The 211,690-nt window shown below is 40.3% G+C and overlaps 7 protein-coding genes across 15 annotated transcripts; 4 read left to right on the top strand and 3 right to left on the bottom strand.

Annotated features, from left to right (window-relative positions):
* Positions 1 to 30,781: 30,781 nt before the first annotated feature.
* LOC119727922 (pancreatic lipase-related protein 2-like) lies at positions 30,782 to 38,246 on the top strand. Its single transcript, XM_038200001.1, has 5 exons — positions 30,782 to 30,851; positions 33,013 to 33,314; positions 35,828 to 36,074; positions 36,919 to 37,034; positions 37,684 to 38,246. Exons 1-5 carry the CDS (start codon positions 30,782 to 30,784, stop codon positions 38,020 to 38,022), a joined length of 1,074 nt encoding a protein of 357 aa, XP_038055929.1. The 3' UTR covers positions 38,023 to 38,246.
* Positions 38,247 to 41,028: 2,782 nt separating this feature from the next.
* Positions 41,029 to 45,463, bottom strand: LOC119728268 (alpha-ketoglutarate-dependent dioxygenase alkB homolog 7, mitochondrial-like). 3 transcript variants are annotated; one of them, XM_038200437.1, is made up of 5 exons: positions 45,181 to 45,460; positions 44,804 to 44,914; positions 42,962 to 43,135; positions 42,355 to 42,479; positions 41,029 to 41,769 (listed from the first exon to the last, which is right to left on the bottom strand). In XM_038200437.1, exons 1-5 carry the CDS (start codon positions 45,292 to 45,294, stop codon positions 41,649 to 41,651), a joined length of 645 nt encoding a protein of 214 aa, XP_038056365.1. In that variant the 5' UTR covers positions 45,295 to 45,460; the 3' UTR covers positions 41,029 to 41,648. The 3 variants fall into 3 exon arrangements, with proteins under 3 accessions (XP_038056365.1, XP_038056363.1, XP_038056364.1); XM_038200435.1 differs by having other exon boundaries at positions 41,030 to 41,769; positions 44,804 to 45,460; XM_038200436.1 differs by lacking the exon at positions 42,355 to 42,479 and having other exon boundaries at positions 41,695 to 41,769; positions 44,804 to 45,463.
* Positions 45,464 to 45,500: 37 nt separating this feature from the next.
* Positions 45,501 to 68,711, top strand: LOC119728270. Its single transcript, XM_038200438.1, has 16 exons — positions 45,501 to 45,966; positions 48,730 to 49,228; positions 49,482 to 49,653; positions 50,159 to 50,256; positions 51,837 to 51,949; positions 54,939 to 55,037; positions 55,340 to 55,516; positions 56,790 to 56,906; positions 57,307 to 57,438; positions 59,644 to 59,859; positions 62,118 to 62,309; positions 62,948 to 63,110; positions 63,646 to 63,809; positions 65,572 to 65,670; positions 66,152 to 66,392; positions 67,583 to 68,711. Exons 2-16 carry the CDS (start codon positions 48,757 to 48,759, stop codon positions 67,858 to 67,860), a joined length of 2,733 nt encoding a protein of 910 aa, XP_038056366.1. The 5' UTR covers positions 45,501 to 45,966; positions 48,730 to 48,756; the 3' UTR covers positions 67,861 to 68,711.
* A 6,560-nt stretch (positions 68,712 to 75,271) lies between these two features.
* LOC119728272 (protein O-linked-mannose beta-1,2-N-acetylglucosaminyltransferase 1-like) lies at positions 75,272 to 111,751 on the top strand. Its single transcript, XM_038200440.1, has 17 exons — positions 75,272 to 75,439; positions 86,773 to 87,040; positions 93,542 to 93,635; positions 94,535 to 94,668; positions 97,350 to 97,529; positions 99,368 to 99,494; positions 101,232 to 101,330; positions 101,643 to 101,770; positions 101,900 to 102,002; positions 102,320 to 102,489; positions 104,492 to 104,550; positions 105,875 to 105,947; positions 106,608 to 106,736; positions 108,676 to 108,801; positions 109,258 to 109,506; positions 110,516 to 110,625; positions 111,037 to 111,751. The coding sequence occupies exons 2-17, from the start codon at positions 86,930 to 86,932 to the stop codon at positions 111,101 to 111,103; spliced, it is 1,959 nt and encodes a 652-aa protein (XP_038056368.1). The 5' UTR covers positions 75,272 to 75,439; positions 86,773 to 86,929; the 3' UTR covers positions 111,104 to 111,751.
* Positions 111,752 to 123,099: 11,348 nt separating this feature from the next.
* LOC119728273 (pikachurin-like) lies at positions 123,100 to 179,265 on the bottom strand. Its single transcript, XM_038200442.1, has 14 exons — positions 178,704 to 179,265; positions 165,172 to 165,300; positions 156,060 to 156,500; positions 152,025 to 152,226; positions 140,642 to 140,789; positions 138,977 to 139,163; positions 134,282 to 134,407; positions 133,161 to 133,398; positions 131,957 to 132,185; positions 129,508 to 129,688; positions 129,093 to 129,171; positions 128,346 to 128,489; positions 127,774 to 127,961; positions 123,100 to 125,725 (listed from the first exon to the last, which is right to left on the bottom strand). The coding sequence occupies exons 1-14, from the start codon at positions 178,780 to 178,782 to the stop codon at positions 125,580 to 125,582; spliced, it is 2,517 nt and encodes an 838-aa protein (XP_038056370.1). The 5' UTR covers positions 178,783 to 179,265; the 3' UTR covers positions 123,100 to 125,579.
* A 79-nt stretch (positions 179,266 to 179,344) lies between these two features.
* Positions 179,345 to 189,525, top strand: LOC119728275 (ribonucleoside-diphosphate reductase subunit M2 B-like). 2 transcript variants are annotated; one of them, XR_005271026.1, is made up of 10 exons: positions 179,345 to 179,446; positions 182,390 to 182,477; positions 182,686 to 183,253; positions 184,394 to 184,458; positions 184,866 to 185,012; positions 185,984 to 186,074; positions 186,811 to 186,958; positions 187,201 to 187,471; positions 188,418 to 188,682; positions 188,743 to 189,525. XR_005271026.1 is itself a non-coding variant. In XM_038200449.1 (9 exons), exons 2-9 carry the CDS (start codon positions 182,415 to 182,417, stop codon positions 188,571 to 188,573), a joined length of 1,509 nt encoding a protein of 502 aa, XP_038056377.1. In that variant the 5' UTR covers positions 179,345 to 179,446; positions 182,390 to 182,414; the 3' UTR covers positions 188,574 to 189,525. The 2 variants fall into 2 exon arrangements, 1 of the variants encoding a protein (XP_038056377.1); XM_038200449.1 differs by having other exon boundaries at positions 188,418 to 189,525.
* A 2,199-nt stretch (positions 189,526 to 191,724) lies between these two features.
* On the bottom strand, positions 191,725 to 210,928 carry LOC119728274 (cytochrome P450 4F4-like). 6 transcript variants are annotated; one of them, XM_038200446.1, is made up of 11 exons: positions 210,747 to 210,928; positions 207,333 to 210,350; positions 206,159 to 206,372; positions 202,798 to 202,942; positions 200,335 to 200,507; positions 199,026 to 199,150; positions 197,994 to 198,258; positions 196,793 to 196,989; positions 196,036 to 196,169; positions 194,361 to 194,508; positions 191,725 to 193,837 (listed from the first exon to the last, which is right to left on the bottom strand). In XM_038200446.1, the coding sequence occupies exons 3-11, from the start codon at positions 206,336 to 206,338 to the stop codon at positions 193,657 to 193,659; spliced, it is 1,548 nt and encodes a 515-aa protein (XP_038056374.1). In that variant the 5' UTR covers positions 206,339 to 206,372; positions 207,333 to 210,350; positions 210,747 to 210,928; the 3' UTR covers positions 191,725 to 193,656. The 6 variants fall into 6 exon arrangements, with proteins under 6 accessions (XP_038056374.1, XP_038056373.1, XP_038056372.1 ...); XM_038200445.1 differs by lacking the exon at positions 207,333 to 210,350; XM_038200444.1 differs by lacking the exon at positions 207,333 to 210,350 and having other exon boundaries at positions 210,710 to 210,928.
* Between the last annotated feature and the right edge of the window lie 762 nt (positions 210,929 to 211,690).

The following is a 211,690-nucleotide window of genomic DNA, read 5'->3' on the forward strand; positions in this document are numbered from 1 at the left end:
CCGTATCTACGAGCGGTGGACCAAATCGGGGTGCTTTTCCAATTTATTAAGTAATTTTTGCATATATTCAAGTCACGTGACAAAAACTAAAGAAACACTTTGGCTAGCACCCACTTGTTCTGGTGGGGCTAGTGAATGGTTGGCAAGCGTGCCAAGGTTTTGGGCCCAGTGATGCCAAGCATGGCAAGGAGGGGCAAGCGTGCCCCGTTTTATGGCAAGCGTGCCAAAATGTTTAGGCAAATAACTTTAAGTAAATCGAAAGATAATTTTAATTGTTCCGTTAAAGGTATTCACTGCCATTTAATCAAGTTAAACATTGACCAAGGAGAAATAAAATAGCGGCTCAAAAACTATGCCAAAAAGTCAAGTCATCGTTTGGATGCGTGGTTTTGTGTATTGTCTGAGAATAATGAGGTACCAAATAAATTATGTTTTACTCACAGGCACGATGTTTTTACTCACGGGCACGATGGTTTTACTCACAGGCACGATGTTTTTACTCACAGGCACGATGTTTTTACTCACAGGCACGATGTTTTTACTCACAGGCACGATGTTTTTACTCACAGGCACGATGTTTTTACTCACAGGCGCGATGTTTTACTCACAGGCACGATGTTTTTACTGACAGGCGCGATGTTTTACTCACAGGCACGATGTTTTACTCACAGGCACGATGTTTTTACTCACAGGCGCGATGTTTTACTCACAGGTACGATGTTTTTACTCACAGGCACGATGTTTTACTCACAGGCGCGATGTTTTACTCACAGGCACGATGGACCTGCTCACAGGGCACGATGTTTTTACTCACAGGCGCGATGTTTGACTCACAGGCACGATGTTTTTACTCACAGGCACGATGTGTTACTAACAGGCACGATGGTTTTACTCACAGGCACGATGGACAGATAGGTGTCCTTTATAGTACACCATCTATACTACAATTCAAGGAATCTCTGTCTGTCTTCTATACTACAATTCAAGGAATCTCTGTCTGTCTGTCCGTCGGTCGGTCTGTCTGTCTGTCCGCCGATTATCTGCAGAACTGGGCACCGTATGAAGTTGAAAATCGGCGGGTGTATTGCTCGGGACACCAGAATGTGCAGTGCCAAATTTGAAGGGGTTTGGAAGAGCGGTTGTCGAAAAAGCTGCAAAAAAGCAGCATTTTTTGAGACTCAACGTGGCAGAGTATAGCCTAGAACTCCACGCACTGCTGTTCTTTTCAATTGTTTACGTCATGTTAAAGCTAAAGCGCGCGTGCTCAATATGACGCAAACAATGCAAAAAGGACGAGCACGCGCACGTGCATTGTAGGGCGATACCATTGTCCAGTATGGGTGAATAGCACTGCGTACCATATGTTTCCGTACGTGATGACTGCACGGGCACATGCATTTTGCTGTCGATTGAACCACTATTGTAGGCGGTGGATTGAGCAACCTTACTCACGTAGGTGAGTAGCTGCACGGGCGTATTGGTGAATATCAGTGCCGGGGATGGCCTGGCGACATGTACAAAGTGCGCTCAACCTATGAGTGTGAGTTTAACATGTGAAAACAACACAATTGAATCGTGTGCGTTGTTTGCATGATATGAGCATTTTGAAATTGCCCCTAACGAACAGGTGCATTTTTTTGACGGGCCCTGCAAAAATGACGGGCACATTGTAGGGCGATAAGCACTGCACACTATGTCTTCGTACGTACATATACGTTAGTGGCATGCACGGGCACATGCATTTTGTACTCAACTGAGCAACCATCACTGCACTGTATGTGCCGGGGGGGGGGGGGATGACGACATTTTGTGAGTTTAACTTGCGAGTGTGCTTTCACACCATTGAATAATGTGCGTTGTTTGCACGAGCTGCAGTTCTCAACTGCCCCTTCCGAACACGCACATTTTCGACTGGCCCTGCACTAGTCTATACTACAATTCAAGGAATCTCTGTCTGTCTGTCCGTCGGGCTGTCTGTCTGTCTGTCCGCCGATTATCTCCAGAACCGGGCACCGTATGAAAGTTGAAAATCGGCGGGTGCATTGCTCCGGATAGCAGAATGTGCAGTGCCGAGTTTGAAGTGATTTGGACGAGCGGTTGTCGAAAAAGCTGCAAAAAAGCAGTATTTTCTGAAGCCTAGCGCGCCAGAATATAGCCTAGAACACCACGCACTGCTGTTCTTTTCAATTGTTTACGTCATGTTAAGCTTAACCGCGCGTGCTCTTATATGACGCAAACAAAGCAAAAAGGACGGGGGCACGCGCCATAACTCTATTGCACGCGCACGGGCATTGTAGGGCGATACTATATTGTCCAGTACCGTTTGTACGTCTACGTGGTGGCTGCACGGGCACATTATTTTTGCAGTCGACTGAGCCACCTTACTGCAGGACGATATACCACTGTCCAGTGGGGGAGAGTAATATTTGCGCTATTTTTGCAGCCTTTTTGAGAAACACTCGCACAAACAATTTCAAACTTGGCACAAACTTTGACGTAAGTTTGCGTTCAATCTGTGAAAACAACACCGTTGAATCGCGTGCGTTGTTTGGACGAGCAGTTCTCAAAAACTCTGGAAGCATGCAACCAATACCTGCGGCTAAGCAATTTACGCTTCCCAAACAAGCACATTTTAGACACAATACAGCACGGTTGTACGCCGTACGAGGGCGTGAGAGGCTGCACGGGTATACGCATTTTGTCGTCGACTGAGCAACAATTTCTGTAGGCGACTGACTGAGCAACCTTTACTGTAGGACGATACCATAGTCCAGTATGGGTAAATATCAGTGCCAGGGGATTGCGACGTGTACAAAGTGCGCGTTTAACCTATAAATGTGCGTTCAACCTGTGAAAGCTAGCAACATGTAATGTGCGTTGTTTGACGGGCACGCGCGCGCACGTGCATTGTAGGGCGATACTATTGTCCAGTATGGGTAAATTATCTATGGGGTAAATAGCACTGCGTACATGTTTCCTTATGTTCACGTACGTGACTGGGTGGCTGCACGAGCACATGCATTTTTACAGTCGACTGAGCAACCGTCGATGTAGTTATATGGGTATTTCACTGGAATTCCTGGAATTAAAGTGGAAATTGTCTGTCCACATGTAAAAAGATATGTGCGTTCAATCTGTGACTAACACCACTGAATCGTGTGCGTTGTCTGCATGAACAGTTCTCAAAAACGCTGCAATCAACCTTTTCCAGTACCAGCGGTCAAGCAATTTGCCCCTCCCGAACAGGCACATTTTCAACTTGCCCCTCCCGAACAGGCAAATTTTCAACGTATGAAGTTGAAAATCGGCGGGTGTATTGCTCGGGACACCAGAATGTGCAGTGCCAAATTTGAAGGGGTTTGGACGAGCGGTTGTCGAAAAAGCTGCAAAAAAAGCAGCATTTTTGAGACTCAACGTGGCAGAGTATAGCCTAGAACTCCACGCACTGCTTTTCTTTTCAATTGTTTACGTCATGTTAAAGCTAAAGCGCGCGTGCTCAATATGACGCAAACAATGCAAAAAGGACGAGCACGCGCACGTGCATTGTAGGGCGATACCATTGTCCAGTATGGGTGAATAGCACTGCGTACCATATGTTTCCGTACGTGATGACTGCACGGGCACATGCATTTTGCAGTCGATTGAACCACTATTGTAGGCGGTGGATTGAGCAACCTTACTCACGTAGGTGAGTAGCTGCACGGGCGTATTGGTGAATATCAGTGCCGGGGATGGCCTGGCGACATGTACAAAGTGCGCTCAACCTATGAGTGTGAGTTTAACCTGTGAAAACAACACAATTGAATCGTGTGCGTTGTTTGCATGATATGAGCATTTTGAAATTGCCCCTAACGAACAGGTGCATTTTTTTGACGGGCCCTGCAAAAATGACGGGCACATTGTAGGGCGATAAGCACTGCACACTATGTCTTCGTACGTACATATACGTGAGTGGCATGCACGGGCATATGCATTTTGTACTCAACTGAGCAACCATCACTGCACTGTATGTGCCGGGGGGGGGGGACGACATTTTGTGAGTTTAACTTGCGAGTGTGCTTTCACACCATTGAATAATGTGCGTTGTTTGCACGAGCTGCAGTTCTCAACTGCCCCTTCCGAACACGCACATTTTCGACTGGCCCTGCACTAGTCTATACTACAATTCAAGGAATCTCTGTCTGTCTGTCCGTCTGTCGGTCTGTCTGTCTGTCTGTCCGCCGATTATCTCCAGAACCGGGCACCGTATGGAGTTGAAAATCGGCGGGTGTGTTGCTCGGGACAACCGAATGTGCAGTGCCAAGTTTGAAGTGGTTTGGACTAGGGGTTCTCGTAAAAGCTGCAAAAAAGCAGTATTTTCGGAGGCAAACGCGCCAGAATATAGCCTAGAACTCCGCGCACTGATTTTTTTTTTCAATTGTTTACGTCATGTTAAAGCAAGAGCGCGCGTGCTTAATATGACGCAACAATGGAAAAAAGGACGGGCACATCATGGGGTTCTTTTCAATTGTTTACGTCATGTTCGAGCTAAAGCGCGCGTGCTCAGTATGACGCAAACAGTGCAAAAAGGACGGGCACATTGTAGGGCTATAGCACTGCAACCATGTCTTCGTACGTACATATACGAGAGTGGCATGCACGGGCACATGCATTTTGTGGTCAACTGAGCAACCATCACTGCACTGTATGTAGGCGGTCGACTGAGCGACTCTAATACAATATGGTATCGCCCTACAACTACGCCCTACAGTTGTTGGGCGATACCATATTGTCCAGTAGGGGTAAATATCAGTGCCAGGGGGGTGACGACATTTTGTGCGTTTAACTTACGAGTGTGCGTTCACACCATTGAATAATGTGCGTTGTTACACGAGCTGCAGTTCTCAACTGCCCCTTCCGAACACGCACATTTTCGACTGGCCTCAGAAAAGCAGTATTTTCTGAGGCAAACGCGCCAGAATATAGCCTAGAACATAACACCACGCACAGCCGTTCTGTTCAATTGTTTACGTCATGTAAAGCTAAACCGCGCGTGCTCAATATGACGCAAACAATTCAAAAAGGACGGGCACGCGCACGTGCATTGTAGGGCGATACCATTGTCCAGTATGGGTGAATAGCACTGCGTACCATATGTTTCCGTTTACTGCACGGGCACATGCATTTTGCAGTCGATTGAACCACTATTGTAGGCGGTGGATTGAGCAACCTTACTCACGTAGGTGAGTAGCTGCACGGGCGTATGGGTGAATATCAGTGCCGGGGATGGCCTGGCGACATGTACAAAGTGCGCTCTATGAGTGTGAGTTTAACCTGTGAAAACAACACAAATTGAATCGTGTGCGTTGTTTGCATGATATGAGCATTTTGAAATTGCCCCTAACGATCAGGTGCATTTTTTTTGACGTACATGTACGTGAGTGGCATGCACGGGCACAGGCACGGGCACATGCATTTTGTAATCAACTGAACAGCCATCACTGCACTGTATGTAGGCGGTCGACTGAGCAACTCTTACTGTAGGGTGATACCATATTATCCAGTAGGGGTAAATATCATCGCCAGGGCAAGACGACATTGTGTGCGTTTAACCTGCGAGTGTTCGTTCAACCTGTGGAAGCACCATTGAATAATGTGCGTTGTTTCCATGAGCTGAACTGCCCCTTCCGAACAGGCACGTTTTCAACTGGCCCTGCACTACTCCTTACTATCCTTACTATAATTCAAGGAATCTCTATCTGTCTGTCTGTCTCCGTCTGTCTGTCTGTCTGTCCGCCGATTATCTCCAGAACCGGGCACCGTATGAGATTGAAAATCGGCGGGTGTATTGCTCGGGACAACCGAATGTGCAGTGCCAAGTTTGAAGTGGTTTGGACCAGCGGTTCTCGAAAAAGCTGCAAAAAAGCAGCATTTTCGGAAGCCTAGCGCGCAAGAATATAGCCTAGAACTCCGCGCACTGATGTTCTTTTCAATTGTTTACGTCATGTTTGAGCAAGAGCGCGCGTGCTTAATATGACGCAACAATGGCAAAAGGACGGGCACATTGTTGGGCGATAGCACTGCACACCATGTCTTCGTGCGTGAGTGGCATGCACGGGCACATGCATTTTGTAGTCAACTGAGCAACCATCACTGCACTGTATGTAGGTGGTCGACTGAGCAACTCTAATACAATATGGTATCGCCCTACAACTACGCCCTACAGTTGTAGGGCGATACCGTATTGTCCAGTAGGGGTAAATATCAGTGCCGGGGGTTGACGACATTTTGTGCGTCAACTTGCGAGTGTGCGTTCACACCATTGAATAATGTGCGTTATTTGCACGAGCTGCAGTTCTCAACTGCCCCTTCCGAACACGCACATTTTCGACTGGCCCTGCACTAGTCTATACTACAATTCCAGGAATCTCTGTCTGTCTGTCCGTCGGGCTGTCTGTCTGTCTGTCTGTCCGCCGATTATCTCCAGAACCGTGCACCGTATGGAGTTGAAAATCGGCGGGTGTATTGCTCGGAACAGCAGAATGTGCAGTGCCAAGTTTGAAGTGGTTTGGACCAGCGATTGTCGAAAAAGCTGTAAAAAAGCAGTATTTTCTGAGGCAAACGCGCCAGAATATAGCCTAGAACTCCGCGCACTGATGTTCTTTTAAATTGTTTACGTCATGTTAAAGCAAGAGCGTGCGTGCTCAATATGACGCAAACAATGCAAAAAGGACGGGCACGCGCACGTGCATTGTAGGGCGATACCATTGTCCAGTATGGGTGAAAAGCACTGCGTACCATATGTTTCCGTACGTGATGACTGCACGGGCACGTGCATTTTGCAGTCGATTGAACCACTATTGTAGGCGGTGGATTGAGCAACCTTACTCACGTAGGTGAGTAGCTGCACGGGCGTATTGGTGAATATCAGTGCCGGGGATGGCCTGGCGACAAGTACAAAGTGCGTTCAACCTATGAGTGTGAGTTTAACCTGTGAAAACAACACAATTGAATCGTGTGCGTTGTTTGCATGATATGAGCATTTTGAAATTGCCCCTAACGAACAGGTGCATTTTTTTGACGGGTTCTGCAAAAATGACGGGCACATTGTAGGGCGAGTACTGCATACCATGTCTTCGTACGTACATATACGTGAGTGGCATGCACGGGCACATGCATTTTGTAGTCAACTGAACAACCATCACTGCACTGTATGTAAGCGGTCGACTGAGCAACTCTAATACAAAATTGTATCGCCCTACAACTACGCCCTACAGTTGTCGGGCGATACCATACTGTCCAGTAGGGGTACATATCAGTGCCAGGGGGGTGACGACATTTGTTAGTTTAACTTGCGAGTGTGCGTTCACACCATTGAATAATGTGCGTTATTTGTACGAGCTGCAGTTCTCAACTGCCCCTTCCGAACACGCACATTTTCGACTGGCCCTGCACTAGTCTATACTACAATTCAAGGAATCTCTGTCTGTCTGTCGGGCTGTCGGGCTGTCTGTCTGTCCGCCGATTATCTCCAGAACCGGGCGACGTATGAAGTTAAAAATCGGCGGTTTTTTTGCTCGGGACAACCGAATGTGCAGTGTCGAGTTTGAAGTGGTTTGGACCAGCGGTTGTCGAAAAAGCTGCAAAAAAGCAGTATTTTCTGAGGCCTAGCGCGCCAGAATATAGCCTAGAACCCGGCGCGCACTGATGTATTTTTCAATTGTTTACGTCATGTTTGAACAAGAGCGCGCGTGCTTAATATACGACGCAACAATGGAAAAAGGACGGGCACATCATGAGGTTCTTTTCAATTGTTAACGTCATGTTCGAGCTAAAGCGCGCGTGCTCAATATGACGCAAACAGTGCAAAAAGGACGGGCACATTGTAGGGCGATAGCGCTGCACACCATGTCTTCGTACGTACATGTACATATACGTGAGTGGCATGCACGGGCACATGCATTTTGTAGTCAACTGAGCAACCATCACTACACGGTATGTAGGCGACCGGTCGACTGAGCAACTCTAATACAATATGGTATCGCCCTACAACTACGCCCTACAGTTGTAGGGCGATACCATATTGTCCAGTAGGGGTAAATATCAGTGCCAGGGAGGTGACGACATTTTGTGCGTTTAACTTGCGAGTGTGCGTTCACACCATTGAATAATGTGCGTTGTTTGCACAAGCTGCAGTTCTCAACTGCCCCTTCCGAACACGCACATTTTCGACAGGCCCCGCACTAGTCTTACTATAATTCCAGGAATCTCTGTCTGTCTGTCTGTCCGTCGATTATCTCCAGAACCGGGCACCGTATGAAATTAAAAATCGGCGGGTATATTTTTCGGGACAACAGAATGTGCAGTGCAAAGTTTGAAGTTGTTTGGACCAGCGGTTCTCGAAAAAGCTGCAAAAAGCAGTATTTTCTGAGGCAAACGTGGCAGTATATAGCTTAGAACATAACACCCGCACGCACTGCCGTTCTTCTCAATTGTTTACATCATGTTTAAGCTAAAGCGCGCGTGCTCAATAGGACGCAAACAATGCAAAAAGGACGGGCACGCACGTGCATTGCAGGGCGATACACTGTCCAGTGTGGGTGAATCACTGCACGTATGTAGGCGGTCGACTGAGCAACTCTAATACAATATGGTATCGCCCTACAACTACGCCCTACAGTTGTAGGGCGATACCATATTGTCCAGTAGGGGTAAATATCAGTGCCGGGGTGACGACATTTTGTGCGTTTAACTTGCGAGTGTGCGTTCACACCATTGAATAATGTGCATTGTTTGCACGAGGTGCAGTTCTCAACTGCCCCTTCCGAACACGCACATTTTCGACTGGCCCTGCACTTGTCTATACTAGTGCAGTGCCCGTCTAAAATGTGCATGTTCGGGAAACGCAAATTGCTTTGCCGCTGGTATAGGTTGCATACTTGCAGAGTTTTGGAGAACTGCTCGTGCAAACAATGCACGCGATTCAATGGTGTTGTTTTCACAGGTTGAACGCACACTTACGTCACAATTTTTGCCAAGTTTGAAGTTCGACCACCTACAATGGTCGCTCAGTCGACTGCAAAAATAATGTGCCCGTGTACATACCAAAACATGGTATGCAGTGCTATTCACCCATACTGGACAATGTATCGCCCTACAATGCACTTGCGCGTGCCCGTCCTTTTTGCATTGTTTGCGTCATATTGTGCACGCGCGCTTTAGCTTAAACATGAAAAGAACGGCAGTGCGTGGTGTTATGTTCTAAGCTGCCACGTTTGCCTCCGAAAATACTGCCTTTTTTGCAGCTTTTTCGAGAACCGCTCGTCCAAACCACTTCAAACTTGGCACTGCACATTCTGTGGCCCCGAGCAATACACCCGCCGATTTTCAACTTCATACGGTGCCCGGTTCTGGAGATAATCGACGGACAGACAGACGGACAGACAGAGATTCCTTGAATTATAGTACTGGTCGAGCACCGCCGTTGCCTAGTGGTTAGGCATGCTGGCTAACGATCAGAGGTCCCGAGTTCGACTCCCTGCTGTGCATCTTGTCAAGTTTTATCTTAGAAACGTTATTTTTTCAGTCGGATACTACTTGTATAGAAGCAATTTTCTTTTTCTTTTCTGATCCGAGGCTCTGGAGGATTTTTTTTAAAAGGAAAATAAAGTCCGAAATCCGCACCAAGTTGAAAAATAGTAGCCTCCACACAAGCCTGGTTATTAAAACCATGCCCCATAGGAAAGCGCACAAAGTACCCCAGACTGTTGTGTAATGAAAAATATCGCTCGCCGGCTCGCGTGCTTAGCTTTGCACGTAACGTCACGTACGAAAAAAATAATTATGATTCAAAAGTCGCGATGCCTGTACGATATGGATTATGTCAGCCGCGTTTTTCGCTAAAAAAAACCTCTATATGTGGTTGTAAAGGCACGAAAGGGGTACATACATTTAATACAAATCTTTGCTAATTAACACAACGTCCAAACGTTGTGTTTGAAAGGATTGATTCTTCAAAATCACAACTTTTAACACTTTAAAGATGGCGTCGGCGCGTAAAACGGATAAACTGCAGCCCTAATTGTAATGTACCGTATTTATATATGTTTATGGTATATTTAAATTACACAATTCGGGGTTACGATCGCGCAAGGCATGATGGGAAACAACATGGCGCTACAAGATCGTACCCACGGGGCACGAGGTTGCCCATACGCCCACTGATTGGTCGAGCTCGCGCTCGAGTATGGCCTGCTTAATATTGTGACGTTACGCCCTTCGCGCGGAGCGGTGCTCGAAAGAGGGCGTCCTCTCCGCAGGCGTGGCGCGGACGATCGACACGTACCGGAAAGTTCCTGAGCGGCTAGAGACGAGTCCACATATCATCTAACAGACCAAATTAAATACTTTTATGATGAAGGGCAGACTAAAAGTCCAAAATGTATATACCTTGTGTAGTGAATTCATAAAAACAATACAGATCGAGAACTGGCCTTCCGGGTTTCAAAAGAGGGGGACAAAAAAAACCTGGGGGGACGGAATTACCTGGAGGGGGACAGAATTAACGGGCTGGGGAGGACACTTTTACCTAGGTAATTCTGTCCCCCGGACAGTTTTACCGGGGGACAGAATTACCTTCCACACCGGCCGGATAGCTGGTTGTTTATTTGAGTGTGTGTGACCGGGCAGTTTGCTCTACTCTGATTGGCCTAATGCTTAATGACGTAACTGAGAGAGACAACCAATGAACAGCCTTGGGACACCAGTTTCATTTACCAAAGAATAATGACCTCTGTTTTATTCACACCTTATGTAATCACAAAGAGGCCTACTCTTCCGAATATCGGATCGTAAGAAATCAATAGAGGGCGCTCTATAATTCAAACAATGAGTACAAGGATGCAACGAACTTATGAGATGCACAAACGTAATGATAAGAACCTCCCTATGTGGATTGATATGGAGAGCTATGTGACATCGACTGGACGTTGACTTAGAGCAGTGAACCCCACAATTTATTTGTGTGCATCCAGTGCCACCACAGGAACCTAAATAAGTCTTAGGGCTATCTTAGGGTTACGCCCCTCGCAACTATCGCTGCAAGATAAGCGATCTACCCTCATCGACCGTAAGCTCCTTCATTCGTTTTGAACGTACGCAAGACGGGCATTTACGTTTCAGCCAATGGGGAGCTTTGCTTGCCACGCTCCACCCACAGTTACCGCCCACCGTGACCGTCCACAGCCTTACTTTTATTATTCAAATTGTTTGCTGCATGCAAGAGGTTCCAACTCGTTGAGCGGTACAGAAATCTAAATAACAAAAGAGGATCTCTTACAAAGAAAGCTGTCTGACACAATACCTGCTGAATCTCTCTATCGAAGCAATTTTGCAAGTGCATGTACATTGTACATGATGTGTTTTGAACAAAATCTAGTCGGTAAAGCAAACAGAATTACGCACGTAATTAGTTTAGTGCAGGTATATGAATTCAAACTGCAGGGAGTCCTCTCAGCATTTAAGCCTACTGTACATACTGCCTTTAGTCATGGATCCCGTGGCCACAATCATGTTCCTTTCTATGTTATTACTTTCTGTTATTGATAAGTGTACCCCCTGTTGATTTTTTTCTCGACGAAGAGCTGGCTTTTCTTTGGAATTATTTCAACACTCTGTTTTATGGGTTTTCTCTGCACGGGCATATTTTGTTTGCCTGCACCTTTACCAAGATTGCGCTACAATAGAAACTATTCTGAAGGCTTACGTAGGGTACAGCGTACAGTCAGTATTCAGATTAACAATACACTTGGAATGTAAGGAAAGAAAAAGGCTAAGGCAGAGTACGAGTGCTATAGACACCATTATAAAGGCTTACGTAGGGTACAGTCAGTATTCAGATTAACAATACACTTGAAACGCAAGGAAAGAATAAGGCTAAGGCAGGGTACGAGGGCTACAATAGACACTATTATAAGGGCTTACGTAGGGTACAGTCAGTATTCAGATTTACAATACACTTGGCACATAAGGAAAGAATAAGGCTAAGGCAGGGTATGAGCGCTACAATAGAAACTATGTAGGATTAAAAAGGCTTACATAGGGAACAGTCAGTATTCGGATTAACAATACACTCGGAACGCAAGGAAATAATAAGGCTAAGGCAGGGTACGAGCGCTACTTAGAAAAACAATAAAAACGGTACATAGGATTATAAATGTTACGCAGGGTACAGTCAGTCAGTGGCGTAGCTAGGAATTTTTCAGTGGGGGGGGGGTGGGGGGGTGGGGGGTGGGGGGGGGGGGGGGTGGGGGGGTGGGGGGGGGTGGGGGGGCAGGAACATTTCATGGGGGGGGCGTCAAGCAGGGGCGTCAATCGCTTCTCAAAAGTGGGGGGGGGACATACCTTGATCATAGCTGATGCAAGCGCGAAGCGCGAAGCCCTTACGGCGTGGGGTTCGGGGCCCGCATAAGGGCCCCGAAAAAAATTGGATTCTAGATGTTCTGTGGTGTGATTTGAAGCAATTTCTTACGACTTTCCTCCATGCTTTAACTAATATTTTCTTGGCAAAAGATAATTATTTAAACATTGTATTTGAGGTTGGAGACATTGAATCAGCTATCGGTATTCTGAGCTATTGGCGTGGGGTTCGGGGCCCGATTTTCGATGCTCTGTGGTGTGATCTGAGGCAATTTCTTACCACTTTAACCAATAATTATCTTAGCACAAAAGATAATAATTAATTTAAAAATAATTTCGATGTTTTCTCAGCTAAAGGCATAAGAACATTTTGTGAACATTGTTTTCGAGGTTGGAGTCATTGAATCAGCTACCAGAATTCTGAGCTATAGGCAAAATTTTGGATTCTAAATGCTCTGTGGTGCTATCTGAGGCAATTTCTGACCACTTTAACCAATATTTTCTAAGCAAAAGATACATTGTAGTACATAATAGGCCCATGCCGTCATGTAGATCAATGATATTTTTTTTAGAAACTCACAATCTCAGTGGGGGGGGGGGGGGGGGACTATGGGGGCGACAAGGTTTCATGGGGGGCGGTCGCCCCCCCCCCACGCCCCCCCCCCGGTGGCTACGCCACTGCAGTCAGTATTCAGATTAACAAGACATATACATTTGTATGCCTGTTAAAGCTAAAGGGAACGTACAGTTGGGTACTGTCACCCTGAAAGCAAGACGAAAGTGAGGCACGAAATGGGGGACGTTCGACAAATGTGCCCGTGTGAATATCAATGATGAGGAGAGGGTATAGAACTATGATTCATAATGTAATCTTTTCCTTTACTTTGCAGCCGCTGTTGTCATTGGTTGATGACTAATAAACACTACACGAACTATCAACTAAAGAGTTATACTTATTGATGACAACAGCGACGGTCCAGACTCTCTGGCACGCTCTACCCCTCCCAATGGCTCATGTCAACTGCTCGGCTCCTGACTGTGAGGCATCCTGGCCTAGCAACACACCCCCAGAGGTGCTGCTCGCCTTGATCAACCTACACGCCCGCACTGCCCACCCAACCGTTCCTGCCCCTGCACCTAGTCCCGCCTCATGCGCCGCCAAAGTGGAGAAGGTCAGACGACCTACGGTCATGGCTGCCAGCACGAGTGAAGAATGGTCCTACTTCGAGCTACGATGGTCCGAATACAAAGAAGCCACACATCTCACAGGAACCGATATAGTCTACCAACTGCTTGAGTGCTGCGACGACCGACTCAGGAAAGACCTGACCAGAACATTCGGTGCCCTGACATCGCAGGATGAACCGACCATCCTCAAAAACATCAAGAGCTTGGCAGTTCACCGAGAGAACATCATGGTGGCTCGTGTGCAGCTCCAGCAAATGCGACAGGACCGCGACGAGCCAGTGAGGGCCTTTGCCGCCCGTCTTCGTGGCCAGGCTAGCGTCTGTAACTACAAGAAGGACTGTACGTGCTCCCTAGTCGTTGACTTCAGTGACATCATAGTCAGGGACACCCTCATTCGTGGACTGGAGGATGAGGAGATCCGCCTGGATGTCCTCGGACAATCCAAACAGGACATGCATTTGGACCAAGTGCTTCAATTTGTCGAAGCGAAAGAGAGTGGCAAACGCTCTGCCGGCCGCCTCCTCGAGGGTGGTGCCACTGCCACTACGACTGCTGCAGCTGCCAGCTCCTACAAACGAAGGGAGAGATCCAAGCTACAGCCCCGCGACATTAAACTTCAGGTGTGTGACTACTGTGGCAAGGCGGGCCATGAACGTAGCAAACAGGAGCGCATGAGGAAGTGCCCTGCGTACAATCACACATGCGCGAAGTGTGGCATACTCCACCACCACTAGAGTGTGTGCCGCCAATCCCAGCGGAGACAGCAGCCAGCCACGCCCAAGGCACAGGAGTCACCTCACAATGCCACCGCAGTCTTCGAAACCCTGTGCTCTGTCGACGACGCCCCACCCATGGACGCGAATGCAATCACTCTAGAGCACCACATCTACAATCAGTTCTGCGACGCATGGGAGAGGCGAGGATCTGACCCCCAACCCATTGTGGACGTCTCTCTCAAAGCAACTCCTGAGGATGCTCGTGACCTCGGCCTCCCTACCCCCCTGCTCAGCACCACCTCCTCAGCCACCTACCCTGCTATGGCTGACACTGGCTGCCAGTCCTGCCTGGCTGGCACGAAACTCCTATCCAAACTGGGGCTTGAAAGGAAACACCTCATCCCTGTCACAATGAAAATGAATGCTGCCAACAACTGCCGCATTGACATAGCAGGTGCCCCGGTCCTCAGCATCTCTGGCACCTCCCAATCTGGAGAGACACTCGAGACCCGGCAGATAGTGTACTTCACCGACTCATCCGACCGGCTGTTCTTGTCTAAGCAAGCCTGCGTCGCCCTGGGCATGATCTCTACCAGGTTCCCCACCATTGGCGAGGCAGTCAGGCCCGACAGTGCCAGCGTCGCATCCTCTGCCACCTCCCCAACGCCCACACCAGCAGCCTGCCTCACGCCAACATGCGAGTGCCCAAGACGCCAGATGCCACCGTCTCCTCCAGCAGCCCTCCCATTCCCAGCCACTGAGCAGAACCGGGAGAAGCTTGAGACGTGGCTGCTGGAATACTACAAGTCGAGCACCTTCAATGTATGTGAGCACCAACTACTCCCCATGATGGCTGGCCCCCCACTGCGACTCATGGTGGACCCTGACGCTCGGCCCGTCGCCTGTCACACACCTATCCCCGTCCCTGTCCACTGGCAGGACAATGTAAAGGCAGGCCTTGACCGTGACGTCCGCCTCGGCGTCATCGAGCCAGTCCCAGTCGGCACACCTGTCACATGGTGCCACAAGATGGTGATCTGCCCCAAGAAGTCAGGCCAGCCCAGACGGACGGTTGACCTCCAGTCACTCAATCGTCACGCTGTGCGTGAGACCCACCACACACAATCACCATTCCACCAATCACGTGCAGTCCCTCCCCAGACTCGCAAAACTGTGTTCGATGCATGGAACGGCTATCACAGCATTGCCCTAGCTGAGGAGGACCGCCACCTCACCACATTCATCACACCTTGGGGCCGCTACCGATACTGTGTCGCCCCACAGGGGTACATCGCCTCGGTGATGGCTACAGGCGCCGCTTTGATGAGATTGTGTCTGACATCCCGAAGAAGACCAAGTGCGTGGATGATACCCTGATATGGTCTGACTCCATCGAGGAGGCCTTCTTCCAGGCAGTTGAGTGGCTCGACACTTGTGGCAGACATGGTGTCACCTTGAACCCAAAAAAGTTCGCCTTCGCCCAGATGACTGTCAAGTTTGCTGGCTTTGAGATCACCCTGACCTCTGTACGCCCCTGCCCTGAGTACCTGGAGGCGATCCAGAATTTCCCAACGCCTCGTAATATCACAGACGTGCGCAGCTGGTTCTGGCTTATCAACCAGGTCTCCTATGCCTTCGCCATGACTGACCGCATGCTGCCCTTTCGCAAACTCCTCAAACCTGGTACCCCCTTCTCGTGGACCGATGAGCTGGACTGCCTATTCGAGGAATCAAAGGCCCTCATCATCAGCGAAATCCACAAAGGGGTGGAGATATTGACAAGACCAAGCCGACCTGCCTTGCAACTGACTGGAGCAAAGATGGTCTGGGATTTTGGCTGCTCCAGAAGCACTGCGACTGCCCCTCCTCAAAACCCTTCTGCTGCAAGACTGGTTGGAGGGTGACTCTGGTTGGGAGCCGCTTCACTTCTGGTGCCGAGTCCCGCTACGCCCCAGTGGAGGGAGAGGCCCTTGCTGTCATCGATGCACTTGACAAGGCCTGCCACTTTGTCCTTGGCTGCTCTGACCTCATAGTGGCGGTGGATCACAAGCCCCTCCTGAAGGTGTTCGGTGACCGCTCACTCGAGGACATCCCAAACCCTCGCCTCCGCAACCTCAAGGAGAAGTCACTGCGCTACCACTTCCGCATCGTCCACATACCTGGTGCACGCCATGCTGCAGCTGATGGGGTATCCCGCCACCCCGTTGGTAAAGGCGCACCGCTACAGCTCCCTGATGATGTCGCACCTGTGCACCATGACTCAAGTGAACCACCGACCACTGTGCTGCCACATGACTTCCTCACTGCTATCCGCACCAGTGGCCCAGACCCTGTCCAAGTATGCAGTCAGTCTGCCACCACAGCTGCTAAGATGATCAAATCAGTCACATGGAATGATGTCCGCCTCGCCACATCCAGTGATCCAAACATGTGCAGACTGATTGAGATGATACAAGGGGCTTCCCCACTCTCATTGGTGACCTCCCCCGTGAGCTCCGGCCATACCACCAATTCCGTGAGAATCTGTCAGAGTTTGATGGCGTATGCCTTTACAATGACCGTGTCATCATTCCCTCGTCCCTCCGTGCCCGGGTCCTTGAAGTACTACACTCGGCCCACCAGAGCATCACCATGATGTGCGCACGAGCTCAGTCCTCATTCTTCTGGCCAGGTATGACCCCCGCCATCACCGATACACGGGCACGCTGCTCTCCCTGCAACCGTATGGCACCATCACAGCCAGGCGCACCGCCCAAGCCTCCCATCCAGCCCGATTATCCATTCCAATGCATTGCCGCTGACTACTTCACCTACCGCGGCTGTCACTACCTGGTGGTGGTGGATACAGCAACTGGCCAATCATCGAACAGGCAGCCAACGGCGCCAATGGACTCATTACTGCATTGCGCCGCACCTTCGTGACCTATGGAATCAGCGATGAACTGTCCTCAGACGGTGGCCCAGAGTTCACCGCAGGGGCCACCCGCGCTTTCCTCCGCAACTGGGGCGTATGTCACCGCATCTCATCCGTCACCTTCCCCCACAGCAACTGCCGTGCTGAAGTGGGCGTCAAGACTGTGAAGCGCCTCATCACTGACAATACTGACGCTGAAGGCACACTTAACACTGATGAATTCCAGCGTGCCATGCTCCAGTACCGCAACACGCCCGACCATGACACACACCTCTCCCCTGCTATGTGCGTCTTCGGGCGTCCCATCCGTGACTTCATACCCATCCACCCTGGGAAGTACCACCCACCACAGCACATGGCGGGAGACACTCACATCCCGCGAGGAGGCACTGCGTAACCGGCACATGCGCGCTGTAGAGCGTCTCTCAGAGCACACCCGTCCCCTCACGCCACTGATTGTCAGCGACTGCGTGCGTATCCAGAACCAGACCGGACCGCACCCGACCAAGTGGGACAAGACCGGGGTTGTGGTGGAGGTGAGGCAATTCGACCAGTATGTCGTGAGGGTTGATGGATCTGGTCGAGTCACCCTACGCAACAGGCGATTCTTGTGGAAGTACTTGCCTGTCGTTCCACGTGCGCCCCTCCTGATGGCACCCGCCCAACACCTTCGCTGCCGGGGTCGCATGCAGCTAGCCAGCACCCGAAAGCAACCCCTCTGGTGCAGGCCAGCAACCGGTAATTACTGCAGGACGCCTCAGCCACACCACCTGCGATGCTTCCAGCCGTCTCCCAGCCAACCCGCACCAACCATCCTCCAACCCCGGATGGCTTGGAACCAACTCCCGCCTCACCTGTGACACCCACTGTGGCCACCACGCGTCCACCCAATAGCCAGTCCCACCCAGGCTCCGTTCCCCGTGCACTCCGCGGCCTCCTGCCACACAATACTCCTGGTCTGAAGGAACACCTGGCCCCGACCGTGGATCTGCCACCCCTGGACTGCTCCTCGACTGCCCCTCGCCGATCCACTCGCTTGTCACGACCGCCTGCCAGGCTTCGGGATGAACTATAGGACACCCATATACTCTGAACTTTTTTTTTATATAGCCAAAGTTACAGCTACAGTTTACTTCCTATAACCTATGCTTATTCTTGTTTCGATCTTTGCTAATTGTTCATGTTCACGCCTTTGCAATCTGTGCTTTTCTTTAGGTTACTTAGTTATGTCTGTTACATTTGGAATCTTTTCTTCCTAGAATTGTTAGCCTTTGTTATTCCCAAAGACTTGGGGGGCATATAGAACTATGTTTCATAATGTAATCTTTTCCTTTACTTTGCAGCCGCTGTTGTCATTGGTTGATGACTAATAAACACTACACGAACTATCAACTAAAGAGTTATACTTATTGAGAGGGCACCTGTTTTAAATGCATATCGCCATAAGTTTATAAACAAAGAAGAGGTTTATGGAGTAAATCATTAGTTTATAGAGTAAATCACAAATGTTAAACGACGCTGACAAAAAAAGTTTGGCTCATTACGTTTAAAATTAACCTTAACTGAATCTCCAATAAAAAGAAATATTTGTATGTACCGTATTTTTATCATATTCTTTTCATAACTAAAAACGAATAAAACTGCTGCAAACTGTTTAAAGAGTACATTGACCTGAAACTACAATCAACAAACTAAGCTGACCCATGTTCCAGCAAGTCCTTCAAATTTTTATTTATAATTATTTATTTATAATACATGTGATATAATCGATAACAAGTCTTTTATTTTGTTAATTTCAGTTTTTATTTATCGGAGATTATACGATAGAGCTTCAAAGAAACAGAGATTTGTTTGTGTTTACTTTTATTGACAGGAAAAAGGGTTGACAAACTTTGTCGAAAGATTTCAACATGAGTTTGAGTTGTACGTGCACTATAGTATCCTATACACGTATACACGTACATGTACAACATTTCCAGTGCTTTTCTTCATCACGTCATATGTCGCCTATAGGTACAGCACTATACAACTCCACTTTATGGTTCCCGATCCTGCCACTTAGAATGTTCTTTTGTTAGGTGTTGGGCCTCAGCCCAACACCTATTGTTATTGTAAGAATTTACTATTTTTTTTATTATTCTTCAAGACACATTCTTCTCCGGAACTGTTTGTCAAAATGAAAACATATATGAACTTCAATTGTCAATACATGAATGCACAACCAACTGAAGATGTGCTTTTTTGCAATTACGTCATCATCGACGTCATCATGGGTCACGTGACGTCACTTCAAAAAATAATCAATTTAATCTTTGAAATTCAATATAAAATCAACCGTCAGAGACCGCAACTTGAATTTTGCAAGAATCGACATGTTAATATATGATCTTCATTTTATCTTGTGCGCGTAAAATCACGTGACCCTTCCTTCCGGTCGAAACCGGAAGTGCCTAATAATTTGAAAGTGGAAAAAGATATGAATTTGCTTTCAACGGTGTTGATGCCTGCCTGGATCGACCTTTCAAAAAAAAAAATTGGTGACGTCATGAAGAGTTGGAGCGCCCTCTAGCGGCAGGTTAAAAAACGCGAAAAACGCATTTTCACTTGATGTCTGTGGCGAAGTTTGCGGTAATCGCTTCAAAATTAATGTACATGATGACCATAATGCAGACAACACCTGTGCGCGAAAAAAAAATTGATTACGTCATCAGACCGGAAGTTACAATAAAAAGATCTTTAAACCTTCAAAAATTGCTAAAAAATCAACCGTGATAGATATAATCAAGATTTGGCTGTATATAGCACAGTTAAAATAGCTCTTGAACTTTCTGGTAATGACGTCACAATGACGTCATCAAGTATCATATTACAAGCAATCAAAGATTTCTAGATTTAATCTTTGGAAATCAATATAAAATCAACTGCTACAGATTTTGTTTTTTATGGCAATCGATACAATATTGCAGGGTCTTCATTTTTGGTATTAAGTGCAAAATCACGTGACCCTTCCTTCCGGTCGAAACCGGAAGTGCCTTATTATTTGAAATTGGCAGAAGATGCGAACTTGCTTTCAACGATGCGAGTGTCTGCCTAGGTAGTACTGTACAAACATTTTACAGGTGACGTCATCAAATGTTAGAGCGCCCTCTGGCGGCATGTTGAAAAATTCAAACATGGATTTAAACATGCATATTTTGAGTTGATGTGTGTGGCAAAGTCTGCGGTAATCCATGGCCCAACACCGTGTGGTTGTTCATACAACCTCTAGTTATGTTTAAATTTGTACCACTCAACGACTTGGAATCCTCTTGCATTGTTATCGTGATTAATAGAAGCAGCGGAACAATTTGAATAATAAAAGTAAGGCAGTAGACGGTCACGGTGGGCGGTAACTGTGGGTGGAGCGTGGCAAGCAAAGCTTTTCATTGGCTGAGACGTAAATGCCCGTCCTGCGTACGTTCAAAACGAATGAACACTAATAGGAACTCTACCGCACCACCAATAGCCCGGTTCGACCCACCAAGCTCCCGAGCGACACACGCACTACTCAAGGCTCTGGCCTAGTCACGCTAAGCTAGGTGACATGCATTCAACCCTACACAGGATTGATTATGATCCTTACCATCAGGACCTGGCCATGCAAAACAAGACCGTCTAAACTCGCTTTGCGCTCGCCTTTTATAGCCTCACGGGCCAGCCAACGACCCGTACGCGCCTGCACGCGCTGCACGTCACCGCCGAGCAGTGGCTCATTTGCCCAATGAATGTACGCGCAAGGCGGGGCCTAAGCACTGGATTCGCAACCTCGTCCCCAGTGCTTACTTTATTTCCAACCGCGTTTCCAATAGTAAACCCTGGATAGGAAACTTTCTTCCTGTATCCTGATTGGATACCGCAATTGGCTAGTAATGGATTTTTATCGTGTACTTGGTGCTATATATTCACAATGTGCAGTACGTGTTTTCGCGATCATTCATCCACGCCTTCTCGAAAATACTAATTTCCTTTCCAATTTGCTCATATTAATATGAAATATGATAAGTACTGCATGTTGTCTCGATAAGATCTTAACAGTTTGATTTCAAAAATCGTGTTTTCGTAACTCACGCCGTGCTCGCGCTGCTACGAATTGACTCTGTTTTTACCCCAGACACCGCATACAAAAACAAACGCTAATGTGTAACGCATATCCAGGCACCAGACTGTTCCTCATTTGCATACGTGTGCAAAAATCTTGCACATTTGCAAATGATCCAATACCGGGGTGAGAGAGCAGGTAGTGGTGGGCGCGTACTGCTCGACACCCTGGGGACGAGGTTGCTGGATTCGATACCGCAATTGGCTAATAATGGATTTTTATCGTGTACTTGGTGTTGTTATTCACAACGTGCAGTACGTGTTTTCGCGATCATTCGTCCACGCCTTCTCGAAAATATTAATTTCCTTTCCAGTTTGTTAATATTAATATGAAATGTGATACTGCATATTGTTTCGTTAAGATCGTAACAGTTTAATTGAATAAAAATCGTGTTTTCGTAACTCACGCCATGCTTGCGCTGCTACGAATTGACTCTGTTACCCCAGATACCGCATACAAAAACGAACGCTAATGTAACGCATATGCAGGCACCAGACTATTCCTCATTTGCATACGTGTTCAAAAACCTTGCACATGCAAATGATCCAATACCAGGGTGAGAGAGCAGGTAGTGATGGGCGCGTACTGCTCGACACCCTGGGTACGAGGTTGGGTCAAAATGTCATCGCAAAACTTCTGGATCCTGGCTCTCTGCTAGCGTTATGAATGCGCGCGGCTATTGGTTACCAGCGAAGCAACCAACCCCAGTAGGCTGGTTCCAAATAGTCGACTAGCGTAGTCAACCACCATCGACTAGACAGAGTTCGGGCAAACGTCAGTTAACCATTGGTCAACTATAGTCAGGGCTGAGTGCGTGACACGGCTACTGACTGTATTACATCGTCGGATTTGAACAGCGCCCCCATTGAAAGTATGGTACGAGCTAGGTTTGCGCGGTTCCCCGGTTCTAACCGGGTACCCTCTATCGTCGGTTCCGGGCCCAAAAGAATCGGTTCCAGATTAAATTACCTATTTTCTGTGCACAAAATCTAAAGCCGAGAATCGGCTCCACAGGAAATCAATCGCGGAGGTGCAGCCCGGGACATTCACTCGGGCCGGCTAGTCAAAACAATATTTCACGAGTCGGAGACAAACAGCTCAAAATTTTAGTTTGCGGTCGGCCATGAGTCGTGCACAATGAGCATATTATAAACGTGCATGGGGCGTGGCCAGACCGTTCGGGGTTACTTGGACAAGCAGTGAAGTGTTTACGTTTCATGAAATACGGACTCAAAGGAGGGAATGCACATGTCATGCATAGATAATTAGGAAAACGACCGATCACGCGAGAGGGTTTAACCAATAAAAAGAACAAGGAGTCCGATTTTCACAGGAGTCCCATTTTTGGCTCTGATCGACCCGGCTCTGAGTGCCGCGGGAATCGGCTCTCTGCGGACCCGTACCCGTACACGGGTATAGGTACCAGAGCATTTAGTTCGACACGAGATAGGGCATCTGCGGCAGGGTTATCTCCACCTTTAACATGTCTGCTTTGAGAAGAAAGCGAGTGGTTGCCATGCATTGTCAATTTGTTGTTGAAGAACAGCTCCCACTGCGACATCAGAAGCGTCCGTCATGACGCACAGAGGCGCGTCTGGCTTTGGATGTGCAAGGAGAGTGGCGTTAGCGAGGGCAACTTTGATAGCGTGAAATGAAGCGGTGGCAGAGTCATTCCAAGGGAGTGGTGCCGACTTCTTTCCGGCATTAGAAAATAGATCGGTGAGTGGTTGGAGGACCTGGGAACACTGGGGAATGAAACGCCGGTAGAAGTTGACGAGACCGAGAAATTCCCTGAGTTTGGTGAGAGTTGTTGGTTGGGGAAAATCACGGATAGCACTGACCTTTCCAGCAAGTGGTTGCACTCCGTGACGGTCAACGTGATGCCCAAGGAATTCCAGTGACTCTGTGCCAAACAGACATTTCGCGGGGTTGATGATCACGCCGTATTGTTGGAGGCGGTCAAACTGAAGGCGAAGATGCGTTTCATGTTGATCGGCATCAGTACTGGCAACTAAGAGGTCATCGATGAAGGCATAACAAAAGTCCAAACCTCTTGTTACTTCATCAATGAAGCGTTGGAACGTTTGGGCGGCGTTGCGCAAACCAAATGGCATACGGGTAAATTCGAAGAGCCCAAACGGAGTCGTGATAGCGGTTTTAGCAATATCGTCTGGTGCCATGGGAATCTGATGGTATGCGCGGATGAGGTCGATCTTGGAAAATATCACAGTGCCATGTAGTGATGATGTAAAGTCTTGGATATGTGGCACTGGATAACGATCAGGCACTGTGGATTTGTTGAGAGCCCGATAGTCACCGCATGGACGCCAATCCCAAGGTTGCTTTTTGGGGACCATATGAAGAGGTGAGGAACAGTTACTGGCCGAAGGGCGCACGATACCTAAGTCCATCATGTGTTGGAACTCGTCTTTGGCGACTTTCAAACGGTCAGGTGCAAGACGGCGAGGGCGTGCGGCTGTAGAGGGGCCAGTCGTGATGATATGGTGCTCAACGTTGTGTTTGATTGGAGTGTCACTATAGGTGTGACGCGTTATGCTGGGGAAATCCTTCAAAATGTCCGCGAATCGAGATGGGGTGGGCGGTTTGAAGATGGGGCTGAGCGATGGCGATGTTGATGCTTTTCCATCGATGCTTAAGCTGGTCGTAGCATCAACTAGCCTGCAGTTGCGAATGTCAACAAGAAAGTTGAAATAACGAAGGAAGTCTGCGCCTATGATTGCATGTTGAACGTCGGCGACGATGAACACCCATCGGCATGGCCGCCGAATCCCAATGTCAAGTGTCAATGACCTTTCACCATAAGTAGCGATTTGCGATGCGTTAGCTGCTTGAAGGTTATGTCCATGACAGCGGTGGGCGCGGTCGTGAGATGAAGGAGGGATGACACTCACCTCTGCTCCTGTGTCCACAAGGAATTGTTGCTTCGTTACTCGATCTGTGACATAAAATAGGCGATGAGATGGGGAACGGCCGGCAGAGCATGTCGCCCCTACTTGCCGGCTTGGTCGTTTTCCTGGTGACCGGCCTTATAAGAGCATGGCTGCGTACATTTGTGGGCCATAGCTCCAAATTTCTGGTGGTACCAACACTCTGCATCGTGCGTGGCCGTGGCTGCTGATCTACGGTCATCAGTGCGTTGGCGACGCGGTTGACTGCAGCTGCGACTGCGTTCACGTGGACGGCTGGTGAGGGTGGATATCATTGATGCCAATTCGCTACTTCGGCCCGCAGTTGTTGAATTTCGGTTGGTGGCGGAGATTCAATGGTAGTGATGTGTGCAGAGACAGGTGCCTGGGTAGGGGAGACTTCCATGATTTTATCTGCTAACTTTGCCAATTGGTCGATGTCGACCTCTTCTGAGGTGGAAGCAAGAATTAGCCGAGCATTGGTTGGAAACCGCTGGAGAAAAAGTTGTTTCATTATTGATGGCTCCAATGTTCGCTCCCCCAAGAGCTGTTGCATCTTGCGGAGCAGTTGGGAGGGCTTTCGATCCCCCAACTCCTCTGTTGTCAAGAGTTGATGCAAGCGTTTTTGTTCAGATTGAGATGTGCGCTTGATAAGCTCCTTTTTCAGCGTTGTGTATGGAGCCTCTGAGGGTGGAGTTATTAAAATATCCCTCACCTCCTGCGCTATAGTTGGCTGCAGGGACGCCACCACATATATCTGGTGTGTTGGAGGTTATGCCTCGAGTGGTGAATTGTGCCTCCACTTGGGTGAACCATATTGTTGGGTCAGATGGCCAGTATGGTGGGAGTTTGAGGCTGATGGTAGCGGTTACGGGTGGCTGTGCTGTTGCGCCGGTACTAGTTGTAGCAGGAGTAGTAGGCATCGCTGCAGTTGATTCCAAAATTCCACTGTTTTGTTGTATAGATCACGTCTGGGTCACCAGTTTGGGGTTTGGTTGATGGAATAATGGAATACACACGATGTTGGTCGTACAGCGACTTTATTCTAACAATCGAGCAACGAGGGGTTAAAGTTAACAAATTAAGCTATAATTATATGGAAGAAAACGCTACAGGCCTATGTACAAAGAAGTCCGACGGCCCGAGTCGAGTCACGTATACCCACCATACCCACTATACCGTTGCATGAAAATGAATACATCGCCCGCCCCCGTCGCCCCCACGCCCCCCCCCCCCCCTCCCCGTGGCTACGCCACTGATTTCAAGGAATTTTAATTGGTCTATTATTATTATTTAGCTTATATGAATGGAGGAAAAGTTTGTGCGTGGCCGATTCGCGTGATATCGCTGACTGAAACTGTGTGACCCACGGACCACCTGTCTATAATACGTGTTCCGTGGTGTGAGCGAGCATTGCAGTGGATGTTAATACGCATTTTAGATTATCATTATGCGCTATGTCACTCCGGTTGTCAGCTTACTGGTCCGCGGTCGCCGGTCGAAGGGTCGTTTCTAAGTGGTCATCATGTGGATCATTCGCAACTATTTAGATTTAGATCAATGATAATTTTTTTAGAAACTCAAAATCTCAGTTGGGGGGGGGGGGGGGGGGCGACGGGGGGGGGGGGGGGGGGGCGACTGGCGGTCGCCTCCCACGCCCCCCCCCCCCGGTGGCTACGCCATTGCCTTGTTGGTTTAAGTTGTATATACATTTTATTACAGGCCACTTAAAATGTACAAACTTACGATGTTCGCTATTAAAGATAAGCATTATTTTTTCCCAACAACACTGTTTTGTTAAATGTCGTACATATCAAATATCAAAAGATGGCGCTCTCTCTCTCTCTCTCTGCGTTATGCATTAATGATGTCCATACAGGGCTTTAGAGAATAAATTATATAACAATGAATAGTGTTTAATCACCGACGTTTGGCAGCTGATTCGTGGACTGGTTGGAAGTGGAGTGACTTCTAATTTGGGGATCCGACTTCGAATCTCATTGAGCGGTTTTCACTTTTTACCTTTTAAATCAGTGAGGAAGGAACATTTCTCACAAGACGTAAAGCCTATCTATGGTTTGTGTTGTGGAAAACAAGGCACTAGATATGCATGTAATGGACCAATCAGAAGATGGGAAACGGATTACGTTTGGGGAAAAAGATTCGCGGGCCGGCCATAGTACGTAATGGGACCGACAGATTGGACGTTGGACTAATGGGTCGGACATACTGCCCTCCTTGGTCAAAATCAGGTGCTGTCGGACATAATAATACCGATAACGGACGTAATCGTCATGAACTTGCATGCGTGTAGAATCGTCGGTGTGCTACGTCGCTACTACATGTAGATAAACCAGATACTGAAAAACGATCTATATCGTCCCAGTCTCATGGTATTTTGTTTGCACCTTTAACTAAAAATGGTACTACATTACAACTTTAGGACGGCCATAATAATGCACTGAAAATGCGTCCCCAATCTTCAATAAATTATTTACGAATTACTTCGCAGTGTAAAATATGATCACTATAAATTTAATTTCGAAGAAAATATGTATAGCAAGAACTAAATGTCTAACTTGCAAAGCTATCCGCTTCGTTCACAAGTACCCCCTCACCGGCAGTGGCGTAGCCAGTAATTATTCAGTAGGTGGGGGGGGGGGCTGGAACATTTCATGGGGAGCGTCATGTAGATCAATGATAACTTGTTTAGAAACTCAAAATCTCAGTGGGGGGGGGGGGGGGGGGGCGACTGGGGGGGGGGGGCGACAAGGTTTCATGGGGGCCCCCGATCCCCCCCCCCCCCCCCCCCCCCCCCCCCCCCCCGTGGCTACGCCACTGCTCACCGGCAACGAAACTACAGTTGGGGTTGACCGACCAACGCCATCATTTTTGCCTGACTGCAATTTTGCCGCGACGCGCGGCCGGAAGTATATACCACTGCGTGTACATAGTACAAATCCCCTAGTGTACGTGCGTCACACACAAGAAACGGTGCGCGTCAACCAACTAATTAATGTCCCGCCCGCGCTTATTTTTTTCCGTACCACACGCTGTTAGTTCGAAGTACGTTGTGTTGCAAGTCAGGTTCTTGGACTTTATTTTCCCTTGAAAAAAAATCCTCCAAACCACATATTGGTAAAAGAAAAATGTTCCAAATGAATAACAAACCTTTTCAAGAGAAAAAAAGAAGTAAAGAAGAAGAAATTAAAAAAGAGCAGCATCCACTGAGAAACTCGCACCACCGATTCGTAATTTAACGTAGTATCCACTGCACTACCAGCAGTGAGTCGATCGGTATGGTTGTTTTAAACATTTTATTATTGCATATATAGCGCCCTCCAGCATAGTTCTATATACATTGTATACTAGAGAGCGTGTGGTATGAAAAAAAAAACGCGTCGCGCCCATGGGACGTCGTTGCTAGGTAAAAGGGCGCCCACTCGTTGGCGCACGGAGCCCATAGGCCTATTGCATTGGTCAGTTTAAACCTATGGTTCCTGTGACTTATGAAGTCGTTCTCTTCCCTTTCCAATGTTTCCATTTCTTCTCAGATCGAACACGTTTCCAAAACAATAGTAAAATCAACTAAGTCAGTAACATTCCAATATTGTTATAAATGCACACGAACAAAGATAAGAGACACGAAGTTTGCGGTGCGTGCAGCGTACTGAATGCTTAGCTATCAAAACAGTCGATGGTCTTCTTTTTCATTTTGTTTGATCGAGCTTCTTGATACAATCATTCAATAACTCGGCTGGACAAAAAAAAGGTTTTCACAATATTTGGCAATATAGCTTTGTATTTTACATAAAAAAGAAATAAACAGATTTAAAAATATATATATAAATAAATATATAAACTACTAAGGAAACCGACAGTCTTTTCGCAACTCACACAAAACATGCAACGATCGGCCTACAACTTAGGCCTCTAAAACAAAGCTATCTAAACCGTAGGGGGAACAGAACCAAATAGTTATCTTGATGTTTATTGGTCATTTATAACGACACACGGACTGACTAAACAGATACAATTCTGCTCTGCCAATGGCCCAACAAAACCACTAAGTAAACATATTGTAAAAATCACTATCAGTGAAACCTCAATAATGCGTGTTAATTTCATTTACAATCTAATCCAATGATGAACCAAAATGCTCATGAATAAAGTGAATAAAAAAGCAGATGCTAGCAAATTGGCCTCGAGATTATAAATTGCAGTAGCTTGATTTTGTTTCCACCACTGAAGACTAGTCTGTCGTCTGCTGTAGTCCGTTCTAAGCACTATCACCATACACCATGCGTATCGTCATTAAGTTGCTGAGTGTAGCTGTGTTACTTCAGTTTGCCTGTCCTACAGATGCGAGTAAGTACATACTCGGCTAATACTTTTAATCTTTATTAAGCCCCTGTCACATAGTAGCGAATATAGCAAACGTATTTCCTAGCGTACTGATTTATTTTCTCGAAATTTGGCAAAGTCCAGATACGCTCTAATTCTCGGCCAAAATCTGTTTTGTGGCGAACTCCTGACGTATAAGACGAATGCCAATCGAATGAGGAACGGATGCTGAGTGTATAGAAGTAACGAATGACAACACATGCGTAGCGTCCATCCAACGAATGCTGAACGTACGTAACGAATGACAACCGTATGTCACGTGACGTGTCTCCGCTGACCGTACCCATAAATACGCTCTCCAAGTCCCCGTCGTCACATTCGTACGGAAGTGTATTAAGGACATGACCAAAAAAAAAAATTCCGGCCCTCTATTTCGCCCGGGCGGATTACTATTTCGCCCGGGCGGATTACTATTTCGCCCGGGCGGATTACTTATTCGCCCGGGCGGATTACTAATTCGCCCAGGCGGATTACTAATTCGCCCGGGCGAATTACTATTTCGCCTGGACGGATTACTAATTCGCCCGGGCGAATTAGTAGTCTGCCAAGGCGGGAGAATTGGTAATCTGCCCGGGCGAATTAGTAGTCTGCCCGGGCGAATTAGTAGTCTGCCCGGGCGAATTAGTAATCTGCCCGGGCGGAATAGTAATCCGCCCGGGCGGAATAGTAATCCGCCCGGGCGAAATAATAATCCGCCCGGGCAAAATAGTAATCCGCTCGGGCGAAATAGTAATCCGCCCGGGCGAAATAGTAATCCGCACGGGCGAAGTAGTGGGCCTAAAAAAAATTTTCGGTCATGTCCTAAATACTTACATTCGTAAGCCATTCGTTAGACAAACTCTATGTATACGTTGGGCATTCGCTATTATGACAAAGATCCTTGGGTTGGACGTATATGTCCAAACAGCTGACGAAGAAGCAACCTACACCCAACGTGCGAAACGTTCACACATCGAATGCTCAACGTATACATAGCGTATTGATCACTACGTTGTCGCCCGCTCAAAATTTTGAACATGCTCAACATTTTTCGTAGACCCCAGCGCACCTCTGCGAACCCCTAACGAACCGCTACAACTTATGCCAAACGTGTCACGAACGAATGACAACTTACACGAACATACACCCAAATCTCCCAAAACGTCGGACACACGTTTAGTCAAGTTCGCAACAGTGTGACAGGGCCTTTAGGCCTACTGCATATGTGCGTATTATGTGTATACATGCATGTATATGTTTTCGAATGTTTTTTGGGGGGGTTTTACGTTGGGCTATTTAATAGGGCATGCCCCTCAATTAGAACATAAAGTTGATCAGAGGTTTGGTAACGACCTATTTTACCCTTAGCTAATGTAAAATAAAATAAACGATGTACATTTCCATCAGAAACGAAGACTGTTGTGTCATTTCTGTAATGGACTCGAATGCTGTGTATTCTAACACCTTTACGCTAAGCACAAAATAGGATAGTGGCAGTGCTCTTTTTTACGGAAGTGTATTTAGGACATGACCAAAAAAAAAAGTTCCTGCCCTCTATTTCGCCCGGGCGGATTACTATTTCGCCCAGGCGAATTACTATTTCGCCCGGGCGAATTACTATTTCGCCCGGACGGATTACTAATTCGCCCAGGCAAACTAGTAGTCTGCTCGGCCGGGAGAATTAGTAATCTGCCCGGGCGAATTAGTAGTCTGCCCGGGCGAATTAGTAATCCGCCCGGGCGGAATAGTAATCCGCCCGGGCGGAATAGTAATCCGCCCGGGCGGAATAGTAATCCGCCCGGGCGAAATAGTAGTCCGCCCGGGCGAAATAGTAATCCGCCCGGGCGAAATAGTAATCCGCCCGGGCGAAATAGTAATCCGCCCGGGCGAAATAGTAATCCGCCCGGGCGAAATTTAGTAATCCGCCCGGGCGAAATAGTAATCCGCCCGGGCGAAGTAGTGGGCTTAAAAAATATTTTCGGTCACGTCCTAAATACGCTTCCGTACTTTTTACTGTCGAAGGAAATCCTTTAAATTTGTGGGTTTTTTGGTTCCTTTAAATTTATGAATATTATTATTATTAGTGTTACTTCATGACACATTTTGTAAAAATCAATGTATGTACCTCTCTTTGCTTTTCCCCACAGCAGACGACAGATTGTTTGAATGCTCGTGCATTCTGGACCAACGTGAGTAGACTGTGCATGTATACGATGTGTGGATTATCGGCTAATGGCTATTCCTGATTTCTTTTTCATTTCAAGCAAATACATTGGTCATATTTTGGGTGGGATGCAATAACAAGTAAGTTATCCGTTAAATTCTGAGCTCACTGAATAAGAAAACGTTATATGCACAAACATTTGGTCTATGATTCTGTTGCTAACTTAATTCAAAATGGCTGTTTTCTATTTGTACACCCTCTCGTCGCGTATTGATTCCTGTAAACGATCACAACTGGGAACAAATTCTCATTCAGTCCGGTAGTGTCGTCAATGTCTCATAACAGTACATGGCCAATCCCCGCAATAGAAGGGGTGCCGTTTATATATAATTTCATGGAGTAGTAAGGGTCAATCCTGCATGGTTATTGGCGCAAATCATGACATGACTTTCAATGCGCGAACACGAAATCTAGGGGCATGTATATTGGCTTCAGAAACATTGTAATTAAATTCAACCTCGTATCATAATAATTATCTGTAAATTTGCAATTAGTTAGCACACTCTGTTGTATGATAATGCCATCAACATTCTATCAAAATTGAAGCAAAGCTACTAAACCCCCCTTGTCGCAAAGAAAAGTATCACACTTCAACGGTTATATATATTCCCAAGTTCCATTAAATGGAGACATAATTGGTGAAGAAACAATTAGTCAACTTAATTAAATCATGTCTTTTCTTCACACCCGCATTATGTTTTCAATTGAGACAAAAAGTAAACATCAGGATAATCCTGACAGTAGAGGACGGCCTGCCATGCAGATGTATGTATAATACGTCAATGTCTACCGTAGGTTTCTATAATTTGTAAATCAACAGCGCCACCAAGCGTGACGGACCCCCTGTATGAATAAAACTGTAATCTTGCCGTGGTACATGCATGCAGTTAAAAGATGAATCTACTGCTCTACTATAATTCCTTTCCAAGTGATTTATAATTGAAGAGCTATATTTGATATTCAATCGAGCTGACACAAGCAAATGTTCTTAGTTTAGTTTTATTTCTAACAGGTACTGTTAAACCTGTATAGTTCGCTACTTTGACAAGTAAACGTTATAAACTTTGAAGATATTTTAAAACTAAAAGAATGTGTCCGATAGATCCTTGTATATTAAATGTTTCAAATCACGTTATTTCCATGAAAACATACTTGGTATCGTATGTTACGAAGACGAAAATATACAAGTTAAGTTCTGAATATTATAAATGTCCATATCGACGATATTTCAGAAGGTATTACTTTTTTTAGCATGTCAACCAAATCTCTTAATAGAACTTTAAATATCGAATTTATATAAACGCCATTATCGCCGATGTACTGGATTGACCACCAGTCCCTTAGTTGAGCAAGGCTTTTCTCATTACAAGTTCCATGCGATGAATTGTTCTTAGGGACACATTTTGTGCATCTCTACTCCTCTTAAATATGAAAAAAACATATGACATCCCTTTTTGGTTAATTATATTGAAGGGTGCATTTCCGTAAACATGTACAAGTTTTCCCGCTTTTTCCGGACAACTTACAAAGCGCTGTTGATGTAACGTCATTTCAGGAAGTTACTGAACGGTTCAGTGTAGGGGTTTTCTGTTCGAGTTGGGAACTCAAAAATGTGCTCGTTGAAAACATGTAGGAGACACTTATACTGTCATATACCGACACAACACAAAACAACAAATTTACAAAGAAAAGAAACTCTACACGACAGCAAAATATCAAAAATTCTATAACTTTTGTGCTGAGTATTTGTGTAACATTAAGATTTCTGCCCGGAATAACATAACAGTATTGCTCATCATAAATATGGAAATTTGCATCAGCTTAAAAACAAAAAAAAAAGCTCAACGATACCTCTAGATGCAGCTCGATAAAAGCTGATAAGCTGGGGGACTGCTATAATAGCGCAGACAACGGCAACATGCCACTGCACGACATTTAACCCTATATGTGCATCTGTCCGTGGCCAAACACTCCCGACGTCAAGGGGTATAAAAAAGAGGAGTATTATAGTTGCACAAAATATATTCCTACTCATGGCAAGAACCCTTTAACGCTTCTGAACTCAGCTCACCATTATTTTTATTCGTGATTCGTTGTCAGTCAACCGTTTCGTTTTCACATTCCAGTTGACCCTGATCATGTCTGCGACGAAACATTTGAGCCGGTAACCTATGCGGGATTAGGCACATTCACCGCCGACCTGCAGTGCCATCGCAGGGGATTTCCCCCTGACAACATCAACGACATCGGCACCAGGTTTTACTTGTACACCCGTGAGAACCCATCAGCTGACGTGGAGTTGACAGAAGCATCGGGAGGAAAAGTGCCTTTCTCCTCCGCTAGACCTACAAAGTTTATCATTCACGGATTCCAAAGCAATGGAAAAAAGAGTTGGGTGCTCGAAATGAAAGACGAATTGCTGAAAAAGGTCGGTACACTTTAACATGGATGAAGGATTAAGTTATCATTTCAGAGAAACGGAAGATATATAACAATATGTTTTGCTCCTGATTTTAATGGAAACAGAAAGAACACAGAGGGTCGGGCTACTAAGTTAATTGGCGAAAATAGTACGAAGACAAGAGTGCGTGGCATCCGTATGTACAGGGTGAGTTAAAAAAAACGGAACCCAAACTCCAACAAATATATTTCATATTTAAAAAAATATGTAGCACCAAAAATAATAATGACTGGAAAGCCAATTTTATAAGCTACTTTTAGAAAAAAAAAATATTGAAATTGCTCAATCCGTTCAAAGAATATCTCCAGTTAAACGCAATGACCCTAAAACCTGTCTCGTCCAAAAAAAAACCCAAACCCCAATTTTTTGTTTGTTTTGACTGTTTGGAACAACAAAGAAAATGATACAGAATACTTAATTGTTTCAACAACTGTCACCAACTGTAATACACAATATCTTTATTAACAACCCTGTTTAGGCAAACAATTATGATTTATAAAATCTACTTTGTTTAAAAGACGGGCCTTCAAAAGGACTTTGATGAATATTTTTAACGTTTAAACTGAGATTTTATCGCTAATGATGTTTGAAGGCAATTGTAACGACGATTCTTGAAATCGCATTTTTTTGGACGAGACAGGTTTTACTAGGGTCATTGTATTTAAATGGTGATATTGTTTGAACGGATTGACCGATTTCAGTATTCTTTTCATCTAAAAGTAGCTTATGAAATTGGCTTTTCAGTCATTATTATTTTTGGTGCTACATATTTGTTTAACTGATATGAAATATAATTTTTGGGGTTTGGGTTCCGCTTTTGTTGACTCATCCTGTATAGGGCATAACGGTCTCCAGTTAGAACCTAAACATAATTATATATATATAGACATGGTATTGCTATTATACATAAACAGAGTGCCTATATACATGCAACCTTGCTTAGCTTTTTGGTAAACTGTTTGGTAAAATGTATATTTATCCAGGATTTTTCTAGAGGGGGAATAGCACATTTCCCACCCCACACCCCCGAAATCCATGTACTTTTCCCAGCGTATTTTCGATTTATCACTTTTTGAGGGTGGGCAGGGACATTCCCCCCTCTCCCATTAAATTAACAGCAATTTGACCTCGCGCCTCTTTTTCGTTTTGCTTTGTTCCTCTTTTTTGGTTGCTTTTCCGAGGAGGTAGCGGCCCCCCCCCCCCCTCGCGACACACATGCAGATAATCCGTATATAAATAGTACGGTCAGGCCAGAGAGGCAGTTTTATTGAAGGCAATTCGCTCTTTGTTCCCTCCTTACGCCATGAGCATGCACAGCCTCGATCTGGCAACTTTACACAATAAAATATAGCCGGTAATCACTGAACCCCGACACGGGAATCACTGAACCGGCTATATCTATTGTGTAGTTGCCAGATCGAGGCTCTGCATGCTTAAGGCGGGAGCGCGCAAAGGGCGAATAAGTGGAATCTGTGAATTTATACAGCTTGGCGGTGATGGCTGTCATGCATGATGTGCATAAATATCCGTCTATATATCTGTCTGATGTTGGGTTGTCTGTCTGTCTGTCTGCGTGTCACGTTTTTTGTGTGTAAAACATGAAAAGGCCTGAAGAGTGTGCGTAAGAACAAACTGTCAGGGTAATCATGGAGGCTTGGTTATGGTATACAATATGCCCTGATATCACAGTCCTCTGAAGTCACGGTTTGCACGAGAAAAAAATGATTGATTTATTTGTTTTGCTTTTTTGGGCAAATTTGTTTCTTTCAGACTTTGAATAGTTAAATATTACACTACCTATACGAAAACACTCCAATACGTATCGCTATTACGCAAAATATGAACATAACGTTGATGATGAAAAAAATGCGGCAAAGTTACTTTTATATAAGGCTTACGCGCACTTATGGTCAACATGCCAATCGAGGTCAAAGTTAAGATTTGTTGCTAGCATGAGCGGGTAGCGATTTTTTTTTCTCCGTAGGCGGGATGCTCCAAAATCATGCATAATTTAGATTTCCTTTGAATCGTTGCAAGACACTTAGGTCCTCGTTCTCTTTTTTTCCCCTTGAAATAATATTATCTCAACGATGAATTCAGAGAAGTAAAAACAGTCGATGAAAATGAGTATCAACGACGTGGATTCGAACCAGGGATCTTTGTATCCATAGCTCATCACGCTATCCATGCACTGTGTGGTAGCTCGACGTCGACGTCTGTACTTTAAAATGCTTTAAAGTAATTGGTTGACCAAATAACAACAATTAATGCTCTTGATATCATTGTTCTGTTTTATGAATAAACATACTGGCCCGATCGAAAGTATTGAATTATTCATGATTTTGGAGCATCCCGCCTACGGAAAAGGAATTCGCGAGCGGGTAGTTTATCCCTTCAGTGAGTTTGAACATCCGTGCTCTATTCGTTTTATTGACCCTAAAAGAAGTCTGGAAGTAAACTGTATTTTGATGGAAATGCAGGGGGACTTCAACGTCATCAGTGTGGATTGGAAAGATGGTGCCGATCCGAGTTTCCTGCCCGACTACTGCCAGGCAAGGCAGAACATCCGTGTTGTAGCTCGCCAAATCGTCAATCTGCTCCAGCAAATGCTGAACCAATACTCGGACTTCGACCTCGCTGACGTGCATCTGATTGGTCACAGTCTTGGAGGACAGATGGCCGGGTACGTCGGCCAGCACATGTCAGGACAAATCGGACGTATATCTGGTAAGTATTATAGGCCTAGCCTAGTATCCGGTTCGTAAGTGACTTCGCGCGTACCCGGTACACGTCGCTAAAACTGCTTAAAGGGAATATACATTTGCAAACATCAAAAAACAAAACTGCCAAATTATTATGAAAAACCTTACTAGACTGTTAGTTCACGACAGTCTAAAAGCATCCTGTAAAATTATGGCACCTTGTGTGCTGATATTTTCAAGAAAAGTGATTTTTTTTTGGTGTCATTTTCCAACGCTGGTCGGCCGACCAGCGTTGGAAAAACACTGGCCTTTTTTCAAATAGTGCCCCCGGTTTTCCATATTTAGTTTGTCTGAATTTTGTTTGCAATTGATTACACATCTATGAATAGATACAAGCCTTCTAGACTGGTACCCTGACCTTATAATTCCCTGACGTCTATAAATTGCTCCATTCCAATTCAAGTAGTGTCAGGGAACCAGACTAAAAAGAACATGATTGTTTTCTTGATTTTTCCAGAACTTACCGATCACAACACTTCAAGCAAGTCAGTGTAACAATATTTGCTATAAATATTAATCCCCAAATCCATCCGTTTACAGCAAAAGCAAATGCTGTATATTCCCTTTAAAGATAAACCTTAACAGGCCAGAACTGCAGCGCAAATGAAAAAAAGTACGAAAACTCCTTTCCATTTATACGTGTTCGTCAGTAGTTTTAAAACCAGTTTTACTTTTTCCCCCCACATCTTATCATTGTCAATTATGCACCAGGGATTTCACCACTCAAATGATTATAGCCCGTCACATTCCGACTTCCAAAACGTGGGTCAAGTTGTTGACTTGATTCATCATGTTTCTCTGTACTGTAGGCATGGATCCAGCAGAGCCCGACTTCCAAGGTGATGAGATCGACTGTCGGCTTGACCCTAGTGATGCTGCATTTGTTGACGTGATCCATGCCTCAATGTTCGGAATATTCCAACCGGTTAGTTCAATGTTCAGCTTCCCATCCAATTTCACAACTTGGACAATTTCCCAACTTGTATTATGCAAAACTTTAATGCGGCTTCGCGTGTATAGGCCAATTTCATGTTTTGATTTAGCGGAAGTTCCAAATAAGTCCAAAATAAGTACATTCAAGGCGTAAAAGGGTAGCATTTCAGTGTCGCCGGAAGTCAGTTGCCTTAGCAAGATTGTGGTCACTGTGACGCTCTGTACTTAACAGAGTCTAAAACGACATGACTTTGGAGAGTTTTCAGAAATTGCATTGTTGCTTTCTTTTCATTAAACTTATATAAATTGAAATGTACTCTCTTATACGGCAAGATACAGCCAGGATAACATTGCCTGCAAGTTGGACAGGTACCATTCTTGGGTCAGGTTGCAATCAACAAAGAAGTTAGGGTCCTCTAGTCCAATCAGTTTTGCCATAGAGCACATTCTTGGTATACATTCTTAGAGTAATATCCGTAAGAGCAAAGACATTTCTCATCTTTTTATCCAAACTGTAATGGTATGTCGAGAGGTCATGCTAGGAATGTACATGTAATCAGGACCCTAATGTCGACTTCATATCAAATGATATTGGCTAAAGCTTCACGTTTCTTTTCACATTTCCCTACATTGTGCTCTAGGTTGGCCATGTAGATATCTACCCAAACTATGGTACCGATATGCCCGGTTGTACCTCCTGGGCTGTTCCCGACATAGTGGAGGGATACTGCGGTCACAAAAAGTCCCATGAATACTTCACAGATGGTATCAATGATGACTGCAACTCATTGGCCTACCCATGTACCTGGGTAACGGGCCAGGGGCAGGGATGCACTTACCAGGGCCAACCAGGTGTCACTTCAGTCCAAATGGGCTATCATGCTGACCAGACACCATTGAGTGCTTATGGTCTCTATGTCATAATGACCAATAAGGAAAGTCCATATTGCGCTCCAAACATCATACCTTCACCGAATTAGGTTTATCATGGCTGTATTCGCAAATTGTGCTCATGTGGATGCCAAATGAATGTGAAAATCTTACATAAGTGACGAGTAAATCATGCCTCATTACTAGAATTTACGAACCAGAGAGATTCTCCATGGTTAAATTGACGAGTTTTCATCAGTTCTTACAAGTTTCAGTCAGTGTCAAAATATGGAAATACATGTACTCTACTTTCAACTCAACAGAAGGATTATTTTGGACATACAGTCGAATCTCGTTAGTACAAACTCTGTTAATACAAAATTCTGGTTATAACAAACAAAGCCTTAGTTCCAACTGTGCATTTATGTGCACAATGAATGGGACTGATGTTCCTCTTAATACAAAATTCTGATATAACAAACAATTTGGCTAGGTCCGAACGAGTTTGTATTAACGAGACTCGACTGTAGTGTCTTCAGTTAACGAATAAAAATGACTGAAACGTACAGCAGACAATTGTCCAAGTATAAAGACTTTTTTTTAATCACTCCTCCAGCTTCATTTATTTTAAGAATATTTATAAGGTAAATGTATCTTGGTGAAAATTCACAAATAATCGAAAATTAAAAACAAATAACATTACATGTACATGTATATACACTTCTTTGTTTTTGTTTTGTTTCGTTTCTCCTATCAGTTTTAGCTACACATTCAAAATCACAGACTATGAGGTCAACATTTGTATGTTCTTTGGCAACTACATGTATGTAAATTGCAAGATGTCCCTATAGGCAGCACAGACAGCCTTTGTCTGGTATAGTAAAGATCTTACCCAGATATCACAAAGTTTAAACATACATGTATGTTTGGTCTTAAAAGCCTTCTGCAATAACAACGAATCTTGTGCTGGCAACAGTAGGTGCCATAGGGAAGGGATCAAACTGTAGTCAGAGTCAGCCATCGTGTCAGGGTGAGTGAGTTGTACCATGAAAGAGACTCCTTAGATAACATTGCTTCATTCCATACACATGTAAATGATTGTAAAGGCGAGGTGAGTTTATTACTAGGCCAACTCATGCCAATGGCCCACAAATAGTTGCACATTAAGGCCAAACGGTTCAAACCTCCCCAAATCCTCCAAAATCCTAAAAGGCTATGTGGCAAAAATGTGTCAGTTGATTTTGGAAGAAACATTGTGTCAAGATTTTAGGCTGTGCCTTGTGTTGCTCAATGCTTTGTCATACACACATTCAGGTCAAGATTACATGTATAAGGTAATTAATTTTCGGAATATAAGCCGCGCGGAGTATAAGCCGCAGCACGCAAAAATCTGCAAATTAAGATTTGAAGTCGGCGTATAAGCCGCATGGGCGTATAAGCCGCACCGACCGCAGCGGTTTCAATTTTGTAAGGCCTCCAAATTCTAGTCAAAATGCTATGAACCAGTTCCATTTACACTTCAGAAGCCATAAAAAGGGCCACAAAAGTTATATCAAATCATTTACAATCGATACTCTTACAAACAAATATGGAAATTGATGATGAGATATAAACAACGGGAATTACTGCCGGCTGCCCCGTCCGGAACCCCGGCCTTAAAAGTTAATGCATGGCCCGGCAGCCTGCGCCGCGCCGGTGAATGACAACATTTTCCCGCAGCACGTGAGAGAGTATGCAACCCACCGTGTGTTGTCTGACTGGAGCGCTACAAATCTTGCTTTGTGGCAACAGATGCTGATTCGTTTTGTCCTTAGAATAAACAGGTCCGTTTTTACCTCAAAATTATCAAATTGTTGTGTTTACTAGTAGTAACGTTAAAAATTCAAGTTTCGATCGTAACTTTCTTCGAAAATAGTCAAAACGACGCTGACATTTTTATGGACGAATCCATTATCTTTTTAAGGGGTGATTTAGTCCCTGTTTTGAGTTTTACATCGTTTCTTGAACACATTTTCAAGAAAAAAAAATATATTGTGACGTTGAACAACTGATTATCGAATAAAGAAATTGGTAATTATTGTTCCCAAGAAAGTACACCCCTTTATTACCACAAATGGCGTGGTCCGCTTGGGAAAGGCATGCTGCATGCATTACGGATATGCAGCTGCACTATCACATACGGCTGGTCGCAAGCGTCGAAGTCAGCTTTCACCGTACTTTTTTACCGCTCGGTACCTTTACTTGGGACGTGGTTTCGGTTTTTAATGACTTTCTTAATTGATAATTAATTTCAGCAACACATCTCTTCTTATACCAGTACATTAAAGGGAATATACATCATTTGCTTTTGCTGTAATTTTCAGAAATGGATGGAATTGGGGGGTTGGAAATATATAGCAAATATAGTTACACTGACTTTTTTGAGGTTTTGGGTTCGAAAATGCTATAAAAACCAAGAAAAACGATCATTTTCCTGTAGTCTGGTTCCCTGACTCCATATAAGAAGAAACAGAGCAGTTTACATACATTGGGGAATTGTAAGGTCAGGGAACCAGTCTAGCTGGCTCGTACCCGTTTATAGGTTTGTAATCGATTGCAAACAAGTGCGATGGTCAATTGGGGCCAGTATTTGAAAAAAAAGCCAGTTTTTTCCAACGCTGATCGGCCGATCAGCGTTGGAAATTGATACAAAAATACCACTTTTCTGGAAAATGACAGTATACCAGGTGCCATGATTTTACAGGATGCTTTACACTGTCATTCACTAACAGTCCAGCAAGGTATTTCAAAATGATTTGGTAGTTGTATTTTTTTATGTTTGCAAATGTTGTATTTTCCCTTTAAATACACATGTGAATCTTATTTTTATTCTTCAAAGTTCAAGGCCATGGGCGTCGCGAGGGGGGGGGGGGCAAGGGGGGGCGCCCCCCCTGGAAAATCCACAAAAACAAAACAAAATAAAAGGACGCAAAAAAAAGAAAAGAAAAGAAGAGAAAAAGAGGCGCGAAGACAAAGTGGTGTAAATTTAATGAGTTGGGGGGGGGGGGGCAAAATGTCCCTGCCCCCTCTAAAACTGATAAATCGAAAATGTGTTGAGAAATACAAGCATTTTTGGTCAAAAATTATTTTTGCCCCCCTCTAGAAAAAATCCTGGCGACGCCCATGTTCAAGGCTCGGCGTATAAGCCGCGGCTTATATTCCGAAAATCATCTGTACTGCTTCCGACAATGCCTCAAAATACCAACAGTGATTATTGGAGGAGTTTGCAGAATTGAGGCACTGGTCACCCTATAAATGAACAATTCAAGAAATAACGGATGATTCTGGAGGATTGAGCTGTATCAAATGTTTACATGTAGCTAGTTAGTGTACGATTTTGTAGGAATGAAGATGCATCCTAGCGACAGGGCCTAGGGTTTGTCAAACCCCCAGGGTTTGTCAGACAGTGTTCAGCATTTTCGTGACCACTTAATACATGTATATAGAAATATGCATACTGTTGCATAATATCTACTTCATCAGAAGCAATGTAGGCGGGGTTGGATTTTGTCCAAAGATGTACATGTATTACATTATATAGGCCCACATTTATTCATCTCAATAAAATAAGTAAATAAATTGTAGTACGTATACAGCGCTATACCAAGACCCTCCTCTATACACACCTTCAAGCCTAAGAACTGAATGGCAATCATGTTGCTCTGAGTAAGAGTTCAGTCCCTTCACATTTATCACATCAACTTGGCTCATTCCGACAAATAATAGAAATCCGGCGGGCACGTGGTAACCTTTGACCTCTGAATGAAGATTCACTGTCCTTTAAAATCTCGTGGGTGAACTGGTAGCGAACCACATCCCTGTTGAAATATTAACGTACATGTACAAGTTGAAAAGTTATATTGACAGGATGGAATACAAAATGATAAACATAACAGGTCTACTAGAATCCTACTGAAAAAACAATGATGCAAGGATGATTCACTCATAGGGTAAATACGCAGTTAAGTATAGCACAGGTTACCTGTGCAACAGTCCACTACAAATGCGCTTTATTTTAATGCAATCGTGGAACCATTGCACTGGGATACACAGAAATATACCCTAGGTACATGAAAAGATGGCAGCACACTGCAATGTTTTGTCCACTTACATGTAACTGATGAGTAACTCAACAAATGTTGGTGAATATGTATAAAACATGGTAATTATTTCGGATGGATAGTCAACATTACATGTAGTTCCCCTGTGTATTGGAAGTTGCTACTTACTGGCAGTGTTATATCCCAACTGTAGACAATGCCCCAACTATGGTTACAAGTCATGGTTTCCACTCGGATCATCTGACTGCTGACATGAGAATCCTCTCATACAAAACCACATGTAGGCCAGCTATACATTACTGAGAACATAACTTAAGACCTGTAGCTTATAATTATATGTACCTGATGACATATAGAGATCGCGGCTTAAGGACAACATTGACCCAGTGTTCCGGGTTGTTCTGTTTTGCTAGCCTCATGATGGCAGTAGACAGCAAACTCACACCAGTAATGGTAGAACCACAGAACTGAGCAAGTAAGAAACAACATTTTAGTCATAAACAACTAACACAGAAACTAATACAAGAAAGCTACATCTTCTGTAAAGGTTGTAAAAGATCAATTACAGGTTTCTCTTGTTACAAACTGAAACAACCAGGTAAAAACCCATAAAATGGTTATTAAATCTTTTCATGCATACATCCATGGCAACTAATATCCAATGTATATAATTCCATTTCTGGTAACTGACCAGTTTTATCTACATGTATACATGTGTTCTAATTCAAGACAAAGTATGCAAATGGTGCAAATAATAATAATAATGGCAGGAAAACTACCAAACCCATAGATTTAAAGTTCAATTCACACTGACTGAATTTGCAACCACTGCCACAAGTGCGAAACGAAATATGCAAAATAAAGTGACTGTTTAGTCCAGACATAAAATCCAGCATTATTTCATAAAACATCATAAAACCAAAGCTAAGAAAAGATTGCAATGCTTTACCTTGACACTATCTACGTGTGGCTTGATGTATCCATCTTGAGCCAGATCCAATACATGCACCAAACTTAGCTGTTGCTCTCTACTGGAAAAGGCAACTTGTCTAATACGCCGTAGGACAGCTTGGCTCTTCACTGACCACTGTGATTTCTCTGTTTCTCTGTATCCATGAATTGCCTACATAGGGTAGAAAGGGATTGCTGTACATACTTGTTGTGTGGTTCACAAAAAAATAAACAAATAAATCAATAAAATAAGACAAAACACCCCTCCCCTTTGTTGTGTAGCTCTTACAAGCAGAGAGAATGAATTAACTCACAGTAAAGTCTTGGTACTCAGTTGGTTCTTCTCCTAATGACTCCCCAGGAGAGTATAACAAGGAGGCCAGAAACACCGGGGCAAACCCCTTCTCGTAGCAAAAAGTGTTACTTGGTACCTTTACGTGCATTGCATTACAATGCTTTACGTCCCATCCGAAGGACAAAGCAATAATGGTTAAGTGCCTTGCTTAAGGGCACAAGTGTCCAGACCCGGGCTCGAACCCATGTCACTGTTGCCTATGAAATACAAGAGCATGAGTCCGGTGCTCTTAACCGCTAAGCCATGACACCCCACGCTTGCAGCCATGAACAACTAGACATTTTCCAGGTAATGAGCCTGAAAGTTCCCCCGGCCCTGGTGGTGCGCTTCCGGAACGTTTGAATATGAAATTTATCATACACAATTTTTAAATTTGCAGTTATTTTTGGTGCATTCATTTCTGAAGAAAATCCCCCTCGAATAAGGCCCAAGTTGTAAAATTGTTACTCATGTTACAAGCTACTCCTATAACTATGATGCTCCGCGTTAGCGGAGCAGTCATAGACAGAAAACCCCGCCAAATTGTTTGCTTCTATTTAACAATTTTGTGCTATTAGCAGTCATACTATAGCTGGGTTGATTTTCTGCTCACAAAATAATTTCGATCTTCAATTAATTTTCGGCTCCCCCTAGCAACGGGACGCGGTCATACTAAACAGCGTCAACACAGCGTCAACACACTCCAAAGCGTCAACACAGCGTCAACAGAGCGTCAACACATCCAAAATGCATTAAAATTTACAAAAGCAGTATGTAACCCATACAGTATGGACAGAAACAAGATTTGTGCTTAAAATCAATAGGTTAAACGTCTGAAAATCGCGATTTTTAGTTCAAGAAAATTGGCTCTCCGTGCCGCTCCGAAATCGGCTGCCGAACACCCGCCATGTTGCCTCAGTGGCAGCGCGGACCATACCATTATTCTAAAGGGTGATAGCGTTGTACAATAAACCAACAGAGAGGGACGCGGCCGGGGTCGCCAGTGTTAAAAATATCTGCAAAGACCAAAACATAAACACAACTCACAAAATAATGATCTACCACTCCTCCAATCCTTAGTCCTCACATAGATCTGGTATCCCTCTGTCTAGTCTGCAGCAAGGCGCCCTCTGTTGTTTATGACAAGATAATGTCATTACCTACACACCCCTACTTGAAATGGTGTAGTCCAAGCTTGTGCGAAGTGCAAGTTAAGGTCATTTTTTTCGCATGAAAATACGATATTTTTAACAACGAAATGGAAACTCAATCCAATGGAAATTCTCTTTTATTGTATGTTTCACAATTATATGCCCTTGTTGTCAATTCAGAATGTGTTTTGGATGTGTTGACGGTGTGTTGACGCTTCTGTCATGTGTTGACGCTGTGTTGACGCTGTGTTGACGCTGTTTAGTGCGACCCACGGGACGCTGCGCGCACAGGCCGTATGTGGCTTCGTGACTTATAATACGGAGGTAGTCCAGTATTTCAGTCACAATTACTCACATTATCCCAGTGATCATATTCATAATCCAAGTCTTCTAGATAATCTTCAACTTCCTCCAAGAGAGAGTTTTCTTCTTCCTCCGACACCAAATTTTCATGAAGCTCAAAATTCTGCAAAACAATGTCAGCTGTTTCAGCATCGCTGCTTTCAAACACACTTGAAAGTTGTCCAGCTTTCAAAATGGATGTTTTGTCTGCAAATCCACATCCTGCCTCTGGCTTGTAGAGAGGCAAAGGCAACGATCGCGACTTGCTTGACTTGGAGAAAATATTGATGTTTTTGATCAATGATGCCTTTAATGGCGAAAATGACGAATACCGTCGAAAGATGTCGCGCGATAACCATTGGGCATGTTCGAAGGTAGGCCTACGTGTACTTTGCAAAAGTAGTCGTATTGACATGACTGCCGATGGAACATGTGTAATTCGCGGTAGGATTCCCATCGTCCACGTGGTAAAAGCATGGAGGAATGTGTTTTTATTTCCTCCATGGTTTATAGACCCGTGAACGTGGCTTGTAAACTACTCGTTCACGGAACATGGTTTGATGATCTGATCCACGTGCGATACTTTGCTCAAAAGAGTGGTTCTGTCATTAATGATCGCGCCTGTCATTAATTTTCAATAAAAACGCATGCATGCAGAGTAAGTGTATCAAGGTACCAGACTATTTATAAGCAGCTTTCGAGTCGGTCGCTTGAGGGCCTTCTAGATATGGGTGCGTTCGAGCGTTCTACTCGTGTTAACACGAGTATACTCCTGAGCGCCCGAACGGCAGGAGTACGACCCGCGGGTCAGCAAGAGTATACTCTCAATCTTCTCCGGCTGGCCAGCTTCTCCGGGTGGATTTGGCGGATAATTGAGCACGTTACAGTGCACGTTACACAGCACGTTACATGAGCACTATTCATGCTCATGAGTCCGCTGTGCTAACTTTTATTCAGGCTGTGTTGTTGTTGTTGTCGTCGTAAAGTCTACCGGTCCATACAGACATTGAGGGACACCCAAGAATGCGTTATATTGCAAGCATTCTAAAGTTGTGTCCCCATCGTCATTGCGTGTGCGTTGAGGAAAAAATTAAGAAGCGTTGTTCCTTGCTCGGTCGTGGTCCATCACATGCATGTCCAATTTGCAACCACGTTCAACCACGGTTTGAAATAAATGTACATCCTTCAAGTCTTTTTGATAATTAGGATGTTATGTTGGGAGTTAATTGCGCGCCCCACCATGCCTAGGTCTGGATTCGATGGTACCCTGTGACGTATACATACAAACATCCTTACTTCTTACGTGCACCAGTAAAACCCCAACGAACTAAGCACACTTAGGCCAAATTTGGGCAAGGACCATTAGTCGACTAGTGGTTGATTTGTGACGTACCTTACGCCTGCGCACTGATAGCAACGTGCGAACGTCTCTAGTCAAATGCTGGTCAAAATGTCATCGCAAAACTTCTGGATCCTGGCTCTCTGCTAGCATCATGGATGCGCGCGGCTATTGGTTACCAGTGAAGCAACCAACCCCAGTAGGCTGGTTCCAAATACTGAGTCGACTAGCGTAGTCAACCACCGTCGACTAGACAGAGTTCGGGCAAACGTTAGTTAACCATTGGTCAACTATAGGCCTTGCGCGAACTTGGCCATAGTTGGCGAAAGTGAACACTACTGCGCAATTTTGTGCATGTGTGTTGAAGCGAAATTTCCAACTTGGAGTAGCCTTTCGCCCAGGCCATCGTGGTTTAGAGCGGCGGAGTTGCGAAGACCCGAAGCGACTGGAGCAAAGATTAAGTTAGCACGCGCGAGTGGCAAAGCCACGAGGCCTTTCCCAACTTGATTTTGTTGAATTATTCATAGTTTTTATGCAAATAAGAAGCGTGCTGAAGATTAACCAATCACAACCCGGATTTTGCGTCGCGGATTTTGCGTCGCGGATTTTGCGTCGCGGATTTCGCGGATCTCGCGTCGCGGATCTCGCGTCGCGGATCTCGCGTCGCGGATCTCGCGTCGCGGATCTCGCGTCGCGGATCTCGCGTCGCGGATCTCCCCGATCTCACCTCGCGGATCTCGCCTCGCGGATCTTGCCTTGCGGATCTCGCCTCCCCGATCTCGCCTCGCGGATCTCGCCTCGCGGATCTCGTCTCGCGGATCTTGCCTCGCGGATCTCGCCTCGCGTTTTTTTTTTCTAGGTGTTGCGCATGCGCATATATATAAGAGAAATGATGGCTCTATCCCATTCAGAGACGCCTCTCCTATAGATTGGCTTGTGAATAAAAATGTGAGTAAGAAATGCGCATGCGCAACACCCAGAAAAAAAAACAAGAGATCCGCGACGCGAGATCTCTTGTTTTTAAATAGAGGCCACACTTCCACCATGTACAAAAACATGTCGCAGTTTGTAGTTTATTTTTGCGTTAGAAGCATACTCACCCTTTATTCTAGACCCGCGACCCCGTGAACGTGGCGTTGTATACAACGCCACGCTGTTGTGTATTTTTGAACCTAGCGAAATCTATCCGCCATACATATGGATGTTGAGTACTCGCCTAGAAATCTAAATTTGCCTTCCCGCGTGTTCAGGATGTGTTATTTCGACGAAATTTGCCATCAATGAAGACCCATACGAATGTGTAGAAATTAGATTTTAACCTGACAAGGGTGACCCTGACAAATGACCCTGGACGAGTACCCAGGGTCATTTGCGTGCAAAATTATCGGAGCCCTACGAGCTACCCGTCTGCTTCATGTGGCGCATATGATAGGCGGCGTCTGATTGGCCAATAACGAGGCCACGTGATAAACGAGCTAATAATTTAGACATGGTCGGGCGATAGTACACTATCGCCCAACCATGTTCAAATGTTAAAAAGCGATCCGTAGAGTCCTAGTTACTCGGACTACCCTTTATAGGCTAATCAGAAAGTGCTGCCTTTTTCAGATGTCTAATTTTCGTAAAATTTCATGTTGAAATTTTGATACGCAAATGTGTGCAAACGAATCAGGAAATTTCACGAAAAATAGACATCTGAAAAAGGCAGCACTTTCTGATTAGCCTATAAAGAGGGTGAGTAGGCCTATGCTTCTAAAGCAAAAATAAACTACAAACTAAGCCTAAATCTGAAAATCTAAATTTGACAAAGTTCGACATGTTTTTGTACATGGTGGAAGTGTGGCCTTTATTTATGGAGGTAGTCCAGTAAATTGGCCACATCTATGGTGCTAGACTAGGCCAATCCAAAGCGAAAAAAGCCCTAAAACCTCAAGGCTTGGTTCACAGTCAAATATACCATGGAGGTAGAATTTTGACCACATATAAATTTGTAAATTATGCACGATACATGGTTATAGATAGTGTGTCAACTACTCTCAAATACCATTTGCTAGTGTCAACTCAAAAGCACTCTAAAACAAAAGACTGTGTGGAACAAAAGAGGCATAGCACACACGCTCTCACGCTCTCACGAGCACAACAAATATAAATAAATAAAACTCGAAAATGTTTGAATGATAAACTTTTGCTAAAAAAAACGAAGGTTAAAGTGGTCAGATATTGCCTCAGTGCTCAGATTGCACCACAGACAGAGCGTCTAGAATGATAGACATAAATCCACGTTTATGCGGGGTCCATCAGCACAGGCCCCGAACCCATGCCGTTTGGGCACCGCGCTTCACGCTCGCATTTAGCACAAAATTAGTTCTGATCAAGCTCCATCGCCAAATTCTCACTCTTAGCTCTCTCTCAAAGTTGGCAGCCCTGCAAGTTGGCGTCACATGTTGGTCATAAATGGACAGATATCTGCCCATGGACCACAATCTCGGTCATAAATGGACAGAATTGCATTCCGATACAACGATCATGTTGAAAAGAGAAATACCGAGTGGAGGAAGGATTTGTTTTATTTAAATATCTTTTTATCAATCTGGTTGTAGGATTGAAGAAGTTTCTTTCCTTGAAGGATGGCCTGGCATTTCCACTCATCCTGTCATGGCAGTAATATTTCTGTCAGATCAACAGCTTTAACTGTCATCCGTAATCCTGACACTTATGACAATGGCATCACCTTCAGTGACACCCAGATCCATGCTGGTACAGTGGTTTCCTTGTTCTTCAAGAAAAGCACCAACCGATGGGCAGGCATGCCTCGCATTGGCTTCACCAACCAAAATCCAGCCCAAGTAGACACTCAGTCACTTCCTTCCATCTATACCAAGGAGGTTTCATACCAGAGCCATACTTGGGCCATGTCACTTGAAAAGGGGAGTGAAAACATCTTCGTAGATTACACCTTTGATGAGATTGGACTTGTTACCGTTAGACAGCTAGGATGGCCAGAAAAATTACAAGACACTCGAGGGGCAGTTAATTTCAAGAGACCAGTGTGGGCTACAGTGGACTTGTCTGGCTGTTACACATGTGTTATGAAGAATGGTAAGATAAACCACCCCACCCCACCTCAATCCTCTAAAATCCTCCTGGCAGTTTTGGAGGATTGAGAATGAATGGTGTTTGAGAAACACAAGGATTTTGGATGATTGAAGATGAATGGTGTTTGAAGAGGAGGAGGATTTTGGAGGATTGAGGATCATATGCATTTTAAGAGGTAGGACTGGTCAAAGTACATGTATATTGACTATCATTGACATAGTGGTTTGATAAACATGTTTTTTTTTTTATCATACAGAGCCTAGTGCCTACATGCCCCTAGAAATTGTAGAACAAGGGGTGAATGCTCAGCACTTGTATATTGAGGCATTGTCTATGGGCAGCAGGAGTGTATACCATACTAGGCTGGTGCTGATTGGCCAAGGAAGGGAGGAGAAGACTTGTCTGATGAAAACATTGACCAATGACAGGTAAGGATACAAAGGATCTTGTGACATGGTGGCCATCCTCGGAAATTCAAAATGGGATCAATTTCATAGAGATGCTGTTGCTTACTAGTGCTTCATCCAATTTTGTAACTGATAGCAGAAATGTTTCGTTTACAGAAAAGTAGTTTTGAGAAAAACATTCTGATTGCTTTTGTCTTTCTGTCTTCAGCTAATTTTCAACATTGCCCTGAACCCTGGTTCATGCTTCACGCAAAGTCGAAAGCGAAGCAAATTTGACGTCAGGAAACATTCACTTCAAACTTCACTAGAGTTCAAATGTGTTCAGCTTTTGTGAATTTGCAGCATGCATACTTGCTGTGACGTCACAATTTGCTGGACATGTGGGCTTGTTACAATTAATTGTCCCAGTTGGTAGATGATGCTGTTCACACAATGTACATGTGTACTTCTTTTGGTCAATGTTGCAACTTGTGCGAATTTTGATAACAAACAACTGCTTATTAATTTCAAACCAATTTTATTGTAGATATAACACCTTGGAAAGCTGTGGTGGTGGCATAGATAACTCACTCACAGTGAAAATCGATGGGACAAAATCTTGGCATGATTTCCGGGAAGCCATAGGTAATATAACATTGATGTATGTTCTTATGTTAACCCTAACCGCCCTGAATCCTTCAAAATCCTCTTTGCCAAAGTGGAGAAATTTGGAGGATTGAGGTTACATGGCAAAAGTGCGTTACTGATTTCGTAGGATGCACTTTGTCAAGGTCTTGGGCCGGACCTTGTGTTGTGTTTGCTCAGCCATGCATAAATATAGGCCTGGATTATGCTAGAATCCTTTGTACTGCTCCAGGATGTCACTGGCCAAGCCTCAACATATTGACAGTCACTGCTGCAGGATTTTGCAGGATTCAGGCAGTGGTCACCCTTCCACGGACCATATTCAAGAAATAATGGAGGAATTTGCAGGATGGAGGCTACATCCTAGCAAAAAGGCCTAGGGAGTTAGGGTTAATGTTTAGAAATGTGATTTGTGAGGCAAATGTGATTTGAGGCAATCCTAAAGATATGGGCTGCTATAAAATAACCTGTAGTTGAAGGTCCAAGAAGACATTTACATGTACCCCCAACTTATCGTTGCACAATAATGTGTGTACGTACATGTACAGCACTTTGAATTGCATGGGTGTTCAATAAAGTGCGCAGTGAGAAACAAGTCTCCCTCAGAGGATAAAATGAGACACACAAACTGCTTGGACCAATATGAGCTTCATTTACACGCACATGCAGCACAATCAATTTGGAGCTGTCGCAAGCTCTCATAACGCACCTATAAATGGTTAGTACATGTCAGCTGTCATAGGGTGACTGTAGCCATGAGTTGGAGGCATTGAGGACAGCCTGTTGTTTTCAGGGAAGTGGAGTTTACTTGACTCGAGTCTCTCATGTCCACATGAATCATATGTTATGGTTAAGGAAGCTTCAATTTCAAATTAAATCCTAATTAATTAATTAAATAATTATAAACTTAAAAGTTGGCTGGGCAATCGTGTTGGTAAAGCTTGAACAAACTATACTATTATGTGCACATATTTATCAGATTTCTGCTTTCTGATTACTGTTTTCTGATTAAATTCTGGTCAAATCAGAATTGAATCCTGCAAAATCAGCTGATGGGATAAGGTTGCCAACTGTGTTGTTAATCCTAACTCCCTAGCATGATTTACTAGGAACCATACCCATCCTGGCAAATTCCAACACCATATAGGAAACTGCACACACATATTTCTGTCTTTCATTCTGGAGGTGTGCCAACCCAATGTAAAAGACTGTCAATTCAGGGGTACAGTGCACCCATCCTGACAGATTCCAACAAAACATGCCGTTGGGGTTTGATGGGTTGAGTTATGTTAGGGTTAATCTACTTGCAGAATCTCCTTTTGGCAATCTACTTGCCATCTACTTGCAGCATCGCAAACAAATCTAAACCACACAATTTCTACAGTTGTACACTTTCAATTAAAGTAAAATGGCACAAATGAGGTTTCCATGTTTTTTATTAAAAATGTGGTCCTCTTAATAATAAATAAAGTACAAAAATAAATATTCCACAATGCTAGCTTTGTAAAAACATTCTTAAACAGCTTTTGCTGAGATTTTAGATCACAAACAAACGTTTGACTTTTTTTGTTACTAATTAGAGCAAGGGCAAGCAGGTACTAGGTTGCATGCTGGTGTAGGGGATTCTGTTGACGATGTCTTCCTCAATATCTGGCATTTTGCTGGACAGGATCTCCATGGCCCTACAAACCAGGTTGGTGTAAAGCAATGGTCAGTTTATCACTGCTATACTATAAAGAAGAAAGGGTGTATGTATGTGTGGACTGGCCGTCACTGCGTTATGGGGAAGTTTTTAATTTTTATATTTAGGGAAATTAGGACCATGTTATGGGGATTTTCTGCTGTCCCCACAGCGTCTTTGGTCTCCATAGTAACATGGGACAACTCGTGTGTAGTCCCCACAGTTACGGAACAAGTATGTGGGGGTTTGTTTACGGTATAAATCGAGGACACACATGTGAAGCATCATTATTTAATTGAGGATGAGTCAAATGGAGGACGACCTTGATTAGAAAACGCGTACAAAACCAATAGGAGCTGTTGCAAAAAAAGGTTAAGTATGAACAAAAGATAGATGATGAGGAACAATAAGAAATCCTCGATTTACACCATAAACAGACGTGTCTGTGTGTACGTGTTCATCTTTTCAAACCGTGGACGAAACATACCAGAGAACAAAAGAGAACAATATCGTCCACGATTCCCAGCATACGTCCGCGTTTGGGGTCGTGTACAAAACCTATGGGAGTCTTCCTAAAAAGTTAGAGTACAAACAAAAGAGAGACAATAGGACGTCCATGATCTACAGTGAACACACGTTTGGGTGTGTTTGTACGTGTGTTCATGAGTTGTTCAACCACGAAACGGGCGACTTGTGACAAAGCTGCCTCCCTGCGTAGTGGGCGAGGCAAATTATATAACATAGAAGTGCACAGAGGGTGGAACTTTGAAAGAAACTGATCATCAAATGATTTATGCAAAGTAGTTAATTACATACATGTAGCTCTGAAAAAGTTTGAATAACTAAAGTCAATATAGATAACTACAACTTTATGGTGACATTTCCTGTTTTGACCATTCAAAGTTTAAATTCATAATGGCTTAACTTTGGGTTTGAAATCGAATTTGAAAAATTGCCATTTTTATTTCTGATAATCATCTGTCTTGTCAAAGCACTGTCTTACCAGCATGGTCTTTTTTTATAAGATCAAAGCATCATACATGTCAGTACGGTAGTTACATGTATATATCCTCAAACTCACCACTTATGATTGTCCTGCTAGCCAGAACATTGTGCGCATGCAGTTGACATTGTGCATGCCATCAGCTAAGAAGAAATATCTACACTTGGCTCATGCTGATTGACCACAGTGTACCTTCATTAGTTGATGCCAAGCTCTGCGCTCCAACAGCGTGCTAATATTCAGCTATAGTTTGTCAATGATGTACACCAAAGCATCTACAGTAATTATGCCCCGCGGCGAAGCCGAAGGGGCATACTGTTTCCGCCTTGTCCTTCCGTGGGTGGGTGTGTGGGTGGGTGTGTGTGGGTGTGGGTGAGCTTGTCTTACATACGCAGTGTGGACTTCCGAACAAAAGACGTCCACATAATGTAGGTAGCACCGACGTTGTGTGGACTTGCCCACGTCCACACAGTGTTTCCCCATTTCTGGAAAACAGGTTTAGAGGCATTTTTGGGTTAGGTTTATCTGTAGCAGAATGAAGAGAAACACTAAAGGGAATCATAGAAAAAAAATTGGGTTGAAAGAGTTTTCACAGTTTGAGAAAAATGAGTTTTTTCACTGGTTTTTCTTAACTACACGAAAGCAATGGAAAGTCCACACTAGTCATGTGAAACAAGTATGGGTGTGTGTGTGTGGGTGTGTGTGTCCGGACAAATCTTGTCAGCACGATAACTTGAGAAATACTTAACATATGAACTTCAAATTTGGTCTGTGTATTGTTCTTGGTAATCCTAAGAGGCCTATTGCATTTGGGGCCGAAAGGTCAAGGGTCAAGGTCACAGTGGCTGAAACAATAGAAATTTTGTCAGCGCGATAACTTGAGAAATACTTTACATATGAACTTCAAATTTGGTTTGTGGATTGTCCTTGGCAATCCTGAGAAGCCTTTTGCATTTGGGGCCGAAAGGTCAAGGGTCAAGGTCACAGTGGCTAAAACAAAAGAAATTTTGTCAGCGTGATAACTTGAGATATACTTTACATATGAACTTCAAATTTGGTTTGTGGATTGTCCTTGGCAATCCTAAGCCTATTGCATTTGGGGCCGAAAGGTCAAGGGTCAAGGTCACAGTGGCTAAAACAAAAGAAATTTTGTCAGCGCGATAACTTGAGAAATACTTTACATATGAATTTCAAATTTGGTTTGTGTATTGTTCTTGGTAATCCTAAGAAGCCTATTGCATTTGGGGCCGAAAGGTCAAGGGTCAAGGTCACAGTGGCTGAAACAAAAGAAATTTTGTCAGCGCGATAACTTGAGAAATACTTTACATATGAACTTCAAATTTGGTTTGTGGATTGTCCTTGGTAATCCTAAGAAGCCTTTTGCATTTGGGGCCAAAAGGTCAAGGGTCAAGGTCACAGTGGCTAAAACAATAGAAATCTTGTATTTATTCTGAGATCATAGGGATCAGGGATTAATTCATATAGAACCTACAGAAGACACTAATGCTGTCAATTAATGAACGTTCCATGTGACCAAGGTACATGTAAGTTGATGTTAAAAGAGTGGTGTTGTGTCATGGGAACAGTCACGGTTGCGGGGCATTTGTGTTTGTAAACACACCTGACTTGTTTTGTTAATTTATTTGATCTGATTTTTTGGTCATGTTTGTTGGTAGAATGCTTGAAAACAGGGACTATAATGTTTTGTCAAACCCTCAAAACTGTTTCTCTGACAGGTATCCTTTTGTTTCATGTCTAAAAACAACAGCAAATACATTCTCTGATCTTGGAAATAGCCCTGAACGTGGAAAGCAATATGACATAAAAAGATTGGACAAAACTCTTTGTTTTTGATAAACCAATTATAACCATAATGTTTAAAACTGTGGCAATTATCAGCGATTAGCCCCTATTTACTTCAAATATATTATGTTCATACTGTAACTGCTTCATCACACTAGTTTCCCCTTTTTAATCTGATTTTTTCTCATTCCTTAGGTATTGTTTACTCATCGTGCTGTTTACCTCCTGGTTTTCAATCTTGGCTGTGATCTGCACAAACCAGCAGTAATTGAAAGCGTTGGACCTGATGGGAGGGTCAGTTAATATTCATGTATTGTGTACTGACTTTAAATGCTTACCGCACACCTACAGGTTTGCTTACGATTTATGGTGTGTACAACTTTAATAAGTTTAATGTTTTATGAATTTTGTAGCAAAATGAAATTGCTGACCTTACATAGAGTGTTTAATTATCAGGGCTTGATGATCTTAAAAGACATCATATTATGATAAAAAGAGCTTACATGTACAAGGAGATTTGTCTCATGCCTCTATGCTTAGAGTGAGTCCATTCCAATTTTGAGGCATATTGTTTTTGTTTATTCTGCCCTTTTAAGAAAGTAGTTGAGCATCATGAGCTGACCAACTGGGAGTGTATGGATCTGTGGATGCAAACTATGTACATGTATGTCAACACTGGCAAACAGTCATTGGTAGCAACAGAGAGAACATCTCCTGCAATTATCATAGTTGGGACTCATAGAGATAGCTTGGGCAAAGATACAGAAGAAAAGGTAAGCCCCACTCCCTAGTTTCTGATCAGTATGTACAAATCAGTGCTTTTGGTTTTCTTTTGTGTGTGTTGTATAATATGATGTCAAATTGAAGTCCAAACGACTTGATTAGTTGGAATCATTTGGTTTTGTATTTTAAAAGACTTACCCAGATACAAGCAGGGTTGGAACATTTGCCTGATATGTAGGGTCTGTCTTGTCTTCGGTATTGTGTGTGGCAAAATGTCTATGCTTGTGAGAAAAAAAATCATTGCCCTTTTTCATGTATAATTAGAAACCCGGTCTGAGATTGCACCAAATTACAAGCTTGCCTTGGACTAGAAAACAATGTTGTTTTTGAGAGCCTGAGGTACCAAATCAGAACCCTCTCAAATAAAACTTCCTAGCGCTGTTCCAATGTTGCAAGTAAATTAATGTCAGTTTGCTTATTGATTAATAGAACATTTCAGTAGTGTTTATGCATAGTTTTCAACAGTTGTTTACAAGAATGGTTATTTCAGTGTTTGGCATGAACATTTATGAAATAGTTGCAAACTATTCAGACCTTGACATTTTGCAATTGATACTCCCATAGTATTTATTCAATTAAACATAGCTATCAGTCATGAGAAATAATTAAGAATGTTTTAGTGTGTTAGTTTACTTCCCTGACATTTCATGGGAGCCAGTTAAAATTGCGCATTTGTACAGATTCCTTTTATATGTCAGACGATGTAGTGACATCTTTTCAACATACTTCCTTTTACAGATTCAAACTGCACAGGATAATTCATACCATTTCTGTTATTATTAATTTCTGTCTATTATTATTATGTGTAATTACAAATAATAATTTGGGGAGGCTAATCATCCTTACTGGCAGCTGGGATGCTGAATTGCGAAGGACGCGGCTACAACGTGGTCCGGCCGCTGGCATGTAAAGGCGCCTATGGCTGCCGGCCACATCGACCCATATATGACCACGGAGCACAGCCTGAGATCGAAAGTGTTTGATTTTTCCGGAGGGAGGAAAACCGGAGGGCCCGGAGAAAAACCCTCGTGGCACAGGAGAGAACCAACTCACAACTCTACTCACATGTGTCCCGTGGCCGGGATTCGAACCGGGGTCACCTTGGTGAGAGGCGAGCGCTTTACGCACAAGCCACCCATGCCACCCATATCAAATATCAACTTGATGCTAAATCCGCAGCTAGCTGTGTTAAAATAGATGGGCATTGGTAGATGGAAAACACTATGAAATGGTACATGTGCTTGTATGTATCTGTTTCCAAAGGTCAAGGCCCAGTTTGCTAACATCAGAGAGGCACTCCAAGATGCACCATACAAGCAGCATGTAATAAGTCAGGATTTTGCTGTAGAAAACAGCCTTGAAGACTGCAGTCAAGCTGAGGTAATATCTGCAAACTTTAAGGCTGCTTTTATCTCATCAAAAATGGTTCAATAGACCTGTGTCATGCCACTGGTTGTTTCTGACTTCCTGCATGGAGTTCCCCAAAATAGTGCTTGTATTATGCATGGTACCTGTTTTGGAAAAAAAACCGAAAAATTTCCAGCAAATTTCTACCTACATTAATATGTCTAAGGACCTGTGAGATTTACCCAATATTTCTAAGAAGTAGTGCGATTGTACAAGTTGTATTCATTCACTAATGTCGGGTATCTAGTCTGCCTGAAGCAACTTTTCAAAAATAACATGTGCTATGTGCATGCTCATGAGAAGCTATAATAAATACAATTCTTCACACTTCTCTGAACCAATGTCTATTTCCTTACTTGTTCATAAACCATAGATTTTAGCCCTAAAGACATTGATAGCTGAAGTAAGCTGTTCTGAGTATTACATGGGAGAGGAGATCCCACTGAAGTGGCTGCAGTTTGAAGAGGCCAGACTGCACAGTTCTCCCATCATGTCTGTAGCAATGGTAAGTGAATCCTCTAGGCCTGTAACACATCACAATTCATCACACATCACAATTCATCACACATCACAATTCAGCACACATCACAATTCATCACACATCACAATTCATCACACATCACAATTCAGCACACATCACAATTCATCGCACATCACAATTCATCGCACATCACAATTCATCGCACATCACAATTCATCACACATCACAATTCATCGCACATCACAATTCATCACACATGACAATTCATCGCACATCACAATTCAGCACACATCACAATTCATCGCACTTCACAATTCATCACACATCACAATTCATCACACATCACAATTCATCACACATCACAATTCATCGCACATCACAATTCATCACACATCACAATTCATCACACATCACAATTCATCACATATCACAATTCATCGCACATGACAATTCATCACACATCACAATTCATCGCACATCACAATTCATCGCACATGACAATTCATCGCACATGACAATTCATCACACATCACAATTCATCGCACATCACAATTCATCACACATGACAATTCATCACACATGACAATTCATCACACATGACAATTCATCACACATGACAATTCATCACACATCACAATTCATCACACATCACAATTCATCACACATCACAATTCATCACACATCACAATTCATCACACATCACAATTCATCGCACATCACAATTCATCGCACATCACAATTCATCGCACATCACAATTCATCGCACATCACAATTCATCGCACATCACAATTCATCGCACATCACAATTCATCGCACATCACAATTCATCGCACATCACAATTCATCGCACATCACAATTCATCACACATCACAATTCATCGCACATGACAATTCATCACACATCACAATTCATCGCACATCACAATTCATCGCACATGACAATTCATCGCACATGACAATTCATCACACATCACAATTCATCGCACATCACAATTCATCACACATCACAATTCATCACACATCACAATTCATCGCACATCACAATTCATCACACATCACAATTCAGCACACATCACAATTCATCACACATCACAATTCATCACACATCACAATTCAGCGCACATCACAATTCAGCGCACATCACAATTCATCACACATCACAATTCATCACACATCACAATTCATCGCACATCACAATTCATCGCACATCACAATTCATCGCACATGACAATTCATCGCACATGACAATTCATCGCACATCACAATTCATCGCACATCACAATTCATCGCACATCACAATTCATCGCACATCACAATTCATCGCACATCACAATTCATCACACATCACAATTCATCGCACATCACAATTCATCGCACATCACAATTCATCGCACATCACAATTCAGCACACATCACAATTCAGCACACATCACAATTCAGCACACATCACAATTCAGCACACATCACAATTCATCGCACATCACAATTCATCGCACATCACAATTCATCACACATCACAATTCATCGCACATCACAATTCATCGCACATCACAATTCATCGCACATGACAATTCATCGCACATCACAATTCATCGCACATCACAATTCATCGCACATCACAATTCATCGCACATCACAATTCAGCACACATCACAATTCATCGCACATCACAATTCAGCACACATCACAATTCAGCACACATCACAATTCAGCACACATCACAATTCATCACACATCACAATTCATCGCACATCACAATTCAGCACACATCACAATTCAGCACACATCACAATTCAGCACACATCACAATTCAGCACACATCACAATTCATCGCACATCACAATTCATCACATATCACAATTCATCGCACATCACAATTCATCACACGTGTTAAGCTGGAATACCTTCTGTTCAACCCATAAATCATTGTCTTTGTGCTGTTTTAAATGTACAGCAAAGAACCATTTCAGTTTCAAATTATCAACTAAGAAAATTCTTCTGATTTGAAACAGTTGAATCTGATGAATGTAACAAATGTACTGAAAGTGAATGTAGTAAAACAGGTCATTAGGGTGTTACAGCTGTAAATATATATGACAGTAATGTTCTATAGTCGGAAACACGCTTGTTTCCTTTTCTCTGTCATCATACACGATAGTTAAGTTGTCTATTCTGTGCAGGTGTGGCAAAAAATCACAAAAACTAAAAAATTCCACATTACTTTTTAGGTCAGGCAGACTATTGAGAAGTCCATTGGAAACATGGCTGATGCTGAGGCTATGTTGATGCTGAAATACTACCATGACATTGGTGAGATCATCTGCTTTGATGGACAGAAGGATAGCCCACTCAGCCAGGATCCCAGTGAAGCTTTCCTTGCCGATCGCCGTTGGTTGATCAAGGTGTTTCAAAAGTTTGCAACCGTTCATGAAGCGAAAGATCAAGTGAGTTCATCTCTATTTTGGTCCATATGTTGTGGATAACATTACCAGCACTCTAGCTGTTAGGATTACACTATCTTTTGACCCTCACTGGCCGAGTCCATTGGTTGCCACTGGGGGTCATGGGTTGAGACCCTTGTTTTAGCCATTATTAGTTACAGCAAATCAGATATGATGCATGATTCACATCAATAACTTCAGTAGGCAGTATTTCTCCTCACTATTACATGGAAAATGTACCCCGCTGGACTAATAAGATGACAAGATCACAATGGGCTGCTCTTTGAGAGGAAAATCAACTGTCCTTAAAGTTCCCTGCGAAGCTGAAGGGGCATGCTGTTTCTGCTGTGTCCGTGTGTATGTGTATGCGCAGGCATTGCAGTAATTCTAGCCTAGGTATGTGTGTGTGTGTGTGTGTGTGTGCACACAGGCCAACCTTACATACCTAACATGGATATTCCTTTGTTAAGGAAAAAATGGAGAAAAAGTCATTTTACTCACACTGTGAATACTCTTTCAACCCAATTTGTTTGTCATGGTTTCCTTGAGTATTCCTCTTCATTTTGTGACAGATAACCCTTACCCAGAAATGCCTCTAAACCTGTTTTCCAGAGAGGGAGGAAACGTTGTGTGGACCTGGCTTAGTCCACAGAAGATTCACGCAACCTGCATCGTGTGGACCTGTTTTGTTTTCAGGTGCTCACAAAATCACTCTTTTGGTTTCACAGTAATAACTTAAGTTGGACTTGATGTATATGTATGTCATGAACCTTGATAGGCTGCTTGCTGTTGGAACCTTTATAGAAGCTTAATGAGTTTGGACCACAGAATACAAAGGCCGAAGTCATTACAGTTTTCCCACCATAACACAAAAAAGACTGGTTACATCAATTTAAAGCGTGGTATTGTGGTTAGTCCTTGGGGATCCTCCAGAATCAAGGTCAAGGTTGTTATTAAAACAACAGGAATAGTTATCTCAACATACACATGTAACTCAAGAAAAACTTTGCATATCAACTTTGGACTTGGTAAATGCAAGTACGTGGGTTGTTCTTAAAATTTTTAGGTCACTGCCAAATGTTGACGTTCTAATTAAAACAATATAGTACCTTAATAGTTAGGCAACATGACAGGTAACTTTTATGACAGGTACAGTCTTTTTATTTTTCCATGGATGTGGCACCTCTTAACCTTGAACGGTACTGAATGCAAACTTGAACATGTACATTTGTACATGTACAATTGCATGTGTGCGTAATAACTTGTAGTTTGCTTTTTGTAAATTGTGTACTGTCAGGTGCTCACCAGGCATACATGGAAATGTATTTGACATTTGATAACCCATGTTAATTCGGGCGTTTCACATTGCAGTGCGCCATCAAGAGTTTGCCACAGAGAGTTAATTTTTCCCAGTGTATTGTGGGAGATGGTCGACAAATTCGGAGCGTGGGTTATTTGAAATTGTTAGTTTGTTCTGTCAGTAGTTTCCTAAGCGTATGATTAGAATATCTGTTTGCCCTTTTCTTTCTTTGTATCAATATTTTGTTTTTTTGTAAGGCGGCAGAATGCTATACCCCAATCTTGAACAAATTAGCTCAAGTTGTCAACTGATACTCGTTCAAAAAGGGCAGTGTTTTGTCGACCGTAAACTTGAACAATTGACTCTCCTTGGCAAACTCTTGGTGGCGCACTGCATTGTGAAACGCCTGAATTGTCTTGTCAGATCATCACAGTTGAAATTTAAAAAAAGTGATACATGTATCATATTTACTCATTGAATTAAATAAACCACATTTTCTTTCCAGGTTACTATTTTATGTGATCATTTTAGTATACATGTACCTCTCATTTTGCCTACATACATTTTTCACTGTGTGTACCCACTAGTCCTGTCTCTTTTTACTCATATTTCTTGTGCAGGATCTATTCACATTCACTTACTCTTAAATCACATACAATGACTTCCAAAGATTAAAGCAAACAAGTAATTTTTATTCAGGGGTCATACATGTAGGCATCACTACAGTGTAACCTAAAACAAAACAGTACCAATGTAAATGAACGTTCCATGTGGCCCAAGTAAGTTCATGTTAAAAGGGTGGTGTTATGTCATGGAAATAGGCATGGTTGCGGGGCATTTCTGTTTAATTATCACAACTTTCCTTGTTTTAGCTTCATTTGCCCCAAGCCAGGATAGTGTTTTCCTTAAATGTAATATTTTTAATTCACTTTGTTCAAAATCCCCCTGCTTCCCACCCAAGTCTTCATCGCTAATGAGTTCACTGGAAAGACTGAATAAGGAAGGGATTCTTGAAGACCCTTTGATCAACCACTTGTTGGGAGATGTGCTGAGTGAGATCCAGGAGCGGCCTATTGACAGCACATTGGACACAAAGCAAGCTTTATTGGGCAGCATGCACAAGTTGGACCTGCTGTGCGAGCGATTGGATCAGGTCTGTACAATGAGGCTGCATATAGCTGCCAAAGCTATCAATATATTGACACTGCTGGTAATGGACATGACCTTCAGCTCAGTCCATGACTGGCTATACTCCTCCATGCGTGTTACTCATTAAGATCAGATCATCACACTTTGTACCCAATATGAGAGGCTCCAAGAAATGAGGAAATTGCTCAAGCTGTCTTTATCTTATTTACACAAAGTTTACTAGATAAATATTGACTTGTTTATTTGGGAGAAGTAATTTGATTGAAAATATTGAAGTAGATTTAGTTGAAGATACAAGTAAGCAACAGAACTTTATGTAACTAGGACCCAATTTCATAGCGTTGCGTAACAGTTTGCAGAAAAGTTGTGCTTACAATAGCAGAAAATCATGCTGCTGGTTAAGCACTATTTCAAGGCATGGATGTGCTAACGGTTGCATGGGCATGAAGATTTCTATTGTTACGTTACTGATTTAAGCAACTTCTCCTCTGTGGTTAAGCGTGCTTACACTGTGCTTACTGCTTAAATAGTCTCTATGAAATAGACTGAGGCTCTGTTAGCATAAAATTGGCTGTTAAGCAACGCTATGAAATCCCTCCACACTCATCCCTTTATCTGTTAATCTCTTTTATTGGTTTTTAGAACGCAGGAGGAGATGAGTGGATGGAAACCAATGCACAGGTTACCACTCAGCGAACCTACTATGTTCCCAGTTTACTTGGCAAATATTCCATCACCAAAAGGAATCCACTGAGTCCAGAGTCATCTTACATCTTCTATATTCACTTTGTGCACATTGTACCTGGTATGTCTTATCAAACATTCTCTGTCCAACATGAGATAAAAAATTCCAACTTGTAAATAAACCCAAGTATTGTGCTATTGAAGGGAGAAGATTAAACATAAGTGTGGAAATCAGTGCTAGTTTACAGATGACCTCCATTCTCAACTTTCCCCAAATCTCCAAATATTGTCAAATGTAGCCTATGAAATGAAGCCTGTTCTGAGTATACTCTGACAAAGTTGCTGAAAAATCCAAAGTTGAAATTTATCGCATTTCAAACTCATTCTGATAATCAGAGTTTCAAAACTAAATGTTGTACTTACAGAATATGGTAGGGGAAAAAGTCTTGGACCAATTACTGCTACTTTGTCTGGGATGCACTGGAATAGATAAAACCAAAAAAATTGTTCACACACGTAGATTTGCTGCTTTACAAAAGAGGAACAGTTTGTCAGGGAAAATGCAGACAAACATGCTGTCTAGTATCTGTAGATGAATCATGTGTTTCTGAGAATTTTTTGTTTATTAGACTGCTTTTTGATTTTGATTTTGACAGATAGTTTGTTCAATCAGCTTGTGGTGCGTGCATTGGTGTGGTCACAGGCACAAGACGGAACAGAGCAATTGCCAAGAATTGCACATAGATATGCCCGTTTCCCTGCTGATGGCGACCATGAAGTTGAGATGGAAATGTCACCATTGAAACAGGCCTATATCAGAGTATGTATGATTTCAATGTTTAAAGCTCTAAAATGATATCTTTGGTGGCTTGAACGTAACAACCTTATGAATTGGATTTAGAAGCCACATGAATCCGGGTGTAGCAAAGAATATGTGTGAATAGAAGTAATAAAAATAGTAACTAGAGCCTCGCATTTGTCAGTTGTAATATGGTTAAGCAAAAACCAGGAAGAGCATGAAATTCAAATGTTTTGGGTTAATCATTTATGATTTGGAACAATTGCATCCTTCAAGGATCATTTTATTTTAGAACACATTTGTATTTACACGTCACTTGATGATGTAATCAAAATATTTATAGTATGTACTGATGTAGTTTAGACAGGTTATGTGAGATGAAGTGAAAAGAAGACAAACTTATGTGTCTGTATTAATGACACCCAACTTCCGGTTTGATGACGTCACAGAAAGGTCACTTTTTGAAATAACTTTTTGAAATAAAATTGCTTGTAATTTGATACCCAATAATGTAATCATGAAATCACAATTGTACACACCTCGGTATCAGGACTGATGTTCACACCGATTTGGAAGTTCATGCGTGGTTCCGTTTCAAAGAACAGCCACAGAGAAGTAATGCCCAAGAAAAATAAAACACGGGAAAATGTGAACACTAAAGAAGAACGAAGACAAAGCCAAAGGGTGATGGGGGTTCAGCCTCATCACCCGATTCGTACCATTTCACAAAGCTGACCGGATTGTACCCGATCATCGGGACAATCAAACATTCCAAAGACAATCTCAGTTCCCTGGGGGGTATACATATCTGTGCTACCATTTATGAGGTATAGCCAGACGGGTGTAAGGGGAGGGTTGTTTTTACCACAAAGTGGACCTGTTCATGTCTAATAAAGAAGTCACCGAAATCACGAAATCACCCAAATCGTACCATTTCACAAAGGTGACCGGATCGTACCCGATCATCGGGACAATCAAACATTCCAAAGACAATCTCAGTTCCCTGGGGGGTATACATATCTGTGCTACCATTTATGAGGTATAGCCAGACGGGTGTAAGGGGAGGGTTGTTTTTACCACAAAGTGGACCTGTTCATGTTTAATAAATATCGATGACGCCAAATGTCAATCACAAGGAAAAAGTGGAGCTGCGGCTGATTAATTTTTTTTGGGGGGGGGGGAGGGGAAATCATCAAAACACCTTCCCCCTCCCCTGCCTACAGACCTGCATAATCATCTCTTCCCTCACTGGTACCTATGTACTCCTGGGAGAAGCAATGAGTGACAACCCCAGGCTGGACTCAACCCACAACCATAAACATAATATTCGAATAGCTTTTTACCAGTTTGAATAATCGAAAGAAGAAACTATGCACTTACACAACTGTGACGTTATTTTAATTGTAAATTCGCGGCACTTTATTGTCAGATCCCGCTGTTTGTCAACGGTGACATAAAGCCTTGACTGTTATAAAATAGTTACTGCCAAACATTTCAAACGTTGATTGCGGCATGCGGTCACCTGCAGTTTCTAGTAATCGAATACTTAATTATTTAAAAATGGACAGCCCTATCCAAAAACTGCAGAATTACCTGCAGACCACGAATTCAGTGGAAGAAAACCTCAATGAAAAGCCTGTGCCTGATGGATTGCTGACACTAGCATGTCCACAGTCTCTGAATTGCCCCCTCCCCAAAGAAATATGAACAGAATGATACATTTTCTTGTTCCTTGAATTTGACATTTTTATATCAATGTTTCTTGTCTGTGTTGTTTTGGCAGGTGTGTATATCAAAGCATTCTGTGATATATACATCTACACAAGGTCCTTCAAAATCCAGAAGATTACAGTGCAAACCATCACCCATCATAGTGTGTAAGGTGAGATGGGAATAAAAAGGATATCTCATCAGGGACACACTTTTTACATCATTTGTTGAGCTAAATAATCAAATAGTCACAATCTGAAAGGCTTCACTTGATTTATTGCACACAGTGTTTGATAGATGTCTTTGCCTTGTCAGTTTTTGATTAAGAAATTATCAACTGTCTCTTTTCTGCAGGAGTTCGGCCAGTCATTTTGTTACTATTCACTGTTTGTTTGACAAGGGGCATTTTGTGGCAATAATATTTCCACTTTTAAAAGCTTCCCCCAAACGGTAAAAAGGACTATTTGCACTTTTATTGTGTGCAAACATGTGGCAAGTACTGATGTTTTTAATATCAAACTTTTTAAAATCGTGTTCCAAAAAAATATATAGACCAGAATTTTTAATTGACAAGAATAACAAAACTGGGCACCTAATATGATTGCTAGCAGAAATTAACACAAATTCTTGAAACTTTTGTTCATTCAATCAAGGTCAGGGATTTTCTCTGTGTTACACTCAAGTCAATCAAGTCCATGTGGGCCAAGGGGCTCAAGTTTCACTTGTGCGTATCATGCCCCTGTGATCCAGAGGGTGCTCTACACTTTCTGCTGCTTGATGAATGCCTGGAGAAAGAACGCGTATGTTGCCATGAACAACCTGGTGTAAGGATTGACACTAGTGGCATCAAACAGATGTTTGTTGAATCAGGTCAATCGTCACTACGGAAACTTGGTAAGTATGTAATCTCTTATGCGGCATCATCATAGTAAATATGTGGGTCTTTCTGATGAAAGTGGTTTATATTTGGTTCAAAATTATAGCACATGCCACTTGGTGTTTGTTTGAACATTCAATATCAGCACAAATGTATATTAAAAAATAACCTTCATCAGTTATGCAAGTTATGAATCCCATTCTAATCTAACTGGTACGTGCACCGCTGCTCCATTATTATGGCTATTTTTCATGTACAATTCCGTGCTTAAGAAGCCTATTCTGGGCAGAGCTAGCACGGACATTTTGCATTAACCCTCGTGGCACAAAATCCTTAATTATGTGATGTACACATTTCAGTACATGCCAAAATTCCTTGCAAATCCATGAAATGCATTCACCATGAAATATGCCAACAAATTTGTCTTTGTTTACTGTAAGTAGAGCCATAAAATTGGGTCCTGGCAAGCCTCTATCCAGTTTGAATTGACTGGAACTAAGTCCTGCTCTGAGTTTGCAGCATGTATTGTACCCTGTAATGGAGACATGAAGTGTTGTGTCATGCACAACCAAATGGTTCATTAATTATCTCAAATTATTCACATTTAACTTGAATCATTCACATAGCAGGCTCTTTTCAACGATAGTTGTTTTATTTTTTTAGCATGTAACCAACAGAAAAAAGAGATAGTGGACACAAGGAAACAGTTGTCTAAAATGTAAAAGAGAAGCACTGAATGACTTAGATTGTAAAAAATAAAAATTCTGCAGCTACAATGTCTAAATTCACATGCACTGCAATATTGTGCACATTATGTGTATTGATTTATCGTTGGTCTGGATCTTCTCTATTTCTTATGCTGTAGCTGGTCTTTGATTGTTCAAGACAATTATCAAGATTTGAAAGTTTGTATGGTGAAGATAGCAATAAGATAAAGTTGATGTCTTCTGACGACGGGCAGAGTTTAATGTCCAAAATGTAGAGTTCCCGCGGCTTTTCAGAACCCTGCAAACTTATAAAAGAGATTTGTTACATTTTTCAACTGTAAACTTTGTCTTAAAACTTGTACAAATACTACTTCAAATTGCAATACAATACATCAAAAGTTGTAGTGTGTGAACAAGACTGTCTGTTTCAAGGCAAGCAGCAAATTCTTGACATAAAATGATGGTACAAAAATGTGTTTGTTATTTTCTTTTCTTCTGAGATCCCTATGTGATGAGTGAGAAACACCTGCTAGCCATTGCAGCTGAGCTGGGTCCTGAGTGGGAACGCCTTGCAGTCAGTCTGGGCTTCACTCAGTCTAACCTGTACAGGTTCAAACAAGACAACAGTGTAACAGACAATGCTATCTTTAGCATGTTGGTTGCATGGTCAAAGAGGGAAGGAGGTGATATAGAGAGAAAACTACAAGTGCTTAGTGAAGCTATAGATGAATGTGGACGTAGAGATGTGGTTGAAAAAATGCTGCATATTTATATGTAGGCAATTGATAACCATAAGAAAAACCTAGATTGCCCAGTGATTAACCTCTGATAATCTTACGTGCTAAATAAGTACAATATATGCTATAGCACACTGAGTATACAGTGTTTATATGTTGGTGAAGGGCAAAACCTAATATTGATTTACATCACCCGACGCAAATTTCTTCTCATTGTAGTTTAATTGTGGTACCCCCTGCTACATGTACATCAGATTCAAACCAGCCAGCCGATCCTGGCAAACTCGGTGGTCGGGTGGTGGGACGTCTGCACTAGAAAGCAGGAGGTCATGGGTTTGAGTTCCACCCGAGTGATTTTTTCCAACTTTTGCTCGGGAGGTAACACACTGAGTATACATACAGTGTTTATACGTCTTTGAAGGGCAAAACCTAATATTGGACATGGTGAACTCAGAAAACGCCAACATTTTTTTCACCAATGGTATAAGCTGCTTGTAGAATGCATGATGTAACTGTATTGCTAGCTTTGAACAATGTATTTAATGTTTGAAAATTAAAACTTGCAGGAGCAGATCCTGGAATTTTTAAGGGGGGGGGGGGGTTTCATTATGTTTTATGAATTTCTATGAAAAAAAATTCCATCAGAGCTTCTTCTTTTGTAAACTTGCTTTTTTTCCAACAAATATGTTCATCACTTTTTCATTTGTTTCTTCACTGTTTTTTTCTCTTTCTTCACAATGTATCCAGCAAACAAAACAAAGTTTCCTTTTATGTGCTTTTTTTTCTGCAAAGAATCATAACGGTCGTGGCATTGAAAATCTTTTAAAACATTTGGATTCAGGCCTGTGTTGGATTCAGGCCTGTGTTGGATTCAGGCCTGTGTTGGATTCAGGCCTGTGTTGGATTCAGGCCTGTGTTGGATTCAGGCCTGTGTTGGATTCAGGCCTGTGTTGGATTCAGGCCTGTGTTGGATTCAGGCCTGTGTTGGATTCAGGCCTGTGTTGGATTCAGGCCTGTGTTGGATTCAGGCCTGTGTTGGATTCAGGCCTGTGTTGGATTCAGGCCTGTGTTGGATTCAGGCCTGTGTTGGATTCAGGCCTGTGTTGGATTCAGGCCTGTGTTGGATTCAGGCCTGTGTTGGATTCAGGCCTGGGTTGGATTCAGGCCTGGGTTGGATTCAGGCCTGGGTTGGATTCAGGCCTGGGTTGGATTCAGGCCTGGGTTGGATTCAGGCCTGGGTTGGATTCAGGCCTGGGTTGGATTCAGGCCTGGGTTGGATTCAGGCCTGGGTTGGATTCAGGCCTGGGTTGGATTCAGGCCTGGGTTGGATTCAGGCCTGGGTTGGATTCAGGCCTGGGTTGGATTCAGGCCTGGGTTGGATTCAGGCCTGGGTTGGATTCAGGCCTGGGTTGGATTCAGGCCTGGGTTGGATTCAGGCCTGGGTTGGATTCAGGCCTGGGTTGGATTCAGGCCTGGGTTGGATTCAGGCCTGGGTTGGATTCAGGCCTGGGTTGGATTCAGGCCTGGGTTGGATTCAGGCCTGGGTTGGATTCAGGCCTGGGTTGGATTCAGGCCTGGGTTGGATTCAGGCCTGGGTTGGATTCAGGCCTGGGTTGGATTCAGGCCTGGGTTGGATTCAGGCATTGATCTCCATATACACAGACTGGATAGGACATCGCGCCGTGTTTGTGTACGAATGCGCGGCCGAACAATGGCGGCGCGTTTACTGTCAGACGGGTATACGCGCATTGTGCTTTTACTTTGTTTACTTTGGAAAATGCATTATCGAGTGTAATTTTTCTTACAGGAGGGAGTTCAAGCGCTCCTCCAAAACAAATCTTTAAAAAAAAACTAACTGAACGATGAAGAAATCTAAAAATTAATGTGGCCTGACGTTGCGAACTTAGCAAGTTCTTCTTCAGAGGCTGTTTTAGCCTCTGAAGAAGAACTTGCTAAGTTCGCAACGTCAGACCACATTAATTTTTAGATTTATATATTTCAGGTCCATCCAGTCAGTAAGCAGTTTGCAGCAGTCTTACTTTTTTCATGAACGATGAAGAGTTACCCTCAATCCCTCCAAACAGCTTTTCCACACTTTCTTGATATACACTTTCTTATTATGCATTTTCGAAATTCAAGAACCCCCTATTTCCTTTTCCTTTTTTTTGTTTGTTTGTTAAATCCCTCCTCCTCCCAAAAATGACTGTAAGTAAATTGCCAATTTATTTTTGGCACATTGGTCATTAGAGCACACTGAATTACTCCATCAATGAAATGATTATTGTCTTAATAATATGCTGAAATGACATCATATTTTTTAACTGAACACTCATACGAGAAATTGTATGGAGATTCATTCAAATGATTGATATATTTATTAAAAACCCGAACATAAACCAATTAGAATCTAAAAGGTAAGAAAAAACCTTAATTTTACAAAGTAATCAGTAAAAACTTCTTCCCGTCCCTAGATTGCCCGGGAATGACATCGTTCACCTCTTGTGATATTGTGTGAAAGGAGATGAATCACAAAGAATAATTCAAGCTACGCACGGTCTTGTTTTATAATTAAATGTTTAGCTATACTTCTGAAAATAAATATAATTACTTGTAAGTGTAATGGGAATCGTTTTTGTGAGCGAATAGGACGGTGTACTAATGGCTATAGTTAATAATCTTATATAAAGGCGCACACAATATAATTTCAAACTGTGAAAGCACTCATTGCTTTCTTCACCATACAAACTGTCAATAATGTGTCAGTCATCTTGGGAGCTCACAAAAATACTTGCGTTGAACTTCACAGCTCTTTCCAAAAAGAAAACCAATCAATGTTAACAGTTCCACATCGTAAAAATTGATTAAGTCAAACTCTCAGATGCCTATCACACCGCATGTTCCATTCAGTGGATGATACAGTTGATTCCATCCCTCCGTGAAGTTCTCCATTTTCGTCCGTCTCGGATATCGTCCTGCAGCTGGTGGTTTTTGCTATGGCTTTGCTGAAGTTCTTTGTTTGATATGAAGGTCAATCTGCCGGTTGTGCAGTAAGTTAGCATAAACCATCTCCTCGGTTTCTCTTTATAAAGAAAAAGAATAGAAACATTTCGGTAGGCGTTTAAGGCAGACATAATTCAATCAGATTTTGCATATAAAAATTATAAAAGTTATTCGAATAAACTATTTTAAACAAGTCAACTTTTGTTCATTGCCATTGCCGGGTCAGTAATGGACGTTTAAAGAAAAATGATGCCGACCAGCATGACAGGCCTAGATCGCATGGAATTTGAACAGAATATCTCGCTAGCTACCACACAGGCCTCCATCCCCTCAAACTCACAGCGACATTAACGATATTATAATTTGCTTTCAGTCGTTCCCATGTTCATATTCCTTTATGCCGTGTTGTATAGGCCTCGTTAAAAAAACAACTTACTTGCGAATAATTGTCCTATTCTTCAACGCTCCTTACTTCCCGACTCCAGCAATCTTATGCTGCGCACACCTTGACTATACTCCTCGTCGATTTTGATCAATTTAGATCTTTGTTTATTTTATTCTTTCAAAAATGACAAAGAAACCGAAGAAAACCCAACTTCATTTTGTAATCCTCCGTTCGAAAGTGTACACAATTCGAAATGCGAATTTGTGTTCTTGACCCTTTTCAAAAAACGCGCGCGCGGACGCACGTTCGCACGCGATGTCCTATCCAGTCTGTGTATATGGAGATCAATGGATTCAGGCCTGGGTTGGATTCAGGCCTGGGTTGGATTCAGGCCTGGGTTGGATTCAGGCCTGGGTTGGATTCAGGCCTGGGTTGGATTCAGGCCTGGGTTGGATTCAGGCCTGGGTTGGATTCAGGCCTGGGTTGGATTCAGGCCTGGGTTGGATTCAGGCCTGGGTTGGATTCAGGCCTGGGTTGGATTCAGGCCTGGGTTGGATTCAGGCCTGGGTTGGATTCAGGCCTGGGTTGGATTCAGGCCTGGGTTGGATTCAGGCCTGGGTTGGATTCAGGCCTGGGTTGGATTCAGGCCTGGGTTGGATTCAGGCCTGGGTTGGATTCAGGCCTGGGTTGGATTCAGGCCTGGGTTGGATTCAGGCCTGGGTTGGATTCAGGCCTGGGTTGGATTCAGGCCTGGGTTGGATTCAGGCCTGGGTTGGATTCAGGCCTGGGTTGGATTCAGGCCTGGGTTGGATTCAGGCCTGGGTTGGATTCAGGCCTGGGTTGGATTCAAGCCTCGGTTGGATTCAAGCCTCGGTTGTTGGCTGAATATAAAACATTTTGATTGTATAGACCTTGCTGTGAATGGCTTCAAATATCCACAAGTGTTAGAACAATGACTGCTACTTGTGGATGTACATGTATAAATTTCATACAGGGTTTTAAAAGAGGGATTAGAGAGATAAAATTGTTTGCTTTTTCCAATTGATTTCAAATGATTAAGCGATTTGTATACATGTAGATGATAATTTGATGCTCAGAAGTCTTAGGTCTTCATGTTAGTTGTACAGTACAGCAACCTTGCTCTTTTACAAGTCATAATTTAATTTGCATGAGGTTAAACTTCTGATCAAGGTGTATCTTTTTCTGTAAGTTATGCAGATCAGTGTATAAGACTTGACAACTGTTTTCAGATATTTAGGTAAATGTTAGCATCACCGAGTTTTGTGACCTATCACAATGAAAGGGCTGTTTTTCAATTGTGAGTTTACAGTTTGAAATCACTAGAAATTCCAATTTGTTTTCTGTAGGGTTTTGATGCATGACAGTAATTCTTAAAATTTGAATCTGATCCACGCTTATTTTAGTTCACTACCAACCTTTGTAGTCTTCTCTCGGTATATTTAAATTAGAACTTTATGGTACAATTGAAAGGAAAAGTAGACAAAAAAAGTGCTTTTTAAATTTAATTTATCTCATTCTTTTCTTTTTATGCACAACTGTTTTTTTATGTAAAAAAATACGAGTGTTCTGGTCAATGTTTGGATAATTTAATATCACTTTCAATAGACCCTCAGGCTCAGATACCCTTCACAAGTGACAAAGAATCTTGCCATAATATGCTGTACAATAAATCTATTGTCATTTATTCTGAAATTATTTGATGCTCAGTAAAACCGAACGTAAGTTATTTAGACGTGCAATATACAAAGAAATATGTCTAACTGAATAATATTGGAGTTTAATTTATTGAGTTATAAATAGTGCGTTTCTGTATTTGATGTATTTTTTATTTTCCCCTAGATTGATTGATATGAAAGTGTATGATTTAATCGCTCATGAGATGAACCATGCCCGACATATTTAAGGGCTTTCCTTATATCCAAAATCCTTTTACATTTGCACATTTTGGCTTTATAACCAAATTTACCATTAAATTACATGACAATCCCAAGTTTTTGAAATACTGATAAAGTGAGTAACCCCCCCCAAAAAGGATAAATCTGTTTTCAGGATTGTACACTTTATTTGATGGTAATGTGAAATTCCCCTGCCTAAATGTATGCTACGGCTCTACATCAAATCTATATTGGCTGAGAAATGCTGTTTTATTTCTGACTGTTTGGCGTAGTCAAGAGATTTTAACTTTTTTATGATTTTGTTCAAATAAAAAAAAAGTCAACATGAACTCTGCAGTATGTAATGTGCAGTGCTATAGTTGCCCATCCCAGTCTCAAATCCTGTCATATTTCAAAAGGCATCGCCACAAATTGATTGTTGAAACAGGCATGATTGGTCCTTTTATCTTTTTCATACCCCCACAAATGAACAAAAAGCTGAGAGAAATATTTATAGTGACCCAACTGTTGTCCAAATTATTGGAGGGATGGTGATAGCCATGTAGAATGCATATGCTATGGTCCATTTGGGTAGAGGACTGAATTTGGGCTGTAATATATTGGGCTGCCGCGTGGTCTTGTGGCCTGACAAACAGAGAAATTGTTTTGAAATAAGCAGCAACTCCAATAAATCCCCACACCCATGGGCGTTGCCAGGATTTTTTCTAGAGGGGGCAAAGCACATTTTCCACCGAAATCCCTGTACTTTTCAGCATATTCTCGATTTTTTCATTTTTCGAGGGTGGGCAGGGACATTTGCCCCCCCCCCAACATTTTAAATTAACAGCGATATGACTTTGCGCCTCTTTTTCTTTCATGTTTCCCTTTTTCCTCCTTTTTTGGTTGCTTTTTCGGGGGGGGGGGGGGCAAACGCCCCCTTGCGCCCCGCCCCCCCCCCCCTCCCCCGTCGCTATTTAGGCCTACTCTAGCCCGACTGCGTCTGGCCGTACAGTACTATCGCAAGCTCTGTAGTACGGCCAGACGCCCGATGCTTCCATAGAGACTGAATTTTGTTGGCCGCCGATGTAGCGATTTTGCTACATCTTTCGATCGCGATTATCTTTTCATCCAGGACACAAATTTCCAAAGTTAAGGTTCGTAGTCGTAGAGCAACTCATACCTTTTCGAAAAAACATTGTTTGGTCTCAATATTTTCATCCATCTGGCCACAAGACGAATTTCAGTCATCAGATTCCACAAATATCGTCCCCCATGCGATCCCCCATGCGATTTCAAAATGGCGGCCGCGCTGTAATGTATGCAATATGCAGGCGCGCCCGCGCAAACTCATGAATATGCATAAACAGTCTGTGACGTATGACCTCGTGTTTTTGGAAGTACGGCCCCGCCGCACGCACGTCCAAAAACACGAGGTCATACGTCACAGACTGTTTATGCATATTCATGAGTTTGCGCGGGCGCGCCTGCATATTGCATACATTACAGCGCGGCCGCCATTTTGAAATCGCATGGGGGATCGCATGGGGGACGATATTTGTGGAATCTGATGACTGAAATTCGTCTTGTGGCCAGATGGATGAAAATATTGAGACCAAATAACGTTTTTTTCGAAAAGGTATGAGTTGCTCTACGACTACAAACCTTAACTTTGGAAATTTGTGTCCTGGATGAAAAGATAATCGCGATCGAAAGATGTAGCAAAATCGCTACATCGGCGGCCAACAAAATTCAGTCTCTGTGGAAGCATCGGGCGTCTGGCCGTACTACAGAGCTTGCGATAGTACTGTACGGCCAGACGCAGTCGGGCTAGGCCTACTCATAGAGTCCAGCAAGATAAGAACATAATTGAAGCAGAAGAAGCAGAAATCGAGCATTACACCTTATTCTTATACTCTGTATAGCAAAAATGCCTTAGAAGAGATTTTTAGACCCTGGCCGAAGAATAAAATAATCATTTTAATAGTAATTGTAGATTGTGTTACATTTTTGTATCCAATTTGTTTACATAAGTTGTAAATATACGGTACATATGCATGAAAGAGAGTAGGTCAAGCGTGCATGTTGGCAGGTACCTGACCCCCACATTGAAAAATACGTATTCAATACGAATAATTGTGGGTAGACTGAACTGGGAACCAGTGTACTTTCACATGTACTACTGAGTAGTGTACGAGTCGAGTCGGACTCGCCGTACATGTACCCGGGCCCGTACCCCTGTGTAGGTTTCCTTATTAAAAGGCTACGTACGTTAGCATACGCAACTTCATAATAATATATTGCCGATCTTCAGAATGGATGTTTGAAGAATGAAGCAGTAAGGTAAATAGCAGATATTATTTTCATTTCGTTCCGATGTTGAGTTTCTGCTGGCGTTGGAAGTTCAGAGTGGCCAACAAACTAGCCTAACCCCATAAATGTGGCCAATTTACTGGACTACCTTAGCTGGAGTTACCCAGCCCTGAGTTTTATCATTGGGTTCCTAGATGACAACCCAATGATAAAACTCAGGGCTGGGTAACTCCAGCTAGGAGTCTAGACTACCTCAATAAATAAACTAAAGGCCACACTTGGTTGGAACATGTACAAAAAACACGTAGGCCCTAGAACTTTGTCAAATTTTGATTTCCACATTTAGGCTTAGTTTGTAGTTTATTTTAGCCCCATAAATGTGGCCAATTTACTGGACTACCTCCGTAAATAAAGGCCACACTTCCACCATGTACAAAAACATGTCGAACTTTGTCAAATTTTGATTTTCACATTTAGGCATACAATACTGTAGTTAATACTAGCATGAATAGTTTGTAGTTTATTTTTGCTTTACGCCGCCTTTAGTCATGTTAGTAGCATACTCACCCTCTTCATAGGCTAATCAGAAAGTGCTGCCTTTTTCAGATGTTTGTTTTTCGTGAAATTTCATGTTGAAATTTTAATACGCAAACGTGTGCAAATGAATCTGGGAATTTCACGAAATTGGCAGCACTTTCTGATTAGCCTATAAAGAGGGTGAGTATGCTTCTAAAGCTTTGAAGCCACTCTGGGCGCAGACATTTTGAATTTATGTGCGTGTTTGTAGAACACAATCAAAATAGATGGATTTAATTTTAAAAGTGTAGGCCCTACTCTAAGGGGCCATTCAGAATTTTCAATGTTTTAAAATTTCGACTTTTTTTCCAAATTATTTTGACCCACCCACCCACCCCTAATTTCGATTAATAAAAAAGTGAACATGTATATGTACATGCACTTGCATGTACTTGAACTTATACAGGTATGCCCATGTACATTTGTGTCTAGTTCAGTAACGGCGTGAAGTTGTCGGTCTTCCTCTTTTGCACTGGTGGCCTTCAGTTTTCTTGTGTTTTGCCAGCTGATATGCTGTTGGGAAAGACAGGTTGCAGTCTTGGAAGCCACAAACATGGCCGTGGTTTTGTCGTTTTCTGGATGAGGTGGATGATATGTGACATATGAGGTTGTGCCTGTCACGTGAGGTAGCTGAGAAAAACATTCGCTCGTACCCCCGCCCTGTTTGCAGGGGGGGGGGGGGGGGTACGAGCGAAAGAAAAACATCCGGTTTGGGCAGACATCACATCACAGGCTGCGGTCCTCATAGTCTTGGACTCCAGTGGTTGAATAGTCCAGTTTTTATAGCAATTGGTAATCGACGCCCACGGCGTGGTATAGGCCCTAGAGCCGATCTAGTACACCAGGTACCCTGCTGCCTCTGCACGGCCTAACCGCTACAAACACCTGGCGTCCAAGTCTACTGAAAAACCACCTCCCTCTCATGCCACAGTGGGTCTATATACACGTACATGACGTACATGTACAGTACCGGTACATATACAGGGGATGAAGTTGAAAAAGAAACACGCATCGCGATATCGGAAGGCTTGCGCGTAGTTCAGGCAAGTCGAAAGATCTATCTTTCTTTGTTTGTTTTTTATCTTTTTTCCATGGAAAGTGAATTTCGATTTTCAATTATTTAGCTTGACCCACCCACCCACTATTTGGAAAAAAGATCGAAATTTTAAAACATTGAAAATTCTGAATGGCCCCTAAGCTACTCTAAATGCAACGCGCAAGTAGAAGATATGCAAACAACTTGAATGCTTTATGATGGTTCAAGAAATGTCACAGCGAAAAGCATCTGCAGCAGAGGGATGCGCACGCGTTGCGCTGTTTGCGTAGAGCAAAATAACACGCTCACTTGCTGATCGTGCATTTCAGTTTTGGGCGTATCGGCTTCACTGACGCACCGGAACAGAATACAAACGCATATAAATAGACACAAAATTTCTAGTTCCCCATAGCTTTGTGTACAAACATGGGTACGCCCAGCAGGCATCACTTTGTACATGAGTTAGCGCTCTAGTAATTTAATAAAGCTCTAGCCCCACTAGTGTGGCTGCGGTATTGCTGCGCTGAACAGAGGATAGTGTACTGAGTGGAGCGTTAGAACTACAGTACGGTACCCTCCGTACCATGCTCCGTACTAACGCTCCAACGAATAGGCATACTTTGACTATACTTTATATTACTGACACACGGTATGCATTTTTTTCATACCCTGGAGGACCAAAGGCCCTAAAAAAAATGGTAAAGAGAATACAAATGAGAAAGACAGTTACCCCGGATAGATCTAGTTGGAGTTACCTCAGCCCTAGTCTGAGTAAGTTGGACTCTATGAATCACCTTTTTTAACATTTGGACATGGTCGGGTCTACTATCACCCGACCATGTCCAAATGTTAAAAAAGGTGATTCGTAGAGTCCTACTTACTCGGACTACCTCAGCCCTATATTTTATCATTGGGTTGTTGTCAATAGGGCTGGAGGAAATTGTCATCATGGACTAGCATGTCTAAAAAAATGAATACGAAAATGTGCCATTTTGTCCCCGTAACACATTAATTCCCCCTGGGACTCACCCAAACCTTGCGCGGCATAACCACTACACAGGTCCTTGAAGAAAATAATGATCCACGATGAAGATTCAGTCTACAATTGCAGTGAAAAAGGAGGCATTACTGACAGCCGATCAATATGTTCGCTGGCCAGAGGTCTTGTAGGAGTTTCGTGTACAAACAAAATTCGTGTTGAAAAGAATGGCAATGCGCAGTCGATTACCATGCACAGCGCATGCACCAGTCAAACTTGACTTGCGCTTTGTCGGCCAACTTCGGCTTCCATTCTACTGCAGCCGTGATGCGAGTGACAAGCCTCATACAATGTAGTTAGTGCAGCAGTAGCGCATCAAACAATCGTTGAGTGGTGTGCGCTTCAGCGCCAGTTAAGTTTGACTGGTGTGCGCCCTGTGCAAGGTAATCGACAGCGCATTGCCATTCCTTTGTACGCGAATTTTGTTCGTACACAAAACCCCTACAACAAGACCTCTGGCCAGTGAACATAAGTTGGTCGGCTGTCAGTAATGCCTCCTTTTTTCACTGCAATTGTAGGCTGAATGTTCATCGAGGATTGTTAAGGACCTGTGTAGTGGTTATGCCGGGCAAGGTTTGGGTGAGTCCCAGGGGGAATTAGTGTGTTACGGGGACAAAATGGCACATTTCAAATTCATTTTTGTATATGCTAGTCCATGTTGACGATTTCCTCCAGCCCTATTGACAACAACCCAATGATAAAATATAGTGCTGAGGTAACTCCAGCTAGGATAGATCTACACATTCATGACATTCCATAAGCATAAGACCCCTTAAATTGTTCCCAACAAGGGGTAATTTAAAAAAAAAGAACAGAATATTCTGATAAACCTAACGCTCACAATTAAATGTGTCTGCTGAGTGGTGTCATCCATTTCTTGGCTGATCCGTTGAGGGCTTGTGTGATGTCACTGTCGTCGATCGAAGAAAAAAAAGTCGCGTTGAATCAACGACTGTTTTGTGTAGTGATATCTGCCCCGCGCCAAAAGCCCATACTGTCATAGAAAGAGATAATCTGGCATAAACTTGTTTAAATGACATTGTAAACATGCCAAGGCAATGTATCATTCTGTGACCATGTGCAAAACACTTGCACTGTGGTCACCATTCATCAATATTAAAACTAGAATCGCCGGGCCTTATAAGGGATGGTTAATTTGCATGTGAATGCTTTCTGAAACTGAGAGCCCCGATCGATGCCAGAAGTTTGAACATTGAATGAATCCCTTACCTTACGATATTTACAGGAATATTTTCCTATAATTTTCCCGATCTTTTGCCGATCCACCAGTCTCGGAATTTGTACATAATTGTGTCAGCTATCGAGTGAATAAACCAAGTGCAATGTAGAAGGGAAATTTTCAACGCCTAACACATCACGTGATGGAGTTGTGCCAATCAATGGTCCGCAGCACGAACACGTGCGTCAAGGGAATTTCCTATGATGAGAAATACGCAAGCCATGTGACAGCTCCACATGTACATGTACGATTTACATGTACATGCACGCGTCATGTACTCCATTTATGTCAACGGGGTGGACTCGGTGCAATGAGAATTTGTGGAACGAACTAAAAAGGCAATATCGAGCGGAGTTGTTCCAAAATTCTTCAGTGTATTTGGTATGGCCTATATTATCAGATCCTTGCCAATCTGTTGATGTCAATGAGCTGGCGGTACCAAGCTTTTACTCTGTATTAACTTTTCGTCACTTTTGCATTCTATGGGCGCTGCCATCTTGGATTTTACCCGGACGAAACTACATGTAGTGACGTCAAATTAATCGTCCTTCCGGACTCATGAACACAATTTGTTTCAATGAAGCATGAACTGTTTGAATAAAATATAACCACTCAAGACACAGGTATGAATTTTATTGAAATATTTTATTGGTTTACATGACAAAAAAAGAGAAAATTAATTATGTTAGTAAAATTATAAAGTAAAATTACAGGTACCCGAATCTGTAATTTGGAACCGGTTCCTGACATCAACGGACGGGTACCCGGGTACCCGGTTCCGATGCACAGGCCTAATTTCTGACCACTTCAACCAATATTTTTTGAGCAAACGATCATCATTTTCGAGTTCATTTTGTTTATTTTGTTTAGCATCAGAAACCCTTCTGGGCGTGAGAGCGTGAGAATAACCTGAAATGCATGAGTCTCACGATCATTGCGTGAGAGTTGGCAGCCCTGGTTGCATCTCTATAGACCGACGTCCCATTGGTCCGACGTCCCATTGGTCCGACGTCCCATTGGTCCGACGTCCCATTGGTCCGACGTCCCATTGGTCAAACGTCCCATTGGTCAAACGTCCCATTGGTCAAACGTCCCATTGGTCCGATAAAACATACTGCGTACATGTACCGGTAGTTCCACTACTGGTTTAGGTTGACTGACCCTAACCCTAACCCTAACTTTAACCCCAACTCTAACCCTAACCCTGAATAAGCTGGATCCACCCCTGCAAGGCCACAAAAAATAATAGTTTGTTCCGGTTTTCCTACCTACCCTATTCTTAAAGCCCCCACCCTAATTTTTATATGGGAAAAATAAGGAAAAAACACCCCAAACCATCAATTTTTACTACAGGTACATTTTACCCTTGACTACATGCAGATGCCTCCATATGATTGTACACCCAAAAAATTGCTCAAAAAAAAGGAGAAAATTCCCTACCTACCTACCCTGTTTTAAAATGCCATGTAATCGGAAGCAGAACTATACTTTTTTTTTGCCTAACCACAATCTTGCCGCTGTGAGTGTCGCGAAGATATTAGGCATCTACTTCCAAAACGACTTAAAATGGGATGCACATGTAAAACATTTCGAAAAATGTGCGAACAGTAAGCTCTATACATGTATATGCTACGTCTTCTAAAGCGGCATAGTGTACCACACGAGGATTTATTAACGGAATATATCAGACCTCTTACCGAATATGCAGCACCAGTCTGAAGTGGAGCCCTGACTCAACACCAAAAACAATGCATTGAGAGGTTCCATAAACGCGCACTGTGGACAGTATTTGGAACTGCCCACACAACACATGATGAAATCCTCTCCCGCTGTTTGCTTCAATTGTTGGAAGACCACAGGCATTCACTTTGTGTTTCATTTATTCAAATATGACTTTAAAACGAACATCCAAGTTCCAAGATTTCTTCCGTACAACTACCAATGCAGACATAAAGTAAAAATTACAAAATTTCATTGTAAAACGAACAGAATGAAAAATAATGCCTTACTTTACCTTGTCCACAGTTTATTTATACATGTATGTCAGTTACTATTTGCAGTAGCACGTTCTCTCAGTTTAATCGAAATGACTTCCCTTTTAAAAGTTAGATCTTAGCTTACTTTTTAATTTGTTTTCTTCCACATTGTGTTTTGGTTCATTCCATTGTCCACAGTTTTTTATGTCAGTTAATTTTTGTAATAGGGCCTAACTATTTAAATCAAAGTCATTTCTCTTTTCCCTTTCGTGGAGCCCCATAGTTCTAGGGGCAGTTGTCAACTGGTTTGGGACATACATTTTACATGCAAGTCAAATAAATTATAAGTGGAGTTTGTTCTCTTGTACAGAACGGGGCCCTTCACTACACGATTGCTATTGAAATATTGTAAGAAATATACAAATGTGTATGATTGAATTTGATGAATTGCATGGTGACGATAAAGATTTATGGTAGCACCATGTGACAAATCTCTTTTGTGAGTTTGTGAGGTTCTGAAAAGAACCTCACAGTACATGTACATATTTTGTGCCACACAGCAGTATACGGAGGAAGTCCAGTATTTGAGCCACATGAATGGGGCCTAGCTAGTACCATGAATAAGTAGTTTCACGGTAATATGCAATGCCCCATCTTTTGTGTGAAAAAGCTTCTTAATATTGCGCTGTGTGTGTATTGTGACATGCATGCATGGACATGTACATGTGTACGTATGCACAATTCATAATCTTTCTTTTAGTACAAGAATCATTCAAATTACTCCTGTACTTTTGAAGTTAAGGAATTTTAACACAAACACCGTTTTTAAAGATCCGTCCATGGATCACAAAAAAGGTAAGTGTTCTTTCAGCAAAACGAAAACAATTTACATGCATCCCCATGAGAATTGTGTTCGTTTTGCTGAAAGAACGCATACCTTTTTGTGATCTGTGGACAGAACTTTAAAGCGGTGGTTGTGTTTAAAATTCCTTAACTTGAAAAGTGTAATGTGAATGATTCTTGTACTAAAAGAAAGCTTATGAATTGGGCTTTCATATCCTAGATTTTGAAAGTGCTACATGCAGAACTTCACTAAAACAATAGTCTCGAAACATGGGTTTCGTTTTTTTACTCACCCATATCAAGAAGTAGTAAAATTTTTTTGGCTTTGTACCTCCTTTGGGCAAAACGCGAAGCAGGTCTTGGAATACATCTGCACGTACGGTGGTAGGTATTTCCACATTCCTGCGGTTCTCCAGGCCCGCTAGTCACATCCTATCTTGTTCGTCTTCGTAACAAAGGATTGTGGGAAACCCATCATCCGTAACATTGAACGTAATTTTGCACGCACCAGCGTGCCTACGAACAAAATCTGTCCAATGAGAGCCCAAAGAGAATTTGTAGTGATGAGCGGGCACAGCATTGCATGGAATTTGACACTTACGGGGATTTTGTTGCGTTTGTACTGTGTACTTAATAATTTCAGTTTTCATTGTGTACGTGTATTAAGTGTCTTCACATCGATCAAGATCATTATGTTGAATCCAAAACACGTTGATTACGTCCACTTAACCTTATATTCATATAGTCCAATAGACCTCATTAAATCGTTTGATTTGATGCCACATTTTTGGGAATCCGTTCATGAAAGCGAGCGTTATGTGTGAACATGAGTGAATGCAGCATGCAAGAGCAGAAAGGATCATGCTGCTCTGTGTCAGCGACTCAGCGACGCCCGATGTCATGCGGTGTTTGCTTATTTGTCAGTTGAACATGGACAGTGTGCCACAGCTAAATAAAGAAAATAATAAGATTACGTGCTGCATTTTTGTCCATAAAAATACTTGACTTCAAAAAAGTGAAACATCTCCTCTTCTGGTCATCCCATTTCAAAAATTGAAAAAAATTTCAATATCTTCAAGCCAGCTTGACATCTTGAAAATAAACCCAGGTTCAATAAGAGCCAGAAAAAAAATCACTGAAAGTGCCTAGAATCACACATTTTAACAGACTAGTGTCTTGGTTGTGTAATTTGACCACGGTGATATGGGCAAGGTAAGCGTACTTTTCCATCTTGAAATAAAAAAAGCAAACAAAAAACGACTGTCACCTGACCCTCTCCTATGAAATCCAATGAAATCTGAAACTGATCATGAAGTAGCCATCTTAACGTTGTAAAGCCTTTGTTGTAGGTTAACAGCAGTAGTAGTAGTGGGAGAAATACAAGATTTCAAAACCCAGTTATCCTAACTTTTTTCAAATCGACTAACTTTTTTTCTGATTTCACCGGGATTGTCCATTCAGCTCACAGTCATCCCTACAAAATGTGACGAGTGAGGTGCTGCATGCAATGCCCTCCACAATAATTAGGTGTTGTTTGCAGGATTCAGTGACCCACTATATGTACATGTAGGTCTTTACACAAACACTCCAATCCAAAGCTGTAATGATGAACACATGGGTCGGGCCTCTCTGATCAGTGTAATGGGCAGGCTATTAAAGACCCAAGACATGCAAGAAGACTACACAAGTTGGGTCAAAAAAAGAAAAAAGAAACCCAAATGGCAGGACCAATTTTTGAATGAAGTTTTGCCTGTAGCACTTTCAAAAGCCCAATTAATGAGCTTTCTTTTAGTACAAGAATCATTCAAATCACTCATGTACTTTTTCGAGTTACAGAATTTTGAACACAAACACCGTTTTTAATTAAAGTTCTGTTCACGGATCACAAAAAGGTACATGTACATGTAGGTGTTCTTTCTGCAAAACGAAAAACAATTCACATGCATCCCTGGTCCTATGTGAACTGTTTTTGTTTTGCTGAAAGGACACTTACATGTACACTGTACTTTTTTTCATGGACAGAACTTAAAAACGGTGGTTGTATTTAAAATTCTGTAACTTGAAAAGTACATGAGTGATTTGAATGATTCTTGTACTAAAGGAAAGCTTAATCACTGGGTTTTTATATATCCTAGATTTTGAAAGTGCTGCAGGCAAAACTTCACTCAAAAATTGGTCCTACCATTTGGGTTTGGTTCCTACTGACTCACCCTGTACATGTACATATTTAAGCGAGTGAATGCAGATTCAGTCAAAGACCATTGAGCAAATTGGAGGATGTTCCAGATTTACTTCAGCTTGTGTCACACACAAATGGAATGCTTTGACAATTTTTATGGTTGGTTTTGAATATCCGGTTTCCAAAATTCAATCTGAATAAAAAAAAAACCCTGGATTTAAATGCCACCACTAAGCCATACAATGTACACATGTACATGTATTCAGACTTCAGCCATTCTGTTGTTGATTTCCATAGTGCATGCATTTTGTATCTGGGTCTGCATTACATCAACCCATAGATACAATGTACATGTAGGAGCTGGGGAAGTTGGCTGTTACAACTAATTACAATTTAGACCCTTTGTTGCCAAATAGACCATCAATGGCTTTCACATTGTTCTCTTACTCTTAGAACTTTAATGATGTAGTTCCCTCAAGTTAATTAAGTTTTCTTTCGAGTAAACGTTTGAAGATTTCATCAGCATACATGTACATGTATATTCTTTTGTGTTGACTGAGGTAATAAACAGTGTTTGAAGTGAGCTTTTCACAACCAATATCATTGGTGCCAGATTGACGGTCCGTTCCTCGCAGACTTGTATTCGAGTCACCAAACATCGAGTCCGAGTCACGTCATCCAAGTCCAGAGTCATGCAGGTCAAGTCCGAGTCTGAGTCACGAGTTACAAAGGTCGAGTCCGAGTCATGAGTCACTGTTCATGTATATTGGAAATAAATTTGAGGTACCGGTAGCCTACTGCTAAAACCTCACAGTGAAAATGTTTCCATTTTTCGCAACTTTTCTCTGATAACTGGAACTACATAACATTAAAGGCATCAGTGTGTGGAAAGGATAATCTGGTACCGAACACTATCAAGGTTGCATTACACAATATCAAGTGTGGACGCTGGGGTACATGTTTCAATACATAAATTTCACAAATTAATATAATTTTCGGAAACAAGCAAGCTGCATTTGTGTACAAAAATGTATGTAGGCCTACAGCACAAATGTACTTAGATGCATTTCTCCTGCACAGCACTAACTGTATCGCTTGCTCAGGAGAGGAACTATTATTATTATTATTATTAATGGTTTATTTTATTGAACTTTCACGGCCAAAAGGCCAAATTGCAGTTTAATTTACACACATTAAAAATTGTTATATATTAAAATTACAGTGAATTACACCGTGTGAAAGATGACATTAAAAAGGTAAATCACAACAACATACACACAACTAATAAAAAATTAAAATAATTCAAATCAAAAATTACAAACAAATGTAAATAACAATAAATACATTTACATATACATATGTATTGGTACATGATAGAATAATATTTACTACAAAGCATTGGAGGGGAGGAAGAAGAGGTCTCGCTCAACTGACGGCATCATTTCCTACAGACCACCCACGTGCACCAGCAATCCGAGCGCCAACCCGCACAACGCGCACCGGCCACGTCGCATATCTCGAACACATCCCGAGCAACAAGCGTTTGTAACATCTTCAACACCGCATGATGCGTGCCCGACTGCATAAAATACGCAGTCGCAGCCCCCCACAAAGATGGCCGTCATTGAGCGAGCTCTATACACTCATGTACATACCCAACCCACTAATAAGTTAAACAGAAACTGTGACCAACAAAGATTTTCTTCATCAACTCAGGAAAAAGAGGTCACATATCTTTGTTAATCAGATCAGTTAAGTAGGGAATAGAGCTGTAACAGTACCTGTTAGTCCTACAGCATATTGTGCTGAGATGGTCATTATTCCTTAACCCATTATTCCTAATCGGGGGCAGCCAGTCTTTGAATTTGTGGGAAGTAAGTAGTGATTTGCAAAATAATTTGTAATGAGTTGGTGAAAGAAAAGAAGTAATTTGTGGTAATTTGTGGTAATTTTGATTGAGTCCCGAGTCATGCAGGTCGAGTCCGAGTCGGAGTTCCCAGGGTCGAGTCCAAGTCTGAGTCATTTGTCATCGTGGCTCAAGTTTGAGTCCGAGTCACGGAAATTGGGACTCGAGTCCGAGTCTGAGTCTGAGTCACGAGTCATACAAGTCTGGTTCCTCGTTCCAAGATCTTGTAAAAATGGTTCAGGTGGAATAATAATAAATTTCACACAAACCCTTGTAATCAGTATTACATCTAGGTTAAACACGGAAATTGACTGGAGCGGAAATATTGATAATGCTGCATACCTTGGCAATGGAAACAAGGAACCATATGGCTTCATATTTATTACTCATCAAATAAACACAACTTGACCAGCCTTTGTTTTTTATTTGACGATGTGTTTATGACATAGTATTTAGATGTAAATATGGAATTTGAAAGTTTCATTATATTGACCTTTTCAGTGTTTTGGTAATGTCCATGTATTTGGTGAAAGGAAATCTGAAAATATTTGTATTCCTCATATTTTAGGATTACATGTAGCTGACGAGTGACGAATGCGAGTACATGTTCTTGAGATACAGCAGTTTGTGCATCTCTTTCTGCTGTAATCTTCATGTCATGGATGAAGTCAGAGGTCAAAGTTGAGTTTCCATCCCTTTGCAAGAACTGAGCAGTTTGGTGGAGTATGGACAGCTGGAAACCAAACCCCAAGGCTCAACCGTTTATTCCTAGGAGGCACCACAGTTTCTGTACAAGGGGTCAGTTCTTCAGAAGACTGGGCTCCAAATTTTTTCAGGTATATGTATGCACATGTTCTGTGTAAGTGTAATTATCTAACTGGCGATCTTAGAAATTGAAGTAAGTGACACATACATAAAATGTATTATGTTGTCATGTGCAAATTGAAATCTATCGTGGAGTACTCAGTAGTGCTGATTATTGCACAGATAATTTCTGGGATCAAACCAGAAGTTAGATGTCAAATCAATGCGTACACATACATTTTGAGTAAGTCATATTTCAGATTCAACATTAGGGTTTGCCATTCACCGACATGTAAACACTGTATACTCAGTGTGTAACCTTTCAAGTGAAAGTTGGAAATTTAGAAAAAATCACTCAGGTGGGACTCAAACCCACGACCTCCTGCTTTCTAGTGATGTAGCAGTGGGTACCGCAATGAAAGTATTCATAGATGGAATTTGTCTAACTTTCACTCAGGAGTTACACATGTAGTATACAGTGTTTACACATAAGTGAAGGGCAAAACCTGATGTTGAATTTACATCAACCCGACGCAAATTCCATCTTATGAATGGTCATATTTCAGAGAAAATAATTTCATTTTATTGTATTTGGTCAATGATGAAATGCTTAAATTAAGAAATGACTCTAGACTTAATAATCTCTGTTGTTTCTTAATTGACTTATTCATACCTGAACTGAAAATTGTACCCCATCACCCTGCATTTTTTACAAAAAACAAACCCTAAAGCAAGCCAACTTAAAAGTTTCTTACATGTATGTAATTTATGTACATGCAGCAAGTACATGTAGTTACCATAATTCATGGCCTTGCTACAGTGTACATGTATTTCAGATATGAAAAATCAGTAGTGATTAATTTGGCAGGTGTTTTGTGCATTGGATTGATTAAGTACATGTATGTCTATACATACTGGTACCGGGTAAGTTGGAATGTTGGCAATTCAAAAGCCAACCTTTAGTCAACGTGTGTGTTTCAATGACAATCATCTAAGAAAGAGATGTGAAAAACAAATCTGAAATTCTTTTTTTTTAATAATGTTGCATTTTGCATTGACATTTAGGATAACAAGAAGTACCCCGGTACATGCAGGTCATCTGTGTTTTTATTTTAAAATATAGTCAACTAACTGTCCCAGGTCGACTATTGGCATAAATATCAAGGTTGCTGCGAATTCAACTGAAATGGAGACATTGCAATGCAACAGTGGAACCAATATGTCACTGTCACAAGTGTTAAGCCAGCTTTACCTCTGTATCATAACAATGTCACTATCAATTCATTACACACACACACACATACATGTAGGTACATGTACTATACTATGCAGCTAGTGTACACATGTATATTTTCATCTTAATATACACTAAATGTGAAAAGCATTGCTACATTTGGACATGACTGAATATTTCAGGAATGTAAAATGTTTTTCCCCATCAACATTCCTTTTAATTTGAGAGTCCTTAAGTTTGACTTGGGTATTTCACACAGAAAAATAGGGAGAGACGGAAAGTATGAACACGATGTAATTGTACATATGTGGAAATGATGAAAGCACTTCCGTGATTGAAATCTAAGCTGTTAGAAAAACAGTTTTGATGAAGTTTCTACAAAAGTGTTTGCAGGGGAAAAAAGAAGTGGCAATGTTTCCATAGGGAAAGTCATGTGCTATTGTAATAATAATGCTACACCAGAAAGTCAACCCACGTTCATGATTTTGCATGAAATATATGTTTGCCATAGCGAGTGTAAATAACCTTGTGTTGATTTCCTCCCAACATGCAAATTTGGAATACATGTATCACAGATGAATTTGTTTTGTACATTTTCCAGTAAAAAAAAAATATTAAAAAAATAAATAAATAAAACAATACAATTTTAAATGTACCGGTACATACACTAAACAGGATAGAGTTTTTAGTGCTGTAACGGATCTCAAAGTTCGGTTCAGTTCGGTTCGGTTGCGGTTCGATTTGTTTTTCTCCGAACTTCTGTTCGGTTTGACTTCGGAAGTGCATACATAATGTACATGTCCGTACTACAATGTAATGAAAAGCATATACTGTACATGTACATGTCGGCCGTTTCCCCTGTTCGAACAAACATGTGTGTACCGCGCACGGTGTGACAGAAATAGGTACCGCAATTGCTATACAACACAAGTTGAAGAAGGAATCTCATTTTTGTTGTGTAAACAAAATACCATAATCATTTGAGTTTATCACGTTGAGAAATAAACATCGTAAATTGCTACATGTTACCGGTGTAATCTTGGCCCTCGGGCTATCCCGGCCCCGCGGCGGCCCAGCGAACTACATGTACATGTATGATCAAAATTTTCCCATGCATGCTGATTTGTTTTGCCGACGAATTCCGTCTGCGTCCGAGCATTCCCTGTGCACTAAAAACTTGCTTCGTGGCAATAATTGCTGATTAGTTTTGTTCTAAGAACAAACAGGTCCTTTTACTGTACTAAACTTATGAAATCATAATTATTTTTAGCAACAAGCTGACAAATAGCTACTGTAAAAAAAAATCACCTTTTCGTTTCGCGACTGACTTTCATTCTGAGGACGGATCCATTAATTTTGTAAAGGGGTGCTCCACCCTCTTTTGAGAGATTACATCATTTTTCGGTTAAATTCTTTACGAAAAAAAATATATTGCGATGAGTAAAAAAAATTTCATGGTGAAAAAAATTTAAATACTGATAAATTGTGCCGAGGAAAGCGCACCCTTTACCACAAATGGTTTGGTCCAAACCAGTGGCGCCCCCCATGAAACCTTGTCGCCCCCCCAGTCGCCCCCCCCCCACTGAGATTTTGAGTTTCTAAAAAAATTATCATTGATCTACATGACGCCCCCCCCCCCCATGAAATGTTCCAGCCCCCCCAGCGCCTCCCCACTGAAAAATTCCTGGCTACGCCACTGCAAACGCAATACGTCATTGAAAGCGGCAAGGCAGGGATATCCCGGCCACACTGTGCGGCCAAAGCAAGAGCACACTTTTCACGCATGGGTGCGTACAATTTTTTCAAAGCGTATCGTCCCCGATATCCTATTGTATGCCTGTCTAGAACATCGTAAATAATGAAGATGAATGTGGAGACTTTTCAACACGGTAGATTCAATCATTCGTGCGTTTTATTTTTGCCCATTCATTGCAAGCATTAGCATTCATGGCACTATCAACAAATACTTGCCGAACTCTTCCGAACCAACTTTTGGGTTCGGTTCAGTTCGGGTTCGGTTCGGAAGGCCAAGTTCGGCTATTTTTTAGTTCGGTTCGGCTGCAGCACTAAGAGTTTTACTAGTTCATTGTTTCAAAAAGTAGTTAATCGTGCAAGTTAGGAAAACTTGATTCCAGCATTGCTAATAGTGGACATGTATAACATCACATAACATGATAGTAAAACTGTCTTGGCACAGCCTCACGTGTATGCACAAGTTGAGCAACAAAGATATAGTGATTTTTGGTCTCAGTTAAGAAAAAATACTGAGTCCCATTGATTCACCAAAAAAAAATTAGGAATTCTACAATTTTACAATGCCATAGCAAAGGGAAAGTACATGTATGTGCCATATTTTCAGGAGTATTTGTAAATTTACATACGTACATTTTTTAATTGGTTTACATGTATTCCATTTTTGCATGGTTGTCTTCACACTATGACGCATGGAACAAATTAGCTTTTGTCTTCCGGTCACACTCAAACTCAAATGTAGTCTCTTTCTGGACATTATAAATTTCCTAACTTAGCCAAAATATTTGTGTGCATTTATACTAGCCTTCATTATATATTTGACCTCTAGGTTGGTCAATTGACCTAATTGACACTGTCATTTGACCAGGCCCCTGCCATGCATCCAGGGTGTTCCAAGACAAAGATTGAGTAACTAAGTATGAGGCAGAGATGTGCACTTACTTACTTGTCATTCAGATCTAAAAGTAAAATAGCATTCATGTAGCATGGTCAATTTATGGCAGTGGATCAGTACTTGAACTGAAAAATCAACAGTTTTCTAACATCACTGAACTACAGTTGTAAGTCCCTGAGCTTCATATTGGCCATCTTTGGAATTTCAACACTTTTAATGAATATTCCTGCTACATGTACCGGTACTGTACATGGGTCTCAAGCAAGTATGGTACATGTACATTTATGTAGGTGAAGTCAAATAAAATAAACATGTAGTATACATCATGTACATGTACATGTATGTCCATGTACTACATGTATGTACTTTTCATGTATTCGTATGACTCCCTGTGGTGCATAAGGGCGATTCCAAGGTTACTCGCATTACACTTTTTTGCACCCTTTCGTGTTCCGATTGCTGTGGTTTTAGCAGTAGTTGGATTATCTATCTCTTATGCTGCATAAATATACCCTATATTCAAGGCTTCAACCTGATGGTAAAAAAAAATATGTTAGTACCATGACAAGATCGTGGCACTCTTTCGAAAAAACGGTTACTCGCATTACACAAAAAGGACATGCCAAAAATTGGCTCTGTTTGATTCCTCGGTCTGCTTAAACTGAAAGTGCAAGGACCAAATTAATATATTTACAGGACACCTACCACAGTACTTAACTGAAATGGTTAATAAAAAATGAAAACCCAAATCAGATATAAATTATACAGTGAGAAAGGTTGGTTACTCGCATTATGGTTACTCGCATTACAGTTTGTCCGACACTTTGGCTGTGGTCAAATACAAATTTTACCCCCACAATTTCGATCAGATATTAACTGCATGGAGTTGCACAACCCTTAACGTATGGACGGAAACCAAAATAAAGCCAACAGACAAGTCAAGGAATAAAAGATGACCAAAGAAGGATTTTGGTTACTCGCATTACGGTTACTCGCATTACAATTTGGTTCATTTGGTTGAAAAAAAAATCAAATCTTAATCAGGACAGGTCTAATTCAACCTAAATCATTTTATCAAACAAAACAAATGGCTAGGCTATACAATTAAATCAATTAATCATTCTTTAAGTATCAGTGTAATTAAAAGATTACCACTCAATCTTAATTTGTCTTTTAGAAAAGTTTGATGGTGCCCAGCACAGGCCTATTGAACATGAGTTATATTGTCATGTACATGACAATATAACTCTAAAAATGTCAATTATGCATATTTACTGATAACATTCCCTCATCAACTCTCAAGTTTGCTTTTACTGTTTGTACATCAACATTAGATTGATTGTACACAATGTGATTTTATGCAGATTCTGAGCAACTTTTGATGTAGGCCCTATGAATTCTTATACTGTTCAGATATGTGTACCACAAATCCTAGTCTGCATCAATTTACATTTTCAAGGGGCTTCCATTATTTCTTCTTATCAAAAAACAGTAAATCAGTAATCAAAAGTCATAATTTTTATTCATTATCATTATGGAAAGTTATATGGTTACTTGCATTACAGTGGTTACTCGCATTTCAATTTTTGACACCTACTGATGACATCATGCTTGGTATCATTTTCATTTCTTTTATCAATTCAATAGTTGTTACTAAGGGAAGAAGCAAAATATGAAATGGCAAAGACAGAATCAATTTTATTCAGCAGCAATATCAAAAACTTGATGTTTTGGTTAAGTCTCGTATTAATACATACCCAAACCAATGCAACAAAATTGCATCCACACTGCTATACAAGGAGCCATGGTCCAAAATTTGTTAATGTTTTGAGAAGATCTGAAGTCCAAGTATCAAAGTAAAATATAGTTTTAATAAGGCTAGTTCTGTGTAAAAATTCCAACCATTTGAAATTTGAATATTGAAAGGCTGATTTTTTCCAGCCAAAGAACACCTTCAGTAATCTGATTTTTTTTCACAGAAAGTGATGGAGGATTGATGAAAAAAAGTTTATATCCTGATCCTTACATGTGTTAGCAATAACTTAAATGTAAAAACCAAGCTCAGGAATGAATTTCATATTTTGGGATCATGTCTCTGTTTGCTTGGAATCGCCCATAAGCAAGTTACTGTGAATTTTCACTCTGTTTTTCTTTTCATTTAATTTTGTTTTTACAGTTTTGCAAAGTTTTAAAATCCTTAATCAACCTTTTATCTTTTAGTTTTGTTTCTTCTGTTTAAATCTTTATAATTATTCAATATTTATTATGATGACATTTAACAGCACCATCTCAAATTTGTCATGATGTTGTGCCGAGTTCACAACTCATTATTCACATTGAAACCTTCCATTGCAGTTACATGTACATGTATGTCAGTTCTTTTATAATAATGTACCGGTATACATTCATTGTTCTAATTCCTGGATAAGTTATTTTGGCGGCTTTTTTCTTCCGAGTGTTATTTCTGATTTTGTTAAAGTGCTGCATTTTTTTGATGCTTTGTTTCATTAGCATTCATCAGTCATCAAGGGAAAATAGTCGCATATTTACCCAAATAATCTTGCACTAAATTCTGTCACCACAATGTTGTGTTTTATTCCAAATCTTACATTGCCTCATTTTTGGTTTGTCTTGATTGTCTTCTGTCTTCAGTTTATTTTGGTTGGTGTTCTGATGACCACAGTCATCATCAATATCTTGTTCATTGCTGACACTGGACGAAGGCTCAGGGAGGTGCAATCTGAGGGTAAGCAAAGTACTTTGACCCCTTCATGTAGCTTTCAAGTTGCACTCCGTATACATTAATGATGGACAGTGTTTCCTACTTGGCATTGGAATGTACATGATGCCATTTGGTTTACAGCTCTCCTTCAGGCAGTGCCTAGTCTTTGGACAAAGCTTTGAGGCAAATTGAGTAGAGACTACACAGTGCAGACTGAGTTATTTGTCAGGATTGCCTTTTGCCCTTGGTTGTTGGTGATGGCACTATTGAATTCTTTGGGTATGATGTCAAGAATGAGTTCTACTTATCATTCAAATATGTTGCCTGCAGGAAGCCTCTACATGCCCTGAGACCAAAACTTGATGCATTGAACAGTCATCATTTTGCCTTGATTGTACTTGAACCAGTCCTTTCTGTGCACCCAGGATCATGGCCCACCTGCATTTAAACCTTGACAGCTGATAGGCCATTGTGACTACTGCCAATATTTAATACATGCGTACTGACATACTTTCTCTATCCAAAAGGGTAGAGAAGTTTTCCAAGGGCAAAAGGCAATCGTGATGATCCCATGGGGTATATTTGGTCTCCCCTCCAGTTGTTAAATGTTTAAAGTCTTGTCAAAGAACTGGTAGTGTTTTGATTAGTTTTATGCGAGGTGGAATTTAGTCACAATAAGAATATGTATGCAACAGAGGCTTTGAACAGATGAATCCCTGTAAAATGTTGCAGCATTTTAGTTCTTTTGTCACAAACCTGAAATCATGGTGGATATTTGTTCTGAGGCTGAGTTAATTATTTTATAAATGTACTTGATTGAAGGATTTTTGTGACAAACATTATTTGACCCCAAATTGATAACTTCTCCTTTGACAGACAGTGTACATTGTAGTCTTTCTCTCATTATTTTCATTATTTGCCAGGAGGAGTTCAAGATGAAGTGGTGGAGACAGATTTGGTTTCTAATGGCAACACATTTGATAAACTTCCCCATCAATTGGAAATAGAGGTTCTGTCTAGTGACAAGAAGGCTGCAATATCTGTAGGGGGTACTCAGGTAATGTAGATGACATGTTTGTATGTATGTCTATGAAAAAGCCTCAAATCTTACTTGTGTATTTTACATTCTTCATGCCCAAACCAGTTCATTGTGTCGCCTAAACAAAGTTTTGAGAGACACTAATCAGTCCTAAATTCTGTATGACCGTACTTACCATGGACCACTTGTGGGGTACCTGTCCATTGGAGGTACCCCGCAAGTGAAATCTTTAGAAATAGGGACAAAGGGACAACAATGCACCAACCCTAGAAGTGTCCGCCCGCTGGAGCATCCGAATGACCATGGACCTGTATGTTAAAGTTTTGATTTTGATGAAACTTGTTGCAGTGACCCTTGGTCAAAGGTCATGTAGGGTTCATTAGAAGTCATTGTTTAAGTATGCTTCAAATGTTTCTTTGTCTACATTATTTGATGGATTTTGATGTTCCTTGGATGGAGTGATCCTTCGGTGGGGGTTTCTTCTGAAATTAGAGGTCAAAGGTCATCTAGGGGTCATTTGAGGTTGTTGTTTTAAAAGGCACTTTTTTTAAACACGTGATCAGGGGATCAGTTGTTGATTTTATGAAACATATCCATTTTTAGTTTGGAAGGGCTTTCATTCCATCTGCAAGTTGTTAAAAATGAGAGTATATTCATTGAAATCCTTTACAGGAATTTTCCAGTTTTATAAATAGGATGAAATGAGATCTTCCTTTTGGATTTTGAGTTTCCTGGTTTGTGTACTACAGGAATATATCTTAGTTCATGTCATGGAAGGAAACATTAATATACCACAGTTTCTTTAAAAAAGTATCAAGTATTTAATTGTTTTTCCAACGAAATTCCGACTTGCATGATTTGCCCCACAAAATTTGATTTTTTAATGATTTTTTTTCACAATATGTGATTTTATTTAGATTATAATTTCGAAGAAAATTCGATGAAAATGGCACATAAAAATTATCGTGAGTGTAAATTTAATCTCTTTCACCAGATGTAAATGGAGTGATTCTATGGTAGAATCATCTAGGCCAACACTGATTAGAGCCTTTTCGGCTGGATAAAAGGTTTAACATTGACCTGTCACATGGAAAAAATCACTGCGTCACACGGTAATACAGTGTGTGGTGCGTGCGTGCGCACAATGCAACAGTACCACCTTACCGCCCGCTATACAGCCGACTTGGTACGGGTAGCCACATGAACGATCCAATAAATAAAATCCAACATGTGTGATTTTTGGAGGTTCAGATGAAGTTGTACAAAATGCAATGCTTTAAAATCAACATGATTATCTTGAGGATGGCATAGAGAACATAAGTGATACATTTCACTGGCGGTTGCTGGAAGAAAAAGACGATAATACCTGATTTTTCCCACGTACCGGTACGTTACTGGAGTTTGGCTGAATCATGGACATGATGTTGAATGGTGTCATGAATGGTGCCCTTGTGTATCGGACTTTTTCCTTGACTTTCTCAAGTAAGATGTGAACTTCTTTGTTGATGAGTCCGTTACTCTAACCGTAATTCAGGCTTTTTAATTTTTTGAAAACACTGAACATTTTTCTTATCGTATAAAACTTCTTTTGGATCTAAAATAAAATGGGAGGCAGTGTCCGGAAATTGGGCATGAAGTGTATTGTACATACCGGTACATGTGTAACTGCATACATGTGTAACTGCAGCGTGTCCCAGATTTCGGACACATATTTTTGATCCGCCTAAATATTTTCCTATTTTTTCCCCCATATGCCAGTTTCATCTCTGGTTTTTGTTTGTGTTTGTGTTTTTCTTTGCTTGGATATTTGTTCTTCTGCCTTAACGTAAGATGTAATCACAATGAAAGCTTGGTAAAAGTTCTGAATTTGCCACATAAATTGTATCTTATTTCATCTTTTATTCATGCAGTGCTTTTCAGAAGCTATCATTGTAGTAAATAGGCTTTGTGTTTGTATTGTACTTGTTTTATGTTTCAAGATATCTTTTACTGTCTTATTATGATGAAATTAAACAGTTACTGTCTTGTTTTCATTCAGTCATTTTGTACTTCCTGCAAATGTGGTTTATTATTATTGACAGCGTGAATTTGGAATTCTTCTCATTCAATCTGATATTTTGCTGTTTGGGTTTACCGTTGATAGATATGGGAAAAAGTAAACAAACAAAATAATATAATAATAATGTGAGTGTAGTACCACCAAAACAGAAGACCAATATATTGTTTTTGGTATGTTGGAGTTCATGGCAGAAAACGGATGTCTGTTGTACTGACTAGTGTGGGTTTGGGGTTGCTTATTTTCATACCTTGCTTTTTGAATTAGAGACTGACCATGTTTTTACAAAAATGAGATAGTCGGGCTGTCTTAGTGTTATTTTTCCTCCTATTTATCTCTAGTGACCCACTGTTAAAGTTTTACTAATACACTACGTATGCATGGTGTGGGTACATGTATACATGTATGTATCCAACACAAAACTGATATTTCATTCCTGGTTTCCTCTCAAGTAGAAATTTGAATTAGAGTAGTACCGTACTTGACTATTCTGTCAATCGTTTGATTTTCTACTTTCTGTATGCATTTAAATATGGAAAATAATGCTTGCTCACTTTGTGACTGAAATCAGTTGCATAACTGCTTAAGCATTGATCATTGAGGACATTCTTCTTGGTGGTACATTTCTTTGCACATGCTACAGGTTGTAGAAGAGGAAGAGAAAGATGTTGGGAGGGGCATTCACATCTTAGTACTAAACCAAGCCACTGGTAGTGTCATGGCTAGGCGTGTCTTTGATACCTATGTGGCACATGAAGATGAGGCTATGGTGTTGTTTCTTAATATGGTGTCTGATGGAAGGATACTGATATTCACCATTAAGGTGAGTGCTCTTTTGTGATCCCAGTTGGGCATATACCTAGTTGGGTCCGGTACCTAGAAACAGGAACCACAATGGAACTTGCCACAATGATGTACATGTATGTCATTGACAGTACTGCGAGCCAATCATACACATCAAAGTGGTTAAATTTCGACAAAGTAAAAAAAAAGGCCATTCAAGTATTGTTAAATTGAAGACAAATAAGAAATGGATATTTTTGCAAGTCTGCATACTTTGTTTTTGCTTCTCTGTGTATTTCCTTAATGCTCATACTCATAATATGGTCTGAAGCCACATTGTTATGATAATTTTGCAATTACTGGCCACCAATGAGCACAGCCTGAGAATACCTCACAAACCCTGGACCATCAATCCCACCTAAAACACCGGTGTGTATCCATCACACTACATTGTATATATATCAAATGTGATGTACCCAGGGTGGATTTACCAAGTTGGGGAGTGCATGTACCTACTGGAAGGAGGGGTCATCCAGTCCAGTGTACCCAGAATCATGTTTCTAGGGTGCAAATTGGTAGTGCTGCAGCCGAACTAAGAATGGCCGAACTTGGCCTTCCGAACCAAACCCGAACCGAACCGAACCCAAAAGTCGGTTCAGAAGAGTTCAGCAAGTATTTGTTGATAGCGCTAGGAATGCTAAAGCTTGCAATGAAAGGGCAAAATTAACGTGCACGGATGATTGAATTTACTGTGTTGGAAAGTCACCGCATTCATCTTCATTATTTGCGATGTTCTAGCCAGTCATACAATAGGATATCAGGGCCAATACGCTTTGAAAAAATTGTACGCACATGCAATTCTCTAGATGAAAAGCGTGCTCTTGTTTTGGACGCGCAGCGCGGCTGGGATATTCCTGCCCTGCCGTGTTCTATGACGTAGTTCGTTTGGACCAAACCATTTGCGGTGAAGGGTGCGCTTTCCTCGGCACAATTTACCAGCATTTTCATCTTTTTCACCGTGTCAAAATTACAAATAATACTTTTTTAGGAGTCAAAAACCTTTCCCTCGTTCAGAATAAGTTCTTAATTTTCGCAATATATTTTTTTTTCGTAAAGAATGTATACGAAAAACGATGTAATCTCCCAAACGAGGGTGAAACACCCCTTTACAAAATTAATGGATCCGTCCACAGAATGAATATTCATGGCTGTCGCGAATCGAAAAGTTATTAATTTTTTATGGTATCTACTTGTCAGCTTGTTGATAAAATAATTATTATTTCATAAGTTTGGCACAGTAAAAGGACCTGTATGTTCTTAGAACAAAACTAATCAGCAATTATTACACAAAACTAAATTATTACACAAAACTGGGTGCTGTGGGACTTAACCTATTTGGGATGCACCTTGTTGGGGTCTGTGCATTAGGATATCCAGTGATGTCTAGCTGGTATATAACAGCACATGGATTGGGATTTCTCAGTGGTATATAGGTAATGGATTGACTGTTGGGTTGTACCTAGTTTGGACGTACCCAGCTACATGTAAGGTGTACTTGGTGGTGGAGAAGCAAATGTTGTATACACTGCAGATGTACCCACTGGGATGATCCCAGTGGGATACAGGGAGATTTACAAAGTAGCCCCACGCACTTAGTGTTTTGGAAATGTTACACTCTTGGTAAATTGGGACTGGCGGATGTACAGTAACCAGTGAATACTTTTCTTGACTTTGTGTCCACATGTTGTACGTGGTTGTATTTGCAGGTGGGGAAATGCAAAATACACAGATTGTTTTCCTGAACTTTAGCTTATTTTCGGTATTGATATTTCCATTGTATGAATTAAAACTGCTTTGTTGTCCTGCACTTTGCAAAAGGATGAGGGTACATTTCAGCTAAAGGAATCGGCCCGTGCATTCCTGAAGACCCTTGGTAGTAGAGATGCTGAGAAGATGGGCTGGCGGGATACTTGGGCATTTGTGACTCAGAAGCAGAGGAAGCATGGTGAGTAGGCAAATGGGTACTACCATCAGGTATGGCTGTCCAGCTATTATGATCTGATCCTATCAACACATCCAAGTACATATTTTTCCCACGGCAGTGTGAAACACGCCGTGGGCTTGAGCTGCTTATGTTGGTGGGTGGGTGGGTGGGTTGGTTGGTTGGTTGGTGGACACTTCACTCGGGGGCCATATATTGTATTCATACAACTCAAGTATTACAGCTTTGTGACTTAAGTGTGACAGCTTTGCATTGGAAGACTGTTTTTGCAAACACTGTTGCGCATGCATCCAATTTGCATATTTTTCGCATATTGGATCACGCCCCATTCCTTTTCGTTTTCTGTACTATCGAGGTACCGGTGTCATGCCAAAAACTGTCTGTGCTAAATAGTGTCCGCTTAGCATGCATCATATGGCGTGCTTGTGGTCAGCTTCCAAGACGTCACAAATGAAATCATTTTTCATCTAATTTTCCTTTTATAATTTTGTTTCTAACTAACTTTTCTATCTGTTACTATTAAACTGATTATAGAATTTGTTATGAATGGATATTTCTGACATTTAAACTCAAATTCGGCTAAAAGCTTTGTGTTTTTGTGTCAGGTCACGCGTGTACGTGTAGACTAGGTAGCGTGATAGTGGTCAATGTACAAATTATTCCTCTGGCTGCTAAATAACGGTTTCTCTCACATTTTGAGCATCGTCTGGTACAGTATTTGGCAAGAAAATTGACGAACAGTATCGTAAATCCGTGCTGTAATGCATGACAGCGCTCGGACACTATATTTAGCACCGGACACAAGTGTCTTGCGTCTATTGTACATGCTCAGCGGACACTATTTGACACTGGACAGTCTTTGGCATGACACCGGTATGGCAGTACGGCCTCGAATTTTCTTTCCCCAAACTACATCCATGGTTTTTGAGCGCCCTCTACGATACTTTTATGATACGTACACAGGTATATATTACCATGAATGTCCAAGATTTGTCGAGCAGTGCGATAGCTCAGTCGGTAGGGTTGTGATTTTGTACTGCGAGGGATCTTCCCGGTGGTGTGGGTTCAAGTCACCGTTTTGTACCCAATTTTTTTTTCTAATCTGAGGCTTTGGAGGATTTCTTTTAAAAGGCAAATAAAGTCCGAATGTCATTACGTTTGATTTCATTTCTTTTTTTCTAATTTTGTATTTTTTCTCATGTTTTTAAGAAAAGTAAAGTGCAAAATGCCATAGCGTACAACCCCATGCGAATGTCGTTTGGGGAAAAAAAATCGCGGTACAGCCCGGGAGCACGGACGGTGCCGTATAGCCGTCTTCACACGTTACCCGGCCGCCGTGGCTTGTACCACATGGTTCTTGTTGGTATTCTATTTGGTGTCTGTTGCTTATAACTTGACTAAATATATGGCTCAAAACAGATCAAAAGTGGACTTGGTCAAAACTTTGAATCGAAACTCTCCTTACATTTTTTTCTCATTTATCAAGATTGAAAAAAAAATTCTCAACTCAACTTTTGTTTGATAAGTTAAGCATTATTTGTACAAGTACGAAATGTTGATCCTACACAGTAAAATTGATGTACATGTATATATTATGATCTCTATTCTGTCTATCAACAGAATTCATGTAACATGTCTGTCTGTCTATTGTGCTTGCACAATCTCAGTGAGTTAAATGGTTGTAGCATTTTAGATTCAGATAGTTGTATCATTGCTAGATACCTGGATACTCTCTTGCAGGTCATGCATTTGCAGAGATGCACAACAAAGCAGTTGACATGAATCATTGGGGTTCTCCAGTCATACTTAAGACTACCATCAACCTTATGTCAGTCAAAGGTATGTTCAGAAACGTCCTACTTAATATTATCTTGATTTGAACTTTTCCCTTTTCTGTCAAAAGCAGTGTGTTTGTAATCAATGAGTGGAGTCCTCAGTGTTACTCTACTGCATATTACATAAACTGTAATGCATATTCATACAATGTAGCTTTCTGTATAATTTAGGCATTTTGCACTATGTGCTCAAACAATACATAGCATGTCTAGTTGACAACACATGTACAGGTTCAGGATTAATAACTCCTTTTCATCTTATTTTTTTTTTTTGACTTTTGAGTACTGAACTGATTTATGTCTGTTTTTTTTTCAGAGAGTGAATGCAGTTGGCCCGATACAGAAGCAAATCAAAGGAGACGTACCTTCTGTGATCAACTGGAAGGATATGGAAGTCTTTGTTCCTGTGATGCCCCAGCTCCTATTGAAATGAGACCAGAACAAGTCAGTCACATTCTGAATACTGGCCTAAGTCCTTCAGTCCAGAATTTGTCCTAGCTCAACCACCTTTTTGTTGCTTTGTAACTTTCTTTGACATATTTTCAACATTTTAGTGTATTTTCTTTCTTACAGCTTAAGAACAACACGATGTGGAATATTCCAGTGGTTGTAATTGCCAGTAATAGACCAAACTACTTGTATCGTATGCTGAGGTCACTTCTCTCAGCTCATGGAGGTTAGTTACAACTCATTATTGAAGAAACAAGAGTTTCCTTATTCGTACAAGATAATTAATCATGTGTCATAATTTTACCAACCTTATTCCAAGTGATTTTCTGTATTGTTTTTAAGTGAGTGAGTTAATTTATGTCATTTTTTGGTGGTGTCTTCACTTTTGAAAGTCTTTCATCTCAAAGTCATCACTGTGTGATAGTGATTGTATTAATACATGAGTAAACCCACACATGATAAGTTCATGTCATTCTAATGCAGATCGCAAGCATGTCAAAAGCCAGATTTAATCCTTTTTTTCTGTTTAAAAATTCTTTTCAGTGAATCCCAAAATGATCAATGTCTTCATTGATGGCTACTTTGAAGAGCCACTGGAGGTGACCAGACTATTTGACCTCAAGGGAATACAGCATACACCAATAGGATCCAAGGCTGGCCGGATAAGCCAACACTACAAGGCTAGCCTTACGGCTACATTCTCTATGTACCCGGTATGTACACAGTCAAGGCTGGTCAGCGCAGTGAATAGGTTTATCTAGATATCAGCACTTTTTATAAGTTTTTATTATTATTATTTATTATTATAAGCCAACACTAACAGGCTAGCCTTACGGCTACATGCACATTATCTATGTAACCGGTAAGGCTGGTCAAATAAGCCAACAGTACCAGGCCAGCTTTAAGGCTACATTCCCTATGTCCCCAGTATGTGCACAGTCAAGGCCGGTCAGATAAGCCAATACTACGAGGCAAGCTTTACGGCTACATTCTCTATGTCCCCAGTATGTGCACAGTCAAGGCCGGTCAGATAAGCCAATACTACGAGGCAAGCTTTACGGCTACATTCTCTATGTCCCCAGTATGTGCACAGTCAAGGCCGGTCAGATAAGCCAATACTACGAGGCTAGCCTTACGGCTACATTCTCTATGTCCCCAGTATGTGCACAGTCAAGGCCGGTCAGATAAGCCAATACTACGAGGCTAGCCTTACGGCTACATTCTCTATGTCCCCAGTATGTGCACAGTCAAGGCCGGTCAGATAAGCCAATACTACGAGGCAAGCTTTACGGCTACATTCTCTATGTCCCCAGTATGTGCACAGTCAAGGCCGGTCAGCTAAGCCAATACTACGAGGCTAGCCTTACGGCTACATTCTCTATGTCCCCAGTATGTGCACAGTCAAGGCCGGTCAGATAAGCCAATACTACGAGGCAAGCTTTACGGCTACATTCTCTATGTCCCCAGTATGTGCACAGTCAAGGCCGGTCAGATAAGCCAATACTACGAGGCTAGCCTTACGGCTACATTCTCTATGTCCCCAGTATGTGCACAGTCAAGGCCGGTCAGATAAGCCAATACTACGAGGCAAGCTTTACGGCTACATTCTCTATGTCCCCAGTATGTGCACAGTCAAGGCCGGTCAGATAAGCCAATACTACGAGGCAAGCTTTACGGCTACATTCTCTATGTACCCAGTATGTGCACAGTCAAGGCCGGTCAGATAAGCCAATACTACGAGGCAAGCTTTACGGCTACATTCCCTATGTCCCCAGTATGTGCACAGTCAAGGCCGGTCAGATAAGCCAATACTACGAGGCTAGCCTTACGGCTACATTCTCTATGTACCCAGTATGTGCACAGTCAAGGCCGGTCAGATAAGCCAATACTACGAGGCTAGCCTTACGGCTACATTCTCTATGTACCCAGTATGTGCACAGTCAAGGCCGGTCAGATAAGCCAATACTACGAGGCTAGCCTTACGGCTACATTCTCTATGTACCCAGTATGTGCACAGTCAAGGCCAGTCAGATCAGCCAACACAGCCAACATGTTGTGATGTCATTTCAGGAAGACGCTGTTCAGTTTAGGGATTTTCTTGTTTAAATTGTGAACCCAAAAAAATTGCTCATTGCAAACATTTGTGAGAAAAGTTTGTTCATTGACTCTTTGCCATGTTCTGACACAACTTATCACCAAAGAAAAGAAAAAGTATGACAGCAAAATATCCTAAATTCTGGCAACTTTCGGTGCTGAAATAGCTGTAACATTGAGGTTTCTGCCTGAAATGACATCACAGTTTTGCTCATGAATATGTAAATTCACATTGGCATCCAACCAGACACCCAAATACCCTTGAAATTGGCAAAACAAACATTGAAAATGAAGTTAAATATGACTCAAAGGTGTATTTTCAAGGATTGCATTAAAAGTTTCCATTGCATGGGACCTTTATAGGTTTGATAATCTTGCAGTTTGGGAAAAACAACTCTTAGTAATTTTATAAGGAGTAGGAGTAGCACTCAATAAGGAGTAGCATCCAATAAGGAGGAGCTGAAGCTGACCCAAGTATTAACCTCTTGCTGCTTGCTTGCCTGGGAGTATATTATGGTCTCGGAAGTAACACTCAAATGACTAGCTTAGTTGTACATAATTATTGTTAACCCTAACTCAACAGACTCATAAGAATCATCATCACTGATTTTTCTCCACCAGAATGCCAAGTATGCAATCATTTTGGAGGAAGATCTGGATGTTTCAGAAGACATATTTAGGTAAGAGAGACGATGATCACTAGAGCTGTAGCTGATTTCAAGATTTATGCAGTAAATTTGTTGTACACTGCACAACTACTTTGCCATTAATTGCTTAAAACTTGGCAACGATGCACAGGTTTCATTCTAAACTTTGACAAGAAAGATGATTTGCTTTTTGCTTAATTTCATTATGGTCACTAGGCAGGTGTTAGATTAGCTCAGTGCGCCATTTTTTTAAAATGTATAAAATCGGGCAGCAACTCTCAAAAATTCTCTGTCTAACCCAGCATTTCATAACCCTCAAAACTAAAGCTGTGAATTTTTTGTAACAACCTTCATATGTCGAGGGATGACAGGTTCTATGATGATCAAGTTGCAGACTCATGCATGCACTCCTGCGATGTAACTTTCTGGAAACAGTGTTTCATAAGTCATGCAACAAAATGTTGCACAAGCAAAGTTTTCACCGTTGCATAATGTTTCAATTTTAGAAGTGAAAGATCAGTTGTATATTTCGTAGTTGTGTATGGAGTGAAGTAACAAATATATGCTGTTTTACATGAACAGTTTTAAGCACTTTGCTTCTAAAAAGATATCAAGGATTACAAGGATATCATGTTATAAGATGTGGCATGTGGGGTATTGAATCAGGATTAATGTTGATTAAACAACTTTACTTGTTACGGTTGATATTTATTAGGAAGCCATTGAATCGGCCCAGTATCGATTATAAACAGAATCTTGCAGCAATTCTCATGATGCTCGCGGAACATGGAATAATGTAGTGTGTTTGTGGGACACAGCAGCACTACATTTTCCGTGTTCCACAAGCACGAGCGGGACAACCAATTTATCTTCAAGCAAACTTGATGCACAGTCCTGTTTTACTATACTTTCGAGGACAATGCTTTGTGTTTCCCTTTGTCCCTGTAATGTAACACTCTCCCATAGACTAAGCACACGAACTTACTACAGAGGACAATTTCCAACAAAAGACCCAACTCCTGAGGACTGAAAGGATCTGTTGTTCTCCCTTTGTGTGTCGGTCCTCGGGGGTTATGTAGATCACGTACACGCATGCTATACACAAACTTTTCAGTAGTTATCCTATTACACGTGCATGTTGTGCGGGATGGCGTGGGCATCTTAGAATACCGCAATAAGCAGAGTGCGGTATGGACCATGGCCGTGCTACATGGTTATATGTAGCACGGCTTGTTGCCATAGATCGACCAATCAGGATTTAGGATTCAAGTTTGGTTGAAGATAAAACCAATGCCAAATGTCTAGCTAACATTTAAAGAAAAACAATATTGTTTTTGTGTCTTTAATTTGTTTTCAGCTATTTCAGTCAGACAAGTTACCTACTTGAAAAGGATGATAGCCTGTATTGTATATCATCCTGGAATGACCTGGTGAGTTACACAGGCTTTTGACCTTATTTTCCTCATGGTGTGATTGATCCAATTGCCTCACAATCCAATACACCATGTAGTGTATCAGTGTTCTCTGTCAGTGGTTCCTTGTCATTGTATGCTCAGTGTGATGGAACCAATGTCAAGTTGATGTCTTAAATGGACATTTTTTGTGTTTGTGACAGAGCCCCCTCTGTCAAATCATGCCCTGGTTACTCCTGACCATTATCTGGTATGATGCTCTGCTCTATTTGTCCTCTGAGTGGCGTATGGAACACAGATGCACTACATTTTCTATGTCCCATGAGTGTGAGTGGGATAATGAATTGATCTTTAAGCAGACTTTACGTACATTTAATATGGAATGCACACACTGTGGTCACTGTTCAGCAGTCATCCTATTCCACCTGTGTGCTATTCAATGTACATACCGATCAATAGTGTGGATGTACTTAATTACCATATGGACTGTATAATATGGGTTAAAATCACACTGTTGTTGCCATGGATCAACCAATCAGGATCAAGGATTTTATGTTGTGGGTGAAGATAAAGCTCTTTATCATGAAACCCAGACATGGCACATATTTCTGTGATCCATTTATTCACCATGAATAGATAATTGAATGGCTGTTTTGTTGTGTTCTTTGAACCCTTTAGGGTTATGAGCATACAGTTCATGACCCTGCTCTGCTGTACCGTGTAGAAGGTATGCCTGGTCTTGGCTGGTTGCTGAAGCGGTCACTGTATAAGGAGGAGCTAGAACCTAACTGGCCCACACCAGAAAAGGTATGTCTTGGCTTAGCCTGAATCAAATCATACGTATGCATAGGCCCAATAGTTCTCTAGATTGTATGACGTAGGTCTTCAGAAGTAATGCTTGAGTATTTTATTCAATAGAGTCCTAGTAATATGCTTTACTTTCACCAATAAGACCCTATTTTTTGTTTACAAGCAGTGACATTTGCCCAGGTCTGTCATAGGCAGCAATTCTGGTAGATGTATTCAAGACATTGTTGAAAGGCTTGTGAGAAGAATGCTGCCATGAACATAACATCATACTCTCTCAGGTAGCAGTCTCAAGTTGCTATGTAGCGTTTCCTAATTAACCTGAAGCCTCAAAACGTGTTGCTGAACCCCTTGGTTGATGAGCTTCAGATACATTTACACACTGTATAAACGTGAAAACTGTACTTTTGAAGTCACTTGAACAATGAACGTTACAATAGGATAGTGAAATTTAGTCTGAAATTAAAAAAAGGTAGGGTCTGGGAAAACTTGGCACAAAATTAAACAGAGGGTTGTATAGCATTGCTTCTAAAAAGACATTTAGGATTACAAGTATGATGTTATAAGATGTGGCATGTGGGGTATTGAATCAGGATTAATGTTGATTAAACAACTTTACTTGTTACGGTTGATATTTGTTAGGAAGCCATTGAATCGGCCCAGTATCGATTATAAACAGAATCTTGCAGCAATTCTCATGATGTGAGCTTATCTATTGTCTGGTTTGTATCAAAACAAAAATGGTGTGACTGCATATCAAACCTAATGTTGAGTGGATACAATCAGTATCCTCACCACTGGATTAGCAATGTGTTATCATGCCGCCTGTAGGCTGTGTGCCACAACAAACCATTGGAATCCAAAGACTTAATCCAAGGTTTGGATTGAATAGTTGTTGTAAATTGGTCATATTCAATTGGTTTTTGTATGCACCGGGGTTGATCAAAATAGTTATCTAAGCCGAAACTCGCACTGTCAGTGTTGGTCTTAAACAAACTTTCCCCAAAAGGAATGTGCACAGTTTGGTTGAGATTGAGGATTTATAGTTGCTTAACCCTAACCGCGCTGAATCCTCCAAAATCCTTTTTGCAAATTGGAGGAATTTGCAGGATTGAGGTTACATGGCAAAAGTGGGTTGCTGATTTCGGAGTACGCACTGTGTCAAGGTCTTGGGCCGGACCTTGTGTTGTTTATGCTCAGCCGTGCATAAATTTAGCCTTTGATTATACTTGACATCCTCCGCACTGCTCCAGGATGTCACTGCCTCTGCCTCAGCCTATTGACAGTCTTAGCCGGAGGATTTTGCAGGATTCAGGCAGTGGTCACCCCTCCATGGACCATATTCAAGAAATAGCGGAGGAATTTGCAGGATTGAGGCTACATGCTATTTTTCCATGAGGCCAATTGGAGGATTTTGCAGGATTGAGGCTACATCCTAGCAAAAAGGCCTAGGGAGTTAGGGTTAAACCAAATAAACAAGGAGCACCTTTTATACCCTCTGATGTATTCATAGCCACTGACATATGGCAATATCATGTAAGGTCAGTTTAATTCGGCTGGCTTCAGATGCCTATTGCCACTGAAAAACAAATATATTATGACTTGACTGTGCATTGAGTTAATCTCATAAGTCCTGTGTACTCGGTTCAGTCCAAGAGCTTGCAAGAAAAAATATCAACTGCTCGGGTGGGACTCAAACCCACGACCTTCTGCTTAATAGTACATAGGTCTTAAAGACTGAGCTTACCAAGGTGGGCTGACTGGTTTAAATCTGTTTTAGCAGTGGATAGTGTTATTAATATTGTGTGTGATGAAGTTTTGCATTGGATTTTACAAGCATTAAAGCCTTGCACTGAGTATACTTTGCATGTGTCTATTGGTTAGTTTATTGTTTGTTGTTTCATTCATTCTTAAATCAAGTGTATTTCTGTGTCTGTAGGTTTGGGACTGGGACATGTGGATGCGATCACCCCAGGTGCGCAAAGGACGAGAGTGCATCATACCAGATATCTCCAGGACATTTCATTTTGGAGCTAGTGGTCTCAATATGAATAGTCATTTTCAGGTTTGTCAGAATGCCTTTCAAAGTCTTAACCATAGACAATTGATATTTCACCAATATTTGTTGACAAATCTTGTAAATGGGTTTAATGCAAGCACTAACTGAGATATTAGGATGTAGAGGGCATTGGACTGGTGTAAGCGGAGGGCTATTCTATGTACTCCAACAGTAATGGGCAGTTTGATGGAATTTGCTGACTAAGCAGTTAACAAATACATGTACGTGTTCAAGAAATGTTATTGAGAATAGTTCTTGAATTTTTTTTTTCAACATTTTTAAGAGTGATAAATGGGGGACTTTTCCTAATATATTATGGTAAAAAAAAGGGTTCTTGTGTTGTAGACATGTATGAGTTTTGGAAAATGAAAGCGGAAAACACTTGTGAACAGAAAATAAAAGATTACAATAAATTTTAATGTAAATTTTAATTCAGTCTTGTGCTTGACCCTTGTACCATAGGAAATGTATTTCAAGAAGCATCCTTATAACACAGTGCCTCATGTGAAGCTAAAAAACCTGGAAGGACTGACAAGAGAAGCGTATGAAGACCTGATGCATGGGTTGATCAGCAAGGCAACCGTGCTAGATCACTCCTTAAATCCCTGCGATGAAGAACATTTTATACCATACACCAAGGGCAAATCTTATGTCATGTACATCCAAATGTACACTGACAGTGACTTTGAAACATGGCTTGCTCTTGCAAGGGTAGGTGATAGGTGAAGTTACATTGAACCGTTTTGGGTTTGGGCTAATGCTTTGGATTATGATAACTTCTGGATTAGTAATATCAAAATTAGTACCTTTTAATGGCATGCTAAATATCTAAATCAGTTGACATCTCCTTCAAGAATTGAGAAGACATATTAAGTAGAGCACGTTAGCCTAGTGACTTTGTCTTCACATTGGCTTGGAGCCTCCAATCAATTGATCAAGCCAATCATCGATCAGTTGATTGGAGGTTGAGGTCTATATGTGACCCGCTCTGCAAAAATGAGTCTGTTGTGGCAAAACTGACATTTTGAGTTAACTACATTAATAAAATGGGAATGAAATAAGCTTTCATTTGGTATATCATGGACCTCTCTAGGACGTTTGGTTGCACTGTTGTGCTTGTTTCATTCTGTAAAGTTTTTGCAGAGCTAAAAAGGTCTCAATGGAGAAAAAAGGCTTTGAAAAATGACAAATACACTGTAACTAACCAAGAAAAGCACCAAAGATTCATATTTTTTTTCCCTTTTCTTACAATATTTACATTTCTGTGTAAGATATTTGAACTAAAACTATCAAACAACCAAAATAAAACAAAAACAAAAAATCAAAATTTTGAGCAAATTTTTATTGTTTCCATTTCAAAATGGCAAAAGCTTGAATTCAAATTATGCGACATCAGACTCATTTTTGCAGAGCGGGTCACATATTTCTTCTTTCTTTGTGGAGATGTAGGTTTTTAATATGTTGTAAATTTTTGTCAAGCACTTGAGACGGGAAGGGCAGAGCCTGGTATGGTATTGCACCTGGTCCTGTTTTTCAAAGGCCATGCTCCATTTATTGCTGTTTACCAGCTAATCCTGGCCAAGAAATAAACAAAAATCAAAAAAATGTGGCGTAATACATATGTACGATATGCCTGGAAGTCTGGTATTCCTGAAAAAAATCTGACCTGTTTTTGCATGCTAAAAAGTCTCAAATCTATTAAATGACATTTCTTCAACAGTGCTTCCGTATTTGGGATCTGGATGCCAGGAATGTGCACAGAGCATCATGGCGACTATTCATGAAAGAATCCCCATTATTTATTGTTGGCTTCCCTGCATCACCGTATGCGTAAGTGAACAGATTCAAAAATATTGCCATTTAACAACGTTGATAATGGAGAAATCCTGTTTTATTTTGCTATTCACATAGACTTTTGAACTGTAAATTCCTTCAACACAGGATACAATACAGATTGCTGAGCAAAAATCAGATGAAAAGTAATTGAAAACGATACACATTGTATGAAATATTTGGCTGGATATAAAACCAGAGATTTGCCAGTAATTAGATTTAATTTGCACACAGCTTATAGCCCAGGAAAGTACTACTGTGTCACCTGGACTCTCTGCAGCAGTCACTTGATCTGTTAAGCACTGCCCCATGATGTGTTGCCCAATCACAGCTGTGACTGCCTAATAATTAGGTTAAGCAGTTTGATTTGGGAAAATAATATTCCTTTTATAATTGTTGATTCTCTAGGAAATACAAACCTGCTGATGTGCAGCCCATCTACCTGAAGAAAGAAACCAAGACCAAATTACGCTGAGTTAGTACAGATTTGTAGTGTGAAAGTCTGCTCCAGTCTAGTAAGCTGTACCAGTGTGCCTCCTATAGGACAGTCAATCAGTCTAGCTTTGCAGGTCAGCGTGGTAATTCTCACCCTTGCTCTACCGTAACCTAGAGACGATATCAAGCCCAGACTAAGCCACCAACACCATCCTCCAATTGAAGTGAGTGTTGTGAATTGGTGAGGCAGTGAAGTCCTTTCCTTGTACTGAAATGAACAGTGACTCAGGACTTTGAAAGCTCTGACACAGGCATAAAGGAATGTAATAAACGCTTGAGTCTTAAGTCCTGAAGCACATACTTGTTCATTGTTAGATTTTGTTCAAATGCGCCAATACCTATACCTTAGTGTTCAGGCTACACTGTCAGGTTCAATAGACATATATTTCACTTTATCTGCAAGCAAACTTGAATCCTCGATCCTGATTGGTCGATCCATGGCAACAAGCCATGCTACATATAACCATACCGCTCGGCCACGGTCCATACCGCACTCCGCGTGTTGCGCTATTCCAAGATGCGCGCGCCATTCCGTACAAACACGCACGTGTATAGGATAAGCGCTGAAGTCTGTGTACAGCGTGCATTTCATCTTTATTGTGCGTCAAGTTTGCTTGAAGATAAATTCGTTATCTTGCGAGCGCGAGTGGAACACGGAAAATGTAGTGCGTCTGTGTCTTACATACCACTCGGCCTTCGGCCTCGTGGCATGTGGGACACAGAGGCACTACATTATTCCGTGTTCCACTCGCGCTCGCAAGATAACTAATAATATACGTAAAGTTTCATTTTTTTCTGAATTCATTGAAACATGACCAATGTGATGCATACAAGAAGTTGATACCTAACTTTTCCAAAAGGTTAAAAAAGAGGATCATGAGCAACAGTTTTGATCAGAGATCATTGCTTTGCTTTTTACATCTTTTAATACAGAGTCATTTTAATACAGCTTTTAATATAGAATCACTCTCTGTATGATGGATGAGAAGCAGTATTGGTTTTCAACCTAGGATGTTGTACTTGATAGTGAATATGTTTTAAGCATGCAGCTTGCTGGGTGTAACACTGAGAGTCACGGAGGCCAATTCTACTGTCATTTATTTATCATATGCATTGTCATTATTTGTTCATTCATTGGGTGCCAAGCTGTGATGCAGGATTATCCCCTACTAAGAAAGTCTTGCAAATTTGCAAATTCAAAAGCAGATCACCAATTGCTGTCATCGTTTTTAGCCTTGGTGAAAATTTGACTGTATTTTACTTCGTGTGTCCAGTCATGAGAACTGCTTATAAATGCAGACTCATTTCCCTAAAACCTATTTGAAATACATTTTTTTCCTGTTTTTTTTCTTAATATCTCTGGAATATTTTTTTGTTCGTTAATTGTGAATTATTGCCATTGTGTGTAAAAAGCCAGCTCAGGACAAGTAATTTCAATGAACAATCTTGAGAATGATTAATTATTGTGTGTGTGATTGCTAATTAATGGACTTATTTTGTAATGCTATTTAGTTATTGATAATGAACTAATACACAGGCATTAGATATAATTTAAGTGCAGATGGAGGTCGGTTCTTTCAACTGCTTTTTTAACCTCCAATACTTAACATTTTTTCAAACAAGTGGTTGGAATTTTGATTATTCATATTATTTTATTTAAATAGGTTTGTTTAATATGATGGAGTTTTGTCATGAAAAAGCTTTGTTTCATTCAAGAATTGCTATACATGCTGAAATAAGAATTGTTATAATTGAATAGGAACTGTTGGCTAATCTAGCCAGTCTGGATTGAGGTCCAGTCATGATAATGTTTACCTGCTTAGTGATGAGTCACATCATGTCATTCATGTACTCTTGTCTCTAATGCACAATATTCGTGCCGTTGTATCTTATGCAGTGCTGTCATTGACTAGAATACGTTTTGATGAGTATAAGTACAAACCTACAACCCAAGGATCATGGTACAAGTATCCCAAGGACCACATGCTGCATTCCAGTCACATGCGTTCATTGTTTTCATTGAGTGTTTATTGTTCACTGTGTTCATTTGGGGGCATGTCTGGTAACTTGCGTTCACTTGTGGGGAAGAGTTCATGACTTGTAAAAATAGGTGGTAACCACCTGAAAATGAGAAGTCTGATGTGATTGGAATGCGGTATACTTCAGGACTTTCAATAGAATGTCAATTTGTAATTTACAAGGGACTGTGATTTACAGCAAAGATCTTATAGCGCCGAAGGCGCAAGATGGGGAACTCCATAGAAATTGCGAAATCGCCATGGGCGCCATTCGAGCAAGCAAACCATTGTGCAAGCCATTGTTTGCATAATGGTTTGCTTACTCGAAGCAAAACATTGTGCAAACAATGGTTTTCACAATGGTTTGCTTACTGGAATGGCGTCCATGACGATTTCGCAATTTCTTTGGAGTTCCCCATCTTGCGCCTTCGGCGCTATAAGATCTTTGATTTACAGTCATGGTGAAAAACCGAGGTTTACATATGGGTCACTCACTGTATGATAAACATACAAACAAGGCTAGCATGACAATGTACATACAATTGTAATTATTGACAAAATGACATATTTTCCTAACTTCAATATTTAGTTATGTACAGAGGCTATTGTATAATAGGTAGGGTACACTGACAGCAGTAAAGTTATGTTGGTATAAAATGAGTGGTAGCAGCAACAAGGCAAGGTAGGTAGTAAAATGAAAGTGCAATCCACCATTTCACAGGGTACATCAATACCAAACCAAACTTGATCATTTGAAGTATTAATGCTAGAGATTTTCACTTCATTTTGCTTTTGAATTGCAGAGAGAAGTTGGCACAGAAATGTTAAAATGCAGATAGCAAATTGTTGCCTTAGATTTATAAAGGTTGTAAAAGATTTGTAATATATTTCAACACTTTCTGGACATGAGTAGTCCTTAGACATCGGTGTCTGATTTGGTAGAATTTGCCAACATGCAGCAAACCCTTTGCATAACTAGCTCACAACCCTAGTTGCTACCAAGATTTCAAAAACATGCAATCGTTGGAAAGTTATTGCTTTTCATTCTTGTCAAGTATTTAGCGCTGTGTGTTCTTTGTTTTTCTTCACAAACTTACTTGTGTAGGATTCTGAGGCTGCATTTGAGTGACTTGGCTGCACGTGTCTATGGGATGCGGATTTGGCTGTATCCAAAGCCACATGTGATATTGTCGGTCACAGCCAAGTAATTTAGATGCAGTCTTACATTTGCCATGTCCTACAGATAAAGCTACATATAGGTCATTGGTTAGAGTTCATGAAAACTCTTATCAAATACTTGTTACTAATAATAGTCCATCTGTGATGGGCAACCCCCCCCCCTCCCCAAAAATGTGTAAACAAAATATAGAAAAAAATTAATTAAAGCTAATAATTAAATTCACCCAACTGCAAGATATTTCATGCAACCTTGTTGATGCAAACCCTTTAGCCTTAGCGCAAGCAGATACTGATTGTATCTTGATTAAACATGTAGTTATAATAGGGGTTCAAATTATGGCCTGAACTTCACTTCATGGTCTGTCGAAGTAGTACTGATATATAGATGTGACAGGGGTAAGCTGGTCTTGCCTTCTGTTGTCACAGAAATATTTCTCACCAATGATATTTGTACCAATGTATATATTTTATTTTCAGTGGCTCATTGGTTCCATATAGGCCATGGGCCAAAATCTGTATCGGGTCTAGAAGTTGAGGTTCGTCTTAACTTTCTGGTGTCAACTTGCAATAAGGTCAACTTTACTAATTCGATAGTGCTGCGCTAAATCTGAATCTGGTTGTTCACATTGGCCCAAATTGCACATTAACCTGATGATGACATTTTTTTCTCATTATTTTGCCCATTTTTGGTCAAAAATAGTGTTTTAAATTCAAATACTTTCAAACTTGACACAGATAAATAGGAAGTCGACATGAATAATATGTCATTATTTAATGTGCGACACACTGCTTAAATTTTTTTGTTTGTTTTTGGTGTATGAGCATGATGAGATTTCGACGTGGCGTTATTTAGTAAGGATTTATATTAAATACACGTACCTCTGTTGTCCCTTTACAACACAAATCAATCACAAGTCAATCACAAGTCACTCAGTTTCAAGTTAATAAGGGACACTATTTTTTTTTTCCATTTCTTTACCCAGAATACGTGTTTTTTTGGGGCGTAAAACGGGGCTTTCTGAATCCATATCGAAAAGGCATCGCGCAGTCTTGAAAAAAAATTGTATGTGACGTGAAACGCAGGAGGTAACGCGCGAGCACATTATCAGGCGCGCAGTCTTCAAAATACGTGCGCAGTATGCTCTGAATAGCCAGTCAGCGTCGCCGTTTACATTTTCCCCACGGCCAGGTACGCAATGGCAGCGATGCATCGCCATCGCCCTCATGTGGTATAGTTACATTGGGGAAACAGTCAACTTTATTTCTAATTTGTGCAAATGATGTGGCGTGCACATCTGTAACATATAAATTAACACGTTCCAAACTGCTTATAACTGAGAAATGAAGTTGCCACTAAAAAGTTAAGACGAGATTGCACGTTGCAGGCTTTGGCCCACGGCCTAATGTCAGTTATATTCTCTACAGTTAGGTAATTGAATGGGCTTTAACTTGTCCAAACTAAACTGACTGGATGTCAAATGGTTGCATTAATGTGTAACTTATACGTAAAACTGAAGCTTTATCTCATTTTTATGTCTAAAATTGGAATATTAACCAATGTTGAAATATGTTGTCAGTCAGTACCCCTATAGAAAGGTATTATGATGTATAATGGGTTGGGAATGGGAGTGAAACTAAAAATCTATAACATTGGATTTTCTTTGGCCTGAGATTTTGTAAATATATTATTTATTGTATGCATGGCCAGCAAGCTCATAATTTGAGTTATTTATCTAGAGTAGCCTAGAGCATTTGGCACAAGGTGCTATGTTATATGTTGATGTGCCACTAGTTAATGTATAACACTCAGACTTGATTGGAGACTATCTGCTCTGTGTATGCCCTTACCAGAGCAAGGCTTCTCATAAGATGAATTTTTTTTTCATAAGATGATTTTTTTTCAAAGGCTTCATGCTTGTTTACAGATAAGAAAACACTGCAGCTTGTCTGTCACTCTGAAAATCTACAACTTTGCTTCAATAGCAGTGATATCCAAATGTTCCAAGTAGCTCATTGACTTCTGTAGTGGAGGAGGGAAAATAGCTACATGTAGATCATGTGTACTAACAACTAGTCATGCTCAAGTTTCTTGATATTTGCTCAGACTATGCACATATTGAAAACTTTTCAAGATGTTTTTATTCTACTGAAAGAAACCAACCTAGGTAGTGTTTTTCTGTTGTGGAATATGCAGAAATCAAGTATTAGTATTGTCATTATATTGTATGTGTGAAAAGAGTTGAAATCTCATGTACATTTGAGGATTGTGATACTGAAGATGATGATGATGCATTGCGAATCAGCTGTGAACAGTGAACAGCTGGAAGATAGTGACAATGGATATATTAACATTAAAACAAAAAGGACCATTGTGTAAAACAAATGTTGTGAATGTAGTAATGACGATGGTGACATTGGTGATGGAATTAATGAATAGCTGCTTATGTTATTAAAGAAAAAAATTTAAAAGATGGTCAGAAATTCAAAATAAACTAATGGTTGATATATAAATGCAAAATACTATCAAAGAAACAAGCATTCATGTAACTAACTTTGAGAGTTGCGCAATTACACAGTTGGAGACGCTTGTTGGATTGTGTCTGGACATCTTTATGATGGATATCTCATGTCACTGTTTTGTTATGACATTCTTGACAAGTAATGAGCTCCGAGCTCCGTTAGCTAATTAATTTATTGGCAAAAAAAGGGTTTGTTTTTGTAACATCAGTTCAGATAAATACTGCCACAAAAAGTATGAAAAGGTGGACATTTTAAAAGAAGACTTTTCATATGCACTAACCCCCAATTTTACCCAATGTTCACAATTGTGCGTGTACTCGTTTGCATTTAGTGTTGCAATCAAGAACTAAAATGCCTCACCGAAAGTTGAAGGACATGCAGTTGTACAACGCATATGTTCTCATCTGGATTCAACAACACAGAGTGCAGCTAGCTATCATAGTCAAACTACTATAGAATAAATATCAAGTCACTTCATACAATTTTGAAAAAAGTAGGAAGAATTTCACACCCATGTAGCTGAGTTGTGACTTCGTTTTTACCTGTGTAGTAATTAACATTCATTTCAGTTAAAATTTAAAAAGCTAGACACTGTTTGATGGGCCATTTCAGTAGTAATTAACCATTGTGTAATGTGCTACAGGGAACTTAAATGATTTGATTGTTATTCATAAGTGTATTTAATTTTGAAATGTGTGCTTATTGCAATGTAAAGGGTTGATTAACAAAAATGGTAATTCGTGGCACAATTGTCAGTAGTTGCCTTACAGAGTGATTGGTCAGCTTACCTGTATCCTAGCAGCCACAGATGAATGAGCACCAATGATTTCACAAAGATTAAGCCTTCAATTTAGCCTGATTCAGTGGTAAGATGAGCTGACTAAACAATGTTTCATTAATAAAAAAAATTATAACTCCTAGCCAAATAATTCAAACTAGCAATATCAATTGCCAAATTCTGTGTAAACCATGGATTGGGTACCAGCACTGACCTTTTGCCAAGTTGAGCTGATGGATGTCCATCCTGTTTTTAGCAAAGGGTTAGCTAATTTAAAATTATTAACAAAAGTTCTCTGAAATGATTTATTCACTCATGAAACAACATAATGGTGTACCAGTTATTGCATCAACACCTTTACTTTGTCCCCTTTTAACAGTGACACAGTGACATGGTACTCATCTCGACACTGAATCAGGCTAACTTGGCAAAAGAAGATGTTTAGTCTTTCAGTGCTCAGGCAACCTTGACAGCAGAGTTACTAGTAAGATATTAATGGAAAGCTGATGAACCACACTTAAAGATCCAACACACTATTTTTGGATTAACCATTTTCTATACACCCTGTATTCCCACCTTATATTTGTGTATTTAATACCTGAACCATCTATGCACTCCCACACTGGCTAAGCTTTCATGAAAGTCCTAAACTGCAGCTCTTACTTTCTGAATGTTACAGTCCAAAAAAATGTATTTATGGTTTCAATCAGCATTCCGTAGTACTTTTGTATATTGTCGGATAGTTAATTAAAAAAAATTATAGGAATAGGAGGTGTGTTTGTAAAACAAAAGTGTCATTCTTATAAGCTATTTCATGACAGAAAGGGCAGTATTCAATACAAAACAAAAAGGTACATGTAAGAAATTGTGGTTAATTGCTGTGAAAATGTTGAGAGTATCCTATCATCTCTACTGCAGTCCTTAAAGACTAGTCTGGAAACTCAAGAATCTAAGCTATTATTTCAGGTCATATGTGTACTTCATACTTTGACCAAAATGGTTGCCCAAATGCAACATGCTTGCAGCAAGCAGTTCTTACAACTTACAACTTTTACAGGGATACCTACTTTTTGTCTGGTGCAAAAAAGGCACTATTGTCAGCTTAAGAAAACAAGGACCAAAGTGGCTGCTTGGTCAATATACATCCATGATATGTCATTGTTTTTGCTATTCAGTAAGGACTTTTATGTAAACAAGAACTCACTTGTTCTGTGTCACTTTTTAAAGGGGTACTGAACGTGTTTTCAGGTTTCACCCTGAAAAATCTTTTAGTTTTAAAACTGCTTTTTTTTCTAGCAATAAAGAAATTATTGAATGAGACATTGACAAAAAAATGTTGCCCCACATTCACATCTGGAAAAAATTACTTTTACAAATTTGAACTTACAGCCCGACAGTAATCTAGTTATTGCAAGGCCCCTATTTTAGAAACTGAGGCCTCCACTTTAGAAACTTTGTATGTGCACATAAGTTACCCAAAGGAAAAGCTTTTTTCAAACGGTTGCCGATACCCAAAATAAATAAAAGCAATTACTTTCATTAAAATTTAACACTCAAAGGTCAAAATTTGTTTGGAAAAAAAGGTGAATTTGTTGATGAAAATGGACATTACTTCTTTAAGGTACTTGTTGAAATGTTTAAAATTCAACTTTATCTCTTGCTTTCATGTCTAGAATACTTATAATTTCTGAGCTGTTTCAATTACAATATGAAAGTATATTGTGCCCTGTAAAAGTCTAGAACCGTCATTATCTTATTTGTTTATTGAAGTGCTACATTTTTGGTGCAAATCAGTTTGTCTTCACTTTTTTTTTGCTTATGCCTGCCATTATATTTGAGAAATAAAACATCTTTTTACTAACACTCCTTATGCTGAGTCATAGTTTTGTACTGATATTCTCCTGGTAGGTTTTACCTTTAATTATCTTGAGGTATTCACCCATTTTATGAGCATTTCACTCATCATGTATATTGCAGAATGAAACTGCAAATTAGTAGAAATCAATGCACAATTATTGAGAATATGTTAATAAGATTTATTGATAATTATTGGTGATAATAACCAACATTTAAAGGAGTATCACTATTACTAGTCATGCTATGTGATCTGTTGACATGTCACAGGGAATTGTGCCAATTCTCTCCAGTCTAAGGTCTTCTGAATAATTTGGTTGGCCTGTTTTCAGACGATTACCCGACAAAACATAAACAGTATTGAAGAAATTCATTTTAGGTAAAATGACTTGTAGCATGGTACACTGGCTACAAGCTTGATGCAGATAACACCATGTGATTACACAAATATTGACTGCAGGTAAAACTGGCGCACACCTTCTGATTTGACCTGTTCACCCGATCATCGGGTCATCGTCCAGAGGTGTGCGCTGACCGTATGCCGGGTGACTGGATGAATCAAACATGTTTGATTTTTTCACGTCTGATTTCACCGGATCCGATTTCACTGGACTTATTTTAACCAATCAGATTAACAGAGGAAGTCACATGATTGTCATCATGTGACTGGTCATCATATCGTGACCGATTAAAGGACAGAATCAGGCATGTGTGCGGGTAACGTTGTGGTCCAACTACAATTGTGAAAAAAAAAACACCGATAATCCGGTAAAATGGGAAAGATGTGCGTGCTGGGCTAAAGCTGGGGGAAAACAGCACACTTCATGGATCGTTGAGGGATGCTAGTTTTACTTATCCTTTTACTGCTCAAAATCGTTTGCTTTGAACATTGCCAGACAAAAATAAATAAATTAATTGAAAATACATTAAATAAATTAAATTGAAAAAAAAATATCCTTCATTGTGATAACATTGCTTGGACAGTAGAAACCATTACAAAAAGTATGCTTTGTCCATCTTTGGAAGCAATTTATTTTAGAATATAATTATTATTATTTATTTCAAATCAAACGGATAAAGCAATTGATCAAGTCTTAATGCCACAGCACTTTTTGCTTTGAAAGCCTGACAAGGTCACTGATGACAAGTACAGAGGGAAAGTTCAGATGTTTCAATAAATTCTATTTGTATATTTGTGAGTGATACTTGTGATGACAATAGACACATAAAAACATAACTCTACAAACATCCCAAATGGATTATGGCTTCTTTTATTCTTGTAATATACAAATGCAGGCTTCTTGTGTTAAGTATTTAAAAACTTGAAGAAGAAGAAAAACAAATAATAAACACGTCATCTGCAGTTGCCAAAAAGGGGCATGATTAATTCAATTTAGGCATCAAGAAAATAGTCTTCAGTATTTCAACGACTTACATCAACCATAACTACATTTTGTAGGAAGTCATTTTAGAATGGCTAATCCCTAAACAGAATTCAACCATATAAGATCCTACACAACAAACTGTTCTTGGAAGAGAATTGTTTGGCAGAGAAATGTCCCACTCTTTCATTTTTAGATAACAGAGGAAGTTTTGGCCATTATTCTTATGTACAATTTAACATGCAACTAATGGGAGATATCAAACACTTTTGATCTCAGGCTGTGCTCCGTGGTCATATATGGGTCGATGTGGCCGGCAGCCATAGGCGCCTTTACGTGCCAGCGGCCCGATCACGTTGTAGCCGCGCCATTCGTAATTCAGCTTTTCAGCTGCGAGTAAGGATGATTACCCACCCAAATTATTATTATTATTAGAAATGAGATTTACCTGAATTGTAACCATTTCTGTTCAACCTCATGAAATTGAGTATACTTCTTGTATATTGTATCTTTTAAATGCATACAGGATATGTAGAATTGCGCTGGCATTATGTGAAGTGTGGGACATTCCTCAGCATTATTTTAAGGCAGCTTTATATTAACACCGAGTTAAATAAGAAAATAAAATCCATGTACAACCCAACTTCTTTTAGAAATCCACCGAAAATCTGTTGAGTCGGAGCCCAACCAGCAGCTCAGTTTCTAGTAGTACTAAGAGGCCTCCTGCATTCTGCCTAAGTAGCAATAATGTACATGCGGTTTGGAAAAAACAATCTTTGGCAAGCAAAGCATTTGATGAATTCTATAAAGTACTGAAGTGTAAAAGACTGTCCCCTATAAGGATATGGTGGTTGGTTTGTTCATTTTCAGTCATGCTAATGAGTGACAACCACTATTCTACTTACAAATTAAGCAAGCTGCATAATTAGTTCAACAACTTGACTGAATGAATGTGATACATCTACAAAAGTTTTCAACATCATTGTTATGATAGACCATTTTCCCACAATATTCTGTATCTGCAGTTAATACGTGTTTTAGTTTAGTTGTTCATAATATAACTTTATGGTAAAAAACAGTTTGCAGTATCAAAAACAGCATATTTTAAAGCTACAAAATTGTACAATTCTGGAAAGCTTATAGTATACCAATATTAACTGCTTTAACTTGTGGTATAATAAAACTAGCCAACCAAGGTGATCCATGAAGTATTCTTTTTGTTTCGAGGCGAAGCCGAGGGAAAATAGAATGCTCCATGGATCACCGAGGGAGGCTAGTTATACTACACCACAAGAAAAAGCAGTTAATATTTGTTTTATAACACCTCTCCCAAAGATTCTGCTTGATTTTAAGCAATAACTGATTAATGTAATCTAATTACAATTGTAATGTAATCTAATTACAATATGTACTTCTATTTGAATACGAAATTAGTTGAAAAATTATTTGCACTTTTCAGAACGAAATGTTTGAACACAGCTTTTAACGTGCACACCAGTATGCATAGTACTTTGGTTGCTACAGGTATAGTTCTTTGGCTGCTACGGGTATAGTACTTTTGCCAGGTGACTCGCTCTCGGCCAATCAAGATACAGATACAGAATCTGTGGGTGAGGTGTTACAATTTCATTTAAGTACTTGATTTTCTTTTGAATAGGTTAAGTACAAAACCGGGCTAATATCAGAATTCTGAATGAACAATAATAAGTGGATGTCAACTGTAGACTGAAGAGTTAGAGGAGACAATTCTTTACTTTTGAGAAATAAGAGTACATGAAGTTTAACATTTCAAATTATGTTAAAAAAATGGTATTACTTTAGTACTTAAACTCTGCCTATTGTGAGCGGGTATATGAGATTATTCTGTCATTTTTCATCATCAAGTCCTCCATGTTGTCTACAAATCCAAGATTTGGGAATGTTAATGTCTAACATTCTGAATACATTGATATTTTGGGGTATGTTCGGATGGAGGGCAGCTTTTGAGCTAGCTCTTTTCCAATTAATGAACTCAACGAATGAGGGTTCTATGGAGCTAGTGATAAAATCATAAATGTGCTCATGTTCATACAATGATGGCTAAACTCCGGAGCTGGCGTTACAGTGGAGTCAAAAGGTCACCAAATAGGTCACGTAATATATGTTCATGGGTGGCATGGTGAATTAGACCAACTTAACAATGACTCAATGAGTCACGTTGGAGCTAGGTCAGTGCGTCCAAACGACAAATAACCGTGGAGCTAGGTTGTAAAAAGAAGCCCTGCTGAAAGTGGAGCTAGCCCCACAATTTTCGGGGCTAGAATTGGCCTGGCTAGCTCCAGAGATAGCTTCGGGGGTGGAATTAAGTTGCGTCTAAATGACAACTAGTTTGTGTGGCCTTAATGACCTTAGTATTATGAACACTTTGATAAATTATCCTGGTTAAATGTCCACTTTTAACCCTATTGGAAGTACTGCCATAGTAGAAAGGAAAAAAAGTGCCGAAACCCAACATAATTAGCTTTATTTGAGATATGGCTTTGAGGTATTCGCTTTGTTTGAGATATCAGAAAGGGCGGCATTCGGGTTAGGTCAAGTCTTTTCCAATTAGCAACATTTTACCTACTGCAAGTAGTGCCCTCCTCTTGTGTCCACCATATCTCAAAAAGGCTAATGAATGGAGGGCTGCCTGATCTACTCGGGAGTTACATCTCTGGAACAAATCTTGTACAATTGATAACAATAGAAGTGCCAGTACAGTCACCTAAATGCTAACCAAAATGCATGTCCAACAAAATCATGTTAAAGTGAAGAGCTGAGAATGCTCTTGCTATTGTTACAAAATATTCAAAATTGCTGGTGATGATACAGAAGACTATTCAACAACTGGCTTTACATGATCAAGAAGTACCCACGTCAGGACCAGCTGACATTGATCCAACTGCAGGTTGACCAGTGTCAGGATTTGTACTACTATGTTAGATGACCTGAAAGTTTACATCAATCCTGCTGAGGAATAAGGTTGCTTGTTGGACATTTTGGAGTTGCATTATAACTTTAGTTATCTCTGTTAACCCTGTTAGGAAAAGATTACATTTATAACAAAATACACATGCACTAAGATATCCAAAAAAAATCATTAAAAAACTTAAAAAAACAAGAAAACAAGAAAGGAAAACAAACTTCAAAATTGTCAGAATACATGTATGTTAGATTCAAAAAGAGAAAGACATTCCTAAAAAAGACTTCATAGCTCCTGTATGTCTTTGAAAATCTTTTTTAAATTCTTTTTTAGAACAGAAATGCCAAAATCAAGACAGAGTAATCTAAACTACGAGAAAGAACTCATTTCAACTATGTGAAGGAACGGTGGGTAGTTTCTGCCTTCACACACAATTATGCTCAAATCGTTGGGCAAATAAAGCTTGGATAGGACTCCTTTTACCTTAATAAAAATGCCAAAAATTAAACACAAAACAATAATCACTCCTGCAGTAAATTAAAAAATACACATATGCATCATTCAACATACAAAACATGGGTAAGGAAACAAAGAGTTAATCAGGCACAGTCTATAATGTCTCTTATCCAAAATAAATGCATGGAAAACTAAGAGTATATTTAAGTTGGTCTGAAAAAAAAAAGCTTCTTAGACTATACACACTTGATGACTGTATATTGCTATTCAAGGCATTCTCTATAAGTGTCATATTACTAATTAATCACTTAATCCCCCCATCGCCCACTGACCAGCCTATTCAAGCCTTGACTTCGCCCCCCCCCCCTCAACTCAATCTATGACCATCACCAACTGCAATGTCATCCATGCACCTTTTTCGCAGTCATCATCCTTGGCATATTTCACTTTAGTGAAGACACTTTTTACTTACATTATTAAGACTGCCCATTAACTTCTGAACCAAGTTCTGAGAATTCAGTGAAACATCATTCTGTTCAAATCTCAACATAATTGTAATCAAATGACCTGATCATTTCAAACAGCCAATATATTATGTTCACATTCCTTCCAGTCAAATACATGTATACCAATTGAAAGTGATTTCTTGACTTATTTCTGATTTTTGATTTTGATGCAGAATCATCTTCATCAATTGGTACGTCATTGTTGAGATTAAACTATGATAATTAATGACATGTTATGTTGTTAGATCCCCTACAACCAAAAATGTCAAACTTTAAATTTATCTTTAGAAACTTAGAGTTCATGAACCAAACACTTAGAAACTACAGTAATGTACAAAAAAGTGAAAGGGAGTTCACATAAAAACTGCAAACTTAAGATTTACTCTATGTATAAAAATAGTACTAGCCACTTTTTTTTTTACAGTACACAAAAAGAGGGAAAACTATTTTTTGTGCACACAATGATGCATAGTGTATAACAGGCTAGCAGAAAAATGCCTACATGATTACAATATCTATGGGTAAAAAGGGGAAAAGCTATGTGATACAGTACAGCAAAGCTGGTATTGTTGACTACTTACTTGCACGTACAATGTTCATATAATTACATACAATCCTTGATCAGATTTGAATAACATTTGCACCACTATATTATTTTTAGAGGCAATAATTCTTAAAATGTGCCTTAGTTTGTTGCAATGACATCAAAAAGTTAACACACATAAAAAATGTAAAAATTTAAAAACAAGACAAGACAGCCCCCCCCCAAAAAAGCATCAACGAGGACAAACTTGAAGAGCAGAGCCTGAAGGGCTTTCCCATCTAAGCACAATGATTGACATTTCTACCTTCTGATGGATCTTGATATAGGTCTAGTTTGTCACCCTCTAGCATTACATTGCGTATGCATCCAAGAAAGCCAATGGTGTAACGCTTGAAAGAAAGCTCAGCGACATCCTTCATGCCACCTGCAACAAGACACAGTAGGTCAGGGTATAAGAATTCAACAAATGGCAATGAACACCAGACCAATTCCATATAACTGGGGGAGGTCTTTTCTTCTGAGTCTGACAATGTGTGCAAAGTCTTAATGACCAAGCCTTCATATCTATACCATGTGAATGAAGTACACTTTGGGCTTTTGGTTATGGGCAGGCACACAAGTATTTGTACCACCAAGTATTTTCTTGGCAATATATCTGTATCAGACTGTGTGTCTAGACTCCCTTTCTTGCTCATTGAAGGTGTCCAGTCAACGCAGCCTTGCTATTGCAGTCCTTCATTTAAAGAAAATCCAGGAGAGCTATAAATCGCTCTCCTTAAAATCTACGGATAAACAGCGGTAAAACGACGGGTTACCATTGTTTTTGTTTTATTTTGAATATAAGGATTTATTCAAGGGGCTGCATTATTATTCGTTTTTGCATAATAACATATGCTCAAGTTGCGTTACTTTTTTCGTTTTTGTAACTGTAAGACAAGGTAACATTTATTTAAAAAACTAACTAAATGGAGATTAATAAAAGGTTTGACTACTGCTCAGGCTTTCATTTTTTAATACAGGTGTCAGTTGGTTCATCACTTGATTATACTTGGAAAATGGAGAGTTAATAAACGGCACATAAAGCAACTGAAAAATTGCTTTCAGATTCGTTAAAATTATATGAAATTTTCAGCCTGAACTATTTCAATTGCTCTACGAAAGCTTCACAAAAAGGGCCTCAAAATGACACAAACTTGCCTTAAGTTTTATCGAAAATATCTGCCGTCGATAATCTTAAAAATAACGGAAAATGCAGGTCAAGTATGCCATATACACAATGCTAGTCACGACGAGAAACTGGCTAACAACATCTGAACTTCGCACTAGTACGAGCGTTTGTGATGCACTGTGTGTGGTGGGCCGGCAATGAGACTCGTTTCACGGTATTTAGGATAGTCAATGAAACACGCTGCATCGTTTCACTTCACATACCAGTAAAACTTCCTCAAAATAAATTCATGAACACGGGAAATACATACACAGACAAGAGAGATCAAGTTTTGTGAATAAGCTTGCAAAGATCGTCCTTCTCAATCGTTGTTTTCTTGGCATTTTTACGACGTCTTTTCCGTCCAGCCTGCACGCAAAACACTGTACGGCAGGCAGTGCATTGCACCGCGCAGGACTATTACATTGACTGGTTACCGCATTTTCATCATGCCTTCATTGGGACTTAGTGCGCGGCGCAGCGGGAACCAGTCATTGCTGCACTTGCAGTTACCGCATTTTCATCATGCCTTCATTGGGACTTAGTGCGCGGCGCAGCGGGAACCAGTCATTGCTGCACTTGCACGTACGGGCCCACGTGTTTTCATGCAGCTCTACGCGATATGCAGATTGTGCACGCACAGTATACAACCGCTGTACTCACACGATCTTATACAGTATGTACGAGCTCGGTGTTCGTTCATTTTTAGCGATGTCCAGCGGCATATTAACGTGAGTTTGGGCATTATACCAACGAAAAATATGTGTAGCTTAAGACTTAAAATCCTTTGCGTTTTTATCACTTCTTATTTTTAAACTTCCCGTGTTTGACGAGCCCTCTTTTGGATTTCTGAGGAGCGCTATTTTTAGCGCTCCTTCGAGACAGTCGAGGAGCGCAGTAGGAGCGCCTGCGCGATCGCGCTCCTTAAAAATGAAGGACTGCTATTGTTACTTGGATCCTGCTATATAAACCTTGCTAAACTTGTTAAAACAGGTTCATATTAGATTTTCTTTTGTAAAAATTTACCATGAGTGTTGACAATCCATTTTGGAAATTGTAAGTTGTGATAAGTCTTAGCACACACCAGAGCCACACCGATAAACAGAGCATTTAGACAGAACCACTTCAATTCAAAGTTCTCAATTTGCAAATATATTTTCTATAAAAATAAATAATGTTCACGTTCCTAAATTGGCTTACAAAAATTACAACATGTAATTTTCCGAATTGTTAAGTGTACTGACAGTCTGATAAGTGTTCCTTACCCAGATAGAGTCCATTATTGATATCCAGACTTTTCATTGGTCCAGGCGCTGTGGCCATTAGCCCCTCTCGTTGGTCAATCATCAATGTTCCTGATGCACCTTGACGTTGCATGGATACTGTGTGCCACTCACCATCATTAAATGTCTGATTTGTAAGGGTGGATACAGGACCCCCACCCAAGTTATAGCTGTGGGTTAGAAAACAAAAAAGTAGACAACATAGGCAAAACATGCAAGTTACCACCTGTGTGAAATGGTGAGGTTAACCAAGGCTGTCAAATTACTTGGGCATTTTTTATTGAGTTTTAGCTTCCCATTGGGATAGATGGCTTGTGACAACAAATAATAAACAATGCATGCAGCATTGTTACATATCATATTTTGCACATTCAATCTCACCCAGAGTTTGAGAAAATTGTCATTGATGTGGTTGAATACAATGCTGGGAATGCCGAATCTATCCCTCATTACTGACTATCAGTTCATAGTCACTGTAATGCATGCATACAACAACCTCAATCTAACACAACAGAAGACAGTAGAGTTGTCATGCATCAACAATCTATACCAACCTCCACTTCAACATTCCATTATCCAGTCCCAACGCCATGAAATCACTAGTAGACTTCATGACGTCACGTCCCATCCACAATATCAGACCGTCTGAGCTCCATGTCCGGAACTCCAGTTGAATATTATCATCCTGTCCCCCAACTCTGTACAAAAAGAGAATACAAAACATGATGACAACTGTTCGGTAAAAAATACAGGGGAATCCACTTTTCACTTCACTTTTATGCCCCCTTCGCAATCCTGACGATGATCATCATGATTTTTAAAGCATTGCATTTTGTACAACAACATTGCGCAACATGTGTATTTTACTGTCAGACTGTCAATCATGGTGCACGTGCAGCAGCCTCTAAGCTCTGTGCCTAGTTTCAATCGTATGATACGGTAGGCTTATGCTTAAACATATTCCAGCAGTAAACTACTCCAATCCAGCCTTACGTGTGTGCTTCTACCGTACAATCTGTGCACTGACAACTGGTAGAACAGATTAAAATTGCGCTCGCATTATCGATAACACGGTGCCGTTTTCATCAATTTCTCTTTAAATTTTATTTAAAAAATCAGATTTTGCAGGGGAAAGATCGTTAGAAAAAGCGGAATTTGGGAAACAAATTTGAAAAAGTTGGATTTCTGATGAAAATCGGAAACCTTTCATTGCTGATAATGTTAAAATCTTATCAATGCACAACTTGCTCCATGACATTCAAGACAATGACTACGAACCAAGTGGAGGGGAATAGACCCACCTTTTTAAGACCCAGTCACTGGTGAATCTGAGGTAGCTACTTCCTTGGAATGAAGGCACTTCCACAATTCCCTCTATGTCTGCAACATCATAAAAGGGAGACAACAATCAATACGTTTGAACAAAAATTAGCCTAAGTTGTATTGTTAGTTGTATTATACACCTGGGGCCAATTTCAACAGTAAGCATAAAACTTGTGCAGATAATTGTGCTAACGTTAATCACCACATATCATGTCACTGGTTAAAGCAGGTGTAATAAAATGATCTCTGTGCAAGTAAGCACACAGTATGCATGTCTGCACTGATGCACAAGGCTATCCTAATCTATATGCTTTCATAGCAGTGTTATTGTCATGTCCATCACATCTGAGTCCAAAACATTCCAAATACAACTATGTTACAATGTATATTTACCCTCTTCACAATTGATGCCCTGATACCAGAGCGGACACTGGCAGGAATACGTGGCATGTTGAGCGGCACACTCTCCCCTGTTTTGACAAGGTTGATCTACACATGGATGGTCTGCGTTCATGACATTAGCTCCACGGATAGCATCATCAATCAGGTCTAGTGGTTTATCATTAATGATTACCTGAAGGTGCAAAGAAATCTTCAACATTACTACTTGTTTCAGCTCTTCAGTATCTGACACTATGTGAATTATCAACACACAGATACCAACAGACATTATTGAGTTTTTCTTGAGGAGGAAAATACAGAATGTAGAATATACACCTGGAGTAAAAAAAAGAAGAAGAAACGTCTTGAGGAGAGTGTAGTACCAGACCATGCACAGGCCGCACAATGTTGATAGATTGGATTTCCTCTATTTCATTTCACTTCTGCAGCTATGCAATCAGCCTATACTACAGACATCAACATCTATGGTGTGGGCTTCAATTCTCATAAACCATCTTAGACATGTAAATGATCTTAGCCTAATATACCTATATTACAAGAACATTACAAGAAAGAATGACTGAACGTGCATTTCAGAGTCATAGGTTGATAGTCCCTTTCACTAAAGAAACTTTAAGTGTCATTCTCTCTAACTTGAGGTTGCTAGACAGGAAATCCTGTCCACTTGAATCTGTTGTCATAGGACATACATGGTATGTTATGTGTTTAGGCAGGAAGTTGGCTGTCACAGGAATCACAGTCGAGGACACTATGGACTCCATACACATGCACCCCTTCAATGGTGTAAGGGAGAGAGGAAGATGATGGACACTTGAATGCCATTGCTGCCATACGGCCACTCTCATTGTACACATTAAGAAGAAATCTGGTCATGCATGCACTGTACACGTACATGTACACCCATGTATACTTGTTCCGTAGTTGTGGGGACTACACATGAGTTGTCCCATGGTACTATGGGAACCGAAGATGCTGTGGGGACAGCAGAAAGTCCCCATAACTCGGTCCTAATTTGCCTAACAATAAAAAAATGTTCCCATAATGCGTTGACGGCCTGCCCACCGTGTCACCCACACATGGTGCGTCTTACATGTATGTAATAACAAGGCAACAATAAGCATCATCTATGCTCACGTACAAGTTTAGTTTATATTATCACTGCTTCTGCATTTAAATAGTGGTTTCAATGTTATGAACAAAAAATCAACACGTTGCAGTAAGTCTGTCAGCATTGTTCTTGAGGTTCTTTGTCTACTCCCCAGTAAGTAAGGAGTGAAAATCCTGTTCGTGAACACTGTTCGCGTTTTGTTTCTTGTCATTTGAAACCCTGTTCTCGTGTTCATTCAACACGAGAAAGGGGTTTTGAATATGCCCAAATGACAAGATTCTCTGAAAATGTACAGCATTCAAACTAGAAACAAATGTATTTCATGAAGGACGGGCCAGCACAGAGGTAACCTGCACTGGTTTCTATAGGGCTGGTTTCTTTTTAACTTCTTGTCATCTGTAGTGAGATAATAAATCATGCTGCAGGTATGAGTGAGTATTGATGAGCACTGTGGACCAGCCACTGCATTCATGACCCCCCCCCCCCAGAAGCGGCCCTTCATAAAATCCTATTGCACTATATCGCTGCTAATACTATATCACTACTTATACGAGCATCAAATCCATGAAAGAAATGTATGAAAGCAAACTCTACACACACAGGAAAAGAAGATCAAGTTTTGTTAATTAACTTACAGAAATAAAGATTTCAAAGGAAGATAAGGCCAAAAAAAAAGAGTGTCCGGTTTCTGGTATGGAGCTTGCCCAAAAAGTGGTGCGGCGACGCGGCATTTTTTTTTTTTTTACCTGATTTTTTTGCTTCAAATGTCGGCTGATGACTGCAAATGGCATGAATGGTGCCCGACTAAACTTAGTGCAAATATATATGGGAGTCCAGAGAGGCCACATAAAGCTTATTCTGGACCATAACCCAATCTAAAAACACGTTAAAATTGTGCAGCAGCAGGATTCCAGTCAAACCAGTGAGTTTGGCGGTTTTGAGACATCATCTTTCATTGAAAAAAAAAACTTTTGCATTTTGCCGACGCGCATGGCTACGGTGACGCGCGCGCATACCAGAAACCGGAGACTTTTTTTTTTTGGCCTAACAGATATTGGATCATTTTGCAACTATGTTCATGTGACAAATGTTTACGTTCACAAAGTTGGCATTATGACTTCTGCAGCACACACATATGAAAGCCCACTTACCACTGTGGCAAGGCATAATTCTGTGACCTCTGCCGCTGAAACATTTTGTACTCGAATCTTTTTGAAACATACTGGCCCAAGTTCATTAAAATCTACAACCAAAGTGGACAAAACAGAAATGCCTCTAACCTATCAGCCAAACAGATTGTAAAAAACCTAATCACCGGACATAGGTACAAACCTTTTGAATATCGCCAACAAATGAGGTTGACATTTCCGCCTTTTTGGATACATGTGAGGCATCATCCACACCACCAATGTATAGGTCACCAGCAAAGGTCAATTGGGTAAAAGCGCCCTCTGCCATTCCACTCAGGACACGTCGTTTGTCCACTTGCAGAGTACCATCGCGGGCAGTGCGTGATGCAATGGCAATGTGCCACTCATTTAGGGACACTGGCTCTGTTGTTCTGTATTGGAAGATGTATTCAATGCATTTCCTATTATATTTCTAGTTATGCAAGCCCAGGGAATCCTCTTTATGTGACTGGACCAAACGACAGGAATCATTCAGTTTTTCAATAAAATATTGTCAAATCAGTTTTTGAATTCCAAAGACTTTCTACGTAATCAATATTTTATATGATGGAAATTAGCAACGGGAAATGTTAATGTAGATATTGGATTTTTTGGCCATTGAATGTGATAACCCCTATTACATATAAGAAGCCAACCCCATCATGTTTGGTGACTGAGTGGTTCAGATATCTGAGCTGGTCAGCCAGGGGATGTGGGTTTCAGTCCCATTTGACCATGTTTGTGACTGAGTGGTTCAGATATCTAAGCTGGTCAGCCAGGGGATGTGGGTTTCAGTCCCATTTGACCATGTTTGGTGACTGAGTGGTTCAGATATCTGAGCTGGTCAGCCAGGGGATGTGGGTTTCAGTCCCATTTGACCATGTTTGTGACCGAGTGGTTCAGATGTCTGAGCTGGTCAGCCAGGGGATGTGGGTTTCAGTCCCATTTGACCATGTTTGTGACTGAGTGGTTCAGATATCTGAGCTGGTCAGCCAGGGGATGTGAGTTCAGTCCCATTTGACCATGTTTGTGACTTTATTCTCACAAGCTCTCAGACAGCATCAAGTATAAAGTGTTTATAAAAATTATGTTGGTGAAGGGCAAAACCTACAAATTATATTTTCATCTCCCGACAAAAAAATACATCTTACAGGATACAGTCTGCGAGTCTGACTTCTACAAAACACAACATCTTTATTGTGTTGACTATAAAGAAATTAGCAATAAAAATGGACAGTACTAGCACTAATGACTCAGACTTATTCTGCCTGTCTGTATTGGTTTGCCTCTATCAGAACCAAGACAGCTTAGATATGATTTCATTGTCATTTGGAAACTGTAATTGAGATGTACATATTTCAACAAACCTTAACACAGCGGGTCCTGAACCACAATCAAATCGGAACTCAACGTGTCCTTCAGACATGCCCAGTGAGACAAAATCTCCTGCTCTTTCAAACTTTTGGCCGCTGTAAAGGAGCATTCCTGTGGGTTGATGGGGCCGGAAGATCACTTCGATCTCAAGGAAGGATAGGTGGTTCTTGCCCAGACTCTGATGGACTAGATGGGAAGAGCCATTGAAGGATGGGATATGGAGAAGGACATCTAGGGGGCAACAATACAAAGCAAGAGAGAGAGAGAGAGTTGATAAGTAGATGGACAAAAAATACGTATGTGGATAAAAAAAGACAAGAATTGGGATCAACAACAGAGAAACTTGACCAGGCTTTGGCTCTTGGCAGAAAATCAAACTGGTTTGGTGTGGCTGCTGGCGACAGAATATTGGTTCAATAAATCAAATCTACCACAAGTATTTTGGACAAGTCACAATTGTTCAAGTAAGCCATTCTTCTGTATATCTGACTAAATTTCTATGTCATTCATAACCATGAAGATTTAACTTCTTTCTTTATGTTTGCAATATTCTTTAAATAGTAGGATTTCTTCACTTTATTTTATCGGGGCTTGAATTTTAACCATTGCTGGATCTGGCATTTTTACTATTTGGGGTATAAAGGAGAATTTGTGCATACATTTTCTTTTCAAGTTACAGTCACACGCTATAAAAGTTGATATGTTACTTTGTTTCATTATCTATCAAACCACCAAAGTGAATCAAAATGTAGAAGGCACTACAATTAATGTTTTACTCTTTTGCTTTTGGGTATGGGGGAGGGGGAAAACTTTTCGATCAAATGTTATAAGAATAGAGTATTTAAGAATATAAATAAGGAATATATTCATGCTATGGAGACTTTTTCTAAACAAAAATAACAAATTAAAAGAAAGGTTTTCATTCTCAGAATACATGCAACTGCTCTGCCCTAATGACACTGCTACCCATGCTAAGTGTAATGCACTCTTAATGCATGTTAGTCTGCATGAGTCAACAGATTATGGCTCCAAATTCAATTTGAATGTGGATAAATTGATCAATGGCCTAACCACATCAGCTGCAGCAGGCCCTGGTTGTGATTGGATTATTTACCCTTTTCACAAGTAGGTCCAGCCGTGCCTAATGGGCAAAGGCACAGGTAGCGACTAGCTGACTGGGCCACACAGGAACCACCATTGCTACACATGCCTTCATCACATAGTCCACTGCTACATTCACCTATACACAGATACAAATGAAAATAACAACAAAGTCAACTTTTCCACAGGCATCCGTGGTTTTTACACTTTAGGTGTTTTCTTTTAAGTATGAATCTGATGTTAAGCACAATCATGAATCGTACAGGTTATCCCTTATGACTGAGTAAGTGGTACAAAGGGTTACCTGAGATAACAATGACTACGTCCTCAGTAATTCATGTGTACAAACCTTATGGGACATGTCAAGGAAAAGATAAACACCAAACAGTACGAACATAAAAGGGGCAATTCCATGGTTAGTTTTGTTACATTTTAAGCAATGTAGCACCACTGTTTGGGCTCCAACATCAACATGTGTGGCTATCAATTCTCCATTATGGTACCATCAATACATCTTACCAGGATTTACAACACAGCCATAGGCCTAAGCTATATCAGTTAGACTTGTTTTCTGAGTTGATGGGAACATGTACATGTAATCTTGGTTAGTTATGTTACAAAAAGGACATGGATAAAAAAATGCATGTCTTTACACAAAACGTTTCCTTAAATGGGATACAGTGAAACAAATCATAGTATTTCTGTAATTGCTTACTTACTGACAAATGTTTTGACATACAACATTTCTCAATTTCTCTCATCAGTCTAAAGCACTGCCATAACATCTTGGTTAATTACCGGGTACGTTACATTTAGTTACAGTTTGTCTGCCCATATTTGGTACAAGTTAAAAACATATCAGAAACTAATAATCAAACAAAACATTTTTGTGGCATAAAACATGAACCTTTATCTCTGCCTTAAAAACAAAAACTTAAAAATAACACTTGTTTTTTGCATGTTAAAACAAGGTGCCAAAATGACTGCTGAAAATGTATAGTTTTAGCCAAAAATCAGGGTTTTTGTTTTTTTTAAACAAAAAACACACTTAAAGGGAATATACAACATTTGCAAACATCGAAGAATAAAACTACCAAGTTTTTATGAAATACCTTACTAGGATGTTGGTAAATGACAGCCTAAAGCATCCTGTAAAATTATGGCACCTGGTGTCAAGTCATTTTTTAAGAAAATGGTATTTTTGTATATATTTCCAACGGTGGTCGGCCGACCACCGTTGGAAAAACCTAACTATTTTTCAACTACTGCTCCAAATTTACAATTTTTTTCAGTCCAAATTTTGTTTGCTATTGGTTACATGTTCATGAATTGGTGCAGGCCAGCTAGACTGGTTCCCTTACCTTCAATTTTTCCGACATCTAAATTGATCCATTTTATCTTTAGTGGAGTCAGGGAACCAGACTACTTAAACATTTTAGTTGTTCTTGGTTTTTCAAGCATTTTCCAACACAAAACTTCAATCATGTCAGTTAAACAATATTTGATCTATTATACTAACCCCTCAAATAAGTTCATTTCTGAAAATTACAACAAAAGCCAATGATGTACATTCCCTTCAACTTCATTCCAACTCACTGGGACACCACTCAAATGAAAGGTCTTGTTGGCCCCTATACTTTGATACCTGTACCATGTTTGAGGCTGTGATGCTTGTAGTTCTAAAGAGTTTTTACAAATTTCCGCTTTTCCCCCATGTCCACTTCTATGTAGAACTGACCAAAGGGAAAGTACTGATCCTCGGTAGTCTAGTAAAACCAGAATTTGTATGTGAACAAAGACACACACTGAAAGAAGTAACCCCAATTTCTTACCTAAGGACACAATTCAATTGAAGTGGCTCAGATATTAATAAAAAAAACTCTTGCCATCACAATTTTGACACACACTCTTACAGTTACTACATTAAATGAAATCCATAACTATATGCACACAGATAATTGATTTTTGTCTTCTACCTGTACTGTTTCCCAAAAGTGTGAGAGTGTACACATCTGAGACACCTTTCATCAAACTGGTCAATTCTAGACACAACTGCAATAACCATGGGTGTCAACTTGGCTTTATTAAAATTGTCAGGTATCTACGCAGACCCCTTCCAAGTTGAGCAAACATCTGCTGCAGGGTGGCATGATTGCACTATTCCCACCCCCAGCGGCATGCCTCTGTCATGGAGCAGCCATATTCCCTTGATTAAATTCTGTTAATCAAACATGATTGCACTTGCCACCTATTACAAGGTCCAACTGCTTTCAGACAATCAAATATTATTCATTAGTGGCCACAAGTATGAGGGTGACAACACTAATTACGTACATTACATACAGGGCTCTTTTCTGCATTGGTGTACACTGGGTTTTTCCACTAGTTTTTAAGCAATAATGAGAAATGGAAGATGTACGTGCACTGCCTCAATAAGCTAATAATAATAATTCAAAATTCTTAAGTAGTAATTCAATAACTACATGTAAACAGTGGCCATTTTTTTTTGGTCGATGTCTCATTCAAAAGTGAATAACTTTTGCACTGCTAGAAAAATACCAATTTAGAAAAAGAGTCTATTTATTTGGAATGAAAGTTGAAAGTAGCACGGGGACTGTAACTTTAATGTACCACTGCAAGAAAAGCTCAGGGTTATTCTGTAATCCATAGAACTCTACCCACAATACCAAAGACACTCCAGTGAATACAAAAGAAGAAAAATGGTTCCTGCTTTCTTTTGAAAGTTTCCGTCTCTAGATGCTGATTATTTCTTCGATATACCAGTATGTGTCTTAACAATACAAGTATTATGCTATAAAACTGACTTCACTTGAAACGTTCTTCAATTTGTGGTTAATTTAATGGCCTTTGCCCTTTCAAGCATGGATAAAAAACTTCAATCACATTAATTTCAATCAGGAATGCATTGTGTTCATTGCCGGGGAGTAGCAATGATACAGTCAGCCAGTTTCTGTAGCCTATCAATTTTCCTCATAAATGTCAGGTTTAGTGCAACTTTTATTGCAGTGGGATCATGTTGCAGCATCAGTAACAAACCTTCACCTGGCTAGGCAGTGATACGATGCCAGCACCCACTGAATGAGCAAGTCATCCTATAGACCTCACTCTACAAGCTCCTTCACAGATACATGTAATTCCTGGCAATATTTAAATGGCAACTTTGCGACTACTTCATTTTTCTTCAATCATGTTCCCGTTTTTAGTGGTGCCATAGTTGACTGATTTTGATTAAATGTACCTTCCTCTTTGTGTAAGAAGGTCCATGTACTTCTTATAAAAAAAATAAAAACCTCATGAATACATGTTCAAACATGTACATGTAGTAACATTCTTTATTATTCTCCTCAAAAATTTGAAATGTCAATATCATCATGAATGGAGTGTACGCATCATTGTTGTTATGTGTATGTAGACATGTGTAACCTTAGACTGGTACACCTGACTTCATAACACACATGTCTATATGAAGACAGGCCTTGTGCTTCTGATACCTTATTGGTTGCTATGCGTCTTGGCTGTACCATCTCCCCTATAGTTTGATTAGCCTACTTCTCCTGCACACTCATACAGTATGTTTAATGCAGCATCCTATTGGTACGTGCATAAATATTCAAATTACGTTGACCCCTACAGCATGAGCCAATCCGGCACTCATTCTGCTGGCCAGTATCAGACTTTAAATGCCTGTCCACAATAATCCACCACTTTGAGTCTGTGTTCAGACTAGTGTAAACTCACCTGCCAATAAAGTGGAGAGGAAGTTTTGGTGCTTATCAGAAATATCAGATTTTAACAGAAAATTAATAATCCAAAATTCAGACAATATGAATGATGCTAAGTACATGTATACCTTTCCCTTCCTCCCCCCCCCCCGAGCCCACTCCCACCACACTCCTTTGTTCCCTAATCTCCTTTCATCCACTGCACACCTCCCCCCCCCATCCCTCCTTTGTGTTTCTCCTTCCAACCCTGCCTGTGTGCATGTCCCCAGCATGTTTGTTTCTTGCCATGTGTCATTTGCCTCTGAAGAAGTCTTTGCTCAAGACGAAATATATCAGGCCTCTCTAACTATTTGATTTACATGTGGGCAATTCCACACTAATGGGCCCAAAAGTGTGACATTTGAGAAGACCTTTAAGTTTTGATGATAAAACTACGATCTTGGTCTCTCAATTTTTGCTGTAAACATTGCAAGCTTCGAACAAATGTCCTCACCTGCAAATGATACAACTGGTTTTGTATTTTAGAAAATATAGTGAATATTGTTTTAAAAAGTGTTATGTACGTAACAAAGGACAGACATTTTAGATAAAGTCACAAAGTAGTAAGCATAAAGTTTAATGATCCCCTAATGTTGACTTATTTAAGAAGATGTACCCTGGAGGAATGCTTATACTCAGAGTCAGTGTGAAGAATTATTTGATATTTTATAATCAGGATTTATACGTACGAACAGACTGGACACTTGTCACAAAATGTCTGTCCCTGTTCGTACGTAACCCTTATCACATCATAAATTTGAAGCCAGTGTGAAAACTGTTATATTTTGGTTTGATAACAATGTAAAATGGCTTAATAATGTCACTGGAAGTGCCTATTAGAAACTGAATTGGTGAGTGGGGGGGGGGGGGGGCGAGGGGGAATGTTGTTAGGGTGTATTCGGGGCTGGCTATGACCAATGACTTACCCACATCCACACCACCCACCGCAAAGCCTCTTGGCTCCAGTCTCATGTCACTGTCTACATTGTTGATGACTAGTCTCTCTACGCAGCCTGAGAAGCCAGTACTGATGCTAGTTTGGCTGATTGCTGTGTAGTTACTGTGGCCGCCAAGGTAAAGGGGACTGCGAAGGGTTAGCTTGGAGTATAGTCCCTACAAACAAACAAACACATTACATTCAGATGCAACCTGATCTAGGCCTATTGAAAATTTAACTATCCTGCACGACGTTTCATGTAACATATGTTTTATTGTTAAAACTTAAAAATAATGCCTATCACAAGGCTTCACAAACATGTCATCACTTTATAAGCCGTAACTTCATTAACATAGTTGTGATCATAGACTGCTGTTGGATAGAAACTCCTTCCTCATCTTAATGCATTATATCAGCTGTGCATCATATCCTTAGCTGTTTTTGCTGTTTTGCTGCAGGGACTTAATGACCAGGACGCTTCACAAATTGTCACCTGTAGATGTTTAATGGCAGGTACATGTACTTAGAACATACATGTACAGTCTGACGGGATCCACTAAGACAGTAGAGAGGTACGTTTGTAAGGGTGGGGTTGAACAAATGAACAGTTTATATGGCTCATGCATGTACATTAACATAGAATGATATATACATTAGTATACATGTATCTTTGCTACTGCATACACTTCCACAACACAGCTACAATGAGCAACTCAAGACACAATACATGATCAATTAAGCTACAAGTATAGAGCTACATGTGTTAAAGACATAGGTCTACACGTACCAGTTCATGTACGGTAACAACAGTATTGGTACCGGTACCTGTCAAAAGCTCTGAAGTATAAATGATATGGAAAATATGTTGTCAAATTGTTTCGCCATTTGTCACTTAGGTTTGTTTTTTGAGTGATTCAGTGTTAACAGCATTTCGGTTCTATTTTTTTTATTGATTGATTTAACAAATTATGTTTCTAGACAACTTACATGTACATGTAGTTATTGATGATTTTCTTCAATTTGTGTACATGTATGTTCAACTTTAAACCCACATCGCTTTTTTTGATGTCAAGTTCTTTTCAGCAATTTGGAAAAAAGTCTAGAAACGCTGCAGTGGAGGCTTTAAAATGACAAAAACTTCTTGTGGGATCCGGTCATTTTTCACCATATTCAGGGTTTTCCCAGTTTGCATCACATAGGTATGTGGTCATCAGTCATACTGTCATCAGGCATACTGACAAGGCAAATGTTCTAGTTTACTGCTAGGAAAGTAACAAGAAGTGAACATGTACAGTACTCTACCTCTACCCATCGAACACAGCACAAATGTTTACCTTCATTCTCTTGTGCTATAGACATCCAGCAATGCATGATAAAAGAGCAATTTTGAAGAAAACAGAATTAGTTTCCTCGCTGTTCTGTGTATCTTTATCATTGGGCATTATCAGTGGCAGTAGTTACAGCCACTATCAGATCATGTCACCTAAAGATGAGAGTGAAACTGTGGCCTCAGTATGCAAACATTGTCACAATGCAGACACAATGAGTCTGAGAACATTCTGACAAAGTTACGCGCACTTCACACCGTTTGCACATATGAAGTATAACATGGTGTATGCAAACAATAGTTTGTTCCTTCAGCAGGTCAACAAACCTTGGATTTTCCCTTGACAGGTTTCTCCTGGTCCACCTGTATCCAGCCATCCCAGTTGTCCCTGTTGATTGTTACTGTGTGCCATTTTCCCAATGACACTGTCACAGCGCTGGTGATGATCCCTGGAGCTGTTCCCCCAAGATCATACCTGTAACCAGAATCAATACATACAGGCTTCATTAGGCTCATGCTTTATCACAGGATTCAATAACCATTACATGTTACATTCACCTTAGACAGGCCTTCCAGGTCATGCCAAACCAATTTATTCAGAAGATTTTACTTATAAATACATGAAAATTTGACATTTGAAACAGTTAGGAGTGACTGTAGTTGTGGTCATTCCGAATGACTCCAGAGATTAGTCAATAAAAAATGAACACAGAAAGTTTGCCCAAACCCAAACCTACTTTTTGGGTCAACCTGAATCACTCCTGATACGATTTGGTTTGGTTCCACAACTTCCACTCTAGAACGCCAGTCTGATTCAGGTGTAATACAGTACATGAATGCCATAAACCATGTTACTGAACTGGTCATCTTTTTCCCCAAGAAATAAACAAATCACAATACATCTAGATATCCAAGAAGTCATAATTCACATCTTTTTTATTTAGCCATTTGAGAAAGACACTATTAGGTATAAAACTTATCGGTAATGTTGAAAACTACATGTAATTGTTGAAATGTTACTTGAATGGACACGGCCTACATATTTTTTTTTCCTGGAAACCCATTTGACTTTTTTGTGTGAAACACAATTCTTTTAAATGTAGGTTGTTCCACATATTGTGCATACTGACTGTATTATTTCAGTAGAACCTGCTGAAAAAAAATAATGATTTGCAGAGCTTTGACCGGATTATTGGCACCATTAATATTAGCTCAGAAACACTCAGAAATTGTTCAACACTCTAACAAAATTTCCCCAAATTTTGTTTCTGAAATGAATTTTCTAACCTTCCTTTTTATTTCTCGGTTTTTTTTTTAACACAGTGTTACAAAGGTAAAGTATAACAGTGCTGGAGAGTGTCATGGTTTCAGAAACAGTTCATTACTTTTGGGAGTCATTGAGAATCTAGAAGTGAACTATTTCTCTACATGTACAATGTATTTGTTGGACCTCTGTGAAGAAATGTTCCTGAAAATCCTGGTACCTGTGGGACATTATAATGAGCCTGGTGGTCTGGTTCATGCATTATTGCAATTCCTTCTGAAATGTTTAATGCAGCAAGACCAATAAATTTCCTTTGAAGCTGCCAACTTTATTTCTTCCAGATGGTTCAGTATTCATATCGCTCTGCACTTCAAAATTGTACCTACTTGATTTCCGGTGTTTGCATTGGTGTATGTACACGACCATATCTATATATTTCAGGGGATGACTTCTGTATGATCAATTGTGTGATAGTGGTTGGGGTTTCTTAAATTGATTTCCCACTGACACTGTAATTGGTTCTGTCTGTGGAAGATCAAGAACCTCAAATTTGTTTCAGTCTGTTGTGTTCTATACCACACACACACACAAATATTAATGTCAAACCATTTCAATTTTTTTAAACATTTCTCCCAAAGTTTATAAAAAAATTGACACAGACATTGACGCTTCAAATTTCCAATCCAAAACAGATAAAGAAAAGAAAAGAATGCATAGTTGAAGTTTCATCAGAACGTGGCTATGGTTCATAAGCAAAATGGACACAATTCACACAGTGAGCATTGCAAGTTAATATCTTTCAACATGTACATATAATACAGACCACTTGGGAATGGTCAGCAAATGTAATGATCAAACACTTCACTAATCCATCTGGCAATAATATATCGCAGAATATCTTTGGCATCTTGGCAAGCATGCTGAACATTAAAGGCTAGTCCTCAGTCTGAAAAACGTCTTCCTCTCAATGAAATTCATCGTTACAAATGAAGTGAGTGACAGATTTAGTGAGTGTCAAAAAAGCATCCCCTAGTCCATACACTGATGGAAGTTTTTGGTTCATTAATACATGTAGGTACCCTAGTACATGTATAATGGATACAATGGCCCAAATCGGGCTGCCAAATTAAAAAATTAAAATGTCACATTTACTTGGGTATATTCAGGATGTTCCATGACATACATGTACATCAGAATTTTAAAAATATGCAACAAAGTAGCAATGTCTACACTAGGAACAAACTTGAGTCTCACCAACTGACTTTTTGCCCCATGAACACTGAACAAATTTTGCTTTCAAAATGCAAGAGTCAAAAACAAGTATTGCAAAGTGATTTAAACGTAATATATGCACTAATTGCCTAAAAACAAAGAGGGTGCAGAATTTCACAAAAGGCGTTGCACATTCACTGCTGTTACGTACCGGTAGGCCTACCTGTCTAGAAGCTGCAAAACGAAACAAGAAACCAACAACTTCAAGGGTGCTATGTTGAGAGATAAGTGTTATACATGGACTACTCTTCACTAAGGAATTCCTTTTTAATTCTATTGTTCTCATACTCTTGGGGCTTTAAAGTAGAGTTGATCGGACTGCAAAAAGAAAACTGTAGATGAAAAAACTGCATTTTTTTTACTAATGTAGATGACCTAATTAAATGTACCTTTGAAGTGTCTGTAGCTACAGGCTTAATATTAGCTGAATGTACACATGTAACATAGACAGGATATTACAAGACAAGTACATATAACTACTTTGCAGTTTGTGAGATGGAATTGTTTGGCATGTGCCATGACCGTTCTATACATAGGCCTAGCTCTCAAAGTAGGTGTTCTGAGAAAATGTCTTAAGTGTGTTCATGAAAACATTTCACAACTAAGTTAAATTCACTGAAAGGAGTTGAAGCACTTGCACCCATGACTGACCAATATACTAGACATCCTAGAGACTACAGGCCTCTCCAAACAAACATACAATACAAGGTTAATTAGTAGCAATGATTAGTTTTCTTTAAAATATGAGGAACATATAAATCACCATTTGCAGACAGAGGTATTGGCCCAGGGTTACCAATTAGACAATAGCTCAAAGACCTCCTTATCCCTAGAGCAATCTCAGAATCTCCATCTTCTTTGATATACGCAACATAACAGGTTTTGTTATGTTTTTATAAAATCCCAGAGTTTCTTGTCTTTTTCATTTACAGCGTGGCTGGAAAAGATTATCATTAATGTTCAATTTAAAAAAAAAAAGACCCCCCCCCCAATCAGCATACCGGTATGTGTAAGCCTACATGTTCTGGTACATGTACGTGTCCTCAACATGGTCCCACATTTTTCCAGGTGCGATAGCTTAAAACTATAACCCCTTTTCAGTCTAAAGTCAAAAATGATATTAAAAATGGTGAATATGAAAATACGAATGCATATTCATAGCAACAAATACCGGTAATAACAAAAAGACTAGATAGGAATGTCAAAGCAAGTACAATGTATGTGAATATTCCAAAAGCATGGATATCTGCAGAATGTTGTACATTTTTAATATGTATTCCTGTCCATCCGCATACATAGATAATGCCCTGTGGACAGAACCACAAAATATCTACATGTAGATTGTATTGTAGATATTAAACTATATTTGACCTTTGTTGACCTACATGGCAAAGGGAATACCAGTCTTCCCCTGCAGGGAGTCAATATTCATATCAGACCAGCGCTACTGGCAACGCCCAAATTTAATAACGCGCACCTGACCTTTCCAGATTACCAGAATCTGGGTCTAAACAGACATCTTCAACATCTGTTCCGATAGATTACATTGTATCACTTTCCCTCAATTCTTCGCTATTACCTGATGTGGTTGAACTTTTCCACATGGGATGTTATTGGTGGGGCTTAGGTCATTCCCCTAGTATGGACACAACCGAAACAACCCCAGGGGTGAAATGAGTGGGTTTTCATAGGCAGTCAAAACTATTCAACTCACAGACATGTCGTCGTACATGTACATACTTCTCCGAGGACCATACATGTATGAAATTTCAATGATTCCAAGTGTTTTCCTTCTTTATCTCAAAGAAAGTTGATTCCACCTTTTATTGTATAATGTACAACTTGTACGTATATGATTCAAAAGCTCTTTCCTTATATAGGTTAATAACATGCAATTATTATTTCATGCCAAACAACACCCTAATCTCAAAACTAGAAAACCTATTTTAAACAGGTGACACATCTAGGGAAAAATATGCAAGACCCCAGACTTAGGACATCTACACCTGCAGCTGTGTGCCCTCATGCCATGTATCATGGGGGGGGGGGGGGGGGGGGGGGAGGGAGGGCTGGAATCAAGGGGGATTCCCCCCCCCCCACACACACCCAAGTTTTTCTCTTGCCCCCACACTTTGTCTACTTGAAGATTAAATAACTCTCTTTATTTCCTTTACTGTTCAGAATCAGAACAACATGTATAGTTGAAAGTAGAGAGTAAATTTTTGGTTCCGTGCACACATAATATTATAACACACCATAGGTCATTGTGTCATGATAGTGGTTGTTTTATTTACACCTGAAAATGCATTAGTTGCGCCTTAGCTTCTGGAAATCAAATATTATTTTAACTGCCCCCCAAAATATTTCTTCCCCCCCCCACTTGCCCCCTTGCATTGCCTCCCCCCCCCCCCCCCCCATCTGGTGCAGCCACTGAATGTATACAGACACGGATGACCCCTTGAAAAACAGCCCCGCGCCCTTTTTCTGATTCTCCATTGCAGTATATTTTTTTCAATGGCTTTTACACGAAGACACTCAACTGAAAAGTTGTATCAAGTTTTGCTGTTAGTGTTAAATGTAACCAAACCTTCAGTGAGAGAGTAGCAAATTTAACTTTTGTTGCAAAAAATATCAGTTTTGAGTAGCAATTTCTCCAAGGTATAACTATTTTCCTTTTGTAAAAATTAAAGGTAAAAATTCGAATATTCTTGTAAATTGTCAAAATTCAAATAATCCAAAGGAATCCCAAATTATTGATTTACCAAAGGAATGAATTTTTATTGAAACTCTGCAACAAGATTCCATTTTGGACTCCCTATTAAGACGTTATAACTATTTATCTGTACTGAGATTACGATTTTACACAATGTACCAATGATTTTTTATATACTAAACTTTGTTAAAAGCACAAAAACTACTTTCGTAAAAAAGGTCATAAGCTTCCTTTGGTTAGTCTTGCTGAAATAACTTCTGAATCAGGTTATTAGGGAAAAATGACTTCAGTTCAAAGAATACGAAGTTACATAGTCATGACATTTGCTCCTCCAATATGCCAAGTGTACGGAATGACATACATACACATTGATGTACATGTACTTGATGAAAACTTTCCTTCTTAGACTCTCATTAAAGGCATATGTCAAAAAATGTTTGGAAGACAAACATGTGTACACAAATGTATGTAGGCCTACATGTGTTTTGTTGTTACTGTTTATAGTCATTATAAGGCCTAATGTAAATGATTCCCATAGTCAATCTCTCTACGGTATGTATCATATAGGGTAAGACATCATTCATAGACATCATTCATTCAGCAGCAATTATGTCCTGTCCACAACTCATTTAATGCTGGCATGATATGGAGAAGGAATCTCTACCAATTACTCTGCCAAGTTCTTCTCCAATTAGTACCAGCGTGATATAAAATGTACATGTACGAGTACATTCATCATTCTGAGACACGTGATACAATGTCTCTAACCATACCGGTAGGCCTACAATCCTTTCCCAACTTGCCAGTGCATAGATGGCAATGAGAACTACAATGTATTGTGCATATGTACATGAATAAGATTATGAACGAATAACATGCATGTAGCACAGGACAATTCTCAATATTTTCAATAGAGAGAGGTCACAATCTTATACACAATAAAAGTGGATCCCCCATTCTTCCATTTAAATGTTGTGCAAACTGGGCTAATCTGTGAGAAGAAAATATTACTTTGAAATGTAGTGCAAATATGTAGTGAAAGTCACTGCATGTGTTAACGTAATGGTAACAATCACATAGAAGTACAGGTTGATGATAGCTGTGTAGTCCTATGTTCAAGCCTTAATGTCACTGTTAATTACACCATTCATAACAACCAATAATCCCCCTTTTCAAAAATCCAAGTTGCCAGACTTCCCCCACAATATGTGGAGTTAATCACAATAACAAAGCTTGTCAAACTTTTCTCTTTGTGACCAACATGTATGGAAGATCATCCCCTATAAATGTTGTCATCTCCCAGATTAAGATTACATGTAGCTAAATAGTCCTACTAGGAAAGGAGATGAAAGCTTGGCAGTGCAGCACACTAGCTGATTGTCCCCCACACAATCCCTTGCTTATTAGCAGGCCAAATAGCAGGATCAGATCATCAGAGAAAAGATGAACTGAAGTGAAGTAAATCCCTGGACCACAACATCAGGCATGTCTGGACTATTAACTGAATATATCCTATCCATCAATTACAATGTACATGTATGTACCTTCATATTACAGTACCTACCAGTGGTCTTACCAGAGGAACTCAAATTACAAAGAATGTATTAGAGGAAATGTGTTTGGAATAAGACCATGAATATTTATCCCAAATCTTACAGATTATGAGATGAGTTTTGATTTTTATGATTTGTTTCTAGTTACTAGAAACATTCATAATTCAGAATTATGTAAACATTCATACATTTGTACATGTAGTATGCAACGTTTCAACTCTGTAATATAAAAAGTATTTTGTAAGTGTTCATTAATATTCCATGCTTCTGTCCATGAATGAGTGCCTTCTCCTACAAAGTACAAGGTTAACAGGAAAATAAGGGTTTTTTTGTACTTTGTACTGAACATTTGACATTTTGCACAACTGCTTTATCCCGTTTTTATGATATTGCTGAAATTCACGTGGTGAGGTTTTTTTGAAAAAAAAATGGACCAAGGTCGGACATCCAACCTGGCCCTTTTGGAGTTAATGTTTTGCATTATCATTTTTATGTACATGTTTAAAAGAGACCATACTTCAACAAAACAGTTTCCATAAAATTAACTTTTGGAAATCAATTTCCTTTCAAAGGAATAAACTAATCTCATAATTATAAGTCGTTAGTGGTTGCTGACCTTAGCACTTGTGGTAAGTTCAAAGCACTTTTGCCAGCTTCTTTAAATCTTAACTCCCTGGCATGATTTACTAGGAACCATACCCATCCTGGCAAATTCCAACACCATATGGGAAACTGCACACACATATTTCTGACTTTGATTCTGGAGGTGTGCCAACCCAATGTAAAAGACTGTCAGTTTAGGGATACTGTACCCATTCTGACAGATTCCAACAAAACATGCTGTTGGGGTTTGATGGGTTGAGTTCTGTTAGGGGTAATTAACATTTCCAGAAAACAGCAATTTTCTTTTTCAAAGGCATTTGAGGCTACATGTGTTTAAGGACCAACTGACATTAAAATGTGCATTCTCCAACAGCTTCTACCCATGGGAAAACCTAAAAAATACTTTTTATTAAAGAAAAGAGTTAAATTGCATAAGCTTTGTCAAAGGGCTGTCAATCAATTTCTGGAAAGCTGATATTTAAATGTTATTTTTAAGGCCAGCTAATTTTGTTTGATATTATCAGAAACAAATTATATTCTATTCCTTGAAGAGGAACCTCTACCATATTTTGAAGAAAACAAATTGGTGGTTACTTATTTAATACAAATTTATGTCACATTTCCTTACAGTGCATGTTTAAAGAAACAATCAACCTCTGGCCAAAAAATGTATGGGAAGGTCTAAAACACTAACAGCCGTTGAATTCAAAGAACCCTTAAATGAATTCCTTGGAGCTTCAGAGAGATATTTCAGTCACATTATGCCACGTTTTCATTCCTTATTATTTAGTTTTAAGAAAGCCTACTCAATATACAAGTACATTACATGATGGATTACAATTCTCAGGTAATTTCATACGAGGATTTAATACAAACAGTCTTTTTCCTTCTTCCTTCTCAAGAAATTGGGGATCTTAAGAAATGTGATGTCTTTTGTTCTGTTTGTCACGGTGCTCTTGCTGAAGCAAGCCAAATCCTGTCTTCTGCCAGCAAAGAAAGAAACTCTGATCAGGCTGCAGGCACCTATTTACAATAGGACAATAGGTTTCCATTCAGCACATTAGCCACTAATTATGGGCCTGCACTTTTTTGGGGATCTTGCTGGTTTTGAAGTTAACAACAAAAAAATCCTTTACACGGACCCACCCCCCCCCCCCCCACGGAAATATTGATTAGCAAAATGTTCATTTTTTGCACAGTCTTTGGGGTTGGATCACTCCACAAATATGTTCACATACATGTACATGTACATGTGCATGCACATGCATTGAAGGAGGACATTGCCTGTACTCTCTTCCAAATCCTGCATTACTCCCCCTCACATACATGTACTTGTATGTAACATTTCTAACAGAAATGCTTTGGATGTTCAGGGTAACAAATACCAACAACTAATCCATCCAGGCTTATTTTCTTCAGGTTAGGTGGTTGGTTCAGATACTTGAACCGTCAATACCTACATGTAGGACAGTTAAGTTTTGTATCATTTGGTTTCTGCAAAATTATGGATTTTAAATTCAAGGATTTTAGCCAACCAGCAAAGTGCCTGGGGGTTACTGCCTCAACAAATAAGGAAATACGCCTACAGGGGTTCTAATATGAAAATAAACGAATATATGCATGTAGATCACAGCAACCATTTAAGCTAAAATGATAAGGTTTTATGTTCTGTTTCTACTGACATGACTGAGTCAGAAAGTGACATCATGTATTTCTCCATTCTTCTACCAAGCATGAGTGTTTCTTGAATATCACTTGAATTATTAGATTCTATCCTCAAATCAAAATAGAACTGTAACATAAAAAGACAAGATTTATCTACCAGAATTCCATCGTGTCCAGGATATTTAACCTCATCTTCCTGTAGTCTCGGATGTTGGGTTTAACCACAGATATGCTACAATGCAACATCCTGCATTCTTAAAAAAAGGACTATCTGTTTATCTATAAAAAAAAACACTGACTAAATGCTCGCACTTGAAGCACATACACATTACCCATGTTAACAGTTAAATTTAATTACACATTTAATTGATAAATTTAAATTCATGAATGCTGATGGTGTTTCTTTGGGAGAGGTTTTTTTTTAAATTTTTCTTTAAGATTAGTTATCTCTTATTGTATCTCATTAAGTGATCATAATTCTCCCCATGACCTCATATGACATCACTGTAACGGACACGTCCAGTGACGCATTAATAGGATCTCTGAGCCGAATTAAATGCGATAAAAGCATCTGCCTGCAGGGGGGACCCACGGAGCTCAATATCCTGTCCAGGTATACATGTACATCATCTTGACGTCCAGGAAAGCACATTGAAAATTGCTGCCAGCATTATCTGCCTTATTCCCTTTGTCCACACACACGTTTTCCCTTTCATCTTATTCAATTATCCTGCCTATTCAAGTGGCAATGATTGCAATTCTAAAATTGATTTAATTCTCTTTAAACAATAAACAACCCCAGAAAACACTTTTGAGTAAGTAGATTTCTTCAAGTACCGGTATTAATACTTGACAATTTTTCTTTCAAAAGCAATCAATTACAAAACCCCCCAAAATATTCTTAAAATTTATAAAATGTTCATCCAGTGTCCAAACATTTTCCCTACTGATATTTGTCCATAAATAATGCTAAGCATGCTGATCAGTATAGGACTAGGAGCTATACTTTTAATTCAAATTAAAAAAACCCTGAACATTATATAAGTGAATTATATTGAAATCTATTCGTTGCAATTTAAAAAATCTACAATAAATATGATTGCTTCTAAATACTGCAACGCCTTGAGCACATTGATATGGATCTTCTATGAAACTGTTCATATCTGTGCCTGCCAATATTAGGACAACAACAAGGCAATCGTGCAGGCACAATGAATAACTCAATCTGCCACTAGCATGCATCAACAAACTAGAGGGGGATAGCAAATGATTTATCAGTGGTTTTAATCAGCAGAGATGAAGTGCCTAGAGAAGTAAGACAATCCACAATCTGACCAACCGCTTCAGTTGGCAGCAATATTTGGTTGAAATAAGGTGATGAAATATCCCTGTCTTGCCTTTCTCTCCAAAGGTCTCGCCAACTTGTCCGTCTTCAGTGTTGGCCTTCAGGCCCAGCTTTTCCACTAAATAGCCCCATTTTTATCGGATTATGATATTAAAGACTTGGAAGGACGGAACTAAGAAATGAATCTCCGGGTCGTGCATTGCATGGGTGTTTACTGTATTGGTGCCAAATCTCCCGCAGGGCTGGTTTTTTCCTCCAACTACTGATGTCATCAATGTTATCTCCAAACCCCATGGGGAGCTTGAGAACTTGTATGGCTACTTGTATTGACAGTAACAGTATCCTTACTGTGCCCCTCAGTAGTCCAACCAGCCTCAGGGTTCCCTGAGCTACATGTATTATGGAAGAGGATGAAGGGATATAGGGTGCTGCAAGATATACATTGTACCTTGGGAATGGGGCATTGCTTGATTGCACTTATTCCATCCCTTTTGTTAGGCAGGTCACAGTTGCTGCTTAAATGTCACAAATTATGTTGATACAACCCAGTATTTTGCCAGCGTTGAAACAGGCTTGTCAGCTGGGCAGTGAATTTGTTCATGGATTGTTTCTCATTTTATCACTCTCCACAAAAGTTGTTTTATTTCATTGGAGATATTAGTTTTGGTGTTAGGCTCAATCACATTGCAATTAAGCATTTTTTTGGGTGACACATTATCAGATCATTTGCATATCAAAACATGTTGGTTTACAGCACATTCTCCGACAGCATATTCTACATAACCATCAGTCAAACCACTGTGATGCATGGTAGAACAGATTTGCTGCAGGTAGATGGGCAGTGTAATATCTCCTTGTCTGTATACATGTACACAAATTCATTATCAAACTGCAGTCTGTGTTAATTTGTGCTAATGCTGAAACTCTTGTGTTGCAGAGTAAGTGAAGTGGTTTGAGTTAAGCTTCCCAATGACTTCCTCATTCAGTTTATCAACTTTTGACACCTCTAGAAACTATTGCCATGTGATATTTGGCATGTGGTCACTATTTTGTCTTCACTAAAAAGAGAGGGAAAAATGAATGATTTGCGCACAAAATGTCTGAATGTATGCAAACCTTCTGAAATACCTGACACAGCAGACATCACTGGTAATGACTCTGAAGCTGAGGGCACCCTTTTCAAAACTTAATCTACAAAGATGCAAAAAGTCACATGCTGTAGCCTTACTTGATAGACAGACATAGACACATACCAATGGCTATCATAGCTATGAAGATTGCCATCAATAACTCACTTGAATTGCATCTTGCCATCAACAAGACCGAGGGAGAAGTAGTCCTTATCAGTACTGTCCTGCTCTCCACAGAATAGAAGCAATCCATCCAGCGTCTCTGGCTTGAAATCCACTCGGACCTGGAATGTCCGATAAAGGCCAAGTGGAGAGGAGAATTCCATGTAGGAATGGCTCTGAAAACTTGGGAACTTGATGGCAACAGCTGCAAGCAAATAACAGTAAGGGTATTTATGTAGTGCATATAAGCATGGTACATGGGTTTACTGTCAACAGTTTTGGAGCAACACCATTAAAACTAATCAAGTGAAAGGTGATGAATATGTTTGTTTATGTTTGTTTGAACTGATTGTCTTCAGGAACATATCGTCTCACAGAGTGGATTTTTCATGTGCCAAGAGGTAGGATAATGCATGAACAGGATGATAGATTCACTGGCGAATGTATACACCCATGGAATCCTTTCACAAGAACCCCTCTGGTTCTGGTTAAGCAAGTAGGTATGTTTGTGGGTAATTGCAAGTGTTCCTATTGCCTTTAATGTCAAAGTGCGCCAATTTGGCCTAAAATTAACCTTACCGGTACCAGCCCCTTCAAATGAAGGTGGGTTGTTAGTCCTAGTAAGAATACAGGGCTGGAAAGCTCAATTAGTAGAGGACCGGAATGGCAATCTGGAGGTCACAGGTTCAAACCCTGCTTCAGTCAATTTCTTTGTTCAATTTTAAGACATGATATTGCATCTAGTCAGCTTCCATTTATGGTTTATCAAAATTAAAAAAAAAATATAAAAAGAAATGTGTTTTAACTTTGAGATCTGCACTGAAAAGAAAAAAACGACCCCAACGTTTCAAAACAGAGCAATGAGGCTTACGATACATGTAAACATGTACATACATGGACATGTACCAATGTTTCACATCCAAAGACTTAGAGCCAGACAAAGATGTTTAACTGTGGGGAGAAGTACCCAATGGACTTGATGGAATGCCCCCATAGCAATAAATACAATCCTATTCAACCAAGACCTACTTCTCAACAATGAGAACCAAATATCGTGCAGAATGTCAACCAGCTTCAGCAAATAGCACCTAAATAATAGAGGAGTCTGATACAATGGGAATTGAACAAGTAGTGAGAGTTGTTGGGGCCATGGGTGTTGTGACACACCATTCCCTGGGTGGCTGAATAGAATCAGGTACAATGGATAGTTTTCTCCCTAGACACAGCCAGCTTGGCAGGCTGACACTAATCCCTATGCCTTTTCACCCTGTCCAAACACACAAGTCCTGAAAAAGAATAATGATGTACACAGGTGAATGCTTGGATTGACTGGCAGAATGGTACATGTAGCTGAATAGCAAAGTTCATGTTATTCAATGGGCTGTGCGTTTAAATAAAACCTTGTACATGTACCTGTTTCATGCATGTTTTGACTTGGCTTTTTTTCTTCTTCAAATAATCCCAACAGTAGGCCTAAGTAGTTATTTTTTCCCCTCCACATTTGAACAGTGATGGCCTTACTGGTACACGTAGTAATAATTGTGTGACAATGCATAGATCTACATTCTTGTTTGATTTCAAAGTTCAATACACGTACATGAATACTTATATTATGCAAATGATGTTTATTGAAGTTGTTCTGTCAAAACTGGCTTGTTATTTTACATTTGTCAAACATAGAATAGTTTTAAATAGAATGTATTAGGGGGCGTGCATGTTTACACTGACAATGTACACACATCAAAGATGCCTATAATCTCCGATGACTTACTCTCATGCCTTTCCGCACAATAATCTGTCAGGGCAATCATGTGGGCATCTCTTTGTGAAAATGGCATTTTTGAGGAATCTGCCCTTGCATCAACGCATCATCCATGTCATGTTCTACCTTCTTCATGTTTTTTGACCAAACATTATTTGTTGCTTTTCAAAAGAAAAGAAAACATCTTTCCTTCTTTTCAGCAAGTCTTTTCGTTTTTACAATGTACATGCTTGTAGCCATCAAACGTTATAGTGGTCTTCTGGACTTGTTTTGGGCAAAATCCCTACATGAATTCCAAACGAAAGCACAGAATGGATAGCATTTAATAGATTTTTGAATGGTTTTTGTAGGACTTTTAGACAACCATTTAACTACCGGTATAGTAAGTTTTGTTGACCACTGTATAGATGTAAAGTGATTGTATGCAAATGATATCTCTAATGTACAGTGTATAGGTATAAAGCAACATGCAGTTTGGCCCACGGATACCCAAGATACAGCCTCATATGGGTGGAAGACGGAGCTGATTGGGTACAAGGATTCAGCTAAAGGTTTGCCCCAAGAATTAGTGAGGACAATACACAGAACCACCATGGTCTTCTCAATAATTCTGGGCACTTGTTTACCTTTCGTCTGTGAAATTTTCACTGTACTTGATTGGCTAGTTATAAAAACTGAAGTACTTTTTGCAAATGTCACCTTATATTTTGATTGGTGTTTCACAGAAAATAGATGCCCATATTAACCAACTGTGCTTTAATTAAATGACACATTGGGAAAAGCATCTGTGAGTTGTGGTGCGATGCTTCGTATGATTTCCAATGATAATGTACAAGAATCTGTATTACTCAATCCTCAGTTTGTGGCTCAAACCACTGGGTTAAGGCCAAAAAAAAACCCAAACAATAGTTCTGCTCTGGTTACCCTACCTACCCTATTTTCACAGCCCCTACCCTAATTTATTTTTGGGAAAAATGAGGAAAAAACCCCGAAAATTATCAATTACTACCGGTACCTTTTACCCTTGACTTCATGCAGAGAGGAAAATTTCTCTTTATCAATATAATGACCACGATATTATATTTGCACACGATAGAGGAGACATGTTTTGCATAAAACCACACATTTATTCTAAGTGTCTCCAAGTAGTACTGAGATATTTAACAAAAACTTAAAAATCGGGCGTTTTTACCCCAGTTTGTAAACCCTAAATCCATTAAAACCACATGTACATGTATGTTCTGTTCCTCGAACAGACGTAGCTCTAGTTTTCTTTCTTTTTCTTGTCCTTCTCATTTACATTTCCTTTTTGTAGGTTTTCTTCTTTTCCTATTTTCTTTTTCGTTTCAGACGGGGAGGGTGGGGGGAGGGGGAATGTTACAGAATTTGCTTGTATGATCCATTTCAGGTTTCCCTTGTACCGGTACATCATAGAGCAAGGACCCAAGGAGTCAGAACTCTTGGGCGATTTACATTTTGACCATTTACATACCAATCCCTCGGGAATGTCAATAGCTAAAGCACTGTGACCGCAAGCCTCGACCATTCAAAGCGTGAATGCCAGCGGCCTTTGAACACGATGATCGTCGCCGCCTTTTTAGTTGGTAACCAACAACCTCCCTATATGCTGCATAATAAGTCATGTCACGTCGCTGCTCTTTTTTTAAAAATATATTTTACGACAAGATAGGTTTTTACAACTGCGCAGTTGTTAGATGTGAGTTATGAACTCAAGTTAGCAATGTGCAGTTATTGGTGCTTAAAAGCGTTATCTGTCCCTGTAATTTGGAGATAAATTGAGTTTCTTTCAGATAAGTTTTCATGTATTTTCAGACATTTTAATTGGCAATATATCATTAATGAAATGTGTTTTTTTGGAAAATTTCACAAGTTTTCAAACTAAAGGTACAGAGCATTTTGTTCTTCATAAAAAGTTGGTCCAGTGATGTTGACCACATTTATATACAGTATCATCCAACTCCGAACAAACACTTCAAAATCATTCATTTTTAGCGATGTATGACAACTGCGCATGCGTATTTACCATGGTACTGTCTACGAAGCCATGCAAACTCCTTTTCTGGCATTAGTGAGCGTGGATCTCTATTGTGTCAAGATTAGCGTAGTGAGCAACTGAGCAAGCTGGCTGCCAGGTGCTTTCTATTGTTGCTTTCCAGTGCGGCGACCATCATTTTACTTTTGAAGTCTTGGAGTACGAACTCCTTGGGTCCTTGCTCTATGGGTACATCAAGGTCTCTTATGATCCTTGTACTTACTTTGCTTACACATCTCTCCTTCATATCCATGTGGACAGTGGCATGATGCTCTACTTGTTTCACCGTTGATATAACATGTGCCGGCATTTTGACATTCAAATCCTTCACATGTAGTAGGTGGTATCACCACACTTTCTGCACACCTATCTCCTTTGAATCCTTCTGTGCATCTGCACATTGCTTTGTCCATCACCACATCCACGTAACATGTTCCTCCATTCTGACATTCAAAGTCTTGACAGAGGACCATGGGACTAGGCACATGTATCTCTTCACCACTTCCTGTTTCTTGTTCTCCGTCTTCATCTGTTCCACTCCCACTTCCCTCCATCTCCTGTCCTCCACTGCCCTGCTGATCCTTAGCTTTGTCAACTGTCTCTTCCGACACAGTTACTACTGCCTCTGTGGGGCTTGTCTCTGCATCAATGTCGATGGTTTCATCTGTAAATTGGATTTGGAAAAAAACACAAGCAATTAGTAATTATGTAATGTACAAGTATTGATACATGTAGGTTCAAGTAAAACTTAAAAGTATCTTCCGACTCAATAGATAAGTATTTACTTAGAAACTTTGGCTGAATGTCTTTTTTTTGGGGGGGGGGGGAGGGGCAAAAGGAAAATCACAAGCTGATCTCCTAATCCAGTTCTTGGACATTGACTTGTATTCCAGTATCATGTGTTCCTATATTTCTGTACCTTTTGGAAAGAATGAACAGAAAGGGAGGCTGTTGAGACAAAATAAAAAGGATGCTGTTATGATACAACCCACTGCATTCCCTTCACCACCTGTTAACAGCACTGTGCGGCCTAATACAAGAAATTCAGGGGTGAGCATTTAGATTTGTTGGTTGGTGAGTGGTAATCACATTGTGTGTCTATAGTATTAGGAATGACTTGTAACTGCCAAGCAATAAACATTATATTCTGTGAGTACTGAATATTTTACAGGGAAATACACACTGGGTAAAATGTATCTTGGCAGTGAAGAAGTCAATATTTGACACAACAGTAAAATTTAATAATAGTAACATGAACATTTATTTTATATTGCACTTTTAATTAACCAGTCAGTGCATCATTCCAAATGACTTTCATTATCCCAGAAGAGTTACAGCAGTTCCATGTTTCATGTAGCATGTGAATAACTGGATTAATTCACAAGTCTTACTAACAAAGATTCCACGAATATGGGCTGAAAAATCAAGTATACATGTAGTAAAGCATCTCACCGAACTGCAACACAAGATTGCAATTAGGTTCCTGAGCCCAAGATAACAGCATTTTCTTTGGTAAACTACTTTTTAAGAGATTTATGGGGCATACACTAATTGTAATGGAATGCGGGAATTAAACAACTTTAGGAGTAGCTTCAAATGACAACCTTCTGATGCTAATGAATAGAGGCAAGGAGTGATAAGGGTACACAGACTTGCCATTTTATCCTTTGCTGGGTGTGAAATGACAACCAAGAGTTGTCCTTAGCAAAGTAAAGCAAACAGGCCAGGATAACCTTGCCCAGGCTATGCACTCAACATGAGCAATATCTTAAGACTGCTTGGTATGACTGGAATGCTGGCACTGGTTGAAGTCAACAAGGTGACTGGAGCCCAAAGGAGACCCAGCCAGTAGGGGAAGGGATGATGATAAAGATATCATCATGTGGCCTGATATCAGGTCATGACCTGGCTTGGAGGACAAGTGGAACCATGGTGGTATGGAGCCAATTAGTCAGACCATGGCTGGCTACTTCTCACTATGCTGCTATTAGTCTAATCGGTTTGGCATTTGAGACTGCATAATTACATGTATGTACATGTAGCTTATTATCAACAGAGAAAATGCATGTAAATGTACAAAATCAATCCTGGAGTATTCTACAGTACATGACTGTCAAGCCTAATTGTAAATGTAGCAAATGTCTTAAGTTTAAGCCATACATGCTTTGTAGTTCAAACGATTGTTACATGAGGGACAGGGCAACAATGAGACCCAATCATCAACTAGTCACACACACATAACACTTGGAAGAGAAGCGCAACTGGTATTAGATTTCAGGGTGTTCAGTGATGCCTATGGGAGTTTTCCTCCTATACAGCTGAAAGATTAAACCTACAGATTCCTGACACAATGGCAGGTTCAAAGGATTATTTCTGGGACGTTGGGCCTTTCCCCAGCAAGTTTACTGACTAAAGCCCTTGCGAATAAATCTTGCAACTGTTCACACTTACACTTTTGAGCTTCTAGAGATATTACAGAAATGACAGCTAAATTGTGCAAGTGGCAAGGGTACTTCATGAAAATTGAAGATCTCTGTTCCGTTTCAAAATATTTAGTTACAAGTTTCTTTTGTCTTAAACTATTTTTTTTCATGCAACTATATCGGTAAATGATTACTAAAATGGTAAGACTATGCTTACAATTACATGCTACATTTTTTGTTTTATACTGTACATGAATATAAAATCATCACATAACATGGAGACTAAAAGAGACCATATCCTTGCAATGTCCAATGTGCACACAGTGATAGTTTTCTGATGACAGCAATGTGTATGCATTCATGATTTTTACAATACAAGCTTTCAACAACTCTTCCCATAATTTGAACATGAGTTTCACGATTTTGGTTTCCAAAATTTGAATGACAGAAGCTGAAGTCTCAGACTACAGTTGACATTAGTCCAAGTCAATACTGTCTTGTTTATTTTCCACACTGTTTGCTCTAGTTGTCCTGGAACTTGACAAGTGACTGGAGTTGACACTGTGATTACAGTAAGAGCACCCTGATAAGGGATAACCATATCTACCCCAGAATAATTCCCATGGGTTGACTGAGGATGTTATGTCAACAATCAAAGTTTACAACTCATTACTGTAATCAATCACTCACTTGCTAGAAAGGATACCCTAGAAACTCTGTGTGTACATTTGAACTTAGTTAGTAGAAACATTTATTTCAATGTTGCCATTTCCACACAATAAAATGTTACAATGCCGTGTAAACATATTATACACAGAGCAAAATGCAATGAATTATGTAATTGTGTATAATAATGTACATGGATGACTAGAACAAATTTACGACAACATTTAGGTATAAGGTGAAGGTCACGCTTTTGTACCCTAACCTATCGACAGACAAGTGGACATGACCGAGAAAAACAGAGACAGTGAGAAAGGACAAAATGGACAACAGTGAGACACACAAAGACACAACCTAGAAAAAAACAAACTGGTATGAGACAAGGGTTTTGACCAGATATAGCCTTGGTCAAGGCGCTAGTTGTTATTCATCCGGCCGTAGCGCGGTAAACGATATCTTCGCTAGCGCTATGCATGCAGTCATCTGTCTATGCATGCAGTGCATTAAAAATACAGCGCGAACAGCGACCTCACCCGGCCACTATTTTTATGCAAATCAGTTGGACCCAATCTAGCGCCTTGGTTCAATTGTCCATGTGAAGTTTTGGGGGTGGTGCTCATTATGTTAATAGCCTTAGCTGACCTTAAATGTCGTTTTCTTATTGGTCGATCGTTGCGTGGAAACTTACATAGTGAAACGTGCACCGTACATAATCCATACAAGTACACGTTGTGTGTCTCTGCACACGGCACCAATGCACAAAAACTGTGGTTCCTGTCACGTCCGCAAAAGGCGAATAGCTGCAAATAATTTGATGACGTCTGGATTTACCAAGGTGTGATTGGACACTCCACATATTAGCCCCGCCTACACTTATCTGTATTCGCATACGAGGTCGTGCGCTAGAAATCCAGCCGACGATTGAACCAAGGCGCTAGATTGGGTCCAACTGATTTGCATAGAAATGGTGGCCGCGTGAGGTCGCTGTTCGCACTGTATTTTTAATGCACCGCATGCATAGCGCTAGCGAGGATATCGTTTACCGCGCTACGGCTGGGATGAATAACAACTAGCGCCTTGACCAAGGCTAGACCAGATATTACATTTCCTTGAATTTCAGAAATCTTTGTCTCATTGATTTGATATATTGAAAGACCTTGGTATTAGAGATAAGTAATTACCAGCATTGCACCTGTTTCAGATTGGCATTCCATAGTCATGCTGAGAAAATCGTAAAAGGAGCGACTCACATCAACTTAAATAGATTTTGTTTCAGACAGGTAAACTTGATGAATTATTTGTGTCCATTGACCTGACTGTGGAGTCACTCTGAATGATTGCGACCGTCGATATTTCAATATACGTGTAGTCTCTTTAACTGTTTCAAACATCAAACTGTCATGTACTCAATTCAAATATTTCAAATACAGTGTACTCTGTTTCGGCATAACTTTGGAATGTTAGACCAAACGGATGTTTGAAAGAAAGATACTGACAGAGGAGAAAGATACATGACAGAGTTGACTTAAAATGTGTGCCCCTTGACAAACATTTATAATGTTCAATACTGTGGGCTATACAAACAGTAAAATGTACATGGTGCTTGGCTTACTTGTTTGTTTGTTCTGGACAATATTTAATTCTGCACAGCTCCCCTTAGAAACAAATCCCATACCTGTCAAGTACTTCCCCCAGGAGTACACTTAACTATGCAAGCACCTGCTTGTTCCTAGTCTTCATTAACCTGCATTTAATGGGCCCCTCACAGCAGCCCAATCATTCAATTGTACTAGATTATTTATACAGTTGCTATATTGTGCACCTGCTATACATACAAGAATGTTGGGTGCTTTGGAAGGTTTCTTGTACTCAAGTATACATCTTTCGGTACTCAAATTTATAACATACACATGCAATGTACTCAACTACTGGTACAAGCAAAGACTTGAAGAATGTTAACTTGTATTCAAACTTCTACTTGAATACTCATCAATTTGTAATCACGAGAAAGTACTACTGAACGTAGCACACTTTGGACGTCTACTTTTTGTAAATATTTTATGTCTAATAACTGTCATGGCACTTGAGTAAAGTGTCATACACATGGACACAAACACCCTCGTCAATTAGTCATAATCCAATTGAGACTTGATTTTGGGTTCTGTTCCCCTGAAGCAGCCAGCCCTCCCTGGCAAGTGCAGCCAAGCTGCAGTGACCAGTTAGGTTTAATGATACATGCATATTAAAGGCATGCTTGCAATTTCTCGGGTCCGAATCCCGAGTGACTTGATTTGATGTTCTTGTTGGTAGCGCCCTCTACTGGAATGGACTAGGGTACATAATCTAAACGAAACGAGATTATGAACAGCAGGTTCCTTGATCTTACCCCTGATTACTGTAAATGTACATTTACAATTACTATGTACCCTCAAAGATCTCAATCTACACTGGATCTTTTGGAAATAGTCTTTACATAACTGAACCTTTTTTCTACCTCAGCATTCCCCAACACACACACACACACCAGTAGTGTGTATTTGCCTGCAATCGGGGACCCCCTATTGTTTGTACTTCAAATTTTTAGGAAGACCTCCCATACCGGTATGTTTTGTACATGATTGCCAAATTGGGGACCTTCGGGAATTGGGGACCCTATTGTCCTCTTTTGTTCAACGTCCCCTATTGAATGCAGAAACAAACTTACATACACACACACATTTGTTTATGGTGTAAATTGAGGATTTTCAATTGTTCATCTTCCCTTTTCCTTTGTTTATACTCTTAACTTTTTTGCAACAGCTCTCATTGGTTTTGAACATGTTTCGACCTCGATTTGGTTCTTGTTCTCAATTCGTCGATGATGTTGCACGTGTGTATCCTCGATTTACACCATAAACACGCACACCCACACTTTTACAGTAATCACCTGCATGATTCAACACATTTTGCATTCATACTCAATATCTGCCCTTCAAGATCCAAAGCATGACAAAGGGAATTTAAAGGTTATCCACATTTTCTGTGGGGAGGTCGAAGATAAAACTTGTGCAAACTCCCCATCATGTCATGTACATGTACATGTATTATTCAACTGAAGAATTTATCTGGGGAAAAACTTTGCAAAATCAAATATTGGACTGCAAAAAATACATGTCTAGGTTGCTACCGGTATTTAGGCCACAACACTCAAGGGCTGTGGGCTACGGTAAAAATGGGGGTTCACTATATATCAAAATATTGTTTATTTATAAGGCTGTGCTGGGAACATGGATGTTGTTTTATTACTGCTGCCATACACTACATGTACTGGTAGTTAGTTATGGGATAACCTGAGGGCTCTGGGTTGTACCAACAAAGGTTTCACCAAAGCTTTGTGTTCAGTCAAGCTTGTCTGTTGGCCAATTAGTGTCAATAGTCAGCCCTGTAGTTGAGAACTTTTCTTGGTGCCTGTTGTGTGAATATTCTAAAGGCACTCCTTTCTCTAAGAGGCAAAAATGAAAGGGAAAAAAATGGAGAAAAGAAAAAGGCCCTTCTAAAAATGAAAAAAAAGAGTACATGTAGGCCTACTGACTCAAATCAATAGCCCAAACTTTCCAAAATTATACATGAGTGAAAACACAATTTCACATAATTCTTGGGCCAACATATGAAGCTCATTTTGTGTACCCAGCCCTGTAAGGTGTTATTTAATGTCTTGTCTTTAAACACCTGCATTCTGTTAAGGCAGTTTCTATTTCTCCTTTTTTTGGGGGGGGGGGGGGTACAACTAATTTGAGGAAGATTACTCATTTTAAACCCCTGTCCCACAGTGCTGTTCTCTAGCCCCGTGCGTGATATGGATCCCAGACCATAATCCATGCGTGCCCCGTCCTCACCCCGTCCTCATCCAGTCCAAGTTGTTCTCAGGCAGTTCTATTCAAGGCAAATGTGGCTCACACTCCCGTCCCCACCCTGTCCTCATCCCATCCAAGCCGTTGGTGTCAAGTCAATCATGTGCTTACCCTGTGCTAGCAACGAGCGGAGGTTTGGGTAGGCACTGTGTAAGCACGGTATAGACATGAGACTCGTGAGTGAAAGACAGTACCGATGCAGGTCCGTGCATGCAGTTCTCACAATGATGCTCCGGACTACCTTCCCGTCGACACCAAGTCCAGGCCGTTCGAGTGAAGTCCACGCCCGACCTTGCAGCGTTCTTGCCCCATTGTAAATAGGACAGGAGAGTCTGCCGTTGGTTTTGAACATGCTCAAAACAGTCAGGGCACTTTGCTGTTCTGTCAGGACCTTCCAGTGTCTATCACGACCTATGCAGTTCCCCGCTAGTCCCCAACACGAGCTCCCCATTCAGAGCAGTTGCCGTCAAGTGCTTGTCCAGTTCTGCCAGCTTCTATGGTTGTGACACCATCAGGATGCCAGAACGGCACGTGTAACAAAGGCTTTAAACTAGGTGTAACATTTTTGCTATCATTTGCTGAAATTTGAGAAATACCAAGGGAAAATGTAGTTCACAAAAAAGCAAGAGGCTTTTGAAAAGCAGCTTTTCTTTTGATCTTATGTACTTTTACAAATTTTATTTAGTCTAAATTTCTTTTTGGGAGGGGCTAAGTAAGAAAATAGAATGTAAACCCCTAAGACTTACAATGTTGTAACAGTCCGTTTCAATTTTTTTATTTTTTTTTTTATTTGATGTGTCCTTTCCTTTCCACCTTACAAGTAAAAGTTCCTTATATCTTTTCTTTTCCAGTGTGAATATTCAATAGCTACATGTATGTGCATTCTTAGACATTCTTCAGTTGGGTGTAGTTCTTTGGTGTTTGATTAGTTGGGTGTGTATGTGTGTGGGTGAGTATATAAGTGTATGGTCAGTGTGACTGCAGCCCACTCTATCACATATGAGAACTCTATAGACGCCAAGACAAATCTCCTGCTGCCTGCTGCCAAACCTTTTCCTGAGCAGAGTATTCAGACTCTGGTGCAAAGCAATTTTTATTAGCAGAGCCAAGCCGTGTGCTGCAGCATTGCCATATAGCTGTTAGCTGGGGCATTTTTGCTACACTCTCTGCTGGTGAGCCAGAAAACCAGATACGGGGAACCTCGCTGCAAAACCGTGAGTTAGATTAATTAATTTTTTCCTCTAATTTTATCCGAAGTGGTTTAATTTCTTGAAATATGTTTATTTGTTCGAAGGATTATTTTGCCTACAAAATATAGTGACTGCTTAAACTTGCATGACCTGTGTACATTATTTATGTTGAAGATTTTGGATTATTATTATTGGGGATCGGTTATTTTAATTTGACTTTTCCAGAAAGTATTACTGGGGATTTCAGCCAGCTGAGGAACTTCTTCTTTGTCACCCATATAATGGTCTGAGAGTCTGACGTTGCAATGGGACGGTCACGTTACTACTGTGCTAGCTCTACCTGTGTCAAGACCTGACCCTGGTACTACACCAAGATCCAGACCAAGTCTGAGGAGACCCTATTGACGGCTCGGTGGAACACCATAACTGTAATTAATACTGGGTGAACTTTACAGATTTTACAGCGTGTATAGCCGTTGATAATTTTCATATATTGTATATCGTCAACATTTATTCTGTGTGTAATTTGTGCCACCAAAACCGTGAAACTCAAATAATAGCAAGTATAAAAAAGTGTTTGTTTTTTGGTGAAAGACACTTCAGAATAAGTAAACCGTTCAGTGTTAATTTGATTTACAACGTACAAGAAAATGCAGAAGTGATCCCACTGGTGTAGCAACTAAGATTTCAGTTAAAGTCAACAGAAGTGTAAATTAGTAGTGCAGTACAAAAACCTAGTGTAATTAAGTTAGTGTATTAGTGCACATAAGTGCACTGTGTTTCAAGTATTCGACTTGAAAGATAATCTTGTTAATTCAAGTGAAGTGTAATACCGTTTTTGAAACGGAAGTGTAGTAAGGTTTTTGTAACAGAAGAAGCTTAAGGATTCAAGTTTGAAAACAGTGGTTCAATCAGAGATTTATTTATTAATTTAATTCCGTGGTCATAGTCCCAGAAGTGTACATTTTAATCAATATAGTTGTGTCGTCCTTCAGTGAATGTTTTTAATATTAAAGTTTTTGTAAATAATTGTCACTGAAAGAAAATTCTCCGTGTTGATTTATTTGCGTTGACAACAGTCTGACAAATGTGTTGATGCCTAAGGACTGGGGGGAAAAAATCAGATACATATTCCAGAATAGAAAGCTTTTCTGATGTTGCTACCTTACCTTCCTCACTGATACACAGAAAGCCATTAGCAGCCAGTATGTGACCAGATTCACATTCACATTTGACCCGTCCCATGCCTGGTACATTCTTGCATATTTGAGCACAGGGGTGGGACATTCCACATTGACCTGAAAAAAGAAAACAGGAATAAGAACCAACAATTTGATCAACAAATTGAGAAAGAACAATGGTCTGAGCTTTATCGTGTGAGCTTTTTAAAAAGTGATATCTTTTTGATTCTGAAGACAAATAACTTATAGTTTAAAATTATTTAAGATTTCGTTTTCAGTTGTAGAAAACATGATTATTGATTAACTAATCAAGAGAATGGGCATAAAGAAACTGCCTTAAAGGAGCACTTTCGAACAAATTGCAGCATTTTTGACTCTAAAATGCATTTCCATTATAAGTAGTTGGGAAGATCATTAAAATACGAACATAAATGTGCACACAACTGTACTAAGTTGAAAATTTGTGTTTTTTTGTGTACAATTATCACACAAAGGAAATTACGGATACAAAGTTTGTTCCTTTTGGTAGTACTTCTGCATGATCACATGTAAACATAACTCTGTTTTTTGTGGTTTTTTTTTTTACATTTTGGAGTACTTCAATGTAGAAGTGTGTTTACTGCTCATAGGTGCACATATAAATGTGTGTTGTCTGTCATTACTCAGCACTCTGTTGTTTAGTAACACTGTTGAGAAATATTAACCAGATGGGGTGACTTTCAACTATTCCAATGGATAACACTTTTACTGCAAATGGCGACAAGACTAAACATACATTGTAAACACAGACCCAAGGCAGTGATAAAAAGAAGATCAATAAAAAAGAAAAAACCAAAAAAAAACAACACTAGCAATGACTTATCCTGAACTTATTTCTTTCCTTGACATGGGGGGGGGGGGGTCAAATGACCGGCAAAGAAAAATGTAACCTAAAAGGGTTATGCAAAATGTAGACAATTACAAATTTGGCTCAGCTTTTCTCCAACAATTTAGCAATGTAATTTAACTACATGTAAAACACATTTAGTAATTTTAATGCGGAGAACACTGGCAGTCGACCAGAGATGTATCGCGGGAGGGGGGGGGGGGGTGCCTGGAGGGGTACGTGGCCCCTACAAATTTCCAGTGCCCCACCACAAAAAAAATACATTTGCCCCTTGCCCAAGAAGTGCCTTTTTAAATGTAAATTAACCAAAAGAGGAATGTAGACGAATAGTTTTTAATTTGATGCTAATTCCCTTCACCTTACGGATAAATTATGAAATAATTACAAAATAAAGAGACAAGAAAAAGTGAAAACAGCATCCCCTAGCATCAAATGAGGTCCATTAAAACTACATGTAACACTACATTTCAATTAAAATCAAGAGTGACTATGGAGGCACCTATTCCATGAGTTGTTGTTTTTTCATCTTGACATTATTTGAGAAAGTGTACATTGATTTGTCTAGTGGACAAATACTTTTTTGTCTGCAAAACAAGGATAATGACACTCAACAGATTTGTACATCAGTAGTGAGTAAATAATGATTTGCCATTTCAACCCCCATTTCCTACCAGTACATGTACTTTCTGTGATAAGAACATCAAAACCTGTCACTCCTAAGTGGCTGGCCAATCTAATACAAAGTGTAAATGTTAAGGGGAGGATGAGTCAATATGTATGCAGCGTCAATCAAATCAGTATCGCAAGGAGTCATCTCCATGTGTACCCACTGACTGCAAGCTCTCATGCGTAATATGTACACACAGCATCAAAACGCAGGTACACTGATTAAAATGTCATGTGAATGAAGATTGGCCCAAAGTAGTGTTCACAACGTACATACCGTAGGTGATGTCTTCGTGCTTTTATTGGTTAACATTCTGCAAGCTGATGACAACATTGCTTTGTAGAAAAACTATAGAAAATGTCTTTTCTCTAGGGACAAGTAAAATACGCAGGGTAATACAAAGGGTTTGAAAGTATGAGTCAGAATAAATTCTAAAATGTACTAGTGTTGTTATAGTAATACCTGCATTTAAATGAAGATATTCATGTAATATTTCACTATCAATCTTGTGATCACTGAAAAGTATGTCCATGTAGCATATTCTGCATAAACATACACTGTAAATTAATAGAACATACATGTACGGTATGTATCAATAATTCAACCAAAGCATCATTTGAAAATCTAATGGGTTAACAAAATCTAAAGTTACATGTAGAACATGTTGGTGTTTTTTCCTACTGCCAACATATATGATGGGCTTGTTAAAGGTTAGGTTAAAAAATGTCAAAAACGCATTTTCACTTGATGTCTGTGGCAAAGTTTGCGATAATCGCTTCAAAATTTATGTACATGATGACCATAATGCAGACAACATCTGTGCGCGAAAAAAATTGATTAAGTCATCAGACCGGAAGTTACAATAAAAAGACCTTTAAACCTTAAAAAATTGCTAGAAAATATACCGTGATACATGTAGATGTAATCAAGTTAAAACAGCTCTTGAACTTTCTGGTAATGACGTCACAATGATGTCATCAAGTATCATATTACAAGCAATCAAAGATTTCTTGATATAATCTTTGAAAATCAATTTAAAATCAACCGCTACAGATTTGATTTGGTTTTTTATAGCAATCGATACAATATTGCAGGGTCTTCATTTTTGATTTTAAGTGCAAAATCACGTGACCCTTCCTTCCAGTCGAAACCGGAAGTGCCTTATTATTTGAAATTGGCAGAAGATGCGAACTTGCTTTCAACGATGTGAGTGTCTGCCTAGGCAGTACTGTACACAAATTTTACAGGTGACGTCATCAAATGTTAGAGCGCCCTCTGGCGACATGTTGAAAAATTCAAACATGGATTTAAAAATGCATATTTTGAGTTGATGTGTGTGGCAAAGTCTGCAGTAATCCATGGCCCAACACCGTGTGGTTATTCCTACAACCTCTACCGGTAGTTAATGTTGGATCTGGATATAAACAACACGTACCGGTACATGTACACGTATGTACAGTACTATAATTTTCGACATTTCAATGCAACACAAAGTCTAGATGAAAAGTGCAACAAAACAGATATTGTTAAAACAGTGAGTTACCACCCTTTTTGTGTATAAACAGTGAACAGTAGAAAAATATTATTGCACATGCCTTGAATGTTATGACAGATCTGGTTGGTTGGCAATCTTTGTACCTACATGTGCCCACCTGTTGCCCTAGATCTTATCCGCACTCTCAATAATCCGCACACTGAATACATGTAACAAGTACCATGCATGGGTGTCACCAGCATTTTTTCCTACAGGGGGCAAAGCACTCACCTACCTTGGGGTGCCAGCCATCATTTGAGAGTGTAATATTGACTAACACCATCTTCTTTTCCTTTTCTCCTTTTTCCATTTCCTTTTTGTTGTTGGGTGGGGGGGGGGGTTGTAGGGGGAGTGTTCTTTGACAATTAAGTAGGTGCATTAAATGCATACACAGTTGTTTTAACTATGGTTACATTGACTGCAGCAAAGCTATGTTAACATTTCAAACCATACTGGCACTGAATCTGACAAGATCCAATGAAGCTTTCTCTTATTTATGAAATTCTCATATTGTTGGATCAGGGCACTCTTCACACTTGCAAACTTGTTGGGAGATATTTTTTTTTGGGGGGGGGTATACATTTGTATGTTTTCCACTACCGGTCAGTTAGATTTTCCTTAACATTTTGTCAAGTTGAGTCTGTCTGGTTTGGATTATTGTAGGTCTGATCCATGTGAGTTCGGATTTGGTTTGTATCTGTTATGCTTGGATCAGTTTGGGCATTGTCAACTGGACCTGATGCAGAAGTTTACAGTGTACTTGTACAATCTGAATTCTGAATACTATGAGGGAGTTCCTTATGATTGTTGGAGCAATGGTGCAGTTTGGATTTTTTTCCAGTTGAAATTACTACAGGGGATCCCAGAATCGATCTCATAAGAGGAGGGAGTGGCCTCCATTCACTTGTTTGTCATTGATTATTTGTTGCAATATTGCTATTCAGTGGGAGGGCAGAGCACACTTGGGTACAAGTACTTCATGGGGGGAGGGCATCAATATGCTACAATGTGTCTGTATGATTTTGAAATTGAATAAAAAAATTGTAATAGAGGCAGAAAACAGGTAAAAAAAAAATATCCCACAAAGATATAAAAACGGGGGTTGCAAAATCTGGTACTGCTCGAGACGTTCAAGTTCAAAATAAGGTAGGAAAGGAAAGAAAAGAAAAGAGAGACCCAAAATTTGAAAACCCTTTGACAAAATTGATGGTTTCAGGTAACTTGGAAAATGAAAAGGTAATGCAAACAAATAACGCTTGATGGCCCATTCAAGAGTTTCTCTCCCTGCCAATTTCCCACGAACCTAATGACATGACTTCTGCATTTGAACCCAGCCAGTATTTACAAATTCATTCAAGGAGTGAAGCCGACTAGAAATTGAGTGAGTGCTGTTGGCATCCCCTCTGACAAGCTAGTCTGCACCAATGGAGAGAGGAACTGTGGTTGCCACATCAAAATATCAACATTTCAGGAGAGATTAATGCCCCTTTGCCCCACAATTTTGACAACAAAGGAATGGCCAAGCCCTTCTGAGGTTTTTCATTCAAAGCTGGTTCCTTTGTTGCTCAACAATAATCGGAAAGGACTGGTAACAATTACCTTACAGGGCTTAGCTAGGTTACTGCCACTGTCGATCAGTCATGTGAAAATACTATTACTAGTGCTTGGCATGGATGGCCAATAATAACCTTTCATAAAGGGCACAAACATTTACTGCAAATGTGTACACACAAGTATTTATGAACAATTAAGTGATTCCCATAAAAACTGAAATATGTGAGTGATGATTTTAAGACCTACTGGTACAGTAATATTTCCTTCATTGTTAAGACAGGTCTCGTTTGTTTTGACATTGGTTTATATCATGTGATTCAGTATATTGCCGACAGTGATATACAGTGTATGAGAAGAAAAGCTTTACTATGTCATTGTATCTACTACACATTCAGAGTGTCATCACAAACAATAAAACAACCAATAGTCTGTATCATCTACATGTACCATGTCCACACTGCTTTAAGCTGATCCATAACCAACATCAATAACCACTCTAATACTGGCTACTATAACCTGACAAGAGTAGACTACCACACTCCAAAGCTTGCTGCCGCTAGTTAATTAATCATCAGTGGAGCAGAAGACAAAAATCAATAACTGTTAATTCGTTAGGAGGCTAATGAACGGCATAAATTAAGTTACAAACTCAATTTTCTTGAATGTCACAAGAGGTTACAGTAGTGGGATTCTGACATCTGCGGACTGGGGGAGGAAGCAAATTAGATTGGAATTATGTACGGTTGGACGGACAGTCATTGCTGCATTCCGCTATACCATCAGAAAGATGTATGTACAGTACACATGTACGAATAACAAAATCAACAAATTTGTTTCCCAATAATGTTCCAATCTTTTCTTTGCCATGACAAAAAAATGTCAGAACTAAGAATGTTTGAAAAGTACTGAACATGTATTTTATGAAGTCATTTACACAAATGCTGAATTTCAAAGTTGAATATAAGTTAGATATCTGTGTCACAATTTAATCACTGAATAAAAAAAGGCTTTAGAATGCCTAGACTGCGCACACATAGCGTATCGAAAAGAGATTCAGCCACAAAATGATCAATGTACTTTTCAGGGCTTGTTATTTTTTCAATTACAAGATTTATCAAAACCACTCACAAGCTTTACAGGCTAGGAAACTGATTTCATTTTGTTATACAGAATACATACCGTACGTGCATATTTTTTTTGCAGTTGAATGTAATGATTTTCGCTTTTGAGTAGAGTGAATTTTCACTCTTAGGAAATACATCTAAGAGAGTCTCATGCAGTATACTATATGTCGTCAGGTTTGCTTGAGAAGTGACTTGCATGTGCAAGGCTGTTTTGGTTTCCAAAACACCATGAACAATTCCTGTCAAACAGTATAAACAACCAATTGTGTAAGTCGCTACACGAAATACTAATAGCATGGCTTTTGCTTACAACTTGGAACTTGGTATGTGAAATTTTGTTTTCAAGGAAAACAAATTGGTTATTTAAGGAAATGTTAAACACCATTCCACAGTATTATCACATGGGGCAAAAAATTGGGGATTAGTGTTTTTCTGATTGGAAGAATAATTTGGGGTAAACTTTCAGATTTTGAGGTCACTAACTCACCAACCATCATCATTGGAGATCATGGCCTTGCATTTTTGTGTAATTTCACTCTGCAGACAGTTAGGGAATTTGTTCAGAGAATTTTGTAATCAAATTATCAAACAGACTGAAGTCACGCTTTACTTGTCTTTCCCAAACTCACTATATGTATGTAAAAGACACTATCCCCTGTAATTTGTGTAGGATTGTAACAGATCAGGGTATAGTTTCATTTCTCACTATGGACTGCACCATTTATTACCTCTACCTCATGGCAAATGGGTATTGACAGATTTCAATTTGGCCTGGAGAAATCAGACATCTCAAGGTACTCCAAAGGGATGTGCATTGTACCAGAAATGCCAGATTGCATGTATGTAGAGAGCTTGGAAGTGGATTCAATTACAGAAGGCTTAGGATCTGGTAAGGAAGCCACTTCAGCAGGCCAGTAATCTTGTTAAATTTGGCCAGCCTAAGAAACACGCACAGAATGCTTCATCTACTATGCTTACTCCAAACATATATTAGGCCCTACTTGTTTTGGTTGTATATCTGTGCATCTATCTGAAATGCAATAATTTACAGATTTAAAGGTATATATAGTCAAAACTAAAGCTAAAAACCCATGATGCACTCTTGACAAATGGGAATGGGAATTGATGTATTCATCTGATTAAGCGTCTCAGGAAATTTTAGTGGTTGCGCTGGGTAAAACGCAACCATTTTTGCTGTTTTCCCTGCATTACCAGTTATATACATACCTGTATACAATGTATGTTTGCTTCATCTCATCCTCCAAATGCATACATGTACATATTTTGAGTACCTCTCTGGTTACAATTTATGACCATGAAGAGTACTACCTAGCATATTGCTATGTGAAACAAAATTTAAGTTTTTTAGAATGTTTAATTCAATAAAATGTTTAATTCAATAAAAACGTTTTGTTTTTCTTTCCGAGATGCACATTTAAAAGACATGCAGAAAAGAGAGAGTTTCCTCACTATTGCCCCGTCAGCATCATATATATACTTTATTCAGATTGCTTGCCCTTGAGAATGCCTTCAAATAGAATAACAAACTACAGCTATGGGGCCATCATGCATGGGCAGAATCTAATAGACATTAATTAATATATTTGTACAATCGCAGTTTGGCTTTTCCTTCTACTTTTGCCTTTTTTATTCTCTGTGTCTGGAGACACTTGCATATTCTGGCCAGGATATTTGGCTGAACAAATATTGCCCAGAGTGATTTTGTTCACTCTGCTGAATGGAACCTTGTCACAATCTGTACCTTACATGCAAGCAGGGCATTTAAACTTTAATGCTTGCAGCACATTTTCAAGTTACATGTAGAACAATCTAACTGCTTGTCTGCATACCAACGATGCACAGGAAATAATAAATCATATCAGGAAATAATACAGACATCCTGCAGCATATGTTCAGCCCATTGAATACTGGTTTCCAAATCGGTACCACAAAATCAGTTTGATCGGTGATCTCTGGTGACCCCCAAAGGTACAAACTACCAAACTTTGTGACAAATCCAGCCAGCACTGTAGCGATATCATGTCCCCAGATGGTAGAAATTCAGAAGAGCTCGCATAATGTAATTGGACAAATGTTTAAGCAATTTCAACCCTGGGCTCCCACAAGAAATCTGAGAGAGTTCATTGGATGTGATTGGGCTACAAGTACAAGTGTTCTTGGCAGCTAGCCCTGAGGAGTTTGCCTGAATGTAGCGCCATGTAACAGGGAACAGAGAAGGAAGGGAGAGCCCACCCGCTCTCTAGTGCAATTTCCAGCACTTCATGCATTTACTGTACCTATTTCCTCACTACAATGGATTCGTTTTAGGGAATGCGATGTTTTGTACATTAACTCGGTCAATGTATGAAAAGACGGTGAATAGGGAAAACCCTTGACAACAGAAGCATAAGTCTTTGGCATCAACAAGTGGATACTTACATGTATAAATGCCAGACAGTAGTGGGCAGCAATGTATGCCAGCTAATGATTGCTAGAATGTGTTACCAGGGCTTTACCGGTACATGAACTAACTGACCTAGTTAATATAGATTACAAAAGAATGTGTTTAGATACCCTATTTCATTTGGGAAAGTCTGACAGGTTGGACATTTTGCAGTTTATTATCAGTAGAGCTAGCTACAAAAAAAATGTTTCACTTAGGGGTTGTTGTGTTCAACAATATGGCCTACTACAATACAGTTATTAAGGCTATGTACATGTACTGGCTCAGAAACTTTGTGAAAAACCAATTTGGGGCAAAAGTTTTTACAAAACCAGTGGCACTCCAATACATGTACATTTTTATATTAAACAATTTAGTCATTCTGTAAATTTACAGTAAGGCCTAAAAAAAAAGTGTTATGTTGGCGTAACCCGACCGACCCTAAAAATGCGGCCGACCCTGGATATTTTTTTTTTTTAAGGGAAGAAATATAATTAAAATCTATAGAAATGAATTTTAAATACGTTTTGAAACCATTTCTGACCGTTTCTCCTCAATTGTATGACGATAGCGCGCGTGGAACTTTGGAGTGCACAATGTTTTGCACCTTCCTCTCCATGACACAACGAACATGCAGAAGATCGCGCAGGCCTACAGGCAGTGCGCGTGCGGAGATCGATGCACCATGCATGCATGATAGATGCACACGTACATGTACCGTACATGTATAGCCTCATCCTAGACTGTTGCACGGCGCGAACTGCTACATATTTATTCCATTTTAACAAAAATAGTTCATTATAATATAAATTATTTTAATTAATTTTCCACTATTTTACACGATAACAATTGATTATATTTATTCTAAAAATGGTAAACTATTCTGTAACCCCGGCGGCCGACGCGACCCGGCCGGCCCCCGGCCCGTGGTTACGCGCGTACGCCGTCGCATCATGGCGCCCGGTACCGAAGCGTACAGTGTTTCCATCAAGGGCAAATGGGGATCTTCGGTCATTTTCGACCGTTTAATACGGATAAATTTGAGTCTAGAGCTGGGGGTAATCGCCCAGAGCTGTGCCGATGGTGTAAAAGCGGGTTACACCGTGCTAAAAATACAAACTTCAAAGGAAGAATCGGGTCCATATTAAAGATGTCGATGCAGATGAAACGGCTAACATTTTGTCTGATTTTGGATTCCGCTTTTTGATATCTAGGCCATTTAAACGCTAAAAGGTGAATATTGCTTGAATGTCCTATCCTATCCTATGCCTATAATTTGAATATAACATACTGAAAACTGAAATACAACAGCCAGAACTTTTCTTAATTCATGGTTTTTATTTTTAATATATCATTTTACAGATACACCAAAAACAGCAAGTTGGCTTCATGCCTCATCTGTCCTGAAGCACACTGCAGGCCTTGGTCTACCATGCCTTCCTTAAATTTTCCTCGATCTGACAGTTTTGTTTTTATTTGCACAAAAACAAGAAACTATATATAAAAGAAAGACATAAAAAGTGAAATAAATGTCACTCAGAGTTTAAAAGTATACAAATATTGTGTGTAGCCTTGTTTTCTTTTGTTATCGTGTACTACTACCGGCTTAATGTCATTTTCGTTGCTGGGATAAAAAAAAAAAAAAAAAAAAACCGACCTACCTACCGTATTTTTTCTGGCCCGTTACGCCAACATAACTTCTTTTTTTTTAAGGCCTAATGTTATTGATGAAGTTGACCATTTTTACAGATTTTAAAAACTTCTTTAAAAAGTCCCCAGTTTAAAACTGTCCTGCAGAAAAGTTCTTGGTAACTGAACTTGTGTAGTTTGGAAAGTGTACACCAAGATCAACTGGTCATAGATATGGGATGTATATCGTGCATGCCACTAAAAAGTATTTTAAGACAATGGAAAAATGTAGTATCCACTAGACCAGACGCCACTTCAGCAGCTGTGTACAATACTACCACTACCCGGTACTACTACTAATAATAATGAGTATTTATAAAGTGCACATATCCACTATTATTGATGCTCAAGGCGCTACATCATTATTACCCTGCTCATTTGGGACATTGAAACATTCTAAATACCATCTCAGCTCCCTGGGGAGTATTCAACCAACTTCCGGCAGTACAAAGTACGGGAGAGTTACAAACATTTTCAAAGTATTTCCTAACAAAATTGGAAATGTTTCTCAGTGAATAATGTAAAATTTGGTTCACAATCTCATTTTTGTATATCAAAACAAAAGTAAGACAAAACATGTCATAAATAAGTCATGATGAGAAAAAGTATGTAGACAAGGTATGTCATTTGTTGAGGACCCTTTTTTTATAAATATTTTTAAAATAAATTTCCAAACTTGGATCATACTGAGGTTTGTTTAAGCAGCCTAGCATCATGTGCGCAGTAAACCATCATGTGATGGGATTGTCAATCATCGTTGCGAGATACACAGCCCAATTATCGGACACGAACGATCACACTTTAAACTGCTGTATGGATTTTATTGGTAAAACTAATAGAAACAAAAAATCGAAGTAAAATACAAATGCCAAATTATGACATTAAAAACCCACATTCTTGAAAGTTTGAGATAAATTCAGGAACTTATAAATTTCCAACTGAAATCCAGAATTTACAGCTGCAAGAGGTACGAGTTGTATTGAAATCCTAGCAACAAGAATTTAATGATTTTCGGAAGCTACTAATGTTTTGAAAAATCTTACTCTGGTGTAAAGAGGAGGTTAACACATCGGTGAAAAGGACTGTACAAGTTTAAATTTGGCAGGTATATGGACGGTTAAATGACATCGTGATTTTCGTATTGCTACATATGCGCCCTCATTAGGCCCCCAAACAAATTTAGGGTCCATCAGTCGGGATTGTTTTTTTTTTGGGGGGGGGGGTGGTGGTATAGATAAAGTACACATAGTATAGGCCTACTGCCTACCCTTTCTTCTAACTGACGAATAAATGGAAAGAATGGCCACTTGTCAGTTACCGGTTCCCCTCTACCAGCGTACATGCACGCGCCAACTATACTGTGTACACACGTAAACATTGTATGCAGTATCATACCACATGCAATATTGAAACGAAATGCAATATTATGGCATTACAAAGAAACAGTCATGGCAAGGTTAAAGTTTATTTAATTTTTTTTTTAAGGTAAAAAAGAAAGAAAAAAAAGAAAAGGAGATTTCCGGATTTGTAAGTCGGTCGGGTGAGGGCAACACAACTTTTTGGGGGGCCTCAGCCATGCAACGCAGTCACCTGAATCTATTTGTCCACACTGGCAGTCGGACACGTACATGTACGTACCAGATACCACATTGTTCATGCAATCAAAAAGAAAATGAAGAACATAAGATACCAAGTTTCTGGTACTTAAATGTACTTTTTTTATTCCGACCAAGACATTTTCTTTTAACTTTTCATTAGTATCCTTTAACTTTGTTTATCTTCAAATTGAAGTTTGAATGGAAAGATTTCCATATAAGAAGTTCACTCAACACCCTGTGTACAAACCCTATGAGAGTGGACTGAAAAATTCTAAGTGTTTTCTAAGAAAATGCTTGTATTTTCTCACTGCTCAAATTGACTTTGATGACATGAAATTGCTATCTGGGGGCTTGTTAGTCAATACAGAGGAAAATTAGTGAACTTCTTATAATATGGAAATCTTTCCGTTTGAATAAATACAAGAGAACAAACACAAGCCAGAGTAGACATAGGGCCTATAGCGCAATCTTCTCCTAAACATGTCACATACAACAACAAAATAAATTCCTTTTCTGAAATAATGTCTTTGACGTTTTTAATAATTTCGTACAAAGTACGGAAAACACTTAATATTTTCACACAATCTTCTAAAAGAAAAGAAAATATTTTCCAGTGCCAAGTTGGCATATTTTCAACAGCATTAAACTGGCTGACTTTTACTGAAGCTGTGAATTAAGTGATGGGCAGAGCATACTGTTAGAAACGTTGAGTCCCTCCGGTTCTTTTCGAACCACACATACTCACAAAAGAGATCTATTCACATGGTACTACCGAAAACTTATCTTGTCTTAGTATCTTTCCACCATGCAAACCTTCAAATCTCGACATTAGGATTCCTGATAATGCAATCTTTCTGTTACTTTTTTTCCCTACAGAAAACAAGTTTTAAGCATGCTGTTTACCCTCACATCCACCACCACCCTTCAAAAAAAAAAAGAGAGGGGGGGGGGGAGGGAAGGGAGGTTTGTGAAGGGTCTTTTTCATTCTTTTAGTTCTTAGAGAGTGTTTTTATCCGTTCAACATGTCTTTGACACTACAGCAACTTTTAGCAACCTTCTTTGAATTCTAATGTTTCTACCGCTTTTGTAATTTCATTTCAACAATAGCTTGGGCAGAAAATCTACATAACTCTATCAAATTTCTAGCCCCATAAATGTGGCCAATTTACTGGACTACCTCCGTAAATAAAGGCCACACTTCCACCATGTACAAAAACATGTCAAACTTTGTCAAATTTTGATTTTCACATTTAGGCTTAGTTTGTTGGTTTTTTTTGCTTTAGAAGCATACTCACCCCCTTTATACTAGGCTAATCAGGAAGTGCTGCCTTTTTCAGATGTCTATTTTTTTGTGAAATTTCCAGATTCGTTTGCACCCGTATGTGTATCAAAATTTCAACATGAAATTCTACAAAAATTAGACATCTGAAAAAGGCAGCACTTTCTGATTAGCCTATAAAGATGGCGAGTCAGTATGCTTCTAAAGCAAAAAAACCTACAAACTAAGCATAAATGTGAAAATCAAAATTTGACAAAGTTCAACATGTTTTTGTACATCGTGGAAGTGTGGCCTTTATTTACGGAGGTAGTCCAGTAAATTGGCCACATTTATGGGGCTATCAAATTTCCAGTTGATATCATGTGAATCAATGCATTTTGTGCATCCACAGTACATCGTACAACAAACATTCCACTGTCATATACATATTAATCCTGCCTATACTTTCCACAACATTGCTGAATTGCTTTTCATCATCAATTCAATTCTGTGAGTCCAATTAAATAAATGTGAATTTTCGTGGAAAAAATGTTGCAACCTGACGCCACTTTTTTCTTCCTATATGACCATCGCAATGAAGGTCAGTCATTGCAAAAATGATAATAAGACAAGACTCTGGGACTGAGAAACATTTCCAATTTTGTAAGGAAACTTACAAAATACTCTCCATAGACTTTGTACACAACCGCTGAAGTGGCGTCAGGTTGCAACATTTTTTCCCAAACGGACAATGACATAAGCATTACCTGGGAACATTCTTTGACCGTTGACTGTAGATGCTATCATCACTATGCAGACAAGGAGTGACCAGCAAAACCAAGCCATTTTCGCTCCAGCCGTATGCGTACGTAACCCGATGTCGCCAACAAAACTTTGGGGGAGTTACACAAACTTTGACAAACGTTAAACGCGTGAACCCAAGTACTGTAGGCTTACCGTACCGCACAACTACTGAGCCTGAGCAAGCTACTGAGCGCGAACCGTACAGTGTGCGGTGGCGCGGTGGACTTTGTGAATACTGTTCAATAGAGGAAATGATGAAGTTCACGCAAAATAAAGACAATCAAAGTCACATCTTATGATCTTGCACCTTATGTCACAGAACGTACCAATGTTCCAAACGTGGGAGTATGGTTTTAATGACAAAAGTAGCTACAGACAATTTCCGACACCTATCGATACGGTCTGGCCAAAGATATTGATGGCCGGCTATAGTACACGCAATTAATTAGATCACGCAACCCAGCAGGACGATGTGTGTACACATGCATATATGCTGCATAGCGCATGCTGGTGAAACTTTTTGGGAAACGCGATCGGCCAAAACTATTCTGGCACTAGAGGGGGTGCTACAATATTAATGGTGTTTTTTTTTACCGAACACAAGAGGGTGCTGTTCTTTGTTCACTAACCTTTGTTTACTTCGCCAGAAAATGGGGCTTGTCTGCAGGTCTTGTCCTTTGCTTTGGTTGTCGAGTTAAATATGAGTGTAAGTCAGCAAAATGATATTTTTTGATAACCGAACGACGGGTGGATAGACAGTGAAAGGCTTTTGATAGATGTAGGGGGCCTACATGTAGCTTGAATAACTCCACCTCCGGTCCAATGGGGCTGGCATGGCTGGAGTTATTCTAGCCCCATAAATGTGGCCTATTAACTGGACTGCCTCCGTAAACATAGGCCACACATCCACATGTACAAAAACGTGTCGCACTTTGCCAAATTTTGATTTTCACATTTAGGCTTAGTTTGTAGGTCTTATTTGCTTTAGAGGCATACTCACCCTCTTTATAGGCTAATCAGAAAGTGCTGCCTTTTTCAGATGTATATTTTTCGTGAAATTTCCAGATTCATTTTTACACGTTTGCGTATCAAATTTCAGCATGAAATTTCACAAAAATTAGACATCTGAAAAAGGCAGCACTTTCTGACTAGCCGATAAAGAGGGCGAGTATGCTTCTAAAGCAAAAAAATCTTACAAACTAAGCCTAAATGTGAAAATCAAATTTGGCAAAGTGCGACACGTTTTTGTACATGTGGATGTGTGGCCTATGTTTACGGAGGCAGTCCAGTAAATAGGCCACATTTATGGGGCTAGAGTTATTCAAGCTAGTCTCAGATGTATCGTCCGGTGCCCCAAATTCGCGCTGCCCAATATTCGCGCAACCAACTTTCTCGGCTCGTATCTTTTTAACACAACACGGACAAAACACCGTCGATGATCCATCGTCACATCGCCTTTCTTCTCGATGCAGTTATGCGGAAATCAGAAGCTTTTCTGAGAAATCAAAGAGAGTGATAAATTATTGCCGTACTGACTAGATACAAAACGTAACATTATTGAATGGCCCAGAAAACTAATACAAACATCGCTACGAATTTCCGATCAGTGTCGCCGTACAACCCCGAAACGTGAAAGACATTTTCGGTCGACTTTCACTAAACAACAGAGGGCGTAATCAGAATTAAGGAGCATGAAATACGACGTGCGCCTTATATCACTTTTTTATTTTAGGATCTGTTTCGCCAAGATGCAGATTTTTGTACCGAGTTGTTTGTTGGAATGAATATGCCTTAAAGGGAATATACAACATTTGCAAACATCAACAAATAAAACTACCAATTTTTTACGAAATATCTTACTAGGATGTTAGTTAATGACAGTCTAAAGCATCCTGTAAAAATATGGCACCTGGTGTGAAGTCATTTTCAAGAAAATGGTATTTTTGTATAAATTTCCAACGGTGGTCGGCCGACCACCGTTGGAAAAACCTAACTATTTTTCAACTACTGCTCCAAATTTACCATTTTTTTCAGTCAAAATTTTGTTTGCTATTGGTTACATGTTCATGAACAGGTGAAAGCCAGCTAGACTGGTTCCCTTACCTTACAATTTTCCGGCATCTATAAATTGATCCATTTCATCTTTAGTGGAGTCAAGGAACCAGACTACTTGAACGTTTTCTTTTTTCTTGGCTTTTCCAGCATTTTCAAACACCAAACTTCAAAAATGTCAGTGTAACAATATTTGATCTATTATACAAACCCCTCAAATAGTTCATTTTTGAAAATTGCAACAACTAAGCCAATGATGTACATTCCCTTTAAAATATATTTCTGTCGGAATAAGACCTATCGTAATGTTTAAAGTACCCAAAAAGTAGGCCAATACCTATTTTTGTTTTTATTGAAATGATGTGTATCATGCAACCATGTGTCGAGGCGGTGCGATCGGCCACGGTATTGGTCGACCGCGTGCTAGGCGCGCGCGCGCCTGTATAATTGATTGATTGATCGCAGGTGTAATTAGAATGAGCAATGAATGCCGGAGAACATTGTTACAGAAGGGTGGTTTTGTTATGTTGTTGATGGAGGAGTCATTTCAAATATATTTGTCCATGTTCTTAAAAATATAGCCACGGCATACTAAAGTTATATTGCAAATGTTTCTATTTTGGGAAAATCTGTAGGCCTATACGTTTGTAAAATGTTATGTTATTGGCACATGGTTGATTTTCAGCAAAACAAAAATTCTCGGAACTCTTTCTATGCATAGGATTTAACTAAGCTCCTTAGACTTGCAACAAAAGTATATCATAATATTTGTGGATTTTATTTACCTCAAATTTTAAATTATGATATGATTTTAAATATTTTGCATGCGATGTGTTTACCAAAATCGAAAGAAATTCATTTATTTCATATTTAAACAAACGTGTATTTAGTAAGAATGTCGGATGGCAAACAACAGTTAGTTTATCAGTCTAGAGACCAAAGTTGTGCACATAAATTTATCCTTTATTCAACAAACATCGATCCACATTGTTTTCAGAAGTATGACACAATAAGACTCTGTAGAATGATGTTTTCCGTTCGTGCGCGAATTATGGGCACGAAACTTTTGTGGCAGCCAATTTGACTCATCTGCAGATGACGACATTCTTGCTGCTTCCTTGACGTGTGAATATTTCTCAAATCATTTTTCCATGTAGTTTATTAGTCATTCTATGTAGGGTTTAGTTTATGCAAGAAAAAAATCGATCAAAGTACTAAGTGCGCGAAAAATGGTCACACGAGGATACTGCTACTGTCTTGACGTTTCTGCAATACCAATGACTGACCGTCATTGAGATAATATACGATGAAAAAAGTGGCGTCAGGATGCAACATTCTTTCAAAAATATTTATTTCTCAAGTATTCATCAACGTTTAAAAAGAATTTATAGATTTTGTCTATTTCTGTTTAAAGCCCGGCTTTTTGTTTTCTGTTGAAATGTTCTCACATTCACAATCTTAGACACATGACCTCAGGCACAACGTGTCACATTAATTGAGACAAAACCAATTTTTGTATATGTACATTGTACTGTACAGTCCACATTTATGTAACTAATTTCAAAATAACTATTTTTTTCCTGAATTATTTAATTAGATAAAGAGAAGGCACAGAGCAACCGATGGAGAGAAAGGGTGGTGATAATCGTAAGAGGGACTTCCAGAGTGCTACACAAGAGGATGAGGTATACTCGGGGATGTCTTATTCAACAGATTATTCGTCCTGTTCATTCCAAGTAGTTTGTAAAGATACATTCCAGTTTTTTCTGTGCTCATGTCTGAACATTTGAAACAAACTCTATGAAACATTAATACTTGTATGAAAATGTTGCAGAAAATTAAGCAGTCATTCCATTAATAGTTAGTGGAATATTTTCTGTTTTAATTCCACAGGTATCTGGTGAATTTCCCTCAAAGAAAAGTTGCACTTCCCCAGACACCATGATTGTCAAAGGTGGAGAAGACAAAGCAGCCTTACCACATCTTGATCTAACATCACAGCAAGAGCTTCCTGATTCACAGATGTCACTGGATTTATTCTCCTCACCAACAGATGCCATGTCACAGGAGTTTGAGCCATTTGCACTACCCGAATTGCAGGGATTATCAGGCAGTGATGGGGCACCAGCAACTCATGAGGATACTGAGGAGGCTAGTCAGGAGCCAGCCTTGTTATCACAGATGTCTTACATTGAGGAGGAGGACAGAGGATGCAAGAGAACTGCATCCCTACAGGATAACAAATCCACTGACAATCTATCAGGACGACACTCTCAAACATCAGGCAATGTTAGCAGGACAATCCCAGAAATGACACAATGTGCCAAAGAGGACAATCAAGATGCATCCACCAGCAAAGATGAACTCTCTGAAGAACCCCTGTTAAGACCTAACCCTGGACGTTATGTCATCTTGCCAATCAGATATCCACTCATTTGGAAATTTTACAAGAAAGCACAAGGTTTGTTTGGAAGCATGAAATACTCCAATTAAACATCCTTTGCCTGCTTACATGTAGGCAAGCTCAGTGATTAGGGGCTTGTTGGTTTGGGTCCCATGCAAGCAAGCTTGTGATGTTTTTAAGGAGCTTGCAAACAGCCTTGAAGATTTAGTGCTTGTAAGTTTCATTGGTGAAAACATATAAATTCATATACATTTTTCATAAGATGGAATTTTGTTGGGGAGATCTTATAATCAACACAATGCAAAATTCCATGTCATGAACAGTTTGGTTGTGGTACCCGCTGCTATATCAGATTCGAACCAGCCAACCGATCCCGGCAAGCTTGGTGGTCAAGTGGTAAGACGTCTGCACTAGTAAGCAGGAAGTCATAGGTTCATGAATTTTTTTCTCACAATCACTGGGAACAACACTGTGTATACAGTGTTTATAAAAAAATTTGTTGTTGAAGGGCAAAACCTCATTAGTGAATTATTTACATTCCCGACATAAAGTCAATCAGTGGTCATTGAATGCATTGCATTGGTCTTGATGTAGCCAACTGACCTCGGTAATGTCAGTGGTTGAGTGGTTATGACATCTGTACTAGTAAGCAGAAAGTCGTGGGTTAAGGCCTGGAGGTCTAACTGGAGGAAGCTTATAATAATAATAATAATAATAATAATAATAATAATAATATTGGCTATTTATAAAGCGCACGTATCCACCAGGACTGGTGCTCAAGGCGCTACATCATTATTACCCCTGCTCATTGGGCACATGAAACATTCCAAATACCATCTCAGCTCCCTGGGGAGTATACAGCTCGATGCAGCCTGTTAGGCGCAAGGTAGCTAATTCAATCACAATAACCATCTCTGCCCTCACAGGTACCCATTTACTCCTGGGTGGAGAGAAGCAATGAGTGACAAAGTGCCTTGCCCAAGTGCACACGCACCATGACCCCGCCAGGACTCGAACCCACAACCTGCAGCTTTACCCGCAGACCACGAATCAGTGCCCTTAACCACGAGGCCACAGCACTTTATGAAATGCTTGTACAAACTCTCGGACAGCACTGGGTAGCACAGTGCATTGTATAACCCTATAGTGAATAAAATTGCGTTACATCTCTTTATACGTGTATAATGTTCTTTACAGCTTCGTTTTGGACATGTGAAGAAGTGGATCTTGGAAGAGACCTTAAAGATTGGCAAACGTTAAAGGTACAATCAATCAAGTAGTACAACACTCTGGGAATGATTTTCTTGAAACCCTTGGAACAAATGGAAATGTGCACTTTCAGATAACTAGCATCTCCGATTCAAAGACACGTAATCTGTTTCCCACAAACTTGGTTGTTTTGTATAGAAAGAGCAAATGTGAACAAAAGCCACATCATATACATGTATCAACTAAGGGGTCAATGAGCCAATCAGGCAGCATGTTTCATGAAAGTGTGAGCTCTGATGGGCCATCAAATGGTACAACAAATAAACGATCTGCTGGTGTTCCATAACATTTATTATCTTAACTTTGAGAACTTTGTAACTTGGAGGTTTTTTAATGTGATTTTATGAATTGATTTGATTATAAATCAAGTGTTTGCCACATATCTTGTGTTTGATTGCAGTCATCTGAGCAGTATTTCATCAAGCACATCCTGGCCTTCTTTGCAGCAAGCGATGGTATTGTCAATGAGAACCTAGTGGAGAGGTTTGGTCAAGAGGTTCAGATTCCTGAGGCAAGATGTTTCTATGGCTTCCAAATGGCTATGGAGGTTAGAAATTGCTGAAGCCTTTAATGTTGACTTCTGTGAGTTTGCCAATATCTAACACCTGTAACCAATTGCACAAAACAGTGTGTAACTTACACAGTGCAGAGGATTTACGCAATAAATTAGGTTGCACAGCTCTGCAATATATTTACAATCAATTAGCAAACACGGTGTAGGTCCATAACATTTTAAGTAGTTAAAAAATCTAGAGCAAGGATGATCACATCTTTAGATGACTTTTGTGTATAACTGGTATTGGATGCAAAAAGTAATTGATTCAGCTCCCACTGCCATTTCAAAAGTAGTTTTGTGTTACATTCTGCAGAATGGGGCCCAATTATCTTGTATCAAGGTTTATTAGTTGGGCAATGACGGTCTTATTCTGAGGATCTGATATTCACGTGTGCAGAGCCATGGCATGAACATCTGATATTTCGTAGCATGTCAATTTTATGCGACCCCACACCCCAGCCAATCGGAGTGGTCCTTAGAAACTGTGACGTCCTTTCGAACAGAAAGGTTGACTGAGCTGTGGATTGGTCAATTTGGATGCCATGTTTTTGTAACACAATGGGTTACGGATGACCCAATAGAAGGCGCCCACTGAATGATCATATTCTTGAGGTCAAGCATAATTAATTGCTGAATTTGCTCGCATATCATAGACTTTTGCTGTACAAGAGGATATTCCATAGACTATGACGGGCTCTGCAATGAGGACAAGTAGTTAGGAATTTCTCTTTTCTCTATTTGTATGCTATGCTAAAGAAGCCTCTATTTTAAGGGCCTGTTAGGTTCTTTTCGGAACCACACATACTCACAAAAGAGATTTATTCACATTCTGCTACCGCAAACCTATCTTGTCTTAGGTCTTAGTTCATCTACATATTTGTATGTAGACATTTCTTGTGGAAGGCCTGTGTGCTTGACAGTCTTATAATAACTTTTATTTGGATTGTTCTTTTATAAAACAGAACGTGCACTCTGAGATGTACAGTCTCCTCATAGAAAGCTACATACAGGATCCTGCAGAGAAGACTCGACTTTTTAATGCAATTGAAACGAGTAAGACTAGTTCAGTATTCATTGAAGCATTGAAGGAGAATCACATGGACTAGAGATAAATTCATGATTGTCCAACAAATGATGTCCTTATCATAGTGTGACCTACAAACATAATATGGTTGTTGACTGATTTGGCTATGTTCCCAAACAAAGCAGGGAATGAGTCTCACTAACTGTCAATGTTTCTCATATCAGTGTATATGAGCCTATGAATGTGCACTGTGTTCTAAACTAGTGGTGTATTTTAGCATTAGTACCACGAATTTAAAAAAAGAGTATAAATAATTTAAAATGGATATAATTCACATGTAATTATGGGTTGATATTTGGTTGAGGGTTTTGCTGCCATAATGGGTAGGTTTTGTAACATAATGTGAAGATCAGTTGAAGGAAAAAAAACAAAATTATCTACTTAAGGATTGTCTGGATTCTCTAAGCTTGAAATCGTGCAAAACAAACCTTTCAAAAAGGATGTAGCCTTACCAACTTGCTAGACTCTTTTGTAAACATGCTGAATGGCAGTTTTGACCTTGTATGTCCTTTGTGTTTGGAAGAAGTGTTGGGAGTGAGTCTCCTATTAGTCTAACGTCCTCAGGAATGTAGTCAACATATTCCATATGGCCTTGTCTCAGATTGCTTGCTTGATCAGGACATAGAATTGTTTGTCTTAGATGGGATTGGATTGATAAAGTCTTATTTATTAAAGCACATAATCATGTCCATTTTACTTTGCTAGTGCCATGCATCAAGAAGAAAGCTGACTGGGCCATTCGATGGATTCATGCCAAGGAAGCTACATTTGGAGAGAGACTCGTTGCATTCGCTGCAGTGGAAGGCATCTTCTTCTCGGGATCATTTGCAGCTATATTTTGGCTGAGGAAGAGGTAATTTCAAATGTTGGATTCTACAAACCAAATAGGAAATGGTTGTAGTGCACCCATCCATGCCATTGTCAATCAGTGCTGTGGTTTTGGAGCCATTCTTGGTGGTGTATTTTAATACTTGACAGATTAACAGAGTTCACATGTTGCAGTTGGAAGCATTTTATGTTTTGAGACTTGTTTTAAAATCCTTTTGGACAATCAAAATTCTTGAGAGACTGGTCAACATTCTTGTGACACTGCAGGGGTTTGATGCCTGGCCTGACATTCTCTAATGAGCTGATCAGCCGTGATGAGGGTCTACACTGTGACTTTGCCTGCCATCTCTTCACTTACATTGTGCACAAGCCTAGCCCTACTCGCATCCAGGAGATCATCTTAGAGGCAGTAGAGACTGAGAAGCAGTTCTTTCAAGAGGCCTTGCCAGTCAGGTTGATTGGAATGAATGCTGAGCTCATGTTACAGTACATTGAGTTTGTGGCTGACAGATTGCTGATGGAGCTGCATTGCCACAAGGTATAATGTTCACATACTACGTGCTGCAAACTGGAAAACCCTTCACATGCTGACCAAAGAAACCCAGAACTATTATTATTATCATTATAGAGTTTAATGGTTTACAGCATAGAACTTTAAATATTACATTGAACAACTTCTTTACCAAAATTTCTGATGGTATGAAAATCCCAAAATGCTATTCCGAGAAATGTGATTTTTTTAGTCTGAAACAGCATAAACAACCAAAGTGATGTCAACATTATATTTGCCCCAAAAAGAAATTTGGAAAATAACTTTTTGTGTGTATTTCTGCTCTGTACTGGAAAATGATATCAATGACATGCAACAGGTTTTCTTAGACCACAATTCACATGATCTTTAATGCCTTTCCTTTTGAAGCTACTTTGAGTCCTCTATGGGCTTCAAGATGGAAATGTTATGTGCTGAGGATGTTTTGTGCAGTGGTGTTGTTCAGTGCATCACAAATCCAGTAACAAGTAACTGGATGAACAATAACAAAGGAATGTCTTTGTCGCAGTTCATTTGAAAAACTTGTGAGATGACTTGGGACTGGATGATGTGAGGACAAGTGATGAACCTGACCATAGCACTGGTTTATTCGCATCATAGCTAATGCCACTCTCAATGGACATTTCTTGAAAAACAAAAAAAAATATTAAAAATCCTTTTAATAGCATTATTCATGCATGCCTCAAGAAGAGAAAACAACTATATGCACCCTGTTACACCTTGTTCCAAATGATAAGCCAGTGAAGTATTTCAAAGGATGTTAAAAGAGGTGTTACATTTGGTGCCGTTAACAATGTGTGGCATTGTTATAAGATTCACTTCAACTTGTGTCTGCATCTCTACAAACTTAGGCAACTAACGTTTCCAGTCAAAGATCTGTAATAAAAAATCAATCCTGTTGTTAAGTATAGATCATTTTCTATTCCTATCACAGGTGTACAAGACGTGTAACCCCTTTGACTTCATGGAATCTATCTCCCTGGAAGGTAAGTCCAATTTCTTTGAGAAGCGAGTGGCCGAGTACCAGCGAGCAAACGTAATGGCTGCAGACGATGACAGACACGTCTTTACACTGAATGCTGATTTTTAGGTCATCTAGATTGGGTGTTTGTAAGCATTTGTATTCTGGAACCGAATTCGTTTTTAATTATTTTCTGAGGTGGGATTTGAACCAGCAACCTCCCTACAGCCATCCCAGTGTTTTACAGTTGGTGCCATTAAACTCAGTGTTAAACCTTTTGTAATTGATCGCTGTCCTGGGATTCTGACATGGAGGTCGCATTCCCCTCATTAAGAACCGAGTTTAGCGTACTATTCAGCTTCCAACTAAAGCTTCCAACCAACTCAGGAAAGAAACACAACTCTCGTCTTTTTAAAACATTATTGGTGGGTTTAAACAAATTGTGTTGAAATAAAAATAAAACTTGGGGATAATAAGGTTCTTCACAAGATTTCTTTGGGTATTTTGTATGATAACCTGATGATTCTCGTGAGCTCCAGAACATTTGAATTTGTATTCAATTTGGTAATTTGTTTTGTCATTATTTCCTTTAAAATGGGTCACAGGGATATTTGTCAACTTGTACATAAAAAAGCATGTATGCAGAGACAGAAATTACCAAGAGGCTGGAGCAGAATTACTTGATTTGTCACTATCTGTTATGGAATTCATGACTTCAATTTTCAGGGTTCTCTCAAAATCTTAAAATGAAATTCCATGACATTTCAAAGACTTTTCCAGAACAAAATGAGAGCATTTCATGACCAATTCCTAGGCTGTATTGGCATCTTAGAGCCATTTACAATACACTGGCCAGTCATAACACTGAAAATAAAGGTCTATGCAATGTGCATTACCATCAAGATGATGGCCTCCACCTCCCCCTCACAGCAGTGAGCATCAGTTTGATGGATTTGGTGCTATAAAAGATTATTACATGTATTAGTATCCAATGCTCCCACTTTTTCATGGCCTGCACCTCCCCTCACAGTGTCAGTACCCCAAAGCTTTGAATGGTACAAAGCTCTAAACTTCAGTACAACTATAGAAACTGCATAGTGTATATGCACTAAATGATAGCCAGGTATCCGGTTCGTTGGTGTGACGTCATCTCAATTCAACCATGCGTACTTCACACGGCGTAGCATAGCACGAATGGAACTGGAAGTTAACGCAACTTGAGTGTTTATCCAATGGGTGCAAGCAATCAGTGGTGCGCGCGTATGACGTTTTGACTAACGAACCAGAAACTGCAGATGGTCATGCATGGGTTGTACAGGATTTTTTTCATGACTTTGCAACCCTGTATTTCACATTTTATGTGCACGGATTTAAAATAAAAAAGCTTTAAGTGAAATGTGACATTTTTTGTTAAGACCTAAGATTGTAAAATTTTAGAGCTGGCTACCTCAAGAGATAAGAGCGGTTTTTACAGTACTTGTAAAATATCCATTGTAATTTGGTACTATTTCAGTTTTGTTAAAATGTGTTAAAGTTCAATATGTGTAATGTATAAATTAAGTGTTGGCTCTAAGAACGCTGATGAAGTATTAGAGGCATTACATTTATGAGATATTAATATTTATCTTGATATTATTATAAGATGGAATTTTTGCGCCTGGGTGATATAAATCAAATTAGGTTTTGCCCTTCACCGACGTTTTTAAACACTGTATACTCAGTGTGTTACCTCCCAAGTGAAAGTTGGAAAAACTTTCACACCCGAGTGATTTTTTTCCAACTTTCACTCGGGAGGTAACTCACTGAGTATACAGTGTTTAAAAACGTCGGTGAAGGGCAAAACCTAATTTGATTTATCTTGATATTGTATTTTAGAGAAAGAAATTTGGAGTATATGTACTATATTCTTTTTAATTTTTTTATTCTAATATCCCTCATTATACTAATGTCATACTGATAGCAAGACTTAGACACAAGGTCTTGGTAGGGAATTATCTTCAAGAGTTTTCAATGGCCAGGCCCTTTCACAATCACGACTTACATGAGAATAATTCTGGTGTATTCTGTTTCTACTGTGAATTTCAGCTCAGTAGCTGAGGCAATTTGTAATGTCTGCAAACAAGGTAATGGCATTAGTTTTTTTATTAAAAGTGCATATTTACAGCCGAGGCAGATGAACGCTGAGGACTTGATGGAGATTTCGCTTTATGTTTCGGCTGCCAAGTAGGCAGCTCTGTTGCTGTGCTTACTGATTGTAGTTTCTGTGAAGTTGAGAGCGGTTCCATTAGTACATAAATTCAGCTTATCAGTTGAAAATTATTAGGTATCAGCACCATAAAATTAAGCCCAGAGATGTAGAATATTTTGATTCTGCTAGTAACTATATTTTCACGACATCTCAAAAAAGTTTAAGTTTTTTGTACCACTTCAAATGTTAACTTATTCATTTTCAAAATTATAAATTGTATTGATGTTACAAGTCCTTGTTTGTGTTTTAGCTGTTTATGTTTCTCATATTGTAAAACTTGTACAGTGGATAGTATCGTCACCTACAAATAAGAACAAAATAAGTGAGGAATGCCAGTAAGAAAAACGGTGTTTGGTATTTTCCCCTCAGTGTGTTGTAACAAACTGAAGTTGTTGATTGCTGATGAACACAATGACAGAGTTTGAAATGCAGGCATATAATTATGTTCTTCCATGCAAATTTTTTGTCTGGCGCCTTAAAAAAAACGAAAAATGAAAGCAACAGTACTAGTCCATGGGCCTGGATCCCAGAAATTCACTTTCCGGTCCCATCCTAGGTGGCAAAATCTAGTCGCTATTTTTTTAACTGCTATACACCTCTAGTTTATATTTTGACATGATAGCCTTTGCAGTGTGGTAGCTCATTATTGGTCATCACCTCCAGCAGGCAGCAATAGTCTTCTGCTGCAGGCTGGTAAAGTCAGTTACATTAATGTGCATGCATGGACCATCTCACATGACTGAATTTTCTTTCTTAAATTGAGTGCAAGTCTTATTTTGATCGATGAAATAAATTTCTCACCCCACCCCACCCCCCAATTCGTGGCCGTGGAGGATTTTGTTTAAGGAACATTAAGTCCTAGAATCATTCCATTACCAACCGAGGCATGCACATTATGTTAATGGGCTTTACTTGGGTGCTGAAAACATAATTGTCTGCAGGCAAACGTTTCCTTGCAAAACATTCACTGGCGTCTGTCCCGTTTTACAACTTCAACATCCCAAGTGATTAAACAATAGTAAACAACCACAGTAGTGTCACTCACAAGCACACACAAATTTAATGACATTTTCAAGAGCATCCTAGCACTTTTCATTGATTTAGAATAACATACAGTGTATTTGTATTCATAAATACAATCTGTAAAATAAATTATAGTACTTATCATGTCATACACTTTGTACACATGCACGAGTCTGTGATAACAAGGACCTGACCCCTGACCTCAAACATTTACAGCTATCCTTGCCTAAGTATCACCGCTCTACTTGTCTTGGTTCCAGCTGTCCTTAGCAGTGCAGTGTGACTGCAGCAATTGAGAGAGCGCCCTTATCACACACGCCAGCCCCAACAGTCTATACGTGCAGTTCGTCGATGAGGTCAGGTTCGTGAATGGGAACTGCACGGTACGTGGTACAAAGATACTGTCTGTCGTGAACTACCACGCTAAAAACATCAGGCACCAAGACTACATTCTACCTTGCAAGATGATTCACCAGTGATTAAAAACATTCGTTTTTCTACACATTTTAGAATGACTCCCATTCTCCAAACAGTAGCTCCCAAAAAAATGAAAACGGGCACTTTGATACGTTTGAAATATTACTGATATGATGGATACCACGCAATGCCCTGACTGTCATGGCCATGCAATTTGCTCCAATCTGTTTTTAATTCAATAACAACTTGTGAGGATCAAATGTACTCTACGAATGATTCAAACATTTTCAAATGTGCAAAGTCAAAATACAAAGGCCATTCTTAAATGAGTATTACATATTGTGTAGAAAAGTTACCTCCGTGCATAAACTAAAGACAAGTATTTTAAGGAGTATTTTCCAGCCATAATTATTATAATTATTAAGTGACATAAAGACAATGTAAAAAAGAGAGAAAGAGAAAAGCAATTATGTATAATGCACATACAGAACAAAAAATAGCAATAAAATGCATTTGATGCAGTAACACAATGTATGTCAGAAAAATATACAAGAAATTTCAATGATAGTATTTCCAAAAGATTTCTATAAGAATATAAAAAATTCTCAACATGAATGGAGTCTTTGCAAAGAAGATACATGTACTTGAATACTAGATAGTTAAATGTTAATTAAGCACTATAAATTGACGGCTAAGGAAATGAGGATGAATACTCCTACTGGTTTGTCTTTTGGAAGTCATTATGTATCCGCAGAATAAATGTCTCTTGAAGCATTTGATGCCGTCCAACCACATGCAATGAGTGCAAGGACTCCATATAACTATACGTTCAGATTGTTATTTCAGACTTGTTCAATTCGTGCACATGAGAATTCAGATGTCTGAAATAGTTTGGAGTGAGAATGTTGATCTGGGTCTATGTTTGAAGAAATATGGAGTAATTTTATTGTCCGTGCAGTACATCATGTGCCGAGACCAATGTACGGAACTTATAAATGTCCATTGTACAATTGCAACTGGGAAGTAACAAAAACGGAAGTTATAAGAGGAAATTAAAAGACTGTACACATTATTTTTCAATTTTTAATGGCATAAGTGTGAAGTGAAAGTAGAGGTGAAATCAGCTTATTTGATGAAAAGCTGCACGCCTGTGACCTGTGGACATCTTAACACATCAATTATGTGTATGGTTTAAACAAGTCAACATTTAAGAGAATTGGGCTATACATATACGACTGCATACTGCACATAACCTTACACTAAATGCACACTGGACAGGCCCATAGGCAGCCTGATGGAGGGGGTGGGGGGGGGGGGGCATTTTGTTCCCTTGGCTACGGGGCTGCTAGAAGATGTAGCGTTCCTTGAGCATTGTAATTGTAAATGCATATGTGAAGAACAGTCCCTGTGCAAATTGATGTACAAACATGCTACTAGATGTCCTAATCTTATTGGATGCTAGAGGTCAATCTTATCCTGCAGTAAGTCTGTCCTAATGGACCACCACTCTCATTGAGACTTGGGCTAATGCTTGACTGTTTTTCGTGGTGTGACATACAAGTTGATGCCATGTTGTGACCTGAGTACAAGGGCATTCCTGCGCTGGATTGGTACAGACTCATTGACAGACAAGTAGAAGTTACGAAGGATCATGCTTGCAATCACCTTCATTTCACTCATTGCAAAGTGCTGGCCGATACAATTCCTGAGGGTAGGAAGCAGATGGCAAATTGATTATTCAAACCAGACTTTATGAAATGTCCATAAGCAAATCTAATGAGGAATTGACATGGTCACTTCTACTATCACAAGTCCAGACACAAGTACTCCCCTCATCGACACTGAACTAGGTATAGAGTCCATGTCTGGGATAACTATAGAGTCCGACTGCACTGTAACATGCATGCTGTATGCAAACACTGACTGCATCCAAACTGATCAAATGAAGAAGCATTGGTGCAATGCACAGTGGTGTAGGCGAGTCCCCCCTCTCTGAGCCCTACAACTATACTGATACATAGCAATTATGTCTGAGAAGTTGGGCAGAATGGGTCCAAGTATTTAGGCTTTTGGTTATTGGTAAAAATATTCAGACAAAGTGGTGTGCTAAAAATGCCCACATATTTGGAAAAAACCCTTTGCAATAAAAATGTGATTTTTTTTTAAGTCAGTCTATGTCAAAATTGTGAATTGAATGCTTATTTTACATGTACCAGCTGAATTCTTACCTTGGACCTGCTGAGAATGGCACGAATGCATATGGAGGAATAGACTTGGCCCTCTCAGGGGAAAACCGATCAGGATCAAAAGTCTCGGGGTCATCCCATACCTCTTTATTGTGATGCAAGCCATTGATGGTAATAGCAACAGATGTGCCTGTTATTAAACCAAAATTCAGAAAGTTAGTCGTTTTGCCCTTTGGCTAGAACTGAAATATCCCAAAAGCCACAGCTTGCCAGCATCTCCATGCTCCAACCTTAAAATTATTACTTAACGTGAAAAATTGAAAAAGCTTTCAAATCCAATCATACAAATATACAGCTTTCTGAAAAGTTACCATTTGATGCGTGGTGTTATATGCAATTTAAATATTAGGATAAAAAGTCACAGAATTGCCTTATTACAAAAGATATTTAAGAAAGCAGAATGGAACACTGAAAAAAATTTGTGTCACTAAAGGATATCTATGAACATTAACTTGTCATACATGATAGACTTGGCCAAAATCTGGGTTTCCCTTGGTTGTGCAGTAAATGCCTACATACACTTGCACTGTACTATCAAGATGAGCTGAGTATAATGCCCACCCTTGCGTGTCAGTTCCAGGCCATCATGTTATAAATGTTCATGCACATGTTTAATATTTGCATGTGAGTTCAGCAACTCAGACTTAGTCATTCTGCTAGACATCCATACACAGTCTATGAGCTAATCTACTATAATATACGGTACACCTACTTTCGCATGTTTTCAAACTGCTGTGCGTATACGCAACGCATGGCGCAAATAATGGACATCAGCTTACCTTAATAATATCTGAAACCCCCTTTGGTTAGTATATTATTTATCTTAAATCACAATTTCAATTGGACACAAGTTTTATTAAAATTGTTATTAAAAAAATGTTTGTTTCAAATTAGTACAACTTTTATGTGTTCCACTCTTCCATCACAACTGAGGTAGTCATTTTGGCACCTGGTTTTTACATGCAAAATGTAAGGGTCATTGTGTTTTTGTTTAAAGGCAGAGGTAAAGGTTCAATGTCTATAGAAATAACAGACAGAACTGAGATAACCATAATTCAGGTTTTTTTTAATCATTTCTATGAAGTTGCTTTCAGACATGTAACGTCCGTAACACTATAATGTAACCTTCATAACAAAAATAAATGTTTCAACATCAAAGTAGCTATTTGTGAAATACCATTGGTGTTTTTATGGAGTGAAGCTATACCTACCACAACATAGTAATTTCATTAAATTCTCGCAAGAAACTTCCCAAACTTCTATCAATGTGTATTGAAAATCGATCAAAATCTATGTCAGAGTACGTACGGTCATTTACAGTGCTTATATCTCATGAATTAATTCAGCTAACATACACTGTGCATTAACCATGTCATGCCATGTACCACATATGCAATTTACTTTCACTGCAAGTATTGTATTTTGTTGTTTCAAATTGGTCAGTAGTCTGTGAATGTAATGTCTATGTAATGATGGAATTGCCCTGTTGCAACATATTATGAATAGTAATGATGTTGAATATGCATTGATAAACAAATGTGCTGGGGGGGGGTTCCAGTGACAGATCGACCAAGTCAGACTTTGTATCTTTCGATGTTACATGCATGCACATGTTCTGTAAGTTCACAGAAACTACAAAGTCACACCAGCTACACACCTTTGGGTACACTTCTACCATCAGGGAAGGCCAGAGGTTGGGTCAAAGTTCGCATGATATTGACGACAGGAGCATGAAAGCGCAGATTCTCCTTCAAACACTGGGTCATGTAGGGTAGATTGTTGAGATCCTCCCTGCAAATGATAACCAAATAACAAGTGCATTTGTCATAACATGAGTAATACATGACCGTAAACAAAAAATGTTATTCAAATTTAAATTAACCAACAATATATTACAGGAAAAACCCACATCCGTTTTATAGATATTGAAAAAAAAACGGTACTAATTGTGTCTTTTGCAAACGGGCAACAAAAACTCAACACTTTTTACTTTTTTAAAGGATGTGCACAATTTAACTGGATTTTTATCATTTGTGAAGTTTCTGAATTCATTTCTCTTTGAGTGGTATAATAGAGAAGCAATTATTCACAGGATGACATCTAAAGTAAATTGACTACAAACTTCAAAAGTTGCTACATATAATAAAATTAATGCATGCAATGGAATTTCAAATTGGCACTGAAGGCAACACCCACGTGCCATCTTTTGTCGACAGGATTAAAAGAAATCTGCTCAATGCATACAATGATTAGCACTGAGAGACTTGGTTTCAGTGCTCATTAGGATTTGTCTATTTGTCTATTGATTTGAACTGGGACCTTGGTGTCATAATGCTCCATCAGGATACAGACAATAAACAAGCAATAGTCTGGTAATAAAGCAAATTGAAACAGCATTGTCAGTGAAAACCGACCATTCCAGCGTATCCTCTGTCCTATCTGCCAGAAGGTTATCTATCTCCTGCCTACACTTCTGCTGAAATTCAGGAAACCTTGCCATGTTGTATAGGAACCAGGATATGCCCGATGCTGTTGTGTCGTGCCCCTCAAACATGAATGTGTCCACTTCATCGCAAATCTCTTGGTCCGTCAATCCCTTGCCATCTGTGTCCTATATAAGATGGGAACATTTCAGGGCAATACTTAGTTCCCATTGAAATTAAAAGGGGTGTAATTGTATCATTTAATTAAAAAAACACCGGAAGGCCCTCATGTCACACCCTTATTCAGTGTTATGACAAGTCATTGAATTTGAAACTTAAGTGGAGATACGTCATGTTAAAGCAGTGACTCTAGTCACGTTGAGTAGTATTCTCGCAGTGATTTGAGACAAGTTAATTAGCAAATTTACAAAACCATGGAGTCCTTGAAGAAAGTACTGAAGGGCAGTCCGTTGCTCAGGACGAAAATCTTCAATCTGTAACTTATCGGCTGCAGTATTTAGACTTCCATTCACTTCTGGCTGAACGAGAGCCCGGGAAACCTTCATTTTGTTCAGTACAATACATGATGTACGTACATATATACACCTACATTGCTTGCAACGCGTATTCAGGTCAAAGTTTACGGGCTTTGATTAGATATCGTGTTAAATATGCGCATAAGAATTTCTGGGCCGAATTGGGCGGAAAATGTAAAGAAACATATAAGGAATTCGCCACGGTTGCATCAAGGCTGTCTTTCGCCTGGACTGGGGAATGGTTACTGTATGTACTGTTTATACAGATATGTGTGTGGGACGTATGTGCAGGCAAGCAGGGGGATCGTTGAGGCTAGTATGCGCGGCGCTGTGTGTCATGGCAATTGGCAAGTGCAGTACAACAGGTAAAGGACAAACTTAAGCTATACTGTAGCGGTCGCTCGTTCAGGGTAGGCTAGTCTTCCATTGAAAATATGTAAGAAAACTGCATTTTCTACCAAAAGATACTGTTCAAAATTGAAATAAAAATGAGCTGGATCACACCCAGATCAGAACCCAATACCGCTCACCGAAAATATCTGTAACAAGAGGTGGACTAAAATGGCTCCCTGCCAAAAAATGGACATGTAAAAACTATCTGCATCTCAGAATAAATTTTGAGGAAATTCTGCTTCCCTACTCATCCAGAATCTTACCTTAGCACACAGAAGGATATCTAAGAAGTCCACATACTTCCTGTGTCTTGTTTTACCACTGGCTTCTTCCTCAGCTAGAGCTTGCTTACGCTGCTTGATGATATCACGTGCATAATTATGAACAGTCTCAATGGCTCGATGGTAGCGCCGGCCACTAGGACTCAAGTTGTATATGATATCGGAGTGGAAAGGAAGAAAGCGGAAACGCGCTCCAACCAACATGGCAATTTCATAGATGCCTTTGATGTACGGGTGATCCTCAACACTGAAATAGGGATATGCGTGTTTGAATGAAAATTCTCACATAGGAAATGAACAGCGTCCAATAAGAATTTAGAGAAGAGGACGTCATGTACATGTATGATTATTATGAACAACATGGAAACCACACAAATGTTGCATCATGGTCCCTTGGTGAAACAAGCAGGTAATGACCTAACAAAGAGGTAACGTATTCTTATGTTTACCTTCTGGTATAAATAGGAATGGGAGAGTAAAGACATTTAGAAACTTTTCAATAAATACTCTTTCCTGTTTAAACAAGCAAACTGTCCCATCAGATATGTTTGTAATTGATGGCCTGACAATAGCTCAAACATATGCCTTTTTTTTTAAATTTTTTTTTTACAATTATTGGTTTTCAAGCAACACATGTATATAATTGATGACTTCATTCCTGTTGGTATTCCATGGGAGTGGAATAAGTCCCAACTCACTAGAATCAGGAACCTAACGAGGGCATATGTGTATGTGAATGTAGTAATCTGTAACCAATGGAAACCAGTTTTAAACTTTTTGGGCATTTGCTGGGTAAAGAAATGTAATAAATAATTATATAAATACATATCTCAATAAAGAACCAAAGAAGTAGCATACACGATTTACATGCTGAAGCACAAAGAGCACGGTGATTTTGGTTCTTGTAAGTTCACAGACCTTTGGACGAAAAGCATACAGTCACATTTTATACATGTATTTGTAATTAATGTGTAAGTGAAATGTGTGTAACAGGTCATCAAATAATGGTCTTACATTTGGCAGTTGCTCTGGACACTGAAGATGCATTTGAGCAGACTATCCAGCATCAGGAGGCTGACATGACTGAACATTTCCATAGACTGCTTCCCTTCTCTTTCACAAGCACCTTGCCACTTTTTCTGTGCATACACCAGGGACAGAAAAAAAGGGTTGTATTTTACTAACTATCTACAGGTGTATGGATTTCATATTCTTAAATACCTGAGACAGTTTATCTATTCCTATTGGTTGAGAGCCTAACATATGGGTGGTTAGCCTATCGGCCTCAAATACGATCATGCTGTTCGTGCTGCCCAGGATCGGGCTGGATGGCTGAGACGAATTGCAAGCATTAGATAAAACAATTAGTCACAACGTCTGTAGTCGAGTATGACGCCAGTAGCGTCAACTAGTAGTAGTTTTAAGACAGTTCAGTATTTCAACTGCGCATGTGCACAATGATATGGGTCACGAGTCATTCAGGATAATCAAACGCTCATCGAAGGCGCATGAACACGCACGGACCCAGGCGCATGACGTACATTTGCGTAACATCGCGTATCCTTACTTCAGCAATTAGGCCTACGTGTTACTGGGTATGGTAACACTCACTCAAGGCATTGTCTGGAAATTGGGCTAATGTTAGTTGGAATTGGCGTGGTAACTAGTATGCCTAGAAACTTCACCACACTATCAAGCCTGCATTTACGCAATATCAAGTGTGGACGCTTGAGAACATGCTTCAATACATTTGATATCCCAATCAATATGTCGGAAACAAGCCAGACGCACGTGCTGTGCATTCACAGTACATGTACTTAGCTGCATTTCTTCTGCACTGCATAAACAGTATGGCTTGCTCAGGAGAGGATCGTCTTTAAAATGATTAGTAATTATATTGTTGAAATAAATAAGTGATTTGTGGTAATGTTTGTAGTGGCCCGAGTCACAAAAGTTCGAGTCCAAGTCTGAATCGATCCGCAGGGTCAAGTCTGAGTCCGAGTCATTTGTTATCGTGACTCGAGTTCGAGCTCGAGGCCTGGAAAAATGGAACTCAAGTCGGACTCGAGTCTGAGTCACGAGTAATGCAAGTCTGCCACCAAGTGTCTCAAAAGTCTCCCATTAGACTTGCATACTCCACGCCAGTTTGCTCATGCAATGTGTCCCGCACACAGAGTGGGACGTCAAACACGAGAGGTCATCAAGCCTCATCTTCTGTTCATGCATAGAGTCCATAAAGCTAAAAGAATTTTGATTTTTTTTTTACAGCTTCAGCACAGAGGTTCCATGAAATATAGGGTATAGTTATAAATGATGTACTTACAACAAGGATACTTGCAGACTCTTGAAAGATGCCAACATATGGCTTGAGGATGTCAAAATGAAAGCCAGGAGTCAGCAATCGTCTGTTCCGTGCCCACTTCTTCCCACTAGACAGCAGCAGCCCATCACCGATCCACGGCCTCACAAAACGATACGTGTTCTCTGACTTGGGCTCTAGATATATACCAATACCACACAGTGAGGATTAGGCCAACACCCGTTGTGTTCATTGAGATAAATCAATTCCAAAGGAGCATTCTTGAGGAGTCAGTTTGCAGGACTAAAGAAGTTGCAGGACAAAATCTGCCAATAATCTGATTGCATTTCCTTCTGATAACAGAGCCTTCCCATATTTCATTGAGACTGTTAATAGTAAGCACAGCAAAAGGCACACTTACCTCAAGACGAACATTTGCTCTAACTTGTGACATACATTTGTAATGTAACAAACAAAATGCCCATGTACATCTATCCACATCCACGCCATGAAATGGTGCTTAAGATGCTTACTATAGCAGTTTCTGCTACAATTGTACGTGTATATTGTGCACAACTTCTCTGATAACTGTTCCAGCGCGGTTCTTGATCCAATCCAATATTTTAGGGGCTAGACCTTCCCCACTTGACGTCACCTTTCTTAAGGTTTTTTTTTTTAGCTGTTTCGGCAAAATAAACAGCCTTTGTTTTCGTTAAAGGGTTTTTTTGGGGGGGGGGATTTCTTTTTTCCGAAACAGCCTTTGTATTTATTAAGATTTCCTTTCCCTTTTTTCCTTTTTATAGCCATTTCCCATAGCATTTTTACACTTTTTATCGTGCATGGCACTTTGGGCACAAAAATCAATCCGATTGCCTTTATACTTGGCACACAATTAGACTAGCACATGCATGTATGCCAAACATTGATGTCATCATGACATCATCACGTGTCACGTGACATATCACAATAAACATGTATATTTTGAAGGTCTAAATCTCCAGAACGACAGGTCGGATTGGGTTGAAAATTGGTATGTACCTAGTCCGGTATGTCTTATAGGTAAAAAAATAGAGGTGATGCTATGATGACCTCATCATGTGATTTTATATGAATTACTCAATTTTTGGACCTTTAAGTCATATCTCATGAACGGAATGTGGTAAAATCAAAATTCTTTTTGTACAAGCTTTGTAAAGCCTCAGTCACACATTTACGGTTTAGAGCTACGGATCTCCACGGTTTGAAATTCGTGATAAACCGTGGGAGTACTGTATTCATCCTTAGTACATCCGTGGTTATCCATCATCTTCCTCGGGTATTCATGGAGGGGCTACAGAAGTTTTCAACTGTTCAAAACGTCATGATAATCAATCTGTGGTGCAACCGAGGGACATCCATCGGACAACCGTACTGATTCATAGTGTTAATCGTGGCTATTCGTACTATTCGTATTCTTGGACATTCGAAGCTCACTCGTGGTAGAAATCTCTACGAATTTGCTACGAATGTCCTAAAAATGAGCGTGTGTTTCAGTGAAATTTGCATGAAATTCGTGCCCTAATAGGGATATGCCCGGATGTACTAGGGTTCTGCTGTGGTTGTAGCACGAATATCCACGCTCTGTTCGTAGGAGAACCTTGGTCATCCATGGCCCAATCACAGACAACCGTTGTGTTAACATCATTATTCTTAGTAATACTGTCAATATTCTTCTCAAAAATCATTCCATATTTTTGACAAACCATGGTGTATTCATAGAGAAACCTTAGGACAGTCATGGCTATCCGTCCTGCATTCTTAGAAGGTCAATTTCTCCACGAATCTCGACGGTTCATTGTGATCAATTGATTCTTGGTAAACCGTGGATATTCGTAGCTCCAAACCGTAAATGTGTGACTGGGGCTTTAGGTAATAGATATACCGATACAATGCACATGATTTCGAAAAATGTGTGATATCATACGTCATAAAAAATGTGACTTTTGAAATGCATATTAGGGAATATCCGATCGTTATGAAACTTGGTGGGTCGGTAGGTTATGATACTGGTATGCAAAATCTGAAGTGATTACAGTTGCCTTGATAATTTTTTTTAAATTATTTTAAGAACTTACTATGTTAGTTTTCATTATTGTCAATGATTTGACTTTTAAACCTTTGTTAGCCTTGAACAAGCTGGAAAAAAGTAGTGGATATGATACAATTTTGTGACTTTTGTTTGTTCTTAAAGTGTTATCCTCCAATCAAATGACAAAGATCTACTTGGATGTTATATAAAACAAATAATGAAACTTCTTGCATTTGCTGAAAGATGGAATGTTCCATTCAAGTCGGCTTCGCCTCGTTGAATGGAATTAACATTCAATCTTTCAACTCATGAAAATATTCTCACCATTGCACTCACAAACATTCATTATTTGTATACCATTGTGAAACATTAGTACAACAGTATAAATTATGCAGCGAAATAGCTCAAAGTAACATTACCTGAAGTTTTGAGAATTGTCTTGACAGTGTCTGGGTGAAACACTGTGACAAATGGCAAGAAAGGCCCCACCCAAATGATGGAGACATAAACACCTGCATCCACACACTTTCTGAACCATGCGTATGCTTTCTCATCCGATGTCATCTGAAAGGAAAAGGTTGAAATTGTAAATCAATAAACACATTTACTTCCATGAAAACAGAATGATCTAGTAAAGTACTCATATGCACATGTACATTGTATGTATCGGCTCGGGTCATTATCGGCAACCAGGCCCCGTCTTTTAAAATTGCTCTCCCAAACTATTATTCCCATTCATCTTTTTGGTTAGAAATGTGCAAACTTTTCAAAATTAATCCACAAATTAGAAACATCGACAACATTCTGAGGATGTTTTGTTCACGAATCCATGTTCTGGGGCCAACTAGAATGGAGTGTGAGATTGCATTAAACAACAACCCAAGATGACACCCTCAAAGAAGCAACTTTAGAGGAGTTGTAAATATCAAAGTAACCTTTTTTCTTACCATTGTTTTCAGGCATACTTTTACCAAGAAACAGGGATGAAAATAAGACGAAATTAACCAAATCGTTTGACGCTTTCGTGATACGCTAAGTTACCTGGCAGAGTGCATAGCCATATGATTTTGTGAGCAACATTGTTAAACTTTTACATGAAAACGGTATCGTAAAAATGTCAAAATTTCATGCTCATGTACGTACCCAGGGCCTACTTATACCGACGTACAAGGCAACTAAAGTTTGTCAATACGTCTTGATGTGTTGTTTTGGAGGAAGGTCCAATACGAATATCACTAAGCCGCGATTGTCCCCCACAGGACCAGCCATAACTGTTTCAGATGTTAAATACATATCTTCTCTCTGAACGACCATCCTTCCAGCAGGATACAGATGGAAGCTGGACTGAGGTAACCAGTTACTAGGTAAATGCTGATTACAGACTCGGCGGGAGAGGCCCTTCCGGCGTCTGGTGGAAGTATGGCCAAAGGGGATGTCAAGCTCTAGAAGGTGGAGGCCTTAATTCTCTGTGAATTTCCAAAAGCTACTTGGTTGCTAGCATCGTGCTGTGTTGCCCAGCAACTTGACATCCATCAGGTAGAGTGGGAGTGGGGAGGGCACTGCAGCGGAAGCTGCAAGACAGTCAGCTCGCTCAATGACGATGACTCCAGCATGAAGGTCCAGAATACATGGGTGAGTGGGTGGTGTTCTCGAAAGGTCAGCCAGTTCAAGGGCAGGTAGCCAGAACTGACTCTGTACGGCCATGGAATCAGTAGCGATAATGACAGTCTTTGGACACAATGGACCGATCCAGTAAGCACCGCCCCATGGTGTTCTGACCAATCACAGCCGTGATTTATGTCCGACGTGTGTGCACTAAAGTCCAACATGCGTGCACGCACGTATGATGCGCGCGGAAGGAAAATGCAGCGTGGCATTGGAGAGGAGCACGTGTTAATTTGCCCACGTGCGCACTGGGCGGAGCTTACTGGATCGGTCCATTCCAATTGTGTGAGCCGTAGCATGGCCTGTTGGATGGCTTCAAACTTCATTCATGTGCTGCTTTTGTAGATGGTATGGCAGCCAGAGCCCTCAGCAACTGTTGAGCCATTGAAACGAACTATAAAGTATCCCCATCCAGCATGATTGCTGTCCGATCAAAGGATCCATCTGTGGCTACAACCACAGCTTCATCGCCACCCAGCTCCCGTAAGGTTGCAGCATGGGGCTTGTGCAGCCCCCTCAGGCCAGTCTCTGCACTTCCTGTTGAACTTGACAATAACCTGTGGTTTCTCACCATGCTCTTCCTGTGACACCCAGGCTGGTGATTGGGTAATGAAGTGCTGACCTAAGAAGTCATGGTGGCCGCAACAGCTGCAGTGACCCATGAGTTCCTGATTAGACGTTGGCAGGATTCTGCTCTGGGGCCCATGGTCTGAGTTCACGGCGCAAAGTGGCTTGCACAGTGGTATTGACGAATTCCTTCTTGACTACGCCATCGAGGGCATGCTTGCTGTCCTGAAGAACCTTGGACACAATGGTCACTTGCTCTAGAGTCTGATGTCCAGCAATGCTTGGGAAACCCACCAGATGGCGCAACGCTGAAATAGGGTTGATCTGCTGCAACCAGTGATGATTCGAAGGGCAATGTTCTGTAGTCTCTCTAACCTAGTCATCTGGTTCTGACTGATGTGGACTATTGGAAAGGCAGTCAATGACTGATTGGACGAGGCTTTTGTAGAGCATAACCAGATGTCATTCTTCAGCTTTTCTACCAGATGCAGCTCTCCCCTTGTTGCATTACATTGGCTCAAAATCTTGCTGACAAGCTAAGTGAAGCTGGCGGTCGAAAATACTCTGAGATTTCAAGATATCATCTCGTAATGGTCCGAAGTCTGCACTCTGCACGGTTCAATCTGGAAAGGGGTAGGGTATAGATGTTGAAGAGGACTGGTAAAAATGGGATCCCTGCGGAAGGCCTGTATTGATTTCAACCCAGTCAGACCGCCAGGTGCGGTACTTCATCATGCAGCGTCTCTTGCTCAGGGCAGCCATAACCCAACATACAAAAGTGGCGAACATTCCGAGGTGCACCATTCCATCAGATTGGGCGTTAGACCAAGTTGTATGCGTCCTCAAGATCCAATGCAACCAGCAGTGTGTTTTGAAAGCTTTTGAAGCCCTCCCAGATATCTGCTGCCACTGAAACAGAATTGGTCCGGGTTTCCCGGACAGGACGATAGGCGCCCATCCTGTTGGGAAGCCAGTGATCGATTTACTTGGTTATCTGTTGTGCAATGATCTCCTCTGGATTCTTGCCGCTGATGTTCTGCATTACAACGATGCGGTATCCTTTGAGTGTATGGTTCTTACCAGGTTTGGGTACAGGTCCAAGGAAGGCGTCTGTCCGGACCGGTGGACATGGTGGAATGACACCAGTCCTCCAGCTCTTTCAGTACAATGTCCCAACCTACTGGGCAATGGTCTAGTCATGGTAGTGACTTAAGGGTGAATGCCTAGATTTTGTCAGGACCAGGTGCGCCACCCTTGCTCGAGTTGATGGCTTTCTGTACCTCCTTTGTGGTGAATGGTGCATAAGGTGCCCCCTCCATGCAGAGCTCCCAGTTGCTTTAGCAGAACTGTTTCAGGTAATGGTCTAGTGCCTCACATTTGGCAACATGAACATTTTAAAATTTGGCCCGATTATGTCTTGCAGTCTCTCTGCACAAAGTCTGGTGTCAATCACAAATGCCCCTGTAGGTTAACTGGTGAAAATGCAAAAAAAATTGCTTGTTCACTGATACGTGAGATACCAGCAATGATGCTGAGTCGTGTCCGTACCTTGTGTAAATGACCCAAGAGCCAATGTTTGTCTGGAGCGACAGGGAAGGCCTTCAACTGCTTCTCCATTTGCCATTTATGTAGGAGTAACCCGACAACAGCTACAACTGTTGAGGTGACAGCCAATGTGACTGCTGTGATGCCGAACATCACCAGGCTAGAGGTACTGAAGACTACCATTTCAACAACTTGTTGAATGCCAAATGAAGAATATCTGCGTCAAGAAAATCATTTAGTATACGTCATTTGTTAATGCAAACAATTGTTCGTGTTTATTACTAAACCTTGAAGAGTAACCTGGGTACAGCATCAAAGTAGTAAAAGGTGCTATTTTTTTAGCAATAAAGTGCATGGTATAGCAAAAAATACATTAAAATAAAGTAGAGTATTGAGAGATGAATTATTTCCCCTAGAGCTGGAATCTGTGTGCTTTGTTTTTCCCCCATTTCTTTTTTTCATTTAAGAGAACACTTCCGTCAAAAAAAAACATGTCTGTGGTTGCGGGCCCATTACTCCATCCTACGATAGCACTTAACTTGTCACATCGCCGCATTATGCCCCTTCCCAACATGCCCAATAAACATGCAGGTGAGGTCATGCTCCATCTGTTCCCTCCTGCTGCATTTCATCCGGGGTGCAGGTCAACTCGGTCCCAAACCAAATCGGTCCAAGTCAACTCGATCCCAAGCCAAATCAGTCCCAAGTCAACTTGGTCCCAGTCAACTCGGTCCCAGATCAACAAAGGGCGGATAATTTTAAGGTATTTTCTCTTGTATTGTTCAATATCCCCTAACATGGCACACTTTGATTTTTGGCTTCTACCTAGAGCAAAAAAAATTCTCAATTTGACAGTATGTGAAATTTCAGTAAGCTCTAAATATACCTGTTCATAAATCTTGAGTTTACCTACATGTACCCGTTACAAAGTTAATAGATATCTTTTGACATGATTTTCCAATTTTATTTTTAGATGCACAATGAACACTTTTAATATGCGCCCAAAAATAAATAAATAATTGTTTGACAAACTTGCAGTGGAGATAATAGAATTTGTCAACTTTATAAAAAAAATCTTAAATGTTGACTTGGGATATTCCCAGATTTGTTCCAAGTGCGCCAAGTTTGGGAACACTAACAGCTTTTTTGAGAAGAGCGTTGCCAGCAAACTCCTTACCCTCCATCGTGCAGGAGCCCTCTGCCCCTCTCTACTTTAGGTTACGTCCGTCTTGCTGATCTTGCCCCAGATTCTTCAATCAACTGAAGATTTACAAGCCTGGCATCCCGCTCCTCCCCATAGTGTCGTCTAGAGGGTCACCCACCTACGAGGCAGCCCAATTCCTGACCAGGTTCCTCTGCCCTCTGGTGGGACTCACACCTTGTGACAACTCCACCTCTAGCCTGTTTGTGGACATCACCAGAAGCCTCACCATCCGCCTGACAGACTTCACGGTCAGCTTTGACATTGTTTCCTTGTTCACCAACGACCCCACTGATGAAGCCTGCCATCTGGTGAAAGAGAGACTAGATGACCGCAGCACTCAGAGAGACTCAGTGACCGCAGCACCCTGTCTCCTGTCCAAATCCATGACCTGCTTTACACATGTTTTTCTTTCAGCTACTTTTAATTTCAAGGCAAGTTCTTCGAACAGAGTGACAGCACGGGATCCCCTATATCCTAGAAAACATCTTTATAGAAGAGTTTGAGTCTTCATATCCCTCCTCACCGCAGACATTCGCCCCAGCCTCTGGCTATCCTACGTTGATGACACCTTCCTTGTCTGACCCAACGGACAGGACATCCTCACCGAGTCCCTCCACTATGTCAACGGACAACATCCCACCATCAAGTTCAGCATGGAACAAGAAAGCCGGCCAGCTCTCCTTCCTTGATGGCAACCCCTCAAGGAACACGAACGGCTCCCTTCACCACCGTGTCTACTGTAAACCTACTCACACTGACCGCTACCTTCACCAACGATCTTTCCATCACCCCTGCATAAAATCATCAATAAAAACTGCACCCTATAGTATGTTGGGCATATGAGATATGAGACCAAGACAACATCCAACAAGAACTCCAGCAAATCAAGACTCTTCATCTCAAGTGCAGGGTTTCCTTTACCCAAAGTCAAACCCCACAACCCTCAGAATGTCTTCCCAACTTAGGCCCTGCCTCCCATTAGCCTTTAGTCAAGGCGTGTGTGTCTAGCCAGACGCGTGGCACCCAAGATTCTGGCACGAAAAAAGACCAGTACGAGTGGCGAAGCCACAAGCACCTTTACCATCTCGTGGAGCTTATCATTTATTCATTTTTTCAAGTACATGTAATATAAACCATACATGTATGCGGATATAAATGTACCAATCATCACGAACAAGCCATTTTTTGAGGTGATGCCATGCTCGCGCATACCCTCGATCGCGCAGTGAACGTGTTCTTAAAAACAAGACGCACACGCATTCACAACATGTAATGCATCAATTTCTCTACCAAATCGGTAGATAAATGTAAAGAACAACATAAGCGTTTTCCACAAGATGGTCTTTTTTTGTGCCATCATCCGGGGCGCCACATATCCGCGTATAGCCATGCGGGTCTTGACTAAAGGCTAGCCTCCCATCAGCTCCAGCGCATCTTGTGAAGCCCACATGAAAGTTTTTTTTACTCTGCCCCCAACAAGCTTCAAGGCATTCTCCACACACACAAAGACAAGCCTGATCTCAGCAACTGCCCAAGAGTCTACGTATCCCCTGTGAGTGCGGTTAAGGGGAGACTGGCAAAAACCTCCCTACCAGACTGAAGGAGTACTGGGCGCACGGACTGCAAAGAGAATATGATAAGTCAGCCATCGTCAACCATGCCCATGCCACAGACCACCTCAACAATTGGGAGGCAGCAAAAATCATTGCACCTGTCAAGAATTGGCACCCACGACAAATGAGAGAGGCCATCAAGATCCATTATAAGCACCACACCCAGGCCCGTCACCAGCCCTGAGCATCAAGGGAGGCCATAGTACCAACTAGGGGGGCCCACTACCATACAAAAATACATATGTATGGCTTTTGCCTTGGGGGGGGGGGGGTGCCACCAGGCCCCCTTCCCCCTTGGTGACAGGCCTGACCACACCGTTCCCCAAGACATCTCAACAGAGACGCAAACCCTGAAACAAGAAGGCCAGACCAAGTTGACTAGGGACTGAGTTGACTTGGGACAGAGTTGACCTTGGACCGAGTTAACTTGGGACCGAGTTGTAGACTGAGTTGATTTAATTGGGACTCGCAACCTTTGTTTTAACTATAGTTGGGATTTCCCAACAACCGATTTCCCAACTACTAGGGACCGCGGCCAAACTATAATTGGCCATGTTGGATTCATTGCCATGGTTAGGGCATACCAATCAACAACATATATTTTTGCTGAATAGCCTACTGACGGATCTGTAATGCAGCAGTGTTATTGCTTGTGGCACAAAGGGCACTAGGCTGCCGAACGTGCCATTGTATCACACCACCACCACCAACTACATGTAGTGTTTCATTGGGCGCTGTACAAAAAGAAGAGTGTCCGATCTTTCCCTATATATCTTAATACGATATTTTATGGGTGCGTTCGAGTAGCTCGATTGACTCAGCTTACTCCGTTGCTGTTCGATTAGCTCTGACGTCATTCTCGGGGCTCACCCGGGTACAGTCTACAGACCCTGCTCGTAGAATCAGTGGTGGAAATACGTCGCATCGCATGCATTGTTCATTTCTGGAAATGGACAAATATGGCAGCCGGACTAGGTAATTATTTATTGAATTCATTGCAACTAACCCTAACTCCCTGGGGGTATGCAAAATCGTATTGAAATTGGAGGATTCAGAACTGTTAGGGCTAGGCTAAATTCCAGCCCAACGTTTTGAGTTAAAGTTGCAATTGACTGCAAAGCAGTAAAATCTAAAACTAAGACCCAATCAGAAACGGGCATTTTGTCAGTGGCTATGGCTGCGGCTAGGGACATCACGTGAGGATCGTGATGGCCCGCAGTTGAGTGTTCGATTAGCCCGGTTGTAGTGGCTAACCTGCTGTCTGTCTTCTTTACCCGAGTCAATTCGGGTTATCGTGAGCTACTCGAACGCACCCAATATTTATCAACCATCTGTCCTCTGCAACGTCGACCCAATATATATTGCAGTAACTATAGGCCTGCATGTAGTAAGACTAAGAGGGTCAGACAACTCGACCATTGAGACAACTAAACTCAGGACAGCTCGACCGTTGAGAAAACTCCATCATGTGTCCATGTCAATATCATATACGTCAAAGTTCACTTGTAAAATGTCTTCATTTAACTACCATGACTACATAATCATCATACATAAGGTACGGTACGTGTTGCTTTTCCACAAAGTCGACTTGTCTCGGGGAGGAATAAAAACACAACAGTCGTCGGTCGAATTGTCCCGGCCGCGGTCGGTGATCGTGTTGTCTTAGAGTCTAGTTGTCTCAAAGGTCGAGCTGTCGTCCTCAGGAGTCGAGTTGTCTCAACGGTCAAGTTGTCTGACATTGAAATGTTGAATTAGCTCTATGGTTGTGTTTTACAGCTCCAGTTGACAACGAAATAAGTAGATCCTGGTCGCGAAGTTGTGCCAAAAAAAAAAATTGCATCCCGGTCCGGGTGCAAAGTGTATTTTCTGACGTCTGCGCACTTGCTACTACTAGCCTAGCCTAGAGGGTACCGGTCAACTCAGTCCGTGACCATCTCGGTCCGAGCCGACTCGGTCCGTGACCGACTCGGTCCATAACCAACTCGGTCCATAACCAACTCGGTCCATAACCAACTCTGGGAAAATGTGCGAAAAACGACTGCAAAAGCAAGGCAGTCTCGAGCGCGGTTTTTTTGGTCAGATCTCCGTACGTACTTTATAGTTTCTGTTGCCTCAATTTCTAGGTAGCATGTGGACGGCTCGGGCCTGGGATTGCTTGTGGAGCTTAAATAAAAATAAGAGCTTTGAAATAAAAGTTTAATTTATCACAGAAATCCTGAATTCAGAGATAATTCCTTCCTCGATACTGCGTTACCGCGATAACTTATCACAGAAATTCAGAATTCAAAGATTATCCCTTCCTCGATACCTCGTTACCGTGATAATTTATCACAGAAATCCGGCATTCAGAGATACCTGTTCCTCGATACCGCGTTACTGTGATAATTTATCACAGAAATCCAGAATTCAAAGATACGTATTCCTCGGTACCGCTTGCCGTGATAATTTATCACAGAAATCCTGAATTCAGAGATACGTATTCCTCGATACCGCTTTACTGTGATAATTTATCACAGAAATCCTGAATTCAAAGATAATTCCTTCCGCGATACCGCGTTACTGCGATAATTTATCACAGAAATCCGGAATTCAAAGATAATTCCTTCCGCGATACCGCGTTACCGTGATAATTTATCACAGAAATCCTGAATTCAAAGATAATTCCTTCCGCGATACCGCGTTACTGCGATAATTTATCACAGAAATCCGGAATTCAAA

This window comes from Patiria miniata, unplaced genomic scaffold (genome assembly GCF_015706575.1).
Source record: "Patiria miniata isolate m_02_andy unplaced genomic scaffold, ASM1570657v1 HiC_scaffold_20, whole genome shotgun sequence".
Taxonomy (NCBI): domain Eukaryota; kingdom Metazoa; phylum Echinodermata; class Asteroidea; order Valvatida; family Asterinidae; genus Patiria; species Patiria miniata.

Bases quoted from the DNA above. Each gene is read 5' to 3' on its own strand.
- LOC119728272 (XM_038200440.1), top strand. From the start codon at position 86,930: ATGGACAGCTGGAAACCAAACCCCAAGGCTCAACCGTTTATTCCTAGG. The intron at 97,530-99,367 runs GTGAGTGCTCTT...ACTTTGCAAAAG, and splicing joins TACTGATATTCACCATTAAG to GATGAGGGTACATTTCAGCT. The intron at 101,771-101,899 runs GTCAGTCACATT...TCTTTCTTACAG, and splicing joins TTGAAATGAGACCAGAACAA to CTTAAGAACAACACGATGTG.
- LOC119728275 (XM_038200449.1), top strand. From the start codon at position 182,415: ATGGAGAGAAAGGGTGGTGATAATCGTAAGAGGGACTTCCAGAGTGCT. The intron at 182,478-182,685 runs GTATACTCGGGG...TTAATTCCACAG, and splicing joins GTGCTACACAAGAGGATGAG to GTATCTGGTGAATTTCCCTC. The intron at 186,075-186,810 runs GTAAGACTAGTT...TTACTTTGCTAG, and splicing joins TTTTAATGCAATTGAAACGA to TGCCATGCATCAAGAAGAAA.
- LOC119728273 (XM_038200442.1), bottom strand. From the start codon at position 178,782: ATGGCTTGGTTTTGCTGGTCACTCCTTGTCTGCATAGTGATGATAGCA. The intron at 165,301-178,703 runs GTAATGCTTATG...TTCTTTTTTCAG, and splicing joins CGGTCAAAGAATGTTCCCAG to GTCAATGTGGAATGTCCCAC. The intron at 127,962-128,345 runs GTTGGTATAGAT...TCTAACCCACAG, and splicing joins AATGGAATGTTGAAGTGGAG to CTATAACTTGGGTGGGGGTC.
- LOC119728274 (XM_038200445.1), bottom strand. From the start codon at position 206,338: ATGGTAGTCTTCAGTACCTCTAGCCTGGTGATGTTCGGCATCACAGCA. The intron at 198,259-199,025 runs GTAAGACCATTA...TCCCTATTTCAG, and splicing joins GTCCAGAGCAACTGCCAAAT to TGTTGAGGATCACCCGTACA. The intron at 196,990-197,993 runs GTAAGATTCTGG...CATCTTATATAG, and splicing joins ATATCCTTCTGTGTGCTAAG to GACACAGATGGCAAGGGATT.
- LOC119728270 (XM_038200438.1), top strand. From the start codon at position 48,757: ATGGCCTGGCATTTCCACTCATCCTGTCATGGCAGTAATATTTCTGTC. The intron at 49,654-50,158 runs GTAAGGATACAA...ATTTTATTGTAG, and splicing joins AAAACATTGACCAATGACAG to ATATAACACCTTGGAAAGCT. The intron at 65,671-66,151 runs GTGAGATGGGAA...CATTCAATCAAG, and splicing joins CACCCATCATAGTGTGTAAG to GTCAGGGATTTTCTCTGTGT.
- LOC119728268 (XM_038200435.1), bottom strand. From the start codon at position 45,247: ATGGGAATCCTACCGCGAATTACACATGTTCCATCGGCAGTCATGTCA. The intron at 42,480-42,961 runs GTAAAGCATTGC...TTACTTGCTCAG, and splicing joins CACACGTAGATAGTGTCAAG to TTCTGTGGTTCTACCATTAC. The intron at 41,770-42,354 runs GTACATATAATT...ATATTTCAACAG, and splicing joins CGATCTCTATATGTCATCAG to GGATGTGGTTCGCTACCAGT.
- LOC119727922 (XM_038200001.1), top strand. From the start codon at position 30,782: ATGTACCTCTCTTTGCTTTTCCCCACAGCAGACGACAGATTGTTTGAA. The intron at 30,852-33,012 runs GTGAGTAGACTG...TTCACATTCCAG, and splicing joins CTCGTGCATTCTGGACCAAC to TTGACCCTGATCATGTCTGC. The intron at 36,075-36,918 runs GTAAGTATTATA...TCTGTACTGTAG, and splicing joins ACAAATCGGACGTATATCTG to GCATGGATCCAGCAGAGCCC.